This window comes from Phyllostomus discolor, chromosome 5 (genome assembly GCF_004126475.2).
Source record: "Phyllostomus discolor isolate MPI-MPIP mPhyDis1 chromosome 5, mPhyDis1.pri.v3, whole genome shotgun sequence".
Lineage (NCBI taxonomy): Eukaryota > Metazoa > Chordata > Mammalia > Chiroptera > Phyllostomidae > Phyllostomus > Phyllostomus discolor.
The window spans coordinates 11433297-11713262 of record NC_040907.2 but is presented as its reverse complement, the minus strand read 5'-3'; the positions used below and the strand labels follow the sequence as shown (position 1 = coordinate 11713262).

The 279966-nt window shown below is 52.7% G+C and overlaps 6 protein-coding genes and 1 long non-coding RNA gene across 21 annotated transcripts; 3 read left to right on the top strand and 4 right to left on the bottom strand.

Annotated features, from left to right (window-relative positions):
• Nucleotides 1–4911: 4911 nt before the first annotated feature.
• Nucleotides 4912–35995, bottom strand: MICOS10 (mitochondrial contact site and cristae organizing system subunit 10). Its single transcript, XM_028512891.2, has 4 exons — nucleotides 35838–35995; nucleotides 8596–8643; nucleotides 7490–7599; nucleotides 4912–5165 (listed from the first exon to the last, which is right to left on the bottom strand). Exons 1-4 carry the CDS (start codon nucleotides 35899–35901, stop codon nucleotides 5151–5153), a joined length of 237 nt encoding a protein of 78 aa, XP_028368692.1. The 5' UTR covers nucleotides 35902–35995; the 3' UTR covers nucleotides 4912–5150.
• A 63359-nt stretch (nucleotides 35996–99354) lies between these two features.
• Nucleotides 99355–221553, top strand: CAPZB (capping actin protein of muscle Z-line subunit beta). 5 transcript variants are annotated; one of them, XM_036025413.1, is made up of 10 exons: nucleotides 145001–145006; nucleotides 146379–146380; nucleotides 154420–154509; nucleotides 184104–184225; nucleotides 188353–188466; nucleotides 203995–204136; nucleotides 204524–204640; nucleotides 215432–215497; nucleotides 216089–216165; nucleotides 217548–217650. In XM_036025413.1, coding segments are annotated over exons 1-10 (834 nt in total). In that variant the 5' UTR covers nucleotides 145001–145005. The 5 variants fall into 5 exon arrangements, with proteins under 5 accessions (XP_028369224.1, XP_035881305.1, XP_035881306.1 ...); XM_036025411.1 differs by lacking the exons at nucleotides 145001–145006; nucleotides 146379–146380 and adding exons at nucleotides 147026–147046; nucleotides 220825–221553 and having other exon boundaries at nucleotides 217548–217660; XM_028513423.2 differs by lacking the exons at nucleotides 145001–145006; nucleotides 146379–146380; nucleotides 217548–217650 and adding exons at nucleotides 99355–99496; nucleotides 220825–221553.
• On the bottom strand, nucleotides 128941–132703 carry LOC118500523. Its single transcript, XR_004903085.1, has 3 exons — nucleotides 132473–132703; nucleotides 130479–130483; nucleotides 128941–129027 (listed from the first exon to the last, which is right to left on the bottom strand). It is a non-coding gene; the product is annotated as an uncharacterized LOC118500523 (long non-coding RNA).
• A 5151-nt stretch (nucleotides 221554–226704) lies between the features above and the next one.
• Nucleotides 226705–240190, bottom strand: SLC66A1 (solute carrier family 66 member 1). Of its 5 annotated transcripts, none has more exons than XM_036025410.1 (8): nucleotides 240115–240190; nucleotides 234881–235070; nucleotides 231132–231261; nucleotides 230336–230423; nucleotides 229647–229789; nucleotides 229397–229489; nucleotides 228663–228848; nucleotides 226705–227225 (listed from the first exon to the last, which is right to left on the bottom strand). In XM_036025410.1, exons 2-8 carry the CDS (start codon nucleotides 235042–235044, stop codon nucleotides 227157–227159), a joined length of 873 nt encoding a protein of 290 aa, XP_035881303.1. In that variant the 5' UTR covers nucleotides 235045–235070; nucleotides 240115–240190; the 3' UTR covers nucleotides 226705–227156. The 5 variants fall into 5 exon arrangements, with proteins under 5 accessions (XP_035881303.1, XP_028368652.1, XP_035881302.1 ...); XM_028512851.2 differs by having other exon boundaries at nucleotides 239973–240145; XM_036025409.1 differs by having other exon boundaries at nucleotides 234881–235096; nucleotides 240115–240136.
• A 170-nt stretch (nucleotides 240191–240360) lies between these two features.
• AKR7A2 (aldo-keto reductase family 7 member A2) lies at nucleotides 240361–247530 on the top strand. Its single transcript, XM_028512403.2, has 7 exons — nucleotides 240361–240711; nucleotides 243821–244008; nucleotides 244207–244311; nucleotides 245001–245097; nucleotides 245292–245391; nucleotides 246008–246137; nucleotides 247144–247530. Exons 1-7 carry the CDS (start codon nucleotides 240387–240389, stop codon nucleotides 247303–247305), a joined length of 1107 nt encoding a protein of 368 aa, XP_028368204.1. The 5' UTR covers nucleotides 240361–240386; the 3' UTR covers nucleotides 247306–247530.
• Nucleotides 247531–248110: 580 nt separating this feature from the next.
• MRTO4 (MRT4 homolog, ribosome maturation factor) lies at nucleotides 248111–253475 on the bottom strand. The gene is made up of 8 exons (XM_028512497.2): nucleotides 253337–253475; nucleotides 251400–251458; nucleotides 250530–250633; nucleotides 249776–249857; nucleotides 249424–249491; nucleotides 248996–249147; nucleotides 248562–248638; nucleotides 248111–248461 (listed from the first exon to the last, which is right to left on the bottom strand). Exons 1-8 carry the CDS (start codon nucleotides 253362–253364, stop codon nucleotides 248306–248308), a joined length of 726 nt encoding a protein of 241 aa, XP_028368298.1. The 5' UTR covers nucleotides 253365–253475; the 3' UTR covers nucleotides 248111–248305.
• Nucleotides 253476–253541: 66 nt separating this feature from the next.
• EMC1 (ER membrane protein complex subunit 1) lies at nucleotides 253542–277109 on the top strand. 7 transcript variants are annotated; one of them, XM_036025402.1, is made up of 24 exons: nucleotides 253542–253778; nucleotides 256195–256319; nucleotides 256975–257040; nucleotides 257283–257376; nucleotides 258175–258303; nucleotides 259571–259697; nucleotides 260323–260472; nucleotides 260779–260946; nucleotides 261430–261501; nucleotides 261868–261930; nucleotides 262586–262708; nucleotides 263449–263545; nucleotides 263894–264013; nucleotides 264625–264633; nucleotides 265639–265838; nucleotides 265975–266124; nucleotides 267006–267167; nucleotides 267537–267656; nucleotides 269681–269818; nucleotides 272681–272854; nucleotides 273457–273667; nucleotides 274138–274222; nucleotides 275329–275458; nucleotides 275638–277022. In XM_036025402.1, the coding sequence occupies exons 1-24, from the start codon at nucleotides 253549–253551 to the stop codon at nucleotides 275815–275817; spliced, it is 3123 nt and encodes a 1040-aa protein (XP_035881295.1). In that variant the 5' UTR covers nucleotides 253542–253548; the 3' UTR covers nucleotides 275818–277022. The 7 variants fall into 7 exon arrangements, with proteins under 7 accessions (XP_035881295.1, XP_028368952.2, XP_035881298.1 ...); XM_036025401.1 differs by having other exon boundaries at nucleotides 253646–253778; nucleotides 263891–264013; nucleotides 275638–277109; XM_028513150.2 differs by having other exon boundaries at nucleotides 253647–253778; nucleotides 261871–261930; nucleotides 263891–264013; nucleotides 275638–277109.
• Nucleotides 277110–279966: the final 2857 nt, after the last annotated feature.

The window sequence follows — 279966 nt, the reverse complement described above, 5'->3', positions numbered from 1 at the left end:
GGAAGTTAATTTAGAAGTCTTAAAAATATAGGAAGCATTAAACTCAATCACCTCAATGATAAAACCATGCCATAAATATAAGAAAAATGTCCTCTGGGTCTTTGTCACACCCGGAGGCACAGGCAGCAGCAACGGGGAAGGCGAGGAATGACAGAAACTGGAAGAGGCGTGAAGGCACACGAAGGCACAGGGGCCAGGACACACACGCACCATGCCCGTCTCTCCAAGGACCACAGTGCAGTCCCACCCACCTACACGCACACAGGAGCCGAGTTGGCCTAACTCACCAGCACCGTCTTCAGAAGGCAGAGTTATGGGGAGGGAGGCAGGCTGGACTAAACCCTTGGTTTTGGACTGAAGATGTCAGTACAAACTCAAGGTCACACACACACACACACACACAAACACACACCCCTATTTTGTAGCTCTGTCTGGGGAGAGGCCTGGGAGCAATGACACACGCACAGCAATGAGCACACCTGCAGACCTTGGTCACCCCTCCTGTGTCACCCCTTAGCTGTTCGTCCTTGAGGAAGTTAATCTATCCTTTCAAAACCTGTCTCCTCAGCTATGAAATGAGGATAACAGTCCTTTTCTCATTAGACTGTGGTAAAAATTAAGCCACAGGATGTATGTAAGGCCTTAGAACAGTAACTGGCACAAAGCGTGTATCCAGTAAATACTGACTGCTCTTATATATCCACCTGAAGCGATCGCATTAAGTTCTGCCGGCCCCAGACTGGCTAGCCCGGGAATCAAGATGACTTGATTGACAGCTGACAAGGAGCTCCTCTTTCTGGGCCCAGTTCCTTCCCTACGGAAGTCTCCCTCCTGCCCACTCCCGATTTCCTCCTAGAATACCTGACTCCTCCTTCCCCCCTCACATCTGACTCCGAGCTCCCTGAATGAGGATGGCACAACTAGAGCCAGTTACCCTGCACGCAACTGCTCAGCCTGTTTGGTTCCCCGCCACGCTGGAGGGAGCCCCCCGAGTTTCCCATAAGGCGGAGTTTCAGAAGGGGAGAAGCCACAGTGACTTGACTCGTGTGTATCTTTTTTTTTTTTTATTTCTTTTTAGAGAGAAGGGAAGGGAAAAGAAGAGAGGGAGAGAAACATCGACGTGACTGGGAGGGAATTGAACCAGCAAACCTCCGCCTCGGAGGACGACGCCCAACCACCAGAGCCTGAGGGGTCAAGGCCTACTTATATGCACCTTACCGGAGCAGGATGGAAACGACTGACATGGATACTTACTTGTGAAGACACACAGGGTTTTCGAACAATTCTTACTACCAGGGACTCGTTTGAGAAACTCATTTTCCCCTTAGATCTTGCTAATGTAGACTCTAAGACTCAACTGGAGCCCAAAGACTATGCCCTTCCTGTTCTGGAACAGTCCCCTGCTGACCATTAAAACCATGGACTCAGCCCTGGCTAGCGTAGCTCAGTGGGTTGAGCGTGGGCTACGAACCAAAGTGTCGCAGGTTCGATTCCCAGTCAGGGTACATGCCTGGGTTGCACGCCATGACCCCCAGCAACCGCACATTGATGTTTCTCTCTCTCTCTTTCTCCCTCCCTTCCCTCTCTAAAAATAAATTAAAAAAATCTTAAAAAATAAAAAAAAAAGATTTTAAAAACCACGGACTCTATTCTGATTCAAATAGAAACACTTTTTTAAATACTTGTGTTAATTAGCACATGGATGTGGCCTCCAAAGCCTATACGGTAGGAATCACTTCTTTTCCCGTTACAGATGAGAGTGAAGTTTGAAGAGCTTCAGGAACCCCGCCCTCTGCCCTCCTGGTCACATGACAAGTAAACGGTGGAACAGGAACTCGGACCCAGGCCCTCCGACTGTGGGTCCTCTCTGTTCCCCGTCCACTCTAACTGGTCACTGACTCCCACTTGCCCCACGTAGAGGCAGCTGAGCAAACGTGGGGCCTTCTGCCCTGCGCCTGCCCAGGTCTGCTCACCCCGAAACCCCCCTCTGGTGTCAGAGGGGCAGCGGTGCTCGCAGCACTCTTTCAAAAGCGGTGATGGCTTCCAGATGAGCCCGTTACTCTGAATGTGACATTCCTTTCGGTACTTAGAATTTCCACTTTCTCCCTTCCACCCCTTCGAGTTTCTGTAATTAGTAAGCATGCAACAGACTTGTTTGCGTCTCAGTACCACTCAGGAGGAAGGCTGTTCCAGCCCCACGGAGTCCATCCTTGTGGAAATACTTTGCAGAGTTTATTTGGACAGGTTCGAAAATAGTCCTGCAACAATACAATCAGATTGTACCACAACAAGTAAAATGTAATTATGGCTTGGTTACATGGGAAAAAATGTAAACAGTGAGGTTTGGGAAAACTAAGCGCAAAATGACATGGATTTTCTCCTCCGTGCCCGACCCCTGCATCTCCCGCAAGCAGGAGTTCAAGGCTGCGTCCTCGGAGCTTTGAAGTGGATGAGCAGGGATGACACTCACTGGAGGCGACAGCTCGCCTGAGTGTGTCTGAGGCCGGCTCTCAGAACAAAGGCATGCTTCTGCATAAGGCAAATGCAGCTTGATAAAGACTCCCCCAGCGGGTACTTGGAATGCCAAAGTCATTCACCTAAATGAGTTCCAAATACACATTGTTCTGGGCCAAATTACAGTGTCAAGCTCAGGCTGTATGTATTTATGTACATTGGCAGAGCAGGCCTCTTTGGGGGCGCCACAATTGTATCCTCGTATCCTGTGCCCAGCTGGGTTCCCATCTCTCTCTCTCTCCCTCTCTCCCCCCTACCCCACCCCAACCCCCAAACCCATGCATTTCCTTGCATTCGGTTCCAGAAGGGAAGACAAGAAGCAAAGTCAAAGTTTCACAACCCCACAAGGGAACAGGTCCCGGAAGACTTGAATTTCTAATGAAACTTAGAGTAGAACAGAATGTATGCCTTTGCCAATGAGCTGGAACTTTCTGGAGGTTGGTCTGAGGTGGGGGCAGGGAGCGGGGACAAGATCGAGCATTGTGCTTTGGGCCAGTCTCTGCTAAGAGCTACAAGACAGGAATACAAAGTACCCCGGAATTAAAGCAAACAGCCGCCGCTTCCTCCGGCTGGCCTCTGCCCAGAACTATTTCCTCGCCGTGCTCACCAGTTTCTCAAAACACACGAGCGGCGTTTCAAAGATGCCGGGCAAAGGGATCCCTCCAAATAAATGCCCAACCCCGGTAACTAATGGGCTGGAGAAGTCTGACTCCAGCGCCCACTTCCGCGCCACGGCCGTCCAGCGCACCCCGAGCGTTAGTGGATGCCGCGTGTTTTCTGTGTCTCTCTTTTTGGAAGGGGACCTGTCATTCTTCTCTCTGCCTGAATAAATATGGAAAAATTGGGGGGGAATAGTAACTTTTAAAGCAAATATGAAGAAGACGTGTAAGGGATGGAACAGGCTGCTGGGTTATTTTTCTTTTAATTACATGGGCCATCCTGATCATGCAGCGTGAAACAGGCAGAATGAAAAACGGCGGAAAGGCTACAGCAAGCCACGGCCACGGCTGACAGTCCTGGGCGCAGGCCTGCTCTGGGCTTTAACTGACCCGGAGAAACGAAGCAGCCCAGAGCGCGGAGGACCCGGACAGTGTGTGCAGGGCGGAGGGCCGCTGCGCTGCTTCGGGCCCAGAGGCTGGCACGCCTTTCCAGAGAGCGGACTACGGTGAGGGTGAGGGAGGGGAAAGAGAGGCCGCACTCCTGCCCTGATGATGTTACTCACCACAACACTGGCAAGAACGGACTAGTCCAAGCTCCAGAACCGGGGCCAGGCGCTGGCTGCCCCCCTGGTGCCCAGCCTCGCCCCTCGGCCCCCTCCCCTGCCCTACACACCGCAGCCGCCCTGGTCCCCTCGCAGTTCCCCAGCCGTCATCGTCACGCTGCACCAGGACTCCAAGCCTCTGCGTGGACTGCCTTCCTCTTCTTCCTCACCTGTCGGGACGTCCAGGTCAGCTTCAAGCCCCAGTCTGTGTTATCTCCTCCTCTGCCAGGACGCCTTGAGGAGACGTGGTGGTTCCTTCTCCTAAGCTCTCCCTGCGCTCTGCCCACAACCCTCCTCTTCCAGTGTCATCAGAGTCTGTGTGTCTGTTTTCCCACCGGACTCTCAGCTCCTTGAAGGCAGGGGCCTGTGTCTTACCTTTTCACCCACTCAACTCTGTTCGGTAGGTGCTCAATTGACACTTACAGGATAAAGGAACAGGTGGACCAGGCTCTGCCCATCTTAATTTTATTACAAGGAGAGAAATAAGATGTGAACGACTGAGTTCTGGGGTTCTGTATATTTTCAGAAGAAACTGCTACAATACTACTTTTCTGTTCAGCTCCTCGTTTCAAGTAAACCCGAAGGAATAAACTCACGGAGGGGCATGAGAAGTGGCCCTCTGGCCCTCAGATTTAGCTGTCACATGAAGATAAAAATCAAGCCTAAGCACGCCCTTCCAGCCAGGTGGGTACGCCACGTACTCTCCCAGATCCCAAGACAAAGCACCCCCCCAACCCCGAGCCAAAGCCTGGAGCGTGTCAAGCTCCGCGGAGCTGCGGAAACCTGCGACACGGCACGGGAAGCCATCAGCACGGTCCAGCTGCACGGCGCAGACACGGCCCACTACCCAACCTGTGCACAGCAGGCCCAGCGGACACGTGCCGCCCAGGAGTGGGAACAGCAAGGCCAGGCTCCTCACCGCACTTGTCATCTCCGTCAGGCGACAGAGCAGCAGCCTCCGCCCCGACTTACGAGGCGGGAGCTGACCGGAAAACCACACACTAGGCAGGCACGCCGGCTGTGGCTTCAGGAAGGTTCTCAGAGAGGCCGGGACTGGGCGGTGACGGCAGCGGGCAGGTCCAGTATAATCCTCGTCGTGCTCAGACACCAAAGGCAAAGAATCGCAGGCAGTGCACTGGGCTGCCTATTTTTGTTTAATTTATTTCTTTTAAGACCACCTCCTTGCAATTTCCAGAGAGAAAATACAAAACAAGAAACAGACTTGGTTTCAAATACACAAACAGTGCGCTGGAGTTTAAAGCATGGCTGGGAACACCGCTGCAGAAGAACGTCGGCTTACTCCAGAGCACGTCGGGGTTCCTGAGGAATAAACAGGACTGCTCTTCACCTCCCGCTGGGGCGCCCTCGGGCGCAGTCAGTGCTCCTGCTCCTGGAAGGCAAGGCACTGGGGTTAGAGCTGTGCGGGCTGTGTTTTCACAACCCTCTCTAACTTGCTGCTGCAGGTCACACCCAAGGGACCCACGGGCCCCAAACCTCACCCCCTCCCCCCCTGCCCCGTTTGCTGTAAAACTGTCTCACAAAAGGACTGCCACATCCTGCCCGAGTTCCGAAGAACAGCTCCCTGGCTCTGAGGAAGGAGAGTGGGAAAGGAGCGGAGCAGGGCCAAGCAACCAGCACCTGAGTCGGTATACTCCTCAGCCCGGCACAGGGGCCGGCCCAGGGGAGTGGGAGAAGCCTGGCTCTGGAAGCAAACAGCCCACTGACGATGGGGTCTCCGGCAAGTTTCTTAACCTCAGTGAGATTCAGATTTCCCTTCTTCTGCATGAGGACAGGGGCACCTCTCACGGACCTCCTGGGGCCCCTCGAGGGTCAGCGAGAGAACGCAGGGCGCCCGGGCGACCCGCAGGGCACAGCGGGCGCTCGAGAAGCAATGACCATAACAGGACTACACTCGAAAAGCTCCGAGTCGGGATTCTGCTCCTCTTTTCAGAGAACGGAGGATGACAACATCGAGGCATAGACTCAAGTTCAGATACAGTTACAAGGCCATTTTGGAGCAGTACACACAAGGCTGTAAAAAATGTAACAATATTTTCCACAGTTAAGTCCCAGCCATTAAACATATAATACGCCTATAACCACCCCGGAGCCATTATCCATGGCAACTCAGTTGGGAACGTTTCAAACAATTAAAAGTCCTGAGGCTCCTCTCCCCGTGCCGTTCCGTTCTCCCCCAGATTCGGCTGTGGTGCCAATGAGGCGAAGCGCCGGGGCGCGGGGAAACTGCCTGTCGTCAGCGCCGCGCCTCGCAGCCGCGCCTCCCCTCGCGCTGCCCCTCCGATTACCTCACCCCGGCTCTGGCACGGAAATGGCTCATGACCATGGGAGGCGGCGGAAGGCCCGCCACCATCTAGCTGGCCAACTCCCCTGCTCCCACTCTCCAAATGCACGCAGGAGGGTCGGCAGGCAGCTGGCATTCGGGACAGGTTCTAAGAGAGAGGCTACTGAGCTCTGGTGGAGTGCTGTCATTTAGGATTTGGTGACAGCTTTTGATGGGAATTAGGACACTCATTACTTGTTATTACGATGGAACAATGGACAAGTCAGCTGCCCGTTCTTGGTTGGCCTCAACTGTAAGAATGAGCACACCCATTTGTACGAACCTCACCTCCTCAAGCACGCTCACATGAACTCTCACGGCAGCCCAGTGGGTAGCAATCGCTTCCCTCACTTTATAGACAGAAAAGAGAGTCTCAGGAGCGAACAACTCGAGACTCCTTAGGAAGCAAGAGACGGACCAGCCTCACGCCCAGGTCCCCTGGCGCCTGCGCTCTTTCCGCTAGCCGCCCCCCACCTCCCAGGCTGCCCGGATCCTCGGGATTCTCACTCCAAGGCAACCCCGGAAATAGATGATTCTGCATAGCTAGCAAATGTGAAGTTCTTCACTAAAGTTTGTATTGCTACAAAGGTTGCGCCTTAGTAAGCCTGAGGCCATTAACACCTCTAATAGGGTATACCATTTACTCCATTCATTCATTCCTTTCACATTCACATGCCTACTGTGTTCCAGGCCCTGGGAAAACACAAACACGCACACCCCTGGGCCCTGCAGCACCCAGCCTCCCAGGACCCTTTCACTTAAACCCCGAGGTAACCAGCCTCGTCTGCAGTAAGGCGGTGAGGAACGCTGCGACACACGCAATCTTCAGGAAATGTGCCGCCTGCTTCCCTCCTGAGGTGAGTACTGTCATTTTTCGTCTTGTCTGCATCATCAAAAACCCATCTGTAGACAAGACTTCAGCAGAATTATGTGGGACATACAGCCAAAAACCTGGCCTTTTTGATCAGAAGCAGAATGATGACTGCGTCCCAGAAGTCTGCAAGCTTAGCCCGTGTGTATGTGAGATGCTCACAGGGCATTCTGGGGTCTTGAACAGAAGTGCCACCTCGGATGCTTGTGCACACAGGTCTCCTTCAAGACAACACACTGTCAGGCAGGTGTGTCAGTCCAGCCAGGTAACGTGTGGGTGTATGCCTGAACGTACCTGTGCGTCTCAAGGCACAGGGGAGGGGAGACACTTCGGGCACCAACACAGTGTCGGCGTCACTAACGGTCAGAGAGCCATCAGGGTCTCAGTGGGGCAGAGGACACACGCAGCTCACTTACTACACACACTACGAAGAAGCCTTCGAGGACTCGGGAGAAAACGCTTTTTCTCTGGGAGGAAAGAGAGGTATCAGCTCGGTACATACTTTGACATACTTCCCATGCAGCAGGTACGGAGACTGGAAGTCGTGCTGGCAGTTGGAGTAGGCCATTCCCAGGCCCATGCCGGAGCCGAAGGCCAGCGGCCACATTCTTCCTGGGGAGCACAAACAGGATGCCCGAGGGGGCACCATTGTGAGAAGATGCAGCTTTTCCTCCGGCTCGCCTACACGTGCTTAGTTAGGGGCTGATAAATATTCAACATGCCTCACACGGATGACTATACTGGGCCAGATGTTGTTAATGTTTCATCAATGGTCAAAAAAAGGAAGAGGGAGGCTATTAATAAATTTATTAATTTACCAAGTACTTATTAAGTACTTATGCTGCCAGGTTTGAGGTATTAATAATGGTACATATGAATGGTATATAATATAATATGAAAACAGCAGACATAGTTGAAACTTTTAACAACTTCTTATGAGTTCTAATCATATGCTCATTAATTAATGTTTTAACCTTAGCAGAAATAATACCACCTTTCAGGTAAGGTGCTTGGGTTTTAAAAATACCTAGGAATCTCACCAATATTTCCATGTTTTGATTACAGTTAGTGGTGAGGTGTCCTTAGGCCAACGCTGTGAATGATTATTTCATATCAGCACGAAGTGTTATTTAAGATTCTCTAGCTACGAAGTCCCACCGGTTCTTCACGGAAAGAGGACAACAGCCAAACTTTGGTTCTTCTGCAAAATGAAAGGGATAATGCCTGCCCTTTGTTGAGAATTTCTGGTCAAAAAGCATGTGTATTCCCGGTCCACTTGTTTTTATTACTAGCAGTACTCTCATTTTCAAGGTCCTTTCCAAAAAATTATAATTAATTAGGAATATGTGAGCATGTCTACATTTGGCCAAATGACTCACGGACATAAAGGGCGGGCATTTTCAATGACATCATATTTAAGATATGCCCCGGGGGAGTTCTGGAGATGCTCAACCCATCCGACCTCCGCTGAGCCCACATCCTCTGCCCAGCTACCGGCACCCATACGTGGCTGGGCGGGCAGCCACGCGGCTGCGCCTTCCAGGAGTGCCCCTGCTGTGTGAGTGCAACAGGACATCATGTTGGAAAGGTGGTAAGAGTCACACTTACTTTTAAAGAAGGTAAGTGAGAAAACAAGTCCTAGTCCAAGGCCAGTACCTGCAGAGAGGGAGGAACAACGTGTTACACTCACAACAGTAACCTGACGGAAATAAAGTGAACACTTCATCAACGTGAATATCTACAAAGGATTTCTCTTCGCAGGAACTTGGTAGAGTTGATTTTCTCGTTTCTAATGTTTTTTCTTCTTGTCAGAGGCTTTTTAGATGCCTTTGGTCCCCCGCCCACAATAGGGGATAAAAAACTTCACTCCCCGTTCTGTCTGGACGAGTCTTGGAGGGCGGGGGGTGGGGGGGGGGGGCAAGCCAGGAGACCGTTCCCGAGGAGATGGGCCCGCACTTCTTGGGGACAGCCTCCGGCCCCCTGTACCCTCCCCTGCCCATCCTCCCCAGGGATGCCACAGCCGGAGTGCCAGATACACAGCCTCAACCTGACGCTCCTGTTGTCTGTCATTCCAGCACTTGGAGTGACAGCTACCTTGTAGGAAGGAAGATCCCAAAGGTTGTCACAAGGCAGAGTGTCCATGTGTGGAGATTGATCCCCTCCCCTCATTCTACTCATAGGGCGTTTTTAACCACTATCTTTCAAAATAAAAGAACGCACACACGCCTATCTTAACGGTCTGGTAGAAAAAAATCTGTAAATGCCTCATTTTAAATTAAACTTCACAGGCACGCAAGCTTGAACCCAAAGGACCAGACCCTCATTTTCACCATATTCCTCAAGCACTGGTCATCCCAGGGCCGCTGCCACAGCTCTGGCAAGCCCACACAGCACCTGTGCGAATATCTACTTAACAGTTTTCTTTAAAACGGAAAAAAGAAAAGCAGTGCATGTATGATTACATAACTTTAGCCTCAACTTAAGTATATATTATTGATATAGATTTGAGTGCTGGCTATATTTCTTTTCATAAGGTGTATTAAAATGAATGTAGCAGCATTAAAATAAAAATATTTGTCTGTAGTACTTTAGGGGGAAAAATCAGCCCACATACTGTAGCGATACATGTCCCAAACTTTGAGACACACTTATTTTCCCATTATCCAAAAAATAACCGTGCCAAGGAAGAGAACCAAAACCTAACCTTTCCCCTTCAGATCTGACAACTTCATTCACACCCCTCAGAGTGCGCCGACACCCTGCACCGACCGCCTGTCCCGCGGGCCCAGAGCCCCGGGCCGCCGTCTTTACAACCGAGCACCACAGAGACAGCCCCAGCTCTCACCTGCCTGCGTGGTTCTCCAGTCTGTGCTACTGCGCTCGGAGAGCTGCTTCTCCTTCCTGCACCCTGACCGCGGCCGCGCGAACACGCCAAGGGCTCCGCAGCCCACCAGCCTGGCCTGGCCTGACCCAGACGCAGAGGACTAGCGAGCGAGCTAGCGCGTATCTCTTCTGATCTAGCTACGCAACGGCGCGGCTGAGGCTGGCCTGCAGGAAGTACGTAAGCTAGCACCCGCAATGATTTCTGGTCGTTCTCCCCGACCAGGTATATGTGACCACGATGTGCATTTCTTCCTCTGACTGTACACTGCATAAACATGAATCCTAATTAAAAATTATTACTTTGCCCTGTCCAACAGACCTAGCCTTAGGTGCCAACTTCAATGTGCAATATCTGAACATCACTCATGTCACCCCAGTTTCCATATCATTTAATAGAACGGTAGAAAACTGGTCAGTTTACAGACCATAATAATTCACCTACTCAAAATCGACATAATGAGAAGGAAAAGGAGCTAACATTTCAGTATTTCCCATGAGTCCCCAGCATTCTCTTCCTTCTGAAAAATTACCTGTTAAAGCAAACGATGACCTGATGTGGCGTCATCCCGCACTCCCCGGACGCAGAAAACGGCCGGCTGGAGGATGCTGTCTGGTTGGTGGTAGAGCGGCAGGCTGGGCCCCAGTCTGCCAGACTCCAAAGCCACCATCCCCGCCACACGTCCTGACACTGGATTCCCTTACAGTTTCAGCCGAAACAATCACTGCCTCCCAAGGGAAAGTGGAGTACCAAGATTCCTACTGCCAGCGCACTAAGATACAGCCAACAAGGAACTGTGCTTCCCATGCAAGAGCCCAGAACGCTAGGCAACCAGGGTAGTAACAAGCCCACACAAGGCCAAAAGGGCTTGTTCAGATTCATTCCCAGACTAACCCGACCGCACATGTCACAGACACAAGTCCGCCTGGTGGGCATGAGTCAAGAACTTCAGACAAATGGGAGCTATCGCGACTGATACTCCTTGGCAAGAGCCTGCCATTCCTTGGTTCATAAAACGGCACAGGGTTCAATTTCCAAACGGCCTGCCTCACCCCCATGCAGCTGGAAGATGAGTAAGACAGTAAATTGGTACTAGAGAATGAGGTAAAGGATTTGGACTGGCTCACAGGTTTCAAACCAGGCAATGGGGTGGGGAGGTAGGCCAGTAAAAACATAATGGCTCACAATCAGAGCTTTCGGTCCTCTCCATCTGGAAGGCAATTTTTTGGCAAACAAATCAAAAGCCCCAAAGGAAAATATTTCAGCATTTTTCTCGTCCCTCTGACTCCATGCCTGTCTCTCCTATTTCTCCCCCTGGGAAAGAAAGCTCTCTGATGCTCAGCTGCTCCCGCAGCAGACCGAGAACGACGCTAGGCCCACCGCTCACAGTGTCGCTCAGCCACGGAGGTGAGAAATGCTGCGACACCGAGCAACAGAGAGCTGAGAATCTTCCATCTCTAGACTTTACTTACATTCAGGTATATGCCCAACCACCTGGTTCTGCTCCTATAAAAGGCAGTCATCTGCAATTATACACAAAATCAAAGTCACAGTTCAGACGAGCCGAAGTCAGTGTGCTCCACGAGCTTAATTAAACTGGGCTGCTACATCTTCAGTCCTCAAGGGCGATTCCCACCCTCCATTTCCATATTTTTTAAGACACAAAACAACAAGACTATCCTCTTCAGAAAAAAAAAAACATGAAAAATGCTTTTTAGATGCCAGTGTCTTAAAGCTAACTATCTCAGTTATTGAAGAGATGAACAATGGTGGAACTGATGAGTTTCACAGGTTCAAGTTTTCACATGCTCAATTTTCTTTTAAAAGGCAGCATGTTGCTTCAAAGAGTCCCACCTGATCAGGGGACACCAGCTCTGCAGCTGTTTCCACTAAAGATTGGCACCTCTGCGCCAGGTTTAAACTTCATTAACAATAAAACATGAAAGGTTTGTCTTACAATAAAAACAAACCAACATGGAAAAGAGAAGAGTTTTCTCTGCCTCTGGCCACTTTTTTCTGTTGTTGCATGACAAGCTCCCTTAGAGGAAAAAAGCCAAAGGAAAAAGTACAAAGCATTTTTCACCTTCCCTGGAAGCAAATATTTAACTATGAACACAGTTTATATAACTTTGCCTCCCCCGACTCAAGCCTGTTCTTTTGGTCCATGCTATCTGGAATGACAAACAGCCCCGGAGTAAAGAAATGCCTGATTACAGGTACACATCTCCCTCACAGCAAAGCCCAGCCAAGGGGGGTGGGGTGGGGGCGAGACAGGAGGTAAGCAGAAAAATTTTTTGTAAAAACCCACAACAGAGGAGCCTTATGGAATTGACATTAGGCAAGGAGCCCGTGCTCTGAAACCATTTCTTTTGGAGAGGAAAAAGAATTGGCACAAATTCTTTCACAACGAAATTACTCCAAACCAATCTAACCCTGCACTTGAAGGCATGCTTAGTGCCCAAAAGGACATCATAAAACTGGCTAGTAGATAAACACACATTTTTAGGAAGGAGCAACTCCCTAACAGTTCATCCGATACTATGTTAATAACAAAACAACAGAGAACTCACTCCCACTGACTGCATATAAAACACTGCCCTGTCTTATGCCCAAGTGGATTCCTCAACCAACTTAGAAGAGTAACAGCCAACAGTGGCATGCCCGCGCACACCTTAAGCCACGCTCTATGTAAAAGGAGGAAAGCTGTGACTATGACACGTGGACACTAGCCAGTCAGCCGATGCAGCCTTATTCAGAAAACATCTTCGCTCTTCCCAGGCCGCATGTCATGAAGCTTCTACTTCACTGCAGACAGTTAGCAACCAAACTCGATCAGCAAGAATTAAGGAGCAGGCCACATCGTCGGATCGCAGTCCTGGGGTAGAAACGCAGTTTGGATGTCGGCTCCTCAGTAAAACAAGCCGAAGGACCACACGCTCCCGCCGCATCAATTCTGTACGAGTGGCAGCTGCCAATGGACTTCCAATTAAGGAGGAATTACTATTGTTTGGAGAGGTGCAGAAAAAAAACAAACCCTCAGAAATTCTCTTAGAACACATTTCTCTAACATTTCAGAGGGGGAAGCCCACAAGCCCACCTCACTGGTCTATTTAGTATGCTATTTATATGATAATTAAGGTCTCCAGCTCCCGTTTAACACTTCACACCAAGCTCCTCAATTCATAAGCCTAGAGTATAATAATCAATGCTAAATTGGATCTGCATCCAAAAATTAATTAAAATTGCAAAGCAACTCCATTTTAATTTGTATAATAACTTATATCAAGATGCATGGGCAGAAACTTTATAAATGAGAACTACAGAAATTACAAGCAAGTTTTTAAAATCCTTAGAAGCCATGTGCCAAACAACTTTATTATTTTTTTTAGAATAGAGGTGGTTTTTTTTTCAGATTTTACTTATTTTTAGAGAGAGGGGAAGGGAAGGAGAAACGGAGAGAAACATCAATGTGTGGTTGCCTCTCGCGCGCCCCCTACTGGGGACCTGGCCTGTAATCCAGGTATGTGCTTGACTGGGATTTGAACTGACTACCCTTTGGTTCACAGGCCCACGCTCAATCCACTGAGCTACACCAGCCAGGGAACAACTTTATTCTTGAAGGTCTGAAAGAAAAAGAAAAGATACAGCTTCCAGAGAATGAGGGACTTACTCTCGGGCAGGGGGGACGGCAGGAACTCTGCTGCTGCAGCGAGACAGGCCGAGGTCACACCCTGCGACTCGGGGCCTGCTAGCTCTTTGGCCGCAGGCCTGCGCCCTCGCCCGGCCGGCCCCGGCCGGCTCATCTGCAGAGCGAGGACAAGCTTACATGTCTGCTGCATGTCTGCGTGTCTGACAGAACTCAGTAGTAAGTGGTGGTAAGTCTGCCGCAGCTCTAGTAAAACTCAGTGTCAAAAGTGTAATATAATAGTTAATCTAAAATATACCAAGGGTGAGCCATGGCTGAAAATCAGAACCTTTTCCCCCTTTCTTAGCATAGTCGACTATATTTTAGTGGCATTAGCAATTGTTTCTAGGAATGTATCAGGTTTTGATATATATATGTATATACATTTTAAATAGGGAATTCCTTCAGACTCACTGTTGAAGTAGAACATTTTGCTTTAAAGTATAAAATAAAGGCCTTCCTAGAGCTGCCTTGTGTTTAATAAAGCTGGATGTGTGCTTTAAACACGGATTACTATCACACTGACCTACTTATAACGGGCAGGTTTTCCTGTTCAATCATGTTTCCGTCGACGCTACTGTAACCATCACATGCATCTGCTATGACAGAACAAACAGGAGTGCGCTTTCATGGAAAAGTACCCTGGGGACTGAGTTTAGTGAGAATCACATTTCCATGAAAGATGCTCGGGGCCCAATTTATGAGGGAAAAAAGGTTTTCAGTCAGTTCCAAACCGTGTTACTTAATCCTTCGAGGCAAAGACAGATTGTCCCAGGTGTCCAAGTGTAAATGCCAAGTCCTGTGCATTAACCGAGAAAGCGTGCCGGACCAAAGACCTGGAGATGGCAAATCTGACCAGTGTTCATCAGCTTCTCAGAGGTCAACACCGCTGCGGGGTACGGAGGCAACAGACCAGGAGGGAGGCTATCTAACAGGACCGTAACCTTCCTGTGGCTGTCCAGGCTGGACAGGGGCTGGGACATCTGCAGGAATTTCCCGGGTAGTCACCTACTGCCCGCACTCTGACCAGAGCACACAAACCAGCCAGCAGAAGGGAGAAAAGACGGGGAAGGCCACGGTGGAAGGCATTACTGGAGCTCTGCTTCCAGAAGAGCCAAACCCACAGAAGGGTCCTTTTTAAATGAATGTACACAGCACATGGCCCAATCTCCGGAACCCTGACGCCGCACAACCTCCCAAGGATGCACAAGAGAGGAACCACCTTTCAGGTGCATCGTGGTCCTGTCTTACAGGAGAGTAAACAAGGTAGAGGGCACGTGACTGACCCAGGTACACACGTCTGTAAAGGTGGAACTCACGCCCAGGCTGTCCGCCTCTGGTCGTGGCTCTTTCCTGCACACAGGCATACACCTCAGAGGTCTGCAGCGGCGGGTCTCCTGTCACATGTGACAGCCAAGTGTTTCTCGGGAATGCAGCACTACGTGTGGGTAATTTATGACTAGGTCCCTACTCTTCAGTCCCTTACAGAAACCAGCAGAAACCACAGATATTTGACTTAATCAGGACTGCTAACAAAACCCTGAAGATTACTTAGGATCCATGAGAAAGTCAACAAATCAAGGCAGGAAATATTTCCCTTGCACTGACTGGAGACAAGACGAACCCGATGGGCGGAGAGCCAACGAATGACCCCGCGCTGCCGGAAAGGGTGCTCTGCTGCCGGTCCCTTCCCTCCCAACACCTGCAGCACCTCCAGCCTCTCTCGCCAATGCCAGCAACTGGGTCCGCACCCTCGTGACAGCCAGTACAAGAATCAGGAATCTCCTGTGCCCTGTGTGCACCGCCATCATAGTTCCTATGCTGTTGCCTAGTCCTGCTTCAAATGAAAACTTCAGCAGAGGAACAAGCACAACACTTTCTTTTCCTTACACATCTACCGTCACACCTCGGTACTCATCGGCTTCAGAACTCATCAAACCCTGTTCTCGTCGCGTTCTGACAAGAAAATGGTGTTTTAGCACCATTTGCTCGGGACTCTTCGTGCTCACCTGGGATCAGTAGAGCTCGCTGAAACTTGGGTGAGTCACAACACCATCCTGCAAGAGAAAGTGTCTCACGGTCCAGTGCCCACTGGTGTCGGCACTTGTCACGAGTTCCGGAACAAATTAATGACGAGTGTCAAGGTACCATTGTATTAGCATTTATTAAGTAGAAGGCACCGAGCACAGATTCCTTTACTCTTGGAGCACACCGCTCCCGTTCATAGTGTTTATTCTTCAAAAAGTGGGAAGTGTCACACAGTGGCCATACTCCAGCTACAGGGTTATATGGGCTTGGGGGTAAGACAGGCTACACGTGACTGCGAATGCTGGTCAGGTCGCTTGGCAGTCGCGTGTCAGTCTCTGGGTAAAGCACCGGTTTCTTCATGTGGAAAACCAGAACACTATGTTACTGAGGCCCACCCCTCCCTGGTCGGGCGCAGTGAGGATCAAGAGCGTGCGTGTAGGAAGCTCGGAAGGACAGCACGTTGCGGAGTCACTGCCCTTGTCTTCTCCCACAAAAAGTCTCCCAGGAACAAGCCCAAACTTTAAATGAGTGCTGAGCACCGAGGGGCAAGCAAGAGCGCTGCGGTGAACCAAGGTCAGGGACAACTAAGACACCGCCTCGTCTTTGGGGAGCTCGTGACCAGGAAAGGGGAACAGGTCAGGTATCCATAAAAGCGAGCAAAAGCAGATCCTCAGTGCCCTGAGAGAGGGGCAGTGTTCTGCCGGGAAGATTTTTTTTTTAACCTTCAGGAAAGAGGTGGTGTTTGAGCTACCTTAAAGGACAGACTTTTTTTTTTATAAAAAAAGATTTTATTTATTTAATTTTAGAGAGAGGGGAAGGGAGGGAGAAAGAGAAGGAGAGAGATACATCAACTGGTTGCCTCTCACACACCCCCAACCGGGGATCTGGCCCACAACACAGGCATGTGCCCTGACTGGGAATCGAATCGGCGACCTTTTGTTTCGCAGGCTGGCACTCAGTCCACTGAGCCACACCAGCCAGGGCAAGGACAGACTTTTAACAGCCAGAGTTTTGGGGGAATGGGCATGCACTCCCCCAGTGGCAGAAAAGCAGGGCCTGTATAGGGAAACGGGATGGGAGGCGCGAGTGAGGCAGGACCGCAGTCCAACTAAAGCACGAGGCGTCCCGAAGAGCAGGAGATAAGGCTGGGAAGGGGTGGGACTCATTCTGCAGGCCCCAGAATCTGGGCCAAGGAGCCTCCACAGCACTTAATTCAGCAGGCAGGGGGCTTCCCTGAGGAGTTTTTTAACAGGCTAACAAGACTGAGGCTGTGCTTTAGGAAGATTCATCTGACGAAGGTGTGTAGGATTACTTGGAAAGCAAGAGACATTTTGCTGGCAGAATGTGCAGGACTTAACAACTGATTAAGTGTGTGTGTGTGTGTGTATCTGGGGTTTTGCAGGGTGCTGTGGGGAAGGCTGCAAAGAAAACGGTGAAAACTTCTACCTGGATAACTACAAAAACACTGGTGCTATTTATAAGTCACTAAGTAAGCTTTAATACCAAATTCTCTTAATAAGTCTAAAATATAACTTGATTTATAAAACGGCAACATGCACATTCTTTTCAGGAACACCACGCAACATTTAGTAAAGAGCATTCACTAAGCACTTATGCTTCGGGATAAAATCACCTCATTTTGATCCTCACAATAAACTTCTTTTATTAGCCCCATTTTATAGACAGAGAAACGAAGACACAGAAAGGTTAAGTAACTTGCCTCAGGTCACACACCTGGGATTTGAACCCAAGCGGTCCGACCCCAGAAGCCCAGTCCTTGGCTGCCACGCTGCATTCCTGCCAGGGCAGCCTCCTTACAGACATACAGATTACAATCAGACGATTACAATCATTGATTCTGACTTAGCAAAGAAAATTAAGTACACTCCCAAATTCATCCTGGCCCACACGATGTGCAGGCATTTCCTTACTTATACAAACTGAGTCCCGACCTCACGTGAGCCGGGCACTGTGCTGGGCCCTGGGGCGTAAGTTCCTGCACTCACTTTGCTCACTGTCTAGTGCTGGAGTGCAAGACACAGTGACAGGAGCAGGATGTACCGGAAGCAATGGGCAGAGCACCCGTACCATTAGAGAAGGGGGGCGGAGAGACAGTGTCAAGAGAAATGAGCTACAGGGAGCACAGACGATCTTTTCTGCCCATGCAACCAAAAAATGTTGCCTTACATACTTCGGTCCCTTCTCGACATCCGTCCCCCCACCTTTCCTGTATTCCAAGCTAGGCAGAAATGAAAGGGTCGGTGTTTAAGGGACCTCTGAACAGGACTTAGGAACTTCGGAGTAGGGGTGACGACACTTAATGATGATTCTGAAATAACAGATCCTTAGGTAAAGACAGACGCAGTCATGGACACAGTAAAAGAGAGATGGAAAAGGGCGTCGAATATTTTAAAAAGATACCAAGGGGTCTGCATTTAAGGTATAGTTGGTGCAAACGGTGAGTATCTCAAATCGGCATTGCAAAGGTGCTGGCGTGGCTCGCCTGAATTCTGGGGCTTCCTGAGAGCAAGCAGCCGCTTCTTTGCTACTCAGGTCTGGTTCTGACAAAGCGCCCAGGCTACGCGGGTGGACAGGACACAACACCCCGAGGCCTTCGCATGACAGCAGCACTCCACGGCCGGTTCTTAAAGGCGTCCTGTTCCACAAAGCCCCACAAGTAAACCGCTCCAATCACCAGATACTTTAAGAAACCAAAAACTTAGTTTTATAAACTCAGTGAAGAAAAGAAATCTCAAGTACAAGTTATGAACTGAAATAAAATGAATTTCAAGCTACACTGAAACAAGCAGAAAAATAAGTTGTAGTTTGTCAATGATCACAGTCGATCTTTCTGCGAAAACATAAGACTAACAGCATTTTTCTAATATCAAGACAGAACACGATGGGAGCAGCTACAGACTGTACTTTTGCTTCCACCCAAAGTGGGATACTCACGAGCCCACAAGCTCAGGGTTTGTCACATAGAGCCTACGCTGAGATGGTTAAAAAATAAAAATAAACATTCCTACAGCTAATGGATTTCGATGTAGTCATCTGAAACGAGCAGCTTTCTGAGGACAACCTTCCTAGTCAGAAGTGAATTATGTTGCTTTAAGTCAATTGCTTCAGTTAATCATTTAACTTCCATCAAACAGGAATTCTGAGTGGTTCATACGTGCAGGTTCTGACAAACAATCAGAAACATTTGTTCTAACTTGTAAACATTTGTCAAAGTTAAGTAAGTCTACAAATCCATCAACAATTATGTGAGAGCGTTACATTAATTATAAGTTATCCTACGCATCCTAATGCAGGTTTAGGTTGGATAAAAAAAACCTGAAGTAAAAGCACAGGATTCCAATTCCTCCCATGTACACTGTCAACGATTAATCAAATAGCTTTAAAACTCTACTAGAAGATACATCACTGAAGCAACTCGAAGAGTCTACGTGACCTTAAACAAGCCCCGTGGCCCACCGTGGTCTGCCCGTCCACCCGCCCCCTCCCCAGGACATGCCCCTGCCGCCTTCCTATTCAACTCCCTGTCACCCATTAACATTCACCCTTACTCTCACATCCGTATTTTTTCTGGTTTGCACTTAAGTTTATATCTTGTATTTCTGATTCCTGTCATGCTAAGGAGCATTTCAGATTCGCTTTCTCCACTTATTTTTAAAAATGACAAGCTAAGTTGCTGTTAACAGCTACCAATTCCAATAGACTTTCATTTTATAAGTAATACAGTTCTTTCCAGCTTCCTTTTTTACAAGCATTCTTTTATTTTAAAAAAAAACTTAAAATTATGACCTACATTTTTTAAAAAGTCATTCAAATTATCGTTTGTTCCTTTTTCCTTTCTTCATTCCCATCTTGTTTCCAGTTGCCGAAAGAGTGTGCACACACAGACGTGTGAATCCGTGACCCTGCGCTGTGTGCGCATAGTCTGAAAGGGCTGTGGCTGGGGAGTCACAGAGAGTAAGCAGCTCGGGACAGTTTCCAAACAGAAAGAAAGCCTTTCTTCCAGTACGTTCAACAGATAAAAACTACGCTTCTATTCGAGGAGCTCCAGGAACATCCAGGCCCCGCCTCCTGAACCTCATACTTGTGCCAGAGGGGACCCCCAGATTCTAGGGCTCCACAGAGCACATTCTGAAAACTGGTAATGAATGCACTCTCCTGTTTGTTACACATCGTATGACTCCAAACAGCCATCTCATGTGGGGACGGTCTCTGGCTGGAACAGAAACCAGCTCCGTTCAGGAGGAACCGTGTCTTACAGCAAGCTCCAAACTAGTTCCAGGTCAGTGGTGGGGAAGTGGAGGGAGGTGTGTCTGTGCCTAGTGGGCGGGACCCCAATGGCTGGTTAAATCTGGGAGGAGAAGGGTTGTTAGCTGGGAATGGAAGACAGCAGTCTCCTGGACGAATCTGCCCAATATCCAGAGAAAGACACAGGCTCCACACAAATCACCCTATCTGATGGGCCTAGAGAAAGGTCTCCGTCTCCCAGGTGTCAATTTTCTAATCTGTGAAATGAGAGAGCTGAAATAACTTAGTTGTTACCAGCCTCCCCAACCCCCAGAGAATAAAATTATTTTTCCAAATAAAATATGCATTACATAGAAAACAGAAAAATAAAACAGATCAAAGTGGAGCTGCTCTGTGGGGCGGGGTGGGGGGGCAAGGGGGTTGGAAGCCTGACGAGAAAGCACTGTCTCAGCCTCCCCCACTTTTCTCTCTGTACCTACTCCTACTCACTTTCCTCTCCGTACCTACTATCCCTACTCCTGGGATACTCTGGGAGACATTTAAAAACCAATGGACCAAATGAACCCCTAGGGTTTCTTCCGGTTCTAATCATCTATTGTTCTGTGAGTCTGTGAATTCATGGAGGTTATTAACATGGGGCCATCCAAGAAAAACAACAATGGGCCATCATCACATCCACCAACAGCAAGTAAATCCTTTCAACCTGTCAATCAATGAGAAACTTCATTAATGGAGACCAGCGTAATTTCAAAGTTGGACTTTCACTTTGAACTACTAACACGTTCAGTAACAAAACTAGACTTAACATACTCATTTAGAGCATTCACTGTCTTCAACTATAGGAACCAACTGAATTCAGTGGTAAACCATTTTCTGAAAAGAAACTGTTCTCATTTATTTATTTATTTATATTACAAAAGGCAGAGTTAAGGACCCTCCCCTCCAAGCATCATTATTATTCCCAAGGGATACTTTGGATTAAGTTTAGCAGTCCACTTATATAAATAGTATCATATCATGCGTGATGTTCTACAACTTGCTCTTCTCACTTTGTAATGATCAAGGACAGCCTTCTGTGACAGTACATCTTTTTAAAACATTTTATTGAAATACACACACAGAAAGCTGCACAATTCAGTATACCAGTCCATGAATTTTCAGACTGAACACAGCACAGCACCAGCAACCAGAGCAAGGCGCAGGAGCTGAGCGCCACCCCCAGAAGCCCGTCTGTGTTCCCTTCGTCAGAGCTCTCCACCCAAAGGTCACCACATTGCCACCAAAATAGCCACCTTGACTTCTAATAGCACAGAGTACTTCTGCCTGTTTTTAAACTTGTAGAAATGGAATCTCGCAGTGAGAACTTTAACCCAACAACGTTGTGAATGGCTGTATGTATCAGAAGTTCATTCATTATCATTGCTGTATAGTAGTCCACTACATCAATACACCACTATTTACTTATCCATTCTGTTGATGGGCATTTGGGTAGTTTCTAGTTGCTCCTGTTAAGAATAGTGTTCTGTTGTCCTGGCTGGCATAGCTCAGTGGATTGAGCGCGGGCTGCGAACCAAAGCATTGCAGGTTCAATTCCCAGTCACGGCACATGCCTGGGTTGCAGGCCATGACCCCTAGCAACTGCACATTGATGTTTCTCTCTCTCTCTTTCTCCCTCCCTTCCCTCTCTAAAAATAAATAAATAAAATCTTTAAAAAATAATGAAATCCAATAAAAATATCACTAATTTTTTTTAAAAAAAGAAGTGTTCTGTGAACACTCTAGGGTAAGTCACTTGGTGAAATAGATGCATGCCTGTCTCCCGGGTATGTGCGAACCCAGGCGTGGAACTGCCGTGTCACAGGGTGTACACACAGTCAGCTTTGGCAGATACTGCCAATTTTCCAAAGGGGTCACCCTGACTCATACATCCACCGGCTGAGCCTAAGGGTCCGGTTGCTTACATCTTCACCGGCACTGACTGTTTTTCATATCCTTTTCATACTTTATCCTTTTGGCTTTAAGTAACTGTTCGAGGCATAATTTATGTATAATAAAATGTACCCTTTTAGACGGTACAATTCAATGAGTTAGACAGGGGTGTACATACGTGTGAAACCAGCACCGCAACCCCCACCCGAAGTTCCCTCGTGCCCCTCAGCAGTCCATCCTTCCCTTCGCCCTTTGCCCCAGACCACCACTTGCCTCTTGTACTTCGTCATCACAGACTGCTTTTCACTTTCTGGAATCTTACGGGAATCATAAGGTATACCCAGGCATACATCGTTCACTGCATGTTGCTTTCCTGAGCTTCACAGGCGTGTGCTCTCACAAACTGAAGGCAAGACCCTCCGCCAGCAAAAGATTATGACCCGCTTTATGGCTGTGGCCCAGCACTGGACGCCCATCTCCAAGGCCTGCCTGTGCTCTGTGTCTGTTTGTTTGGAGGGTGTTTGGGTGCTGAACCCCAGGACAGACAGTACGTACTCTTCTGCGTCTAGCTTCTTTCACCCAACCTAATGACTCTGGATGTATGTGTGTTGTTGCGCGCATGAGCGATCTGTCCCTTTCTATTACCACGTGTTGTAAACTATGGCCAGTCCACGTTCTGCTTATCCATTTATCTGTGAGGACATCTGGGTTCCTCCCAGTGTGCAGGCATTAGGAACAAAGCTGCTATGAACATCATACTCCAGACCCCTTGTGGATGTGTTTTCATTTCTCCTGGGCTAGTCCCCAGGAGGAAAAAGACTAGATGTTCCGTTTAACTTTATGAAACCTACCGAGCAGTTTTACAAAGCGGCAGCACCATTCTACACTCCCATCAGCCGTGTGCGAGATGCCAGCTGCTCCGCACCCTCACGAACCTCAGTGCTGTCAGTCTTTTTAATTTAAACTATTTTAAAGGACGTGTAGGGGTATCTCATTACAATTTTAATTCTTTTGTTAAAAATTTTTTCAAACATTTTACCCATTGTCTTAAACGAGTTGTCTTATGATTAATGTTAAGATTTCCTAATTTATTCTGGAAACAACTCCTTTACCAGATACATGTATTGCGAATGTTTTCGCCCATTCGGTGGCTTGTCTTTCTGTGCTGTTTACTGTTTGTTTTCCCCCGTGACGAGCACTTGTGGGACCTACTGTGTTAGCAGCTTCGAATCACCCACACGGCAGTGCCCGCTGCAGTCACCACGCTGTACGGCACACCTCCAGGGCGCATGTGTCTCACCACCAGAAGTCTGTCTTCTGACCACTTTCACACTATTCCCCCACCCTCTTTCCTTTCCTTTTTAAGGCTGGATAATAGTTCACATTTTGTTTATCCCTTCACAGACTCAAAGCGTTTGAGATACACAGAGTGTTTGGAGAGCTGGCAAGATTCGGGCTGCTCACCCGGCTCTGTAACAGCGGGCTGGCTGTAACAGCGGCTGGGCGCAGTTGTCGGGGACAAGAATGAAGGGTCAGGCTTCCTGCTGATCCCAACTGAGCAGCCTGGTTCACTGTCTGCTTCCAAAACAATCTACTCACTTAGGCTAAAGAGACAATATGCACTTGAGTTTTTGTTTTTAAGTAAGAAGGAGGCAAAGCTATGATAGTTGCTAGTGTCGGTCCACAGTTGTTGGCATCAACTCAACACCCACGGGGCCCCTGACTGGGGGCGCAGTGGAGACCGGCTACGTAGTGGCAGAGCGGCTTAGAGGCTCAGCGTACAGCCAGGCTGAGGGGGGCGGCCAGGGCGGCCCCTCCAGCTAGACACCTTGGCTCTGCTCTGCTCCCCCACGGTCTGCTCCCCTCAGCTCCTGAGACACATCTTCAAGGGTTCGACTCAGCCAGGGAGAGAGACGCAGTCTTGGGTGGAAAGGGAAAGTGCGTCTTTTTGATTTTTTAATGGTGTCTTTCAAAGAGCAAAAATTGTATGTTTTGATCAAATCCAGTATGCCAATTTTTCTTTGTGAATTTTTGCATTTTTGTGCCCTAAGAAATCTTTGCTGAACTCAAGGTCACAAATACTTTTCTCCTGTTTTCATCTAGAGATTTTACAGTTTTAGCTTTTACATTTAGGTCTGTGATCCTTGCAAGTTAATTTTTTATGCGTGATAATGAGGTTCATTTTTCATTTTTTTCTCTACATGGATATACAGTAATTCTGACACAATCTGCTGAAAAGAGCCCTTTCCCCATTAACCGACTAGGCATCTCTGTCAAAAATAAACTGGCCACATATTTGTGGGTGCACGAGTGTTTCAGACACAGCTGGTCCCATTGATCCCTCCAGTACCAGAGTCTTATTTATTGCAGCTCTACAGTAAGTCTTGAAATCAGGCAATGTTATTCCTACAAGTTGGTTTTTCTTTTCAAAAACTGCTTTGGCTGCCCTGACCGGTGTGGCTCGGTTGACTGGGTGTCATCGGGCAAAGCAAAAGGTCACCGGTTTGATTACCGGTCCGGGCACGTGCCCAGGTTGCAGGTTCGGTCCGTAGATGGGGCGCGGGTGAAAGGCATCTCACCTCAATATTTCTCCCCCTTTCTTTCTCCCTCCCCTTTTCCCTTTCCCTAAAAATAAATAAATAAATAAATAAATAAATAAAATCTTTATGAATAAGCAAATAATTGCTGTGGCTATTTTGGATTGTTTAGTTTTTCATATAGATTTTAAAATAAGCTTCTCAATTTCTATAAATGTCATTGCACATTATTTTTCTTGCTGCAAAAACAAAGATAAACTTCCTCACTGAGTTGCTGGAAAAGTGAAAAGGGGTAGTATGTTAGTGTACCAAACACGATGGCAAATAACCAGCATTAAATTAATGTTCGCTTCGTCTCTCTTTCCCTCTCTTGGCCTTTAAGTAAATAGGATCCAGTCCAGCAATGCCCTAGCATTTCACTAGTGGGTCAATGGCCGTAGTAAAAATACTGCCACACCAAATGACTTTTATAAGTAAATATTTGTATTTTTACTTGGATTCAATACTAAAATGCACTTGCCAGAGAAAGCAATTCAGCATATTTACTAATAAACTATTTCAGCCCTCATTTTAGGAAAGCATAAAACCACAGCCAGACAAAAATTTAAATATGTTTTCCAGTTCCATATAGCGCCTAATTACATTATTCTATAATACTAACAGAAAAGTCTCCTCTAGCAAGATCGCAATGTTCCGTTATTCATGTATTGCTGCTGCCAATGGAAAAAGTATTTCTGCGCTTGTTTAGAAATTGCCTAGAAATACACACCCTGTTTAGAAATCCATGTAACAAAACATGTCTAGTAATTCAACAATTAACATGTACTAATTTGAAACCCAAACCCATAAACAAACAAAACCCTTTGAACTATTTTGGTTGAGCCTAATTGATATCACTCCCTGAAATGGAGAGGCATCGGTTTGCAAACACAGGCCACCAAAAGGCAATTTTTGGTGAACCACCAATACTTTGCGGTAACCCACATTTATCAGATGAACTGATACTTAAAGAAAAACAATAATTTGCTTTCTTTTTCCATGACTTTATTCAAGGCCTCTTTCAGTGTAGTATTTTTTAACGTTAAAATGGCCGGAAACAATTAACTACACTCAATTGATTAATGGATGAACACACAAAATCTGGTGGCTAATTCTAAGAAGGGCTAGCTGCTAAGTCATTTACTGTCCCACCTTTTTTTAATTCAAAATATGCTCATTGGGACGGTCCCCCACTCCTCCTGATTTGGGTGCTTTTAGTGCCGCCTCCTTCTGAAGGAGCATCCTCTGTCAGCCTGGCTGCGCCTCCTGCAGGCGGCCGAGGGCAGAGGCGCAGCCAGCACACAAGGCCACCGTCCGTGCAGGGCTACAGACACCGGTGACTGTGCAGCATCCTGGGCGTCTCACATCCGCGAAGCAGGAACTGGGGCTCTGCACCAGGTGCTTCTCATGCTTCCTCCTCTCCTCTGGAGAGGGACGAAAGAGAGCCTTAATGAGAGGGATGTTGTCATGCAGAGGTCATCACCACCGGGAAGGCCTGTCCTACTTTCTTACCAAGGAAGGAACAAGGCCAACCCCCTTTTTTGTGTGAAGATGAACATATAGCAAAGCGATAACTTTCATCCTGTTGACTGAGCTGCGTATAACCAATGACCTATCTCAAGACAAACCAGAAGTTAATAAACCACAGAATGTTACTTGGGTTCCCTCCTGCCTCTCTTATTGGTCAACTCCAACACCATTCTCGATTTACACAGGCCAGGCACCACTCTGCTCCTCCCACTCGTGGGCCTGCCTTTCAAGCGCCGTAAGTACCACCACTGTGCTGTCACCATCACTTCAGCGTCCACTCCACTCCTGCCCTTGCCTGCTTTCTGGTTCCCTCTAAGCTGACCGTCTTTGGCACGATCTTGCAGCAATATGCTAACCCACCTCTCTGTCTTCACTCTGACCCTTTCCAATTCATTCTCCTCATGCTAATTCAGTGATTTTTCTGAAATCGGAATTCAGCCACGTCACTCTTCAACTTAACATTTAATGGTTTTTCTCAGTGCTACATAAAGAGTGGTCATACAACCCAGCAAGTCCACTCCTATTACATGTCCAAGAGAAATGAAAACGTATGTCCACACAAAAACTCGCACACTGGATGACAGCAGCATAATTCCTAGCAGCCAGGAAGTGTGAACAACGGAAATCCATCAGCTGACAAATGGATAAACGGAATGCGGGATTCCATACCACAGACCAGTACTTGGTAACAGATGCCAATACCACCCGAAGTGATCTACAGGTCCCTATCAGAATCCCATGACATATTTTTTGCAGAAATCGAAAAACCCATTCAAATATCAAGGGACCCTCAAGAGCCAAAATAATCTTAGAAAATAAGAGCAAGCCTGGAAGGCTCACCCCTCCTGATTTCAAAATTAGCTACAAAGCTACAGTAACCAAAACAGTGCGGCTCTGGCATAAAGACACGTAGACCAATGGAACAGAGAGCCCAGAAACAGCCCTTGCATACGATCAAATGATTTTTGACAAGGGTGCCAAGGCCATTCAATGAAGAAAGAACAGTCTTTTTAAATAAATGGTGCTAGGAAAACTGGATATCCATATGCAAAAGAATGCAGTTGGATCCTCCCTTACCTGACACCAAATACAAAAACTAACTCATTATGGCTCAAAGATCTAAATATAAAATCTAAAACTATAAAACTCTTAACTAAAACATAGGGCAAAAGCTTTGTTGCATTGGGTTTGGCAATGACTTCATGGACACAACACTGTAAAATAATAGGAAAAATATATATATACACATACACGTACATATATAGGTCCTCCGTCCCCAGTTCCTGGCACAGAGCTCCTAAATCCCTTGGAATTTCCTGGGCAACAGGAGCATCTTTCATTCTAATGAAGTGACTCTTGGTGAGCTCCTGGATGGCCTCAGATGGGGTTGGTCACCGCAAAGACCAAGCCAAGCTTGGAATTTTCAGCCTCCCCTGCCCCTCCCCACTCTCCAAAAAGAGGACAGGAGCTAGGAATTAATTAAGGACTGATCGTACCTCTGTGCTGAAGCATCCATAAAAATCCCAAAAGTATGGGGTTCTGAGAGCTTCCAGGCTGGCGAGCACAGCCATGACCTGAAAGGTGGCGCATCCGGACTCCATAGAAACAAGAGCTCCTGCTTTTGGGGCCTCTTCAGGATCTTACCCTACGTATCTATCTCTTCGTGCGGCTGTTCCTCATGTTCTTTAACATCCTTGGCAATAAACTGGTGCTCTACTAAGTACACTCCTTTCTTCAGTTTTATGAGCCATTCTAGCAAATGATCAAACCCTAGGAGGGGGTTGTGGGAGCCTCTGATTCACACAGCCAGCCAGCCAGTCAGAAGCTGGGGTAACAATCTGCACTTGTGATGACACCCGAGTGGGGCCAGACAGTGGGAAAGAGCCCTTAGCATGGGGCGCGGGCGGTGGGGGCGGGGTCTGTGCTAACTCCAGTCGGCGTCAGAACTGAACTGAATTACAGGACAGCTAGCTGGTGTCAGAGAATCGCCTAGAGTGGAAAACTCCCACATCTGATGTCAGAAGTCCTGGGAGTGTGTGAGTAAAAGAGAAACATGGAGGTTTTTCCTGCTCAGAGACCAAAGGCACAAGCAACAAAGAAAAAACAGACAAACTGGACTCCATGAAAATTTAAAAATTTTGTCCATCAAAAGACAATATCATAACACAACGAAGCCCACAGGCAACAAGTGGGTGGGTGTGGGCAACACTGGTGCAATGTCGGCTGGCTGTCCATTTCAACATTACTTAACAACAACGAGGGCGCGGGGGCAAGGATGTATGTTTGAAATGAGGTAAATGGATGATGAACTGTTCCATGAAATTTAAAAATCAATTAGTCTGTCAATGCATCAGCCTATCAATGTAGGCATCAGTTTAGGGGGAAAAAATGTAATTCTCTCTTCTCTCTCTTTTTTACACACATACAAACCTCACAAGAGTCCACTGTCCCCCAGAGGAGGTCTGATCACCAGGCACAGGACCCCACCCATGTCTGCCTTCCAGGTGCAAGTGCCGGGCAGTCAGGACGGCACCACGTGGCCCCCAGATGTGGCTGTCAGCAGCCACCGGACCAGCTACACAAGCAGCCATGGCCACGCCACCACTACCACCTCCCTGTGCACGAACTTATCCTCAACCACTAGATCAATAAAGTCTCCTGCAGCCCAAGAAAAAAAGATACTATCGACAGAGTAAAAAGGCATCTCACATAGTGGAAAAAATATTTGCAAACCATCTAGTAAGAGATTAATATCCAGAATATACACAGAACGAGTGCCTAAAACACAACAAGATATTGAAAAGACATTTCTCCAAGGAAGATAAACAAATGGCCAATGCACACATGAAAAGATGCTCGACACCCTTCATCATGAGGGAAATGCAAATCAAAACTACAATGAGATGCTACCTTATACCCACTACGATGGCTACTATCAAGAAAAGAGAGAGAGAGGGAGGGAGGAAGGGAGGGAAAAGAGGAAGGAAGGAAGGAAGGAAGGAAGGAAGGAAGGGAGGGAGGGAAGTGTTGGTAAGGAGGTGAAGAAATTGAGACTCTTGTGCACTATTGGTGGGAATATAAAATGGTACAGCTGCCATGGAAAACAATATGGCAGATCCTCAAAATATCAAAAATAGAATATATGATCCAAGAATTCCACTTCTGGGTATGCACCCATGTTCATAACACCATTACTCACAATAGCTAAAATGTGGAAGCAACCCAAGTGTCCATCGACAAAGCGAACACATGCACACACACACAAATATTATTCAGCCTTAAAAAGGAATGGAATTCTGACATACGCTACAACATGAATGAAACTTGAAGGCATAATGCAGAGTGAAATGAGCTAGTCTGAAAAGGACAAATACTGCACGGTTCTGCTCACGTGAGGTCCCTAGAACAGTCAACATCACGGAGACAGAAAGCGGAGTGGTGGCTGCCCGGGGCTGGGGGGAGGCGGGAGCGGGGAGTCATTATCACATGGGGACAGAGCTTCGGCTTTAAGAGAAGAAAAGGAGTTACGGAGATGGGTGACAGTAACGGCTGCGCAGCATTATGGATGTGTTTGATACCGCTTATTGTGCACTTAAAAATGGTTACGGTGATCAATTATATTATGTATATTTTATCACAATACAAAAATTGGAAAAACACTGGGAGAATATAGGCCTGAATGATATAATGCATGTAAAACATAACATGCTTAGCACAGTGTCTGGGGCATGGCAAGTGCTTAATAGATGGCAGCCATTACCATCATCCCCCGCAGGAGTCCGTCTCTTCCTCTGGGACGCAGCCTGGACGGTTTCTGGGGCCTGGAACGCAGTCCTCCACCTGGCCCACCTACTAAACGCCTACACAGGGTCCCAAGGTGAAACTCCAACGTCACCGCCTCCTTTTCACACTCCTCAGAGAGATAAGCCCCTCAAGGGGAGGGCCAGTGCCCATTCATCTGTGCAACCCCCGGACCCCAGGCTTGTCACAATCCCTGGTATTGTGTTGGGAAGAATATACATTAACAATTATATGTATGTAATTGTTACACACACACACAGAGTGTTTTGGTCTGTCCAGAAAGTATCCAGCCACACACTATTTAAAAATAGAGACATTTACTGAAGCAGATACAAGACACAAGAAACATTGTACACAGGGCACATTGTACTCAGTCCCCTTCAAAGTTATGACCTTGAGGAAATCTGGTTCATTGGTCGCAGTTTGAATCAAGTCCTTAGCAACTACTACTGAGTAGCATTCCTTCTGCTCTGGTAACAGAAGCCATGGGATGAACTTTTCCACAATACGTTTCTTGCCAAGACCCTACATCAAAATCTCAGACACAGTAGATTCTGGAATTCCCAGATTAGTTTCTAGTTCTTGCATTGTGGGTCACCAATCTTTGTTACTGCAGCCCATTCATGTTCGACATTCTCAGGGGTTCTGCTCGTTGCAGGCCTTCCAGAACGTGGATCACTTTCAACAGATTCTCAACCATCTTTGAAGCGTATGTGCCACACTTTTATTTGCGCTGCACCCACTGCATCATCCCCGAAAGCCTTCTGAGTCATCCTTGATGCAGAGTCATTGCTGTACTCGCTCAGTCATTTTGAATGTGATGGCCACACAGTGCACATGCTCAGTCAACAGTGTCTACCGCCCCCACTGACTAGTACAGTGAAGTCGTCACTGTTCACACATGCACATTCCAGTCCAGTGTCCCTGGCTGCCAGGTCACATCAATGTTGTGCAAACCATTCTCATTACATTAACAATGACTGGACATTTTCCCAGACAGACTCTGTGTGTGTGTGTGTGTGTGTGTGTGGTGAGGCTTCCACACTACTCACAACAGCCAAGATCAGAGCAAATGTGTTTTAACTTATGATCACTAATGCAGCTAACATTTCTCAAGAACAGCTAATGCCCTAATTGCTCTACAGAGATTATTTCATTTCCTTACTTACAACAACCCTCTGAGGCAGGTACTACTATTTTATAGACAAGAGGAAAAGGCACAGAGAGGTGCTTATTGGAAGTGCATTTATTTCTAGTGGGGAAAAATGGACAAAAGAAAAGCAAAGGCACATGAATGCTACCATGGCCCACCGAATGGAATACATTCTAGGGGCTGCTTACAAATGCCCGCGGCTTGCAGTCGTCCTTGTCACTAAGAAAATGAAAAACACCGTAGTGCTTACTATACCAGTCTTGCAAAAACAGCCCTTTTCAGAAAAGCATCAACAGCCTTGGCCCACCCCTCCCCCAACCATTTCAGATTTCCTGGCCAATGAGTGGACTAGGAACACTAGATATCCCCTATCCTCGTCTCACAGTGGGAGTGAAATGCAGGGAAGAGGGACACCACCAATTTCACAGCTTTTCAAGTCACACTGGGGATTCCCAGGACCTCCGCATGAGCCCAGGAAGTGCTGGAATCAGGTTTTCCGCAAAGTCTCCGAAAATCTGCAGCCCTGAGGCCCTGGCCTTTGTCACACACACACACACTACCTCAGTCATGAGATCGGGGCCTCCGGTGCTGGCCTTCAGCACTCAGGAGGGAGTCGAAACAGGACCCCGAGGCAGTGGCCGTGCTTCCATGACCCACATGTGCGGGGCTTAGAGATGCTCAAGCCACAGGGAGGCGCCTCCACAGGCCTCGTGTCTACGGCTTTCTCATCTGGAATGACTTCCCCTGGAGACGGAACATGCAGAACCTCCCATCCAGTCTACACTGGCAGGAGCCTATGCCTCCTGCTCTCAGTAACAAGAACGTGTGATGTATGCGGGTGCGTACAAGACGAATTACTCAGCGCTACAAGGAAAATAAACAGCACAGGCCTTGAAGTGAGTGCAGAAAGAAAACCAGAGCATCCAATAAATCTGATAACAAACTTAAAAATAAATCCATAAAGTTATCAAAAGCCATTAATGACGCATTCACATAAAACTAACGGAACATGTCATTCGTGAAATGTAATATTTTTCATCCCTTTTTCATTTCCTGCAGTAAGGCGCTGGCACTAGCATTTAAAGCATCACTCTCTACTTGTTTGAAAATAAAAGTGCTTTCTGGTTCATGTTTCCCGGTTGACTACTTCCAAACATTTCTAACACTTCTTTAACATTAAGAGCTACTGACAGTAATTTACATCCCCAGGTGAAATAAAAAGCTGATAAAAGTCCCAAAAGCATAAGGACACATGATCAAACATGTGAATTAAGCAAGTGACCAAAGGGTCGCCGGTTCGATTCCCAGTCAGGGCACATGCCTGGGTCGTAGGCCAGGTCCCCAGTACGGGGCACATGAGAGGCAACCACACATTAATGTTTCTCTCCTTCTCTTTCTTCCTCCCTTCCCCTCTCTCTAAAAATAAATAAAATCTTAAAAAAAAAAAAAAGGAAACACTGCCTAAGGTACGTGTTTACAAGGGCTATCTAACGCATCTGTGCAACACCTAGGCCAAACATGAACAATTAAAATAGTCCCCCCCACCGCCGCCCCCACCAAGCAAACCAGTAGGGCAAAACCAAAAAGGCTTTAGCCAAACAGAGACATGCTCGCAAAGGGAGCTGTCCACTCACCATGGCTGCCCTTCGGTCTCCGTCAGGGCAGACAGTGTAAAAGTATCAATAGGTAACTGACACGTGCCCTGGCCCCTTCTTCCCTGCCTGACTCTTTTAAACACCCCCGTCTTCTGACAGGTTGCCATTCCGAGTCCACTTCTATCCCGAAGAACGAGAAAAGCACGCCTCCAAAGAAGTTTAAAGAGTTCTCACTGCCTGTAAGAGCAGGAGCTAGCACACTAGCCACAGAGAAGAGCCCCCCCCCCCCCCCCCCCCCCCCCCGTCTCAAGGACCACTCAGGCTAAATAAAAGCCTCCCAAAGTCCGACTCCATGCCTCGTCCCTCTTACGCCCCGTGTCTAAGACCATCACTAAAGGGACAACCGCCTCAAAATCTGAACTCAGCTCTCCACTTTTAACTTCTCCGTTACCGCTCTCAAATTCAACAATGTAAGCTTTAGAAAAGCAACCAAAATCATGACCTTGTTTTCTCCCTATTGTCTCTCTCTCCTGCTAAATGTAACCAGTTACTAAGTCTTATGTGTTACTTGGTGTAAGTGAGGTACACATACCCCACTCCTGTTTTACTTCCAAATTCTGATCAATGATGTTACCACTTACCCAAGTTCTAACCTTGCAGTCATTTTTTAAAATATATTTTTTTAATTTTTAGAGAGAGAGGAAGGGAGAGAGACAGACAGCGAGAGACAGCAACGTGGACTTGTTGTTCCACCCACCTATGCATTCATTGGTTGCCTCTTGTATGTGCTCTGACTGGGGCATTGAACCCGCGACTCTGGTGCACTGGGTCAGCGCTCTAACCAACTGAGCTGCCCGGCCAGGGCCAGGAGTCATCTTTATAAGGAATGAAGACGAGGTAAAGTTAACCAATTGGAGAGAAAATAAGAAAAAATATCAGTTATCGAGTTCCTACTCCATCCTTGTCACTGTGCTGGTCTAAGAAGTGGGTTACACAATTTTCATTTTATAAATGGGGGAAAAGTTTGGAGTTTCTCAAATATTTCTTTCCAGCCTGGCAGTTCAGACTTCCATTGCTTCACACTTACCGTACTGCTTGCCTCCTCTACTCCAAACCTGCTCTGTATAAAACACTGCCAGAACAATATGAAAATCCCATTCTATCACATTGACTCCCTGTGGAGGGCAGCGACATGCCTTCTGCTTCTCTATTTGCCCACGGCTGGCCCAGAGCTCAGCAAATATTTGTCGTTTAAAACCGTCCCATGGTTCCCCACCAGCCTACGTGCAATGAGCCCTGGAAGCATCAAGTAATGGCTTTAATCTAAAACAGGGGCCTTGAATCCACAGAATGCATGTAAAAAAGCCTTAAAGTCAAAGTGGAGCCTCTCCAAGACATGCCACAGTCCTGACTTCACCCAAACTTCCTTCCCTGAGGAACAGGGGTGCCGAGATGACAATGCCTGGGTTCTAACCCATCTCCTCCGCTTGCGGCCGCTTCACCTTTCCGGGCTTCAATCTCCTCCACCACGTAAGTTCCGCTAGGCCTCTGCTCAAGTTCCCCCGCCCTCCCAGACCATCCACGTCCAAGTCCTTCTCCAAAGGTCAGCTAACGGGCCCATTCCCCGTGCAAACTCTGACTGGATGACCTTAGCCCATCACTCCACTCACGTGATTTATAATAGTGCCACTGTAAAAAGAGTCGGAATCATTCATTTTAATTTTTATCTGTAGTCGTACATCACCGCGCCTCATCTGTTTTACCTGTGTATGCCACACCCCCAACCACTGTCGCACTCACAAATGCTGGCACTACACACTGCCTCACGCGATGGTCACTAGCTACACAATTCTACGACCAGCAATCACCACCTCCATTTACTACACGCTCAGTGCCAGGCACTCCGCTAAGAATCTTACATATTTTTCTGACCTTCACTCTTCATAATCCTTTTAGGTAAATCTGTCTCTTTGTCCCCATTTAATCGACTTTACTCAAAGCAACACAACTACTGAGCGTGGGGGTGACGCGTAAGAGTGGATGATTCAAACTCAGCTCTATCTACTGCTCATTCTTAACTACTACATCATACTGGGTAGTAATTACTTTGGTCACTTCATATCTAGGTGCTAAATCTTCTCTCCAAAATGTGAGCTGTTAAGAATAACAAAAATTGTGTATTTCTTCAGTCACTTCCAAAATAATCCATTCTTAGTAAATGAGTCCTACTCAAGCCTTTACATAAAACTAACTCATTTCATCTTCACAACAAGTCTGTGAGATAGTAATCATTTTTGTTGCCCATTTACAAATGAGGAAACAGGCATGGAGAAGTTAAATAACTTGCCCCAAATCACACCGCTGATCAATAGTGAATTCAAGGGTGAAGCGGTATTGAATGCCTGAGATACGTTACTTCATTTATCCACTCTTAACAACTTTTATTAAGCAGTCTTCCAGGGGTTGGGGATACAGCAGTGAATAAACCAAAAACATCCCTGCTGTCATGGAGCTTACAATCTCATTTCTTTTCCTAGACTGTCATTCAAGGACAATCCTCTTAAGTACTCTTTAAGATTTCCACCCCAAAATATCAAATTTGTATAATAAAAAATGAGTGTGGAAGAAAGAGCATGGGACCTGAAGCCAGAAAGCCTGGGATAAATACCCACTTTTGCCATTTATTAGTCCCCGGGCAGAGCCCTTCACCCGACTCTCAATTTCGTGACCCGCATGGGGCAATGAATGAAGTTGCGCACCCAGCACAGTGTCGGGCACTTGCGTTGGCTCCATACAGGAGTTCCCTCTTGGTACTGCGTGTCGTCCCCGAGCACATGTGAAAAGGCTCCAGTTACACTAAGGCCTACAAAGTGACCAATGTCTTACTTTCCAGGGCAATCCTCATTCCAGCTCCCCATCACCGAGTCTCCGGTTTCAGGCCCGGATAAATCAGGTTACAGCTCGGGAATGACAGCAACTCACGTCAGGGTCTGGCGGTGTTATAAAATGCTCCCGATGACCTTCTTCAGAAGGCGCTTCGGTTTCAGCTGGGCTGGGCTGTGGCCTGCGGACCAGGCTCCACTCCCCGCGCCGGAGATGTGGCCGCAGGGAGAATTTCGAGCCGCTGGCACGCGGTTGTGCCACCTGCCAACCCAATCCCCCCACCTCCTCGGGGCCGCAACTCCACTCCTCCCACTCGGCGCGGCCCGGGCTCCTCCGGCCCGCGTCCCCCACCGCCCGAGTGACCTCCAGCCCGGGCTCGGCACCTGGCCCTGGCCTAAGGGACAGGAACAGGCCGGGCGGCCTGACCTCTCGCGGAGCTTTCCTTCCGCCCGCCGGGTCAGCGGAGCCCCGAGCTGGCTCATCGGCTCCGGACCGGGGCTGCCAGGGGCGAGGAGCCTCTTACCTATCTTGACGACCGTGTCCGCCAAGCACCGGTCCCACTTCCTACCGAGCTCTGAATCCGACATGTTTCTCGCCCTAAACTACAGCTTTCCTGACGACCTGGCCCCGCGCGCCGACTCCAGGCAAGACTCGCGAGAGCTGGCCGCGGTTCCCAGGCCCAGAAGACCGGCGCCGGCCGCCAGATATCGCGAGATGATCTGCCTGCTTCCGTCCGTCACAGTTATAGGAGTCGGTCGTCAAGGTGACGGGTTGCCGAGCGGCCCGAGGTGACCCTGACCTTGGAGCCGCGCCTACCTGAGGATTTCCAGGCTCTCAGGTTTCCTAGGTGGCATCCAGAGCCCCGTCTGGAAGGCCCTTCCTCCGCACCAACTCCCGACGTTGACTCTGGAATTTCCCAAGGCAAGTGAGGGCACAGCGCTTGATTTATTCATTCATTTTCGTCCTCACCCTCGCTTTTTCTACTCCCTCATTCACTCGTTTATTGCAGTGAAACTCCCACCTGCGCCCCCTACACAGAAACTGCTCTGGCTAAAGGTCCCCTATTGCCTATCACGTGGAGGCTTTTTGGACCTCTCTGTACAGCCCTGGACACGACTGCTCCCTGCTTCCTGACCCTCCTTGTCTCTGCCTTCTCTTCGCTCGTTTGGACTCCCAGTACACCAGCCTCTCCTAGTCCTCCTCTGGCTCCTCTTTAGGGGTTCTTCCAGGGCAGCTTTTTCTCTGCCAGATGCTGAAAGAGGGTTTCACGGGGTGCCTTTCATCGATACTCCTTTCACGCTGCACCCTGTCTCTGAATACTTGCACAACTGCCACATTCTACACACCAAATACCTACCCCCATGCTTTGCATTCTTAATTCAGCCTCCCTGCTCATGTCATTGATTTTGGCCTTCCTTCCTCCATCCTATCAATAAATACCAATTTGACTGTACTATTCCTTTGACTGGAAGCTGTCCATGACTGTCATTTATCTGCTACAAGTAGCCACGCTTCAATTCAACAAGTTCATTCCAGGAAGGCCTGTGTTGAGAGACCTTAGAGCCCCCCTTCACCATCTCATTGTCACAGGAGCTTGCCTACCCCTACAATTCGCTCCATTTATTGAAACATCTCTTTATAGAAGTTTGTATTGCCAGGAAAAGTATTATGGAAGCTCATTAAGAGCCTTGAGGTGCCCCCTTTCCACCTGCACACTCCCAGTTCAGAGCACAATGCCCTGGGCAGTAAGATTGTCTATGAGAGGTTTGTTGAACTGAATCAAATTCATTCACCTGTGTATGTGTTCATCTAACCGTCCTTGGCAACTCGAGCAGCAGACCTGCTGTACCAGTCCTTGCTCTGATAGAGCCCGTGCTTTCATGGAAGGCTTCTTCCGTGACCACCCTTCTAGCTCTCATCTGAGCTGTAATACATATCAATTGTATTGTAACTGTGTGTCTCCTGGAGGTGGCTGTGAGCTCCTTGAGAACGGAGGCTGTGTCATTCCTGTATCCTCCATGGGACGCAGCCACCAGCTTGCAGTGACCGCGGAAGGCAGCGGATGGCTCATTGAAACACGAGAAAAACATACACAGACACAACCAGGTCCTGTGGGGAAATAGGGATGTAACGGCCACTCTCTCTAGTAAAGAGCGCCTTGGCCACCCTCCCTAGGGGAGAATGCCTCATTCTCCTGCCCGAGCAGGCTTTTATTGGGTTCGTTTACACAGGAATTCAGGTAAAGCTCATTATTCATTGCCGGGAAGTAAGGATCAAACAATAGATAACAAAGAACTCTGAGGGCCTATTTTGAGTACCGGTCAGATAGCTAAAGAGCTGTAAAACTTTGAGGAACAAACTTACTTCTTGCTTGGACCCTTATCAATTAATTGAAAACATTCTAAACAAAGCAGGTTTCACAGGATTTTACATGTTCTTTCTTAGGCCTGATCACCTGGGGAACCTGCCCTTTCCAGCACAGGGCTGCACCACCCTCTGTCATTGTTTCAGGCTTAGGTAGAGCAAAGGAAGTAAGTCAGCCAAGAGATTAGGAGATTTCTCGCAGACAATGAGGACTCAGGCTATGTCAAAGCCGAGGGTCGAGGGTCCATCACCCCTTTTTGCTGTAGCCCCCAAAGTCCTTCCTTGGGGGACTCCCACATGATCATGCCTGTCCTAGGTCATTCCCCTCCTTTGGGGAATCTTACCCGTCATTGGCTAACTGACCAAGCATTGGGGGCCAGGCAGGGTGAAGTAAAAGGAGCAGAAGCAGCACCCCTGCCAGGGAGATAAGCTTTTGTCTCCTTGGTGGCTTATGGTCCAAGGTCATTCCCTCAGCCTAGGCTTGGCAGAACCCACAGCTTCTGATACCAGGCAGGGCCGTTTCCAACACCCATGAGTACCAGAAAGCCTGGCTTATATTGGATTTTCAATAAACCCTTTTTGAATGGATGTAAGAATGAATGGGCCCTGATCAGTGTGGCTCAGTTGTTTGGGCATTGACCCGCAAAGCTAAAGGTCACAGGCAAGATTCCCAGTCAGGGCACATCCCTGGGCTGTGGGTTTGGTCCCCAGTCAAGGTTCGTACAAAAAGCAAAAATGATTGATGTTTCTCTCTCACATCGGTGTTTCTCACCTTCTTTTTCTCCCTCCCTTCCCCTCTCTCTAAAAATAAATAAAATCTCAAAAAAAAGAATAAATGTCTATATGAATAAATTATTGATTGACTGAGGAAGAGAAAAAAGTCTTTGTTCTGGAAGAACTTTATAGGGTAGCATTTATGTTGAAATAGAACAGGAATATTAACTTCACGAAATACCTATGATGTGTCTGCAAGTAGCACCAGGCATCTCACATCATTTCATTCATCCTCACAGCAGGTTGAAATTAGCATATTCTCACAGATGTGGAAACTGAGTATAAGAAAAATTGATGTGGAAGATGCATTGTGTAGATTTGGAAACTGACAGAGGCATTTTTATTGGATTCAAGAGAGCTGTAAAAGTTTGTGGAAGGCAGAGAGCAATTACAAAAGCAATCAGAGGCAGATGGTAAAGTATGAATTCTGGAGCCAGGCTGTCTGGGTTCAGATCCCAGCCTTGCCATTTCCTAGCTTTTTATCTATCATTCTTTTCCCACGTTCCTTTCCCAATATGATGTTTTGTTCCCTGCTGTATCCCCAAGCCCCAGAACGTTATCTGACAACATAGTATTTGCTTGATAAATATATGTTTGTTGCATGAATAAAATAAATTCAATCTCTGGAGTTTTTGACAGTTCCTGGAGAGCAAAGACTGATACGAGTGAGAAAAATGTTTTTTAAAAAAAACCAGCAGTGCACACATTATAAATTTTGTTACATTCAAAATGTTTAAGAATAGATTTCTCAGTGCTGGAGAAGGGAGTTACAAACATAAAAAGGGGGAAGGCCTGAAAGGACTCTTTGCTGTTCGACTGGAATTCGAAGTGTCAGTGTGAACTCATGGCATTTGGTATAATAGAGATAGATACAAAAAAATGTGCGTGCGCATGTGCGTGTGTGCTCCCTGTGCCTGTTTGCCCAGGGGCCCTACCAACAATGGCACACCCGCAGCAATGTGCAAGCCCGGATCTTGGCTTCTAAATACCGTCCTCTACTAAAAGAATCCAGGGCTCCTCGGGAAAACACTGAGACTCCAGGGCGGTACCAGAGAAAATGTGAGATGACTCTGGAATGGAACAGCTTCTCGTGTCACAAAGTAAGGAAGTATCTAAAGGCTGCCGTGGCAAAATGTTTCGGTAACTACAATCTGCTGAAAGTAATGCTTAGTTCCCAACTGGGACTCTGTATATATAAGCCATTATTAGTGTCTCTAGGACTTCTCTCAGTTGTAGGGGACAAGTGTCACAAAGATAGAAGTTTGCGTTTCAAATGGGTTAAGACAGTCTTGGGATAAAGCAATTTCACAGCAGTAGAGCCAGCATCTTTCTGCATTGGGTAGAAGAAAAATGAAAAAGCAAAAACCGTCACTTAAGTACACTAGACTTTAGCTCCAGCAGGTTCATCAACTCGACACAAGCTCTTTGTTTAGTTTACCAGGTTGTAAATCCAGCTTCATTAACAGCACAGATGAGAATATTTTATAGCATGGCACCTGCACAAAGGTCTTTTAGATTTCACTGGGGTTTTTTTGTTTGTTTCTTTGTTTCCCTTCTATTAAAAACTAATTCCTTTCTTAAAGGGAGATTACCCCCTTTTTTTTTGTTTCATTATCTTCTTTCTTCAAGCGGGGTCTTGTGTTATTGTTTTGCCCCTTCAGTAATGTACTCAAACAGCTACTGAGTAGTTTCTTTGTTTGGTTCCAAAGTCCAGAAGCTCCTCCCATTTAAATGTGTTTATGTACATACATATATTGATATTTGCAAGCTCACAGGCATACAGACAAGTGCTAGAAACATAAGTACAGCAGAACAAGTAAATTGTAAAATGAACATTGCCAGCACCTCAGAAGCCCACTCCCAAGTGTGTCCTTTGCCAGATCACAGCCCCTTCCTCCCTGTTAGTACAACCACTATCCTGACTTTCATGTTACTCATTTCCTTGCTTTTCTTTTAGTTATTTATGCATTTATGTATTTTTAGAGGGAGCTGAATGGAAGGAGAAAGAGAGGAAGAGAAACATCAATGTGCAGTTGCCTCTTGCATGCTCCCCACCGGAGACCTGGCCTGCAACCCAGGCATGTGCCCTGACTGGGAATCAAACCAGTGACCCTTTGGTTCACAGGCCCGCACTCAGTCCACTGAGCCACATCAGCCAGGGCTCCTTGCTTTTCTTTAAGTATTTTCTTTAAGGATGATTATACATCCTTAACTATATAGTTTAACTTTGCCTGCTTTTGAACTTTATATAGATAGTATCATATAGTCTATATTCTATGTTTTTTTTTACTTATTTTGCTCATTGTTATGCATGCTTTAAGATTCATCCATGCTGTTGTGTGTATATTTCATTCTGGTTTCATTGCTATATAGTATTCCACTATATTCTACCCATTTGTTTATTTGTTCTACTGTCCATGTATATTTGGGTTGCTTCCAGTTTGAGGTTATTACCAACAAGGCTCCTAATTCTCTCTCCCTTTTTTTTTTTTTGAGATTTTACTTATTTCTTTTTAGAGAGAGGGGAAGGGAAGGAGAGAGGGAGAGGGAGAGAAACGTCAATGTGAGGTTGCCTCTCAACTGCCCCCAACTGGGGACCTGGCCTGTAATCTGGGCGTGTGCCCTGACTGGGAATTGAACTGGTGACCCTTTGGTTTATAGCCCGAGCTCAACTCACTGAGCTACACCAGTCAGGGCAAAGTTCCTAATTCTTGTAAATGCATCCTAATGAGCATTGGCATACATTGTTGTAGGATTATAGGACATAGGACTAAAGGGAGCAGGAGAACATGCTTATCTTCAGCTCTTTAGATATTGCCAGCTTTATCCCAAAGTGATCGTACCAGTTTACATTTTCACCAGCAGTGAACGAACATTCCTGTTATTTTATATCCTCACCAACAGCTGGTTTTTAACTACACTCTGAAGTTGCTACCAATCTGGTAGGTGTACAGTGGCATCCCATTGGGGTAATTCTTGCTCTTTCAAATTATTAAACTACTCAATCATATGTCCTGAATATATAATATAATAGGAGTGTGGGGTTCAAATGTAATGGAAGGGGCTCTGGCTGGGTAGCTCAGTTGGTGAGAGCGTTGTCCTGACATGCGAGGTTACCCATTCAATTCCCGCTTACGGAACATGCAAGAATCAACCAATGGCTGCATGAATGGTGGCACAACAAATCAATGTTTCTCTCTCTCTCTAAAATCAATTAAAAAAATTAAAAATTGAGTTAAAAATTTGTAAAAGATTTTTATTTATTTATTTTTAGAGAGAGGGGAAGGGAAGGAGAGAGGGAGAGGAACATCAATATGTGGTTGCCTCTAGTGTGCCCCCTACTGGGAACCTGGTCCGAAACCCAGGCATGTGCCCTGACTGGGAATCGAACACGTGACCATTTGATTCACAGGCTGGCACTCAATCCACTGCCAACACACCATCCAGGGCCAAGTTAAAAAATTTAATGAAAAGGTCCATGTCAAGAGGAGATAACAGAGACAGTTTGCAAACTTCATGCTCTGTGACCCTGAAGCAGATATACTGGGTTGAGTAGTGTTCCCCACCCAATTCATGCCCCTTCTGGACTCTCTGACTGTGATCTTATTTGGCAGTAGGGTCATTGCAGCTGTAATCAGTTAAGATCAGATCATACTGGAATAAGAGGAACCCTAAATCCAAAATGACCGATATTCTTATAAGAAGAGGAGAAGAAACACAGAGACGGATACAGAGGGAAAATGGCTTTGTGACAGTGGAGGCAGAGACTGGAGCTACGTGCCTGCAAGCCAAGGATTAATCCCCAGAAGCTAGGAGGGAGGCACGGGTCACCAAGCCTGTCACCAAGCACTGCGTGACGTCTGAGTCACCAAGAAGAAACTAACCATGCTTGTTAAGGTGGATGATAACACGGGCTGTGAAAGGATTCACAAAGAGAAGGAATTGTGGAGAGTCAAGTTTTCATTCACTCTCCAAGAAAGGAGAGGGGCTTAGCATGAAGAGATGCACCAGTCTGGAGGGGTGGGAGCTTTGAGCTTTTATTGGATTAAATAAGGGCCGGGGTGGGGGCTGCTGTTGTGGGCCCTGGGCTGCTGTGTTTGGGTGCCGTCACGAGAGGCTGCGGTTTGTTCCCAACGTTGTCTCCCGCCCGTGGCCACAGGGAGCGGCCGGTTCTGTTCTTGCTTTCCGGTGACAGGGGCCGAAGCAGAGAGCCAAGCAGGAAGACTCTTCCACCATCTAAGGACGATGGGCGAGGAGGCAGCGAGAAGAGGTTGGCTTCTGGATGTTTTCTGGAGGTAGAACGTATGGGATTTGCTGACAGAGGAGATGTGGGGTTTGAGGCGGGGAAAGGAGGAGTTAAGGATGGGTCTGAGATGCTTGGGGTGAGCAAGTGGAAAGATGGGAGCTCACAGTAAGATGGGAGAAAGGAGCTTGTACGCAGGAACAGAATTTGGAATTCAGGGTCGGCGAGGTTAAGCTTGGAGTTGCCCAGCAGACCCACTTTGTGTGCGGCCTACCCCCAATTTCCTCAACCCCCGCCTTCCCCACCCCCTTGACTGCTTACTCAAAGAGGCCACCGCAATGAATGGCCTCCTGCTAAGACCACTGGCTGTCTCAGTGTTCCCCAGGGAGAGGGCCAGGCTCCAGCTAACCTCCATCATGCAAAAGCCCCAGGCACAAAACCCAAGTAGCCAGACGTAGAGGCCATGCCTACTCCCAACACTTCTGAGCCCAGACCACGTCCTAACCCAGAGCTGGGGGAGCTGACGTCCCCAAGGAGCACAAAAAGGCCGCAGACTACAACCCAGAGATTTGGGGGTAAACCTTTATCACTGAGAGACAAGAGATGAAAAGGAGTCAACCAATGAATTCTACCTCCTTCCGAATTCTGTTCTCCTTCCCAAGAGGTAACACCAAAGCTCTGTCGTCCCCCGCCCCACCCTCCCCCTCTGGAGATGTTCTTGTGTGACCTGGACACTAGCTGTGTTCTTATGAATCTGAAGCTAGCTCGATGATGTGCCTCTTGTGGTTGCTTTCCCTCGTCTCCCTCTCCCCTCCCTTTCTGCCCTGGGACTGCACTTCTTCAACCGAGCATGCCCACATGTAAGCTTTGCCTCAGGCTCTTACTTCTAAGGAACCCAGGCTTAGCCAACACGCAAGTGGAAATGCAGAGTAAGCAGGGGAAAGGTCAGTGCTGGAGGTAAAAATGGGGGATTCAATGCACATATTGCTTTTCTAAGATCTACGGGATGAGCATGGCCAGAAGAGAAAGTTAGGACAAGGACTGAGCCTCATGACCCTCTAGCATGGACAGGCTAGGGATGAATCAGCAAAGGAGAATGAGAAGGAATGACCATGTGTGGGAAGAAAACTAAAAAAAAAAAAAAGGCTTCCTGGATGCCAAATGAAGAAAATGTTTCAAGAAAGAGAACATGATGAACTGGGTCAAGTGAAGATGGAGAATTGGCCGTTGGATTTAACATCAGGAAGGTCATTTCAGTTGCATTGACCAGAACAGTTTCTTTGGAGGGGTCGGAGCCCAAGTCTGAAGACAATAGGACTGAGAGAGACCAGGAGGGGAAAGATTGGAGACAGTGAGCGTACACAACCTCTCCAAGGAGTGTTTCTACAAAGAGGGACAAAGAAAAGGAGCCATAGCTTGGAAAGGGGAGGAGTCGGTAGCAGGTCTGTAGGTGAGAGGCCTCACGCGCACAGTGGTTGTGCGTGGATTGGAAGGGTTCGGTGGAGAGGGCCACGGTGGGGAGGTGAGCGAGAGAAGAGAGGAGATGGCTGCAGCCTGGAAGGGCCCAGCAGAAACCCGCAGGTATCGGTTCCAGGGGCCGGGAGTAGGAGGTTCGCTTCTGAGCGGAGGGAGAAGGCTAGACATCTGGAATTTCCTCTCCGTGGATGCCTGGGTCTCCAGGGCCCAACTTTTAAAGTTGAACATTTACTTTTTGATGTGGTTAGAATCCCTGAACCCACAATATGTTCCCAAGAGCATTTAATTAAATGGGAATCTGGTGTGCATCTGTGACTAATTAATGCTGATCAAAAACAATTAAATATTAAATGTCAGGGCTGTTACCTGGTTCCTTACTAATAATTGCAAAGGGCTGACTATAATTATCAAGTCCTGGCCTCCACAGGAACCAAGTTCACATTCAAATAATGAAAAAGGAAAACCGAGCTAATGAAAGAGGAGATTTTGTACATTTAAAAAAAAATGCTTGAAGCAGTGAAACGCTAAACATCAGGGCAAGGGTATTGCTCTGCGTTCCCTTCCTCAGTGCACGGGTTTCCAAGGGCCCGCTCTCCGACAGAAATACTGGCAGCGCCATTAGCAATGTAGTAAACATTCCTAACAGTTCAGTAAAACATCTTCATACGCTGATAATATTATATACAATATGTTATGTGATCAATGTAAAGTGATGCAATGCATTGGACAAGTGTTGATGAGGACTTGATTTGGCCAGTCCTACGCTAAGCTCTGGGCATACAGAAATGCGTAAGATGAACCTGGGTCGTCTTTAAGGGTGGCCTGGTGTCCCTCAGAGGGTGCTCTAATGCCCACCGCTTACCGGGGGTGCTTTCCCCCTCCTCTCTCTGGTTCGTTGAGTATGATCAGGGATTGCTGTTTTCTGCTGGTCTACTAACTAGTACTTTTGTTTGCATTTCTTGTTTTGCATGATTTTTAAAGGTGGGGGGACAGCAACATCTTTATTCTGCCATCTCAAAACTGGCAGGCCAGCACCACGACCCTCGTGGTCCTGGTGAGGGGCAGGGTGCATCCAGCAGGTCTAACAGATGGGCCGCCTCTTTCCCGTGGGAGCAGTGTGGGAGCTCGAAGGATGAAGACCAAAGCAATGGCTTGGATCGGTGTGGCTGCTGAAAGCCAGAAGAGTGAGTCAAGCCCAGAGGACCATCCAGCAAAGAAATGGGTGGAGGATAGGAACCACAGTATGAAGCCAAAACAAAGAGAGTTGAGGACCAAGAAATTTACGAGTAAGGAGCAGCAGGATGGAAAAACCAGGAGGTGGTCTGGAAGGATTCCCAAGACAAACCGAGGATGCTTTGGGTGACTCTAACTCTGGTCCCTGCAGCGGCTTCAGTGTCCTGCCAGGCCATTTACTAGGATCATGGTAGATGGACAGTTTGCCACTCTCTCCTTCAGTGCCCGTCTGAAAAGTTAAGACCCAGCTCCTTGCGTGCCAGTCTGCGTTCTGAGCTGTTGTAAACTGCAAAGCACTCATTGGATGCTCTTGGACATTTGATACTTCCAGTTCTTAATCTGCAAAGAGGAGACAAGTATAGTTCCCTCAACCTACTGTACTTTGCAGATGCGTGGGGATGCTGTGTGGACCAAGGGGAATTTCAGCCTGACTTTCCCCTTCGGCTGCACAGGATGCTCATAAAGGGGACCATTTACCCTGAGAGCTCAGACGCTTCTTCTGTCTTCAGCTTTAAGTTGAATGCAGGAGAGGGATGCAAGGAGGAAGAAGGGCAGGGAACTCATAATTCTTAGTGCATGTTGGGTGCAAGGCCCTTTCCGAGTGCTGGTTCTTTTATTATTCTACCAGCCATCTGGGTTGCCCCCTCCTACCGGCTTTTCCAGATAAGGAAACCAGCTTCCCGTAAGTGGAGGGTGTGGCCTTGCAATGCAGGTCTCTCTGTCTCCAAAACGTAGTCCTTCCTGGGTAGCACAGTGCCAGCCCCTGCTCCTCCCTCCTCACTCTGTCTCAGGGGGAAGAGCACTGCAGGACAGGAGCAGGTGACCAGCCACGAGAGAGCCACTCTCTTCCCAAAGGAAGAAGAAAGCTGACTCTTGGCTGAACTTCCCTCTGAAATGTTATGTGATTTTTTGGAACCATGAATATTAGAACCAAAAAATTTGACTTGGACTTTTAATATGGCTAAACAGAAAAGATCCTCTCACTCATTGAATAAATACATGTGGAACACCCGGTTTCTAGAAGGTACTGTGCTAGACCATTGGAGGATTTGGAAATGTATAACATACAGGCAAATCGGATAAAATTACTTTCATGGTTAAGGTTCGCGTGAACTAAAACACGTTCGGTTTTGAGTTGGAGATTGATCCCTGGCATTCACAAGAGAGGTCAGGGCTGGATTTGCCAGTAGGGCAGGCCACTCACCTGCAGGTACTGACATCTTGGTAACGGATGAATTTCTCAAAAAAGATGGGATTACAAGGGATAAAAATAAAGACAAGGATAGAGCCTTAAATTACACCAATTGTTCAGAGCTGCAAGTTAAAGTTAAGCCATCAAAGCCCTAGGGGAGAAAGAGGAGGAAGAGACAAAGAAAGAAAAGGCAGACAAGAATAAAAAGTTTGGAAAGGGCATCCACACAAAACTCCCAGAGGAAGTGGTCCAGAATGTCTAGTTCTGCACAGAGGACAAGACGAACAGGGATTTTTAAAAAGCCATGGAGTGCCCTGGCTGGTGTAGCTCAGTGGATTGAGTGCAGGCCTTTGAACCAAGGGGTTGCTGGTTTGATTCCCAGTCACGGTACATGCCTGGGTTGCAGGCCAGGTTCCCAGTAGGGGGCGCTCAAGAGGCAACCACACATTGATGTTTCTCTCCCTCTCTTTCTCCTTCCCTTCACCTCTCTCTAAAAAATAAATAAAATCTTTAACAAAAATAAAAAGCCATGGAGTAAGAACACTGCTAGGTGGATGATGCTCTGCAGATGTGGCATCTTAAGACTGTGGCGAGGGCAGAAAGCAGAAAGCTGAGAGTTCAAGACAAGTAGGGAAAGCTGGTTGATAATACAGAGGAAAAAGGGGAAAAAAATTGGGTGCCTACACAGTATCGACATTCCTAGTGGGCTCCAGAAGGATTAAAGACCTACAGATGAAAGGTAAAACTATATACAAAGAAAGAACATGATGTAAAAGGATATCTTTGAGATCTAAGGACTGGAGACAAATTCCTAGGAAGGGAAATGTATTCATTTGGTTACATCATAATTAAGGAACTCTGCTTAACAAATGACATGGAGAGTCGGTTAGCAGGCAGATGACAGAAGACTTCTGCAGCATCTAAAACCGACAAGAGGCTAATCGATAAAATACATGTGGATTGCCCGCACATCAACATGAAAAGACAGATTCTCTGTAGTGGGTGCTGTGGTGTTCTCCCAGATCCCCTGCTTCAGGATGAGGCACTCACTCCCCTAGGCCAGCCAAGGAGAGGTGCCCTGCCCAAGATCAAGCCCCCTCCCTAAAGGCATCTTGCATCCAGTGCCTGGCCCTCAGGTGGGGAGTATAAAGGCCTAACCCCCTTGCTTCAAGGCAGGACAACTTTGAAAGTCCATTTCAACTCCAGAGGTCCCGCAGGGCTCTGTGTGACGCGTTCAGAGAAGCTGCATCCCTTCTCTCTCTGCCCAATTCTGCTTCACTCACTCACTCACTCAAGGGGGTTGTTCCAGAGAGCGTCCCCGCCAACCCCCTCGATTTCAGACTCAGAATCTGTTTCACAGAGGACCAACCCAACCTAAGTCTGCCGATACCGGAAGTAGTCTTAGGGAGCAAACTAAACGTGGGATTTTAGAGCTGGACCACCTGCCAATCACCTGGCAGTGAAGACCCCATCCATGGTGGTTTGTAGAGTACCAGGAGCCTCTGACAAGCAATTGTGGTGCAATTGTTAGATTTTCACTGGTGGTGAACTGAAGTAGGATATTAGAGGAAGAGAATACCTGATGGGTTGATACATTAGGTGTTTGAGAGTTTTAAAGACTTTGGAATCAGATGGCTATGGCTAGAGGTTACCGATGCACTGGAGAAAGGAAAGGCCGAGGGTGATTAATCAGCTACAGAGGGTGAATTCACCAATGTGGTCCCGACAAAAACCAGACGGATCCTGGAAGATGATGCCAGTTGCAGCCGCTATTTTTGATGAGGGATGTTTGCTAGAGCAGATTAACGCAACCCCAGATACACGGTATGGGTGTCACTGATCTGGCAAAAAAGGGTCAGAAGCAGTTCACATTCTCATGGGATAGATAAGAGTATGTATTCACAGTCTTGTTCCAGGGCTGTGTCAACTCTCCTGCCATTTGTCTGAAGGGACCTGGACCCCAGAATCATCTCATGAATAAGAATCAATTTTTGCCCTATAATATTTAATAGTAGAGACAGACAGACAGAAGGTAACAAATCACAAAACCATCTACACAGGGATTGCTTGTAATAGTCAGAATTTTTGACTGTGAGGGACAGAAACCCAATTCAAATGGGCTTAAACAAAAAGTCCCAGGTTTGAATCTCATTGGTCAGGCTTGGGTCATGTGTCTATCCCCGAACCAATCACTGTTGCTAGGGACATGAAATACTCTTGATTGGCTATGCTTAGCCAACAGCTCAGTCCTGCAATGAGGGGTGAGCTAGGGTAAAGATCAGCCTGTTAGAAGCAAAAGCAAGAAGGAGATTGTTACCTAAAGGGCTACTAAGGATGACTAAGGAATTGACGCTGCTCAGGTACAATAAGCAGATGTCCCCTGGAGGGCTCCAGCAGAGTGGGCGTCTGCCTTGGGGAGTCAAAGAAAGCTTCATGGAGGAAGTGGACATTTGATGCAGGGCCCAAAGAACAAGTGGGGGTTCGTCACGTAGAACGATGCCCCTGGCAGAGGGATGAGCCTGTGCCAAGGCATAGAACCACGAGTGGGCATTGCATGTCCAAAGAAGAAAGAAGGGCCTGGTGGCGGGGAGTGGGGCCGGGAGAGCTGCTGGGCGCCCGGCTCAGAGAGGCTCGTCTAGGGAAAGACAGTATAGACCTGTGTCCAATATATCTAATAACATAAAGTTATTATTGTTGAATATTAATTCGATTCCCTCTAGACCAGCAAAGGGGACTTTGTAAGCGGCAGAATATCTAATGTTTACAATGTCAGATACTGTGGGCAGGGATTCTTGACTCTAGCTCACTGATGTATCCATGTGCCTGAAACACTGTCTGGTGTGTGCTAAGAGCTCAATACGTACTTGTATTTGGGTAATAAATGTCCATATTGAACCTTAATAATTTCATTATATTAGATATTCCACAGAACCATTAATTCAAAAAAAGAAATGGCATTGAGAAAGCTCAATAAGAACAAGAGTCGCCCTGGCTGGGTAGCTCAGTTGGTTAGAGCGTCGTCCTGACGCACCAAGGTCGCGGGCTCAATCCCCGGTCAGGGCACACACAAGAACCAACCAATGAACACATGAATAAGTGGAACAATAAGTCAATGTTTCTCTCTCTCTCTCTCAGATCAAAAACAATTAAAAAATATAGACAAAAGAGTAAGCATTACAGAATTGAAGGGGTTGAAAAGAGATGTAAATCAATCAATCAATAATAATATTAATAAATGTTAACACTTATTGAGCACATATCTATTAGAGATTGCTTGTACTAGTCAATAAATATATAAATATCCTTGCCAACCACCCTTTACTGATCTAGAGGGAATCAAATTAATATTTGACAGAGGTTCAGTGTGTTGCCCAAGGCCACACAGCTAGTAAGAAGCTATGTTGACAATCAAATCCAATCTATTTCTCTCTAGAGCAAAGATCTTAATAAAAATAAATCCTTATAAAGCAAGCACCTTCTGCACCCCAGGCGCTATTCTAAGCATCGTATACTTGCTGCCCGACAAGGCATCTAAGCTAGTGGCATTATTATCATCACCGTGCCTGTAATATAGACACGGAAATGAAGGCCCAGAGAGAGGTTAAGTAGTTTTTCACCTAGAGTCACATGTAAATAGGCAGCTCAGGCTGCGGAGCCCGGGAGGACTAGCTGCAGTCTTGGGACTCAACTCCAACAGCCCTGCTGCTTACCCCTCCACTGCCCGCAGCCCGGTCTTCGCCGCCAGGACCTCTCAGCTGGTAGCCGCAGTAGTCCCCTCCCGCTCTCCCTGCTTCTTCCTGGCCCCTCTGCCGTCTGTTCTCAACACAATAGTCAGAGTGGCCCTTCTCTGCATAAGGACTCCTCACTTATTCTGCTGCATGTACCCTGGCCTCCTTGCTGTTCCTCGATCCTGCTAGGCGACCTCCCAGCTTAAGGCTTTTGCACTGACTTGACTATTCCTTCTGACAGTAATAATCCTCCCTTAAACATCAGCATTGCCAGTTCGCACATCTCTAAGTCTTCACACAAATGTCACCTCCTCCAGGAGGCCTATCTTGATGACTTTAACATACCACTGTGTCTCAGCTCTCCCAATACACTTGGCCTACTATAATGTTTCTCTCGTCTTTAGCATGTAAAACCTATCGCGTTACATAATTTACTCATTTCTTGTGTTTATATTCTGTCTTCATCCTTCCTGCACCCACCCCCACCTAGAAAATAAGCTGCATAAAGAAAGGAATCCATGTTTTGCTCACGACTGTGATGCTGGGGGAGAGGAGGCACATAATAGGTGCTCAATAAATTGAGTAGCTCAGTGACTAAGGCAGGGTTGGCAGGTTGCACATGCAAGTGAAACAGCTCAGACGTGAAAACCAGAACCAGGCTCTGTTCCCAGCTGCTACTCCGAGCCTTAGTTTCCTCGTCTGTAATGTTGAGACCACGAAAGCCCATCTTACGAAGTTGTGAGGGTGAAGTGAGCTGGTTAGGAAACGACCTGGCGCTTCACAGGTGTTTCGTAAACGCCCACTCCTGGTCCCCTTCTGATCCGAAGTAAGAAACTTCCTCCTGTTGGCACGGGGTCCCGGGGCCTCTGGTAAACGGGCAGGGCCCGTGTCCCTCTCCTTCGTCCTGTTCCGAAAAAGGCCCAGAATAGAACCAAAGTCTCCTGGCTCCACTTAGAGTCGTAGCCAACAGACCACACGACCACTTTTTTCCTGTCCACTACTTTCTTTTGAGGTGGAAAGTAGTCGTTGGAATAACTTACCCAGGGGCAGGGAAAGGAAAAAACAGCAAAAATTGTTTTAAAAGGGAGTTATACAAGCATATGCAGGAAAACCCCATTGAGGGACATAAATGCTGATTCAAAAGAGGAGGAAATATGAAATTTGAGTTTTCCAGGCCTTCCCTGGTCCCGAATTTCCTCTCTTCCATCACGCATTTTTCTTACCCACAAAATGGGCATTAAGAAAGATGACAGGGTCAAAAAATAGACCGTGCAGCAAAGAGGAGGGAGGTTGAGGATGTTGTTGAGCAGGAGTGTAAATGCCACTCCCTGTCCCTCCCACCAGTTCCCTAAGTCATGATGGGGAAAGTCAGGCTCAAGCAGAAGCCGATGTCTCCCCAGGGAAGGAGAGTGCATTCCGGATCACGAATGGAGACCGTTTTCCAGGGCTGCTTTCATCTCCTGCCCAGTCCAGGGCTGGGGACCAGCAAGTTGTGACTCCAAGGAAAACCGGACTTCACAGCAGTCCCAAGCAGCTGTCTTCCTGCAAGGGCGTGTGCCTGTAACTCGGGGTTGGCCCTGCCGTCCAGCCCAGCTTGTGCCCTGCTCCCCCGGTGCCCTTGCCCTTGAGCCCCCGGGGGGAGTCCTGCCTCCCCCTTCCCTCCCCACCCAAAACAGAGCTGAGTTGGCGTCTGAAAATGAGTAAGTGTGAAGGGAGCCTGCACACTGGTCTTTGTTGAGGATTTGTTTTTGCCAAGTGGCTTGGTGGAGAAGATTGCATTTCTTGGTTATTTTTAAACCTGCATTTCTGGAATTTGATTTGGGAAAAAAAGGAAAAAAGAAAAAACAAAACCCAGAAACCCAAGTCCTGAGAGGCTGGTAGCTCTGGGCATCTTCTTCAGGAGGCTTGGTACTCTCTAGAGCGACCAGGAGCCCAGGGAGTATGGAGCTGGCAGAGAACAGAGCAGCAGAGGGGTTCCAGAAGCTTCCAGAAAGCATCCTGCTTTCCATCCCGGGGGAGAAAACACCACGCCCACCTGAGGCCTCATTCCTGGCCCAGGCACACGGGCACTGGCTGCACGCCAGGCTCTGGGCTGCACGGTGATGGAAACAGTATTGGTCCCTGGAGGTATGGGGCTCATACTTTGGATGGAGAAATTGAGGGTTGCAACATATTTACGGTAAGAGCTCAGTAGGGGAAGATACAAGGCTGGAGGAGCTGCTAACCTAGCCCAGATGGATCCAGAAACATTCCAACTATGACACCTGAAAAATGAGTGTGAGTTAGCAGAGCACAGCCAAAGAGGACTGTGGGTAAGAGAGGGGTAGGGTGTGGTGGGGGACAAGAAAACGGGCTCTGAAGGCAGACAGACCTGACTTCTCACTCTGTTCCACCTCCGGCACACTGTGCCACCTAAGCGAGTTTGCCTACCTTCTCTGCACCTCATTCTCCTCACCTGCAAAGTGCAAACAATCTAAATCCTTTACTTCCAAAAGCCGGCATTTATTGAGCCAGCTGTACTGGGTCCAGGCACTATTCTAAACATCATACATGACATTATATTAACTCAAAAGATAATTTTTTAAAATATAAAATTTTGATTCTCATATGCATATGAAATGAACCCTTGTCAAAGACCTTGTGGAACCTATTAAGTAATGAAGGAACCTGTGAGGTGGTATGACTAGTTCAAGGGAGACATCAAAGTAACCCACAATTCTAATGAGATAAGGTGGAGGGCATATAACCTATGTGAATACTATTACCATGAAAAGTAAGGAGACTGAAAGGGGTTCTGAATTCTGTACGGTCGGTGAAAAGCAGATATTTTTTTTCAATGTTTTAGTCCAGTCTACAAAAACGGAACCCACTACATTGTTATGGGTTACAGATGGCTTCAGAAGACAGACAAAAGGCTCCCTTATAAATCTGGAAAATAGAACATTAAAACTAGATCCACAGTACTCTGAACAATGAACCACCAGAAAATTTCCCTCGTCAGTCCATTTAGTTCTATGTAGTTAATTCTTTTTTTGTTAAAATATTTTTCAAAATTTATTTTTAGAGAAAGGGGAGAGGAAGGAGAAAGAGAGGGACAGAAACACGAATACGAGAGAGAAACATCGATGGGTGGCCTCTTGTGCTCAGTTGCCTCTCGTGTGTGCCCCACCCGGTACCGAACCTGCAACCCAGGCACAATCCCTGACCAGGAATCAAACTGGCGACCTTTCATTTTGCAGAACGACACGCAACCAACTGAGCCACACCGGTCGGGGCCCTACTGGGTTAATTCTTGTTCTGCTGGCTCCTGAGTAGAGTGTCATGAAGCCATCTGCCTGACTGCAGGGATCTGGAAACCCTAGTTCACCCCACCACTACAGGCTGAAAGCCATGTAAGCCGTGTCCGCTCAGTGTTGGGCGTCAGTAGTTTGAAGCGTCCAGTAGAGCCCTCAACCACAGGGCTCTGAAACTATCTTTTTTCGAAAACAGAAACTCTGGCCTGTAGTTTATAGCAAGGTCTTCAGGCGAGCCTCAGAGATACTGTAGGTAGCAGCGACTGACAGTCGACTGTGGTTGATGTGTTACCGGCAATTTTCCAATGTGAAAGGTCTGATGAGGGTTCCTTGTAAGAATCATGAAACTGACAAGGACTTTTGTTTGTATCTGGCTTGCAAAATAAAGTTAATCAAACTATCCAAAAAGAAGAAAATTTAGGTAAAGTAGCTCTTAAGATAATGATGAAGTCTATTTTTTTAATAATATGTTAGGGTTTTTTAAAAAGATTTTATTTATTTATTTTTAGAGAGGGAAGGGAGGGAGATAGAGAGAGAGTCTATTTTTAAAGAAGTCAGTACCTGTTACATCTGATTCATAAATATGGATGGAGATAATTTGTACAGAGGAAAAAAATCTTTAGTATAACATAATAAGACTGAGACATAATTTATTTTTTGCACCAAGAATATCAAATACAGAGATTCGGTAAGCCTGGAGTAGGGCCTAGACATTTTATAGATGTCTACAAATCTCTAGTCCATGATAAATAAGCCTGATATGCATCCCACTGGCCCAGACCATGCTACATTCAAATACAGAAGGAAGGCTACAGTAAGCATTTTTTTTAAAGATTTTATTTATTTATTTTTAGAGAGGGAAGGGAAGAGAATGGATTATGAAGATCTATTCTCTGTTGAGAGAAGCAGAGAATCTGGCTTGTTTATCTATTTATAGAGAGAGAGAGAAAGAGAGAGAGAGAGAAACATCAATGTGTGGTTGCTGGGGGCCGTGGCCTGCAACCCAGGCATGTACCCTGACTGGGAATCGAACCTGTGACACTTTGGTTCACAGCCCGCACTCAATCCACTGAGCTATGCCAGCCAGGGCCAGTAAGCATTTTATATAATATCTGAGCTCATGACTGACACACTGTAGTGTTATTGCCAATATCATCAGACAGAGCACCGACAGGCCTCTGAGGAAAGTAGAAAAATTGGACAGAGCTATTTCATAATTGTTCTAGCTCTTAAAAGAACTAGCTCATAAGAGTGTTTTCCTTGAGGGTAAAAACATACTAAGGAGAGCAAGAGCAGTGTTCCAAGGACTTCCCATAAAGTCTACAATTTTAAAATATTTATATAAATGATATTTTACCATACACATTTCACCTAGAGAAAGCCAAGTTTGACTTTCTGTTTGACAATTGTTCCTATGCAATGCTTGAAGCAAATCTAATTATTCCTAGTAATTTTTAAAAATAAAGAGAAAGAGTCCTGGCTAGCGTGGCTCAGTTGGTTGGGTGTCATCCTGCAAAGCAAAAAGGTCTCTGGTTCCATTCCTGGTTGTGGCACACACCTGGGTTGTGGCCTGGTCCTCAGCTGGGGTGTGTGCAAGAGGCAACTGATTGATGTTTCCCTCTCTCATCAAGATTTCTCTCCCTCTCCTTCTCCCTCCCTTCCCCTGTCTCTAAAATGAAATAAATAGCATCTTAAAAAGTAAAATAAAACCTCTACAAGCAATTCAGAAAAGACCTCCTTTAAGAAACTTCATCATCTAATTTATTAATATTCTCTAAAGGTAGGAAAACTTTACACACTTATGCAAGAAGACACAGGGCTTTTCTACAGACACAGTGAACCTATAGCTACAGATATACAATTTTAGACAAAGATCAAGAATAAACTAATTTGGAGGACACATGGACAAAAACTAGGGGTGGGGGGTAATGGGGGGAAGGGGGAAGGGTTGGGTCACTTAAAACACAGAAAGCTCACTGGTCCAGTAGCAAAGAGCTGTTCTTCCTGGCGGGCATAACTTTCTTACTTGATTTGAGCTCAAATAGATAAACAAGCCAGATTCTCTGCTTCTCTCAGCAGAGAATCGATCTTTATAATCCATTAACGCCTTTACAGGGATCACTAAATTGTTCTGATCATATAAATCAAATTCTCACTCATTGCTGCCTCTAAAGAAGAAAAACTTACCAGCTATAGATGTCTGGTATGAATGAGTCAAAAACAAATCACAAGCTTTTTTTTAATGACTTTATTTCTTTTTAGAGAGAGGGGTAGGGAGGGAGAAAGCGATGGAGAGAAACATCCGTGTGTGAGAAATACATCAGTTGGTTACCTCTTGCACGCCCCCAACACCGGGGACCCAGCCTGCAACCCAGGCATGTGCCCTAACTGGGAATCAAACCAGCGACCTTTTGGTTTACAGGCTGACACTCAATCCACTGAGCCACACCAGCCAGAGCACAAAATGCAAACTTAGTAGAGAAATGAAAATAGAAAGAAAATAGAGAAATAGATTGTTAGTAAACTTAGTAGAGAAATGAAGAAATAAAGAAAATAGAGAAATGGATTGTTAGTAAAGTTAAAGTTCTCTTGCTACTTGGATTCACCTCTGAGAGCCGAGAGGGGTCGTGTCTGCACTCACGCTGCCCATGAGGCAGGTGTGCTCCTGCCGGTGCAGCCTGCCTGGCTCTGTTGGATATCTCGGTGGAACATTAAAGGGTCCTTTTCAAAAAAAAAAAAAAAAAAACAGGTAAAACTGTGGCTCTTAGATCGATATACACAAACATTATTAAAGACTTTACTGAGCTCATTAAATAACAAGGGAACCAGTATGATGTTACAGGTGGCTAAAAGGCAAATTGAAAAACAAGACAGGAAAATCGAAAGTACTATCTATCATTTACAGTCAGAAGAGGAATGCTGACGTGAATTTACAAATAACTGCAACATTGATGAAACTGGTCAATATCCTCAGGACAAGCTGTTGTTCCGAGAACTGGAATACAGGACCTACGTGACTCCAGGAGGTCGGGAGGCAACTCAACCCTGGAGCCCAGGGGGTCTGCAGGGGTGCAGATGGCATCTGGGCCATTGTGTTCCAGGGACGGAATGCCTGTGCTGTGTTCCAGGGAGGGAATGTCAGTGACACAGGTAAAGAATTGGTCAGCAAACAAAGAAGAACAAGGAAAATTGTGGCCAGACGAGGACTGCAACCTTGTCCAAATCCCTTACCTGCCCCTTTTATCTCCTTATATATAGGCTTGAGGTAAGATATTAAGATGGTGTTTAAGGTGCATAACCTGTGGTCTTCTCAGATTGCCGGCACCTGAATAGAGTGCCCGTAGAGGCTCAATCCTCGTCTGTACTTGCTGGTTCTGGTAGTGACAGGCAGCATGCACACCTTTTCCAGCTTCAGTCTGACCAGTGTTGAGATGCTTTTCAGAACAGGCTGTGCTCACCTGCAAAGAGAATTTTTCAATCCCCTCCCTTTGGTCTCTCTGTTCTGCTTTCCCTCTTCCTCCTTAATAACACCTCTGCCTGCACGGAGATAGTAGGATGGACTTTGAGACGAGTCCCCCATCTTCTCAGGTGACTGATGTTAAGTTAAACCGTTTCCTTTCACCAACACCTGTCTCAATGAGTTTGGCTTCCATTGCAGCAGGGAGTCAAACCTGCATTTGGCTTCCTCCCTCCCTCCCTCCCTCCCTCCCTCCCTCCCTCCCTTCCTTCCTTACTCCTTCCTTCCTTCCTTTTTTTCTTTTTTCTATTTTAAAGTCTTCCTCACTTTTTTTCCCTATTCCCTTTAAGAAGCTGTTATTATTATCTCCATTTTGGATAGAGAGAACTCAAGGCAGAGATGTAGTCCAAGTTCACATAACTAGCAAAGAGCTAAGCCAGCAATTTTCAAAGGGTGTGAGGCAAGAATTTTTAAAGCATGCAATACCTGACTGTTTAGTCAGGGGCCCTGACCTCCTTTCCCTTAGACTGTCAAATAAAAAATGACAGCAGCCACACAACAATAGCTGTCCGGTGTGAATGAATCAAAATAATAACAATTTTTTTTGTCAGGTTGGCCAACAATATATTTTTTTAGTGTGCCACAGACTTTTAGTGATTAGTTTATGTGTGCCAAGAGATAAAAAAGGTTGAAAGTCACTGGGCCAAGTGGTTGTGAAATGTACCCGAGACTGAATTTTAATCAGATACAGGGAGATGACAGGCGTGGAGACAACTGCCCTGGAGAGGATTTATTACTTGCACTTTGCAAGGGGAGGGGTGCACCGTGCCATGCAGGGCCGTGTGAGAAAGAACCAGGGTCTGCTAGGAGGCAGAAAAAAAGCCTGGGCCAAAGACTTTATTGCGCTCTTCGTGGGGAAGGAATGGGAGAGGCAAGGTAAGCAGTTCAGGATTGTTTAGTTTGAGTCATTTCAGCGGGCTCCGGGGCTCCAGGGTGACCCCTGGTTGTCTGGTACTTGGCCCTGGGTGAGGTAGGGCAGAGGGATATCTTGGTGTGTGAGAGTTAAACAGAGGAGGCGGTTGGGTGTTTGGGCTCTGAGTTGTTTGGTTTGCAGATGAAAGGCTCGCTTGCTCGAAGGCAAACTGTTTACTATCTCTGAGAATTAGCTAGCCCTGGGAGAGGCGGTCTCTCCAGGATTAGCAGGGCCCTAAAATGTCAAAGCGTCATAAAACACGGAACATAAAAACATGATTAATATGTGAGCCTGGCTTTGAACTCCAGCAGTCTGACTCCGGAGTGTGTGTTTTTATCTGTACACCCTACTGTCTTTCATAGGGTTTTTGCGAGTCCTCCAGTGGGGTATATAATAAACATGTAATGCTTAGCACATGGCCTGGCACTTAGTAAGTGCTTTATAAATCACTGGGACTGTTATGCAAAGGCCTAGAAGTGGGAGAGAGAGCAAGGCCATTCAGCAGCTAAGCCATGGCCATGGCTTTACTAAGCAATGCTGGGGGCTGTGGGGGGCAGGGAGAAATGAGGCTGGTGCAGAGAGGGGAGGCCGGGGTCTCCCAGGCCTTGTTAAGGAAGGTGGAATTTTCCCTGAGGACGAGGAAAGAACCACTGAGGTCTTTTAAAGAAGGCTCAAATTTGTTCTTTTTTAGAGGGCCCCTTCCTGGCTGTGGGGTAAAGAATGGCTTTCCTGCAGGACAGCACTGGAGGCAGTGGGGACTGGCAGCGCTGGAGGAACTCGGTTTCCCCAGCAGCCCCTTGGCATTCTCAGATGCCCATTAGGCCCTCTGCCTCTCCCCCTATCCTCAGTCCCTGTGGGCGGGGGTTTGGGTTCTGCCCTCCAGATGGGGAGCACTCAACCACCTAGGCGTACCTTAATCAACTCAGTCCCCTCCCCCCGTCCCCTCCCCTCCCCTCCCCTCCCCTTCCCTTCCCTTCCCTTCCCTCCCCTCCCCTTCCCTTCTTTTTTTCCCAGCTCTGCTCATTTTCTTGGGCCACTATGATTAGGTCAATGATAGGTCTGATAAGAGTGACTGTGGCTTAGACTACTGGAAACCAAATTTGCTTTTGTGTGCAGAACTTAGACCTGAAAGGATATGAGGGCTGGAGCAGCTGCAGCCACCTTGCCACTACAAGGGCAACACTGGGAGCTGCTTGGGGCAGGACCTGGAGCAGAAGAATAAAGCCAACCCCGTGAGAAACAGATGAGTTCCAGGGTCATCACTTGAGCCCCGAAGCTAGCCGTGCCTGAAGCCACTGACTTCACTTTTCAGTTTATTGTTTTTGCCAAGCTCATTTAAGTTGCATCTCTGGCTAATGAAACCAATGAAAGTAAATAGCTCATTGCAATCCATTCCCTAATACTGACTAAATGGGGGGAGCACAGTCCTATTGCTGTATACTAAATGTTTATGTCCCTCCACAAATTCTTATGTTGAAATCCAATGTCAATGTGATGGCAATAAGAGGTGGGACCTTGGGGAGGTGATTAGGCCATGAGGGTGGAGCCCTCGTGAATAGAATTAGTGCCCTTTGAAAAGAGGCCCCAAAGAGCTCTCTTGCTCCTTCTGTTGTGCTAGGCAACAGCAAAAAGATGACCATTTATAAACTAGGAAGAAGGTCCTCCCTAGGCACTGAATCCACTGGAGACTTGAGCTTGGGCTTCTTAACCTCCAGGACTGTGACAAATAAATTTCTGCCATTTATAAACCACCTGGTATGTGGCGGTTTATTACAGCAGCCCAAATAGATTAAGACACTCAATTTTTAACTTGTGAAAAAAAAAGTATACCATCCAAAGCACTCTCATGCACCACTGGTAAAAGCTGGTACAACCTGTGCAGGGGAAAATGATGCACTAGTTATTAAAATGTAAATGTTCATACCCTTTGACCCAGAAATTCCACATCTAAAAACATATTCTGTAAACTTGTACAAGCATGCAAACATAGAAAGATGCAAACACGGTGTGATTTATTAGAGCACACATTATTAATAACCCAAATGTCCATCAAAAAGAGACTGAAGCTCTGGCTGTTCATTTTGTTGGGTGTTATCCCACAAACCAAAAGGTTGCCGGTTCGATTCCTGGGCAGGGTGTGTATGAGAGGCAACCAACTGATGTTTTTCTCTCACATCAATGTTTCTCTCCCTCTCTTTCTCCCTCCCTTCCCCTCTCTCTAAAAATAAATAAACAAAATCTTTTTAAAAAGAGAATGGAAGACTGACTTATGGTATGCCTCTACAACCGGAGCAACTGAAACAATCTATATAGCCCTGCACACAGTGGAATATGATACAGTGGACTATGATACATTTTAAAAGATTGTGCTAGCTCCATATAAAGACACAGTGAGCTGTCCATAGTATATAAAAGAAAAAAAAAATAAGCCACAAATGGTTAGTATGATTTGTGTCTAAGAACTTTATGTAACCATGTATATTAGAACACATACCCAACCGTAAATCATGTCGCTTTAGAGAGCAAGCTCATGGGGAGGTTCACAGGTTCTTCTTTATGCATTTCTGTAATGTTTTATTTCTATAAGGTATTTAGCCCTTCAGGAAGAAAACAGTGATGAAGGTTAACTATTTGTTAAAAAAATAATGAAGATACAATCTAGATACGCATCCAGAAACACATCTAACTGTCCTTTTAATTACAGCTATCTCTGTCCTTTTAACATTGCAGAGGAAAGATAGCTCAAAGTGCTCTAGAAACAGCGACACCATTTAAGTGGATTAAGGGGAAGATGGGTAAACGTTTCGGCACGTGTATTCAGGACCCTTCTCTCCCTATCCTGTGCAGGTGTAAGACTTCGGTCGGACCCTAGTAAGTCTTACAGTTCTCAGGAGAGCATGAGAATCGGACCCTTTGGCATTAACAGAGCTCCACAATTATCCGATAAAAAGCTAGAAGCTCCATCTTCTTGTTGACAGGTGTCCAAATGTTTGAAAACATGGAGAAAATGGACTGACCTTTGCCCTTCTTCATCCAGTTGTTTGGGCTTTGTAAAAGAAGTGCGTTTTATATCCTATTTCAAAGTCGGATATCTGACCTAGAAAAACAGCTCCTACTAACAGAAGTCAGAGGGAATGAATATACAGTGAGTGGAGAGGGAAGAGTGAATGAAAAAGGAAAGCGCCCTTGGTGACAAGCAACAGACAGCTCAAACTGGCTTAGGCAACATGTATCTGAAAAGTCCACTGATGTCAGGTATGGCTGAATCCAGGAGCTCAATGGTATCAAGACCCATCTTTCGTTCTTTGTTGTGAAACTTTATACAGAAAGGCTCTTCACAAGTTTTGGCACTGGCAGTTCCAGGCTTATATACTGTTCTTTCTTAAAACCTCCTGGAAGAAGATGCTCTATTTCCCCAGCAGTCCCAATGACTCGAATTGATCCTGATTATTTTTGTCTGAATGGGGTCACATGGCCATATTCCAAGCAGTCCCTGCATGCAGCCAGGGGGATAAAGAAGACTGACCGGTGTAGGCCTGGCCCCCTGCCCATTCCTGGAGCCAGGGTGAGTTCTGCCCACTGAGTCATACAGACTGAGAGTGGGGCAGTGGCAGTGTCTCCAAAAGAAAATTAGAAGGAGAAGGTTTGAGAAAGAGCAGACATAAAATACAGGAACAGCCAAGTGGCTAGATGGGGCTTCAGCTCCAGTTCAAATAGTGACAAATGCTATGCAGAAAAATAAAACCGGGTGATAGGGACAAGAGGAAGACAATATCTTTGACCCTGCTCCGGGACTACGCTCTTCCCAGTTCTTGAGGCATTTGGGGGCTTAGCAGGCCAATGCTTTCAGCTGTCAGTTCTACCCTCTGGAGAGTCCCCCTGAAGTGAGGGAGTTCAAGGTCAATATTCAGACGGCGGCGGGAAAGGAGGCCCACGCTGCAGAGCCTGCGGGGTCCCGAGCTTCCCAGGGTTGGAGGGAAGCAATGCCCCCTGCCCCCCACCCCCCCAGGGTCAGGGCTCTTCCATTTAGCAATCCCTCGTGGAGTGCCTACTCCGTTTCAGGCAGACACACAGCGACATCCGGCAGCCTCACGGAGCTCACCTCTCAGATGAGACGCGGGCACTGAACAATCAGACAGACATGTTCCACATGTCTGGGGGTGAGAAATGCTGTGACGAAGGGTGAAGCCGGGTGGGGAAATAGAGGGTCGAAATGTGGTCCAGGAAGACCTCGCTGCTGAGGAGACATTTGAGCAAAGATTGAAGAACCGGAGCGATGGACCCAGGCAACTCCCTGGAGAAGCAGAATTCTAGGCAGAGGGAAGGGCAAGATCAAAGGCCCTGGGGCAAAAGGATGTTTCCATCATTGGAGGAACAGCCAGGAGGCAGGGTGGCTGGAACAGAGTGAGTGAAGGGAGGAATGCTGGGAGGTGAGATCGGAGACACAGTGAGAGTGCCAGCAAGGAAGGTTGCATGCTGAGGCCCCTGCTCGTGGCTGGCAGACGGCTGCCACGTTGCCGTGTACTAGCTTGGTCTCTTCTTTGCATGTGCTGGGTGGGGGGTGGAGCACAGAGCTAGCTCTCTGGTGTCTCCTCTTATAAGGCGCTATCCCACTGTGAGGGTCCCACCCTCATGGCCTTCTCTAACCCCAGTTACCTCTCACAGGCCCCACCACGCGGCGGGCTTCCACACAGGAATTTGTGGAGTGGATAACTTTTGTCCATAACGCCCGTCTAATGAATTTTGCTTGAGGTAGAGTTAGCTTTTGTGGCTTGTGACCAAGAGCCCTAATAGACGAGCACTTGCTCATTTCCACTTAAGTCTGAGCCGGCTCTTAGGAAAGAAAACTGGAAGGGAAAGTGAGGATAGCTCCAAGTCCCTCATTCCCACCGCTGCAGGAACGCTCAAAGCAAATTACAACTAACAGAAGTCATTAATGTCATCTTGATTTATGACACATCCGGGTGTTTAAGAGTTTCCTCGCTGCATAGTTTTAACTTCCTATCTCTGTCTTAGAAGGTTGCTGGTTTCTTCCATCAGGGGTGCAGGGAACAATGGCCGCCCCTGGCACCAGCTCATTCCCAGACTCAGCCTGCCTCTGCGCCTCCTCCTCCCCCATCAGCCGCTTGGCTGCCAGAGCTGTGTGTTTCCTGTTTACGAAGAGATATGAAATACATTAGTTGAAGAGTTCACCCCTAATGCTTCGCTGCTTCCTTCTGCTTCACAAGATGAATGTTCCTTGGCCCTAGGGTTTTATTTGTCTTTGGAAGTAATGGATTAGATGATGTTTAGAAATTCGTGACAATATAAGAGCAGATCTGTAAGGTGCTCGGTGCACATTACTCATTTGTGTTTCATTTATTTATATCCCTTCCTCCGCTGCAAAGAGGATTTACTAAATGTGTGCTGTGCAAAGGATTATTTTTTTTTAAGCGGTGAAGCTGGGGCTAAATTAAAATGAGGGGAGAAAATAAGCTGATGGAGTCAGAGGCAAACTAGAACACAACGCTGTCTAAACACATGCAACTCGAAGTGGCGAGGAGATGTTCGAGATGCCCTGAGAATCTCGTTCTGAGTTTCCTGGTTGGCACTTGTGATGTATAACTGATCGTCAGTTTAACACCGAAAACAGACTAATTGCTTAGACCACATAGCTGGTTCCACTTCTTCGCTTACATAGTAAGTGGTGGTTGAACAGCTGCACTGTGTTTGGACTCAGAAAACAAACTTCCTTTTAAAGTATTTTTTAATTGTTTTATTTATTTTAGAGATAGAGGAAGGAAGGGTGGGAGGACAGAGAGAAAGAGAGAGAGACATTGATTTGTTTATCCACCCATCCATGCATTCCTTGGTTGTTTCTGTATGTGCCCTGACCAGGAATCGAACCCACAACCTTGGCATACATGGACGATGCTCTAACTAACCAAGCTGCCTGGCCAGGGCAATGAACTTTTTTAATTCCAGGAAATATTTTCATTTTTGATGCCCTTAAAAAAAACTCAAGAGACAAAATTTTAACTTTTCAAATTGGGTCAAGTTGGCCATTGTCTACAAAATAATCATTTCTTTTACAAAGAGCCCCTTTAGGACATTTAAAAGAGTTAAAATTTAAATAGTAATAATATGGCGTGTTAAGTATTTGCTTACGGAGAGATTTCTAGTAAGGTCTGGTGGGACCTGAAGAGCTAATTCATCCTTCCAGTCCAGTATGGAAAGACCATTAACTTTTAAAAAATTGTATTAAAAACACAACATAAAATTTATTATCTTCATCATTTTAAGTGTATAGTTCAGTACTGTTAAGTATACTCATATTGTTGTGCAACAGATTTCTAGAAACTTTGAACTTGCAAAACCAAAACTTACACCCACTGAACAATTTCCCATTTCCCTCTCCCCAGTCTCTAGCAACCACCATTCTACTTTCTGTTTCTGTGATGTTTGATGACTCTAGATCGCTTATATAAGTAGAATCATGCAATATTTGTCTTTCTGTGACTGGCTTATCTCACTTAGTATAATTTCTTCAAGGTTCAGCCAGGTTGTAGTGTGTGAATAACATTCCCTTGTATGATTATACCACGTTTCTTTATCCATTTATTCACCTATGGACCTCTTGGTTGCTCCCCCATCTTTGGCATTGTGAATAATGCTGCAATGAATATAGGTGTGCTAAAATCTCTTTGAGATCCTGCTTTGAATTATTGTGGGTATACATCCGGAAGTGGAATTGCTGAATCATATGAAAATTCTATTTTGAACTTTTTGAGGAAATTCCGTACCGTTTTCTACAGTGGCCGTACCATTTTACGTTCCCACAGACAGTGCACAAGAGTTCTCATTTTTTCACATCCTTGCCAACACTTGTTGTTTTCTGCAAGATCATTAACTTTTGAGGGGCAAGGGAATAGAGATTGATATACTTAAAATATTTTGTCTCATGGCAGAGTGCCTCAGCACCTCAGCATTTCATGTACCTTCCCAAGGTATCCCCAACTTACTTTTAGCAAAATGATGCATTTATGGTACAATGTCCACAGATTGGGAAGGAAGATATAAAATCATCTGTGCTTCCAGATGGCATGATTATCTGTAGCAAGTCACAAGGAATCAACAACAACTGCAGAAATAATGAGTGATTACCTAGCAAGGTTATAGAAGTTGGCCGCTTTCCTGTGTACCAGCAGCGAACAACTGGAATCTGAAATTAAAAACACAATACTATTTACACAAGCACTTCTCAAAATAAAAAAAAATTAGGTATAAAATCTAACAAAAGTGTACAAGATCTGTATGAGGAAAACTACAAAACTCTGATGGAAGAAATCAAAGAACAAAATAAATGCATAGGTAATTCATGTTCATGGATTGAAAAACTCAGTGGCAAGTTGTCATTTCTTCCCAGCTGCATCTGTAGATTGCATTAAATCCCAATCAACATCCCCACAACTTATTTTGTGAATTTCAGCTGACTGAGTTTACAGGGCGAGGCATAAGGCCTGGAGTAGCCGACACAATATCGGAGAACAAAGTCAGAGGACTAACATTACCCAACTTTAGTACTTACTTTAAAGGTACAGTCATCAATATTGTGTGGTATTGATGAAAATAATAGATTGATGGAACAGAATAGAGAGCTCAGAATTAGATCCTCAAGAATGGAGTCAACTGATCTTTTACAAAGAAACAAAGGCCATTTAGTAAAGAAAGGGTAATCTTCAACAATGGATGCTGGAGCAACTGAACATCCACATGCAATGAAAATGAATCTAGGTACAGACATTATGTCTTTCACAAAAATAAACTCAAAATGGATCATAAAGCTAAATGTAAAACATGACACTTCTAGAAGATAAGATAGGAGAAAATCTAGGTGTCATTGGCTTTGTCAGTGGGTTTTAGACACAACACCAAAAACACAAACTGTGAAAGAAAATATTGATAAAGTGATCTTTATTGAAAGTGATCTAAAACTCCCTCTGTAAAATACACAGTTAAAAGAATGAAAAGATAAGCCACAGGCTGGAGAAAATACTTCCAAAACACGTATTTGATGAAGAACTGTACCAAAACACACAAAGAACACTTAAAACTCAACAATCAGAAAACAAGCAACTTGATTAAAAAGCGGGCAACAGAGCTCAACAGATACCTCACCAAAGAGGATACACACAGAGCAAATAAGCACGTGAAAAGCTCAGTATCATATGTCGTGAGGGAATCGCAAATTAAAACCACAATCAGACACCGCTATACACCTATTAAAATGGCTAAAATCCCAAACACTTATGATATCACATGCTGGACACGAAGCCACAGGAAATCCCCGTCCGTTGCTAATGGGAATTCGAAATGTCTCAGCTAATTTGGAAGACAGTTTAGCAGTTTCTTATGAAGCAAAAGCTGGTGTTACCATAAGACTCAGCAATTGCATTCCTCCGGTTGCATTTGCATTTACCCGAATGAGCTGAAAACTCATATCCACACAAACGCCCTCACGTGGGTGTTTATATCAGCCGCTTTGTTCATAATCGCCAAATATTGGAAGCAACCAAGATGTCCTTCAACAGGTGACCAGATACACAGACAGCGGCGCATCCAGATGGTGGATTGTTACTCAGGCTGAAAGGAAATGTGGTATCAAGCCACAAAAAGACGTGGAGGAACCCTAACTGCACGTTGCAGAGTGAAAGAGGTCTTTCTAGATACAGACATCATGCCTTTCGCAGATATGAACTCTAAATGGATCATAAGAGGCTACTTACTATATGATTCCAGCCACAGGCCATTCTGGAAAAGGCAAAACTATAGAGACAGTAAAAAGGTCCGTGGTTGTCCGGGGTTCGGGGAGTGTGGAAGTGGGGAGGGATGAATAAATGGAGCACATGGAACGTTTAAGGCAATGAGTCTATGTATAGGATCCTATAATGGTGCGTAATGACATCATACCCTTGTTAAAGCCCATAGAGCTATACAACCCAAAGAGTGAGCCCTGCCATAAACTATGAACTTGGCCCCCAGAGGCCCACATCCAATTTTTTAGCAACTTCTTCTGCCACTTATCTCTCTCTCGCTAAATACGATTTTGCGTCTAATTTTCTATGAATCCATTTTAGGCATTCTCTGTTAACTTCCTATTACAGCAGATGACATTTTAGCTTTCTTAAATCATCAACAACCATGATTCTCCCCTTTTCATCTTCACGATGTGATAAATATGAGAATTTTGGGTTAAATCTACTTGCAGTTTGTACACTAGTCAGAATATGCAAATGCTCAACACTATCGTTCTGTTTCTCTTCTTGAACAACTTTTCGTTTCATTTTTGACTGTGTTTCTATTTGTCTCATTTTTTTCCATTTGCTTAGTTGCTTTTGTGTTTTTAAAAAATGTCCATATCAACAAATCCTGTCATTCTTCCAAAATGACTAATCTTGAACCCATCGTATGTTTGGGGAATTCCCCCTTATGAGACTTATGGGAAGCGGAAATGCGCCGTAGGAGAGGAAGATTCTAGATGCTCGCTTTCCCAGCGTCTTGGGCCTAGGGCATGGGCACTTGGCTTGGGCTCCACCCATCGGATGCAATGCACACGTGTCAGACTTTGAATGGACAAATAAAAACTGGAGAAGCAGGAAACCCATGGAGGTTTCTGTGGTAGAAGAAGTTGCTGTGGGGCCACAGTGAGCTGTGCCCAGGGACCCAGCAGTGTCAGCTCTGCAAGCTGCAGTGCCCGGTACTTGGGGACAGCAGCAGCGTCACCCTCACCTGAACCCCCAACAGCCTGGTTTCAGGAGTTATTTCTAGTTGGATAGCTGTGAACGAAGTTCTCCAGCCCCTTTGAGACTTTATGGCCCACCTAACATCCTTTTAAAAATTCCCCTTTCTCTCTGGGTATAGTTGGTTTCTCTCACCCTCTGATCAGAGCAACTCTCAAGACATGGCCAACGTGCTGGGCCAACTGCCTGGGCACGTGACCTGGAGCTTTAATGCTCTGCCTGCACCATCTTGAAATTCTCCATAATTTTTAAACAAGATCTTCATTTTCATTTTGCACTGGGCCCTGCAAATTATGCAAGCCGCCCTGGCTGCATAGAGTCGACAATGTGTGAATTCCCTATTCTCCGGGAGACCTCCATCCTGGAGCCCTCTCCCGTCCTGTGTGCATCTGGACTGAGCCCTGCACAGCTGTCATCCGGAGCCTTCCCGGTGCCGTCAGCTGGTGAGTTTCCCTCACCTTTCTCCTGGGTCGGAGCCACTGCTTCCTGTGTTTTCCTCTCACGTGGGAGGGTCACGTCATCCATCACTCTCCAGCTCTGATTCCAGCATGATCTGTATCTGGAATCGTACAGTAAGCAAAATAGATCTTTCTCCAGAATGATCTGTAGCTGGAATCGTACAGTAAGCAAAATAGATCTTTCTCCAGAATGATCTGTAGCTGGAATCGTATCGTAAACAGCCTTTCAGAAAGACCTCTTTCACTCTGCAACATGCAGTTAAGGTTCCTGCACGTCTTTTCGTGGCTTGATAGCGCATTTCCTTTCAGCCTGAGTAACAATCCACCATCTGGATGCGCCGCTGTCTGTGTATCCGGTCACCTGTTGAAGGACGTCTTGGTTGCTTCCAATATTTGGCGATTATGAACAAAGCGGCTGATATAAACATCCACGTGCAGGCTTTTGTGTGCACATAAGGAGCACTTTTTCTTGTGTTTTTCTCTCACATGGGAGGAGGACACCATCCATCACTCTCTAAGAAAGAGTGCACGAGAGGGAAAATTTTTGAGCGGGTGAGTATCTGGAAGTGTGTTCATCCTGTCTCAGGCCTGACTGGTAGGTGGGTGCAGTGTAGAACTCAATGCTGACAATGTTCGTCACTCGGTATGCTGCAGGCTCCGTTCCTTTGCCTTCCAGCTTCTGTTGTTGTTGTGAAGGCCATTCTCATTCCCAGGTCTTTAAATGTGGCATGTGTTTGGTTTTCATTGTCTCAGTGTCTTTCTTCCTCTCTCTCCCTCCCTCCCTGTGAAAGCTTTTCCACCTCTAGGCCGGTGCCCACAGAATTTCTGAGGATCCTCCTCCAGCATCAAAACAGATTTCTTCATATCCCATTGGGTTCACACTAGAAATAATAGTGGCAGAATCTCCCTGTTTCTTTCTTTCATTCAGTAAATTGTCTACTGAGCACTTACAAGTGCTGGCCAGGCTGCTAAGCCCGGGGTTTACGATGGTCAACAAGACAGACAGGACCCCTGCCCTCCGTGCAACTCGTGCTGCGGAATTAGATCAAACAGTTGCATATCTGGGGACTCGTTGTGAAGAAAAGAGGGAGCTGTGACAGTGAAGTGTGAGGGTGGTCAAGGACAGTGTCTCTGAGATCTGAAAAATGGGAGAGAGTCAGCCACGTGAAGGGGCAGGAGAGAACGCTCCAGGTAGAAGGTTCTAAAGGTGCCGAAGTTCTTGTGCCAGACTGTCAGGCTCCCCTGACTGGGATCCCTGTTACTTCTCGAATCTCATCTCTTATTCCCTTTTGGCCCCTCTGGCCTCCTTGTTGCTCCTGGAACATACTAGGCATGGCCCAGCCTCAGGGCCTTTGCACTTGCTATCCCCACGACTGAGAATGCTCCTCCTCCACGCCTTTGCATGCACGGCCTGTTCCTCTACCTCCTCCCTTCAAGTGTCAAAGGTCACTATCTCATTGGGACCATCCCTGGCTACCATGTTGAAAGTTGTAAACTCACTCCCAGTACCTCTGATTCCCTCTCTCAGCTTTCTTTTTCCTTCGTATGGATTCCTATTTGACATACTGTATTTATTTTTTACTTGTCTTGTTTATATCTGTCTTTCCCCACTAAAATGTAAGCTTCCCAGGGACAAGGACTTTGTGTGCATTTTGTTGCCTGTTGTATCTTCGGCACTGCAAATGGTGTCTGGTGCACAGAAGGTGCTAGATAATTATGTTTTGAGCAAATGGATGAGGGTGGTATATGGGGGAAGAGCGTGGCATATGGGGGTAACAGTACAAGGCCAGTAAGTGGGACCCAGTGAGCAGGTGGGGCAGGGCAGGAGGGGTGGGCAGAGGACAGATTCATGGGCCTGGAGGAGTGAAGAAAAGAGAGTGGTCTATCCTAAGAGTTATTCGAAAACCTTCCCAGGGTTTTAAGCAAGGGGGCGACATTATAGAATCTGAGTTTTTGAAAGGGTCGCTGTGGCTGTCATATAAAGGTAGAAATGGGGACTAAAAATGATGACCCCAGTCAGGTGACCACTGTGAAGTGAGCAGAAGAGGGTGGTGGCTGAGACCCGGCTGAGGGCAGTACGGACGGAGACAGTGGACAGACTTTGGGTTTGGCCAGAAACCTGCACTCAGCCCTTGTGACGTGACCTTTGCTACAAACTGGGTGTGGGTCTCTGTTCACGTCTGGGTCGGTGGTTCGTGTTCCAGCCAGACTCCAAGAGGGTTTAGAGGAGGACACATTGGATCCCACCTGCACCCGGAAGTTATGACCGAGAACTCAGGTGTTTTTGCCCTGGCCTTCCAGGCCCTTGACCCAGGATTTATTCCTTCCTGTACTTGACTCATGGCCGATCCTTCCTCCTCAGCATTCCCTGCGTCTGTCCTCTCTCCTCCATCCCCAAGGAAGGAACTCTTCCTTGGCCTTTGCTACTGTGTTCCCTGTTCACCTGGCATGTGGGTAGAACTCTGCTTACTGTTTCTAATTGTGGTTATTGATTGGCTTGCCTGTCTCCCCATGCGGACCATGCATTTCTTCAGAGCTCGGGCCTCATCTGTTCATTATTGTGCCCTGGTCTTGTCTACAGTAAAAGACCGTTGAACCTGATGGCAATGGCCACACTGACCATGCCCTGGGACAGCCCAGTGGCAAATGTCCTCACTGTGCAATGAGAAGAGCTGGCTTGTCTTGATCAGCCCCAGCCCTCCATCCAGCCAGGAGCAGACACCCCTTCCAGGCTCTTCTCCACATTAGGCAGAGACTCCCCAGGAGCAAAGGCCTGTGAGGGTTCTCTGCGGCGAGCGCAGAGCCCGGGCTGGCCCAGGAGAGGATTCTGGAGCTGTCTCCAAATAAGGTGGAAGAACTAGCTGCTGTGAAAACAGCACGGAGCTGCCAGAAAGGGAAGGGCACTCTGAGAGGCCCCCTCCTGAAGCTGACCACATGAGCTCCCGACCGGGTGGCAGCCTGATTGGCCCCGAGCCCGGCTCTTCCTTCCCAACAGGGACCTGGTGGTGCCAACCCCTCTTAGGGCAGGCCAGTGTGCAACAGGTGCCAGGATGCAGCCCGCCTGAGACCCTAAGGGGGACAGGGTTCTTAATTCATTAGCAAGTATGGTCTACTAACGTCAGAAGTAAAGTGTGGATTCTGACTCTCCAAATAATGTTAAGACAGTATGGAGAACGGGCCATCAGAAGTCTCCCTGGGCCAGGTGTCACTAGAGAAGAATCTGTCCAACCCCTTCAACAAAGCGTATCAGTTATCTACTGCCATGTAAGAAACTACCCCCCAAACAGCAGCTGAAAATAACATGTTATCTCACCATTTCTGTGGTCAGGAAGTTGGGAGTGGCCCAGCTGGGGGTGGCTTTTGCTCAGAATCTCTGACGAGGCTGTGGTCAACTTGTTGGCCAGGGCTGCGGTCATCGGGGGCCTGACGGGGGCTGGAGGGTCTGCGCCCACGATGGCTCGCTCACTCGGACGCCGGCAAGAAGCGCCCAGGTCTTCGCTCTGTGTACCCTTCCGGGATGCGCATGACATGGCAGCCGTTTTCCCGCAGCGAGTGACCCAAGAGCGAGACCACGGTGGAAGCCTCGATGGCTTTTGTGACCTAGTCTTGGGGGCTGCACCCTTGTCACTGCCATTTTGCTCTGTTGGGCAGAAGTGAGTCACTGTGTTCGGCCGACAGTCAGGAGGAAGGAAATGGGGGTCGGAATTTACCTGTGACTCTCAATAGGAGTGTCAAAGTCCCAGGTAAGTTTTAAACCACCTAGTACAGTCCAGAACATACAAGAAAATGGAAAATCTTGAGGTTGCAAAAATGCCTATTGGCCCTTCGTTAGGTCAAGGGGGATTCAGCATGAAGAAAAGAGTCCCAGACAGAGAGTGATGGCAAGTGTGTTCATTCATTCACCCAGCTGTTCCCTCCTCTATTCATTTAACATCTATTCCCTGGACACCTCCTGTGTGCTTTTGGAAACTGGGTTACGTGCTAGAGGGCTCATAAGGAGGCACAATTATGACTAAGGTGAAAATTGCTGACCTTCATACTCACTGTGTCCCCAGTATTGCAGGGTTTTAGATATAATTATCTCCTTCAGTCTTCCCAATAACCCTTGAGGTGGTTACTGCTGTCATTTCCCACTTCACAAATGACAAACTTGGACTTGGACAGGGGGGAGGTCACGTACTGTCAAGGGATAGAAACCATAATTTGAACCAAAGGATTCTGATCTCTAAGCCCTTATGCTTCTACCACTACCCCGTGGTAATGACAGTCACGTGTGTTACTCCTCATTTAGAGTGTGTTCCCATTATCCAGCCAAGGGCCCCAAGGCTCAGAGAGGTTGCGAGACTTATTCAAACTTGTTTTGGGGGAGCCGGAAGGCAAAGCCAGTTCCCGAAAGTTCCAAGCCTGTATTCTTTCTTTTACACTTGCTTAAAGCACAGTCCCTTCTGCCCCGCTTCCTGCAGAACCTGAGCGAAGGTGGAAAAGGGCCCAGGGGAGTGGCGAGGGGTGTGGGAAGGGGGAACATTATCGCTGAGGCCTGGAAGCTTTTATAAGCGTGGCTCTCCCCCGGTTGGTTGAAGAACACGCACCAGACCCTCTCCAGAGGCCGCTGTGGAGATGCCGTGGAATTCCTGGTGTGCCTGACGAGGTGTCGCTGCGCCGAGGCTGCCGGCCAGCTGGCCCTCCCGGAGACAGCCCCTCTGGGGTCCGCGCCGCAGCCCCTTCTGCTCGGTGAGGAATGACATCAGACGTAGCTGGTCGTTACAGAGCCCTCACTGAGCATCGGGCGCATTGCTCAGGGGTTCTGCACATTTACTCAGGGCATCTGCGTGGCCAGGGGCACATGGACACCTTTGATCATCCCCATTTCACAGAGGAGGAGCCTGAGGCAGAGAAGCAATGTCTTGTCTGAGTCTGCGCAGACATCCAGTCTTGAAGTGGGCTGACCGAGGTTTGGACAGTTGGTAAGCCGTAATGGTTTAACCCGGGGGCCTGGAGTTAGCGGGTCTGGAGTTAGAGGTCCTGATTTCACGGGCCCTGAGCACTCTGGCTCTTGGGGCCCTCCCTTCCATAAAAACATTAAACATATTTTATGACTATTTTGGAATAAAGATGAATCTAATCCAGGCTGAATTCATGATTGTATAGTCATTATCACTATAGTAATTTTTTCTTCTGATTTAGAAGTAAATGAGAATTAAGACAACTCTGTGGCCCCCTAAAAGTGCTGTGAGCCCTACACGTGTGCCCCCCGTGCCAAGTGGAAAAGTCGGCCAGGTCTGGGCGTGAGTTCCGACTTCCCCGCTTGCTGACGGTGTGGCCCTGGCTGAGTTCCTTCACCTCCCTGTGCCTCCCTTCCCTTCCCTGAGATACTATAAATGTTACTATAAATTATACACAGTGATAACCAGGATGAAATGAAGTAATGCATGTAAAACACTCAGTGCAGCGCCCACCCTAAAGGAAAATGCTCGATAAGTCCATAAATGTGAGCGGACAGTTTTACATTTGAGTGACTTAGCCTGGTCCCCCAGCTAGCAAGTGATAGGGCTGGGCGTGTACCCCAGGTTTGTCTGACCGTAACACCCCTGACCTTAACCTTCTCAGAGTGAGGGGAGGATAAATGGCGGGACAGCCAGAGCTGAGAATTGCGCCTCAGTGAGTCAGTTCCATGAATACAACGTCGTCAGTAGGTTGTGCACTTTCCGGGATAACTTTCTGGAGAAAATACGTTCTGGTACAATATGTGCAGCATGGAATTTTACCATTTTTAGGTACAATTTAGTGGCACCGAGTGTGTTCACATTAGTGTGCACCCATCACCACTGTTGGTCTCCAGAAAGTGTTCTGCGTCCCAAACCGAACCACTGCACCTGTTCGGCATTCACTGCCCCAACTCCTGGTAACCGCCGCTCTACCCTCCGTCCCTGTGAACTGACAACACTTAAGTTTTCTAGGATAATCCTGCCTACCAAAACCTGCCCCGTTTTTCTCATGAGTATAGGCATGCAGGAGGAGAAAGACAGGCTTTCTCTACTCTGGCTCACACCAGCAACACTCGTGACACCAAAGGTGTAGGGTTTTCCACACAAGCACTTCTCCAGTTCTCGCCAGACGCTGACTGGGCATCCCACATTCAAGTCAGACACCACCTGCCCCGAGTTGGCACAGACCCCACTGGTTAAAGGCTCAGTTCCCCAAGACTCTAGAACAGCAGCTGACCACCCCATTGTGAAATAACCCCCCGCTTCACTAACGGGAAACCAGCCCGGGCATCCCGCTGTGGCACCCAAGTTCTCACAGCTCACGAGTGGTGGGCGGAGCAGGTGAGGCTGTCAGGCCGGCTGTTGTGTGTATCCCGCACGTCTGCACGGTGCTGAAGGGACGTGGAAGTGGGGGCTTGCTTCCTCAGGCAATTCCGTGGGTCTCTACCAATGGCTCCACTTCATGCTGGCTGACTTGGAAACAGACTCTTAAGGAGCTCCTTGCTCCATTGTGACAAAGCTGCCCCACTGAGGAATTGTGTTCTCTTGTCTCATGAGCGATGGAGATTTTGAGCAGTCTGGATGGTAGTGCCGGGTGCTGGAACCTTCCCTAATATAGACTTTGGCCGTGGCTCCCCAGCATCCGTCACCTCCCTTCCCCACTAACAGCAGCGAGAGTCAGGGAAGCCACGCCAGCTCCAGGCCTCTGATTGGTCTGTGCAGTCAGGTCGGTCCTATGCCCTTGGCCAATGATTGACTCAGGACGACAGGTCTAGGCCTCTGGGGATCAACGAGACACTAGAGATGTTTGCCAGGTTCTCGGTCCTGTTGAATGTGAACTAGGAACACAAATCCCTGCTTTTTGTGGGAAGTCTTCTTGCAGCCATGAAGAAGCTTATCCAACAACTAGACGGTACATGTGGAGATGGACAGAGAAAAACCCCCAAGTCCTGATTGCCCAGCCACCCAATACTGTGGCCAGTAGCCACATGTGGCTTGGTGAGCACTTGCAGTGTGGCTGGGCCAAACTGAGATATGTTGTAGGTATAAAATACATACCAGATTTTAAAGACATGGTATAAAAAAGAAAGTAAAATATTTTGTTAATAATTTTATACTACACATTGAAGTGATAATATGATGGATGTATTGACTTAGGTAAAATTGTTATTAGCGTTGATTTCTCCTATTTCTTTTTACTTGCATTCATGTGGCCAAGAGAACTGTAAATTACGTATGTGGTTTGTGTTCTATTTCCATTGGAGAGCGCTGGCGGCTCTGTGAGCCGGGAATGTCTCACGGCGTGCTCACCTGCAGGGCTGGGTGACTTTGAAAATGCTCCACAATAGGTAATTCTTGAGGCTCACAACAGCAAGTTCTCACCCTTTTGGCTGGAAGTAGAGGTGAAAATTGGACATTCTGATGGAAAATTTTAAACATACATAAAAGTAGAGAAAGTAACATGTTGGGGACTGCCCTGCCTGGTCTCAGGAAGCTGTAACCCCCTGTGACTTAGGCTGAGTGAGAGACCTCCGGACCAGGAGCCACTAAGGAGACAAAACTTATTTCCCTGGTGTGAACGCTGCCTGTTCTAATGCCTGGCTCTCATTGCATGATCGGCAGTCAATGACGGATAACAATTCTCTAAGAAAGAGAATGAATCTAAGACAGACTCGATCACATGGGAATGCCCTAAGGGAAGAGACTCAGGGCTGTGGATATGAAGGGGTGATGGACATCAACTCCTGCCCCCTCGGCTTTGTCAAAGCCTGAGTCCTTGTGAGAAATCCAAGTCTCCTGGCTGCCTTTGTCTTCTCTGTTAACTCAGGCCTGCGGAAATAGCAGGGGTGGTGTAGCCCAGACCAGAAACGGTGGACCCCCGGGGTAATCAGGCCTGGGACATAGAATATGCAAGATCCTGTGAGATCTGTTTGCTGGAGGATTTTATTAGATTAGAATCTGAAGGCATAGACAGGAAACCAAAACTGCCCTTTGAGTTCTGCTACTCCTTTCAAATGTTAAAACCCCAAATCTCTGCCCGGAATCACAGCGGGGGTTCTGTCTGAACCTTTGTAAGTCACCTACTTCTTTTGGTCTTTTCTGCCAGACTGTAAATCCACAAACTAAATCTGTATTCTCAATAAAAATCTGCTCGGGAATGGAGACGGTGTGCTCTCCACTAGAGAGAGTGGCCCTTCTGTCCCTGTTTCCCTACAGGATCTAGTTGTCTCTGTGTATGTTTTTCTTGTGTTTCGACAAGCATCCACAGCAGAGATGGATACTGCTAGTCGGTTTCTACCACAGTAACATAATGCCTCCCCCACAACCAACAATCCCCAGCACCAACGGACATCAAAATATGGGAGACCTGGTTTCTTCTGTACCTCCCACAATGTACTGGGTCGTCCTAAAGCAAAGGTCAGACGTCAAGCCCTTCCATTTGTGGGCGCCTCATGATGCATTTCTGAGAGACAAAAACCTCTTGTTTTAGGAAATATAACTAGAATACTATTACCACATTAAAAAAAAAGACCTTACTGTCAACTAGCTTCTAAGTAATGTTCACATTCCCCTGATTGTCTCATCAATATCTCTTTTAATTGGTTCATCCAAATCAGGATCCAAGTGAGGTTCACACATCACAATTGACTGACATGCCTCTTAAGTCCCTTCCCATCTATCACTGGTCCCCCGTTGTTTTATGCCACTAATTTGTCTTGACTGGGTTAGATCAGCTCATTCCACATGTGTCTTCTCACATGTTCCTCTACCCCCTGTCGTTCATGAGAACTGATCATTAGATCTAGAAGACTGATGAGAGTTAGTTAGACCTATTTTTTGGCAAGTATACTTTATGGGTTGTGCTGTCTGTGCTGGATAATTTTATGTGTCAACCGGGAGGGCATTTTTAAAAAGGACTTCATTTATTTTTAGAGAGAGGGGAAGGGAGGGAGAAAGAGAGGGAGAGAAACATTGATGTGAGAGAGAAACATCAATTGGTAGCCTCTTGCACATGCCCAGACTGGGGACCAAAGCCACAACCCAGGCATGTGCCCTGACTGGGGATTGAACGGGTGACCTTTTGCTTTGCGGGATGATGCCCAACCAACTGAGCCACGGTGGTCAGGGCAGAAGGGCATTTTTGGATGAGATTAACATTTAAATCTTTGAGTAAGCAGATTGCCCTCCCTACTGTGGGTGTGCCTCTTCCAGTCAGTTGAAGGCCTTCACAGAACAAAAAGACCAGCCACCCTGAGGGTGAGTTCTTCAGCAGACTGTGCTCACCTGGAGGCTCCCCTAGGTCTCCTGCCTCCCCATTGGCTTCCCTAAGTCTCCAGCCTCCCCATTGGCTTTCCTAAGTCTCCTGCCTCCTGGCTCACACTACAGATTTGGGACTTTCTAACCCTGATCATTGTGAGAGCCAATTCCTTGTAATAAATAAATAAATCCTATTGGTTCTGTTTGTCTGAAGAAACCTGACCAATACTGTGTCACAATTAATTTTTAAATGTTTTTTCCTATACTAAAAAGAACACTTGCACATCAAAAAACACTCTAAGACAACCACCGGTACCATTTAGGTATATCTCCTTCCTACCTTTTAAAAATATTTTTATATAGTTGAGATAACTATGTATGATTTTATCTCCTGCTTTTTCAATTTAACATGATAACAACTTGCATTTCCACATATTACAAACCTTATAAACATTACTCTTCTTTTCTGATCATAAAATAAAATAATATAGACTTGTAAAACATTTGAAACCAAAAAAGTGTACAGAATAAGTGAAAAGTCTCCTATAATCCTACCACAGATTAATAATGTTTTTAAATATATTTTATCCTGTTTTCTCTTAATGCACATCATTATAATAATAAATTCATTCTGGTTTTTTTTTTTTTTACTTTACAATCCCATTAAATATTCTTCAAAATCTGTTTAGATGGCTTCACGGTAAAGTATCATACGAATCCATGGTTTCTTTCATCTACTTATCATCCTATTTTGAACTATAAATATAATTTTAAATATAGGTGTATAACATAAGCAGAGGTTCCATAAAATAATTCATCATTGCTGTCTGGTTGGACATTTAGGAAGCCCCAGAAAATCGTAAAAATACCAAATGATTTCTCCTTTTCACCAGTTTCCTGCAAAACTGGTCCATTTGGCCCTGATCAGTGTGGCTCAGTTGGTTGGGCATCACTCTGCAAAGCGAAAGGTCACCAGTTCAATTCCCAGTGGGTGCACATGCCTGGGCTGCTGATCTGGTCCCCAGTCTGGGTGCGTGCAAAAGGCAACGGACTGATGCATCACTCTCACATCAGTGTTTCTCCCCCTCTTTCTCCCTCCCTTTCCTTCTCTCTAAAAAAGTAAATAAATAAAAACTTTTAAAAAATTGATCCATTTGTCCATTTACCCCAACGTTTTTCCTTCTATTCCATTATTCCATACTTGCTTAGCTACATTTGTCTTGGTGTATAGGATGTACGAACAATAATAGTGGGAGGTAAGCTGAATGCTTGCCTGAAAATCTTGGATCTTTGACTTTATTTTATGGGGAAGGGACAAAGATTTTAGAAAAACAGAGCAGGTCAGATCTGATTTCCAGAAAGATCGCTCTGGGAGGAAATGAACAGCAGCTGCTGACAGGAAGTGATAAAGGCAGGAAGTCTAGGTAAGAAATTTTGCCAATAGTTCAAGGGAGAGTTGATGAAGGGAACAGTGAAGATAGAAAAGAGAGGACGAGAGGAAGAACTTGCAGAAAAGGAGGAAACAAAGTTTGGTCATCAAAGAGGAGAAACTAATGTGTAGAGAGGCCATTGGTATTGAGGATGGGGAGGCCATGGAAGTGAAACCCCAACCCTCATGCCCAGCAACCCTGAAAGGGCAGCAGGCAGAGTCCGCTCCCAGGAAGCTCCGCATCTTATTACAGCCAACCAATCACAGACATCCTCCAAGTCAAGAGTGTGGTATAAAACGTCTTAACTATTCCTGTGCTCCCTGCATAGGCACCTTCTCTCCCACTTGGCCTCCCTCTTTCATTTTCTTCTCCTCGGAGCCCTCTCCTTAGGGTCTCTGATCCATCTAGACCCAGCCCCTTGTGATTGAGGCCAAAGGGACTTATGTCTGTCTTACCAATATGAGTAGGTTTCTGTAGATCTTTTTAGCATCATCACATTAAAAGATCTGCCTTCTCATCTCCTTCCAGGGCTGAGAATGAGAGGATGCAGGGTCCAGAGAAAACTGTCCTGCCACATAACCAAGAGAGGAAACAGGTACAGGGTCAGGTTCAAAATCCACGCAGTCAAGGAGGGAGGTGGCGCCGGGCACAGGGTGGAGTGTTCTGAGCAGGTGATGTTGGTTGTGGTGGCTGGAGCAGCAATGGGAGCGATACTCTCGAATTTCAGTATTTCCAGCTATCATGTGGCCTGTGTATTACCAGTACTGTTGCAAGACTAAGTTCTGCTTTCTGGTCCAAGCAGTTGGCATCTTCTTTGCCAAGAGGCTGTGTCTGGGGAGCCTTTGATCAAATCCCCACTTTTGCTTCCTTCTTCACGAAAGTGTCTGTTGGTGAGAACCTCTTTTTGTCTGGCTTCAAGTTTCCACGTGGCAGGAGGTTGACCATTGTAACATCTCCAGCTGCTCTTGGTCGCTCCTCTTGCTGTTTCCCAGTGGAGTCGTTCATGGAGCGGGCTTGGGAAAAGGAACTGGGCATGCTCAGCTCAGGGACTTCCTTTCTGTCTTCTCTCCGAAAACACGTGTGTCCCTGCTCCTTCACCTGAAGTCCTGCAGGGGCAGGGTCCACCCGGGTCCAGGGCTAGTCCACCTAATTCCGGGGTGAGGAATCAGCAGTCTCCTTAGTGATACACCTAAAGCCAACTTCTCCACAATCAGCTTATTTGGTAATAAAATTATATGGTCATCTCTCCCTACTTGATTCCTGCATCTTCCCTTTGTTTTGCTCCAAATTCAAGCAAGAAAAACACACATTATTTATGGAGCTAGCCCCAAACCCTAACAGTTCCAGCAGAGACATATCTAAGACACTTACAATCAAATCAGAGAATTGGACCTCCCAATAAATAGGAATAACACATCATTCATCCCAAGTCCAACAACAGAGAAAACACATAATTCATTAGAAGTCTACCAATGAAGTGATGGGATTTCAAGAAAAAAGCTGTGTTCTTCCAGTCTGTAGCTAAAATATTTACACGGGGCCCTGGCGATATGCAGGCGGTGGTTTACAGAACACAGCCCGTTCAAACCAAACAGTCGCTCCGTCCCTGGTGTTGGAAACCCGTCAAGGAATCAGTGTTTACTTAGCTTGGGCCCCGAGCGGCTCTTGAGTAGGCTGGATTCAATCCAAGGAGAAGCCATGGCCCAGGACCATTCTTCCTTCTCCCCTGACCATTGAAACATGGCCGTCTCAGCTCTCCAGGGCCCTCTGGAGGGCATGGGGTCCAGGCTCCGGTCAACTGTCCAGTCCTCACGCTGGACTGTGTAGACTGCTCTGTGTTAGAATCGGCCCCTTGGCACCCCACTTAATGAGTAATCCTGTGTGTGAATGTCTTACTCACTGAACTTGCAGAAAGAGAGTGTAGGTTTCAGGGCAAAGGATTTGATGTGTAATACGCGGATGACTTGAACTAGTCTGGAGCATTACGTAGGGGGTGGGCCATCTGTGGGAAACAGACCACAGAGAAACTAGAAAGATTGAGTCTGGGACAGGAAACAAGGCCTGCTATTTCTACCCAAAGTGAAAGAGCGAGCCCGTTGTTACTGAAGAACGAGTGTGCGGCTCAACAGTAAAGCTCAAGCCACGGTTTCGAGGCCCTCGATGAAATAGTAGCAATTGTTATTATTCTCGTGGTGGTGATTCTGAAAACCAGTGAGATCGGCATGTGGGGAGGCCCGGTGGAAATGATAATAATGTGGTTAAAGCAGTGAATAGCAATCACTTCAGTCCGCTCCGTCCTTTTTTCTATTTGGCAACTGCCCTTCCCTGATCTTAGGTTGTTCTAATGGGACAGTCAGTCACCATCCCTGCTATTACAGTGGTGGACAGTGACTTAGGTCTGGTTAATCATGGTACCAATCTTTTCTTTTCTTTTTTCTTTTTTTAATCTCCTTTTCTCTAGGATTTTAAAAAAGATTTTTAAAAAGATTTTATTTATTTATTTTTAGAGAGGGAGAAACATCAATGTGTGGTTGCTGGGGGCCTTGGCCTGCAACACAGGCATGTGCCCTGACTGGGAATCGAACCTGCGATGCTTTGGTTCACAGCCCTCGCTCAATCCACTGAGCTACACCAGCCAGGGCAGTACCAATCTTTTCTTTCATCACGCATGATTGCTACCCAATCAGGGCCAATCAGAATCCTTCTCTGAGATTTGGAATTCTCCATGAGGTTCATTGGCAAAAGAGAAAGAGCAGGAGCTTTGGTAGGTGAAGGTGTGAATTCTGACTTATGAGGTTGGGCAAGTTTTGTTCTACTTCTTGAGCCTCAACGTTTTCATCGTAGCCTACGAAGGAGTAACACCTGCCTTTCAGGGTCATGATGATGTAGAGAGATAAAATATACACAGTAACATGCACACAGCAGACATCAGCGAATGGCTCCTGTTGATGGCATCAATTGTAAAAAACAGAGTAGCCTAATTAATCCTCCCCCCTCTCCCACCCTGCCTGGTCAATCTTCACTTTGTAGAGCACTTTCAATGAACTGTAATTGGGAGATCCACCTTTTAGGAGGGAGGGGTCATCTTTCATCCTCCCTGGCCCTTGAGATCTCCGGAGAGTAGAGATGAGATCAGACAGTACAATCTTAGGATGCAATAGTCATTGTCAAGGCAATTCGCTGATAACAACCGCTGGGGAATCCTTTCTCTGGAGTTGAAGGAATCGTCTTCAGTCTGGAAGCTAGATCAGTGCTGTCCAACAGGACTTTTTGCTGTGATAGAGACTTTCCATACATGTGCTGTGCACCACAGTAGCCACTAGTCACATGTGGCTGCTGAGCACTTTGAATACGGTCAATGAGAGGGAGGAACTGAATTATTTGTTTATTTGAATTAATTGAAATGTAAATACCCACATGCAGCAATGGCTTTACTGGACAGAGCAGCTCTAGAGGGAAGCAAGGCATTAGCAGACAGATACAGAAGTGGGTAAGAGTAACACCCAGTGCTTGCCTGGGCAGGAACTTGTGCAGGAAAGGCTAGGGGTTGGAAGCAGGTGGGGGGCGGGGAGCAGTTGCTAAAGGAAAGTCATCTGTCCAGCTGGTGATTTAAAACAATGCATGCTGGTTTATGCACACTGCGTGCGGATCTACAGGACTTCTGAGAAGGGCGTCTTAGAATTCTTTTCAAGCGCAACCTTCAGCCACATCACAGAAAGACTGATAACTAGAGGAAGAAAAAATCCCTCCACAACCTACCACACAGTTATGATCATATTTGTGTATTTTCTTTCAGTCTTTGCACATGCATGTTTATACTTCCCATGCACATTTGTAAATTGCAATCTCTGTGGATATATATTTTGCATGCTACATTTTCCATTTATCATAGGTACTTTAATGTATCATCATATTCTTTTGTATCATTTTCAAAAACTGCAAAATATTCCACTGGATATTCTACTGGATAGATTCATTATAATTCATATACCCATCCACCCATTTTTGTATTCTTTTGGATGTTTCCAGTTTCCTTCAGCAGGATGCTGGGACAGCTGACCTAGTTCACATGACTCCGCCCCACCGGGCCCCATACTGCTTGTAGCGGAAGGAGTGTGAGCTTTGAAGGCAGGCAGACCTGCGTTTAAATCCTGGGCCGTCACCACCTAGTAGCTAGCTACATGACCTCCGACAAGATCATTTATCTCCCCTGGTTCCAACGTTTTCATCTATACCACGGGAATGATAACATCTGCTTTTCCAGGTTGTCAAGATTGGACATTGTTAAATTGTTACCCACACTGCCCGGGGCCAAGAAGATGCTCAATGACTTACAATGAACACTGTTATCATAATTTTTATATTTATAATTATTTTTAGGAAGTTCAGTTACCAGTAGTCTTTACAGTCCAGTCAGAGTTCCAAGGACCTCTGATTGAGAAATTTCTGACTTGTTTATGCTAATGATGCTAATTGGCCCATCCCTCTTGATTGAACCAGAATCCCCTTGGCTTAAACACTGGGAGACTGAGGGTCCCTAAGCATTAGAGAAGTGGGGGGCATCCCGGGGAAGCTTCAGAATGGACTGGGGAGGTGGGCGAGAAAAGGGTTCTACCCCACCACACCTGCCTGCCTTATAAACTATAAAGCCCTGGATGATTGCAATTTCTTTTTATCACTATTGTTATTGATTTTATTTGGGCAACATTGATGAAAAAAATTATACAGGTTTCAGGCATACAATTCTATAACCCATCATCTCTGTACTGTATTGTGTGTTCACCATCTCAGATCGAGTCTCCTTCCTTCACCACTCATCCCTCCCATTCCCCCTCGGTTGTAATTTCTTGTTTGTCATTTGTTAGGAGACCCTCTGGAGTTCTTCAGCTCGTTCCCTGGAGAATTCCACTACAAAATTCTTCCAGAAGATTAGTGAGTGCACTGACCAAGTGGACTTGACATATACGGGTTGAGCACCTACCGCGTGGTAGGGATGGTGCTGGAGATTCAGCGGTGAGCACTGCAGACAAATTACCTTCAAAGAGGATACATTTTTACATGGGAAGACTGACGGATAAATGCGAACAAGTATTAATATGCCTCGAAGTGGTGAGATGTGCTGGGAAAGAAACCAAAACTGCGTAAGGGATTGAGTGCGATTTTTTTGTCCAACAGTCAGAGGAGGAGCTCTGGCGATGGGTGTGTTCACTGCTCCGCATTCGGGTCGGCAAGCACGCACTCTCCAGAGGGACGGGCCCTGGGGTCTTGTTCATCCCTGTAGCTCCAGGACAATGCTATGGTTCCTAGGTAGGTTCTCAATAAATCTTTGTTGGATGAGCAAATACACAACAGCCGTTGTCTCAGACCTGCTGGAGAAATGCCCACTTTAGGACAGGCGTGGGATCTGGGATCCTGCTCCTATCAGCTGACACTGATGGAGAACCGTGTGCTGGGCGCTATTCCAGCCTCTGTGGCTGCCGAGCAACCCCTTCCCTTGAGGATCTCCACTACAGATGACGGCGAAACTTGCGATTTAGCTGTCTGGAGGAGAAGGGAACACAGAGAAGAAGGGAAGAGCGAGGGGTTCAGTGCAAAATGGAACAGTTTCAGGGCCCGGAAGGAGTTCAGCGAGTGGACTGCCTGACATTTTTTTTCTTGCTGCAAAAAATAACTAGTTCTGCTTTTTTGGACTGGGGCTCGCTGAGTCAGGGGTTCAAAGAGAAGAGCATGAGGATAGGAGTGGCAGATGTCGTCTGCAGCAGATGGTGATGCCCCAGAGACAGACCGTGGCCTTGAAGATGCTTCCCTCCACCCTCCCTGGGCCAGGAATCAAGGTCAGGGGCAGGCAACCAAGCTCAGTTCCCTGGGGTCCCGATCCCAGCTTCTCGACCAGGCCAGCCATTCCAGAGGACGTCACCCTTGTTCCACCCTTGGACGCCACATCAGGCTCAGCAGAGCCTCCGAGGCCAAGGGTGTGAGGAGACTCATCCCAGCATCTGTTATTAACCATTATTTCCATTCTTTTGGCCGCACTTCCTTCTCAGCTCCAAAGATGCTGGGTCAGGCCTTTGTTCAGCCCCACAAGAGAAGGAGACGATTATTAAAAGAACAGATTTTGCATTCCATATTTACCCCAGATGACACTGCCTTCTTCCCTAAAATAGCGCCAGATCTCCTGGGTGGAGCTTGCTCATTCCTTTTCATCTTATTATTTTGCAACTGTTTATGGAGACCATCCCCATAGTGATATTATCAGAGTGGGTCAAATGAAACTCTGAACTCTTAGGTTGTCATTGTTTTTTTTTTTTCCCCTTTGTACCTCGGAACATGACTTTTTCACCCCAGACCAGCTCTTTCATTTCTTATACGCACTTCGGTTCTCAGCTCCCAAGTCGGCGGCCCTCCGGTGGAAACCACAGAGCTGGTCCACGCTGGGATGAGGATCACAACGGCTCAGCCTGAGTTTCCAGACTGGGAACAGCATTTACCAGAAATCTCCGTTCCTTCAGATACAACTCGGGCTAGAGTGTCAGGGTGTTAGAAGAGGCACTAGATAAACGAAGAGTCGAAAGAGCCGTTAGTGTTTGGACCAAGAAACATGGCTGCAGAATTCAACAAATAAACACAGCTGGCGTGGGGCGAGCCTGTCACAGACAATTATCTTCCTGATTATTTTTTTTCTCCATAATCATCATCTTGGACAAAAGCCTTTATTATAGCATTCTCATACCCTGCTGGTGGGTTGTGAGTCTGCGTGACTTTTTAATCGAAAACTTGGCAGTGGGTAGGAAAAGCCTCAACAAGGGGCTCTTCCTTTGATGTAAACGTCTACTGGCGAGTTCTAAGGAAATAATTAGGGATGTGAGCGGAGGAGTACACATAACAAAGGTGTTCATTGCTAAGGATGGTGAAAAACCGGAAATAACCTATCTGTACGACATTAGGGGATTGCTTAAAAAGATCGTAATTGAGCCATACAGTGCATAATAAGCCACCATTAAAAATATTAAAAATTACACCAGAGGAGGATCTTTTTTTTTTTTACAATTTCCTCCCTTTTTAAAAAAAGATTTTATTTATTTATTTCTAGAGGGAGGGGAAGGGAAGAAGAAAGAGAAGGAAAGAAACATCCATGTGTGGTTGCCTCTCGCGTGCTTCCTACTAAGCACTGGCCCAAAACCCAGGCATGTGCCCTGACTGGGAATAGAACCAGCAACTCTTTGATTCATAGGCCCATGCTCAATCCACTGAGTCACACCAGCCAGGGCCAGAGAAGAATCTTGAATAATGTGTCAAATATTCATAATATGTTATTAGGCAGGAAAAAGCAGGTTACAAAAATGTGTGCACGGTATGATCCTATTTTTATAAAGCATGTATAGATATACAATCGAAAAAGATTAGAAGGATAGGTTCTAAGAATAGAGGTGATTATTTCTTGGGTATTTTTCTTTTCATGTGTTTTATCTGTAACATTTTTACAATATAGATGTATTTCTGTAGTCCTGTTTAAAATGTTATTTTTAAGAATAATAATAAGCTGTCATGTCTTTTATAATCATCTCTCTGACAGTCCTTGTGGGCAGAAATAGAATCTTATTCTAGGAGCTTCCCCGCATAAAGCACATAAGATATAAAGTGTGCCCTGGCTAGTGTGGTTCAGTGGATTGAGCACTGGCCTGTGAACCAAAAGATCACTGGTTCGATTCCCAGTCAGGGCACAGGCCTGGGTTGCAGGCAGGCTCCCTGGTTGGGCACCTGCGAGAGGCAACCAACTGATGTTTCTCTCGCACATTGATGTTTCTCTCCCTCTCTTTCTCCCTCCCTTCCCCTCTCTCTGAAAATAAATAAATAAAATCTTTAAAAAAAAAGATATAAAGTGCTTAATGATCTCTTATTGTGGCTGGAAGATAACAAATAAATAGTATAGTACATGGGACCAATAAATATTTGGCAACCATTGGTTTTCTGCTTATTTAGAGTTTAAGGTCAAAGTTATATGAGTCTGACATAGTTAGGTATAAAATATATGCACCACGTCATAAGACTGGTAAATGTGTTCACATAATACAAAGAGTCATTTGATATTTGTTAAGAACAGAGAAGGAGCCCTGGCTGGTGTGGCTCAGTGGATTGCCTGCTGGTCTGCGAACCAGGGAGTTGCCGGTTCAATTCCCAGTCAGGGCACATACCTGAGTTTCAGGCCAGGTCCCTGATAGGGTACACCTGAGAGACAACCACACGTTGATGTTTCTCTCCCTTTCTCCTTCTCTTCCCCTCTCTCTAAAAATAAATAAATAAATGATCTTTTTTATTTAAAATTTGTTAGATTTTATTTATTTGTTTTTTAGAGAGGGAAGAGAGGGAGATAGAGAGAGAGAGACATCAACGTGTGGTTGCTGGGGGTCATGGCCTGCAACCCAGGCATGTGCCCTTACTGGGAATTGAACCTGAGACACTTTGGTTCGCAGCCCACGCTCAATCCACTGAGCTACGCCAGCCAGGGCTATAAATAAATAATCTTAAAAAAAAAAAGGACAGAGAAGGAGTCTATGGCCATACCACCCTGAACCAGCGCGATGCCACCTGATATCGGAAGAACAGTGAAGATTGTTAGTGGGGCGGGAGGGGCACCTGCTTATTGCTTATCTTAGTTAACTCTCTTAACAGTTCTATTGTGGTAGGTGTCACGCATCCATTTTACAGATGTGGAAGCCAGGATATGGAGGTTCAGTCACATGCCCTTTTGACAATGCAGGAAGAAAAAGATGCACGTGTTCAGCTAGGAGAAGCACAGGTCCCAGTTTAGGGCTGGAGTGGCTGTGATAGGAAGGGGAGGGAGGGTGGAGAAGGAAGCCTTGTACGCTTCTGGCATGGTCCCAAAAGTCTCTTACCAGACTGGCGAAAAACATTTAGGCTGCCGGCTGGAAAAAAATCATAATTATTTTAACTACCCTCCTTTGAGCACTTGAGGATGATGTTGATACAAAAATGAGGATTACAGGGTGTCATTATATTCAGCCTCACTAGCCTGTGGGATGTGGTGGAAGTTACAGCAAAAACGTGCCAGAGGGTAAATTATACAGAACCCTAGAGCCTGTCATCATTATGATCATCACTCAAAGTATCTAAGCACCTCTTTGTTTGAGGTGATGCGGAGGGGTAAACAAAGCAGAGGCTTGGGGATCAGACAGACCTCCGTTCAAATTCTGGCTTGCCGTCCATGCGGTTATGCGATCTTTGATCAGCCTCACCAGCTCTTCCTTGAGACATCTGTGGAACCCTCACACGTCTACGGAAATCTTGCTTACAGGGACCATCTCCAGCATTTCCTGATATATTGGAGGCTCTCGGGGGGAGCTCTGTAGACCTGTGTCCGCCAGGACAAGGCCAGCTGCTGAAACAAAAACTCCCCAACCCTCAGTGGCTCGCTATTACAATACAGGTTTATTTTCTCCCCGAGACATGGTCCCATTGGATGTTTTCAGCGGACTGTCCTGGACGGGGATTCGAGCTTCTTCCATTTTGGAGTGTTGCCTTGGACCCTCTGCCGTCTGAGGGAGAGAAAGAGAGGGCGTCTGACCACCGTGTCTGGAGGTGACACATGACATTCCCTCCCACGTTCCATTGGTGAAAATCCAGCCACACAACCACAACCTAACTGAGGGGAGGCTGGAAATTCTAGACTAGGCTTGTGCCCAGTGAAGAGGGTGAGAGTGTGGCCTGTCAGTGCTTCACGCCGATAGCAGTCACAGGTAGCCCGGGGCACAGAGCAAAGGGCCATCCCGATAAAGCCCCACAGAACCTCAGTGGCAGTGTCCGGCCAGGGCGCCCAACCGAGAGATCTTTGGCAATCAGAGTTTTCTCGACACACAAAAGTTTTAAACTGGGCCAGACCTTACAGGATCTTGGGTCAGGTATGTCTGATCCTGTCTGGCAGTTTCAAGTTGTTAATTAGGCAACACTGATGAATATCAGCAATGGGTTCCATGACTGCTAGCATTGCTCGGGGCCCCTGTGCCGAATCTCCCTGACCCAGGTGCCCTCTACTCTTCCCCACCTGCCCACCAGCATCTTAATGATTCTTAATCATTCATGCATCTCCCCTGCATCTTAAATGAATCTAATGATTCATTTTCCCCACTTACAGCCACGTTACCTGCTGGACCAGATAGATATTCGCCACCACTTCTCCGCCTTTGACCTCTGCTTTCTTTTTTGACCAAAAGCTGGAGTCTTTCTGACTACGGTGACATTGCTTTAGAAAAAGAGATCACCAGGTGTAGCCTGGTCCTGGAAGTAACAATCTTAACAAAGGTCCTCTTATGCTACAACACATTCCATTGGTTCACTTGAACCAAAAAAAAAAAAAGCTAATATTTGTGTTTAATTATTTAGAAGGATTGACGCTTATGTAGTAGAGAAAATGCCATTTTCTTTAAAAAAATTTAGAGTTCTATGTGAGTTTAAATAATACCTTGTCGCTCTGAAATCTTTTTTTTTTTCAATCCTTATCTTTGGAAAAGCACTTCCCTTAATTGAATCAAATCCAGTTCATCAGTTTTTCTTTTTTAACTAGAGCTTTTTATATCCTAAGAAACCTCTGTCTACCCAATGTCATGAAGATTTTTTCCTCACGTTTTCTTCTAGAAATTTTATAATTTTAGTTTTTATGTTTAGGTCTGTGATCCATTTAGAGTTAGGGTTTGTATATGGCATGGGGTAAGGATCAAGATTCATTTTTTTCTAAATGGAACTTCAGTTGCTCTAACACCACTTATTGAAAACACTATTCATAGGGAAAGCTGTGTGACTGTACCTGTGTGGGTCTATTTTTGGACTATCCTGGGCCATTGATCTATGTGTCTATTCTTATGCCGATCCCACATTGTTCTGATTTCTGCAGCTGAATAGTAAGTCTTGAAATCAGGCAGCGTAGGTCCTCTGATGTTTTTCTTTCTTTTTCAAGATCCTAAGATCTTTGCTTTTCCATATCCATACACACACACACACACACACATATATTTAAATTAGGTTGTCAATTTCTACAAAACAAATTTGCTGGGATTTTACAAATTGCATTGCATGGAATCTGTAAGTCATTTGGGGGGAGTGAACATCGTTACAATACTGAGTCTCCCAGCCCACGAAAAGCGTACATCTATTTAGATCTTTAGTTTCTCTCTGCAATGTTTTCCAGTTTTTGAAGTACATAGGACTTGCACATCTTTCATTAAACGCATCCCTAAGTATTTTATGCTTTTTGATGTTATTGCAAATGGTATTTTTAAACTTTTTGTAATTGTTCGTTGCTCTGATCTTTTATTCCAGCCTTTCATTAGACTCGTCTCCAAGTCTTGCCACTTTTCAGCCCCTACGTCAGTTCTGCATCTAGTTTAAATTCCTTTGGAGCATCGCGATGTCTGATTGGAATGAGGGAGGGACGCCTGGGAGGCGTTGAGAATGGCCCAGGTCTGCATCCTAGAAGAGTGTTTTTGGGGTTTCTCTGGCTCACCATCTGACAGGCATCATTCATAGACTATCATATTCCAGGGACTATGCTAATTGCTAGTAATATGACTCACAGCCGCTGCCTCCAGGGGCCCAGAGAGCAGTCAGGGCAAATCACAAGTGAAAAGGTGATTCGATAAGGTGTACTCAGTACAGGGTTTCTGTGGGAACGCAGAACAGGCCCCACACAGCTTTCAAGGGGGTTGAAAGAGAATCCCACGAGGAGGAGGAGGAGGTGACGATTCTTCTGAGTCTAAAAGGTCAGCCTTAGACAGTTCTCAGAGACCGGCCCCAGCCTGGTGGGCGGTTGGCTGGCCGGCTTAATAAACTAAACATGAATTCCCCCAAATATGCATATAAAACCTCCAACAGCTGGCCCACATGTGAGAAGCCTTTCTGTAATTCTGAGCAAGACCCCACAGATGGTCAGGATGCAAATACTTTTGGTCCAGCAGGAGGCAGCTGCAAGTTCTCCCAGGTACCTATTAGAACAGCAAAAACAAAGCCCTGAGATGACAGCGTCTAACCTCAGACTAAAGTATCCTCCTGGCACCGAAGACTCGGGGCATGTGTTAAAACCAAGTGGATTGCTAGTGGTCTGTCTACCTCCCCCTTCCTGCTACATGTTCTTTCAAGATGCTGTGGGGTGGAAAAAGTTGATCCAGGCTGTCTAGCCAAGGCTGCCTCCTCTACAAACCACACAGTGTTCTGTCTTCAAAGGAAATCAGCATTTTTTTTTTTTTGCCTGTATTCATTCCTGCTTAGGGTTCCAATAACTAGAAATTGCTGAGACCCAAAAGGAGACTGTTTCATTAATTTGCATGAGTTTACCCAGAATGCATGCCTATAAGGACTGTGTATGTTTTTTAAGATTTTATTTTTAGAGAGAGGGGAAGGGAGGAAGAGAGGGGAGAATATTGATGTAAGAGAGAAATACTGTTGGTTGACTCTCATCTGCATCCTGGACCAGGGACCAAATGCATAACCCAGGTACGTGTCCTGACCAGGAATTGAACCAGTGACCTTTCACTCAGTGTGACTATGCCCAACCAACTGAGCCACACTGGTAAGGTCTGTTATGGTCATGTGTTTTGGGGTTTTCCCCCCTACTCTTCAACATGTCTTTCTCCTCCTTTTGGTTGTAGTACCCTGATTTCCCATTATCAAGGAAACAGCTCCCCTTCCCCATTATTGGGTCCTCGATCTTTGCCAGTTATATGGGCGGGGGGTCACAAGTGAGACCTGCTGGTAAGCGACATCATGAGTGTGAATGAGATTGTCTAAGGAGAAAGCACAAAGTAAAAGAAGGGGAGATGCCATGATTGAGCCTCGAGAAGCTCCATCCTTTAGTGGTTGTGTAGAAGGAATGAGTCTGCAAAGAACACAGAGAAGGAGACATCATAGGGGAAGGATTAAGACTAGGAGAGTCACGTGAGGTTTGAAGGGTAATGGAAGAGGATGATGCAAGGAGGTACCAACAGTGTCGGATGCTACTGGGGAGTCAAAGGAGGCAGGGATAAAAACCATCCATGTGGTTTTGACATGGAGTCATTTCATTGACCTTAGAGTCATTTCACTGGAGAAGCGATGGAACAGGATGGGCAATTAGAAAATGCAGGGAGGAGATACTGTCAGTTCTGTAGCTGTGAAAGGCAGGAGGTGGAGTGTTGGGAACTGCCCTGCCTGGTATCAGAAGCTGTAACCCCCCCCGCCAAGGCTAAGGCTGAGGGAATGACCTTGGACCATAAGCCACCAAGGAGACAAAAGCTTATCTCCCTGGCAGGAGCACTGCTTCTGCTCCTTTTACTTCACCCTGCCTGGCCCCCAATGCTTGGTCAGTTAGCCAATGACGGGTAAGATTCCCCAAGGGGGGAATGACCTAAGACAGGCACAATCATGTGGGAGGGCCCCAAGGAAGGACTTTGGGGGCTACCGCAAAAGGGGGTGATGGACCCTCGCCCCTCGGCTTTGACAGAGCTTGAGTCCTCATTGTTGGTGGGAAAATCTCCTAATCTCTTGGTTGCCTTACTTCCCTTGTTCCTCCTAAGCCTGAAATAATAATGGAGGGTGGTGCAGCCCTGTGCTGGGAAGGGCAGGTTCCCCGGAGAATCAGGCCTAAGAAAGAATATGTAAAATCCTGTGAAAACTGCTTTGTTTAGAATGTTCTCAATTAATTGATAAGGGTCCAAGCAAGAAGTAAGTTTGTTCCTCAACATTTTACAGTTCTTTAGCTATCTGACCCTGACTCAAAATAGGCCCTCAGAGTTCTTTGTTATCTATTGTTTGATCCTTACTTCCTGGCAATGATTAATGAGCTTTACCTGAATTCCTGTGCAAATGAACCCAATAAAAGCCATTGAGTAAAAGGCTCTTGGTCCTTCTCCTGTGAGAGATTGGCCAGCTTTCCTCCCCAAGCAGATCATGTCTTGGTAGACTTATTCTCATCCATGGCAGATGGGGCGGCGGGGGAGGGGGGGTGTTCTGCAGACAAAGCTCCCCCACAGTAGAGTGGTAGGCTAGAGGGGGTGTGGGGTTCATGTAGGCTTTTTCCTTTTTTTTTTTAAACAGAACGTGTGAGACACTTAGGCATGCTTAAAACCACAGCAATCATCTGGTTGCCAGGGAGCAGTTGAACAATCTGGGGAGAGACGGTATAATTGAAGAGTAAGGATCCTGAGAAATAGATCTCCAAGAGGGAATATGGTTTACGGCATTCCTCAAACTTACTTGATGGGCCACCCCTCTTCATGCAGAGTTTATTTTGACCAGAGTTCTGCAGAAAGCACAATGGCCCAAATTATGTCAAGGGCCCATAACCAAATTAATTAGTATGGCCAAGGCCATACTTTGGCTTCAGCCAATCAGAATCCTCTCTTTTGGAGCTAGGGGTGGGCTCAACACCAGCCAAACTGAATGAGAACGAGAACGGGCTCAGTTGTAGTAAAGAGAGGGTGTGCATATGTGGGGGATACCCCAGAAGTGATCTCCATACCAGCTGAATGGTGGGGAAGATGGACTTACCAGGTGGCGTCCCTTCCCTCCTAGTCTAGCGATGGGTTAAAAGCTGCCTTATTCTAGAGTCTTCTTGTATCTTCAAAGGTAAAATAAAATACCTAAAAGTATTCCAAGACCCACAACTCAGGAAGCAGTGCAGGCCTGTTAAGTCAGAGGCGATTTAGGAGCTAAGCAATCCTCAGCCCGTGGATACTTGTGTATTTACTAACCCAACAGTTCCAGCTATGGGGACTTACTTGCAGAAGGAAGGCTAGAAAGCATGTTGGGCAAACTTCTGAGTAGCACCTGCTTTAACGTGTCCTGTAGTAGCTGATGAGCATCACAGAAAAATTTCACTCGGTCCTGGCTGGTGTGGCTTAGTGGATTGCATGCTGACCTGCACACCGAAAGTCACTGGTTTGGTTCCCAGTCAGGGCACATGCCTGGGTAGCAGGCCGGGTCCCCAGGTGGGTGCATGAGAGAGGTCCTGACTGATGTTTCTCTCCCTCTCTTTCACCCTCCCTTCCCTGCTCTCTCTAAATACAACCTTATTAAAAAATTCAGTATTTGGTGGAAGGCTGTTTCATCAACTCCTGGAGATTGCTTCTCCTTTCTTCAGGGGGTGGCCCTGTTTGGCTCTGAGCTTCCCTGCCACCCTGCCTCAATGCAGCAAACGTGTACAGGCACCTACTATGCGTGATTGTCACGTTATACGCTGGAATATAGTATCATCTTTTGATGTTTACAAAGCACTTTCCTACCTATAATCCCAATGTCATGATTCTGAGAAAAGACATCGAGTCAGAAAGACGCAAGTGAGGATGGATTCCTCTATTCACTTATCTGTGTGACCGTAGGCAAGCCATTTCATCCAAGTCTTCTTTTTCAAATAAATGATAATAATGGAAGTTCCTAGCTCAAAGGATTGTTGGGAGGGACCAATGAGATAGTACAATAGATTAGCACATGGTAACCACTCAATTTTAAGTAGCTATTACTTTATCATTCATTCATGTGCACTTATTCACACAGTAATCATGTGATGTTGACACTATTATCTTCTTCCACAGATCCCCACTGAGTGCCTATGATGTTGCAGGTGCTGAAGACCCCTAGTGACCAGCCGGATACAAACACGAAGGAGCCCAGAGCAGAGCCTTCAGAAAAGGAAGAGGCGCTGTCGCAGGGACCTTGGGGAAAACCTGAGCATCGGGGCAGGGGCATCACGGAGCCGTTGGTAGTAAGATGAGGCCCAGGGGGACCACTGGCTTCTGCACCTTGGAGTTTCCTGCTCAACAGGTGGAGGCAGAAGCTCGACCCAGACTGATCTGCAGAGAAGCTGGAGTTGGTGTGGAAAGAGCAACTGCTGAGAACTCACAAGAGTTTTGACATAAAGGGGAGAGAAAAAATGGGGAGGTGGCTGGAGGGAGACATAGGATTAAGGAGATTTTTGTTGTTAAAGCTCTAAAAAAGTGTGAGATGTTGGGGCACGTTGTTTTCAGAAGGTGGGGATATTCCAGTGTAGAGGGGGAACTGGCAAGGAAAGAGGGATGCAGAGTGCCTGTGCCAGGGTTGGCTCTGATGGGTGCGCACACCCTGTGTTCGCTCTAAGACTCCGGAAGGCAGAGAACGTAGGCAAGGCATGGAGTTGTTGGCAGAGGAAAGGGCTCCTGCCTGCTTGGTTGTACTATCTCCGTAATGCATGAGGCAAGCTGGTCTTTTCAGAGTGAACGATGAGAAGGGGACCAAAGAAGGAGAGTGAAAAATCATCCTTACAGCGTGCGGGTCATTGAATGCAGCAGGGAAGTATAGCAGGATTGTCTCCTGCTATAATCTCCTTCAACGTGTGTGGTCTTCAGTTTAACGTGACACTAGTCACCGTTAGTTTCCCAGCAATGTTCTTATATTCTGATGTAAGCGGCGAGTAGGAGGTTGGCCAGGTTTAACCATGTCGGGCATGTTAGGAGACAACGGGCAAAGGGGTTACGGGTTTTTGCCAGGACGTGAGTCTCATGGTCATTGGCTAAGCTGGTGAGGAGGAGCATGAGCCTGTGGGGGAGGATAAATATGAAAATCTGGCAGGGTCAAAGGTTTGCAGGTCTTGAAGTCGAAGAAATGCTTGTGTGTGGTATTTTAGTAAAGAGGCTAAAGTCAGATCTGAGATCTCTGCAGTTGTGTTTTCTGAGATAGTGCAGTTATTGGTGAGAGCGAGTCCAGGGTAAGACCGATGAGAGCGGGTATCTGAAGAAAGAAGAAGGAAAAGCTTCACTGGTAAAGGGAAGAAACGAGTAAGGGAGAAGTCCGTAAGATTTCTAATGGATTGTGCTTGTGGATCTGAAGTCACAGAGTAAGGTTGCAGGAACTGAGATGAAAACCAGTTTATGAGAGCAAAAAGGAGGGGTTGCAGGTGGAAAAATATGATAGTGAGAACTTGAAGGGGCCTGGGTTCTTGAAAGAGGAAGGGAGGAGAAAAAGTACCAAAAATATTTATGGTGCTTGCCTGCCTACCCACAGACTCTTGTAGGCAGTCATGACGCCAGCTGCCACCACGCTCATAGCAATAGTTGACTGGTCAAGGGGTGAGCTCTGAGCTACGGGCTGCCAGTCTGTGGGCTGGTCAGTGACCTGTTCAATGAGCTGTCCACGCTAAAAGATGCATTAACTGAATTCTGTCTTGGGGTCTGAATTATGAAACAAAAAGAATTTGTCAGTTCATAGAGCAAGCTGATGCAGAGAATAGAGGAGGACAAAGGTCACCAGGATGGACCTCTTTCAGGCAGAGATGTCGAGGGAAAGGGCTACAAGCTGAGGATGCCAGACATGAAGGAAGAATGTATCAGATGCATCAAAAGCAGCAGACATGGGGCCTCATGAGAGAGACGGAGTAGCCTGCCCCTGAGTTCTGGGTTGGTTCCTGAGCCTCCTCATGCTAAGGTAACAATTTTCAAAGGCTTTTGAGCAGGGAAGCAACATAACCAGGTCTGGGGTTATATGTGGGCTCCGGTCCCAGAATGCCTGGCTGTGCCATCCTTAGTTATGTGATCTCGGGCAAGTTGCTTAACCTTTCTGGACCTCAGTTCCCTCATCTGTATAGTGGGAGTTACAGCACTGCCCTCACAGGGGCGCAGTGAGGATTAAATGAGAAAATACGGGTAATACATTTTGAACAAAGGCTTCTTTTCAACCTTATATTCTTTCTTTATTTTAAAGATTTTATTTATTTATTTTTAGAGAGGGGAAGGAAGGCGAAAGAGAGGAAGAGAAACGTCAATGTGTGGTTGCATCTCACACACACCCTACAGGGGATCTGGCCTGCAACCCAGGCATGTGCCCTGACTGGGAACTGAACCGGCAGCCCTTTGGTTCACAGGCCCATGCTCAATCCACTGAGCTACCCCAGTCAGGTCAATCTTATTTCCTTTAAGTAAACAGTTCAAGTGTCATTTCTTTCACAAAACTTTCTCTCACGCCCTCATTGGTCCCTTGGCTTCCAGGAGGCATATCACCTTCTCTTGGTCCTCCTTCTCTGTGGCCTTGCCCAGTTCCTCTTTATCTCCTTGACCTCTTCTCTCCACTTTCACCTCCTACGTGAGTTCACTGAGTTGTCTTGGGCTCTTAAGTACCTTAAAATATCATTTATTAGGTAACAGTTCTCATAAGTTTATCACCAAGTGATAAAGTGATAAAGTCTCCCCAACTCCAGACTTCTATGTTTGATTTCTTATTTGGCACCTCCATTGAAATCTCCAATAGGCAATTTAAAATATAACTTGCCCCAAAGTGATTCTTATGCCCCTCAAAAGACCCTGTTCCTCCTTATAAGCTTCCATAGATAAAAAAAAAAAAAGGCAAACCCTTTAGATGTTGATAAAGCTAAAAATCTTAGCATCATCCTTGACTCCTTTTTTTTTTCTCTCATGCCCACCACCAATCCATCAGCAAAAATCCAGAATGTGATCTCTTCTTGCCATTTCAACGTTACTGCCCAGATGGAAGCTCCTTCATCTCTCTGCAGTGTGACCTTGGATTACCTCTTGGGTCTCTGCTATGAGGATTAAATGAGTTATTATTTGTAAAGTGGTTAACGGCGTCTATCCCATAGGAAGCCCCATTTAAGTGCTTTTTTAAGTAAACAAAAAATGACTTGAATACAGAACTAGCTTTCTAACAGCCCTAGTCCCCCTGCAGTCTATTTAGAATACAGCAGCCTCCTGATACTTTTAAAGCCCAGGCCAGACAGATCCTGTTGCTGTGCAGCACCTCTCTGACCTCGGCTCCCAGCCCTCTCCTCTGAAGCAATCTGGGGTAGCCACCTTGGCCTTGTTCCATGAACACACCAGGGACTCTCCCCTTTGGGTCTTTGCCCTTGTTTGTGCCTCCTTCTGATTGGATGCTACTAAGTTAGATCTGTTCTGGCCTCCTTTTGCTCATTGACCTGTCTCATCCCTCACTGATTTTCCTCCACATCTCCAATCACCACCTGACACTCCATCTACTTGGTAGCTGATTGCCTTCTCTCCAATGTTAAAGATCTGCAACAACATGGACTGTCCTGTTTATTGCTCTATCTCTAGTAGGTGCTCAATAAATATTTAGCAAATGAAAAGAATCCCTAAGTGCCATTCCCTTCTATGACTTCCCATAATACAGTCTGGAATCATTCTTTTGGGATTTACCTAATATCCCCTTTTATGCAGGTGGCAGGTTTTACTCCCTTGAGTTGGGGGGGTGGGGGAGGGGGGTGGGGCAGTGACAAGGACAGAGCCTGGCTCCTGGTAATAATTCCTGTCGTTTATGCAACACTAATTTACAATCCCCTCATAGATGATTTGATTCTCACAAAAAAGAGGAAACAAGCTAGAAAGGGCAGGGCATCTTAGGTCTCCTGTCTTCTAGACCAAGCTCAACAAATACTTGAATGAAGAGAGACCAAACAAAAAAAATTTTTTTTAAGTCATTCAGTGGAGTGATGCAGCCCCACTGGACAAATGGGCTGGTTGTCTGCAGGATGTGTAAAAATACAACACCCAAAATTATTGAGCCCAGTTTTCTAATTCCTACCTGTGCAGTCCTCACAGCTATCCTTTAATTTACATATACTAAGTGCTCTAAAAGTGGTGTGGCCCAAGGCACTTTTTTTTCATCTTCATCTCAGGACATACTGAATTTAGAGAGAAGGGAGAGGAGGGAGAGAAACATCGACAGGGAAACACGGATGGGTTGCGTGGCCGACCAGGGACAGAAACTGCAACTTAGTCATGTGCCCTGACCGGAAATCGAATCCACGAACTTTCTGTTTAGGTGACGATGCTCCCAGCAAATGAGCCACACCGGCCAGGGCCCAAGGTACTTTTTAAACAGATCGGGCTCAGATGCAGCGGCTAGCTTCAGGTCCCGCAGGTAGCAAGCGGCAGCGCTGGTTCGCTCATTACGCTCTCGCCGGGCTGGGCTCGGCCCGCGGGCCGCAGCAGTTCCGGGTCCGCCGGGCGCGAGGGAGCGTGCACCGGGTGCGGCGGGGAGGGACTGACCCCTCCCAGTCCAGTGCTTTCCGCATCCCCGCCCGGGAAGCTGGCGGTCACGGTCCCAGCCACCTGCTTCTGCAGCCCCAGAGTGGATGGGTGCGTCTGGGCGCGAGCAACAGCCCCCGCCCTCGAAGTCAGCCTCGGTGCGGGAAGTGCAGCCGCACTGGGACCAGACCCCCAGCCCGCCCACCCGGCCGGCCGCCGCGCCCGGTCCCGCCCGCAGGACCCACCCCTCACTTCCCTGATCCGCGCTCCTCCCCCCGGCGCCGAGCTCCATACTTGGCGATCGCCGCGGCCCTGCGCGCTCATTGGCGGAGAGCCGGCTGCGTGGGGGGCGGGCCCGGGCCGGCCGGGGCGGGGAAGGAAGGTGGCGGCGGCCCGGCGCTGGGGGAGGGGGGCGCTGACCCGGATGTTCACTCCTGGGCACCCGGGGAAGTGGAAGCGCCGGGCCCTGCTGCTGGGGGGAGAGCCACAGACGCCGGGACCGGGACCGCCGCCGACGCCGCCACCATGGTAAAAGCCCGACGTCACCCTCCCCCAGCCCCCCGGACCCCCGCTGGAGCTCATGCTCCCCTCCTTCCGCCGACGCCCGGCCAGTGAAGGGTGGGTTCCCCCGGGTGGGGGAGGGGCGGGGTTCCGGATCTCAGGTAGACACTCTCCGTGAAGGCTCAGGAGGGGCCGCCGCTGGCTTGGGTGGGCAGAGACCCTGCCTCCCTCTCCCAGTCCCCGCCCTTGGCTCAAGCTGGAGCCCCACTGCCCACCTCGGGGTCCTGGCTAGCCTCCTCTATGGCCCAGGCTAGCCCCCCCCGGACCTGTGGGTCAGGCACCCACTCCGGTGACCCAGCCGTGGTCTCCCTCCTCTCTGTGGCCGGGACTACGTTCCCTTTCCTCGTCCCTACGGCCCAGGCTAGGCCGTCGTTTCTCCCTCCCATGGCCAGGACTAGGCCTCGGTCGCCCTTCTCCGTGGCCTCAGTTCGGACCCCCGCCCACTTCTCCACCACCCCCTTGCAGTGGCCTCAGCCTAGATTTGTTTCCCTTCCTGCATGGTTTCAGCCTGAATTTTCTCTTCCCTCTCTGGTCCTAAGTCTGAACCTTCTTCTCCGCCCATGCCTCCACCTGGACGTCCCCCCCCCCCCCCCCATCGCCTCCCCTGGACTCCTCATCACCCTTAAGAGAAGCCTGCGCCGGTCCCCTTCTGTCCTGGACTTGACTCGCTCTCCAGATCGTGCTCCCAGCTCTGCCCTCGACCCAAGTGGTCCACTCTACCCAGGGCGAACCGTTGCCGTCTCTGGGAAGCGAAGGCAGTTTTCCGTCCCGGGGTGGTAACCGGTGGTCCTGCGGTTGTGCCGTTCCAGGTTTATGGGTTGCCGCATCTGGGAGGCCGTCAGGGAGCGAGCGAGGGAAGGGTGGACATCTGTGCCCGGAAGGTAGCACTACGATCTGCGGGCCCTTCTGCAGCTGGCGCCTCGGTTCCCGGTTCCCCGGTGCCCCGTGCGCGGTGCTTGCAGAGCGTTCTGCCGGCGGCCGGGCCTGAGTGAAAGCAGAGGGTTGGGGGCGGGGGGAGAGCCCACAGGGCAGGGATGAACGCACAATCGCCCTTGTGAGGCTGCAGCCCTTGGGGGAACCAGCTGGCCCCCAGGCCAGCATGCGGCCTGGACACGATGTACCCCAGCAGACGCAGCCTCCCTTTCCCCCTGAATTGTCAGCTCGTGAGGGCTGGAACTGCTGATTATGGAGGTATCTCGGATCAGGTGAGCCAGACTCAGAGGGAGAGGCTAGCTCCAGTCGTGCTGTTTGTTTTGGTAATGAAAGCAGGTGCTCTCCGGGGGCCCTGAGGTGAGATCTCACATAGGCCAGCACTGTAAGCATGCCCTCCAGTCCGCTTTGGAACCCTCTGCAGAGCAGACCCAGCACCTAGGTTGGAAGGGCCAGAAGGCTTCTGTCTCACGTGGCCAAGGAACCTTTGGAGATGGACTGACAGCTCCCCTGGCTTCCACCCTCTCCCACCCAGCCCTGGCAGATACTTGCACGTGGACTTCGGGCCCCAAAGGGTTTGGAGGATCTTGGTTCCTTGTTTAATTAAGGGGTGTTGCTGAACTGGGGTGACTAATTCAGACCGTCCAAGCTTTTTCTTGATGCCTTCCTGTGTGTTAATCAAAAACGTGACCTATGCCATTTTTCATACTGTTGGACTATTCATTGGCTGAGAACTGGCTGCAGGGGGCAGGGGTGGGGGTGGGGGTGGCGGTGGCCCAGCCCTAGGCCTGGGTGGGGAAAGACACTTCTGAACATATTTGGGTGAGGACTTAAAGAGTGCAGTGAGGTTTTGTAAATGTGGCCCTGGGTGTTCTTAGGGCAAAAGCAGGAGAGGGAGTGGGTGGGGTTGCCAGGTGGGTGTGAATGAGGCCTGGTCTGGGGGCCGGGGGAGGGGGTGTCTTGCCTTGGCCCTGGGTACCTGATTCTCCAAACATGACGGGAAAAAGGCCCTTAAATGGTCCAGGAGGCTTTTCAGGAGGCCTATGCTGGGTCTTATTTGGACAATCTGAAAGGACTATGGAAGGGGTGGAGGAAAAGGGCTGCCATTACTGGAGGGGCTGTGAGCTTTACCTGTAGGAGCTCATTTAATCCATAGAGAGCCTTTCGAGGAAATGCTGTCCCCATTTCACAGGTGAAGAAGCTGAGACTCAGAGGATTGAATAACTTAATCAAGGTATTGCTCAGTCAGTGGAAGCATGCCTGGCAGGCTCTGAACTTTCTCCTTCCCATTGTCTCAGGCTGCTTAAGTGTGGGACGATATAAAGGACACTGTTTAGATAACGTAATAATCAGGTACTCATAGAAGGCAAGGGAGGAGTGGCCTTTACTGTCTTCCACTCTACCAACTGAGGTATTGCGGGAAGCACTGGAACATTTATTGACTATGGGTTGTGTACTGGGTCCTTTGTGCAGGAGACATTTAATTGTGAAGTAGTGGTCATGGTGATTCGATCCTATTTAGCTTGGACCAGAATGGGAGCTCTCTGAGGGTAGGGATTTTTGTCTTGTTTTTTTTTTTCCCATGGCTGTATCTGTGGGGCCTAGAAGAGCACCTAGCACTTGGAGGAAATGGCTTAGAGTGCTCTCTTTTGGGGTGTGTCTGTCCTTGAACTTAGCCTCTTGGAGTTCATGCTCGTTCTCTAAGTAACTTGTTCTTAGTGTCCCCTGGGTTGATAAGTAATGTCTGCTTATTGTCATTTATCCCCTACCTGAATACTCGGAGTCCCAAACTGTGTGGACAGCTGGGGTGAGGCCAGAGCGGTGGTGTGGGGTTGCAGCGTAGGCACGTGAATTCAGAGCCCTGTGGTTTTCATTTCCAGTAGGTTTGATGGTGGAGAAAACAGCTAGATCTCGGCTATCCATGGAGGGAAAGAGCAGTTTGAGAATCTAGAATGCACTGGACTTAGGAGTAAATCCCATGATTTTTGTTGGCATCAGTTTAAGAATGCATAGGCAAGTGGAATTTATACGAGTTCCTTCAGCAGGTAATAGTCTCACCACTGTCTGTAGGTGCTTTACAGTTTAAAGCATTTTTTCCTTACTTAGCTCCAGGTTCTAATTTAGGAATTATTATTCTAACGTAGCATTATGATTCTGGCGGTGGTGGGGGGGCTGTCACAGCGGGGGGACAGGGGAGGGCCCCTTGTGAGTTGGCTGTCCAGTGAACACGGTTTTGCCTGGCAGGCGCCGAGCGGTGAGGCCTGTCGCGCTGTTACAAGGTGAAACGATATAGTTCGCACTAATGTGTGCTGGCTCGCTTCCTGGTGTGGGGGAGGGACGTGGCTCGGCTCAGACCCCTTGCATATGTATGGTCTTACTCATTTAAATCCCGCCGGTCTCTCTCTCTGTGGTGGGATACTTGAAGAAGCAGACAGAGATTGATAGGATTGATAGCTTGAGATTAAGGAGATGATAAATCATATATTCGTAAGCAGATGATCCTGTTTACAATTCGGAAGTCCTATGTTTTCTTTTATATTCTGTGGGGGAGAGGACAGATGACTGGCAGCACAGAAATGGCCAGGGAGGTACACCGACCATGGAGACTCCTGTCGCTCAGGTGAGGAATGCTTGCTGGCAGGCAGGTGCAGGCTAGGCAAACACAGAAGTGCGTTGGGAGGTACCCAAAGCCACAGGATAACTGACTCCACTGTATGTGTGTTAACTGCTTTCTCCGTGCGGCTCTCTGTGCGGAGGACCTGCTGACGAGCCCGACGGGCAAGGGGCGCAACGGGCAAGGGGCCGAGCCCTCAGGCTTGCTCTGCTGGGGGTGGGGAGAGGCCTGTTTAATCTGCCCGGTGTTTAGGTAGGTCGCACCTTGTTTAAAGTAAGTGCAAGAGCATTTGCATGAGATGTGGCCTGAGGCTTAAGAGAAGGTTGGGGCTCACGCCAGGCTTCACTCCCAGGCCTGCTGGAGTGTGCCTGCCCTCGTCTCCGCCATCACCAGTGGGAGTGGAAGTGATCCCTGCATGTCACCTGTTCCTCTGCGGGCCAGGAGCTCCCCCATCCAGGAACGTGACCTTGTGCCACGGAGGCCCGGCCCTTCTAACCCGGTAGCCACCATTGGTTGGGGGTCGGTTGTGATCCAGAAACGTGACTTAGGTTTTACCTTACCCTCCGTTTTACTTACAAGGGACCTGAAGCTTGAGTGACCAGTGTGAGTGGCGGCCCTGGACTCAGATCTGGGCCCACCCGACACCTGTCTGGACACTCACTCTGTTTCTGAGAATCGGCGAGCAGTGGGACCCAGGCACAGGATTCTGTCCCCTTTCTCCTTGCAGCAGATCCCCCCAGTGAGGGCTGGGTGCGGAAGCCCAAAGGATGCAGTTGCAAGATCACCTGTGTTAGGGCTGCTGGCCAGAGCAATGCCATTTCCCAACTCAAGCCTTTACTGCTTAATGTTGCAGCGTAAAGGGGTGGAGACCGAACTATGAGCTTTGGCCTAGCGATTCCCCCTGCAGCGGCCCGCCCGGGAGGGTTCAGTCTTCAGAGGGCAGCAGCGCAATTTCGGATGTTAGGATTTAGGAGCCAGACTGACTTCTCGGGATAATAACAGTACCTCCTGACAAGGCCTTTGTGGGGATTACATGAAATAATAGTGCATGTCAAGTGCTTCAAACAGCATCTGGCACGTAGTTATGTGAGTACTGTTGTTATTACCATCATCACCACTTTATAGGTGAGGTTCAAAGGGGTGTGTGGTTAGACCCTCTGCAGCAACTCCGTGGTGGAGGAACTGGGTTTTTTGACTCCAGAGCTGGACCGCTTCCCTTCACTCCCAGCTGCCTGCTGAAGGCTTGCTTGAAGTGTGCGTGCCTTTGGGCTGTGCCTTGAACGAAGACCTTCTGTAGTAGAGCCCAAGGCTCTGCTTCTCCACAGAAGGGGGAGCCCCCTGTGCCCTGGGCACGACTGGTGGCCCTAGTCCAATGCTAGATCTGAGGCCCAATGCCACGTTTGTGCCCGGTGGAGCCCCCAGGCTTGGAGGAAGAGCGTCATGACGTGGGAGCTCCGTGAGAACAGGGGCCTTGTCTGTTTGAGTCCCCCTCACTGCCCCACACCGTGTACTGGCCGCCTGGCGCTTGGTAAGCAGTGAGGGAATGAGTGTCGAGTGGAGAGGTGCTGCGTTTTCTTTGTTGCCTGCTCCACAGACCACGTGCTTGGCAGATTTGGGTTGGGGTTCTGTCTCTGGTACTCAGCATGTGACTTGAGTGAGGATCCCCATCTCCCGCAGCCTGTTTCTTGAGGGTAACATTTTACAGGATACCCAGAGAAAGACATGAAATGGGTGATGTATTTAATCTCGTGCTCAGTGCACAGTGAGTGGTAGCTGTGACTGTTTTTTGCCTTATTCTGCTTTCCACACAGTAAGGAACACAAACAGGCGCCCTGATCCCTACCCTCTAGTCCAGAAGGGGAGGGGAGGCAAGCTGCGACCGAGAAGTCCAGTGTAGCAGGAAGGAGGGGGTAATAGAAGAGACTTAACAAGGCCCCGTCCGCCATCCCCACAGGCTTGGCTTGCATTTCGTCCCCTCCGGGAAGCCCTGCAGACCCCTGCAGCCCTCCTCGGGGCGAAGCCTGGGAGACCTTGCCCGGGCAGAGAGGAGGTGGTGGGGTGCGGTCGGGTGGAGGCCCTTCCAGGCAGGGGCCTGGAAGAAAAGCAGAGGTCTGGGTACAGTCAGCCTTGTGAGTCTGGGGACCAGCCGCAGGGGAGCCGGAGTGAGGGCGGGCGCCTCAGTCTGGGGAGCGCGTTGCGGAGCGCCTGAGTTGCTAAGCTAAGGAGTTTGCATTTCATCTGAGACAGTGTGGAGTCAGTTCAGTTTTTGACAGGGCAGGTGGAAATTTGAGGAGGCTGGCAGAGTAGCAGTGTTTTAGGGAGAGTCATCTGGCCCGGGCGTGCAGGAGGTCCAGGAAGATTCGCAGGCACCTGCTGTGAAGCTGTGACGGTCCCAGCCCTGGGGCGGCTGCAGGCCTGGGGAGGAAGGGCCAGTTGAGGAAGATAGGACGGCAGAGTGGGATTTGTGATTTACCACCTCTGGGGCCGAGGGGTGATGCGGTTGTCCCCAGGGCTCCCCATCGAAGGCATTCTGATAGGATAGGACAGAACAGTTTATCATTGACCCGACAACTGTTTCTGGTAGTTTAAATCCTAGATGGCGGTGTCTGCAGAGCCCTGATAGCCTGTGAACAACTGACTGGGATTTCAGTCCCGGTAGCCCAGGGATCGCCCCCCCACCCCCATCCTGCCGGTCTGTGTCTGCCATGGTGCCGGCTTCTGCTCGTGTGCAGGCATTGGGCTGTGGGGACACGGGCGCCCAAGCCACCCAGTCTGCTGAGGGGACAGAGCCCAGAGATGCAGGGTGGAAGCACAACCCTGCAGCTCTGTAATAGTGACAGGCTGTAATAGTGACAGGAGCTCTTCTTTTAAAAAAAAAAGTTTTCAATTTTATTTTTAAGATTTTTTAAAACTTACTTTGCCTCTCACATATCCTCAGCTGGGGACCTGGCCTACACCCCAGGCATGTGCCCTGACCAGGAATCAAATCAGGGACCTTTCAGTTTGCGGGACGATGCCCATCCCACTGAGCCACACTGGCTGGGACAAGTGACAGGAGCTCTTTTTAACTGGCCCCTTTCCAATACCCAAAGTGACCCTTGTTACACAGGCAAGGCCGCCGAGTCCTTGCTGGGAGCTCGTGCTCTGCACACCAGGCTCTTCTGCCTCTAGTGTCGTTTCCCTTAGGTCGCTCACTTGTGGGCACGCCCTGAGCAGTCAAACAGGCCCGTTGGGCGTGAGGCCGGAAGTTAAATGCAGGAGGAGGGTGGAAGCAGGTAAATAGGAGATTCAGGGCGACTTGGGCATGAGTGCAGAAACGGGGCAGTGGAAGCCCACCATACAAGCAGGCTTGGGGGCCTGCTCGCCTTTCCCTTTCCCTTCCCCCCCCGCCCTGTTCCCACATCCCTGGAAACCTGTGAAAAGGAGCCCTCACCTACAGCTTTCTGTTGTGATCGCTGTCCCATAGCTGTCTAGTCCTGTAGTCCAAGGCAGCAGCCCTGGTGGTCGCCATCCACTTGCCCTGTAGGGGTGGTTGTGAGGGTTGAGTTTAGGTGTGGAAAGTGTAAACCGTGCCTGGCCGTCTGTAAGCACAGCAGGAGTGTGGGGCGTTGTGTGGTCATTTTATTCATACAGGTGGTTGATAGGTGGTGTCTCATCTAACCTCGCAGCCAACCTGGAAGGCAAGCGGTGGCCCCTTTGTCCTGCCGAGACCTCCCGAAGAGGAGGAGTCCCCTGCCCGAGGCTGTAGTCTTCAGGGCTTCCAGCCCAGTGTTTTGTGACTGAACAGTTCTCACCACACTGCGGATGACAAGCAGTCCTTACGACTGGCCCAGAACCTGAGCTCACACTGTTTCTACTGCTCTGTGAAGCTTCCTCTTTTAGCACTTAACACGGCCCTTCTGAGGTAGGGTCTGACCCCAAACCATTGTTGTTTAGCATTACTTGGACTTCGTGTCTCAGAGGTTTCCGTAAGAGGACTTAAGACAGAGGACTCACTACATTTGCCAAATGAGATACCTTTCACTAAAAATACTCAAATATGAAAAGGTGCTTTTGCACATACCCTTCTTCTGGGGTATGTGAGTCGTGAGCAGCGTCCTGTTGGAATCGAGCACCGCCTTGTGATCCTGAGTGCCCTCTTCCTTCTCAGCCAGAGCTGTGATTGGTAGGCCAGAGTTCGGGTCTGCATCGCCCACATCTGATGTTGCCACTCCAGGCTTCTCCGTCCTGAGGCTTGGGTGTGATGGGGTGTATCTGGCTTCACGAGGATGGGCTGTTGGCACGTGATTTTGTGCTGGGAAGCGGAGAGGAGGTGCTTTTACCCACTGCGCACTCCTGGTGGAATCTCCTTTTAGGACCTGTGGCCACTGCAGGAGCCTCTCTTGAATGTTTCCCTGTCTCATCTCTGGCTTGGTTTTTGTCACTCTCTGCTTCTCTTCTGAGCACAGCTTGCTGGTGACCACCTGGCCACTGCGTGGTCCCTGGGGCTGTGGACCCATCACCAAGGGTCACAGACCCTGACACCGCTTGGCCACTGAGGTGCTTTGCACTGGTGAGAATTTCTGAAGTGCACTGTCCTTGCTTCCTGTGCGTCTCCCTCCAGACCAGCTCCCTTCCTGGACTCTCTCCCGGCCACGGTGGGTGTGGTCCCCTGGTCATCCTGAGCTCCGATGCCCATGACTCGATGTTAGGGAGTGCATGTGTGGACCCGTTATTAGAGGCGCCCTGAGATGGCAGGCTTCGTCCCTTAAGTTACTAAGTAGTCCCCGCAGGGTTTTCTGTTAGTCCAGCAGAACCGCCTGCCTTCTGCCAGTGTGTCTGCCGATACTCAGGGTCACTCGCTCTCACTCTCCCAACTCCATCCCTGTGAAGCTGTTCCCTCTTTGTGCAGTTTAGGAAACTGAGGCTCAGAAAGGTTCAGTGACTTGTCTGAGGGCCCCCAGCTAGTTAGGGACCCAGGTCCATCCCACTCAAAAGCTCATGCTTGTTCCCTCTGCTGCCCTGCCTCGTGTGGATGGCCTCACCAGGGCGCGTAGTTGATGGACAAGGAAACTGAGGTCGAGAGAGGTCACCTGGAGGTCCAGCCACAGTGGCCGAAGCCTGGACTTGGGTTAGGAGATGAAGGGTTTCTTCTGGTTCAGGGTGTTGAAATGAAAGCAGCGGGAACTTTCTGAGCTGTGGTCTCGTATTAGAGAGACACCTGCTAAATCTTCAGGTGTTAGGTATGTCTCCGTCTGCCACCGTACGGGTGTGCCTCGGCTTTCTGGGCAGCACGGTTGCTCTTCGTGCACCTCGTTGTGGCAGCCCCTTGTTGGTGGCCGTTGGTTGTTGAATGACTGCGTGAAGGAATGTGTGCGTGAATGGGTGGATGTCTAGCAGGTCCTCAGTAAAAGCAGTTCAGCCTAAAACTGACGGAACACCAGGGTCAGGCAGTTCTGGTGGGAGACCATTTGCGGTGACCGTTCGGACTTGAGCCCTCAGCTGAATGCGGCCTCTCAGGAAGTCAGGGTGTGCTCCTGGTCAGTGGGTGTCACTTCAGGCGGGAAGGACAAGAACAGAAGGAGCGGAGCCGTGTGTGCCTCCGTGGCGGGGTCAGCACGTTCTTGGTCTGTTGGGGACCGCGCTGGCGGAGGCTGCCGGGAGGCGTGGCAGGGCGGGGTCAGGGCTGTATGGAACAGTGGTCACATTAGCACTAGTGTTCACTGGTGGCTCCGTGCATGGTGGGCGCGGGCCACTCGGCCCAGAGGCACACAGCTGGTCGTCCTGGGAGCCTCTGAAAGATCCTAGGCGGTTTTGGTTCCAGAGTCCGGGGGCACCGAAGGGCAGGTTCTGGAGCCTACTGCCTGGGTTCAGGGCCAAGCCTGCAGACGCAGGCAGCTTCCTTCACTCTCTGCCTCAGTTTCCCTGTCTCACAGTGAATAAAAGTATCTGATGGATTTTATGAGGATTACATGAGTTGATACATGTACATCCAGACACATGGTAACGTTAACTGTTACTGTTAACATTAGCAATAATACTATGTTATTACCAGTGACATGGACTCTTAGCGTGTTATTAGAGCTGAAAGAGACTTCAAATATGGAAACTCCCTGCGCTTTGTGTTGGAGTGAGTTTGGACCCTGTGTGGATACTTTGTCTCACACAGGCGGCGGTGCTTTTCCCATAGCTCCGTGGGAAGCCTTGCTGGGTAGGGGCCTTGCAGCGTGTCCACCTGCCTCTGTGAACAAGTTGTTTGAAATGGTGCTTTTTTCCAGGTTTCAATAAGAGTCACTCTTCTGGAAAATGGCTTATTTTTTTCCTTCTCTTGGCATGAGTGGCCAGCCCTGGAGCGCCAGTTACATTTGGTGCCCAGGACCTTTGAGGGGAGCGGGGCCCTTCAGCTCAACCCTCACCCACACCCCCCAGGTCCTGCGCTTATTTTCCAAAGGTGGCGAGTTGTCTGTCATAGGCTCCTCTTTGTGAACTGCCAGAGATCTGCAAGATTTTGCTGCCTCAGGGGTTTAATGGTTTATTTTAAGGGCATGTGTTTGATTTCAGGGCATGTAGAATGTTGAGGTTTGAGGGTATAAGAAGGAGGCAAGATAAAGGAAATGGTAAAAACAGCAACAGTTGTTGGAAGGCAGCCTGTGGGATATAAGGGAAGGAGACGCCTGGGTCTGAATCAGACCGTGAGCTTGAACTAGTTACAACAATACAGCGTCTCTCTCATCCTCAGCTCCCTGATTAATGAAATGGACACTAGGTTCTCCTCTTCACAGGGTAGTTTAGAGGATTAAATAAGAGTAAAGTGCTGTGACTGAGGCCTCATACGTGGGCACTTAATACAGGCTCATTATTATCTACAGGAATTTCATTATTGTCACGCAAATGAGTGCCATTCCACAGGGAAGAAAACTGGATTGGCTCTAAGAATATCCTTGTAGTGAGGAATACCATAAATATAAAAAGTTGGTGCAATGGCCCCACTAAGGAGAGGCCCTGGCTTTCCGGCTTCTAGAGGGGCTGCTCTTGGGTCGCTCTGCACGTTTGCTTAAGGGGTTTGTCACGCAAGGGGGCTTGCTTGCACTGGGCCAGCCCGCCTGGTCCTGCCGCCGTTCTGCAGATGCGGAAATGGAGGCCTAAGAAGTTCAGAGGCATCTTGTACAAATGCAAGATCACACAACTATTAAGGGGCAGAGGTGGCCTTTGAACTGGTCCTTCTATTCCAAAATCTAGCCCTTAATCCGCACCAGAGGCTGGTCCAAGGATGTCGTCGTTATGTGTAGGAGAAAGTACTTTATGTTGGTGGTCATAACAAACGTTCTTCAGCATTTTTGAAACATTTGCAGGTCAAAATAGACTGTTAAGTGGCTGCCCCTGGTTTTGCTTTGACAACTTGGAGCCATGTTAAAATGTGCCAAGAATGAGCTTGCAGCTTCTCCCATTTCTCGCATAGTAACTTCTGACCTGTAGTCAGGGTTTGGAATTAGTTTTTGCAGCCCTGAGTACTGTGGAGTCGTTTTTCCTCTCTGCCCTGCTTCCTCTCCTCTGTGTACATGCAGGTGGGTTCTGAAATAATCAGCGGAGTGTGGGGATGGTAGTTGTCGGTGGCCGTACTAGCATTCAATCTGGAAACCAACATAACTCCATGCCTGGCTGTGTGACGTTTGCAGCTGGAGCCAGAAAGAAGCAGAGGCCATAATTAGCCGCTTACCTAGACGGCCAGAAGGAAACTAGTTAGTCCAGCCCCAGGAGGTAGAGCCACACCCAGAGGTTTTTGACCTCAGAGAGCTGAGAGTGCTAGGCTGCGGGTGTCGGCACCTGCTCACAGATGGGCAGAATCTGCCTGTTCTCAGGTCTTGGCAGCCTGTATTCCTTTTCATCCTATTTGGCAATAGGTAGATTCCTGGGAAATAGGTCTAATCTTCACATTTCCTTAACCACTTTGACTTCCTCATTCCTTCCTTTAAATAACTTCCTCCAGAGGTGTTTATCTGATAGCTAGAATTCTCTTGCCCTCTGTTTCTGGTAAAACTGGCTGTATAGTTGTTGTTTTTTTTCCTCCCTGTGTTGATGGGCGATGGTTTCTGAGCTTGCTGAATTCCAGGTGAAGAGTGCACAGAAGCATCATGGGAATTTTCCCCAGGACCCTGCTTTTATTTTGATTCCATGGGATCTGTTTGTACATACTGACTGTTGAGGAAGTATTTCTTGAGATAACAGACAAGAACCGGTTGCCATGGTCCCTAAGGAAGGGCCCTCCCGTCATGTGACTGATTGGCAGAACAGGACACAGAAGTGGTATTGGGCCTTTCCGCGATGCTCTCCGAGTGCTTCATGCGGCTTGACTGTTCGTCTGACACCCTCGTAAGGCATCGCATTAACGAATAAAATTCTGTGAGTTGAATTCCATTACAGGCAAGATTCTCTAGGGAGAGGAAACACTATTTCCTGGCCTCGGGTGCTGGCCTCTGCTAGAACAATGCAGCCGGAGTCCACACCGCCTGCAGCAGCGGTCAGTGGGCCTCAGAGTGAGTAAGGAGAGGAGGGAGCTGCACCCAGCACTGCAGCTTGGGCGGGCACGCCCCGTGCCTCCCCCTGCAGTAGTCCCTGCCGTGCGCGGGCGCGTGCTCCAGGGCTTCTCTCTGGTGGACATAGGCACCCTGTTCATACTGCGTCTTTTCTGTGCTGACAGGTGGTGCAAAAGTAGATTTGCAGTTGTGAGTACGTGAAACAGCGTATTTTTGTATTATTATGTATTGTTATATTATTTTCCGTGGAAACAACTGTAAACCAACTTTCGCCTCACCCCGTACACACCTGTTCACTTAAAGGTAGTACTTATGGCTTCTCTTCGTTGCATCCGAATTGCCAGCATCGCCACTCTCATGCTTTGGTGGGCAGCGGCATTGTTAGGTGAAATGAGGGTCACCCAGACACAAGCACTGTGATGGCTGTCAGTCTGGTGACCGAGCTGGCTGCTAAGTGACGAGTGGCCGAGTAGCACGTGCCGTGTGGAGATGCTGGGCAGGAGGGCAGTCCCCATCCAGGCAGATGGAGTGGGCGGCGGAGATTTCGTCCCACTGAACAGAACAGCATGCCACTTAAAGCTTATGAATTGTTTATTTCTGGAATTTTCCAGTCAATATTTTTGGATCGTGGTTGACTGCAGGTAACTGAAACCGTGGAAAGTGAAACTGTGGATAAGGGGGGCTGCTGTGTTTAGTTCTCAGAATTCTCCTAGCATGGGAGCTTATGAATTTAGGACCGTGTGACTTTATGCAAATTGTAGATTATATAAATGTAGAGACCTATAAATTACTGATAAGTCGCAGAGCCACCTGTTCCGGCTTTAAACCTTATGCCTCTGGCTTCTGTCCTGTCGTGGAGTTTTACTGCTCAGACAGGGCCTGTGGCTTGTCCAGGTCCCATAGTAAACCACTAGGCAAGTGGGACAAGGGTCCTGTGTCTAAGCCTTTAAAGTCTGGAATCCACGCTCTGGCACAGGCCAGCGTCTTCTGTGCCGCATAAACTCAGGTGCATTTGAAAACTCCCCTTCGAACGTGCTTCTCCAGTGATGCGCGGAACGGCCACGCTTCCCAGCGTGACTTGGTGAAAGAGCTTCCCGGCAGCGGGGTCGGCCGACCCAGTAAGCCAGTGTTCTGAGTGCGGACAGGTCTGGATTCAAACTCAGATCCCTTTGGTCTGCAGCTCCTGTCGTATTATAGTGCACCTAGGAGAGGTGAATTGCAGTAGCAAATATCCATTGAGAAAGTGGATATTCACCAGGAAGTTGAAAAATGATGGTACATTAATACACTGGGATGTATTGTTGCCCTTAAAATGTGAAATATGAAGGCTATGTCGCCATGCGGGAAGGGCTTGTTGAATAAAGCAGAGTCCTCATAGCTCTGTAAAATGTCCACATCAGAATACCTAGCTCCTAGGGTTGTGAGAATTAAATAAGTGAACTGTTTGTAAGCCCTTTACTCTCTGTTGGTTGCAGTGGATGGATATCTGTGTGTGCACACACCTGTGTGTGTGGGTGTGTAAGTGTGCATATGTGTGTTTCCCTCCTCCCTTTGAGATACTTTCCTGAGATAAGTCCCCAGGAATGGGATTATCTGGTGAAGCGGACTTATTTCCGTCCACCCAGTCTGCCCAGTCACTTTGCCGTCACTGCTTTAGTAGCCGTGGCCTCGCTGGCTCGTCTCCAGGGCCCTCTCGTCTGACCGTGCCCTCCCTGCCTGGCAAGTTTCATTTCCTCAATCCGGCTCCCTGCTCTGGCCCACGGTGGGGAGCTCCTTGCTTTCCTGCACGAGCGTCCTGTGCTCGAGTTAGCCTTAGTGGGTTTACTGCATCCATCTCCATATCACACTGTTAATTAACTTTTCTTTATGTTGCCTATTTTTTCAAGTAAGTTATTTAGGAGGGAAACTTGGTTATTATCATAAATACAAACCAGTATCAATTGCCATAAATACCAAGTACACGTTGAAATAAACATTTATGCCCTGGCTGGTGCGGCTCAGTGGACTGAGCATCAGCCTTCGAACTGAAAGGTCACCGGTTTGATCCCCGGTCAGGGCACATGCTTGGGTTGTGGGCCAGGTCCTCAGTCAAGGGCTTTCGAGAGGCAATTGATCAATGTTTCTCTCCCTCTCTTTTTCCCACCCTTCCCCTCTCTCTAAAAATAAATAAGTAAAATCTTTTTGAAAATGAAATAAACAGTTGTAACTATTGATGTGAAAGGTGCTCATCTGTGGACCACCAGGGTCTGGCTCGACCCTGTCGCTTGGCCTCAGCTTGCGGCATCTTCCTTCTTGCCTTCCTCCTCTCTTTATCCCACGTACCTTCCAGGACCTGACTGTCCCTTCTCCTTCACCAGGCTTTCTCTGACCGCCCTCACATTGGTCTGCCCTCCCATCCATCCCTCCATCCATCCATCCAACCATCCAAAGAAACAAACAAACAAAAACAACGGTGTGCACTCTGCTTTGGCTAGGTAGGCATAAAGGTACTTTCTACAAGGAGACTGTACAGATTGGGACAGTTAGAAAAAACTGAGGAACGGGAAGGGATTGCTGCAAGGGCCTGTGCGCGGGTGCACTGGAAAGGTGTCTGGCTGGGGGGCTTCAAGGCTGGGTTCCGAGGCAGCCGAGTTTTGTTGGAGCCAGGATGAGAGGACGCATTTGTTAGGAGCACAGTGAAGGGGGGTATAGACTGGCTGGCAGAGAACTGTGTGTGTCAGAAGCCAGGGGTGCAGGAGAGCATGGCGTGTTCAGGGGAGCTGACAAAAACTTGGTGGAGACGAAGAGGTAGGTGGGAGAGCTCGAAGAGGCTCAGCAGGGAGGCAGGGACCACTGTGTGACGCAAGTCCTGTGTCACGGAGGGGGCTCTGGTTTTACCCGTGACCACTGAGGCACTGTCTCGGTGCCCTGACCCCACCGCGGTGCAGCCTTTAGCTGTGCAGTGGAGCGGTTGGCTCTCTTGCCTCGGGTATTTGTTGCTCCTGCACTGCGGGGCCACCCTGATTGTTTGCTGAGTGCCTGGACCTGGGGCTCTGATCTGGATGAAGGGACGTCCCTGCCTCGAGGAACCCACAGCCTGGGGGAGGGCGGACAGGGCCGTCTAGTTGGACATGAGCACCCATGGCAGGGACCCTGGGAGGCTTCTTGACCCTGTTCCCTGCCGTGTGGGATCCCCTTGAAATCCGATAGTAGTAGTAGTAGTATTTTAAAGACTTTATTGTTAGAGGGGAAGGGAGGGAGAAAGAGAAGGAAAGAAATACCAATATGTGGTTGCCTCTCACGTGGCCCCCACTGGGGACCTGGCCTGCAACCCAGACATGTGCCCTGATGGGAATTGAACCAGCGAGCGACCTTTTGGTTGGCAGCCCACGCTCAACACACTGAGCTACGCCAGCCAGGGTGGTAGTATTATTATTTTTTAAATTGTGTTTTTTCTATTGTTGTAATATGTTCATTATAGGAAAGTTGGAAAAATCTAGAAAAGAAAAAAGAAAAAAAATCACCCATAATCTTACCCTGCCAGCCGCTACTGTTACCCTTTTGTTTCATTGCTTCAGCATCTTTGTGCATAGTTTTGAAAGGTTTTTCACAGGCTTAAGTACACATTGTCTGTGCTATTTTGATATTCAGCCTTATTTCACAAGCATTTTCTTGATAAAAACCTCATAAACATGTTAGATGCGTTTAATATTTTGCCTACAAGTTGCTTGACCCTTCCCCCGCTGTGGGATGAGCTGGGGGTCTGACTTTCCCGTGCATGCTTCCCCACCCGTCTGTGCCGTGGATTCCTGGTGCTCACGGCTGTGGTGTCACCACGGCCACGCGACTGGCAGGTGCAAAGCCACTGCTCCTCGGGGAGATGCGGGGCAGGGCTCCTGGGAGCCTCTGGTCACAGCACCTTTATAATCCGATGTAATCCGATAGGTCCATCACAGAGAAAGGCAGGTACTGCAGGCTACCAGTTATATGTAGAATCTAAAAAAAAAAGTTCAAGTTCATAGAAACAGAGTAGAAAATGGTTCCCGGGAGCTGCTGGTGGAGGAAGCAGGGAGAGGTCAGTGAAAGGGTATACACACTTGCAGCTGTAAGATGGATGAGGTCTGATGTGAAACATTCTTTAAACACCTTGTTTTATGTGTTTCTGTTTAAGGACACTTATTTAGTATAGTTGACTCACCAACGTCGAGGTCACGGCCAACAGCACTGGGACTCCTGTCCGAGTGGAGCTTATCTAACGTGTGTTTTCCCTGTGAGGTGCCTCACTGTCACCTTGTGCTTCAGAGCTCTGGGCAGCACTGTGCTCGGGGCCGTTTTTAAACTGTGACATCTACAAAAAGCACAAAAAATGTGAAGGATGTGGCTCTAAAATGGCTGTGAAAAGGGCACTTGTTTCAGTATGAGAGCAGAAACGAGACAGAGTACCCATCACCTCGTTCAGACTCGCCTGAGAGTGTGCGCATCAGTGACTCAGATCACTTATGGCCGTGTGTCCTTTTCTCCCAAGAGCTGAGGGTGCCAGGCGGTTCTCCCGGAGGGGTGCCAGCCTCCTGGGGCCTCAGAGAAGGCGATGGGGGTGGGCGTGGTGGCAGAAAGGCTCCCTTTCCGGGTCTCGTTCTGCCTACCAGAACTGCTTGCTCTTTGGACCACTAGAAGGAGCGACTGTGGGGCTGTGCTGGACTCAGATGGGGCCACGCAAGAGTTCTGGCATCAGGAAACAACTGTGAAGGGCCTTGGCTCGTGTGCCAGTCACGCCTTGTCGGAAGGCCACAGGCGCTCACCCAGCCTTTCGTGGTCGCCCTGTGTGAGCGAGCGCCGGTGAGGGGCGTCTGGCCTGCTGTGAAGACCCTTCCGTTTACTGGGGTGGGGGGGAGCCCAGCAGCCCCAGTCGCCCCAGTCACATGTTTGCTTACATTCTATTAAAGCCCTTTTTACTTGACCCGTCCCTGCTCCCCTTGGTCTTCTAGATCTCAGCACCCCCCAAACGCCGCTTTGAACTTTTTTTATAAGAATGTGCAGATTTGCAGAAAAAGGAAGGCTAACGAGGTTTTTTTTTTCTTTTTATATCCCGGCAGGGCTATTAAGAGGCAGTAGGATTTAGGAAGTAGAACCACTGTTTAAGAAGAGAAATTGTCTGTTGTGTAAGGACGCCTCCTCTGCTGGCCACCGGAACTTCCGTGGCGACAGGCACGCTCTGTGTCTGTGCTCGCAGGCGGCCACAGCCCTCTGTGGCTCTTCAGCACTTGACGTGTGGCTGGTGTGATCGGAACAGAAGATTTAGTTTTACTTAATTTTAATTAACTTAAATTTATTTTTTATTTGTTTTTAAATGTTTTATTTACTTTTTAGAGAGAGGGGAAGGGAGGGAGGAAGAGAGGGAGAGAAACATTGGGGTTGTCTCTCTCCCTCATCCCCAACTGGAGACCTGGCCCGCAACCCAGGCATGTGCCCCGACTGGGAATCGAACCAACAGCCTTTTAGTTGGCAGGTGGGTGCTCAGTCCACTGAGCCACTCCAGCCAGGGCTGATTAACTTAAATAACCACATGTGGCTAGTGGTTATTGAATTGGACAGTGCAGGTCCAGATGAATGTTGACTCCCATTGAGGAGTTGTCTTTAACTTAAATTATTCTAGGTAAGAGTCACAGGGAGTAACACCATTAAGCTGGACCTATTTTAAATGATTCATAAGCAGATTAGGTGAATATGTTATTTCATGTGAAGTGTTTATATACCGCATTCAGTGTGCCCACCATTTATAAGGCATTGGGGTAAATGGATAGTCAGTAGTTATCTAACTTATCCTCCTCGGACCTCAGTTTCCCCGTCTGTAATGAGGGTATTGGACTAAGTGGGCTTTTTTAAAAAGTGGTCTTTTCACAGTCCTTTCTTACACAGCCATTTCAATGACTTTTGTCTGGGATAGCAATTGCATGCATTTGTTGATACTCCTGTGTGCCAGGAATAGTGTGCCAGGCATCATGTAAGTGTGTTACCTCATTTAAATGCGATAATGTAATCTCCATTCATTCCCATGAGACTGGGTGTTATCTTCGTTCTGTAGGTGAGAACATGGGGGCTCAGCGAGGTTAAGTAACTTACCTGTAGCTACTACGTTTCCAGTTAGCTGTAGAGTTCAGATGCCCTCGTTCTAGCTCATCCTCAGTTAAATCTTTATTTATGCGGTGGCTGTTTCATGAACATGTAAAACTCTTGTTTTAAGTAAAAGTTCAATCAAGTTTTGGCTGTTTTTTTTTTTTTAAATAGACTTGACTGGAGCGCTCACATCAGGGGCTGATGGTTGTGAGTGTTCAGGAGAGAGGGGAGCAGGTGCCTGGGGGGAGGCCCGCCCCTCTGGCCCGCTCGTGGCCTCCCCCACGCATCTCCACGCGAGGCCTGCTTGGAGCACGCTCCCTCTGGAGCTGTCTGGAGCCTGGAGCTCACCTCAGGCCAGGCAAACTCCAGCTCCTGCTGGGGGCTCCAGGGACTAGAGAGGCAGAGGCAGCGCTTGGTTCCAAGACATTCTCTTGTTTCCATGTGCCACAAGGTAAGGGAGACCCATAGCAAGGCCAAGGATTTGGAGCCCAGAAGTTGACTCTACCACTGGCTTACTGGCCGGGCAGCCGTGTGCAGGCCACTTCACCTCTGGCTGCCTGTGAGGGGTCACTCCCGTATCCACCAATAATACTTCTGGAAACACTCCCGTGACCCTACTCTGTTCTGGGTGCTCGGGGTCCAGCACTGAATACAAGAAGATCTGCCCTCGTGGTGCTTGCATCCTGCTCGATGAGGAGCTTTCCTTTCCCATCCTTGAAACAGGGACGCCAGTCTTAGTACTCCACCTCACGGGGTAGCTCTGAAGCGTGAACACGATTCCTGACTTACACACAGCTCCCGGTGCCCCTCCCCAGGGAGGGTTCCGCAAAGCCCGTGCCCTCTGTCGTTTTGTGGACCTCTTCCTAGAGACTGTGGCTGCCTGCAGCCGGCCTCAGTCTCCGATCCGAGAGGGCGGCGCCCGCTTCAGCTGAGCAGAAGGGCCTGTGGTGTGGATGGAGCACCTAGCACAGTGCCCAGCCTGTGCTGGTCTCCCAGTGCGTAGCATTTCTCCCCTTCCCCCTCTCTTTTTGGGGGGGGGGGTTAAGAAATACTACCATGTGGAAGCAATGAAGTAGGGGCTGGGAAGCTGAGCAAGGAGTGGCAGGAAGTTTAAAAAAGAAGTAAAAGCAGATTTCCTATTCTCTGTCTTTAAAAATACTGTGATTTCCTTCTTGTTTTTCTGACTGCAGAAGCACTACTTACTCTACTTAGTATAGAAATATGTCACTTGGAAAGTGAAACCACTCCCTAACTCCACCCCCAGAAATACTGCAGAGAGTTTGATACACATTTTCTATGTGTGTGCTTATTTTTTAAGAAATGGTTCCACCTATACAATGGTTATTCCCTTTGCCTTTTCTGTCCTTCGGATTCATTTTCTGGCCACTTGGAGTCAGGGGACTTCGTTAAGTAAAATGAGCCCGTCCTGAGGCTAGGGAAGGGAAGCAGACATCCTCTAAGAGCCTGGCCTGGGCAAAGTGGGTCCTGGTTGAAGGTGGAGGCCTTTTGAAGGGTGGGCAGAGGAGAGAGGGAAAGTCTAGGAAGGGCAGAACCTCCCCCACCACTCGCTCTCCAGTGTCCGGCGTATGTCCTGGCTTTGTGTCGTGTGAACATGTAACGGAGAAGTGCGTCTGCACACGGCGGGGGGAGGAGAGCCCGCCTGGCAGTTTCGGAACCGGGCTTCGAAATGGGCCGGGGCTGACTTGCATTGGCTGCTTTTCCTGCCTTCTGTTTCACGTCGTCTTTGAAGGATCTGTCTGCTCTTTTGGGCTACAGAGTCCCAGTGACTGGCTTTTAGACTGATCGGCTTGTTTGCCCACGTGTGTGTGTGATGTTTCTTTGTATCAAAGAGTGCGTGGGTGGTAGTGTAGTTAAGGACAATGCTGTGAACGCCTGAAGCACTTAAAACTTATTTTAATTGTCAAACTGCAGGGTTGAACCATATGAAATTACCATTTTGTTGGCGAAAATGGTTGATCGTTGTCAGTTTCATATGGTTTGACTTAATAGTCATTGTGCAAAGTTAGGATCATAGAAGGAAAAATCACTAGTAACTTTCATTTTTTATAAGTTCTATTATTTCTTTTATACATGCATTTTTTTTGGATTAGTTATAGCCATAGGCCACCTGTAACTTACCTCTTTAAAAATTCATGTGACCAAACAATGAGATGCTACACTACATGCTATTGGAGTGACCGGAATCCAGACGCCGACAGCACCAAACACTGGACAGGGCCCGGAGCAGCAGGAGCTGGCGGTTGCTCCTGGGGGCAGGAGTGCAGAGTGGTGCAGCCGTTTCGGAAGGCGGTGCGATGGTTTCTTTGAAAACTGACTGTATTTTACCCTATGATCCAGCAGTTGCGCTCCTTGATACCGAGCGACCCAGACCAGGTGAAAACTTCCATACAAACACCTGCTCTTACAAAACACAGGTGTTCACAGCAGCTTTATCCATAATTGCCAAAACCTGAAATCAACCGAGATGCTTCTCAGTAGGCGAATGAAGAAAACAACCAGTGGTACACCCAGACAGTAGAGTTGTTCAGCCCTAAAAAGAAATAAGCTGTCTCCCTGGTCAGCGTGGCTCAGTTGGTTGGAGGTCAGCCCGTAACTGAAAGGTTGCTGATTCGATTCCTGGTCAGGGCACACACCTAGGTTGTGGGCTTGGTCCCTGGTCTGGGCGTTGTATGGGAGGCAACCAATGGATATTTCTTTCTCACATTGATGTTTCTCTTTCTTCCTCTTTCTCTTAAAAAAAAAAAAGACACAGAGGAACCTTAAATGTATAGTTAAATGTGCAGTACGGAGTGAAAGGAGCCAATCTGAAAAGGCTACATACTTTGTGATTCCAACTCCGTGACACTCTGGAAAAGGCAAAACTGTGGAGACAGTAAGAAGACCAGTAGATGTCAGGGGTTAGGGGAGAGGGAGCGATGAGTAGGCAGAGCACCAGGATTTTTAGGGTGGTGAAACTCTTCTGTATGGTGAACACGTGTCACTACATGTACATTTGCCAGACGCATCAAAAGTCACCGGGAGTGAACCCTAACGCAGCCTCCATGCTGTGAGTGAGAACGAGGTGTCACTGCAGGTCCCTGGTTCCCAGCGAGGTGCCCCTCTGGCGGGGGTGTGCTCATGGAGGAAGCTGTGTGAGAGTGGAGGGGGGAGCTGCATGGGAGGTCTCTGTGCCCTCCACTCAGTTTTGCTGTGAACCCAAAACTGCTCTAAAAAGTGAAGCCTGGTAAGAATAATTTACATGACCTAAGACTGCTTCACATCACTGAGATTCCTGAATGGCCACTCGGTGGTCCTTAGAGAAGATGACAAGACCCAGCAGTAGCCTCCCTGATCGATCTTCCATCTCTGGGTCACCTCGTGTTTCGCATTGCAAACAGTGTCCCGGTGACGGTGGTCCTTTATGCACTTCTCTGTGTGTTTGGGTGCGTTCGTAGGGCGGACTCCCGGGAGTGACATCGTTGTGCCCAAGTGTGGATGCTTCACGCTCTGGACGGCTCCTGCACTGTTTTCCCTCGGTTTCCTGCCTGTCACGATGCCACCGGCAGCACAAGAGTGCTTCTCTTGCTTCCTTGTCAACCCTGAGTGTTTTTCTTCCTTAATTTCTAATATAATGGGTTTTAAGTAGCACCTTATTTTTCATTCATAGGTTAACAAAGTTGCATATTTTCATCCGCAAGTGTTTGCCAGTTTCACTTACTGCCATTTCTCCCCACCTGTGAGCCGTGTGCGTGCGCTTGTACTGACGATGTAGAGAGGCCTGGGAAGTGGTGGTGTCTGCGCACACGCACACGGCGGATTGCAGGGTGCCCTCTGAGGCCCCGTTTGGGGAATTAGAGGAGCCTAATTAGTGCGGATCAAGGCAGGGAGCAAGTGTTGTGGGCCTTGTCTGCGGTCCCTGGGGCCCGGTGGTGCCTTCCATGCCATCTTCTTCCTTCAGCTGTTCCGTGAATTCAGCTGAAACGTGATCACATTACAGCACCGTTAAGGGGCCTAATTAGCCATAAACCCCAGGAAATTCGCAAATTAAAGAGTCCATTAATCCCAAGGCCCCTCCCTTTGTGAATGGCTCTAATTCCCCTTGGTCTGCCCGATTTTCCTGCTGTGCTTTAGTTCCAACGAGACTTGGATAGAGTGACAGTCTTTTTTTGCTGGAACTTCCTGCTTTTCTGGGGTTGAATGTACCCTTTAAGCCACCCCTCCCCTCACCCATTGAGTTAATCTCTAAGCAATAGCGTGGAATGCTGGTCATTACTCCATTTCCTGGATGAAAGTCCTCAAGAGTGCCTTAAGGTGAGTGTAATGACCTTTGTTTATGCCTCTTACTCCTCTTGTGACCGAGAGAAACAAAGATGGCCTGGGTAACAGCACCTCTCACTGAAGTCGGGTTTCAGGCTAAGCACCCCATTCCTTCTCTCCATAAAATGCTAGTGATCTTGGGTTGCATTGTTTGATTCCTGTGGTCTGAGCAGCTCTTGTACTAGACTACTGTTTCCCCTTCCCCCGTAGAAGTGGGGGGGGGGCAGCCCAAGTGAGGCTTGAGGATGTCCTGTGGTAGGTAGGATGGGCAGATACTTAGAGACAGGCTGGGCTGGGCACAGAGCCCCTCCTCCTGGGCGGTGTGGGGTGAGGGGTAGGGCTGGCTCCGCGCTCCTTCGCAGGCCATGTGCTTGTGAACGTGCGAGGGCACGCGTAGCTGGTGCCCTGGAAAGGTGCTGCTGTGTGCCAGCCTCTGTGTGACGCTGGAAGCGCATCCTGTGTCGGGGTGTTTTGTTTTGTTTTTCCTGTGGAATACCTGATCCCGCCTGGGACTTGCCGCTGACTCTTCTGAGAGATTTTATTCAGAGATTATTTTTGCATTTGTTTATTCCTCACAGTCTTTTCTCCTCTCTTCAGCTCATTTGCTATAGCAGCAGATTATTGATTCCTCTTAAGATTATGAGCCTTGCATGCAGGAACCCTGTGAAATGCCGGAAATTGGTCTTTTCATGCGAGTAACTTGCTCAGAGGTGGTGACATCTTCGTGACTTAGAAAGAGTACTCGGTGGCCTCTGGTGCTGGACGTGACCGTGGACCTCTGAGCCTGCCTGCCCTTTGGGGAGGATTTGAGAGGAGCAGCACATTGCGGCCTTGGGGCTCTTCTCTCCTCATAGCCCCTCCGTGGCTTCTGTGGAGCAGGAGTGCAATTCCCGAGCTCACTGTGACAAGTGATGATGGGAGTGAATGGGCCAGGCCAGCCAGACCCCAGTGGTGGGGGCCGTGGCAGACAGGCGGCCACGGGCCCTGGGCGTTCTGCTCGTCCTGAGCTGTCCTGCGTCACAGGACCAGTTACACCATGTGTGTCCAAGACCATAATGTCCCCACGTTACGGTTTGGGACATGGTCAGCGAGGGCAGCCTGCTTGTCTGGACTCCATTACCTGCTTGGCAGGCCCGTTGAGCGGCACAAAGAAGTCCTCTCAGATTGGCCTCTTTTAGAGAATGAAGTTTGTTCATTGAGTTAAAAAATGGAAATGGGAACAGACTATCCCCGGTCTCTGATTGATGGATGCTCAGAGACCCTGGGGATCCCAGGCACCCTGGTTAGCAGCTGCTGCTGTTGAGTGCTTCTGTTTCCACATCCACTCTCGTTAGCATGCGCTCAGCACACCGTCGGCTCTTCCTGGTTTTCAGATGGCCACCTTTGTTTCCCCTTCACCCGGGCGCCCGGACGGGAGGCGTTCGTTCATCGCCTCCATCTGCCCTCAGGCGTGGGCGCCCACGAGGCTCGGGGCTGGCAGCCCTTCTGGGCCCCCTCTGCTTCCTGGCTGCTCCGGCTGCAGTCCGGCTTCCTCTTGGCGGTAAGGTTCCGAGAAGCCACGGGTTGAACTCACCACTCAGCCCCTCATCCTCCCTGTACCGAGAGTTGCTCTCTTTCTCTGTGGTTCCCGCTGACCCTGCAGTTTCCCGCCAAGGGAGCTTGAAGCTGCCGTGGGGGACTTGAGACAGCGCTGCAAACTGTACCCGCCGCCCCCCCCCGGAGTGGCTCTGCCTTGCTTTCCAGCCTCGAAGCTCCACTCCTGGCACGAGTACTTTTAAGACGTTTGGAGAAGATGGTGGCAACTTTCTGGAGTGCGTTATTGAAGCTTCTGCCGTTATGGTAAAGAGTGCAGGTTTGCAGGCAGACAGCTAGCTGGCTTTCCTGCCTCGCTGCTTGTGACCTTGGACAAGCTCCCTCAAATCGCTGAGCCTCCTCGTCAGGTGGGATGGTCACGTGAGCCTCACAAGGTTGCAAGGGTTGGAGGAAGATTGTGTGTAAATGTGTAACCTGTGGAAAACAATAGTGGTTCTTAGTGATTGTATATCGTTTTGTAAAATAAAAGCAGTATGGAATGCCTTCCAAATGTCATTTACTTCACTTCCCGTGGAGAGGAGTTTTTAAAATGAGGGTGTAGTAGTTAGCATGGGGTGAAACAGGTGACCTCATAGGACAGACCTGCTCTTTGGGGACGTGTGTCATGGGGCCAGCACTTGAGTCCTCGTTCTGCCTGGTCAGTTCGGGTGTGAGTGGCAAACCCCGAGCGGGGTCGCTGGTCACGCCTGTGTTTTATGCAGCTTCCCTGATTCCCTCCTTGGTTCCTGAGCTTCTTTCCAGGACTTCCTGTGCCGGTGCCCGGCCCCGGGGAGGACCTGGCGCCTGCTGCCCAGGGCTCCCCGTCCGCTGTGGGAGGCACGCCTGTAATCCAGCAGAGCAGCAGGAGGCAGCGCGCACCTTGGTCAGCAGCGCCCATGTGGGAGCCGGCTGCCTGGGTTTCAGGCCTACTCGTCCTCTTGTCCTCTTGTCCTCCTTTGTTTCTCGCTGTCCTCACCTGCAAGCCGGGCATCATAGGCGTGTTGTTTGCGGGATGAGTTGCTGCATCTCCCGCTGCTTTGGCTGCCTGGTTCCCAGGCGGGGCTCAGTAATTGTTTGCTATTAACACTGTAAGAGGCATTGGTTCAGCAAATGTTCACCCATGTAGTGAACCACGCCAAGTCCCCTGCCTTCCTGGGATGAGACGGATCGTAAACAAAAACCTGAGCCTTTCCGGTGAGAAGCGCTGTGGAGAAACGAAGCAGGGGCATGTGCCAGGACCTGAGAGGAGGGAAGGCGCCCCCCATGGGCCTTCCAGGTGAGACGGGGCTGCTGAGACGGAGCCAGCGCAGGGAGATCTGAGGAGGGGGCAGCTGGTGCCAGGCCCTGAGGCGGGGGGCTAGAGAGCAGGGTCTGCACGTGAACAAGGCACTGCGTCGAGCTGCTGGGTCGGCAGGGCCACATTGCACCTCGTGCACCAGATTCCCTTCTCGGGGCAGCAGGAAGCCAGCAGGAAGCCAGCAGGGTTTTAAGCCGGGGAGTGGTGTGATTTTACGTTAGAAAGGGGCTATTCCAGCTGCTGTGCAGGTGCAGAGCTGCGAGAGGCTACAGTGGGAGCCGTGGGAGCAGTTAGGGTGTCCAGGGAGAGAGGGTGGTGTGGTGGAAGTGGACAGAATTGGGGTGCGTTCAGTTGCAGCACTCGCAGGTCCAATGCTGGTTCCAGCCAAGGGGGGTGGTGCCTGGGGTTTGTCTGCTTTGCCTGATATTTGCCCCCAAGAATAGGCACCGTCGGGCCTTCCAGTTTGGACGCGCTGACTCCGCATCTGGTGCTCTTCCCACACCTCCCTGGGGCCTCTCACCGTCCTTGCTGTTCACGCCTGGGGCACGGCCCGCCTGGGGCCGGGAGCCAGTTTGCAGCCCCCTTTTCTTCTCGATTTGCTCCATGACTAGTTTTTCCCTGGGCACGGCTTAAACACTGCGCCAGCCCCTGGTGAAGCAGGTGACCAGGAAGTACATCGCCCTTGCTCTCCTGGAGCCTGAGGAGTCAGACGCTGGAAACAGATGGCCATGGCTCCCGGAAGGAGCGGGTGCTACCATCGGAGGCAGAAGGTGGGGTCAGGAAGGGCTAGGCTGGAGCTGAGGGAGTAGCAGCGCAGGCAGAGGAACAGCACGTGCAGAGCCCCGTGTGTGGCAGGGAGCTTAGTGATATGAGGGGCCGAAAGAGACAATGCGGCCAAGGGCCAGGGTGGAAAGTGAGAATGGAGAAGTGGTGGGGACCTTCCTGCTAGGCTGCAGTGCAGGCCTTGTTTTGTTTTGTTTTGCTTTGCTTTGCTTTGCTTTGCTTTGCTGGTTTCGTTTTTATCCTAGGAGCCTTTGAAGATGTAAGCAGTGAGAGGGGGTGGTTAGTTCTGAGTCTTGAACAGCTTGCCCTGACCCAGGTGTGGAGAAGGGAGGGGCTGGGGCAGGTGTGGGTCGAGCAGAAGACGCCTGGGGTAGACCAGGTGAGACGTGCTGGTGGCTTGGCAAGGAGCGAGGGCTGGTCTTGGGGGCGGAGAGAAATAATAAAATCATAAATTAAAATGCTTCATAGCATCATTACTGGCACCTAGTAATAAATGCTGAGTAGATGTTAGCTATTATTTCTGTGTAATTATTAGGTTTGGGTGGGAGAAAACCCTGAGGCTGCTTTTGGATATGTTGAGGCCTGGCTACTTCTGAGCCATCCAGAGGAGTGGAAGCTCTAAGTGGGTGACTTCGGTCCACGCTGTCCCGTGCAGACTTTGCTCACCAGTGGGCGCAGCCTTATCTCGGAGTGGCTGGGAGCGCTGGTCCCCCGGAGCCTCGGCTTCCCCCTCTGTGCAGGGGGCGGCATTGTCTGCCCTACTTACTTTCTCTTAGTGCAGCACGTGCAGTGGTCAGTATCATTTCACCTGTTTCTGTGCGCTCCTCTCCTTCCTGTCGTCCCATGTGAGTTGGGATCAAGGCGGAAGCGTTCCTGTCTTGCCAGTTGCAGAGCTGTGCACTTCCGCTCTCACAGGCTTCCGGTGCGCCATCCGAGGCGGCAGGTTCTTTTCCTCTGCTCCACCGTCGTCCTTTCCCCGCTCCTCTCCTGTTTCCTTCCCCGCTCCTCTCCTGTTTCCGTCTTCTGCCCCCTCCACGCCCCTTCCTTGTGCCAGGATCCGCCCCCAGCACCCGTGGTGGATTCTCCGTGGGCATTTCGGAACAGTCCAACTGCCGAGGTTGATGAGTTCTTGGATTGAAATGTCGTTCAGCCCTGACAGTAAAATAGGAACAGCTGGTAATAATGAGAGGAACAATAACAGTTCCTCCCCAGAGCTGACTCGGTGCGTATCAGTTTGCCCCGCAGTGCGTCATCACTGGGCAGTGATAACTTCTGCAGACTTTCTGATTCAGCCGTCTCTCCTTGGCTGCAGATGAGAGCGGCCTGGCATGCAGGAATGAGTCATGTAATAGCAGAGATAATTCTTACAAATAATAAACATCCCTTTCTATTATTCCAAAGACAAACATTGGTGGTGGTGTCGCTGGGTTTTTTTCCTAACCTTTTGTGGACTCTGGACTGGTCTTTTCCAAAACAAACGTGGTGAGTGTCTGGATGTTAGATACTTTTCTTCTCCTGCCCCGTTATCCTTCCGAAGTACAAGATCTTCCAACACAAGCCTAAATACCAGCTGATGTTGCAAACGTGTAAAAGGGTGGTTTTTGTAGGTTTCAGTTTCCAGGGGGTTTTGTGGGAGCTTCTCTTTTCTGGGTTCAGGGAAAGGATGGGTGAGCCTCGGTGGTCTGTCTCCAAGTGCTGCGCCTCCTCCTGGCTCAGGATCCACCCTGTGGAGGCGCCTTTGCTCTTAGACCCTGCAAACACGTGCACAGTGAGTGAAGTGGGCATTTTGTATGTCAGGTCTGCACCCTAAGGGACCCCATGATGACCTTTTAAAAAAATGTAAAAAGTGAAAAAATTCTTCTGATGAACTCTCGCAGGTAGTCTGTTTGAGGGGTTGGGGAGGGACTAGAATGCGCATGTTCGGTTTCCTAAAGCAGGCCCACCTGGGCCATGAGTCAGGAAGCAGCATCACAGCTGGGTGCTGCTCAGAGACCGCCCACTGTTGGCCTCCGAGAGCGCCTCTTGGGAAGTGCCTCTGGGTCCAGAGTCGCACATGGACTCTTGCTCTCCGCTGGTCCGGCTGTAACGTGCAGCGATGCCATCTCTCACCCGCCTGAGCCTCCTGAGGTGGAACTTTTGTCCTGCTGGGGACAACTGGCAGAGTGCCTGTTCGAAGACCACCTTACCCCTCTCGTCACCTAGACTCACGTGTGCCAAGATGGCAGCCACATCTTCTCACCTGAGTTCACCGCTGGAAAACACCGCTCCTGTGTACGGGCTTTAGCAGGGGAGGGCTGAAGCCTGCTTCCAAGACCGTCAGCATCCGTTGGTCTGTGGACTTGGCCTGAGTTCAGGACACGTGGGGAATAGTTGAGCCCCGTGGGGCAGGTTTGGGATGTGCACAGGCACACTGAGAGCCACATTGGAGCCGTTTCAGTGTCGAGCGTGCTCCCTTCTCCCTGTCTGAGATGGTCGAAAAGAAACGAAGTAGCCCATAGAGAGGAAGGTGGTGGTGGTGGTGGTGGTGGTGGTACCTGTCTTCACCTGGAGCTTGGTCTGTAAGGGAAAGGGGGTTCCAGGAAGGAACGCGGGCCCTGGAGTTGAGCAGTCTTGATTTGAGTCTTGGGGGGCAGCCTCTTCCAGGCACCGCGCTCTGGACAGGCTCCTGAGCCTCATTTTCTCCCTTTCGCTCACCAGCGAGTTAGAAAGAGCTGACCCAGTGTGTCTACGCTAGCAGTAGGGTGGGCATCAAACAGTGGTTGTTGTTAGTGTGAATGAGGACGGGGCCTCTGGAAAGGATGCAGGTACGGGGATGCCAGATTTTGTGCCGGGAGCTGTACCTCTGCCCTCGTTTCATCCTGCCACGCCTCTGAGGGTGGTGGTGGTGGGGACTGCCTGGGGCTGGTTACTGGGAATCCCTAGTTCCAGCACAATGAATGTTTTTTTTTTCTTTAAGGCCTCGAAAATGATAATAGTTATTGTTTACTTCTGGTTTTGTAAATTGTAGAAAATTAGCAAAATATAAAAAGAAATAATTATCTTAATCTTACGACTTAGACAAAACATTTGTTATTTTGGAGTGTTTCTCTTGCCTTTTGTTATAATTTTATGGTGGATGAAGACATAGATATGTGTATATTATGTTATGTCATACTTTATTATATCGATGATTATATTTTTTAAAGATTATTCATTTATTTTTAGAGAGGGGAAGGGAGGGAGAGAGGCAGGGAAAGAAACATCAATGTGGTTGCCTCTCGCACACCCCCTACTGGGGACCTGGCCTACAACCCAGGCATGTGCCCTGACTGGGAATTGAACTTGGTGACCCTTTGGTTCGCAGGCCGGTGCTCAATCCACTGAGCCACACCAGCCAGGGCTTATATTGATGATTATATTATGGGTGGCAGTGTAGCATGGCAGTTAAACACATGGCTCTGGGTTCACACACCAGCTCTTACGTACTAGCTTTGTGATCTTCGGTAAGTTCCTTCACCTCTCTATGTCAGTCCTCCCATCCGTGAAATAGGTTTAATAACAGAAGCCACCTTATAGGCGTCTTAGGAAGATTGAATGAGGTAACAGTTGGTAAAGTACTTAGAGCAGTGTCTGGCCCACAGAAAACCCTTTGTCGGCATAATTATTATTAAAATCCCAATCACCATTGTTGTGTGTTATTACTGTTTTCTTTATAAACCTGATTTTAGCTGTTTTGTAATAATTACATTGCACAGACATACCTTAATTCACATTGACAACTTGCTTATCCTTTCATTACCTTTTTTAAAAGATTTATTTATTTTATTTTTAGAGAGAGGGGGAAGAACATCAATGTGGGAGAGATACATAGATTGGTTGCCTCTGCACACCCCCAGCTGGGGACCTGGCCTGCAACCCAGACATGGGATCGAACTGGTGACCTTTCGGTTCACAGGCCGGCACTCAATCCACTGAGCCACGCCAGCCAAGGCTCTTTCATTGTCTTGAGTGTGCTAGTGAGATAAGGTCCAGTATGTTGGCATCTTCAGTGTGAGACAGAACACAGCACATGCAAGAACCCTCTCCATCCCCTCCGATGTGTGCCAGGCCTTGATTCACATCTTGTCAGGCCGGTGCATTTCTTTTTCTTGGCTGTCGCCAGATTTTCAGGCATCAAGACCCGACTTTGTTCTTTTGCCCCTGGATTTCCGGCCTGGGAAAGCGTGGCCGCTTGGTCCTGCTCAGGGATACAAGTGCACTTTGTGCCTGTCAGCCGTACACCGACTGCAGGGTCAGGAGGTTTGTGGCTGAGCACGCAGCTGCTGGGGTCTCATCTGCAAATGAAAACCACCTGGCCGCCTGCTCAGGTCAGATGGAAGCCAGATGGGAGAAGTCAGGAGGGGGCACTGGGCTGGCTGGAGCAGCGTCCGCGTGTCATGTCATCTTTTCACATCCTGGGGCGGCTTTGGCCTTTAACCCAGCATGTCTTCCGGAGTCCAGATAGTTCCAGGATACAGGGTTTGCCCACTCAGGCCATGACCAGCCGAAAAGAGGTGACCCAGAACCTAGAGAGCTGATGTGCATGTCAGATCGGATGGAAGGGGAGGGACAACAGGTGGCTAAGTGGCCACCAGGGTGGAAACTTGAACTATCATGGAGAGTGGAGTGGGTAGGGAAAGTAAAGTAGCAAGTTAGATGGTAGCAAAGCCAGTGGGATTCACATGGCACATGGTAGGAGAGGGTTTTGTTTATCTTTTAAGATTTTATTTATTTTTAGAGAGGGGGAAGGGAGGGAAAAAAGAAGGGGAGCGAATCATCAATTGGTTACCTTGTGCACACCCTGGCTGGGACCTGAACTGCAACCCAGGCCTGTGCCCTGACTGGGAACCCAACCAGCGACCTTTCCTTTTGCCGAGGACGCCCGGCAAGGTGAGCCACACTGGTCTGGGCAGTTTTGGGATGTGAGCAAGGCCAGGGATTAAAACTGACAGAGTGAAAACAGTCCCCCCAGGAAATGTCTTGGCTAAGTGACAAGTTGATTAGGTTACCAGGCAACTTCTAAGGTGAATCATTTGCCGTGGAACGAAGGAAACAAAATTACCATAGGTAAAAGGTGGAAAAGTACTTTCCGTCTTTCTGTGGTCTAAAGGATCACAGCTGCCACCGGGTTTTGATTGTGCTTCAGAGAAGGAGAAGTTGGGAGTGTTGGCCTCTGGGCTTTGTAGACTACGGGGGTCGCTGAGTGAGAGGTAATGTATTCATTTTGGTCTCTAAACAGCCTTCACCTTGGGGCAATAAAAGTAGAAAAATATTCATCAAATAAATACCGGATAGAATGGGAGGGCAAAGGGAGGAGATAGCCCATTGGAACTGATTTACAACTAAGAGTAAAATCTCTGCCTTGAAAAGAAAAACCCCCTCACAGGTGGAAAGTACCAGGAGAGAAAGCCGACGTTGTGGATGTTTCCTTTCCCCTTTGCAGCCACCCCTGCGCAGGGCGCTAGTGCACACCACTAGTGCACGCCACTAGTGCACGCTACTAGTGCACGCTACTAGTGCACGCTGCCCTGCCTGCGGCTGGAGCAACTGGCTCCGCAGCCCTGACCGTACAGTGATTCCTTGGAGACGATTTGGCTTCCCATCTCAGTGGCCCGTGGCCCCGCCCCTTAACACTTACTCGATTGGCTGATAGGTTGGCTGGCTGGCAGCCCTCTGAGGGAAACCAGCGCAGTGCTGCCGCCCGCCTCCACACACCTGGTGCCTTGGAGGCACTCCTGCGCCCCCCACCCCTGGCAGAGGGGGTTGCACAGCCACCCCTGTGATAGCTCTGTCTTCACCCCTTTTCCCACATTGAAGAAAGCCAGGTATGAGTGTCATAATTAGAGAGCTGACATTGAGCCTGTTTTAATTCTTAAATATGAATGAAATACAAACTTTCTACTTCAACTACGGTTAGTTGTGAAATAGCTTAGTTGGTGCTAGCTTATCAAGAGTGGCACAGGGTTCTAGTTGAGGCCATGAAGCAGAGGAGCGGGGGGCTCCTGAGCTCCTGGGGCTGTGCCGAACTGGCCCAGGTAGCTGTGTGCCCCCTTCCGCCAGTTCTCAGCCGAGCTCTGGCTAGATGGCTGTGGTCCTGAACTTGGGGGGGGGGGGTGAGGTGGCATCTCTGGGGCATGTTTAAATTAACCCGATAACTGAACATCATTTAGCTGGACTGCAGCATCCACAAAATACTCTTAGGAAGGCAGGGGTTCTAGTGTTTCCAGCTTCCTTCTAGGCGATGTTGGTTCCCTCGAGGGTTAGGTCTGCTCCTTCTCGGTGCCTGTCGAGGCTAAGGTTCGATTTTCAATTCATCAGTATTTTTCTCTCCCACGTTAAAACAGAGCAACACCAAACAACTACAACATCCTTATTCCCCAGAGAGTGGTAAGAAGATTAGCGTGCTCCCCGCAAAGATGACTCAGTGAGGGCCGAGAGGGGGGCACCCCTGCGGGGGCCGCCGGATGTTGTGTGTGGCAGCTGCCATTATTGGGTCAGTGGAGATCTGATTCGAGAAAGCATATTCAGAATTAGAAGGTTTGTGTCTGGAAAATGAGGTAAAACTTAGTTTGTACACAGTGCAAGTCCTAGAGGATAACATTAACAAAATCTAACGGGCATGAATTTTTAGAGATGGAGAAACACTTTCATAAAAAATTTGGAGAGTTCAAGAATATAGATCAAAGGAGAAAAACAACCACTTACTCTCCCTACTCAAAGAGAGACACTGCTAACATTTTCTTTTAAATATGACCCTTTGGTTTGCAGGCTGGTGCTCAGTCCGAGCCACACCAGCCAGGGGCTACCATTTTCATATATTGTTTCTCTCCAGGGTTTGGGCTTTTTTTTTTTTCTTAGGTGAGATTCAAATTTTATATCCAACCTTGGTAATTTAACGTAAAGTAGATAGCTTCCCCCTGTTTTTAGGGACACTGTGCCAACATCATATACAGGCCGTGGGCATTTCCTTCTCGTTGGGGCGGCATTCCCGTGTCCTGCAGCACAGCAGCGGGCACCTCTGTGTGTGCGTCTGAGTGAGGCCTTGAGGGTGGCTTCCCAGGAGGGTGTGTGGGCCCGAAAAGCCTCTGAAACACAGCCGCCAGTCACTGTCCAAGAGAATTCTGCTCACTCATCTGCTCCGGCCCCGGCGCCCAGCCTGCTTTCCCGCTCTGCAGCCGCGGCACTCTGTGTGTGACGCCAGATCCGTCCCCTCCTCTCCCAGACGGCTCGCTGTCATCTGGTTCGCCCTCACTCGGCTGTTTCTTTTCCCCTCTGAGTACCTCCAGGCAGCCACATCTCGCCACCGGCACCTTTAAACTTTCTGTTGAACGAGAGCCTTGTTCTAGGTTTTCCTGCCCACGGTGCACATCCGGAACTCCATGAGGTGTTTGGGCACCCGGGCCAGGGCTGCGTCCCCTCCGCCACTTGTCTTCGAGGCGAGCCCGGCCAGCATTTTCCTCTGTCCCTCTGTCCTGTGTCCACTGCAACTGGCCTCTCTCCCCTCGACTCTCACATGCCCTGGGGAACCTCTGTGCAGACGGCTTGTCCGGGGGTTCCCGTGCGGCTTCCAGCTTCCTCCTCTGTGCCCACCACGTGGCCTCGCCACGGGCCCTGGACAAGGGCAGCGCCAGAGCCCAGGGCTGCCCCCTCACCCTCCGGGCCGAGGCCCCGCACTGCCAGTGCCGCCAGCCCTGGCACTCTTGTGTCTGGGCCTGTCGGCTGCTTTGTAGGTATAATATATTACATGTCATAAAATTCCCTGTTCTGGCGTACGGTTCCGTTTTGTGAACTTTGAGTACATTTGCAGAGTCGTGGAGCCACCCCCGATCCCTCTAAACGGCCTTTCCTCGCCCCACACAGGTCCTGTGTGCCCGGTGGCAGTTGCTCCCCATTGTCGCCGCCCCTGCGCCCACGAGTCTTTCTTCTCGGGACATTTCCTATAGATGGAGTCATGCGAGTTGGCTTTGAAGGAAATTATTTGATTCTGAAAGAACGCTTGTTGGAAAACATCTGGAAGAATGGGAGTCAAATTATTAGTAGTAGTTACCTTTGGGGAGCAATTACCTCTGGGCGGTGGGGTCACCGGGGGGCTTTGTTTCTCTGATGCTGGAGCTTGTTTCAGAGCCTGTGTTACATTGCAGCCAGGGGGAAAGGGGGAAAGGACACATCTCATTTGTGGGACACGCGGAAAAAAAGTATCAAGAGGATGAAAAAAATCCACTCAGAATTCTTCCTCTCATGGATAACAGTTGACTTTTGCGTGTGTTTACTTTTTCACTCTTGGAGCATATTTTTTAAATGTAGCTTTCAGATTTTTTAAGTTTTGCATCCTGCTTTTTCTTTCTGGCGTCACGTCCGTCTTTTTCTCACTTACATTGGACGCCTTTGCAAGCTTCCTGTAGGTGACTGTGCATTATTCCTTGTACAGTTGTCGTCCCTTGCTCGCCCTGGGGCACCGAGGCTGTTCCTGCTTTCTGTTGCTGGGACCGATGCGGAAAGGAACGGCTGTGCACACAGTCTGTGTGAGGCCTTCGCAGGATTCTGGGCCGGAGGCTCTGGACCTGAAGATAATTGTTCTCTCTCAATTTGGAGTTGTTCTTTTTTTTTCTTTCTTTCACAAAACTGCTTTCTAGGTCTCTGAATTTCACCTGGTTCTTGAAAGTGCACACTTTGGCCCCAGGATCAGGTCTGGATTTCCAGGAGGTGGCTCCTCTATGTCAGGCTGAGGTAGGAGGTGGGCAGGGGCAGGGGAGTGGGCGGAGAAGCCAGCCCAGGACCTGTGACGACGGCAGTGCCCTAAGGAACCAGGCTGTAGTACAGTAGTTTATTTTAGCAAGACCTTAGATTGATCATTGAGACAGGTCCAGGCATGTTCCATTTTCTGGAAATAATCCCTTTCTGTTCCTCCTCAGTTTCCAGTGAAGGTTCGTGTATTTGTGGGATTGGTGGTAGGGGCAGCACAGGTGTCGTCTGCGGGACCCCGGTTCTGGGGTGCAGGAACACTGGGACGGCAGCCCTGGTGGGTGTGCGGCCTTCGGAGGGGGAGGCCGAGGATGCTTCCACGGACGTCCCTTTCCCATCGGATACTCTCTCGCCAGTTTATCAGTGATCAAAACTGGAACAGAGGCTTTCAGCCTTCAGTACCTGGGGAATCCGAGGGGTTCTCTGAGCCCACCAGGCGTCTTATGCAAATGTTTGTGTGTATGGTGCATTTCTCTCGGGGGAGGGTCTGTCCGTAGCTTTCATCTCTCTGTCTCTGGCCTCCCGGGGTAGGAACCTTGCACGACCCCTTGAGCGCTTTGTGCCTTCCTTCGGGAGGAAGGCCATCCCTGGCACACGTCCCACACCGCAGCCACCCCACACCCACTTTGTGTCAGCCAGGCTACCCGGCCTCTGCACCTCAGTTTCCTCATCTGGGAAGTGCTAGGCACTGGGGAGGCGCTCCCCGTGAGTTTCGGCCCACGCGGTCTGTCTGGGCAGCCAGGGGTCAGAAACTGGCCGAGCAGCCTTGGGTCTTGCTCACAGCTGGCCCACGGGGGGTGATGTGAATGTGGTTCTATTGTATAGTATCTTACTTATCTCAAAAATGAGAATGGATTTAAAAAACCCTTCTCTTAAAGACATGCTCATCATAGAGAAGGGTTTAGTTACTTTAAATGTTTTGGGGGTGGCAGGGGAGGGGACGAAATCAGACCAGTGCTAGACGCGGGCACACTCATACCCTGCGTGCTCTGGGAGAGTGAGTGCAGAGAGCTCAGGCCGCTTTTGGGCAGCTGGTGTGGGGGCACTTTCCACAGACAGAGGAGCCGTATTTTTATGATGTGCAGAAGGCAGCCAACCCAAAGCCAGAAGCAACGGAACTTTCCCCAAAACAAACCAGAGCTGGAGAGTCCAGGGTGCCCAATGGCATCGCCCCGGGAAACCAGCGAAAGCAGTGCCCCAAGCTGCAGGGTGTGGCGGTGGGTTCTGAGGACCATGTGTTGTTTCGGTCCTTTCACCTGGTTGCTGCAGAGCTTCGTTTAGGGGTTTGTTTTGTTTTTCTGCTCCTCTTCCCTTAGAGGGGCTTCCCTGGACCGACCGACTGCACGTGAGAGAATGCTCACCTAGGCCTTGAAGCTTGCGGGAGGCTGGCCTAGATGGGGCTTAATGCAAGGGAGTGTTGATTTAAATTTTATGGGACATTTCAAACAGGTAGTACAATGAGCCCCATTTACTTACGTGGCCAGTCTTGTTCCGGCTGTACCCACCCACTCCACCCTCCCCTGGCTTCCTCTGATTTAATGTTAATGAGCAGTCTGGGTCTCTCCGTGCTGGCAGCAGAATCCCCTACACCCTGTGCTGAGACCTGAACGATAGTGTGAAAGGGGCGAATGTGCCCATCCCCACTGTCCAGTCAGTGGCTGCTTCTTTTTAAAAGTTTTTTAAACAAGTTATTTCTTTTCAGAGGGGAAGGGAGGGAGAAGGAGAGGGAGAACAATGTCAGTGTGTAATCAGTTGCCTCTTGCACGTCCCCACCTGGGGACCTGGCCAGCAACCCACGCATGTGCACCGACGGGGGATCGAACCGGTGACCTTTCGGTTCGCAGGCTGGTGCTCAGTCCCCTGAGCCACACCAGCGAGGGCTGGCTTGTTCTTTATAGACATGCCGGGTGCTCAGGGGCGTTAAATGAATGTGCTCTGGCTACTCCTACTGGGCCAATGGGGCCTTTCTCTTTCTGCCTTGAAGTGCTTCTCTCCCTGGGCTGGCTGGGCAACAAAGCTGAGTCCCAGAGAAAATGCAATGTTCCTGAGTACACCGCCCACGCCCACAGTACTTCCTGGTAAAGTTCTGAAGCACTTGAACTCCTGTGTGCTCAGGTCACCGGTGTGCCACGTGTCCCACCCTCCGAATTCAGGGCGTGGAAAGACCCCAGGCTGTGACCAGTGGTGAGCTAACTGGGATCCACTCTTCTATAACTTTCATTCCTGCCAGTTACTATATCATATATATATTTTCTAATCATATTAACTAGCCTTTGAAAGTTTGGTTTTTATTGTAATGGTCTGTCTTAAGGGTGAACTAGAATAAATCAGTAGCGTTGGCTGCAGTAACACCTATGCAGGTCACTGTGCCTAGGGGACCTCGGCTGGGACGGCACCCAACTTTGCCTGCTCCCACTGTTCACTGGCGCACACCGCATGCTCTGGCACGTGGCTGCTCCTTGCTCCGGGCCCGGTGGTGGCCATCCAGAACAGCTGGCATTGGCCTGGACTGAGGTTTACCCCTTCACTGTGAGGCAGGGTTGGCTGAGCTGCCAGGGATGGATTTCAGGAGAAATGCTTAATCTACATAAGAGCAAATTGTCTTTACATCCTCTCTCCCAGCATCTATTTCTAACACACATTCATTACAAGTATATCCTTTATTAAAGTGTTTCCTGAATGATTGTGCCTGGAAGTACTTTCTAAGCAGCTTATTGGACTTGTCAGTAATACATGTGTGTTTTACTTTGTCTGTTGGCAGAATTGGCAGCACCCCCTGCCTGGTCGCGCCCTGGCCCGCATTGTCATTCCTGGGCAAAGGATGTGATGGCAGTCAGAGAGGCTGCTGAAGTACTAGGTGTTAGGACCTTGGTTCCCTCAAAAACAAACACAACAACCGCCACAGATCCCAAGGGCTGAATCTAGCAGGAACAAGGGTGAAGATAGTGGTGCGTAATAAAGCACCTGTTGAGGGTGGGATTGACCCCAGGTGAGTGGTCTCAGAGTTGTGCGGTGGGCAGGACACAGGCAGAGCCTGGAGCGTTCAGCCGGGAAGGGAACGGCTGGTGAGGGGGACGTGATGGCTGCCTTCAGTCACGTGAAGGGGTGTTGGTGGCCAAGAACTCGCACACCTTTGGGATGGCTGTAGAGGGCAGAAGGGCTGTCAGCAGGCGGATGGTGGAGGTGCAAGGAAGAGCATTCATTCCGCAGCACTGCTGCCCCGGCGCCTGGCGAGTTCCCTGCTCTGGTGATGGCCCAGCAGAGGCCAGAAGACGCAGGGCTTTAAGGGTTTTCTAGGGCAAGCGGGACTCCGCGGTCACTGCATTTCTGTGCTTCCGTAGGGCTCAGGCTTGACTAGTGGTGCCATTGTGCCCCACGTTAATGCGCACGTGTGGTTGTGCCCCACGGGAGAGGGGCTGCGGTCGGTGGGGTGGGTCCTGACTGCGGTTCCCGCCAGAGCGGAGCGTTTGCGTGCGCAGGCAGCCCTGCCCTTTACCCCGCCTTTCCTCGTGGGCGTTTCGGGAGCACCCGCCAAGGGACGCGTTGTTCCCTGTCTCTGACGGGCCAGCCGAGGCCAGGAGACTCCTTTCCCACAGGCATCCCTTCTCCGGGATGTGCCGCCACCCTTCATACCTTGAACTTTTGTGGTCTCGTGTGGAGCTCGCTGATTTCTGCTTCCTGCGAGAATGAATCCTGGCTGATGAGTAAATCTGTTTCTCATCATCGATTGGAAACGGATTCCTGCCCCTGCCCCCTTGCTCTGGATTTAATCTTCCTGTAAGAGTCAGCTAAGTTTTCCCTCCGTCGGGGGACGTCCCAACTTTGTCCAGCTGCCCACTGTTGGTCATAAGGGAAACCAAAAGGAAGAGAGCCGGGCAGCCCTCGCTGGTGACCTTGAAGGCTGCCCAGGGCCCGTCAGCCTCCGGCGGGGGGTCAGGCACACATCTGTGCTGTTCCCTCCTTGGAGCAGCTGGAGTCCCGGTCCTTGCACAGCAAATTCTCCTTGCGTACAGCGTCACTAGTGAAGCAGCACAGGAGGGCGGAGAAGGGAGAACGGATCCGGTTCCGGTTCCCCATGTGCGCTCGGGCGAGTCCGGGGCCTCAGAGGCCATCGGCGGGCAGCATCTTCCCAGCACCCTGGTGTGCTGCTCTGCCCTGAGACGCTTGGGAAAGCCTCCTCGCTCCACTCAGCGCGCTCTGGGTTTCCTTAAGTTTACTTCCTAATTGAATTTTCTCATTAAGTCCTGCTTTTCCCAGAGCCGTAGGCCAGCAGTACACTTTGGAGGCGGTAGGAGACCGGCCAGCCCCATTTCTCTGTGTTCTCCGACTTCACTGAGGCGTAGCCGAAGTGCACCGAGCGGCACATGTTCCGAGTGGACAACTGGATCGTTTTTGTTTGTTTTATGATAACACAGACCATCTGTCGCCTGCGCTCCCATTCCTCCCGTGTCTGATCCCGCTCTCCCCAGCCCCCCAGCCCCCGAGTGAGCAGCGATTCCAGCTGGCAGAGCTGTCACAGGCGTTTCCGTAAGCATTCCCACGATCCTTTAAGTGAGGAGCGTGACCTCGGAACCATGTGCCCGGTCCCCTCCCTGGTGTAGGAGGGGTGGGAGGTAAGAACAATACCGGGATGGATGGGTTCCCTGTCTGGGGCACTGCCGGAAAGCTGAGCGCTTGCAGGCCATCCAAACACTGGCGCTCTCCTGGGATCCGAGGGTTATGGGGTGGGGGCGGGGGGGGGGCAGTGAATTGATTTCTGCCTTCATGGTAGAGGAACTTGCCCAGCAGAACGGCCCCCTCTGCTTTTTCCGAGCTCTCCCGTGGTGCCTCGCATTCGTTTTGGTCACGGAACTTCTGAGCTAAGTATAAGAAAATTGGCAGATTAAAGCAAAGATGTTTTCTCTTTGTGTCGTGAGGCTCTCCCTCTGGTGAGTGCCGAGGCTGGCTCTGCTGAGGTCCCTGGTAAACAGTTGACTCCCTCCCTCTGGGCCGGGGGGAGTGTGGGGAGGGTGCGGTGCTGGTTTTGGAATACTAGAAGGCTGTCTTGCTGTGACAGTACCTGGAGTAAGTCTCAGTGCCCGTCGTGTTTCGTCCCTAGTCCCTTTTCCAGTGGTAGAGAGTCACCGCCCCGTAGCAAGCCTTTCAGACTGTGCAGAAGGTGCACAACTTCTTAGGCTGGCCGATTTTGCATTCTGTATTTATTCCTGTGACTGAAAGACAGGAAAGAATTGATGTTACCATTCATTTCCTTTACTGGGGCTCACTTGCATCCTGCGTAGCTCCGGCTGTGGTGTAGGTGAGAACTTGCTAACTGGAGGTGATGGGGGTAATGACACCTCAGCCTTGACTCAGTCAGTTCCGTGTCCTCGAATTTCTCAGAAGCAAGTAATGAGAGCCAGGGTGACATTACTTATATTCCTGGAAGACTTGACTCACTTAAAGGCCCATATTATAAGACTCTTTGCTTTTAATAACAATCATTAGAGAATTTATATGCCTGGATGAGAAGCAGTTTTATCTGTCACAAAATGGCAAAATGTTATTCTGGGAAGTTGAGCAATCAGATTCATAAAGAATCGTCAGCCCTAACTGGTGTGGCTCAGTAGGCTGGGCATCATCCTGCAAAGTGAAAGGTCACTAGTTCGATTCCGGGTCAGGGTACAGGCCTGGGTTGTGGGTTCAGTTCCTGGTCGGTGCACGTGTGGGGGGCGGCCCGTGGATGTTTCTCTCTTACATCGCTGTTTCTCTCCTGTCTTTCTCCCTCCCTTCCCTTCTCTCTTAAAAAAAAAGGGGGCGGGGAGAAAGAAAAAAGAATTGCCATATAAACCATGCTTGGGTTTCTGCTTTGTAGAAGTCTGTGCTGAACAGGCCCAGCCCTCAGGCCCTGCGGGCCCTGAGGACTTCGGGTGCTCACCGTCGCCACCATGCTGTGGATGCGCTAGGTCCAGGACTATTTTCTAGATCTTGGCTGAAGGCCAGAAGCTTTTATTTTGAAATTTTAGATTATATCCTTTCACCTTTTTTCCTCCCTTCCTCTGCTCTGTTGACCTAACATGCACAATTGACGGAGCAGTGACCGTGTCCCAGGTATGTGCTGAGGGCTGTGCTTGTACAGGGATCGCCCCCACGTGATCCTTTAAAATAACAGTGTGAGTCGTGTGTTCTTATTAACCCCCTTTTGTAGATTGGGAAGCCTGAGGCCCAGAAGAGTTCAGTAACTCGCCCAGGGTCAGACTGCCAGGACCTGGCAGAGCCGGGACTCGAATGCAGCCGACCTCTCTCAAACCTGTATCCCTAGCTGGAGTGCTGTCACTTGCCACTCGGCTGTGGATGCTAAGTCACCAGCTCCTCTTTTGGAGACTGGCCGACAGAGAGGTGGCTGTGGTTCTCAAGATAAGAAGGGGAGCGGTGCAGTGCAGGGCAGTGATTAGGGACGTAGGCTTTGGGGTCAAGCAGACCCGACCTGCTTTCGCCTGTCACCTCCACCGCTGATGACACATGTAACCTGACCACACTGTGTGTCCCAGTCTCCACATCTGACAGAATACCAGTACTAACCTCTTAGCATTGTTTTTCAGATTGAATGAGCTGTTGGCATATAAAGCTTTTACACCAGTGCCTTAATAAGTTTTAGCTGCTGCTTGTATTAATGCACTTTAAGCCCTTAAGTCTGAGCCTGCCGTGGAGTAACAGCTCGACGCAAGCTGCGTTGCGGGCCAGCCTGCTTTAGGTGGTGGTGCGAGAGATGACGGTGAGAGTGGTGCGCCCGGTGTCTGGGGTGGTTCCTGGTGATCAGAAAGGCATCTTAGAATTGCAGCTGCTGCTTCCTTTTCTTTGGGTGGGTTTTTTTTCTTTTCTTTCTTTTTTTGTTTTTGCTCATTAAAGGACTTTAAACCTCTTACTCAGCCACAAACTGTCTTGAGGCACAGCACTTAGCATTTGAGGATGGAGAGGAAGAAGGCTTTGAGCTTGAGAAGATGTCTTGTTGGCAAGATGGTCGCCGACTCTAAGGAAACTGACTGTTGATGGAGGAACAGTGTTGTCGCTCCTAAAGATCACTTTCCTCTCGCCCAGAAGAAGCAAAAAGGGGCGGCCCTGGCCGATTTCACTTGCAGCCTCTGGTTCCATAGCTGCCCAGCTGCATGCTTTCGGGTAATGTTAGCCGCCTAAGTGGAGGTGTGGTGTGCGTGTTTTACTTTCATGTAGGTGCTTTCGAATCTTGTGCCCCCTAGAACTAAACCGTGTTAAGAGCATGGTGATGACACTTCTTTTTCTTGAACTCTTAATATGTTTTAGGAACTGTGGTAGGGTTTTTGGTTTTTTTATACAAATACTTTGTTATTGTACTCAAAACAACACTGCAAGATAGGTATCAACATTATTATTATTCCCATTTAACAGATGAAGGAGTTGAGGCTCAGGAAGGGGAAGGACTTGTTCAGATCTCCATTGCTAGGAAGTAGCGGATGAAGGATTTAACCCTTGTCGTCTTCACTTCTCATGTGTTTTTGTTTTGTTTTTTGCCAACTGAAGACTGGGAAGGTGGCCTGTGCTAGGTCTTAGATACAGAAGGACCTCACTTTTAGTCTTCCTCCTGCCCGGGGGTTTCTGACCACGGGTTCTGACCTCTGGAAGTGGGGAAGCTCTGTGACAGGCGTTGGGTTCAGTTTACACATTTATCACAGATTGTGGATGTTGCATTGTGCTTGTCTGTCACCAACATACATTAGAGCTTCGGTGTTGCGACCGGGGGTGCGAGAGGACAGGCCAGCCCTCGGTGCAGGGTCTGTGTCTGCTGTGTGCCCACAGCTGACGGTGCGCAGGGCAGCACCGTAATTGTACGCAGCAGCAGCCTGGGAGCCGGGGGGTGGGGTGGGCAGGCGGAGACTGGCCAGCCGTCCACGTTTGTGGGCATCTGAAATGGGAGCTCGGGGCCTGAGGGGAGAACCCGGCCGAGTGCTTCCCTGGTGCCTGAACGCCGTGTTCTTTTCCTCGAGGCTCCCGAGGGCGTTAGGTCCCAGGGCAGCACTGCGTCTTCCAGACGAACCACTTGGACTGGTGGGGCCTTTGTGTTCTTCCAGGATCCTTTAAGTGTTGCTCCTTTCCACCAAGACTCGTCTCGTCTATTTGCGCTGTTTGCAGGGGGGACCCAAGGTCTCCCCCACAGCTTTGGAAGCCACGTGCAGTGTGTGATTGGTGTTAACCTGTGGCCAAATGCTCTGGATTCGTCCAGGCCGTATTATAAATCGTTTCGGGGGGCTGGCCTGTATGAGTTGGCTTCTGCTTCTGTATGAAAAAGTGAGTTTTTTTCCTTAGCCTTTGTCAGTGAACATGTTGGATGATGGGTTTTTTTTTTTTCCAAACTGTTTATTTTTTTAACTCTTATTTGGAATACAGGGACACTCTGTTTCATCTTCTTCGACTTTTGCGAAGGGCTTCTTGAGTTTCTCGTGCCACCGAGGTAGAAGTGGGCGGCACGTATGTCCACTGAAGACATCTCAGGGTGGCCCCTAACTATGTGTCTGTCCGCCAGCCGACAGAGTGGAGGGGTCAGCCACTCGTTACGTGAGACCGGCCAGGATCGTGCAGGGGCAGCAGCCGTAGACATCTGTGAAACATTAGTGACCAGACAATAGGTAATGGCGCCTCGCGGATCTTCTGAAGGGGTCCCGAAACCGCCGGCCAGAGAAGCTGTCCCAGAGCGGCTTTCGTGTTTTTGAGAAACCCATCTGTCAGTGATAGTGTTGGCGGGAATCGTCTGTGACTCAAGGTGACAGGAGACGTCAGAATTGGGGAGCTGGTGGAATCGTCCAGCATTTGCCCAGCCTGAGGGGAGAGGCTCGCTGCCCCTTTCTCCTTTTGTGAGCTAGCAGGTTGTTCTCTAGAAGTCATTTGAAATAAGTTTTGTCTTAGTTTGGGTTAACGCTCTCTAGGGGCTGTTTGGTTACGGTAGGAAGGCCTGTGTGTTCTGTGTCCTGCTCTGTCATTCAGTGCTCAGGGTCTGGGACAAGTCACTGAACTTTCCTGAGCCCTGGTTTACGTACCTGTAGAGCTGGGGTGGTAGCGCCGTGGCAGGGCCCTCCCAAAACCCACGTGGGTGTGCCCAGTTTATGGTGTGTCGTTAGCAAATGTTGGTTTGTTCTCCCTTTCGAAAGTGGTTTACATTTTGGATATTTAGTATTCTTGATGAAGAGCCATTAATTTGGAAACTAAAATAAAATTATATAGATGATACATAAATGTTCTTTAAAATACTATTGTTAATAATTTCATTAAAAATGTTTTTTTAATATCTAGCTCCATTCTTAACAATTTGACCTATGATTAAACTGTAAGCAGATGGAAAGCCCTAAACTGTATAATCAAGAAACTTGTTTTCTGGTCCTGGTTCGTTTGCTATTTAGTGATGTGATCAGTCTCAGTTATGGATAAGTCTGGGCCTCCATTCTCTTCATTTTAAAAAGCAGTTGCTGATTAGATTAGTTTCTAAGGCCCCTTTAGCTGAACATTTCTGTGATCCTGTGCTTTAAAATCTGGAGGGGTAGAGGGAGGCACACCCCGCCGGCTCCTTAGCAGAGCCAAGAGCAGTGTGCGAGAAACCTGGCAGGCAGCACCCGGAGCCGGGGACCTGTCAGTTGTCCCCTGACCCAGGGTGTTTCCCTGCATAAAGTCGTCCCCTCTGCTCAGCCCGGCAGAGTCACAGAAAGCAGCAGAAGTTGCCTTAGGGTTCCGAGTTCTGAGTGGGCTCCAGGTCGGCAGGCTCTCTGAGTTACCAGTGGGGTGGACAGGGGTGGAAGATGCAGCAGGAAAGGGGCACCTGCTTATGGGGAGGCGGAAGGGCGCCAGGTGTCCCTGTGCTGTGTGCTCCCGCCCCTTGCTGAGCAGTGGCTCTGGTTGCTCATTGAGAACGTGCTCACGCTGTCGTGCTGCTTTCACACCCCAATCGCTCACCGCTTTTGAGGCTGTTTGCCATTCCTCCCAGTAAAGTTTGATCTGAGAACACGGAGAAACCGCTCTGTGTTCTGCAGCGGTTTCTGGGCTGTGAACGTTGACTCTGGTATCTAGAACTTTTTTCTAACCTACACTGCAGCAAAGAGAAAGCTCCGCCTCCTGAGTATGATTCATTTTGGGTCTTGCACTCCCTGGAGGGATGTGTAAGGGAAAATCAGCTGATGGCTGTTGCAGTGCTCGACACTGAGCCTGTGTGCGGGTTGCCAAGTTTTGCTCTGGGACAAATACACCAGGGAGAGGGGGTTGGAAATTCTCATTGCTGGGTGGGGAGTCGAGGTAGTGAGGGGACTCTGTTAGAGCTGTCTCCTTTGTTCGGTTTTGATGGCCTCAGATGGGGTTGGCAACAGCAGTGAACAGGGAGAAGGTGGAAGGGTGAAAATGTTTCTTGGTGCCCTCCTGGGCTAGAGAGAGGGGTCGGAGGGCTTCCGGAAGAACGCTGAGCAAGGAGAGAGCAGAACAGCACGGGACAGAAACACAAAGGGAAGATCTCACGTGGGTGGGTGACTGTGGAACCTCATCACCTCGTACTATTTTCTGCCTGGAAGGTTCTCTCCCTTCCTCCCATTTTGGCTCAAGGGCCGCCACCAGTTCCGTGCGCCCGTCCTGAGCAGGGCAGGGGTACTGTGCGGGTGAGTGCGGGGGAAGTCCGCCCTTCTTTGTCGGTGCTAAATGACTTGGAAGCTGAAACAAAACCGCGCCTACCTTTCTAGAGGCTCTTGGCAGCCGAAGTGGAAAACCTGCATCCAGTAAGCGGAACGTCAGGGGAAGGGGCCCCGCGCACCCAGCACCGTTTCTGCGTGAGCGGCCCAGCAGATACGCCGTATGCTCCGCACTCTGGGGGAGTGCAGCCATGTGCGGAGGCGGCCTGCAGGGATCCCCCTCCGGTCAGTCATGTGCCAGACACATTACCTCATTGCCAGCGGCCCGGCAAGGCGTGGGGTGTTGTTAGGCCCGTGTTGTAGAGTTTTCAAAACTGAGGCTCCGAGGAATTAAATGGTGACTTGCTTTTAGTCCCACCCTGCAGGGTAAGTGGGAGAATAGGAATTCTTCCTATTAGATCACATCCGTGCCGCTGGAGTCTGACTTCTCTGAGAAGAGGCTGAGGACCGTTCTGTGCACGGGCGAAATGTGCACGCCCACCACCACCTTCAGGCCCCGTCGGGGCGCTCACCAGGGTGGGCCTGTGAGGTCGGTCCCCCAGTTATTTCATGAGCCTGCAACGTGCTCCTTTTCTCAAAGTCTTTAAAAAAAAATAGGTTTCTAATTTCAGAACGCATGGGAGATCAGAGGCAGCATGTTAGAGGAGGGGTGTAGCTGACGGCCGGTCAGGCAGGCAGGAGAAGGGAAGAAGCAGACCCGGGGCCGTGTTCCAGGAGCGTGTGCCTCGGGGAACATCTCGGAGGGGTTGCCGTCTTTCAGGATTTGGAGAAGATGGGTGCTGTGGTTGTCCGGAAGGGTCCCTGGGAGGAGGTCCCCGCTCCTCGGTGATGATGGAATAACTGGCGTGTCGGTAGTTCTGAGTGTAGGGTAGGGTGGCGGTGTCCTCCCATCCTGCTGTCGTTTCCTGTCTGTCTCCCTCCTGGGGTCCGAAGCCTCCCGAGGGCCAGGACCATGTCCGACAGCTCAGCTCTGTGTCCCCAGTGCTTGCCCCATCGTTCACGCTGTTGCCCAGTGCCCGCATCAGGTGAAAAGGGCTGGGATGTGGCAGGAGAACCGCTCAGCGTGAAGATATGGGTTCAGGGCTGCGCTGCCATCGACCGTGCGACCTTGCAGAATTTTCTCTGACCTTCACTGTTTATCAGTAGAATGAGAAACAAGGGGGCAGGACTTGGACGAACTTGGAAAGTCCGTCCAGACCTACATTTCTGTGGTCCTGACAGAATAATTTTTAAAAGCCGCCTGTGTTTTCACGATGATCAAAGTGACATTGACACAGCCACCAGATTGCTCACTGTAAAGTGGTTAATTTCATGTCGAGTGGCTTTCCCCTAGGTTTTTAAAGGATGTTACTGGCCCAGCTGTGGTGACACACACACTAGACCCCAGTAGGCTGAGGGAGGCTCGGCCTGCCCAGTGGGCGTTCACTGTGGCCTTGACCCACTGGAGAGCGGGCACTGGATTTCCCCATGGGGACGTAAAGCCACCCAAAGGGAATGCTGGCGTTTGTGCTGCGGGGCCACCCCCCTCGGCGTGCGGCTGCTGCCCTGGGCCCTCCCTGCAGACCCAGTCGGAGGGCAGTCACTGCGAGAGACACTCTCCTCCTGTTGGCACAATCTGCCATTCCCAGAGTGGCCTGCAGAGGAGGTGTCGGCTGGGCTGGCTGGCGACTCTCGCCCTGAACAGCCCCCGGCACACTGTTCCTGAGCTGCATGGGGGCAGACAGATTCAGCTTTTAAACAAAGTAGCTTGTTGGGTCACAGATTACACGAGACCAAACGATGGTTAAGTTAGACCCCGAGAACCTGTGCTGAGTCAGCCGGGCTCCAGCGCAGCTCACCTCTGTGTTGTCTGCGGAGGACTCGCTGAGCCTTCCGGGGATGGAAACGAGCGAAGGTCCTGACGGACTTCAGGACACGCTGTAAAGGCCCTGGAGCTCTGGCTGGTCGTTTGCGCGTGGACGGATGCTGGTGAGTGCAGATCTGCCACAGCTAGTCGTAGGCCGGGCAGGACTTCTGCTCTGAAGTCCGAGCCGTTTGAGTTACTGCTTGCCCTTCAAATTACAGACACTTGCAACGAAGCACACTCAAACCATGTACATGCTGAGGAGGCTGTGGCATCATCATCCTCTAGCAGGTGGTCTCTTCTGGAAAGCTTAGCCATCTCAGACGTTTTGGGCTGCCTCTCTTTTTCAGGAAGTAACCTTGTCCTGCCCGTCCTGCCTCTTAAAGTCCTAGGCTACTCCCCGCCCCCACAGTCCCCTCCAGCCGCACAGCCAGAGCCCTGGTTGCTGTGGAAGCCCCCCTGCCCCCAGTCCCGTTTCTGGTCAGGCTGTCTCCCCGCAGTCCCCAGTGCGTCCTTCTGCATCCCTTACTATTGCCGTCCAACAAAATCTGCCCCAGGAAGAACAGCAGTCATTTTATTATCTCCAGTAGTTTCTTGGGCCAGACATTCAAGAAGGCCCTGGCTGGGTGGTTCCGGCTTGGGGGCTCGTGCTGCTGCAGTCACACAGCTAAAGCTGGAATAGGGGGGCCTGGAGCACCCGGAGACTGGCCGGGTATCTCACATCAGAGAGTCTCAGGGTGGCTCCATGTGGCTTTTCTGGGTGGGCTGGGTTGGGCTTCCTCCGAGCGTCGTGGCCTTAGGGCAGTCGAACTGCGTACCCTGCAGCCTGGGGCCCCGAGCCTGAGTGGTCAGCGGGCGAGCCAGGAGGTGAGTTACCTGTTGTGGCTTGGCTTTGGAGTTGAGCATCAGTTCTTCCATTCTCTGCTGGTAAGAACAGTCACAAACAAGCTCTCCCCATGCAAGGGGCAGGCACATAAACCCCATCCCACAAAGGGAGGGGCATGTTGGGCGAGAGAGCTGGAATGGCCTTTTTTTTTTTTTAAATGTTACCTGCTTCACCTTCTAAGACTCAACAATACTCCTGTCACTTCTCTGGGAAAATCTTTAGGGACTCTCATCCCTTCTGGAGAAGTAGAATTTGAAGTGCTAACAGACAGACAGTGCAGCCCAGAAGTCTTCGCTATAAGTACTCTAAAGCACGACGCTGGGTGAAGCGAGGTTCCGAGTCAGGGGCCTGCAGCTCTGGAACCCCGGAGCCTGCCCGGAAGACCGCTGCCCTCTAGCCGTTTGGGCGTGGTCTGGCCTCACCTCGTGTGTGGACCTCTCGCCCCTAGGACCAGGGCCAAGTCCCGCTCTGTTGCCCTTTTCCCTGAGCACCTCCCTCTCCAGGCCTCTCCGTGGATCTCGCTGTGCCTGCTGCCCAGCAGCGCCCCTCCATGCCTGTGAGGGGCGCTCCTGCTCAGCCAGCGGCCACCAGCACACGAGCCCAGCTTCGGAGAAATCTCACGAGGTTCCCTGTACCGCTTAGCGCGTACCTTTACTGTGGAACTGTGTTTCAGTTTTGTGGGTGGGTGTGTTTCATCATATTAAACTATGAGCTTAGCACAGGTTGGCCATGTCCTGTTCTTTCATCCTCGCCCAGAGGGCTGAATAAACGTTACTTGACGGTGATTTGCAAATCGGTCTTCGCACTCCTGATGCACCGGACAGGCCGAGTTCGGCTGCACACAGCGATGACGTTGCTCTCGGGTGTCCGGGACTCCTCGGTTGGCTCTCTCAGCCGGAGCGTTCCAGTTGCCTTACTGTTTGTTCTGTTCTGGAAAAATTGTGATTTGTATTAGCAGCTGCTTACTTTGTTGTAGGGTGATTTAAGCAGTTTGTCTTTGGGGGACATGTGAAAACCCAGCAGAAAGTGAAACATTCCCTGGCTCTGTTGATATGTTTAAAAAAACCCCCAAAAAACCAAAAGCCTAAACTGACCCCTTGGAGCTTCACCAGCTTAAAGTGGGGTAACTGTCCCCTTCTTTTTGTTTGACATCCTAACAAGGACTCTCTTTTTTCTTTTTTCACTGTGAATTTTGACTACATGGTAAGTTCCTGGAGACAGCAACTTTGTTATGTCCACCAGTCAGCATCAAAAACAGGGCTTGTCACCTAGGAAACACTCAAATAATTATCGAATGACTAATTGAGCGGGCAGAGGATTCTGGAGAGTGGAGTGAAATGTTTGTTCCTTTACTGTTTACCTTTCTACCCGGAAAGGGGCACCGCCTGTGAAGGCGGAGCTGGTGAAGCTCACTTGATGAAGGAAGGGTCTCGGACCAGTTAGGGTTTGGGAGGAGCCGTCCTCAGGTGGCGAGAGCCCTTCAGTCACAGGGTGACAGTGTACAAAGCAAACAGGAAGCCACTGGTTAGAAGGGACCGGGGTGGGAAATCCTGGGGAAAACTGACTCGTGAAGAAGTGCGAATCAGCATTTATGAACACCGCCTCGTCTCTGCACCTCCTGTGCCCCGTTCTTATACGCCCCACGCAGGCGTGTGACTATGTGCTGCTTTGTGGGCGGTTCCGTGAGGGTCGGAACTAGGTTGCACCCCATGGGGCCCCATTTGGGGCCTGGCCCACAGGCTGGGCACTCAAGGCGCAGTCGTGGGGTTGAGACCTAGTTGCAGGCCTGCAGGGGGCTGTTGTAGGGTAGGGTGGGTGGGGCCCTGTGGGTGGCCCTGCCCTTGTGGAAGGGTGCAGGGCCAGCCCATCTGGAAGGAGTCTGAGAGGTCAGCTAGCCCAAATCCCGGCCACCAGGCCAAGTGAGCAGCCCAAGTCTCACAGACATCAAGTGACAGGGTAGACCTTGGCCTTGACTCATGAGTCCCAGTTCCTGTCTTTGCTTTGTTCTTGTTTCTGTTTTTTAAAATACCTTTAAACTATATTTAGTGACATGAAACAGAACAGAGAGCCTAAAAATAATAAATCCATGCCTATATGGTCAATTAATTCGTGGCCGAGGAGCCCAGAGTACACAACGGGGAAAGGATGGTCTGTCTCTTCAGGAAGGGGAGCTGGGAGAACGGGGCGCCCACGGGAGGGAGAATGAACCTGAGCCCCAGTCTTCCGCCGCACACAGAAGTCCCCTCAAGTTTTCTTAGTTATCTGATAACCATAAGAGAACACATGAACATGTATGTAAGATTTAGCATTATGATATTATGAATAACCTTGAACCCACCATTTTATGCAAAATTGACAAAAATACCAACTTTTATTTTTCTAGTGCTCTTTTTCTCTTAAAACCCCTCTTCTCACTCTTCTGTATTTTTTTGTATTTAAAAATACAAAATACGTTTTGTATTTATCGTTCCCTTGTCTTGGCTAATAAGAAAAAAAGCCTTGCTATATTAATTTAAAACACACTGTGTGTGTGTGTGTGTGTGTGTTTATGTCTGAATTATACTTCAGCATTTCTTGTTTTTGAGCTCTGTGAAAGTGGCAGTGTCCTAGGTGGTCCCCGGGGGCCCGAGTCCGCACTCCCACCGTCACTCTGTTCCTGGGGTGGTCGCTCCTGTTGCGCGTGGGGCGTAGGTCACCGGGGTTTTCCTCGTGGACTCGGGCTGTTTCCTCGTGGGGGCCCCTCAGGGTTTGGGATGACTCCCATGCAGAGGGTTCCAGTTAAGGCTAATTTTAACTTTTTACAAGCTGTCATTAAACTTTCCCGTGTGGCTTGGCTTATGGAAAGCTTTTAGTCATTTACTAACTTAATGAAAATTAGACATCCTTGGCCTTAGAGGTCCGTAGTGCAATATTTCCAATTAAGATTACTTGGGATTAATGCAAAATATGAGTTATAAACCGTTTTGCAACAGTTGAACCCTTCTGAGTCCCAGTATGTTCTGGATTAAAGCTCCAGTGTGGCTAGGCTTCATTTACGCCTAAAATTTTATTTTAGTTCTCGGGAAGATTGTTAATATCCAAATTGAAAATGTCTCCAGAGACCAGAAGTCCTGGGGGCTGTGCGTGGTCTGTGAATTAGGATCGTGTGTGCGGTTTTCTGGGGACTTAGCTTTGACTGGAGCCTGGGAGTCTGCGAGACTGCGGTCCCCAACACCAGGGGTTTTGAACCAGGGTTTCTCGGACTGGACTGGACTGACGTTTTGGCCGGGTTGTTGGGGACTGTCCTCTACATAGCATGTTTAGAAGCATCCCTGGTCCCTACCCATTAGATGACGGCAGCTTCCCCCGTCCCCGTGATGACAACCAACATGGTCTCCAAACATCGCCAAATACGTCGTGGGGGCTTGTGGCAAGGGCAGAATAGTCCCAGTGGAGAGACACTAGCTCACACTTTTTAAAAAAATAGATTTAGAGCAGTCTTAGGTTCAGAGCAAAGGTGAGCAGAGGCAGGGAGCCTGTCCCTCTGACCCGCCCTCTCACCTGCACAGCCCCGCCCACTGCCGGCACCCCTCGCTGAGTTACAGCTGACCGACCCTCGCGGGTGCAGTGACCCTCGCGGGCACAGCGCAGCAACGTGACATTCAGTTTGCATTAAGGCCCACTCTTGGAGTCGGACGTTCTGTGGGCTTGGGCAAATTTATGATGACACATAGCCACCATTTATAGTATCACACAGAGTAGTTTCACTGCCCTAAGAATCCTCTGGGCTTTTCATCCCTCCTCCTCCTCCAGCCCTTGGCAGCCACTGATCTTTTGACTGTCTCTATAGCTTTGCGTGTTCCAGAATGTCACATAGTTGGAGTCCCACAGTGCGTGGCCTTTTTAGATTAACATGTTAATATTTCACTTAGTAATTGACATTTAACATTCCTCCTTGTCTTTTCATGGCTTGATAGCTCATTTCTTTTTTCTTGCTTTTGATTTTTCAGTTGCAGTTTATATTTAATATGATTTTGTATTCGTCTCAGGTATATAGCATAGTGGTTAGATGATTATATACTTACAAAGTGTTCCCCCGCCCCGTATTTCTAGTACCCACCTAGCACTGTACATACATTACTGACTGTATGGGACCTCATTCCAGCCTGAATCACACGTCTGGATGGACCACAGTTTATCCATCCATTCACCCACTGAAGAACACAGTGATTGCTTCTAGGTCTTGGCGATTATCGATAGAGCTGCTGCAGACATTCGTGTGCAGGTTTTTGTGTGGACGTAAGTTATCGATTCCTTTGGGTAAAAGCCAAGGGGTGCTGTTGACTTGTATAGGAAGAATACGTTCAGTTTTCTAAGAAACCACCAAACTATCTCCAGAAGTGCTGGGGCCATTCTGCACTCCCCGGCAGTGAATCAGTGTCCCCGTTGATCCACACCCTTGTCAGCATTTGGTGTCGTCAGCTCTGGACTTGGGCCGTCCCAGCAAGCACATGATGGTGTCTCGTCGTTGTTTTGATTCATATCTGCGGCGACATAGGATGTTGAGCATTATTTCATATGCTTATTTGCCATCTCTGTGTCTTCTTTGGTGAGGTGTCTGTTAAGTTCTTTGGCCCATTAGTTTATACCTTGAACCAGCCGACTTGATCATTTAAGGTTTTCTGTTCTTGCACGGGCAAGGGGGCGTGTACCTGTGTAATGGAGTTTGAACACCTAGCTCCAGTTCAGAGCAACCAGGAAGACTTTCAGGTTGGGTCGAATGGGGCAAATGTTACAAAATAGATTTTAAATATTTAAAACAGCATTTGCATACATATAGAAAATATTCCTGATCAAACACACGCTATATGCATTAAATAGGTAATAACTAAACTATTGCAGGAATCCTATAAAGTAGATATGCTCCGTTTTATGGATAAAGAGAGGCTCGTAGAGGCCAAGAGCTCTGTCCAAGGCCATAAATTAATGAATGGCGGAACTGGGAGTGCAACATAAGTCCCTCCAGTGTCAAATCAGCTAGTCTGGGTTCTCTGCCTTAGAAGTGTTAAAATGTCTTCCCATGCCAGCAGGCCAGGCCCATGTCACCACAGCCTGGGCTGGCACGGAAGGCATGGCCCAAGCAGGGAATTCGTGGTTGCTAGAATGTCGCACTGAGCAGATCAAGTGCTACAAAGTTTCTGGGGTGTGTGTGTGTGTGTGTGTGTGTAGGGGAGCCAGGTTGTTGGGTGTCCCAGAATAGTCAACGATAACCATCTTGAGCAGGGTTTTTTTTGTTTTTTAAACCAGCCTGTTGTATGGCTGTACTAGTTATCTGAAAATGAGGTTGCTTCCAGTTTACTTAATGTGTTCTGTTTTTGAAATGAATGTAAAGGGGATCCTTGTTCCCTAGCCTCTGTGTGGATAGATGGTCATAGTCAAAGACTGTATTTCATGACAGCCAAATGTGGCATTTCCAGGATTACGTCGTACATTTTATGAAGATTCTTTAGCTTCTTGGTTAGAGGCTAAAGAAGTTTAGGGCTACGTTCTAGTTTAGAAATCCTGAGATCTGTCTGCCCAGAGCAGAACCTGGATACAGATCAGGCAGCGCCGTTGATTGGTGGTCGGGGGGACTCCATCTGCCTTACATGCACTTCTGAGCGTCTCTACCATTTCACCTGGCCCACCTTCCCCACCTCATAGCTCATCGGCCCTCCGGAGGCGGCCCGGCCTTCTGTGTCATAACCGACTCTGCACCGGATTTACTCGGTGCTTTACCAGTCTGTGCCCACTCAGTTCATTCCTCCTCCCTCCGTTATTGATTACATACTCTCAGTGACGGGCACAGGCCGGCTCCCAGTGAATTGGTGCATCATGAGATTGAGTGAGGAGAGTATTGTGAAGCACACAAGGCTGGAAGAAGGTGTTCGGTGAACGAGGGTAATCTTGACCTTCCCAGGCCCCTGTAGCAGTGGGATGCCAGTGTATTGCCTTGTAGTCCACTTTGCCAGCTAGAGTGAGCTCTTGGCTGTAAGGGGTTCATTTCAGGCCCTGGTCTATTTTGCAAGGGCCTGGCACCATGGAAAATGTACCAGGCTTTAAGCAGAATGACTGAAGCACTTAACCTTTATCCATAGATTTTGCCACTTGTTCTTTGCCTGGCTTTCTTTCTGGCTTGGAGCTTATCAAGGAACCTGGTCTGGTGACACTATCTGGTATTACCTGTTTAAATCCAGGTTATAGCAAAGAATAAAGAGCTTAATCTACTATTCAAGCATGCTCCCGGTAGAACCAGTTGGGAACTAATACATAATGCATCTCCCATGGTCTGCTTCATGAGGGAAGGAAAGCTGGTGAGGCTTTGAGATATGGGAAGTCCAGGGTCATTTTCTGAACTCTGGCCTGTTTCCCACTCTTTGGTTATCTCCTGGATGCCTCCACTCGAGACAGACACGGCTCCCAAAGAGAGGCTCACGGTCTCCCTCCAGCAGACAGGGCGCAGAGCCCGCTGCAGGCCTGCTTGGCCTTAGCATACCCTGGGCAAGTTGCACCTGCAAAAACGCCTGTTGGGAGAGGGTTCTTGGTGTTGCTGTTGGCAAAATGACGGAGACACTTTTCTTTCTCCTTTCACAGAGTGATCAGCAGCTGGACTGTGCCTTGGACTTAATGAGGCGCCTGCCTCCACAGCAGATCGAGAAAAACCTCAGCGACCTGATCGACCTGGTACGTTCTGTGTTCACGTGGCTTCATTTTGGGCGGGGCTCATAATTGTGTGCTTTCGGTACCGTTTCCATGCAGAACACAAAACACACAAGAAACCTTCTCTCTCCAGCCGGACACCACCACTGGGTTACGAGATTTCCTCCAGACAGAGAGAAGTTGTTTCATATGGTTGCCTTGTTGTGAGCATCGCCTGTGTTAATAAAGTCCAAGGTGGGAATTCCGAAGTTGGTTACATTCTGTCTCCTTCCCCCGCTGCCTTGTTCTCAGTGTCTGGACGCTGCCCCTTAGGCACGGGGAAGAGGTCACACGTCCAGCAGGCATTCAGCTGCCGGGCTCTGTTCCTCTCCCTGCCGCTGGGGAGTGTTCTGCGGCCAGAGCAGTAGGAAGCCCTACCCTGTGAAAGGCTTCCGTGACTTCCCTTCTGGTTGGAAACGGCACAGCACAACAGTCGGCTTTCGAAGATCTCTTCGCATCTCTTTTTTTAAATGTTTAATAATTTTAAGATTCAAAATTATTGGTCTCAGAATGATGCCTCAGATTAACTGGGACCATAATATTATTTGAAAAATGTTCGAAGTATTAAAAAAATGTCTATAAAGCTCTGGGAAATACTGAAAAGAGGTAAAATAAAATCAGGCCCCAAGAGGTCAGTTGAGTTACTACCTCATTCGGCCCGTGAGCGCCAGCTCCGCCTCCGAGGCCTCTGTTCTTTTCCTCCGCCCCGTCTCGGCTTGGATGCGGCTGTCACTGCCGGCCCTGGCTCATCAGTGAGGGATCCGTGAGAATGCTGGTTTGAAAACCTATTCGTGTGCTGGGTTGTATGAGACCCAGACAGTTTCACTAGGAAAGACACAGGACCGCAGGAGACTCCTGTCATTCGAGGATGCAGTGCCTCACCACTGTCTGCAGAATCCTCCATGCAGCTGTTTTGTGTCGACAGGGCCCCGGGCCCCCCGTTGCGAGGCAGCTGTAAGGAGACGGCATGCAGCCTGCTGGAGGAGGTGTGAACTTGCTCTCGTTCACGTGTAATGATTCAGGGAGCGGGAAGAAGGAGGTTTCTTGAGGTAAATGGTCCAGACTAGAAAGGCAGCTATGGGTGCTTGTGGTGGGAGAGAAGAGGGTGGAGAATTTGATGGTCCCTGGCTGGACAGGTTCTGTGGATGAGCATTAAAGAAAGCAGGTGGGACTGTGATGCAGGTGACCTACCGCATGCACAGAATCCTGGGTCACAGACCAAGCGCCAGCGAGGTGACAGCAGTCACTGAAGTGGCCTTGACCGAAACAAGGGGTCTGCTGGCAGGCTCCCCCTGAGCGGGCAGCGGCCCCTCTGCTCCAGCCACTGGCTGCCCGGTGGGAACATGATGCCTGTTGCTTGTTTTCGGGTATTTCCGGAGGAGCCGCATGTTTGGAGTTGCAGGTGAACTATCCTGATGTTTGAACATTGGCCCGAACATTGGGTTGGTTAGATCCAATTTTTGTGCAGAATTTGGGCACGTGCCTGGGAAACGTGAGTTGTGGGGATGGGGGTCAGAGAAAACAGTTTTAGTTGGGAAATAATGAAATGTTTTGGGTGGGTAGGAGCCATCCTTGAAAGTCAGGAGGGCTCGGATTGCTGTGTTGCTGGTTGTCACCGTCAGCCCCCTACTGAGCGGTGCACAGGACACGCGTGCTGAGCAGTCTCCCTGCATCTGTACAAAACGCTCAACGTCCCTGCGAGGCAGCATTGCGAGGTGCAGTCTGGAAGTGCTGCCTGCCTTCCTGTGTCCTCGGTCAGAGAGCTTGGAGGGCAACTGTGTGGGAGAGGTGGGCAAAGTGGAAGGCATGGGCAGGTCCCTAATTTGGTCAGCTGCAGGGGCTGCTGTTTCCTGTACACTCAGCGTGAAAGTGTGCTTGGCTGAGTTTACGTTTAGTTTGCCAGTTTAGTTATGACTGTGTTTTAGAAATGAACCAAACAGAACGAATGATGAGGGCATTTTTCTCAGACTGTCTTTGTGTTTGTTTAGCAAGCTATTTTGTTCTTATGGCAACGAAAGTGTTTTACTACAGCCGTGGTTTTCTCTGTGATTCCCGAGTCATTCTTTATTTAAGAGATGTGCAAGTTTTAGGGAAGCCTGGCTGGCTGGTCCCGCTGCAGCATTGATGGAAAATGAAGGAGCCATCCTCCATGTTAGCCCAGACATTGGGCGGGAGAGACCAGCCCCAAGGTGGAGCTGGCGGGGGACGGGGGTGCTCAGACCCAGGTTGAAGCGCCACACTGTGCCAGTCCCTGATAACGTGGCAGGGCACGTGGCACCCCGCAGATTGCTGTCAGAGCACACTGCCTGTCCACACGTAACTCCGTCTTCAGCGCAAGGTGGCTGGAGAGGGGACGGAGGCAGGTGTGGGGTGTGGGGCTGAGCTGGATGCTTTCATGTGTGTTATCATTTCCACGGTGATCCATACTGTGTGTATGACCACTTCCCCTTCTCTGGGGGTTGAGACTCGGGGGAAGAAGCGGGGCGCTGGTGTGGCTAGGCAGCAGCAGGAGTCCCAGTGCCGCCTCCTTGGGGCACTCTGCTGGGTGACTGTGGGTCCAGCCGCTTACACTCAGCAGCAGGTGAAATGTGGCATGCCTTCCTGTCTCATGTGTCAGTGTTACCTGTTTGGGGGAAGAATGTCCAGTAATTTAACTCATTAGTAATTTAAAATATTAAAGCACAGATGTATTATGGAGGGTAGTTTAAAATTCACGTAGCTAAAACAAAAACACCTGGAGACTTGAAAAGATAATTTCCCTGTTAGAGCCAGGCCACTTAGGGTTACCTGTTCACCTCTGTCCGCGGCTTTGCTGGGAGGCTGGGGAGGCACCGACTCCCCTCACCATTGTCTGGCGGCCAGCCTTGGGCCCCATCCACCTCCTGAGGCTGAGCAAGAAGCCATAAATGATTCCCATCACCCAGAATGGACTGGGGAATCGGTGTTCTCATTAAATTTTTTTAAAATTTGAAGCGTGATGAATGTCAGAATGGAAATGAAGCGTGACTTTTCGCTGAATTAGAGTCGGGTAAAGCATGCCTCATTAAAACTGTATTGACGTGCTTCAGAAGCCCCTTTGTGATTAATGGTCTTGCTTCAAGGTCCTTGCTTTGCACTGTAGCGCATAAGGGGCATTTGGGCCGGTTTTGTATTGGATCCTGTGACGAGTCCTAGAAATCACTTATTTCAATGTTTTCCTTTAATCGCTGCTGTTTTTCTTCAACTTTCCCTGGGAATGACAGGTTTTTTTTTTTTCTTTTTAACTGAATTTGCAAAATTCTCATATTCTTGCCGGAGTCCGTCTGTGCGGAGTGCACTGCTGTGGCTCCAAAGTTCACGCGCAGCGTTCGTTCCTTCCCGCAGCTGTGCTTTCAGAAAGCGCGCAGTGGTGCGGGTCCATCTAGAAGCGGCGTGGCTGGGCCTTTGGTTCCCCGTGGCCTGGGATCCGTCAGAGGCTTTCGGCGCCGCTGGTGCACAGCTTGGTGCAAATTGCAGCCATTCTTGCCGTGCTCACCTGCCTAAAATAATGAAGGGGAGGAGGTTGTTTTCAAGAAAAGTCACCAATTTTAAGACTGACAAGAATGCTAGGATTTGCCAGCATTCCTCATGAAGGGAATGGCCTCTCTCAGATGCTGGAGCCAGAGGCCTGCGGGTGAAGGCACCCGGTCCACCAGCGGCCCGGTCACAGAGCAGAGAAATGCAAGAGAAATGCGGCGTGTGCTGGCAGCGGGGCCCAGGCCGCCCAGTGTATCGTGCCAGATCAGCTAGCTTGCTCTTCTCTTCTCTTTCCAGCGTCAGAGCTTTTGCTGCCTTGGGATTATGGTGCATACTCTGATTGGTGGGAAATGACCTTCTCTCGCAGATGATCAAAACATCATTTTATTACATATTAATCTCGTTGTACTGGAGTAAAGCCAGCTGAAACCCGTTGTTAAGCTGTTTCAAAAATACCCACAGGTCCACGTGTGCCAAGAATCCTGCGATGTTAAGAGGCTCCCTTGGCTTCCTAAACTTTGACCTTCTATGGCTGTGCTCTGCACACTGGCGGCGATGGCTGGGGCGTATTTTGAGCCCTGAGCTGAAGAAGGAGTTTGTTTCTGCAAGTCGGCACCTTCGCCTTTCTAAGAGCAAACCAAAAACAGCCACGTCTCTGCTTGCACTGGTCACCTCACTTTTCAGTTTCTTTTCTTTTCTTTGCTATAGCCACCCAAAGATCCAGCTTTGAGCATCCCCAGATTGTAACCAAGCAAGGGGGAGGAAAGCAGAGCTGGCTGGGAAGGCACCCAGGCCACCCCAGCCCGGCTTGCGGGTTCGAGGGAAGGAGGCACCCAGACGCCCTGACCCGGGGGGTGGGTCACTTGGTCGGTTTCCGTCTCAGCACACTCCTCTTTTTAGCAGCCAGAATTGCCCTCCGGAGATAGAAAGGGCCAGCTGAGTGCAGAGGCTGTGCAGCTCTAGTCTGGGTCGCTAGCGTGGTGTCTGCCCGGGCACCCGACAGACTGGAAGGATGGAGGGTGCGGGGCGCAGCGAGTGAGCGAGCGGGACCTACAGCTGACTGAGTTTTCCAGACTGTAAGATGAACCTAGCTTTTAGAGGAGGGAAACAGGAAAAAAATTTCGAAGCAAAAAATGTGGTAAAATATTTAGTGACTTAAATAACATAGGCCACCCCACCCCCACGGGGAGCCAGGTAAGCTACGTTTGGACTATAAGACGCACCCCTTTTCTCCCAAATTTGGGGGAAAGTGTGTCCTATAGTCCAAAAAATACGGTGCATTTCTAAGAACCTGCTTTTCATGAATCTGTCCTCGGAGCCAAGCTCCCACACAGTGTGACCGGTAAAGTTAAGGCTGATATTATATGTAATAGTTCATCAGTATTTCTGATTATCTGACTTAGCATAGGTGCTCAGATTGCAGTCTCTGACAGTTAAACCAACGAATCCTGTAAATTCTCGTCCCGGGACAGCTGTGTGGAATGAGGCCTCACGCTCCGTTCTGTTCCCAGGTGATGGACTCGTGCCGGCTTTGGGGTCTCCAAGGCCAGGTGCGATGTGGTTTCGCTGTGGTCAGGAGTGAGCAGGCTTGTGTTTTCTTGCCTGGTTTCCTCGTTATCGTCGCCCTTTAAAAGTCTCATACCAGCATTTTTTCCTTCCTTAATTTCAGAGCAGCATCTCAGATGTCTTCTCCTGTCTACAAGGGTCTTAGCCAAAGCAGGCGGAAGTCACCGTGTTTGCCGTGTGTAGTGTGCTCCCGCGTGCCCTGTGCACCCATGGTTTTGGCCCAGACTTTCAGGGGAAAAGTCTTTTGTTTTAATTTTTTAACTCATTTATTTATTTGTATTTTGAAACAAAAACGATTATTCCAGGGTAGTATTTTGCATACAGATACCATTATTGCTTTCTAGAGTTACATTTCTAACACATAGGCATAAATAAAAGAAGTGAGAACATCTATATAGATAGAGAATTAGCACTGCCCATGTATAACACGCATCCTTATTTTCCCCTAGAAAAACTGGGCAAAGAGGTGTGCATGATGCGCAGTGAAATACGGTAATGGGCTCAGTCGACATTCACTGAGCACCTCTTGTGCAGGAGGCGCTGTGCTGAGCCCTGGGAGGACATGAAGCCTTTATTCCTCGGCTCCCCTCCCCCGGGGAGAAGTTTCCGGGACCCTAACACTCGGTCCCAGATGAGGATGACTTTGGTTGTCCTCTCAGCCCATGGGTCTTCACGATGACCGGCCAGCTACTGGACTGAGTCTGCGCCCCATGCACTGCACCTGAGGACGTGCGTGCCCTTGCGGGTTGCTGTGGGAGGTGGGGCAGCTTGGTTTGTCAGAGAGTTTGCGGGGGGCGGGGCTCTCCTAGGGGGGATGCTGTCTCTGGAGCAGGAGCAGGGGAGCGGGTTGAATCATCGGCAGTTATGCAACAACCCCTGCACAGTGTCTTTGCACCAGCATCTGAGCTTTCCTGCGGGCCACGACACTGTGCTTCAGTCCCCGTTTACAAGGGGAAAATGCATTCCAGCCAGGGGCCTCCAGCAGTATTTTAATGAACTCCATTCCTTGGAAAGTTGTGGTGAGCCTTTTCATGCAAGCCTTTGCTCTGTGAGTGGATGCAGCTGTGACGACTGAAGCTGGGGAGAGCCAGAGTACAGACCCCTGCACTCCGTGCCGAACCAGCCCTCTGCTCCCCACCCAGGGCCGCCTCTCCAGAGGAAGGTGAGGCGGCCTTTCGTAACCCCGGCCTGTGGCTGAGAGGCAAGGACCCGGCCACCCAATGGTGCAGCGTCAGATTTGTGTCAAGGTGGCAGCTAGTCAGCCCTTCTGAAATGCTATGATTTGCTTGGAAAGAGGAAATGTGGCTTCCTGGGGTGCCTGGACCTGCCCTGCTCCCCCAGAGATATGGCTAAAGTTATTTGGAGTTCTCGTGTGTTCTGTTCCAGCAGAGTAACAGAAGTGCAGAGTTACTGTAGTAGAGGAACGCCCTCGTTTGATTCTGTTAAGAATGAGCAGACCAGAAGGTTAAAACTTGAACCTTGATGCAGGAAGGAGAAAAGTACAGGGCCATTTGCTTTGTGTGTGTTTGTGTTCTTGGGGGGCAAAGCCTGTTTCCAGGAGACAGTGCGGTGCCCACTGGTCCTGAAGGTGAGGTCCAGGACAGCAAGCTTCCCGGGGGCAGGAGGGCTGACCGAGTGGGAGGACGCTGCAGCCCTCCGAACCGGGGGCAGAACAGGTGGGCCCCGGCGGCTCCGGGACAGGCCGGCGACAGAGTGACGCAGGGTGCAGTGCAAGCGGCGGCTGTGTTTCACTGCGAGAAGACAAAGACCGTCAGTTATTGAAAAATGCTGAAACGTCTAAAAACTTTGAAGGAAAACAAGCTAAATATCTATGTACAGCAGGCACCCACACTCCTAGTGGACTAAAGAACTAGTATCTAAATGAACATAAGAAACCAGAGGGAAAACATCGATGTTTAATATCGAGATGGGGGAGGCCTTTATACGAAATGGAAGCTAATGGCAAAAGGATGGTTTTGGTGTATGCAAATTGAGTTTCAAGTTTAAATAAAATAAAATTCCAAGGCCAAAGACAGACTCTGAAAAAACATTTGCAACTTATGGCAAAGGATGTATCTCCTAAAATCTTCAGAAAACACCTTCTGAGGTGGTCAGTATCACTGTCCCCACTTTCAGTTCCGTTGCTTAGAACTGAACGAAGCAGCAGGGGCTTCGACAACTTGACCAAGGTCACCAGGCAGTGGTGGAGCCAAACTTGGAACCTGAACATCCTGACTCCAGGCTCCCAGCCACTGTGTGCTGCTGCCTCCAGCAGTAAAGAAAGGGAGGGCCCTGGCGGAACAGCCCGGTTGGTTGGAGCATTGTCCCGTAACCAGAAGGTGGTGGGTTCGGGTCCCAGTCAGTGCATACCTCGGTTGCAGGTTCGATTCCCTGTCTGGGCACGGGCGTAGGCGTGTGCAAGTGCGCCTCCTGGTCCAGGTGCTTACCGTCCCTGGTTCAAGTGCCGGTCCTGTCTGGGCGGGTGTGGGAGGCAGCAAATGGATGCTTCTCCACCTCCTTTCTCTCTAAAAGCAATGAAGAAAGTGTCCTCATGTGAGGAGTAGAAGAAAGAAGAAAGGTAGGAACACGCTGTGGGTACACAGGTGGTCCACAGAGGAGGTCACGTGCACAAATCTTTTTGATTTGCTAGTCGGGAAAGTGCAGAGTCAACGGGAGGATGGCTGGGAAAGCCTCCTTCCCCGAGACCCTTCTGTCTGCCCAGTGGACGGGCCGCGTCTCCTGGACGCAGCGTGCCCTTTTCCTGGCTTCCGCTCCGCTCACCGTGATGCTGACTCCCGAGGACTGAGACGGTGAGCAGTGGTGGGAGCGCGGCACACTCCGATTGCGCTCTAGGACTTCCACCAGCCGCAGTGTCACGTTCACAGTTCTGAGAAGTCCTGCAGTGGAGAGACAGGGACCTGTTCTCCTGTAACCCAGCGCTGTTCTACGTTACTTTCATGGGGCCCACTCGGGGAACACGGTTCCTGGGAAGGTTCATGATCTACACGTCAGGTGACCTGGACTCTAGACCCTGTCTGGCAGTGGCCTTAAGTGTGATGTTAGCCAGCTTTTGCATCTTCATTACTGTTTGGTAAAACGGCATAAAAAGAAACATAGCTTTTCTCGTTTTATTGTTTTCTTTTTTAAGAAGAGAACTGCTTTAGAAAACTTCTAGCTCCTTCAATAGGAGGGGGAGAAGGGGGTGGAGAGAAAAGCCTGGCGTACATTTAGCGAACCTTATTGGAAGTCAGGAGCCTGGGCTGAAGCTTTGGGCCTGCCGCTCACTTGCTTCAGGGTCTGCAGGTCTCCCTGGGTCTCTGTGACGGGAGGGCGGGGGGGGCCTCCGTGTCTGAGCCCTGTTGCCTAGAACCAAACCTCGCCCCAGGCTTTCGGATCCCCTTTTGCTGGCAGCAGAGGCACAGGTTTCTCTCGGGTCTGTGACCGTGACCATGACCCGTGTACCTGCCCCATGGGGTGGATATGGGGCAGAGTTGAGCAGGCTGGGGCCCCCAGCAGGCTCCCCCCAGTTAGCCTCCAGAGCCTGGACGGAGCAAAGCGGACTGGGACTTGAATTTCGTCTCTGTCACCTTCCAGCTCAGGCAGGTTACGGCCTCTCCCAGGGTTTCCTCCAGTAGACGAGACTGGGATACGAGAACCGAATTCCCGGGGCAGCTGCCAGGATCTGGGAGTGTGTATGAAGTGCCGGCATGTGCAGTGCGTGTGGGACAGGTGCTGAGTAAATGCTAGCTGATGCTTTTATGGATTACCTCCACAGGCGTCCTAGGGCCTGTTGGTTAACCCCTGGGTTCTGCCTGCCCGGGGCTCTGCCCTGGCACCCCAGGCGGCCTTCCTGGTGGTGTTTTCACAGGTGGACACGGCCCAGCCTTGGATGGGGTTAATAACCCAACGTAGGGTTGTAAGGACTTGTTTTAATTAACCTGGGAGGGGGGAGATTAGAAGGCTCTCCATTGAAGCATTGTGGTTTTTTAAATTCTTCACGTACTGACTTTTTACAGAGAGAGGGTAGAGGGGGTTGGGAAGGGGAGAGGCTTGTTGTTCCACTTATTTTACGTTCCCTGGCCTGGCATTTCGCAGCCTTGGCGTATTGGGGCGATGCTTGAACCAACCAGGCTGGGGCTCCACCGAGGCATTTTAGATGGTCGTGGAAATGCCCCCCCCCCCGCCTCCCCTGAACTATCAAGGCTGGGACCCCTGAAAAGGAAGCTGGGAAACACCAGTGTCTGCCCCCCCGGAGTGGATAGGGGAGGTCAGGGTCAGACTGGCTGACTGCTTCCTTGACTAGTAAGGACGTCTGTCACTCCACAGAGACGCCTAACGTCATGCTTCCTGTTCTGCCCTGGCAGGGTGGGCTCTCTGGATGGTGTGGGTCTTCCTCCGCCCCTTCCTGGTTGCCTCAGCAGGCACCCTTCTCCCTTGGAGTGTTTTGGAAGCCCTGGGGGAGAAGCTGCACAGAGTGGCTGGATGGTCTGACAAGGCGGGATGGGTCTTAAGGTTGAGCTCACTGTCCAGGGGACAAACCAGCTGACATAGCCTCACAGGTCCTTTGACCTCATTGTCTTCACTTTAGCAACCAAGAGGTTCACACAGTTACCTTCCGTTTCCCAGGACAGAGTTCACCTGTGAACTCTGAACCTCAAGCTTCCTTTCTGTTGTCCAGTTCCTGCTTTCTCCTGCCTTCACTTCCGTTCTTGTACAGTTCCCTCTTCTCAAGGCTGCTGATCTCTTGTCTGTGTCTTGAACCCACATCTCTAACCACCCCCCACCCCCACCCCAGGGCCAGTGTAGCCCCAGGCATTCCCTTCTGCAGTGTTTCCAGCCTCGCCCCCAGCGGTCCTCTGTGCCTCGGCTTTCCCCCTCGCAGGCCCCTCCTGAGTCCTCCTGGTGGTGGGGAGGCTGCCTCAGCAGCTCCTGTGCCGCTGCCCATAATGCTGCCCGTTCCCAGACGTGATGCAGGAGGTGCACCCGAGGTGCCACCAGCCAAGAAGGGCAGGTTTGGGATGGGCTCGAAGCAGATCGGTTACGGTTATTGGATGGTTCTCCCCCTCTCCCGCCCCCCACGCACACGTACTCGCTTTGTTTGCCCGGCTGCAGGGCCTGTTTCAGCGAACTTGGGGACCGGGGTCCTGTAGAGCTCGTGGTGGGTGTGTTTAGGGCAGCTCCGAGTCTGAGACTGCTCGCCTGAGGTGTCTGCGAGGCGGCAGCGCTGGGGCGTGACAGGTTGAGCAGCTTGAAGTTGACGGGTCCAGCCGAACTCACCGCTCGTCGTCCTCACGTCTTGGTTGTGGGACCTCTGAGTCTCTGTCTCCTCCCAGCAGAGACGGGTGCGATGGCTCTGACTTTGAGTGCTAGGGACCGTGCAGGTGCACTCCCGGCGCAGCTCCTGGCTGACGGCAGCTGCCCGCGTGCGGTTCTGACGTCACATCCAACTCACGGCCCGACCTAGCCCTTGTGCACGCGAGTGCGAGCCCTGCTGGCCTCCTGCTTCTCTCTGACGACTGTCCGCTGCCAGGACCTGTTCTAGACCATGTACATATTTAGCTTATTTAAACCAGCCACCATGATGCTAGTCTTCTGTCCCCATTTTACATACTAGGCAACTGAGAGGCTTAATGAGTTGTTGGTCAGGGCCTCACAGCTGGTTAGTAAGTAGCTGAGTCAGAATCATCCCCAGGCCCACCCGCCCATTCTCCCGCTGTGCGCCTGCGCCCACAGCTTCTCCAGGAACAGCTTTCTCCTTGTCACTGCAGGCCCCCGGCAGACGGCTGACTCTGGGTGCAGATATCATCCCCAAAATTAGCGCCCGCAAGAACTCACTCAGCCTCCTAGAGTGTAGCTTTCCCCTTTCCACGTTGAAGAGTGTCCTGTTCGGGCCCTCCGTTGTTAAAGATGAGGTGCTGATGGGGACAGAACCCTCTATGGCAGCGATCATGTGACCCCCACGACCACGGCTACCTCCGCCGAGTGGATCTCTGTCCCTGCTCTGTCTCTGCTGAGAGATTGGAGGTGGGGGCCTCCGTGCTCCCAGAGGCTTCCTGTCGGTTACGTAAGGAGCCCAAGCTCTCAGAAGGGCGCAGGGCTGGGGGAGGATCCCACCCTCCTCCTTTTTTGGGTCCCTGGCCCTCCTCAGGCCGGACACTTCTTATTCATTAGTCAGACGGTCTTTGGCTGCCCCTTCTTCGCCCATGTGCTGCTGCCTCCTGGACCTTGTTGCACTCGCAATTAAGGCTCATTAGAGGCCCTGTCCATCACAGCGTGCGCAGACCCTGCCTGCCTGTGTGAAGCCTCACCAAGGGGCAGTCCAGCCCTGTGCCTCCTCCCCTCCCCCCACTCGCACCCCGAGTGTCCCACAAATGATTACCGACCAGACTCGAGGTGCTGGGTGTGTAGGAGAAGAGGTAGGAACGGCACTCGTGAAACTCCAGATTTTCAGGTCCTGCTGGGCCTGTTACCTTTTGTGTAACTGAAACCTTGGAGCCGAGTCCAGAATGGATGTTGCAGATGGCGGGGGTGGGGGTGGTGTCAGATGGAGGCTCTGGGGCAAGTGCCCGACAGCAGGCCGCTCGGAGGGGAGATTTCGAGCCAAATACGGAGGAGATTTAATTATCGTTAATCTCCCCCTCTGCTCTTTCTGGAGTGTATAGGCACACTTAATTACTATTGACTGGAAGCTGAAACCACACTCCTGGTTCAGAACAAAATTCTGTCGGTTCGCCCCAGGCTGGAAATGATTATCCTTCACACAAGTGGATTTTCCCCTTTCCGTCCACGTGCTGAACGCAGGTTGGGGTAGAGAGGCGTGTCGGGCACTTTAAAGTCACTCACCACTTCTTCCCCAACGTGTCCCTGCCTGTGTCGCGGACCTTCCTGCCTCCAAGCACCGAGTGCCAGGAGCAGCCATGTCTCCGGGCCGTGTCCCTCAGCAGGCGTCGGCGTGAAGCGCTTGCTCTTCATCGAGTGCCACTGTTCTGTGTTGTTAGCACCGGGGAGCCCCCTGGCTTCAGAGCGCCTGTGGAATGAAATAGAGCTCATTCCCACCCCCAGACCCTCTCCACCGGTCACGTCATCGATGCTAAATAAGTGTTAGCCATCCCATAAACCCCCCCATCCCCCAAGTCCGAGAGGAGGGGCCTGTCTCTGTTGTACTTCCTAAGTGCGTAGTCTGAGGCAGAGAGATGAAAGGGGGCTGAGGTGTCACCTGGGGCGGCCTCGGCCCCATGCCCCAGGGCTTGGTGGCCCTAGTAGGCAGCAGTGCCCGGAAAGGCAATAAACCATTGCGAATCTTGAAGATCACCTGAGCTGGGCATGGGTAGGCCCTGACTCTCTGGGTGGCCTTGATAAGCTATTTAAGCTCTCTGTGCCTCAGTTTCCTCATCTGTACAGTGGAGATAATTATGAATTTGCCACCTCATTCTCAAGAGGCGATTCAAGAAAGCAGTGCGGGCAGACAGCCTGGTTGCCCGGTGGGCGCAGACGAGCGCCTGGTGGGTCAGCAGTGACCACCGTGTCGAAGGAAAAGGTGATGGCGGTCGACTTGCCTTACGAGCTTCGTGACAGCACGTAGTGAGTGGAGGGGAGATTGAGTAGTCGGAGCCGCTGGAGTTCTTTTCCATTTTCCACTGCGGTGCAGCTGTCCTTTTCGGGAGGAACACGCCCCGAGTTTTCCTCACTGGCCAGGGCGGTGGCTGAGTGTTGCCTGCTCAGGCTCCAGGAGAGGGTGCTGTCTCCAGCCAGGAGTGGGCAGCGAGGCTGCGCAGAGCTCTTCCCAGGAGCAAGTGGGCTGTCCCGCTGTTGCCTCCAGTATCTTACCTCTTGGTCCTGATGGTGACGGCACTAAGCCGAGCCTGCGGCATGTGGGTGGGTGGCCTCTGGGAGTCCAGGAGAGAGGCGGGACCCGGGGCACTGGGTGCAGCTCAGGCTGTCGGAGGCCAGTGGGGACACCGTTCCACACGCCCGGCGTGGTCTCTTCTGAAGAGTGCCGCCCGCCCGCATCCAGCCTGTCTGGTGGAGGCGGGTTCATCTTCATTTGAGGGCGGTTCAGTGAGCGCTGTTGCTGTTACCCTGCCCCTCCCCACCCCAGGTCACCGGGTTATTCTGACAGCCTCTGGACCTCCCTGCCCGTGGTCCTGACCTCCCTGCCCGTAGTCCTGCTCTCCGCAGCCAGAGTGACGTCTCCACAGTGTGGTCCTGGTGTGGACCCTCCACGGCCCTTCGTGACTCCACTGGGTCATCCCGGTGGAGCCCAGAGAACAGCTTGGATCAGGAACTCCTGGTCTGGCCCTGCCCGCCCCCTCCTGCCGCCCCCACGGCCCCTCGACACCAGCCATACCCGCCTGCCACAGAGTCTCCCGAAGGCCCCGTGTCCTGTCTCGTTGGGTTTGTGCCCGCAGTCCCCTGTGCTGGGAGGACATCTCCACAACAGCTGTGCTCATCCTCAGGCCTCCGCCTGGGCCTCGCTCCCCGCCCTTTTCACATCGTCACCCCCGCCATGGTGCTGCCTTTACTCTCGGTTGGAACCTCTTAATTACATGATTCTTGCACTGCCTCTTCAGCTCTCTGAGGGTAGGGGTCGTGTCTGCTTTGTTCACCTTTGTGTCCCCGGCGTAATGGGCACTCGGGAAGCATGGTCAAGCCCTCTCGAGTGCTGGAGCCTGAGCCGAAGCGCTGGGTCAGAGTGCTGAGTAAGTTAACATTAGTATCTTGAAAGAGTTCATGGTCAGACAAATGCCATGGGAGACAGATACCCAGAGGGATGTAATTCCAGGATCCCAGGGGAGAGGAGCACAGCGCTGTGGAAGCTGCACGGAGAAGCTCCAACCCCACCCTGGTGGGTGGGTTTCAGGGAAAGCTGCTTGGAATAGGCGAAGCCTGAGCTATCCCCTGGCAGAGGGATAGGAAGGGGGCTAGCTGGGCAAAGATGGGGTAGCGGCAGTGGGTGTCTGCCCAGTTGACAACCTGGGAATGGACACCTAGTGAGCCGTGGGCACTGGTCCAGCCCCGTGGGTCCCTTGCCAAGAAGCAGGTGCTGGGCACGCACTTGGTTTGCCAAGGATGTGCTGTTTGTTGCCAGTCAGGCTTTTTAGGTGGGGAAGGGAAGGGACAGATAACCGATTATCTGCAATTTTAAGTTTAGAGCTGGGAAGCGTGCCTTTTGCCTGGATTACTCCATGTGCCCACCTGCCTCGGGAAGTGCCCACACCAGTCCTTTCCTGGGAAGCCACGACCTTGCTGGCCCCGTGGAGACTAAGTGCCTTATGGAGCTGCCGGTGCCCCCGGCCTTTATCTTGTGCGATCTCACAGGGACCTAGGACTCTGTCAAGTGCTGGTGCCTCCTTCACAGCACCAGTCAGTACCAGCCGCTGCTCCCAATGGAGTCCAAAGTCAACGCCTCACTTTCCATTTTTCTACATGCTTAGATCTGGGTGGAGGAGAGGGCGACCGTTGTTACCCTTAGAAATACTGTAAAATTTGGTAACTCTTCTCATAACTGCTAGGGGACCCAGGGTATCCTACAAAGTGGAGTTAAATTGCCTGCTTAAAAAGATTGTGCCACAGCCCTGGCTGGTGCAGCTCAGTGGACTGAGTGCCAGCCTGCAAACCAAAGGGTTGCCGGTTCGATTCCTAGTGAGGGCACATGCCGGGGTTGCAGGCCAGGTTCCCAGTGGGGGGCACACAAGAGGCAACTGCATGTTGATGTTTCTCTCTCCCTCTCTTTCTCCCTCCCTTCCCCTCTCTAAGAATAAACAAATAAGAAAGATTGTGCCCCGGTGCTGCCGGAACGTCATGTTCCCCCAAAGAAGAGCATCCCTGTGGCTGTTGGCGGTTTGGGGAAGCCACCGCCTGCTTCTGTTCCCACCACTCGCAAGTGCTCGTTCTGGGTGGAGCAGGGGGGTGTCATTTTTCTCTTTTATCGTAGGCCATCTGCCTTTGTGCAGGCCATTTCTCTTGGCAATACTTGTGAAAGTGCTGTGTAATACATGCAAACAAAAATCCAGTCCCTAGGTCTGAGGGGTGTTTCGTCTCCCTCTGGTATGTTCCTGCCTTGAAACCCCTTGACAGAAGGGTTTGCCTGCGTGTTGCCAGCGGGAAGACCCCTGGAAAGGACAAAATCGAGCCTGTGCTCCCCCAGGCCAAGTAGTTCTCTTCTGTTACTCTGAGGGGTCAGGACACCTGAAAAGGTGGCAAGGGACAAGACTGTGGGCTTCATTCTCGGTGAGAGCAGGATTCGAACCTGTGATTACCCACTGGTTTCCATGTTCTTTCCATCCTTGAGACCACGGGGCGATTTGCCGGTGCTCCAAGGGCTCCGCAAGTCTTTGCCTGATGACAGGGCTCCCAGCAGTGCGCCTGGCTCCTCTGCCTCAAGTCGCTGCCCTGCTGTGTATGTGCATAAAACTCCTTCTCTCCCAAGTGTTTGCCGCTTGGCAAGTCTTTTCAAAAGTCCCCGCTTCCATTTGGGGAAGTTGTTTTTTCCTTTCCAGTTTTGTGCCTGTGTCCAGGAAATTTGGTCTCTTTGGAGTTGTCCGTGCAAGCGCTCCTTGGCCACTTTTCCGTTACCCTTGGTGTGTGTGTTTCGCCCCGGCTTTGGGGGACGGCAGTGGGCACTCCTGGTGGCTGTGCAGTTGTGGTTTCCAGGTGGATGAGGGACCGGGCACGGGTGTCCAGCCCTCCGGCGTTTCTGGGCCACACGTTAAATACACAAACACTAACAAAAACCGATGAGCAAAAAACAGGGTTTAAGTAAGTTTATAATTTTGTGTTGGACCGCATTCACAGCCATCCTGGCCCACATGCGGCCCATGGGCCACGGGTTGGACATGGGACCATTTGGGTTTTACTCTGGGCAGAGCGAACAGGAGAGCCTAGTGCTGCCATGGCTCTGGTTTGGGGGACGGAGCACTGCAGGGTCAGGGGAGTGCTTTAGAAGGAACCTGACCTTGGTGGGGGTTAGCGAGCTGCACCAGGAGGCCAGGCTCTCTGGAGGTGGAGCAGATACCGGCTTCTTGCCAGCTGGAGCTGGGAGGTGTAATTCGTCTGAAATGCACCAGGACGCCCTGCCTTGGGCTTGCCCTGATGGAATTGTCTGGCTGGAGGTTCGTCTAGCTCTTGCATTTTAGGAGCCGTGTGGTGTCCTGTTGCTGGTGGACCCCATGAAGAATGAGTGTCTGAGTGAGGTCCTGCCTTCCTGGTGGTGAGAAATGTGAGACATCAAAGTGAAATGCAGAGCGATCCCCTTCCCCGGAACCAGACGAGGTGGGAGGAAGGCATTTCCTTTCCCAGAGCAGCTGGGAAGCTTCGCGCAGCCGGGCAGGCAGTGGCCCTGGGTGAGGAGTGTCTGGGTCACCCCTTGGGACACATCTGGTGGGAAACATTGAAAACACGCGAGGACAGTGGGCGTACTTGGTCTGCTCTCCCTGACGTTTGCCACAGGCCAGGGACGTGGACAGGATCGGGGAGGAGCCTGGGAGGCCTGCAGGGCTTGCTGGTTGAGGCGGCGTGGCCGGCGGGGGGCCTCGGACGCCTGTCTATCACCAGCCACTTTGAAAGCTGGTGGTGTGCTGGCTGCCAGCGTGGAGGTCTCCGGTAAACGAAGGGGCCCTGGAGTGGGTGGGGCCCTGTGCCGTGGGTGGGAGGTTCCCCCTCAGTAAACAGAATTGGGGTGGGGGCTCTGAGGGGCAGGAGCTCATTCTTGGAAGTGGGAAGAGGTGATTCGGGTAACAGAAATTTCCTGAGAGCCTTAAATTTGAACATGGGATTCTGGGGAGAAGCTCCTGTGGTCACCGCCTGTTCGTGCTTCCTCTCGTCATGGGTGACTGGCTCGTGCCGCCATGTGTGTCTGTGCCCGCCTGTGCCTGCGGCTGTGCACCCTTGAGGCAGGCCAGGTCGTGCTCACTTTCGGATCGTGCCCCATGCCTCGCTCGGCACAGGTTTCCCTTTGCTTTGTTTGAGGAAGAACGTCACAGACTTTTGATGAGCTCAGAAAGCCATTTCCCGGATGGTTATAAGGATAGTAAGGAAATAGAATAAGTTCTTTTTAAAAAAAAAATTAGTTTGCATTCAGCACTATTTTGTATTAGTTTTGAGTGTGCAGCGTAGCCCGTAGACCTTCATATGGTGTTCCCTTCGACAACCCGAGTGCCCACCTGGCACCATGGGTGGTCACTGTAATGTTATTGGCCACGTTCCCTCTGCTGTACCTCACATCCCTGTGCCCATTGTGTGACTGCCAGTCAGTGCTTCTTAATTCCAGCACCTTTTCTGCCCTGTTCCCGCTTCCGTGGGGTCAGGTACTTGCTTGCCCTTGTCCTTGGCTCACAGCACGCCAGTGTTTCTTTTGTGTCCCTCCCTCCTCTTAGACGTTGGACTCCTTGAGGGTGGGGCACCATTGAGTCCCGCAGACATTCGGGTGAATTTCGTCAGGACCACAGCTTTGAGTTTGGCTTCCTCACGAGCCGAAGTGGAGAAGCGGGCGCTCTGGGAATGGGGAGACCCCGACGGCCCTGGGGACCTGGTGGTTGCTGCTGGGCGGAGCTGACTGCCTCCCCAGTGGGAAGCGCTTCAGAGTTCTCTCTGTCCGAGCATGGTTGTTGTCACCGGGTGAGTCGGTGAAGTTGAAACAAAGCCCGATCTGAGACATTCATTCAGCCGAAGGAATTCGGTGTGCAATGCCGTGGCCTGCCGACCGGGGTGATTTCTAGGCTAAGCGGGCAAAATAAGCAAAACAGAACACTGGCTTGTTCCGGTGTTCTGTTCACACCCCGGGGCAGACGGCGCTGGCCCGGGCCCCTCTCCGCTGCACGCGGCACCGACACCACCACTGGGGAGGAGCTGGTGGCGTCATGGAGTTTTGGTGGACTGTGGGCTGTTCAGAAGTCTGTGGTCTCGAGAGTCTGGGGAGAGGATGTGGTAGAGGGAGCCAGCACGCTGGCGTGTGACTCAATGGCGTCATGGCCCTGAGCTGCTGCCGCCTCACAGGTCCTTGGCCTCCCGGGTGGCTCCAGGACCCCGGGGTGAGGCGTGCCTGGCCTGCTCATCGCGAAGCCTCAGGAGTGGCAGTGAGATTGCTCGTGTCTGTGGACGCTCACTCCGGAGACCTCCTCCCTCCTCCCTCGCCTCGGGACCGGAGAAAACCCTCTTGTATTTGACGGTGTTTCACAATCCAAAATGCTGCCTGAGTGGTCATTGCCCACGTCTGGCCCGCTCGGTGATTCCTTTTCACGTTTCACCACGCTGTCCCTTTACTGCCGCCTGAACACGCGTGATTTCCCTGGAGCGCCCCCCCTCCACTGTGACACGTGGGTGATACGCAGCGGTCTGCCTTGATCGGTCCAGTTGTTCTGTGTCCCCTCGTGTCAGAGGTTTCCCTCCCAGAACCTCACTCCCGTCTTTCTATGGCGGTAGTCCCTTCATAGCTTTCAGGGACCTTTAACCGTGGTTTCACACACGTCTTGGAAAACCTGAGGTCAGGTCTACACCTGAGCACCCAGTGAGGACATGGGCCGCTTTTTTCATCACCGGCAGTTTTTAGGGGAGGGGTTCACACTGATCTAATCACGCATGAGCCCACTTTCACCAAGTACTTCTGCCTGCCACCATTCAGTGGATGGTTCTTCCAGCTGGAATATTTTTGCCTTGGGGTTGCTTGCCAGGCAGCGTGCCCCAGGGGGCCCAGCGGAGTGGTTGAGGGCTCCTGCTCTGTGGGGTCACATGGGTTTCAGTGAGCCTGGCGCTGAGCTGAAGGGTGGAGGCCCCGTCCCGCCCGCAAAATTGCAGTGTCATAAACGAGCTGTTCCCATGTATTTTTTACCTGGTTTCCCGAAAGATTGAGGCGACATAAGAAGGCAGCCATGGCAACAATACTGGAACAACCCAGACCGGGAAGGCAGGCCTGAGGGCCACCCTGGAACAGGGCTGCAGCTCTGTCCCCCTTTCACAGCAAAGGCTGTCACTAGGCTTCTGGTGGCGCCTGAGGAGTGTGAGGATCACTGGGCCAGCCCCACAGGCCCCAGCAAGGTGGTCGGTCGTCCCCACCTCCAGGGTGCGAGAGCTGGAGTCTCCCTCTGACTTGGGAGACTGCTGGTCACGGAACTGCAGCACCATTCCCGGGCATTGGTCTCTCTTTCTCACACTCCCCCCTCTGCCCACCCACCCAGCCGGTCCGTAGTCCCATCTCTAGGGGAGGCCCTGGAGAACATTCGGGGAGCTGGCTGGCTTCCCTCTGCACATACGTGAAATTCAAAAGATTGGAACTCAGCCTGGGTTTCCACAGTTCAGCCCGATCCCACCAACACTTAGGGGGCCCCACCCATGCTAGGCACCAGGCGGTCCAGGCAGCGCGCCCCTGCCCTGAGCGGGGAAAGACACCCCCTCAGATCTGTGTGGAGCTGTACGAGCTTAGATGAGGAGGAGTTGCCTCCATTCAGGGGCTTTAGGAACAAGCCCAAGAGGCAGACCTTGAAGGACATGGAGAGTCATTAGGTGGCACTCGGGGAGGGACGGATATTCCTGGTGGTGGTGGTGGGGCTTGGTGTGGAGAGACGCGTGGTGTGGAGGGACCGCCAGACTGCAGTGGGGGCTTGAGCCCACCTGATGCTCCTCCCTGTTTGCTGCCCTGAGGCAGAGGCGGTCACCCACTCGCCCACTCGTAGGTGGTAAGTGGCAGCTTCTGATACCAGCTCCGTGACTACAGTGTGGCTCTCAGTCCAGGGCAGTGCACCGGTGAGTGTGCCGCCCCGGCTTCTTGAAGCTGCGTGTGTATTGTGCTCCGTCCCTCCGGGACCAGTCCTCAATGAGGAGGAGCAGGTGGCCTAGAAAGACCCTGACGCCTCTCTGCAGACACAGGTGATGCGTTGTGCTCCTGGCGGAGGAACAGTTAACAGCTAGGCTCCCAGCACCTGGTTCATCCCTTCAAGGCAGTGCAGGGTCACCTGGGGAGAACAGGAAGGAGCCTTGTGCGTGAGGTGGTGGACTCACATGCAGCGATTTTAATTTCTCCTTTCAATTTGTCTTCTCTTTGTTCTGCCCCTTCCTGACCCTTCCTTTAGAAAACTTTCTGGCCTCTTATTCCAGGCTGCAAGCTTCCAAAAGGCAGAGCTTTTGAGTCTTGAGTAGGAATGCCTGAAACCCAGCCCAGGAAGTTCACCTTTGTTTATTATTTATCTCTGGAGTGGTTTGGGGCACCTGCCTAAGGAAAGAGAGGAGGGGGCTTATTGTTTCTCGAGAAAGCTCTTTGTTGTTAATGGCTTGTGAAAAATGGGTTTCTAAGGAGAAGCAAACTTTTGTTGGTAAAACACACACACACACACACACACACACACACACAAATAATTGATTTCCTGATGTCTGTGTGCTTCCTTTGTGTCAGACCCTCGGTAACTGCGGCCCCTGCGCCTCCAGAGCGTGAGTGCTTGGTCTGCTGGGTGCACACCAGGGGCCCGCGGCTCACTCACATGTTAATGTTCCCGAAACTGGGAAATTGCTGCTGACACTTAATGTGCACATTAATGATGTTCTTGGTGGTACATCTTACAGTTTATAGTCTTCAAATGAAGAATATAGTCAGTACTTAAAGAATGTCCTTCTCTGAGTCGACCGATCGCTTAATTAGAGACTGGGTCTCATGTCTTCTGACGCCCCTGGCATGTACATCCGTGATACACATTGTACGTTTTTCTCCTGTTAATAATGGGGGGACTGGATCGGAAATAGTTTGCGGGTCCCCTTCTGTGAGTTGTTGAAGGTGGAGGCCTGAGAGGCCTTCGGTCCAGCAGGATCAGAGTGCCCGTTTCTTGCCAGGCGCTGTGCTGGGTGGTGGGTGCAGGACCCCCACCTGCAGTCCCAGAGTGGCTGCAGTATAGCCCCTTCCTGGTGGCAGACCCGGAGTTCTCCCTGATTGGCTTCCCTTCTCACCCCTGTCCTCTGAGCCCTACTGGATGGAGGGAGCTTTGTTGACCCGGTGGCTTCCGGCTTCGGAAGAGCCCGGTCAGAGTTGTGAGTGTAGCTTCCAGCCCCACTCTGCCCTGTGGAGCTGTGTTGGCCAGCCGGGTCCTGGGGTCATGCAGGGCACCAGCCTCACCTGAGAGCGAGGTGCCCAGTCACTGAGCTTGTGCGGCTTTCATCCTGTGGTGGCATGTTTGGATGCCTCCCGGTTTCCTGTGATGGCTGGAATGTGCTTTGCGAGAGCAGGGCCGCAGGTGTCAGTCTCGGCCCCTCCCACGTACCTGGTGCGGGCACCAAGCGTTCAGGGAGTGGGGTGAGTTTCTCTGGGCGGCAGGTGTTCTGGCCCCCCCAATTTGGAGGTTTAGGAGGTTCACACTTAGCCGGGAGGGGGCGGGCCAAGGATCTGAACGCATGTTTGATTTCAGGGTTGGTGCTTTCCCCACACCAACTGTCGGGGCCGAATTCCACCCTGTAGATTATTTCCGATATTAGTGTATATATCGCTAAAAAACCTAAAAAAATTTTTAATTGACCTAGAAGCATTGATTTGTTGTTCTACTTATTAATGCATTCATTAGTTGACTTGGGTGTGCCCTGCCTGGAGGGTGGACCCACAGCCTTAGTGTATAGGAATACACGCTAACCAACTGAGCGACCCGGCCAGGGCATTTAATTATTTTTTTAATTGGGGAAAAAAAGGCAAAAGTTTTTGGGTCTTGGGAAAAATCAAAGGAACGCACTGCAAGCAGAGACCTCTGCTGGCCACCAGGAGGGAACTTCAGTACCCTGAGCCCTGCTCAGCGGGCTGTGGCGATGGCGGGGAGTGGGGGGCCGGGGCTCTGCCCAGCCGTGATTTCACCAGCATTACTCATCCGAGTGTGCGACCCAGCGAGCAGGGTCTGGTTTTGATTCTTATCTCTCTGGTGGCGGGCGCCCAGCCAGCGGGCAGATCAAAAGGCGGAATGTGTTCATTTGGCCATTATTTAAAAAACCGAGGTACAAGGGTGCACTTCTTAAAGCGAGGGCGCCGTGGATTAGATTATCCACGGAGTTGAACTGGTCTGGCTTTTGTGCTTTTTTAAGGGTTCATCTCAAGTTTCTTTTTCTGGTTGAATAATTTTTTTCAACATTAATAACTAATGGAGAAGGGAAGAGGCAAAGTAGAACCATATGGCGGCACAAGCGCAAACCTCACTTGTGGCCGGAAACGTCTGATTTGTATCTCTTTTCATGTGATCAGCTGGTGGGTTACATGGTGGAGAGGTATTCAGTCTGGGGGCAGCAGCGAGATGTGATTGTGTGGCAGCCCAGCGGTGGTGTGTCCCACATGTGCTTCCTGAGGCGGCGGCGCGTAGCCCGGGGCTGTGGACGCGTTACTTCTCCGGGGCCCTGCGTTCTCCCCTTCTCTACACGGGGGGTGGTGGCTGCGTCCATGAGTGGGGCTGGTAGAGGATTAGAGGAGGGGTGCAGGTAGAGATTACAGGACCACTGTGCCTGGGGTACGCTACCAGCTGTTGGCTCTTGTGTCCTCCTGATCTTTGTCCTCACTGTTATTGAGGTGTCACTTGAGGCGGTTGCTAGTGGCATCCTAACATCTTTCTCACTCCTGGGACTTTACACTCGCTGGCCAAGTTCACTTCATTCCCCTTTCCCTCTGTCTGTCCAGTGGCCCCCTGGGCACCAGTGAGCCGGGTGAGGGCTCAGTGAGGAAGGGCACGGCGGTTCCTGCCCCCTGGGATGTTGTGGCAACGGAGTGATTGGCGGAGGCCAGACCGCCACCACCAGACCCGGCGGCAGAAACCCTGTCGTGGCCAGCGCAGCGTTGTTTATTATTGCGTGTCGTTTGGAATTAAGTTTAAATCCCCCCGACAGCCTGGATTGATCTGATACCTTTGGGTTATCTGAGCCCCCCTTACAAGGTTGTTAAGCAGTTCAGACGAGTGGTTTGGACAGAAACCATGCCCCCCGGGCGCTGGCACCGAGCACGCGTTCTCGCTAGAGCCCTCCTGGGCCTGGGAGGCAGCAGAGCTGATGAAACCCCCACCCCAGCGTGAACTTGCGGCTTTGTTTGGACTTGCCCTTCTTTTAAATTGCTGTGCAGACCCATGATCCGTGAGATGTAATGTGATTTCTTCCACCCTTCTAAGCATTTGACATGACCAGGAGGTGGGGGGTAGGGCTGGGGGTGAGTGTCGGGAGGGGGTCGTTCGGCGACTGACTTGATTACAGAGGTGAACTGCCTCTACTCAGGATCTGTAGTGTGACCTCGGGTCACGAGATTAACACCCGCTTTCTCAGAAGTCTGCAAGGTACCTGAGCACCCGCCCTGGGGTGTGGTTCGCTGGGCCGGGTCTGGGGGGCCCGTCTCTGCCCTTGCAGAGAATGTTCAATCGTGAGGGAGGAGTAGAGTAGTAGCTGGTGACAGTATGAGAGCAGCCACCCCCAAAGCGTTTGGGGTTCAGTCGACATCAGTGTTACTGAAGGAATTCCAAAGGACGAGACATCTTGATGAAGAAATGAGAGTTTGGGCTGGCCCCTAAAGAGTGGTGGGATTTGAGAGAGGACTGGGGTTTGGGGTGCCCAATTCGGCAAATACAAGTATATGTTCCACGTAATGTTTGAGACCTGCTTACACTAAATGTTCTTCATTGTGTATCTAAAATTAAAATTTAACTGGCCAGTGCGTTATTCTATCCAGCAACTGTAAATGGGGGGGGATTTTTGGCAGAAGAACGTTTATGCAAATGTGTGTTCAGCAAGCAGTGAGTGGGGCGGCGGCGCTGTTGGAGAGGGCTCGGGCAGAAGCGGCGGGGTGAGACGGCGGGGGTGCAGCGGGGAGGTCAGGACCAAGGCTCTCGCGAGCACCTGCTCCGCTGTGCAGACCCGTAAGGACACCATGCACTCTGTGCCCTGTGTTCCACACGGTGACAGTCGGAGTACTTCTTAAGAGCATTTTACATTTGAGCAAAGAAACAGGAGTGAAGAGGGAAATAGAATACAAAATTATCTTCAGACCCTGGCTGGTGTAGCTCAGTGGATTGAATGTGGGCTGCGAACCAGGCATCGCAGGTTCAATTCCCAGTCAGGGCATATGCCTGGGTTGCAGGCCATGGCCCCCAGCAACCGCACATTGATGTTTCTCCCTCCCCCCCTCCCCCTTCCCTCTCTAAAAATAAATAAATAAAATATTTTTTTAAAAAATTAAGGGAGCTCTTGTAAGGAAAATGTAAAGAAAAAAAATTACCTTCAGACTTTATCCAAAGGGGGAAAACCATACCTGTTTGGATGAAGCATCAGTCAGCTGTATTGGTAGGGCAAATCACATGCTGTTCATAAATTCTACGTGTTTTTCTGTGTACTGCCCTAAGTTTATTTTTATTTTTATTTACTTTTTAAATTATATTTTATTGATTATGCTATTACAGTTGTCCCAATTTTCCCCCTCCACCCAGCTCCCCTCTACTCCCTCAGGCAATCCTCACACCATTGTTCATGTCCATGAGTTGTACGTATAAATTCTTTGGCTGCTCCATTTCCTATTCTGTACTTTACATCCCCGTGGCTATTCTGTAACTACCTATTTGTACTTAATCCCCTCACCTCTTCACCCATTCCCCCACACCCTCTCCCATCTTGCAACCATCAAAACACTCCCTGTATCCATGTCTCTGTTCTTATTTGCTTAGTTTGTTTTAGATTCAGTTGTTGATAGATTATGTATTTATTGCTGTTTTATTGTTCATAGTTTTGATCTTTTTCTTAAATAAGTCCCTTTAACATTTCATATAATAATGGTTTGGTGATGATGAACTCCTTTAGTTTTTTCTTGTCTGGAAAGCACTTTATCTGCCCTTCAATTTTAAATGGTATCTTTGCTGGGTAGAGCAATCTTGGCTGTAGGTCCCTTTCATAACTTTGAATATTTCTTGCCAATCCTTTCTAGCCTGCGAAGTTTCTTTTGAGGAATCGTCTGACAGTCTTATGGGAACTCCCCTGTAGGTAACTAACTGCTTTCCTCTTGCTGCTTTTAAGATCCTGTCTTTATCTGTAACCTTTGGCATTTTAATTGGGTTGTGTCTTGGAGCGGGCCCTTTGCATCCATCTTGTTTCAGACTCTCTGTACTTCCTGGACTTGCAAGTCTACTTCCTTCACCAACTAGGGAAGTTTTCTTTCATTATTTTTTCAAGTACATTTCCAGTTTTTTTCTCTTTTTCTTCTTCTGGCATCCCTATGGTGCAAATGTGGGAATGCTTAAAGTTGTCCCAGGGGCTGCTTATACTGTCCTAGTTGTTTTTTGTTTTTGGATTCTTTTTTCTTCTTGTTCTGATTAGCAGTTTTTTGGTTCCTTATGTTCCAAATCATTGGTTTGATTCTAGCTTCATCTACTCTATAGTTGTTCCTTTGTAAATTATTCTTTATTTCAGTTAGTGAATCCTTTGTGTCTGACTGGATCTTTTTTATGCCTTTGAGGTCCTCATTAAGTTCCTTGAGCATCTTTATAGCCAGAGTTTTGAGCTCTGCATCTGATAGATTGCTTATCTCCATTTTTGGTTTAGTTTTTTTTCTAGAGTTTTGATCTGTTCTTTCAATTGGGTCACATTTCTTTGTATCTTCATTTTGGCAGCCTCCCTGCATTTGTTTTTATGTATTAATTCTGTAGTTGGACTTTATTCAGCTCGATTTCTGATGGTCCTGAGTGATGGTAGTTCTCTATATTGGTTGTAATTTCAATGTGGTTGTGCAAGGACATGAACCAGAGTTACTTACGCCGCCATCTTGACCAGATACTGCCATGAGTTTTTGAGTGACAGTTCATGTGTTTTTCTGAAGTTGGTTACCACCAACTTCATGAACTTTGGAAGGTCCAGTGACAGATCTTCAAGGGTGGCTGGATCTAGGAGCTCAGATAGTGTCCCAGGGGCTCCGCACTGCTCAGGAGCTCAGGCAGGTGGTCTCCTGATGCTTGCTGCGGCCCGGGACCCTCACCCCCCATCCCAGCATCCCTGGCAGAGAGAGGCAAAGCCATACACGTCCCCGTGGCCCCTGGCGGAAACTCCTAGGAGAGCTTCTTCCCCAAATGGGCCCAGGTTCCTTGGACTGAGGCCCTCCGATGGCCTGTGGCGGGTAGTGGCGTGGAGATCAGCCTCGTCCACACTACGAGGAGTGAGGAGGTTTGCGACTAGAAAAGGAAAGGCAGGCTGAGCAGGTGATGAGAGTGGCTTTTGATGGCAGCCGATACCACAGATCAGCTCCTTGCACTGTCGCCTCAGTCAGCGTTGTCTGTGCTCTGCGGGCAGGAGTTCCACCGTGGGAGCAGTGAGTCCCTCCTGGCCCTGTACGCCGGTCTGACCTACTTGGGCACGGCCGGCAGGCCGGATCCCATTCTCTAGACCAATGGCTGTCACATTTTTAAAAAATGTTTGCAGGCCAGAATCATTTAAAAAAAAATAAAAGAGGACTAGGTCATTGGGTTGCCAACTTTTAAAACAAAAACAAAATAAACCTAAAATCAAGGACATCTTAAAAACAAAAGGGGGTATTCTATAAAAAAGGAAGAATGCATTTAATCGTATGAAGAGATTGACATCATTTAGATGAGTCTTTGCCTGCAGTATTTTCACTGGTGCCGGGAGTCCCCGGTGTGGCTCACCCACTGTGTTCATCGTGCGGCTAGTGAGCAGCGGAGCGCGGGTTAGAACCCAGGCCTCTCGGTTCTCAGTCTTGCCACTGTTGGTCCTCCAGCTCATATTATATTAAAATATAAAAATGCCAGCATTTTCATTAAAACTCTAGTTCATTTTATCTAGTGCTTTTGTACAACCTTTTGGTTCATGTTCGTGAATGCCTGGTTGGAACCACGAGCGAAATTGGTCACTGGTGCTACCAAAGTTTACTTCTCGACAACAAACTCTTTTCTGAAAGCCGATTGCTGCGTGTCGAGCACTGCCGTGGGCCCCAGGGGTGCAGCCACCGACAAGACTGGAGTCCCTGCCCACTAAAGCATGCCTTCTAGTGGGGGAGACAGGCAACACACCGGGAAGAAATAGACTTTCAGGTCGTGCAAGTGCCAGGAAGAAACTGTTCAATATTTTTGACCCGTGGATTACATCTTGAATAGGAGTGAAGCCACACCCATTTTATACCAAACTGCATTATCGTGTAAGCTTTCCTGTTTTGGGTGACTTGGCTGTAAGCAATGGGATTTGGGGAAAAGGGGAAGCAGGTGGCTCTAGGCAGAACTGGGGTTAAGAAAAACTGGGTCCTCGGGTCTGTTTTCATCCAGCGCCTGGAGCAGGACGGTGTACTCAGGTGTGATCTAGGCTGGCATGGCCCCCTAAGAGGGCCAGACGACAGATGGCACCGAGTACCAAAGAGAGGAGTGGGGTGTGGATACGTCAGCCACAAACGTGCGTGCTTTCCCTGTGCGGGGGCAGGGCACTATGCCTGGCGCCAGTGCATTAGCTCATGTGATCCCCCAAATTGCCGTAGGTTGGTTTTTATTGTCCCCACTTTACAGGCGAGGAGGTCCAGTCTCAGTAGAGACGAGAAATGACTTGGCCAAGGCCACAAAGCCAGTTGGCAGTGGGATGAGGACGTCTAACTTCGGAGCCTGTTTGCTGGGTCTCTACCATAATCCAGGACAAATCGGGCCAGCCGTCTTAGGGTCCTGGCCAGTTAGAAGGGGTTGTAGACAAAAGTCAGGGTCCCACAGGCTAGCCAAGGCCGTGGCCAGCAGAACAAACAGTGGCGCTTAGGAAAAGGCCGGGATGTGATAGGCGGGCACGAGCCTGCCTGGGTGTCCGGGGGCGTTGCCCTGGGTCAGCCGTGGGAAGCCGGACCACTTGCTGTGGGTGGGAGCTGTTCAAATCTTCCCCGCCTCGGCCCAGACTGTCTTCCAGGCTCTGTGGCTGTCCTTAGCTGAGCGGGGGTGGGGCGGGAGGGGGTTGTTTGCCACCAGAGTGTGTCTTTGCGTGCACTTTTAGCTGTCTCTTCAACCAGAGTTACGGCCAGAGGGGGAGGTTGCTGCCTCCGCTGCTTGCTTCCTGCGTGTGGGCCTTGGGCACCTTAGTGACTGGACCCCAGGTCGCAAATCTGAACGATGGGGACAGTGCTTACCTAGTTCACAAGATGGAGGGGAACTTAAGTGGACGGCATGCCCTGTGTAGAGGGCCTGGCCTGGGTGTGGGATACACAGGAGGCACTTGGGGGTGAGTTGATCTGATCAACACTGAAACTGACTTTGAAAATAGCCCCATTAGATGGGGGGAGCCCCGTTTTCGTTTGTCTGTCTGTCTGGTGGAGGGGGCGCACAGGCAGGTGTTGCATGCAGAAGGGAGTCTGAGAATAAGCAGGTTGTATCCCGGCGTTAATGGTGTGTGTGTGTCTCTCCGGGCATGGGCAACATGCTGCTCCGTGTCGTTTCACTGAGGCCAGAATTGACGTTGCTGCAAGGCAGGGCCACCGCCTTCTAGCCGTGCCAGGCAGGGCCCTGCAGGCTGGGTTTGGGAGTGCCCCAGGGTCAGCAGAGGTGCCCCGAGAACGCCCCCAGAGGCACACGGTCTCTGAGGTGGGGGTGTGCGTTCTCTGTCCCCATCTTTCTGGTGGTGCAAAGGGTCTCCTGGAGGAACACAGGAACCGCCGTGGCCCCTGTCAGCCCCTCTGCTGAGCTGCTCTCCTGGGTGTCCTTGCCACATGACGTAACTTTTCCATTTGGAAAGATTGTTGGTGCAGTTGGCAGCCCCTTGCCTGGTAAACGATATGGTGGGGCCTCCATAAACCCAGGCCCATGAAACGAGTAAGTCAGCACATTGAAAATACAGCGTGGAAGTGACTCAAGCCTGAAGGAATCCATCTCCGAAAGTGCTGCCGTCCCCTCCTGGAATATTTTGGTGGAAAGTGCTGTTCGCGGTGGGAAGAAGAGGCCGGCAGCCTGGTCACTGGCAGGGCCTCGAGTCCCACGGAGCCCTCCTTCTCGCTGAGGTGGCCCCGGGCAGGCCAGCCTGACAGAGACCCACTGGAGCTGGCCCTGTCTTTGCAGCAGGTGAGGTTGACTCTGTAAGTCAACCTGGTAGTGCTTGGCCAGAGGCCCGGAAAGGAGTGGAAACTCCACCCAGCGTGGGAGCCCGTGGGAGTTCTCCGCCACAGGCGGGTCACCGTTCTCAGAGTTCAGTGGGTTCCCACGTGTTTACAATGTTTACCTTCTCCTCGGGACTTCAGCCGGTACTTGGCCCACCAGAGACCAATACCAAGCATGTACACACTTAAATGCACCAGACCACCCTGGTGACCAGGTGAGTGAAGCTGCACACAGCTTTGGAAGGATGGCTGGACTGGAAATCACGCTCCGCTGTAATTCAAGAACAGGCTTCTCTCTCTATGGAGGGACCCAGTCCGTGTCAGACACATGTGGCGCGGAAAAGAGCAGGCCCGCGCTCCTGGCAGCGTGCCAAGGGCCAGATGTTAAACGTGCTGACCACGATCCGGCTGCGGCTGCCGCTAGCCAGCCTGGGTCTGACGTGTTGTTTTAACCCGTGTCTGCCTTTTCCTTTCTCCCCGCCAGGTCCCCAGTCTATGTGAAGATCTCCTGTCTTCTGTTGACCAGCCGCTGAAGATCGCCAGAGACAAGGTGGTGGGAAAGGATTACCTTTTGTGCGATTACAACAGAGACGGGGACTCCTATAGGTGAGCTCCCGCCCCTGGGGTGCAGCAGGCGTGCCGGGCCGCCCCCGGGGGCCGTCAGTGCCGCAGAGCGGCGCCCGGACCGCTGCACTTGCACGGGCTCACATTTGTCCTCCTGCCGGTCCTTCCTCCCCTTCCCCCTCCCTTCTCCCCCTCCCTTCTCCCTCCCTTCTCCCTCCCTCCTCCCTCCCTCCCTCCCCTGCCTTCCGAGCAGTCAGCCCGCAGATGTTGTAGGGTGCCTCCAGCGAGCACTGGAGGTTCAGAACAAACAGAAGTTACTGCAAAACAACGAGCAGTTTCATTATCATTTATTAAGTCCTGTGAAGGGCAAGGTACAGGCTGTGGACGTGATGGGGGTCCTGAGCACTGGAGGGCCTGTGTGGTTAAGGGGCATTTGAATGGGACTTTGTCAAACAAACATGCAACTCTCCTGTCTTCCGTTGCCATGCTGAGGGCAGTAAATAACTAAGGTGACAGGAGTCCCCACCCTGGGTGATCACTGGTCTAGAATCAGAGATGCACCCAGCAGCTGGTAATCGTACAGCGTGTTTCATGCAGCCAGTGCCACAAGCTTATTTAGGATTTGAGGGTCCCGTAGAAGAGACCGTGGTTGAGTCTAGGAGGGCTTCCTATAGGAGGTGATGTCTGAGCTGGGTTTTTAAGGGTGTCTGGGGGTTTTCCTGTTAAAAACTTGAGAATCGTAAACCAGCCTAGTATTTCTGTGATGGATTGCTGCAGTCAGTGCCTTGGAGAATGGTGGGGGCGTGGGGGGGCGCAGTCTGCTTTAGGTATATTCGGAGCCCACAGAACCTGGGCGGAGTTTGGAAGCTTCAGCGTAGTGCTCTTTTGGGGGGGTGGAGTCAGGGTCAGAGAAATGAGGCAGGAAACGCTGCCTGGAGTCAGCCGACCTGGGCCTCACACCAGCACTGCCCTCTGGAGCAGTGGGGGCTTGCACACGTGCCCCACTGGGGGGCTTGGGCGCCAGCGCTGGCAGGTCAGGTCACTGTTTGTTGAGGTGAGGAAGACTCACGGAGTTGCTGGTTGGGGGCATTTTAAGGTCGAGGTGCCCATCGGGTGAGAGTGGAGTGTCCAGCATTCTGTGACTAGTCTCGAGGTCCGGCTGGAGAGGGAGGTGCCCGGATGGGAGACCCCAGCGTAAAGGTGGTGCGAGAGCCCTGAGGCCGGCAGGCTCAGCCCTAAGGGCCGGTCGGTGTACCAGCTGTGAGCTCAGGTCCGGGTCCTGTCCTCACCGGGGGCCTCCTAGGAGCTGGGTGGGCCAGCCCTTCCAGAGAGAGGTCACGAGGTGCCAAGTGGTCCCACAGACCAGGGTGCACATCTCCAAAGGACAAGCAGCCTTGCCAGGCGCAGAGTTCAGGGGAGGCTTCCTGGAAGAGGTGACCTTGAGCTGAGTCTTGCTTAATCAAGATCATTGTGGTTCCTTTTTCCACCTGAAAACTCCAGCTTGTCATGGAAGGCAGCTACTCCCCAGCAGCCTGGGATCATTTCCAGGTCCACGCCAAGGCTGGGCCACCCCAGGGTCTTGATACCGGCCTCCCGTCCAGGTCGCCCTGCCAGCTCCTGCCTTGGTTCCTCGGGCACTGCAGAGGGGCCTCGGGGACCTCAGCCAAAGAGGAGCCTGGGGTGTCAGGGCAGGGACTTTTCTTCCCTTTGTCCTCTTCTCTGTACAGAACTTCAAGGTCTTCTGATTTTCTCCACACGTTTCCATCCTAGCTTTTGATCGTTTGCTTAAATAAGATCCTTATGGTGTGACCGTTGCCAGCAGCGCTGTTTGAAACCTGTTAGCCGAAACAAAAAGCATTCTCTGAGGGAAATGAAAGGCCTGACTTTTGAAATCTAAGTGTTCCTGTCCATCTGTCTTTTTTCAAATGGCCTCCATTTAAGCTCTTAAATGTGCTCTGAGTGCCCCTTCCACTAAGAATATTCTGGGGAATGTTACGGTTTTTCCCCCAGCTACAATTACCCCGGCTCCGGGGCTAACGGCTTGAAATGCTGTCGTCTGTGAGCCAGGAGAAATGTGAGTTACAGGCTTCTTGAAAATTCCAGGCCCCTAGCCTGCAAGAGAGATGGGCTCTTGTGTCTGACCAGGTTGCCTTCAAGTGAAAGCCAGTGGGGGCGGGTCTTCCAGGCCCACCGGAAGGTGAGGCCATTTTTCTGGGCAGCAAAGGCCAGAGCCCGAGTGTCACAAGGAGGCTCAGAGAGCACGTCGGGGGCGGGGGTCCGGGTTCTCGCACCCAGACGGCGCTCCGCTCCCAATGGAGAGTGGCGGTGCCAGGCCGAGTTTGCAGATGGAGGTGACCACTGTCTGCAGCTGCATTCGTCTCCGGGGCCGGGGAGGCGCCTCAGCAGAGAGGGCAGAAAGCTGCCCCGTCTCCGCCGGTTTGCAGGACCACCCGCAGACAGCATTCCCGTGGGTCCTGTCTGCCCCGCTCCGCTCCGCGCTGTGAGTCACCCGCCCGTACTGCCTCGGTGCTGCGTGCTCAGGTGTGAAGGCAGGCAGCCCGGGCCCTTCTCAAAGTCTTCTTGTCGTCCAGGGCAGGAGGAGGAGGGTGGGGGTATGGTGAGAATCAGCATCTGTGTGGGCGTCAGGGGGCGGGGGCGGGGAGGATGGTTACCTCTGCTTTGGGGGATGGTGTTCGAGAACTGATTTATTCTTCGAACAATACTTACTAAAAAATAAGCGTGCGGTTGGGTGTCAGGTACTGTTCTAGATGCTGAGCACGCAGCGGAGAGCGAAAGACTTGCCTTGTTGGAGCCTAGGTTCCAGAGTTGGCTGGCTAAATTGAAATCGGTTCAGATGAGATTAAATGAGAAATTCGGTATGGCTGCATTTTGGGCGGCGTGGGTGCACAGGGACGGGGCGTTTCTGTCCCTGGAAAGTTCCCTCAGACGGCACAGTCTGGGGGGACGAACCGGACACGCCTGCCCGCCCTCGGGAAGGGCAGGTCTTCTCTCCTGCTGACGCAGGTGCCTGGTGGGGCGCCCCCTGCCAGGAAGAAAGATGTCTGTGCACAGAATTTGCTAAAACTGGGGTTCAGAAGATGGTGGTGCCTTCTTCCTTACATCCACCCCAAGTCGAAAGGTCCTTTTGAGTCCTCGGTGGTGTGAGGTTTCTTGTCGCAGGAGAAACGGGGAAGGGAGTGGGCCTTGCGTGCAGTGGACACACGGAGGTGTTCGTGCCCACGAGTGGACAGGGCTTTGTGTGAGTTCCGTACTGTCTTCTCCTTTCCACTCCTCTCACCTTTTTAATTCTTTTTCCTTCTGTGAACCCCCAGCTCTGTAAACGCCACCTGCAGGATTTAATGAGTAGGTGTTTCCCTTATAGCCCCCTTTCCAGCACTCTCGGCAATTCAATGCTTTCCTGATGTGGCAAAATACACTGTAAAAGACGCGGCAAGTCCTCGGCTGGCAGAGCAGGGGCTGGTCCTCATTACTTAGCTGTCCTCCGTGTGCGAACGGCGCTGGGCGTGGGGAAGGCCGTCCTCTGTGCGCACGGAGCTCCGGACTGCTCAGATTCCCTGTGTGCACTCAGCGTCCGGGGGTGGGGGGGGGGGGGGAGACTCTTGCCCGCTTCTGTGCTGTCAGCTCTCTTCTTAATCCTTCATTGTGTAAGAAGGGCCTTGGAGTAGAAGTTTCTCCAGAGCTGCCGGGGTCAAGGAGGAGAGAGAGGCATCTGCTTGGTCAGTACAAGGATGAAAAAAGAAAGGGAAGTTAGATAAAGGGCGAGAAAGAGAAGTTACATTTGCTGGACCTGCACCGTGTGCCAGGCTTTGGTCTCGGCACTTCCGATGTATGTGCTCCTTTGCTCCTCCTCACAGCCCCCTGTGGGCAGCAGAGAGTGAGCCTGTTTTACAAAGACACCAAGCCACCCGCCAGAAGAACACAGCTGGCAAGAGGTGGTATGCGGGGCTCACACCCAAGTCTGCCTGCTCCTGAGCCCTCGCTCTGCAAACCTCAAGGGAGCTGGGTTTGTTGCTGGGGCCTGGAAAAATCTTTGCTGTGGGTAGTGGCTTTGTGTCTGAAGTCTTGGACAGCTGGGGCTTAGGCTCATGGATCACAGGCTATGTCTCCCCAGAATGATAACCTTACCACTTCCCCTTTGCCCCCTCCAGGTCACCATGGAGTAACAAGTATGACCCTCCCTTGGAAGACGGGGCCATGCCTTCTGCTCGGCTGAGAAAGCTGGAGGTGGAAGCCAACAATGCCTTTGACCAGTACCGAGACCTGTGAGTTCCTCGTTGGTTGTGCACGTTAGCTCCTGCGGGTTTGACGAATAAATCCATTGTGAGTGAGTTTGGGGCCAGGCCAGGGAGGCTCCCTCGCGCCTGTTACCTGGCTTGCCTAGGGCAGGTGCTGGGCACTGGTTTTCTGAGGGGGTCAGTTAGGAGGCCTCTCCATGGTGGGATGCGATCCCGTGCAGCTTTACCTGTGCACTGCTCCGCGCGTGGTTCCTAGTAACAGCAGGTGCCACTGGGACAGCACCTGCTGTGTGTAAGCCACAGTGCCAGGTGTCCCCTGCACCTCATGTCACCCTCACGAACGCGACAGCTGATTGAGTCCCCAGTTTTCAAATGACAAAACCGAGACTCTGGTAAAGCTGTTTGTCCAAGGGAAGAGACAGAGCCAGGAATCAAACCCAAGTCTGTCCGTCTCCAAAGTCCCCTCCCTTTGCCGCACTGCGTGTCCGACCCTGGTCTCCGGGGCTCGGGGGTCTCAGCTTCCAGACCTGTCACCAGGGCAGGGTGGCGGAGGCCCTCGGCGCAGTGCGAGCTGACGTGCTGTTGGCTCCCGGGCTGCTCCCCGGGAGGTGGTTTTGCGGGCTCCGATGGATGCTTATCTCTTCTTTCTGCCCCCGTCCAGTCCTGCCTCCGTCACACCGCCGGAAAGAGTGGCCACTTACCCGTCCTTGCAAGGAGGAGCTTCGGAAGAGGTTGTCCTCCGCAGTGTTCTCTCTCAGTTGACAGAGTCTCAGTTTAGGTTAAGTTCGCACTGACAATGTAGCAGACTTGGGAAGCATCCAGTACCACCTCAGCACAAACCCGGTCGTCTCCAGGGGAGGTTGGCGGACTCTTCTGTAAAGGGCCAGGCAGTAAAAATTTCAAGCTTTGCAGGCTCCGTGAGTCCCTATTACATATTCTTTGGTTTTTCTTTTTTCTTCCTGTGGTGTTTCATATTTCCCTTTAAAAGTGTAAAAGCTCCCCCTTGAGCTGAAGGTGGGTGGCATCTGGCCCTCGGTTCGTGTGTGGTCTGCACCCCGATGAGGATGCCGGCCGGCAGCCGGCAAGGAAGCGGCGCGTCAGAGCCGCCGGCCCAGTGCTGCTGTTGGCGGTCCCCCGGGTGCGAGTTCGGGCCTGCACCAGGCAAGGAGCTGGGACGGCTTCCACTTTGTAGCTGGATTCGATGTAACACATTTAATGAAGAATTTCTCCTAGAAGTTAGGTCAGAAGTTAGGAAAGTGGCATTTCCCTGCGATACACGGACACGTGAGCAGACGAGGGACGTTCAGGAGCGCAGCCACCACCACATGACCGCCAGCGTGTCCCGCCCCGAGTGCGCTGCTCCGTACCGGTGTTCTGTGTCACCTGCCCATGTTGTACCTACATCCTCTCGTCCCCTTTTCATAGATGAGGGGGCTGTGGCTCCGAGAAGCTCGGTGACTCTTACTAGGTCACAAGAAGTAGAGGTGAAAAGCTAGGATTTAAATTCATATTTGCCTGGTTTCCACAAATGACTGGTTTTCCCAGTTAAACTCGATTTCCCTGTTTAACGAGCTCTTCCACCTAGAACTTCGTTCTGGTGTATAATAGCTCCTTCGCCAGTGATGCTGAGAAGTTGACTCCTTGCCATCTCGTAGTTTATTTGTAGTTGTTTTTACTTCTTCTTTTACCCAGCCATTTGGCAAGAAGCCGGTCCAGCTATTAAGAATTTCCGAGTGGGATCAGCTTTGTATCGTAGTGATGATTTGATAATGAAATAGCGGTGACGAGAAGAGCGGTTGGTTACTAGCCGGTGGCTGTGCGAACACTGCGTTCGCTGTTTTCCAGCCCTGATCTCATCAGTCAGTCTTCCACGGGGCCCGTGAGGGAGGATCCTCCCCGTTTTACAGATGAGTTAACGGAGTCGGAGAGGCGAAGGAACCTGCCCGAGTTCCTGCAGCCAGCGAGGGCGGAACCGGGCTACAGAGCCATCCTCACCCAACCCCAGAGGCCACAGTGTATTCATTTACTTGACTGACACCCGAGGGTGTGCCAGGAGCCAGGTGCTTGCTGAGTGCCGGGGTTTCGGCCTTCAGCTCAGCTGACCAAGTCCTGCCCGCACGGCACATCGTGGTACATCACTGTGGACAGACAGAACGTGGACAAGTGCCACTGCGGGCGACGGGGTGGGGGGTGGCTCGCTGCTATAGGGAGAGCCGTGGAGAAGGCCCGTGCAGGAGGTGGCGTCGAGCCGAGGCCTGGGGCTCAGAAGGGGCCGCCATGCCCGGGCGGGAAGGAGCGGTCCAGGCAGAGCGCTGCCTGTGCAGGCGGCTGTTCTGGCTTCTTACCCACGTGAATGTTTAGGCTGCGATTTCCTGAACAAGGTGACGCGGACGTGTTGCTCTGTGCTGTCCTCAGGGCCAGGCCCGGGGAAGAGCCCGGTTTCGTCTTTGGCTTCTCCTCCCTCTCTTTACCCGTCCCATCTTGCTGGTTCTTGTACACAACGCCCCCCACTTCTCAGTGGGGCCACCCTAGGTTGGAAGTGCATGTAGCACACCTGCTGGGCATCACACGCAGCCCGGCCTGCCTCCAGCGTGCCTGCCTCCAGCGTGCCTGCAGCGGGGCAGCTGGGTTCCATCGCAGACCAGCAGCCTTCCTCTTACCAGGAGCAGGAGACGCAGGGGGGCGGTTTGTAGACACGACGGGATATGAAAATACAAACATGTTATCCGGAAAGTGCTTGCCACACAGTACGCCGTAGAGTGTCAAGTCATTCAGCCTCGTGATCTCGGGGCTGAGTGGGCTCTCGGGGCCACAGCCCAGTGTCACAAGAGACTCTTACACAGCACATCGCTAGTCCAGAAAAAGGTCCAGCTTCCAAGTTTGGTTTCTGCCGAATTTGCGTACTACCACTTTTGCAAAACCACAAAGTCAGGGGTCACAAGAGGGGAGCTGCCTGTATAAGGACATGGGTCACTCTTGGTGTGTGCCTCTGTGGGAGCTTCATTGGCCTGGTGTCTTGGGCATTTCCGCATCATCATTTTAAAATCTTCAGAGTAATCCCTTAATCCGTAAGGTGTGACCCCGGGGGTGAGTGGGGGTTAGCTCACCACCCGCTGGAACGGGCAGGATTGGGGGTCCACACGCTGGGCCCGACTCCAGAGGACGCTTCCCCTTGGCGACCAACGTCCACTCTCCCAGCGGTTGAGAAGCTTTAACAAATGTGTTTCTGTGTGCCTGTGCGTGTGTCTGCACGCTTGTCTGAAAGTGAGCCAGCCTGCGGGTGGCATTGAGAGTGGTGACGGACAGCTTCCTGTGTCTGTCCATGGGGCTCACGCTGGTCAGCACAGGCCCCGAGGTTCTCTGGCAGCTGGCGGTGGTGGCATGCTGGCCCAGAGGGTTCTCCCCTGTCCCCGGCAGCGTCACTGTGCTGCTTCAGGCGGGGGGGAGGAGTGTGCAAGGCCTCCAAGTGGCGCCCACAGAGGAGGGCAGGGAGGCCGGTCCTCCCTGAGTGACAGCAGCCGCAGGCCACTGGAGAGGTGCTGGTCAGAGCTGTCCTGGGGACCCCGAGTCACCAGCCTGCCTACCCACCCAGTGTTGTCAGGGTGCACTGGGGATGCTCTTTGGAACCACGAGGGATGTGGGGAGCACACCTGTCCCCCATGCTAACTGGGACCTGACGGCCAGGTGCTTCTGAATCCTTGGATCCTGATGAATGGCAGTTAGGACTGGGTTTGACTTAGGCCCTGGCCTCTTGCCCTCTCGCCGCCTCAGGGGACTGAACGCTGCCGGCCTTGGGCGTGTTGGGGCCCGGAGTCCGCTTGTGGTGAGCGCTGTGCTGTAGGGGGCCTTTGGGGGCGGCCTGCTCTGTGGACCGCTCACCGGGAGGACCTTGCCTTGTCCTGGAGGCCAGCGTGTGCTCTCCTGTTCCACAGTGGGGTCCCCTGTCACATCCCCCCCCCCCACACACACACACACTGTGCCTTAAGACTGAACTTGGGGGCATTTTTGCCACCATCCAGTACACAGGCAGACGCAGCCCCTGCAGCACCAGCAGGGGGCGTGCTGACATTCTCCTTAGGGAGACGAGGGGGAGGAGACCCCAGTGAGCCTGCCGAAACTTAGAGCTGAAATGAGCTGGAGCCCCATCAGGTCTCTCCAGGGAGGGGTGCCACTCTCCCAGCCAGAGGCTCCTCTCTGCCATGAGCATCCTGAGAGGAGGCCTTGGATCATGTCCTGGACTCTGGGCCTGGCTCCCGGGCCTGTGAAGGGTTTGACTTTGCAGGGAATTAGAATTAATTGCCAGCACATGGAGTTGGTATGATCAGGGTGAGGGAGCAGATTGACTAGCAGGCCCTCCGGCTTGTACTGCTGTTGGGGTGTGGCATCCCCTCTTCCCTGCCTACACGCAGCATTTCTCCGTGATGGAATCAATGTGCCAGCAGGCGGGAGTGTGGCTCTGTCTCCAAGCGGGGCAGGAGGCGGTAGGGACAGAGCTGTGTGTCCTGCACGATCCCTTTGGAGCTGTCAGTTCCTTTTGTTGACCCTGCTGCTCAGAGCTCTCTGCTGCACGCTCACCCTCGCCCTCCACTCCCCCCACGCTTACCAGTTTCTTGTTCGCCATCAGTGGCAGGAAGGGCCATGGTGGTAACTTCCCCCAGGAAAGGAACTGTCAGGGAACTGTTCATGTGACCCAAACAGCATTGCTTTTTTTTTTTTTTTTTTTAATTACTTACTTTTAGAGGGAGGGGAAGGGAGGGAGAAAGAAGGGGAGAGAAACATCGGTGTGTGAGAGGTATATATCAACTGGTTGCCTCTCATGCACCCCCAACTAGGGACCAGTCCTGCAACCCAGGCATGGGCCATGACTAGGAATCGAACTGGCAACCCTTTGGTTCACACGCTGGCACCAAATCCACTGAGCCACACCAGCCAGGGTGACAAACCACCTCTCCCCCCTCCTCCCCATTTTTAGATTAAAATAATTTTGCTGAGGGCAGGCATATTCTGCTGGGGCTGGGCGAGGTCATTATCTACTCTGAAGTCATTTTGAATTTCATCAGTTCCCTCCTCCAAGCCCTCCCGTCCTGGACCCAACGTCCAGACCACTCTCATTCTTCTCTGCCAAGGCCCGGGATGGTTTTCCACCTCCGGCCCACAGGCCCAGCTCAGTCCAGGGAATGCCATTGGGACGCAGCGCTGGGGAGGGCAGCCGGACGGGCAGGCTCTGGGGCACGTGGCGCGTGGGGTCACTTCTCTCTCGGCAGAGTTGACTCTGCCTTTTTCGGCCCGAGCCTAGGATAGCCTGTCAGTTATAGAACCTCATCACGTGACTGGGATCTTTCTTCACTCCTTAATTGATTAATTTTTTAGAGAGACACATGGATTTGTTTTTCCATTTATTTACGCATTTATTGGTTGCTCTGTATGTGCCCTGACCAGAGATCGAACCTGCAGCCTCGGTGTATGGGGACAACGCTCTAACCATCTGAACTGCTGGCCGGGGTGGGCACTTGAAGCTGCCAGAGAAACATCTCCCATGTGGTGCGAGGCACCAGTTGTCTGCCGTGAACCCCAAGATCAGGGCTGTGATTTTTCAGGCTCCCAGAGAAGTCGGGAACCCTCGAGCTCTGGCTTTCGCGTCGTGTCTCGCTGTTGCCTCTGGCGGCCCAGGCTCCGCCGAGACCAGATGTTCTGACCGAGGGGCTGGCACCGCTTTCTCCCGGCGATGATGACTCCCATGTGTGCCAGACGTCTTGCCCCGCGCTCTGCAGGCCTCGGCTCTTGGCTTGCAGCAGATAATACCTTCAAACATGCGGTTGCAATTTATTGGCCTTATAAGTTAATTTTAGTGGGTGTGCAATTGATTGAAATCAGAGCTTAATGAAGGCCAGAGTGGTGGGGAGGGGAGTTGGAGTCCCGGGCGGGAAGGCGTGTTGTGTTCTTCCTTGCTTTAGGTCTGCGATAATCTTCAAAGGCTCTAATTAGCTTTTCTAATCAGCCCTGCTTGTCTGGAAGGAGTTTACAGAAGGAGACAAGGCTGGCACCGCGTGCAGGTCCTGGGAGCCCACGGGCCTTCCTGGAAGCGGTCAGGGCCCCCGGCAGACAAGCTGGCCCCCGGCCCCTGCCTCCTATCCCCTTCCTGGGGCCACGTTAGGGCCGGGGCTGTTTCCGCTCCTTCCTTCCATATTGTCCGTCCCCGTTTCACTTGACATCTGAGTAACACTGGCCCAGGAAGGGCGAGGGCGTCCATGTTTGTGTGTGGCAGCAAGTCCATTGCCTTGTTTTTCTGGGTGTGTCCAGCTGCCTCCCCTGGCCTTAGTCCCCGGGCTCCGAGGGCTGTGCCTCCTCGGACGGGACTTTCGGGCCTGGGGAGGTGCCGTGTTTCTGCTTTGGCGGGAACTGCAGAAGGCGGCGCACAGTCTTTTGAAGAAACAGAAGTTGCAGGATCTGGGGAGTAGGTGACTGGTGGTAGGTGGGGGGTGCCCATCAGGAGGCTCAGGCACCCCCTCAGAAATCTGTGACACCCCACACTGTGTCCAGGTCAGAGTGCAGAACGGGGAGGGTTTGGGTGGAAACTCAGGCTTGATTCTCTGTCCTGCTTTTACTCGCTGACTGACTTGGGTCAGGTAAGTAAGCTTTCTGAGCCTCTGTTTCCTCCTCTGTTTCAGAGGTAAAGGTGCCAGTGTCCATCTTAGGGGCCACGGGATGTTGGGTGTGGGAGTTCAGGCTGGGGCTGGTGAGGGAGCGTGCACTGCGGGTCCCCTGCATCTGGCACCCTGAGACTGCAGTGCGGGTCTGGTACCCGGACACGCACTGTCCGGTTCTGTCTGCTGAAAGAAGGTGAAGTGGGAAGCAGGCCTGTGCGGAAGGCAGGTTTGCTCCAAACACGCCCCCAGAGTCGGCGTCGGGATTCAGGTTCCCCCAGAGTTCCTGGGGTCCTCCAGCCGTGTGGAAACAAGTCACACGCTTTGGGTTGTGCAGCCCACGTGTTGGGTGAAGACGCCATCTGGAAGCAAGGAGCAGCTCCCTCTGGTGGTCAGGCTCCTGCCAGGGACCCTGTGCTCCCAGGCTGCTTCCCGGGCTGCCTCCTGGGCTGCCTCCCAGGCTGGGATCCCCAAGGCCTGGGGATCCAGCTGCCTCAGTGAGGTGGAGGACCCTGCTTTTCAGAATTCCCAGTGCAGGGTACTTAGTGTCGTGCCCTAAGGGGCGGTTGTTGGCCACTCCCCTGTCCCTTCTGTGAGTCTCTCCTCCCCCCGAGGCGGCGTTGTGTGCAGCAGCCTGGTTGCCTGTGTGTGTTTAACTCACCTCAACTCAACCTCGCAGGCTGGACCAGAGCCACGTGGGGCCAGCCACACCCCAGCCCCAGCTGCCCACTTCCCGGCTCGGTGACTTGGGTGCATTCCTTTCCTCTCTCTGTGTGTCACGATTCTTAACTGTAAAGTAGTGTATGCAAAGCCCCTGACCCAGAATGGGTTTTCAGAAATGGCAGCTCTTGACTTTGAACTTCCAGAAGGCCTTAACCATCCGCGCACTCATGAGCTGGAGGCTAAGCGGGGATGGCAGTGTTTTCACAGGTAGTCCAGAGAGGCGGAGGTGGTCACGGTGGTTCTGAGCACAGGCAGTTTGGGCAGACCCCAGAGCCAGATTGGCAGCCCTTGCAGCGGTACCATTGTTTCCAAAAAGGCCTTCAGTGTTTCTCTTCAGGTTTGGGGGAGGGGGCAGTGGGGAAGCCTCGTAAAGAGAGGCTGTAAAGCGCTGCAGCCGCGGTCCAGATGTGGGCTTCTAAGTGCTACTGGCATTAAAGTCACACTTGCCTAAGCCCATTGGTATGTGTGCTCAGGGGTGGATGCACCTGTGTGTCCTGCAAGGAACTGGGGCGGAACGCCTGTCCCGCGTCCTTGGACGGACTCTCGGACACATTGCACAGGCTGTGGTGGGGAGGGCGAGCGGCTCTCGGCGACAGAGCTGGGCACGGCCAGCCCACAGCCAAGTGTTGACCTGTCTCCATCTTGTGCGGAGCCAGCTCCAGCCCCCCAGGCGGTGGGTATGGGGCTGTGTTCACAGAGCCAGCAGAACGTCGCTCCCTGGGCAGTTCAGAACGCACCAGGGTTAGGGGGAGAAGGGGAAGATCTGCCCTCTCGGCCCAGGGAGGGAGACAGTTTGGATGTGAACAGCCACCAGTGGTGGCGTGCCTGTGGGCTCTGTGGCCGGGAGCTAGCTCCGGGCCGTTATTGCCGGTGCTCTTTCTAGTGTGTCCATGGGGGGGGACCCCCATGACCCAGCCCCCCACACTCTCACCGTCGGCCTGCCCTCTGCCGTTCTCTGTGGGCTTTCTAGAAGCTGCACCCATCGGGCAGCACCCACACCCTCCTGTCGGACAGGAGGTGCACTTAGCTGCTTTGGACAGTGTCCAGTGTGGAGCCAGCGCAGAAAGAATGCGGGTCTGCCCTGCAAGGAAGGCAGCCAGGTTTCAGATGCCTGTCCAAGCAAATTGGAGATTTTTCTTTTTTCCTGGAGTGGAATTGAATTGTTCCCACCTGTGGGTACCAGGTGCCTTCTTATGTTACAAGGACATTGAGGATGATCAGATAAAGCAAACCACTGCTAGTAGCTGGGGGGGTGTTTTCTTTTTCAGGCTGGGGGAACACAAATGGGTTTTGTCTTGGGGCAGAGCCGCAGCTGCCGGTGGGGCGGCTCTGCCCTGGGTGGTGGGTGCTCTCCGGGTCTCTGCCGCGAGGTCAGCCGTCGGGCCTGGCGGTCTCTGACTGAATGAGGGTGCACGTAACTCCCTTGCTGGTGCCCTGGCCGAGCACCCGCTAACAGTCCCGAATGTCCTCCTGCCCCTTTGTCACAGCTCTCGCTGCGACTCTGCAGTGAGATCTTAGCAGCAGATCAGACTGCGGGCGCGAGCGTGACAGAGGCCGGAGGGCTAGGGAAGTGAGGGCCTCATGGAGTGGTGGTGGCCGTGGGCCGACCTTGTGAAGGTCAGTGTCCAGGCTCGGCCCTGGCGACAAGACGGGTTCCACTGTTTTCACTGCGCTGACATTTACATTCTTAGTCTGGACTCTTCCTCTGGAGCTTTGGCCAAGCCCACGTCTGTCCCGTCTCTCCCCGCCTCGTCCACCCTACCAAGTCCCCTCCTTTCCAGCCAGAATTGAGGCCGTGGTCATTTCCTGTCTGTGTCTTCCTCGGCGGAAAGGAGTGTTCGGATGACAGCCGGTCTTCCCCCAGAAGTTGGCCGCCTGCTGCCCGTAGCAGCCTCACTCCAGCCTGCAGCACTCTCTCTGGCAAGTTTTGAACTTGGAGGTTTGCAGCGGTGGTCCGTGCAGAAGATGCGTTGAAATGGTGAAGGCCCTGTCGGTGCGGACCGGAGGGAACAGATTTGAGTGGAAAGTGGTATATGCAGGTGCAGTCCACCCAGTTCTTAAAAGTGTAGGACGTGGGAGGCAGTTTCGTGACGACACGTAAGACAGAAATGCTGCATTTGAGACGAGGGCAAGCTCAGGATGTGGCGGTGTGGCTCGGGCGCCATCGCCGGTTAGGCGCACTTGGCGCCTCAGGTCGGATGGGGGCCTCCGGGGTGAGAGTCGTGCTGGCCCCCCCGCGTGGTACGCGTTGTCGGGTGTCGGTGTCTGTTCTCATGCCCTCGAGGGGGAGGACGGCCGAAGTGTGGGGGCTTACAGTCACGCAGGTCTCGTGAGGAGCAGCGGAAGGTCAGGAAGGTCAGGAGGAGGAAACCTCGGGGTTTATTTAAGCCATCTTCAGATGTTTAAAGGGACTGCACGAGGAAAGGGCGCTGAGCTCCAGTTTTGTGTGGTTCCTGAAGGCAGTAGGTGGACGTTTTCACTCGGGTCCAGCGAGAACTGTTTGAACGATTCAAAAGGAGGATGGTTGCCTTGGTGCAAAGTAGCGAGGTCCTTGGCACCAGCAGGGTTTTGATCCAACTCGATGAGACCGTTAGGAGTTTGCACTGTGGTGCTGCGTCTGCCTCGTGCAGGCCCCGGTGCGTTGGTGCCAAATGCATATTCCTTGCCTTGCTCTTGGCTGATTTACTGCAGTGACTGCAGGAGAGAGCCCCTCACACTTCCTCAGCCGGGGGCTCCCCTTACAGTGCTCCCTGACTTGCCTGAGTTTGGGGGCTGCTGCCCGTGCCCCCGCACGGCAGGTGTCAGTCATCGCAGTGCGGCCCGGCCCGTCCTGTGGAGGTAGCCCGGCCCGTTTGTGGCTGAGGACCGTGACTGTGCGACCCCGAAAAGGACCTGCTCCCTGAGGGTCTGTCCTGGCTTTGGGTTTTTGTGGAGGGCTGTGGCCTGGGGCTCGCCTTTTGGGGACCTCTGTGTCAGAAGCACTGATCTGGCTGTCGTCTCAGGGGGCGACTTGAAAAGAAGGACTAAAGGCCAGCTTCAGAGTCTGTTCCAGCCCGTCTTTCCCGTCCCACCCGCCGCCCAGCGTCGGCCAGGACGGGGACCTGGCCGGTGCGCAGCCACAGCTCGGTTCCCGGCACGGGTTTCTGTCCTCTGTCTCCTCGCGCCCCGTGGCCCCCCAAGCACTCCAGAGAGCTCCGGGAGCCGGAGTGTTTTCTTCTCTCTCTTCTTTTGTGAAGCAGGTCATTTCGAGTGTGAAGTATTATGTTCTTTTCTTTTTTTTTCTCCTTTCCGTGGTCCTGTGGTTGAAGAGTTACGGTCGTAGAATCTGTACACGTGACTGTGACATTATCAGAGTGGGAGAGTGATTTTCAAGGAGAAACGACCTAGAACTCTGAGAATTACTGACACATTAGGCTCTTAGCTGGTCCAAGTTCAGGAATCTAACTGGTGCCAGGGAATAATAAACTCAGCCAGGTGCTTAATCGTAATTGACTTTGCGGGTGAATCGTCAGCCCCACCTGAGGGTCTTGTGTTTTGCTTCTGGCTCACCCAGCACAGAGGGGTCCCCTGGCGACCTGGTCTTTTGGCGTTTAGAAAGCCAACCCAGAGCAGCCCCCGGCTCCCTAGTCCCCGCTGTTGAACTCCCTGCAGTTCCGTTTGCCTTGGGAGAGGGCAGCATTCACGGGGGAGAGACCGGAGAGCCACCAGCACGGCGTGTCGGGCCCCTGTCACTCGGCGGACGCCCTCGCTGTCTGCGGGACCCCAGCAGTTTCACTCCAGTCGTTCCCGGGTTGATCCCACCGTCTCCCTGTTGTTTCCGGAGCCCCCAGGAGCCCCAGCCCTGCCCAGTTCAAGACTCTCCGAGGTGGCTTCTGCACAGTCTCCCTGACGGTGGTCCCTGTGCTGTCCGCCCAACAGGCCACGTGCCTCCTCACTGTGTGCGTGGGGGACGCTGGCGTAAGGAGGGCCCGGCTTCCGTGTTCGGGCCTCCGGGCGGTGAAGGTGCTCTCCCAGCCGCCCGCCTGACCGGACACCGCACTGTGGGAGGAGGGCCTTCCCTCTGAGCCCAGCCAGCCGGGCCGAGGTCCTCCCTCGCTCCCACCCGGAGGGCGGGGGTTGGAAATGACAGAGCGGGAGCGGGGCGGAGCCCGGGCAGGGCCTGGTCGGTCCCCCGTAGCCCGGCCACATTTGATCGCTGGCTCGCATTGGCGTGCGAGGCCCGAGAGCGAGCTGCTGGCGACGGTAGAGCCACCTTATTGAAATGGCATGTTAGCATTTAAACAATATTAATACTATTTGACTCATTAAATATACAAAGGCCAGTTAAAGTGCTTCCATGTGTGTGCTGTTAGTTCTGGCGGGCAGCTCCTCAGACGACTCTCTGTGGTTTCAGACAACATTTTAGCACATTCTTAACATACCCACAAAAGACTTTATGTAAAAACTCGTAAATGCGAACCCTGTAAAAATTATGTTTTTTCCTGTTTCGTGTCACTATGATCAAAGTACAGTAGGTAAGAATAAATTTCAAGAACGGGTTGAGGTCCCTCTTTGCTTAGAGCTTCGGGCACAGAGCAGGGTCGTACAGCACGTGGCGGGGGCTCTCTGTGTGTCCGGTGGCCGCTGGGCCCTGGCCACGCGGGTCCGAGGGCTGGCCTTTGTGGTGACGCTGGAGGCCCCTTCCGACCTCGCAGCCCTCTGTGCTCTCCTTCTTGGCCCCTCGGGCCGAGACTTGCAGCTGCTCAAGTCCCTGGAGATCGCTCTGGGCGGGTGGAGTGCGAGTCTGTCCTGGATCCGGAGGCGTGGGGTGTTGGGAGAGGGAGCGGGGTGACGGTGGGCTCCACAGCACCGCCTCCGGCTCTGCTGCCGCTTCTTCACTGAAGGTCGGGTCGACTGTGAGATAGGACACTGCCCAGTGGAGTCCTGTCCCCCCATCAGAAACAGTTACAGAGCCCGCGTGGCTCCGTGGAAAAGTGCTGGCGGTTCTGTGCCAAGTGAGAAAAGCCGGGCTCCAGGCAGTGCCGTTGCTGGGCGTACGGTTGCACAAAAAACCATGCATCTGGACAGAGACTGGAAGGGAGTTTGGAAAAACCAGATTTGTGGGTTAGGTTGATAGATGGTCCTGTGGGCCAATTTTTAAATTTCCTTTTTTATAGTGTTCTTGCAGTACATTTTTTTAGTTTGGGGGAATAGGAACCCACATGGGGGTCAGGGTTTAGGTTGCGTTTTCACCTCCTTTGCACCCAGCACTTTGAAACGCTGGGCCCGGTCAGTGTGACCCCCAAGGAAGCTGAGCAAGCCAAAAAGAAGCTGCCCGGCGCGGGAGCCAGGCCACGGGAGGGACGGGCGCTGGACTGGAAGTGGCCAGTTCGACCTCATAAAACATTCGTGCTGCTGTTTCGTTTCTGAAGGAGAGCAGGTCTGAGGGATCGGACCAAGGGGGTCAACTGCAGGCCGCCTGGCACTTCCGACCCAGTCACCGGGTGTCGTCGACGGGGGCTGTCCAGCCACCGAGATCTCTCCTGGTTCCCTTCCAGGACAGCCTGGCCCGTTTCCCCCGGTGTCCCAGCACACAGGGCGGCCAGCCTTGGACGAGGACACCGCCACTGTCCGGTCTGGGGAAGGGCCGTGGGTTGGGGCCCCAAGCTCGGGGGGGGGGCAGAAGGACGAAAATGCCCACTGGGCTTCAAGCCTGCCTTCCAGGATGGCCAGCGGGAAGGGGAGTGACCGGCCTGTCCTTTGTGCCAGCTCAGGAAAGGCCGCAGTGTTTTCAAGTGGTCGTTTCTTCCCCTTTTGATGGGAGGCCGCTCGCCCTGCAAGCAGACTGAGGGGGAAACTGGGCGGGAGAACCCAGCCATCTGCACCAACAGGACGGGTGCACAGGTCTGCTGCGGACTGCTCCTCTCCTCCTGCGTCGGTGCTGGGGTGCCTCCCGGTGAACCCTGAGCCGAGGGAGCCGCTCAGATCCAGGACACCCAGCCAGAAGGGCCCCTGGACCTTCCCTGCCGTGAGCTCGCCGGAGCACTCTGGGGCTCCGCGTGTCCCAGGGGCCTTCCAGATCGGCCTGTGTGTGCAGCCCCCTGCAGGCCGGTCCTGCGGGAAAACACCTGTCTGCTCTCTCTGCCCAGGGACCCTGTGGGGGAGGGGCGGGGCTGTGCTGGAGGGAGGGTTGGAACAAGAGAAGGGACCTCCCTGAGCTCTGGGCCCCCACAGGCGGCCCCGTTCCCCTTGCAGCCCTACACTGGTGCTGGTCTGGAGCCGGAGCCCTTCCCGGCCTCCGCTGTTGGCCAGCAGTTAGCCTGGGCTGGCCCGCCCTCACCTGCCTCTGCGTGACTTGCGGGAAGCGGCAGCGTTGTGAACTGCACCTGACACTTAACCGCGGTGAGCCGTGCTGGGGTGGAGCCGTGGGGACAGGATGTGGTGGTGGCAGCAGCAGCAGTGGGCGGGCGCAGGCTGCCTGAGGAATCCTCGTGGGGAGGGGCGAGGGTAGCGACCTCGGTGGGGACCCCCGGGTGCCCGGCAGGCCAGCAGGGACAGAGCCCTACGGCGCCCAGGCGGCCGGCTCGCGTCCCCGAGGAAGGGCTGCTTCCTGGTCTCACGGTCTCGCCGCTGCTCCTCACATACCGACCTTCACACCAAAAAGGACAGAGAACTCTTGTGTTTCTTCACCCACGTTTTCTAAACAGTAACATTTACCAGGTATATGTTTACTGTATAATAAACTTTATTGAGGTGTAAGTCACAGATGCGTTTACTCTCAGTTTTGTTTTGTTTTTTAAGTAAAATTACTAGTGATCTTCGGTCAGCATCTCCCTTCCTGTACTGGCTTCGTCTCAGCAGTCCTAAGGCCCGGCTCGCACGGGTGCTGCTTGGTAGCCCTTCATAAACGGTTGTCGGGTGGATAAGCGCAGGAGCGGAGCTGGTCACTGGAGGGCCGGGGCCAAGCCCCACACCCGTTTGACCTGAGCCCACAGTCATCTCGGCCATGCTGCCTGCTCGCTGCTTCCCGTCTAAGCTCGCCCTCCCGGCGGGCCCCAGAGTGTGCCTGCCGCACTGTTGAGCAGGGGTTGATTGGGGTCAGAGAGGCCACAGTCTTTCTGGTAGAGAATATGCCAGCCATTCTAGCTGGTGTGGCTCAGTGGGTTGGGTGACAGCCTGCAAACCAAAGGGTTGCTGGTTAGATTCCCAGTCAGGGCACATGCCTGGGTTGCAGGCCAGGTCCCCAGTAGGAGGTGCATGAGAAGCAACCACACACTGATGTTTCTCTCCTTCTCCCTCTCCCCCTCCTTTCTCCTTCCTAAAAATAAATAAATAAAATCTTTAAAAAAAAAAAAAGGACGAGTTAGCCACCAGATGAGATTCTTCTGGTTTCGGTTGGTCGTCAGAGGAGTCTGAGGTGCTGCACGTCCGCCCGCTGGTGACGGCCCTCCGGTGCTGTCTGCGCTCCTCGTCTGGACTCTCAGCAGCCTGGCTCTGTCACAGCCATCGGCTTGGGTCTCGTGGATTTGGGAGTCTAGCCTGCTTTCCTTTCCTCCTCTGGCCTCCTCTTTCCCTGGGGCATTTGATCTTAACTAGGAGTTTTTCCCTGTGGGCTCAGGCCTGAGGGGGAAGCGCCATCCCAAGCTGATACGCTCCTTGTTCCTGGCTGGGGGGCTGCAGCAGGTTGCTCCGGAAAACCGCGGAAGCCCGGGGTGCCCAGGCTCTGCAGAGCTCTGGGCGGGAGTCCAGTGTTTGTTGCTTTGCTTTTTCCTCTCCTTGTCGCCCATAAAGTAGCCATCACAGAACAGGAATATTGGGCAGCAGTGAGGACTCCATAGTAGGGGCCCCGTTGCGTGTCTGTCAGGCCACACGCGTTGCTGGGTCCTTTATCTGGGAGGAATCTGAAGCCCAGAGAAGTCCGATAAAAGACCACAAAGCCTGGAGTGCCTGGCAGAGCGCAGGCTCAGGTTCATCTTGAGGGCTCCTAAGCCGTGTTCTTTCCGTGGCCCCCAAGGGAGGCTGCACCCCCATCCCTGACCATCGGGTGTTTGGGGCACATGCGAGAGCCCTGGAACCATCGCAGGGAGGGTCCCTAGCTCCAGACAGACACCTAGGTGGCTCTTGGCCAACTGACAACCCCAGGACCCGAGCTGCGGTGTGTAATTTGACGGACTTAACCCCTAATGGGCACGCGGCCTGTTTCCTGCAGGTATTTTGAAGGCGGCGTCTCGTCTGTCTACCTCTGGGATCTGGATCACGGCTTCGCGGGAGTGATCCTCATAAAGAAGGCTGGAGACGGATCAAAGAAGATCAAAGGCTGCTGGGACTCCATCCACGTGGTGGAAGTGCAGGTACGGCGCCCCGCAGCTGCGGGCCTGGGGCCTCCGCTGCAGATGCCCACTGACCGCGCAGCCCCGTGCTCCGACAGGTGCTTCTTGAGGGGGGTGCTGGGGTGCTGTGGCACTTAAACCCATCAATTCCCAAGACGCCCCGAGGCTGTTTGGATGCAGATGAGTCAGGGCGGCAGTAGTTGGTGACGGTGAAGGTCCCAGAAGAGCTGAATCCACGTGATTGCGGGTTCAGTTCCTTTAAACACCATCAGGGGTTTTACGAGAAAGGCAGTGTGGTGGTGATGTCATAGGAGGGGCACGTTAGGATGACCCTGAACTCAGGGGCCCCCTCAGGCCCTCCCTAGCTTGGGCTTTGCGCACGGCTCTGACCCCTGTCTCGTCCCCCAGGAGAAGTCCAGTGGTCGCACTGCCCATTACAAGCTGACCTCCACGGTGATGCTGTGGCTGCAAACCAACAAATCCGGCTCTGGCACCATGAACCTCGGAGGCAGCCTGACCAGACAGGTAGGGTTGCCAGTGCCCGCGGGTGCCAGCCACAGGGCTGCCTGTGGGGACGAGCGGGCGGTTGTCTCCGCAGAGGGGTCCTGGGCCAGCGGCTGTGCCTGACACGGCCTCCCCACGGGGAGTCCCAAGGTTCAGTCTCGGGAGGTCGTCTCTTTGGGTGAAGGTGTTTACATTAAAATGCTCCTGTGGTGTTTAGGATACACTGCTGGTAACATTCTAGCATGACTTGACTTCTCAGTTGTGGCTTAGGTTGTGCATTAGGACCCTTGGTTGCAAATGACAGAAGCAGAACTCTGACTGAAGCAGGAAATTGAAATGAGGCAGCTCCATGACCGAGAGTTCAGGCTTCGTTGAGCACGGCTGGGTCTGGGGCGCGGAGGATGCCGCTGGGCCCTGAGTCCCTCCTGTGTCCCTGTGTCCTCTGGGGGACAGAGCTGCTCCTCCAGAGCAGGTCTACTCTACCCCAGAAACGTCTCACTGGCCCAGGTTGGTTGCCAGGTCATCACCTAATCACATCCTGAGGCTATGGGGGAGGAAATGGTCTGGCCAGACTTAGGTCACGCGGCTGCCCATGGTGCTGTAGATGGAAAGGGGGTGTGCTCTCCTAGAGTAGAGTCCGGCTGCTTATCGCAGTGCAGGAAGGACGGATGTGGGCAGGCAGCAGGCCCTGGTGGGAAGGTGCTTTCTGCAGAGAGAACTGAGGGACAGTGTCATGCAGGTGGGATGGGCAGTGTGGAGAGTGACAGCAGAGCCAGAGGGTCAGCCCAGATAGTTTGCAGCAGGCTGCAGGGGGACAGTAGTCAGGTCCCCCAAGAGGAGAGAAAAGGCTGAAATAAGCCAGTTTGCTGGCCTCCCCGTGCAAGTGCCTGGAAGGGACCGGTAACTGACAAGCACGGTGGCCAGCCTGCTCTGCTCAGCTGTGTGCCGCCTGGCCACCCCTCCTCCCCAGCCCCCACCACAGCATCACACCAAGGATGGAGCTGAGTGACAGGCACCACGTCCCCCAGTGCCGGCCCCTGCAGGGCGCCTTTCAAACTCAGAGCGCTCCTTCACCTCGTAAAGGAAAAGGGAGTGCATTTGGCCAAAGCAGTCAAAGGGCTGCCTGAGTCGCAGGGTCTCGACATTGGGAGAGTCAGCGGTCACACCCCACCTGACGGGACCCCTCCTGCCGTCCTCCCTGGATGGGGTGCGCGCTGCTTTGGGAGACAGCTGGTCCTCTTTACTCCAGCCTCTGTGCAGAACGGCAGCTGGCATGGAGCCTGTCCTCCAAAGTGGGCCCAGGGCGGCTTCGGCTGGCGCTGCCTGAGTGTGCAGCCGCCCGTTGGCACCCGCCCCCCCCCCTTTGTCCCGCAAACCCCTTCGGGTCCAGGGATTTCCCAGTCTGTTCTTATGCAGCCAGGCTTTTTCCAAATGAGATTGTACATTTATCCTCACGTTTTGCAGTTTTAGCCACTCTGCTCGTGTCAGCTATGTTGAAGCTTGGCTTCAGTGAACCCGGTGTTAGCTGCTGCTTCTGGCTTTGTCCCTTGCACATTAACCACAGTGACTCTGTGCCCCAATCAGTCAGCCCTGGGCCAGGCTCAGAGCCCTCGGGCACAGACCTCCTGAGGGCGGCGTCGGTCTGGCGAGCGTTTTCGTTAGGGTACTTTCCTGTAGGTCGGGCTTATTTAGTCAGCTGTAAATCCACCGTTACTTATTTTCAACTGAACGCCCTTCGAGCTCTCTGGCTGGTCACGGTGGGCCGCCGACCCCCAGCTGGCTTCTTGCCTCGTGGGACCAGGTGACTGCAGGCCTGGCTGTGGCTTTCTCCTTGGGCTCCCCATGTCCTGGTACCTCAGGTCCTTCCACGCTGTGAGACGCGGTGCTTTGCTCTGTCCCCCTCTCCGAGGTCGGGCGCGGGCCCATCCGCAGGTCTGGGGCAGGCCAGCTCTCTGAGAGTCCCCCTGCTGCAGCGCCAGGGCATCTGCGCCCTGCCCTGCATGGCCTTGCCCAGGGCCAGCACCAGCATCGCCCAGAGCTTGTCAGACATGCAGAGGCCTCAGGCCCTGCCCAAACTTGACCAGACTGGGATCTGAGTTTAACAACGTTCTTTGGGCACTTTATGCACACATTAAATTTTGACAAGTTCTACTCTCTTGGCTTCTGTACCTGTGTGCTTCGTGGGGAGGGGCACGGTCCCCATACCCCCTCCAGACACTTCTCAGGCACCAGCGGGGTGTTCCGCAGTTCAGCTTCATTCGGACACTCCATGGGGACAGTGTCAGGTCCCACAGGGTGAGGGCTCAGTTCTGGAGGACTGCACACGTGCACTTGCGCACACGCGCACACACACACCCCCTTCAGGCACCAGTTGCAAGTGCAGATTGTCACCTATGCTGTCACTGATCAGCCGTGAATCAGAGGTGTCCCCAGCGCCTTCTTTAGGTGCCGTTAATTTGCTGGAGAGGCTCACAGAACTTGGGAAACCTGTTTACTCACTCCCTCACTCACTGGTTTATGACGGAGGATGTTAGAGGGTGCGAGTTAATAGCCAGACAAAGAGATGCAGAGGGCAAGGTCCCAAGCAGAAGAGCCTCTCTCCTCGCGAGTTGGGGGCCCCGACTGGTGGCACGTGGAAGCAGGTGGCTCCCCAGCCTGGACGCTCTCCGAACCCCGTCTCTGTGGGTCTCGTGGGGGCTCTGGTACACAGACATACCTGACCCCCCTCGTGGGCCGCTGATGACTGATCCCACCGTTAGCCCTCCCACACTCCCTGGGAAACAGGTGGGATGGAAGGCCACACCCCTCTGTTCATGGTTGCTTCCCCTGCTGGAGAAGGTGCGTCTTGAGTCGGATTGTGCAGGCAGTCGGACTGGAAGGTGCTGCCTCCCCTGGAGCAGGCTTGTCTCAGCTTCTGCTTCAGATGCTGCTTTAAGCATCCAGGCAGGCGTAAGGCCCTTGTTTAGGTGCCCGAGTTTAGGACCCTGACGGCCCTGCCCTGGGGAAAGCCTTGCGCCAGTGTGCTGGCTGCTTTGTGTAAAGGGCAGAGGGGGCCTCCTGTCCCCGGTCCCCATTCTGGCGGTCACTACCTGTGTGAGGGTTCCTTTTAGCATCAGGTTTAGTTCAGAGAGGTGATCATTCTACTTTTAGTAGCCACTGATAGACAGTGTATATGCCAGAAAGCATGCATGCAGTAACTCCAGTGAATTTGTAGTTTTCTCCCAGAAGAATCTCCACACCCCCGAAAAGCAGCACTGCAGGCAGACGTGCTGTGAGCCAGCTTGCCTGGGGTGCTTCCTGGAGCCTCGGTGCAGAACCCCCCCAGGCCTGTGGGCAGGGCTGTTCTCGCGCCATCCCAGAGCCCGCCCTTCTGTGTGGAAATGGGCCCTGGTCTTCCAGGAACCCCGGCCTGGGGAGTGGCGCCGAACCCCCAGGCAGCCAGCCCTACCACAGCCTGCCTCCCCACGCCCTGCCACCTGGGTAATGGTGGAAAATCCTAAGTTTGTATCCGGAGACTGTTTCCTGCATCACTTACCGCTCCGCAGTGTTTAGAATTCCACCCGGTTTACAGCGACCTGGACAAATATTGAATCCTCGGTCTTCCTAACAGTTTAAATCAGAGCTGTCAGCCCATGGCCAGGGTCTGGTTCCGGCTCGCCGCGAGCAGCGCCTCCTGCCAAGCCAAACAAGGCCTGATGAGTGGCTGTCCTCAGCGCCCCGGGTCGGCCCGCGGGCCCTGTTTGCGTTGCCTGTGCTCTTGGGCTTTCATGAGGAAGTTCATGCTTCTGTCATCATCCCAGCGGCCGGCCACATAACTCATCTGAGGGCATTAAAGCTGGGGCAGGTTTCCAGTGTAAGTAACTGCACCAGGAGGGGCGGGGAGGCCGTGCGGGAGACGAGTCTGAGTTAATGGCGCGAGGCCTCTGAGCAAACAACGGGGAGCGCGGGCTGCGGGCCGTGCCAAGTGCCCCATGTGAGCCCTGGAGAAATGGCCGTGGCCGCCTGGGGTGGGGGGCGAGGGGTTCCGGGAAGGTTGAGCAAATCAATAACAAAGCGTGAACACGCCTGACTGTGCAGGCTGTCTCTTTTGATAAGACCGTAGGCAAGATAGAGTCGTCACTCCCATTTAACAGGCGAGGCGGCTGAGGTTCAGAGTGGTTAAGCATTCTCCCGTGATTAGCAGGCAGCCAGGATTTGAAGCCAGATTTGTCTGCCTAGAAAAAAAAAATAGGCCTATCCTTTTCAGTCTTTTTTTTTTTTTTAAGGATTTCATTTATTTTTAGAGAGATGGAAGGGAAGGAGAAAGAAAGGGCAAGAAACATCAATGTGTGGTTGCCTCTCATGCGCCCTCTACTGGGGACCAGGCCCACAACCCAGGCATGTGCCCTGACTGGGAATCGAACTGGTGACCCTGTGGTTCTCAGGCCTGTATTCAATCTAGTGAGCTATACCAGTCAGGGCTATGCTTTTTGTTCTTAATCTGTCCGCTCTACTTGGCATTCGGTAGATTGCCAAATAAACATTCGCACAGAAGTGCATGGGGCAGTCAGCTCAGTGTAGACAGTCCACTGCCCTGTGGGAGCCCAGTGGCATCTGTTGGCAGCCCCTCCGGCACCTAGCACGGGCAGCTGTCGTGGCCTCGTGGCCCCGTGGCCCCAGCAACAGGCACCGAGAGTGGGGCCAGAGCTACGGAGTCCAATGGGGGGCTCCACCCTCCCTGGGAGTGTGCTCGGCGCCATCGCCCTGTGAGTGCCCCCTTCCTCGGGTTCTCCTGTAGGAAGGAGGTTGACCAGATGCCACCCCGCCACCACCAGAGGTAGTGGAGTGGTCTGCTCAGATCTGCGTCTTCAGATGGTGCTGCTGCCGCTGGCACAGAGGGCGGCTGGCAGAGGCGGCCGTTAGAGTCATCTGGGGAAGGTGGCCAGGGCCTGGGAGGGGGCGGCCTCAGCGGGCTGGAGCTCCCTGACCTGTGGCCAGGCGGCCGGGGGTGGTGACGGGGAGGCTGTGTCTCTCATAAGGCGGGAGGTAACAGAGGGCGAAGGCGGGAGGAGCAGAGAAGGAGGGGCGGGTCAGGAGGTGTTCTGGAGTGGGGGTCGTCCTCACACGGGTTCCTCCACCGAGCCGGCCGTGCCCAGGGTCGGCTTTTCCTCTGGACACGAGGCCTCGCCGCAGCACGGGCGTCACAGCCCCCAGAGCTCCCTGGCTTTCCTCTTCCCATACCCATCTTGACAGGGGCTGTGGCTGGGCTTGACGGGGGCCTCTCCCGGGCCCCGCCTTCGCCCAGGCCTTCCTGGCCTGCCCCCAGCCCCTCCTTCTCAGCTTAGATGGTTTACAGGAGTGCAAGTGACTGCATGGTCTGGAAAGCTGCGCTCACCGGCTTTCTTTAGGTGGTTGGTGCGTTTAACGGTGACGATTACCGGAGCCACATTTCATGCCGGGCCATGCCACACCGCAGCCGGCTCAGACCGCGTGTGCCCCAGGCCGCGCTCCCTCGGCCGCGCTCCCTCGGCGTCCCTACCCGTCTCCTCCGCTTTGGCCTTTCCTTTCCCCGCTCCAACAAAAGGTGCCTCTCGGGCGCAGCTGGCAAGCGAAGCAGATAGATGGTGTTCTGGCAAACCCCGCGGCTGTGGCGGGAGAGGTGAGCGGCAGCCCTCGGGGAAGCTCGTCATAGCCAGGTGGCACCATCCTTCCAGGCCAGGAGGGCGGACGGTGCCCTCTGGCAGACTGCCACCAGGCCCCGCTGGGGACGCTTGCTGCCGCCAAGCGCCAACCTGCAGGAAGGGCGGTGCAGGAAGAGGTCACTTGGACAGCGGGAGACGTGGGAAAGAGGCAAGACCGTAAATCTCTGAACGATGCAAGGTTTCCGATCGGAGACAGGCCCTGCAGATGTTCGTTTGATTTTTTTTTTTTCCCAGATTCTAAATATTTAGAAACGAAGGTGGAATGTTTTGCTGAGTGGGGAGGTCAGGCCAGTCGTTTGCCAGCTGAGCTCTCCCCGCTCAGCAGGAGGCGCCGGGATGTGTCTTCACGCGGTGCAGCTCCGGGAGAGGCACCTGCCCGGGCGTCACCCAGGGAAACCCTCTTCCACTCGCACTTGGCGCTGAGGCCAGGCGCCGTGTTTTACTGGGGGAGGCTGGGGGTGGGGGGAGGGGACGGGGTGGGGGGGGGGCTTCCTCACTGGGGGCGGCTCAGCCGCAGTGGCGGCCGAGTGCTCGTGTCCTGGGAGGGAGGTTGTGTTCAGGACACGGATGCTAGAGCAGCACGGCTTCTAGGGTCGGATGGCCTGGGGCGGAGCGGCCCGGCACCCGGTCGAGAAGGAAAGCTGGCCCCAGTCTGCCTCCCCGCTGCAGTGGTTCCGGTGGGACTGCTGACAGGAGAGGGAGGGACGGGAGATGGGGGAGGAGGCGGGCAGGGGAGGTGATGAGGCACAGATCGACGCTGCTGGAATCTCCGAGTCCTGGACTGTGGCCCGTCTTGGGTTTCTCTGGTGGAGAACGCAAGCCTCTGAGTTCAGCAAGCAGAGCAGTCGCACGGCAGAAAAAGTTTTCCGAGTCGTCCAGACCGTGGGGCAGCTCCAGCCGTGTGACCGGGACCAGCCCCGTCCCTTCTCCAAAACCCAGCACTGTCTCCGTGGAGCCAGTGCCACCTGTTTGGGGACGTTGTTGTGGGACAGAAACACAGAACCGTCATGACACGTGGCTTACGGCTGATAAGTAACAGCCGCTCCCGCCACCCCCGCGGTCTTGCGAGCAGAGACTCCCCTCTTCTAGACTATACACAGTTTCGGGCTCAGTGGAAACTGCCCGGAACTGGGCAGACTGAACCTCCCTTGACGGGCTGCCTGAGCACTGTCTTTGGGCCTGACGGCGTGTCCGGTCTGGGCCTGCGGCCCGGCTCCTGCCCGGGCACGGCTCCGTAACCGGGAAGGCACGGCTTCTGTCCCGGCTTCTGTCCAAGAGCCAGGACCAGAAAGCCCTGGGAATGAGGCCGCCCTTCTGCCGGGCACCACTCTGGGCGCTGTGTGTGTGTACCAGCTCGCTTAGCGCCAGGCAGGGGCGGGGAAAGGGGAGCCAGGGGAAGGGGGGGTGGGGAAAGGGGAGCCAGGACAGGTCCGGGCCCTCACGCCAGGGCCTCCAGGTGAGGCACCTACCCAGGGAGGGCTTCCTTCAGGGCCCCGCCCTGCGGGCCGCACTCACCGACGAGTGCCTCCTGACGGTGCCTCATGACAGTGGGAGGTGCCGGGGGCCCCCCTGGAGGAGAACCTTGCTGTCCAGGTACTTGCCCGAGTCCTTCCCACACCCAGGCACGGAGAGGGGGTGGCGCTGACTTCAGACTCGGTGGGGGGGGATCACCTTATGGAACATTCGCGCGGCCACAGCACATGAAAATGTTTTCTTCTGGTAGCCGCGTTCACGAGGATGTGACAATACAAGCATTGCAGAAATAGCTCTATTTTTGGTGGGTCAGCACTGCCAGAGAGCTGACCTCGGCCAGGTGTCAGGGAGTCGGCGGGGCTGTGGAAGCCTGTCTGTCTGCATGACAAGGCCTCCACCCCTCCCGCCAGCCCACCTTCCTTCTGTCCACGGTCCCCGCGGGCCTTTTCCTCGGGTTCAAATCCCCTGCCCTTCACCTGCTCCCCACCCCCAACCTGCTTCACCTTTGAGTGTCCCGTGGCTTCAGCCTTTCCTCTCCCAGAGGTTGGGTTGGTCGTGGGAGTTGACTTACCCTGATGGCCCAGAGCCCTTGGCCAACAGTCCTGGTCTCGCCGCACCCCTGGTGCTGGTTTAAAACGGGCCCCTCAGTGAAGTCCAAGCTTCGTCACTTCCTGGGGTCGCCAGGAATCGGCGTTCTGCCTGGAGCCTGGGCGGGGGGAGGCTGATGTGCAGGAGGCCGGAATTCATTTGTGTCGCCACCCCCAGGCCCCTCCCTGCCCAGGAGAGCAGCTCCCTGAGCAGCCCTCAGTCTAGCTGGGGACCAGTTCCCCGTGGGGGAGGGGACGCACGGGCCCAGAGCGTCAGCGTCCACAAGTCCATTTTGAAGGTGGGTAGGCAGGGTTCATCCCTCCAAGTGTGCTCCCGACCCCATCCGGCATGGACGTGCTCTGGCTGACCTGGCACAGCGTTTTTGCTGAGGACAGAGAATGTTCCGGCAAACATGTAGGCTCTGCTCCGGCTGGGGTGTGGGAGACCTGGAGTGGTGGGGAGTAGCTACCCCTTTCAAGTTTGTGAGCACGCTCACGTCTCCTGTGTTGTGGGGACCCTCGGTGTCTCTGAGCATTCACGCTCCCCAAAAGTGCCCAGGGCGTCCTGGGCCTGGTGTTGGGGCAGAGGGGCTGGCCGGCCTGGCGTTTCTGCCCTGGCTTCCACTTGACCCCCCTCCCCAGGGCAGCGTCACCGGAGCCGGACCTCCCTGCCCTGCACGGGTGAGGCTCGCAGCCATGGAAGAGCCGTGTGGGGGCACAGGCTCTAGACCGCCCCTCTCCCCCTCCTGCAGTGTGCCTGGCAGGTGGCACCCCCCTCTCCTCAGGCACCTCTGGTGACCTAGGCCTCACTGCTGTGGGAACAGGTGCCTGTCACAGACAGCTCCGCCATCCCGTGAGTGACGGTCCCTCGTGGCCCTCGGCAGTGACGTGGGTTGGAGCTGCGTCCCGCCCACCTCCAGGATCTCCTGAGCCCCCTCCCAGCGTGAAGCGTCCCCGGTTCTTTCTCATTTCTTGGGGTCAGAGCGTTCAGACCTTCTGAGCAGGTGGGCTCCCACCTGGCACGTGGCTTTCTGAAAGCCCGGTGTCCCGAACAGAGTCCAGCCCTGTGGAAGTCGCCAGGCCAGGACAGAACAGAGGGGACCGTGGCTTCCTAATAAGCGAGTCATCGAGCTTGAAACAGTTTAAAAAGCCATGAGTCTCTTCACGGGGCGTGCCTCTCATCTTACAGTCCGTGAGGTTAGCGTGTGAGCCCGCGTGTCTGGTCTGCATTTGCCCGGGTCCGTGTGAGCAGCATACTGAGGCAGGAGGAGTGAGGTCCTTGGAATCCGATGCCGCCGAATCTGGGCATATCTCGACATCTTTAAGCCCCAGTATCCTTGGGTTGAAAACGGGTTTTTGTGAGGACTGAATGGAGTAAGGTGGCTGCCACTGGGGAAGCCCCCCTGTGCGTGGCAGCTGCTGGGTGTGGGAGCTGGCCCTGTGTCTGGGCCCTGGAGTAACCCTTCTGATCATCGCAGCCCCCAGTGCTGTTGGTGGGGCGTCGGCAGGCCCTCTCTGCTCTGCCTCCCTCTAAACCCCAGACGCACAGGTTGGTCTGGGCCAGGCGGAGAGTCCTGCAGGGTGCCGCAGAGGCCTCCCTGGGGCAGGCACTCACCTGAGTGGTCGTCGTGTAGCCCAGCACCTGGCCACGGCTACAGCATGCCCGACGGGGACCTGCCAGAGCACTGCGATTTTCCAGCCCAGCGTCCCCATCAAAACAGGAAATTGGGGGCTCTGGGGCGGAGCTTGTTCCCCGAGAGCCTGTGCTGGCCCCTAGGGGGCATCTGTATTAAAGTGTGCTGGCAGATGGTTTTCAAGGGTCCCACAAAATGGGTCTGGATTGGCGCAAACTAGCCCCTTTCCTTCAGTTACGAAAGTGGGGTCGGCCCCTGCCCCTCCCGTGTCCTGGCCCCTGCGAAGTGCCCTGCGGTGTTTCATGGATCACTGTGTCCCAGAATCAGATTTGTCTGACCCTGAAGAAATGGGAGCACGGATGAGAAGCAGCAGAGCCCCCTGCCCTCTGAGCACACACGCCACTCCACGTACACCACTCCACTCCACGCACACCACACGCACGCACAGGCGTCTGCCCGCTGCCTCTGGTTCCGAGGATGGTTGGCCGCCCCGCCCTTCTCGCTGGTCTGAACTCGTCTTGAGCTCTGGCCTTCCTGATGCTGCTCTCGTGTTTCCGTCAGTTTCCCGCTGGCCCATTTCAGCGTCCACGTTTTTTTTCAGCTGCAGGGGGAGTGGTAGCCACAGCTTCTTATTGTCAGTTGAGTAACAGCGAGCTTTACGTGCCTGCCGATCCGCGGGGCACCCTGTGAGGTGTGAAACCAGGAAATCTCTCCCTAAGGAGAGGACCGTGGGGAGACAGCGGGAAGCAGCCCACAGTTCACAATGTGCGCTCACAGCAGGACCCCTCACTTCCTCCGCCCCCCGCCTCCTGCCCGTTCCACTCCCAGTTCATTCGAGACTTGAATTTCTGGGTTGAGGTTCTCTTGCTCGGATCCCTCACGTCACGCAGCCTCACAGGACAGGAAGCACACAGGCTCTGAAGTAAGGGTGGGCTGGACCCAGGCTCTGCCCTGGCTGCCCTGGGGCGTCGGGCAGGCCGCCTGGCCTCTGAGCCTAGGACCCTGCTGTCGCCCGGGGCTGTCGGCCCCTTTCTCCGAAACTGGTAACTGCCGGTACAGCCCAGGCACGGGAAGCCTGCGCTGGCTGCGGGCAGTGAGATGAAGGTGGGCTGAGCGGTCTCCTCGGAGCCAGTGCTTGATAAGGGTGTCACCTCTGCCCGCTCACTGTGGGCTTGATGGGTGTCTGTTCCACCCAGGGCGGCACGGGTCCGTCCCTGGGAATGGGGACTCGGCTTCTGCTGGCTGGGCTCTTCATGACCTGAAACCAGGGCCTTGTGCTCAGCACACACCCCCTCCAACTGGGGAAGCGGCCTTGCACCACCTGCATGTGGCTCCAGAGCTGCCAGCGGCAGGGACAGGCTCTCTGTTGTCAGCCAAGGTGGCCGTTCGCAGGGAGGGCCTGGCTCTGACTCGGAGGAACGTCTTTGTGTTTTGCAGATGGAGAAGGACGAAACCGTGAGCGACAGCTCGCCGCACATAGCCAACATCGGGCGCCTGGTAGAGGTGAGCAGGGCCCCGGGCGCTGGGTCCCCCCGGCTGTGGTTTGCATCCGATGCTGTGCCCCAGGGCCCGCGTCCTGGTGTGCTGGCTGCCTCCCGTGCTTCTGTCTTCCAGTTCCCTAGCAGCCAGGGGTGTGGCACGCATGCTTTGCCCTGGCGTCGTGTTTTTCTGAGCCTTCTGAGCTGGGTGCAAGCACGGCACAGCTCTGGGGCACCCCCTCCACCGTCCCCAAACACGTGCTCCCAGAAGGCTCTGCTCGGGGAACCCGAAGCCCTGTCTCCCCCAGTTTCCCATCTCCATGCTGCTCCGATGAGGGGGGCTGCTCTCTGGTTTCCCCGGGCTGTTTTCAAAGTGGGTGGAGGGCTGGGGGTGGTGATGTGGTATAGGCCAGCACCCAGGGCCAGCCGGTGCCCTGCCCTCCAGTGCTCAGGCCCCAGCCGGCCACTGGGGGCTCACGCACCTGGCTCTCGTGCAGTCGTGTGCCGCCACCCTGTGGTCACTGCAGGAACTGCAGGGGTGAGCTGGCCGAGGGTGTGAACCTCGGGACTCCTTGCTGTTTGCTATCACGCGTGACCCCTGCCCCTCCACCCCCAGGACATGGAAAACAAAATCAGAAGTACACTGAACGAGATCTACTTTGGGAAAACAAAGGACATCGTCAATGGGCTGAGGTAACGTACCCCAGAGCACACGCTTTGGAAATCAGAAAGATGCGGATTTGCATCCTAGGTCTACTGCTTACTAGCTGTAGGGCCTTTCCCCTCAGTCTACCCCCGTCTGTAAACTGGGGCTGCGGCCCACACCCCCGATGGGACTGCTGTGCAGACTTTGAACTGTGACGCCGCTCCCACAGGCTCTGGGCGCTCGGGTGCTGGTCCCTGCCTCCACTTCAGTCATGTGGGGGGGTGTTCCCCTTAACTGCCCCTTCTCGGCCCCCAGGGGTCAGTCTCCCCTAAAGGACCTGCCCAACCCCTTTGTCTCTGGGGGCTGGGGGGGGGTCTCCAGACCAGGCCTTTGGAAGCTCGAGAGAGTGCTGCCCGAGGGTGGCCTGGCTGCCTCTGGTTGGCTGGTCTTCGGGCTGCGGGGGGTCTCCCTCAGAAACAGCCGCCTCACCCAGCTGCTTCCTGGAGAGGGTCCCCGGCCTCTCCAATGTCCCCTGCCGGGGCCCTGCTGGCTGGGGCCAGGGCCCTGAGCTGCCCGTCCCGGGCCCTGGGTTCTGCATGTCCAGTGTCCGCCGAGTGAGGGCTGGCAGGCTCTCTGCAGTCCGTGGTGGTAGAGCAGCGGCCACGGCCCTGCCCAGGGCAGGGGAGGCCTCGGAGTCAGGAGGCCGGGAGCTCACGCCTGCCCAGTCACCCGGAGCCGCGTGACCGTGGACGAGCCGTTCCTCTTGGGGCCCTGTCCAGTCAGGGGGGTGGGGCCGCTGAAGGGACCAGGTGAGACAGTCTGCAGCGCGCGGCCCAGCACGCTGTGTGCGTGCAAGGGCTTCCGGCCCCGAGAGCCCCACTGCAGGTGTGAGCCCCACTGCAGGTACAGGTCTCTCCCTTTGGGCCAGAGGGGCCGGTGGGAAGCAGCTCTGGCGGCGGCCTTGGCTTGTGCGTTTGTCCAGGAGACAGATTTCTGGTCTCCTACTGATGCCCAGTTGTGCGGTAGCGGGGAGTCCCCTCTGGACCCTCGTCTTCCCCTGTTTCCCACCCTGTTTCTGGGGAACTTGGTCTACCTCTGGTGGGTCCCTTACCTCCCTGCCTCCCTGCTGCCTCCAGCAACACTGCTTTCCTTTGGCTGCTGGGCCCGGGGCCACTGCCCCATCCACACCAGGCAACCCGGGCAACGGCGGCGGCTGGCAGACTGGTGCAGAGAGCCAGCGGGTTTGTGGGGGCGAGCCCGGAGGAGCGAGACCCCGCTGGCACAGAGCAGCCGGGGCCTTGATGACCTTCCTTCCTTCTGCCCTGTGTGTCCCCCGTGTCTCCTCTCAGCTGTCTTGCCCACCTGCTCCTGTCTCCGTGTCGCCCTCCCCCTCCCGCCGCACTCACCTGTGCGTACGTGCTCTCTGTAGATCTGTTGACGTAATCCCTGACAACCCCAAGTTTCAGCAGTTGCAGAGGGAGCTTTCCCAGGTGCTGACCCAGCGGCAGATCCACATCCAGCCTGATAATTAGGCCGATCCAGGTACCCCGCGTGAGAGGGCGCGCACCCTCCCCACTAAACAGGACTCACCAACCTGCCGAGACCCCGCCGGTTCGGCTGCTGCTGCGTGGCCACTTAAACCACCACTAACCCCATGTCCATTCGCAGCTGTGAGCAGAAACAGTAGCGTGTAGACTCGGCCCCCACGGACCGTGGACCTGTGTTCCGTGTGTGTATGTGTGTGTGTTGCTCTGTGGGCAGGGGTTGGGGGTGCCTGGGGCTCTGGCTCCAGTTCCGGCTCCCGTGGGAGCCCCGGCCAGGGGTCCAGCTCTGCTTGGAGCTGGTGCCTCCTGTCTGCACTGCTGCGGTGGCCGCAGCGCCGGGGTCTGGGTCCCCTTGCCTTCTGCTCACCCACGTGCTTCGAGACGGCCTGCCCACGTCTGCTCTGTGTGCAGCCAGGCCCTCCCCCACGGCCCCACCGAGGGTCCTGGAAGCCAGATAAGCCCCTTGCAGTGGGACGTGGCCGTGTGGGCTGGCTGACCAGAAAGGGGCGCGTCACTCTGAGTCCGAGGACGGAGCAGAGAGCCGGGGCTGCAGTCCCCCCTGCCGGCCCGGTGCACCCCCACCCGCAGCGCGCCGCAGCTGTCCTCCTCGACCCCCGGCACGGGCGGGACGGAAGGCAGCCTTGCTTGGTGGTGGTGGCCGAGAACCGTGGCTCCAGCTTGTGACAGATGGGACCGCAGTCAGCGCCCCTGGGCCCCTGGGGCAGAGCAGGGGCTGGTTTTCACTAGGGCCCTGAAACCCAGCCAGATGGGCCTCGGGCTCAGCCCCCGAGCTGGGGGCCGGACACTGAGGGCCCGACCCAGAAGAGGCTCGGTGGGGTTTACGGAGCGGGATGCAGTGAGGGCGCTTACGTAACCAGGTGCAGCCGCTCCCCTGTGTCCGTGTCCCAGGGCCGTGAGTGGGTCGGTTTGGGCCATGCACGCTCCAGCTCCAGGCCCCAGGCAGCCATCAGCCCCCGGCCTCGTGCTGGGGCCGCGGTGTCCCTGCTGCGGCGGCGGGGAAGCCCCTTTTCCGGGTGTTCCGTGGTGCGGTTTCCTCCCCACCCTCGGCTTCGAGGGTGGGTCTGGAGTGTTCTGGGTCCGTGGCCCGGATGTCCAGGGCCGCCCGCTGGAGGCTTCCTGGCACAGAGGCCCCCGGCAGCAGCAGCGGGCAGCCTGGCACCAGCCTGTCTGGGCAGGGCAGGCCCTCCTGCCCGCACTGAGCTGGTGCTCCCGCCAGGCGTAGCCGAGATGCTCATCAATGACCTTCCCTAGCTCTGTCCTAATGAATTCCCTGCTGCTCGTACCTGCAGCCACCCCAGCCTGACCTGTGTCTTACCTGATTCTGACGCTGGCTCTAACTCGAGAACTTTCTCCCCTGAGGGGGTGGGGGCCTGGCCTGCTCAGCTCCTCCTCCCCAGAAGAGCCGGCCACGCTGCACGCTGGGGGTTTGGCCACCACACCCTCCTGCCGTGGGGCCTGTGAACAGCCCGTGGTGGGCCGGCTGAGCCTGTTGCCTGACCCTTCCCTTGCTGTCATGGACCAGCGCAGTCCGGGGCAAGGGGTCAGCCCAAAACGGCGGCTCCTCGTAGGCGATTTTGCAGCTGCGCACAGATTCTCTCAACATCTCAACGTGCGTGTCCACGCTCTTGCCACTTGGAGGCTGCCACACTGATCCTCCAGGGACCCAGCGCCCAGCGTCCCCTGGGGGGCTGCTGTGCCTCCCGAGTCCTGCCCCGTCTCACTTCGCCCGCTTTTGGCACTTGGGCGTTGGTTTGTTTTTACAGGGTTTGTTCCCCGTGTTTTTTGGACTATAAGACTCACCTTTCACCTCCAAATTTGGGAGGAAAGGGGGTGCATCTTACAGTCTGAATGTAGCTTACCTGGCTTGCTGGGGGGGTGGGGGGGTGGCCTGTGTTATTTATGGTACTAAATATTTTACATTTTTTGCTTCAAAAATTTTTTTTACATTTTTCTCCTCTAAAACCTAGGTGCGTTTTATGGTCCAGTGCGTCTTACAGTCCAAAAAATTTGGTATTTATTTTTAGAAAGAGGAAGGGAGAGAGAGGAGAGAAAAACATCTATGTGTGGTTGCCTATTGTGGGGACCTGACCCGCGACCCAGGCACGTGCCCTGGCTGGGAATCGAACCAGCGATCCTTTGGTTCTCAGGCTGGCACTCAATAATCCACTGAGCTCCACCAGCTAGTAGAGCATCTGGAATTTTTTTTTTTTGATCCCTCCTTCCCGTTCTTTTTTATGGTCAGTGTATGTAAAACTTGAGGTTCCCGTGGAACACGCTGTCCACGGCATTCCTGAGACACAGCGTCTACCCTTTGTGCTTTGAAGCCGTTCAAGTTTGTAAATGAAACTGTTAATAAGTTCTTGGTTAAGCAACACGCTGGATAAATTTGACAAGGTGATCGATCAGGCCATTGGCCCAGCTTCCTTGCCTATACGCTGGGAATAACAACATTGAGGCCCCTCCGATGCTCGTGAGCGTGGCGTGAGAGCCGCGCGTGGAAGGCACTGTGTAAGTTGTGGGGCCTGTGCAGAGGGCGCTCGTTGGCCCTGCCGGGCGGCGTGCACGCCGGCGTAACTGTGCTGACATTGACGCTCCCCACAAGTCCAGGACTGGAGAGCTGGGACCCAGGGCCACTTACCCTGGTTCCGTGCTGGCTCCTGGAACCCAGGCTGAGGGGGTTCTTGGCCAAGCTAACTGGAGCCTCACGGCAAAAGCCTGAAAGCACCTGTCCTTCTGTTGTGCCCTGGCGGGGACCTGTGTGCCCTGGGGGTCCAGGTGTGCTGGCTCTTCAGCCCTGAGTCAGCAGCTGGGCTGCAGCCGTCCTGGGACCTGTGCCCAGAGGAGTGGACTAGGGTTCTGAGGGCTGTGTCTGGGTCACCCCCGCCTGGGGCGGAGCTGAGCGTTTCTCCTGGTGGGGGGTGCCCCCCCCCCCCCCGTGCCCATGGCAGTGCCCCTCCCACCCCTCTCCAGCACTGCTCGCACTGGGGGAGCGCGGAGGACGCTGCTGCCAGCCCCCCGCCCCTGGAGGTCATGCTCTGGTGGCCGAGTGTGGCGTCCAGGCGCCAGCGCAGCGGCCCGGCCCCTCGCCGCCACACCTCCGCCGCGAAGCCTGCTCACGACGGTTCTTTTCCTCCCTGGCAGGTCTGTGCAGACGTTTGCGGACAAATCCAAACAAGAAGCTCTTAAGAACGACCTGGTGGAGGCGTTGAAGAGAAAGCAGCAATGTTAAACCTCCGCTTCACGCTGCCGGACCTGCCATGCACTCGATAGGTTCCTTTCTTAGAAAACTCACTTTCTGCTCCCCGCCCCCCCGCCCCGCCCCGACAGGTCACACCACAACCTGCGTCGCCGACCTGCACAGCGCCGTCACACCCTGAGAATAAAGCCGCTAACACCCTCCTCGTCTCCAAGGCCTGCTTCCACCACGTCCCGCCGTCAGACTCGATGTTCCCTAGAGACCGTGTGCGTTGTGTTCGCCCCGCCCCCGTTTGCGGGCATCAGACACACCGTCTGCCTGCCTCCCCCTCCTCCCACCTTTTTGTTACATTGGTGTAAAAAATGTAAAACAAAAAAATTTTATGAAATAACTGTGGTGTGTGAAAGATAGAAGAAAAACTGGAAATCTGATTCCACGTGTGTTTGGGAGTTGCTTGGGGGTGGGGGAGGGGGGCGGGGACGGCTCTGGGAGGAAGGAGAGGTGGCCCCCGGCACTGTCCCGCACAGCCCGGCCCCGCCCCGCGGAGGCCACCGCGAGCGTGGGGGCGCAGGGGCGGGGCCCGCTGGCCGTTCTGCTCTTTTGGTCAGGTGCTTTTCTGTCGATTTTTATGGAATGCAAAAGGAGTTTTTTGTTTTATTTTGTTTTTTTGTAAAGCTTAAAAAAAATCTACATCTTATACTTGAGCTTCCATACTTAAAAAAAAAAAGAAAAAAACAAAAAAAATAAATAAAAAGAAACTGGGACACAGTCAGCACTGGCCTTGTTCTTTCTCGCCCGAACGGGGGCCTCGGTGGTGCGGCGGCTGCAGGCGGGTGCCTGTACCGGCCTCGCAGGGTGGGGGCGGGCGGGGCGCTGGTCGTGGAGTGGCAAGGAGAGGCATCTTCGCAGAGCCCCAGAGCTGCTGCTCCCAGCCCCTCCGTGGACACCCCAGTGTCCCGCCCTGAAGCGCTGGGGCCAGTGTCCCACCAGCCCTGAAGTGGGAGGTCCCCGGCGCCTTCAGCGCTGCTCCTCCCAGCGCTGCTCCCCTTTCCTGGTATCGAGCACCTGCTGGCGAAGGCCCGCACACCTGGGGCCTCCTGTTGCCATGGCGCTCAGGGACGGGAGGAAGCTTCCCGAGCCGGCCTGTGGCTTCGCTCGGGCCCCCAGCCTGGCCTGCCCCCTTGGTTTGACGTGCCTGGGTCCTCGAAGTCCCCGACCCCCACTCCTTGGTCCCAGCTTCTCTCTGCTGGGTCTGACAGGGCCCCACATGGGGCACCTCTTTATTGAGAGAGAAACCGTTGCACTGAGTGCCCTTCAGGTGCCGGGGTGGGGTGGGGGGAGATGGCGGCTGGAGAGGAGGCGGGTCCTGGCCCTATGTGGCTCTGCACGTGGGACCCTGGGGGGGGCACCCCAAGGCAGTTCCTTGTGTGGATGACGGGTGACAGCTTCAGGGAGGTGGGTGAGCGGAGTGCCGGGCCCACAGGAGGTGCTGGGTAAGCGGTTCTTCCCTTTAATCAGTCTTCGATCACGGGACCAAAAACAACGCTGGAAACCCAGAAATTGTGGCTGGGATGTGTGCCAGGCCTGACCTTACTCCGCCCGCCTTCTAGAACCCTCCCTGGGCGCATCGCTGCTCGTTCTCTGGTGCTGAGATGCTGAGTCGGGTGGCTGTGGTTGGGAGCAACGGGCTCCAGTGGCGGGTTTCTCAGGTGAGGGGTCCCCGGAGCGCTCCTGGGGCGGGAGGGGAGGCTGAGGGAACAGCCTGGAGGAGCCCTGGACCAGCCCTCTGGCCCCCCCCCCGCCAACCCCCGAGCTGCCGCCTGCCTGCGCCCACTGGGTGCACTTCTGCTGGTGGCCCGTGGGCCCCGGAGGGGCTGCAGCGGGGAGGGAACCTGTGCGGAGCGCCCCCCTTGGGCCGGTCGCTGGGCCTGGGGACCGGCATCGGCCTGGAACCCTCCCTAGAAGCCGAGGAGGCAGAGGCTGGTCCTCCACTCCATGGGAAGCGGGGGCCGAGGGACAGTCTTCCTGGTGGGTAAGTGCTTGTTGTCCAGCCTCCGTAGCAGGGTCTTCTCAAACTTAATACACGCAAGTCTGTCTCCCTCCAAGCACGAAGTTAAATAAATGCTCTAAAGTATATATTCTAGAATTTACATGTACGTTAAAGGTCTCATTTTATAACTATTTGCTCACTATAAGTAACATTTGGAAAACCGGACTGAGCAATCACGCCTTGCCCGGTTGTGACTTCCGTCAGAACAGGTGCTCCCTACGACTACTCAGAGCTCTGCTACTGACTCTGCAGTTCCCTTCTGCGTGCTCCAGGGGGCAGGCGAGTTACTAGATGCTTTTTTTAAAGGACTAGTTAGTTGGTGGTGCTGTTTTCTTGTTCCATAAAAAGTTTCATTATAATTAGTATCACTGCTTGGACTGTTCAATTAGGTTTTTAAAAACAATCGAGAATATAGACATTCTATATAAACTCATAATTTAAAGAAATTAAGTTCTTGAAATATATATTTGTTAAACAATACATGTGTTTTTTTTTTTTCAGAACTTTAAGATTTATTCATTTTTAGAGAGAGAAAGGAGGGAGGGGGAGAGAGAGAAACATCAATGTGCGGTTGCTGAGGGCCGTGGCCTGCAACCCTGGCATGTGCCCTGACTGGGAATCGAACCTGCGACGCTGTGGTTCACAGCCATGCTCAATCCACTGAGCTACGCCAGCCAGGGCTCCAGTCAAATTTTAATAACAGCCAATTCTATCTTCTTTCAAGTTGCTTTATTGAGCCACAATTCACATGTAGACAGTTTACCCATTTAACGTGTATAAATTCAAGAACAGGGCGGGGGGGTACCAATTCAATTGCTCGTGGGTTGCATGCCCGTCTCCCCCCTCCCTGAGGGCCAGTGTTTCAGGCACTCATTCCACTCACTCACTCACCAGCATTTACTGAGCACCTACTGTGTGCTGGGACACAGTAGTGGCCAGGACAGAAGTCTGCCCATACTCTCTAGTGTGGGTGGGCAGAGACTGGTCACCGTCGGGTCTGCCAGAGGGGGGCTGTGTCCTCAGGCTGCCACAGGGCTGGGGGACTGATTGGCAGTTATTAGTTGAGCTCATCTGAAGCAAAAGGCCATCCCTGCCCCCTGCCACGGGGCTGACACTGGCCTGGTCGGGGTAGTGCTGGGACATCTGGGTGTTTAGGATTCAGCAGCACCTGGCTGTTCCCAGGGACTTGAGGGTCCCACCACCGCCCAGCGCCGATGAAAGCCATGTCCAGCAGGAGGAGGGGTGGGTGAAGAGGGCTGAATCGGGGACTTCCCTCCCTTTCTCGGTTTTAGGCACGGAAGGCCGTGTTGTCCGAGCTGAGGCTTCAGAAAACCCCAGGTTTGCCAAAGAATCAAGGGGAACCCCAGTCTGGGAGGGCCCAGGACCGGGTGCTGAGGACGGGGCCTCTGGGTGGTTCTGCTTTTTGCAGAATGCCATCTGCCTGCCAACCGGCTGCCCCGTGCCTCCCCACACCTAGAGATGCGCAGCTTATTGCCCACCGCCTGCAGCAAGGAGCAAGAGGTGTGTGAGCCCCGGGGGAGAAAGGAAATCCACCGGGGACCTTTGACCCACGGACCCACCCCCGCAAGCACGGCCCGGTCAGCTCAACGGAACCCCTCAGCCTGGCCCTTCACCTCTGGGAGGGACCCAGGGAGCTTCCAGGTATTGGATAAGCAAAGGTGGCCACCATTTACCTGCCGGCACCTGCCACGTGCCAGGGCCCGGCATGACCCTGTTCACCATTGGACAGGGTGTGCCCCAGGCAGGGCCCACGTCTCCCCATCAGGCTGGGGCTTCCAGAGGAGGAAGGGGTGGTGCTGCACCCCCATCAGAGAAGGGTTTCCCAGGTCAGGGTGGGGGAGCTGTGCTATTTCATCTCTCTCTTCCCCACCCAGCTCTAGCTCAGGGGGCCGTGTTGCCGCACCAAGCCCCAGGTCTTCAGGCTGGGAGGGCGCCACCGGGCCCCAGGTGACTAGGCACTGAGCCAGGTCACAGCCCTTGGGGGGGGGGCAGACAGCTGGCTGGCAAAGGGGACCTGCACCAGGGCCAGCTGGGGCATGGGGGTCACTACTTGGCATGGTGTCGAAGGGAGCCTGAGCCCACCAGGGCTGGGCCGCCCCCCACACCCCAGGCTGAGGCTGAGGCTGGGCCCTTAGCCAGGGCGGGAGGGTACCCTGAAGGCTCCCAACGCCCACCAAGTGTGGGATGACCCCTGCAGCCGAGACCTGATGTGGTTCGAACCTCGGCCAGGCCTAGCTGGGCGACCTTGGGCGAGTTGCTTGACCCCGCAAAGCCCGACTTTCCGTCTGTTCGATGGCCATCAGCATGTGCCCACCCCGGGCTTCCCAGGAGGGAGTGACAGGCCACAGCCTGGCTGACACGCGCACACAGCACGTGCTCAGTAAACGCATCAGCTGCCGCCAGCTCACACACGGGGCTCCGCAGGCATGCCCCAGGGCCGGGCGTCAGCCTTCCTCCCCGCCACTGCCCACCTCATCCTCAGAGGCACCCCATCCCTGGCCTCCCCACCCCAACCTCCTCCTCTTCCCCCCACCAAACCCTGTCACCTGCTGCGAGCCCCTGCCCCCACAACCCCACCAGAGAGCAGCCGGGGCTCCAACTCCAGGGCTTTGCACACGCCATTCCCTCTGCTTTCGAGACCCAGCTCCAGGATGGCTCCTCCGTGAAGCCTGCCCTGGTTGCCTCCTCCTTCCTATGGCACTTTGTACCTTCCGGTCCCACCCCTTCCCACCAGGGCCTGGCAAGTCCTGCCCTTCTTCAGGGCGGGGACGATGGGGGCGGGGGGCGGAGTCCCCTGCACCCCAGTCTTCCCACACCGAGTGTGGGGGACTGTGCTCCTCGAAGATTTGTAGCCCCAAATTACACCACAGCACTGCTTCCCACATCATTGGCCCCACACTTGGGAGGCTCCTTGCTTTCTCCAGGGGCCGGAAGAAGATACCAACAGAAAGGCCGAGGGTCAGCTTCTCCCCCAGCCACCCTGACGGCTCCCACCCCTGGGAACCTGAAGTGGGGTGTGGGGGTAGAGCAGGGCAGCTGGGAGGGGAGTGGCCCCTCTGCCCCAGGCACCCACAGGGTCACCGCCGACAGGGATGGGGAGTCAGAATGGAGTCTGCGAGAGAAACTGAGTTTCAGCTCAGGCCTGAGCCCTGCCTTTCTCTCCTCCCTCCCCACCTGCTCTTGCCCCTTCTCTTCCTTGGTGATACTCCTCTTCCCCTCCCCCATCTCCTGCTCATCCGTCAGCCATGCTGCCCCCTCCAGGAAGGCCTCCCTCTAGGGAGATCTGGTTGTCCCTCTCCACCAACTAGGAACTGTCACAGCTGAACTTGAGCTCTTACTCCGCGCCAGGCTGTGGGGCTAACTCCCTAAGCACAACTGAAGTGGTAATAGTGTCATCCCATTTCACAGACAGAGTAACTGAGGCACAGACCAGGGCAGATGCAGAACCAAGATGTGCACCCTAACTATTCTGCTTCCTCCTGAGCGCCGAGATGCAGGTACCCTGTGGGAGTGTTATTGTCACTGCTGTGTCCCCACCACCAGCCGTGGAGCCTGTCGCAGAGAAGCAGGTTGAAGAAATGAGGCCACCGGGAGGCCAGCCGGCAGCCTTGGTCCCCTCCTGCCGGGCTGCCCCACGGCCCGACCCTCTTGGCCCCCACCTGGGCCCTGGAAGCTGGGGCCCCGGTCCCCATCCACCGCTGTTCCCAGAGCAGCCCAGACCCCGGCACCCTGGGAAGGAGTCACAGAACAGGCCTGGCCGGGAAGGACCGTTTACTAGGCTGGCTGCGGTCCACAGCACGGCCCTGGGCACTCGGCTGTGTCCTGCCCCGGGCGAGGGGCGGGATGAGGTAGGTGAGCTGAGGTTTTCTCAGGGGTGTGGTCCCAGCTGCAGCCCCTCCCTCAAGGCCCCCAGGGACAGCTGCCTCGGACCCTGGGGGGAGAGGGGGGAGTCTGCAGCAGGGGCAGGGCAGAGGCTGGTCCTGAGGCCGGCTGGCTCCCGGAAGTCAGTCCGTCAGGCTCCTGGGGGGCTCAGCCCCTGAGGACTGGGAAGCCCGGGGGTAGGCAGCTGGGCCAGGAGTACCAGGCCAACGACCACGGCTCCCTCCACAGGCTAGTCCAGAGCCCGCATAGCGCTGTGGCTGCCCACACGTCTTCCTGGCGTGGCATCTGGAGATCCCGGTCACCTGGGCGTGGCCTGGGTCCGGGTCAGCCGGGGAGGAGGGGCTGGTGCTCGGGGGTGGAGGTGTTCCTGTAGACCAGGAACTGCACGGAGATCTGGAGGGGCCGGTGTCAAGGTCTAAGCAAGCAGGGACTGGTTGGACCTGCCCCGGGGGCTCCCTGCAGAGCTCCCGCCCTGAGCCGCACTCTGGCAGGTGGGGAGGGCCAGCCACCGCCTCCCGGCCTCTCTCAGCTCTGCCCACACCCTCCACTCTGAGTGTCCTCGAGCTCCCCAGCCCCCGGGCCAACCTCACCGTCTAAGTCAGTGCTGGGGTCTTCCTCCCTGAGGCAGCGACCCCGCCTCCGGCCCCTCGATCTTGCCTTCCTCCCACCCTACACCGTCCCAGGAGGTCCACCAGGTGGCCGGGGCCATGTGAAGGCCCTAGAGCTTGAACTTTTCTGGACACTCAACATTATCTTATATTCGTCTCAGGTGACCTTCAACCCCTCCCTCACTGCACCCAGCAGGGACTCGGCGGATGTGTAAGCAACGGCCATGTTTACTTTCTCCCAGCGAGGCCCAGTGAGGTGCTGAAGAACAGGGCCACCTGGCAAAAGTTCGCTGTGCGCCCTCCACTGGCCGACCGAGTGCAGTGCTTCCGGCTGCCTCGTCTTAGGTAATCGCCCGTTACCTCGGTGAGGTGGCGACTGTCAACCCCTGTGCAAAGGAGGATACGGAAGCACAGAGAGGTTAACAGTGTGTTCCACGTCACACAGCCATGAAAGAGTGGAGTCAGAATTCGAACCCCGGTTTTTCCCGCTCTAACTCGTTGCGCCTCTGCGTTCCAGCTTTCATTCCTCTGGCTGATTCTTCCCTTGTTCCTCAGGGCCTTTGCACCGCCTGAGCTGGGAACGCCCCCCCCATGCCTCTGCCCGACTTCTCCTTCAGGGCACAGTGTAAAGGGCACCATGGAGGCTTCTGCTAAGCCTTTTACCCAGGACAGCCCCCAGTCACACACTCCTGCAGTTGTTCTCTGTGGCACTCGGTGTCACTGGAGTACAGTAACTATTTATAATTACCTGCATCCTGTCTGCCTCCCCACTGAGCTGCAGGCTTCTGGAGGCAAGGCCAGCCTGTCCTTGCTCACTACTGGACCCTGTGCCCAGCGGGACACATGGCAGACAGGTTTGGCTCTGAATGGATGGATGGACAGACAGATGGATGATAGATGGATAAATGGATGGATGGTGGATGGTGGATGGGTGGTGGATGGATGAATGGATGGTGGATGGATGGATGGATGGTGGGTGGATGGTGGATGGATGACTAGATGGTGGATGGATGATGGATGGATGGATGGTGGATGGAGAGATGATGGATGGATGGTGGATGGATGGACAGGTGGATGGTGGATGGATGGTGGACAGACAGATGGATGGTGGGTGATGACTGGATGGATGGTGGATGGATGGACAGGTGTGGAGGCCGTGAACAGGGAGAGGCTGCCATGCCCACCCCACCCCCGTGCCCACCCTGCACACCGTGAAGGATACGATGGTGTCGAGCAGCAGCACGCCCAGGCTGCCCACGAGCCAGGGCAGGTGGTGCAGCAGGTAGCTGCCCTCGCTCTGGCCCACCTCGGGGTTCTTGAGCAGCACGCTCAGCCCGTACAGTGTGTTCCCCAGCATCACCAAGGCGAACAGCGAGTAGGAGATCCCCTGGGTCGACTTCCGCAGGAACTGAGGGTGAGGGGCGTGGGATCAGACACCTCAAGCAGGGCTCCTGTCACTCTGGGTTGTGCCTGTCCCCGTGTCCATCTGCCCTGTCATACCATCACACTGCGTGTAGCCCCGAGCTGGCCTTTCCCCGTGTACGCAGTGTCCGGCATGGGCCCAGCACATGAACCAACCCGTTCCACTGCAGCCCCCTCTCCCAGGCACTCCCCCACCCCCGCCCAGGTCATGCCCCGCCGATTGGCCCCATGACGCCCTGCTCCCGAGCACCTCATCCCTGCTTCCCCACCTTCTCCTCTCCACTCGGGCTTCTAAGCTCAGCCCCTCTCTCTCACCTGACCTCACACAGGTCACACGGATCCCTGCATGGCAGGCAGCACTGTGCCCATTTCCCAGAGGCACAAACCAAGGCCCGGAGCATTGGATTGAGTTGCCCAAGCCAACAGGGAGGGTGGCCCCGGACCTAGTGTGCCAAGCTACTCCTTCACCCGGAGGCCCGAGCCGCCAGGCTGGCTGTCCTCTCCCGTTCGGCCCCACCCCCGCTCAGGGCTCACGTTGGTGCGGATCTGAGGCAGCCTGGAGAACAGGTACAGCACGCTGGAGACAGAGCCGATGACAAAGCCAATGATTTCCTGCTGAGTGAAGGGCTGGGAAGGCAGAAGGGCGTGCTCAGGGCTAGTGGGGATCAGGGGTGCAGGGTGAGGTCCCCAAGCTCCCTCCTACAGGGCAATCTCCCCAGCCAGGTGGCCCTGCAGGGAGGGCCCTTGCGCCAGTCCCCCCTCCCATTACATACCTACACCTCACCTTGTTGCCTGGTTCCACGGACAAGAGCTTGCGCCCCCTGAAGGCCTCCCTCGGGGCGGCCCCAGAGCTGGCGCCGCTCAGCAGCGGGGCGGTGCACGCCAGGCCCAGGGTGAACAGCAGCAGGGAGTTGATGGGGGCGGACACTGGACCCGAGGCAGGAGGGAAGCCCAAGTTAGGTGCCTGATGGCAGCAGATGGGCTGGGAGGGACCGGCCCTTTGGTGGTTCTGCGACCTTGGGTGGTGACCTAACAACCTCTCTGAACATGAATTCCTCACCTGTGGAACGGGTGTAGTAACAGCACCCTTCTCCTGGGGCTGTAAAGTGATGAGGGCGGTGGGGCCCCAAGGATGTTATGAAAAGTGGTGCCCCGGGCCGTGTCTCGCCCAGCCCGACCTTGCTCTGACCTTGGCCTTGGCTCTTCTGAGCCCTTGAGGGTGGTGATGGCCTGTAGGCCTCATGCCCGTTTCCCTAGCACCAAGCCCAGGGCCAGACACAGGGCAGATGCCGAAGCCATGTTTGCTGAGTAAGAACTCAAGTGCAGGGGGCCCCCCTGGTCCTGCCTGGATGTGCGTACAGCCCCTGGGCCTCAGATGACGCCCGAGGAAGCCCAAGGTTCATCACCCAGCCCTGGGGCACCTGCTCCCAGCTGCCCCCCACCTAGCTGACACGGAGGGACTTCCGTACTCACACAGAGAGGGGCGGTTCTTAAACTTGTAATAAAAGTACAGGGACAGCATCACCAGGTCTGCCAAGACGTAGTACATCGCCGTGTAGGTCTGCAAGAGAAGCAGGGGCATCCGCTGAGTCCCTGGCTCTGGGGCCCACGCCCCGAAACCGGGGCAGCGCTGGAACATCCCAGCAGGGGGACCCAGGGCAAGTCACTTCGCCTCTCTGAGCTTCTGTCTGCTCATCTGGAAGGCGGGAGCCCAGTTCCGACCCAGCAGAACCAGAGGCCAGGCAGGTAACGCGTCCGGCCCGGGCAGGCGGGGGATGTGGTGCCTGGCTCCACGTCAGGACGTCGGGGACCGGAGGTTAAGTGTGGACCCTGCTCCGGCCTGACTCAGAGGCAGTGAAGCCTTCCCAGGCGTCTCGGGAAGACGGCGGATTCCCGAGTTTTAATCCCAGCTCCCCCACCCACAGGAGAATGACGACACCCAGCTCTGTCGAGGGACGACCGTCACCCTCTGGCCGCCACCCCCACCAAGCTCCGTCAGGATCGTAGCGCCTCACAGGTGAAAAGACTCCAGCGATCCTCTGGTTTGATGTGGTCACTTTGCAGATGGGGAAACTGAGGCCCAGAGAAGGGCAGTGACCAGCCCATTGTCGCACTGCCTGGCAGGGCACAGGGCTCTCTCCACCGCATGGGGCCCTCACGGGACGGAACAACAGGCCAGGACTCTGGAGTCCCGGCCTCTCCTGCTGGGGGTCCCAAAGCTTCTGCCACGGCTAACCGAGGTAGCCCACCCTGTCCGGGGCCAGCCCACCTGCAGGGGCAGCTGGTCGGCGAGGAAAGAGCCGATGAGGTTGCAGGAGTCTCCGCCAATCCAGCCCAGCAGAAACCACAGCGACAGGGCCTGGTCCATGTTCCCCGTCTTGCAGGCCTGGATGTACTGCCTGCGGCGGAGAGGGGGACAGGCGTTCGGGGTGGGCAAGGGAACGGCCCCCCGACGGGACACCCACAACAGGGCAGTGGGGCAGGGGCAGCGGCCACACAGGTCACCGAGAGCCAGGCAGGCAGAGACCTCATGAGCCTTTCTTTGCCCTTTGGGGGTTCGTACCAGGGAGAATCCCTCCAGCCTGGGACTCGATGGGATGAGCACCTTCCCGGAGAGATCCAAAGCGTTACTCACGTTCTCCTCCACAGCACCCTGGGGGCACCCAGTGGGGGAGCTGGGGTATTTACAGGGCCCTGAGGTTTAGGATCAGGCCCTGAGAACCACTCCCCTGAATCTTTCTTCCACGAAGGGGGCAGGGAGTTTGACAACAGCACGGGGCTGCTGGCGGCGAGCCCGAGGCCGGGGCCCGCCGCTGCCCTGTCTTCAGGAGCGGGCGATGACGAGATGACGGGCGGCCCACAGCCCGCTGTCTGCCGAGGGTGCCGCGCAGGGGGCAGGGCTGTGGTGCTGCAGCGCCCGGCACAGACGCCGGCGGCATTCGCGCCCTGGGAGTTTGCCCAAAGGTCCTCGGTCTTGGTGTGGGCCTAGTGCTGATGGTGGCCGTGGGGTCTCGGGCACAGCTCTGAGCCCTTCGTGTGCGTTAACTCGCTCAGTCCCCGCAGCCCCCACAATGTGGTCCAGTCTGAGTGGAGGCCTGTTCTCAGTCGGGGCGAGCCGGTCAGCTCTCGCAGCCGGGGGTGGGGGCTTGGGAGCCAGGATGCACTCCCAGATCCTGGGCCCCAGTCCCGCCCCACGGGGACCGCCTTCTTTTCCTCTGAGCTCTCAGCTTGCAGGCAGCCCACCCAGCCTCCCTCTTCACCTGCCGCTGCTCTGGAGATACCAGCTCCTCCTCGGGGCCCTCTTGCCGGAAGCTCACGGCACCTTCTCCTTCCTCCTCCGGAACAGCCTGGGCCCTCCGGGACCCGAGCTTCCTGAGGCCGGGGCCAGCGCCTCGCACAGGCCTGGCTCTGAGCAGGCCCTTAGTTAAGGTCTAGCCTGTGTCCCCCAAAGCTCCTTCAGGGTGCTGTGACTTGCTGCATCTCCATAAATTGCAGGTAAAATAATTTTGTCATACTCAGGAAAGGCTGAGCCCTAAGCAGGAGCAGGAAGGTGGCTGCCCTTCCTGTCCTCACCTGGGGCTGTCTCCCGGGCCTGGGACGCCCCCTCACTGGTTGCTCAGCCAGACCCAGGAGGGCTGGCGAGATGCCACAGCAGGGAGGGAAAGCCTCAGCCCACTCCTCAGGTGGCTCCGGGAAAGCTCTCCCCCCCACCCCCCACCAAAGGAAGTCTCGGACCTCAGCCACCGTCAGTCACCCAGACCTGTCTGGTCTGCCTCCTAAGGGCCCCTGCCAGGGCCTCTGACATCACTGCTCGTGGCATGGCCTTTCTCTCTCCAGCCTGCCTGCCCCAACGACTCCCAGGCCGCCTCTGTAAAGGGTGCTGGAACGGAAGGTCTGCAAAGGCTGGGTGGGGTCTGTTTCACTTCCTTTGTCACACCCAGCACAGACTGAAGCAGGCAGTTTAGTATAATCAGCGGGGGATGGAGCGAAGAGACAACATGGAGTCACTGTGGTCAAGCTGCTGAACTCCTAACATCACGCAGGGGGAGGCACAGCCTGGGAATGTACACTCTTCAGCTCCCCAGCCCTGCGGCCATGCCCGACTCCACGTCACCCTCCAGCAGCCCCCTGGTCAGCCCCGGAAGGCCTGGGCAAAGTGTCCACGCAGCCAGACTGCTGGCCACCTGCGCAGGATTACGATCTCGGGCCAACCCAGACGCTGAGAACGCAGGACTGACTCTCCTCGAGAAGGCACTTTGCACTCGAAGGGCCCTCAGCGCTTCCGTCCCCTCCGCAGCCCTGGGGGTGCCGCCCAGCTGCGTTTCCGGTCCGTCTGCGAACCCGAGGGCAGAGGAGCTTGCTCTCACCGACAGCGGCAGCTCCTCGCGGGATCGGTCATGAGTTACCGTGTGACCCAGCGACTCCGGTCCTTGGGTGCCTCCCCCAGAGTGGGAAAATGTACGTCCCAACAGAAACTTGTCCGTGAATGCACACAGCGGCCTTGACCCCTACAGCCGCAAAGCAGAAACGCCGTGTATGTCCATCGGCGGATGAATGCACACACATTGGCGCGCGCACCACGGGGCAGCAGTTGGACGTGAAAAGGGTGGGCGTACGGATCCAGGCTCCTACACGGAGGAACCGCTAAGACGTCCTGTTAAGGGAAGGAGGCTGGCCATGGAAGGCCCCGTGATGCATGGCTCCGCCTTCCTGAGGGTCGGAGTGGGCGGGTCCACAGGCAGAGAGGAGGCGGGGCCAGGAGGTGCAGGGGCCGGAGGAGTGGGTGGTTCCTTTCTGGGTTTCTTTTTACAGTGAGAAAATGTTCCAAAACTAACCGCTGTGCTGGTTACACAACCCTGTGAGTTACACAATTAAATGCGCTAATTGTAGGGGATATGAATTATCTTTCAATAAAGCTTTTTTTTTTTCAAGAGGGAGAGAAACATCAGTGTGTCGTTGCTTCTCACACGCCCCTGACTGGGGACCTGGCCCACAACCCAGGCACGTGCCCTGACTGGGAATCGAACTGGCGACCCTTTGGTTCGCAGGCTGGCACTCAATCCCGTGAGCTACCTCAGCCACAGCAATAAAGCTGTTTTTTTGAAGAAGGTCAAGCCCCTAAAGAAACCCTCATCTTTGATCCTCAGGATGAAGCGTGGGCGCCCCAGCAGTGGAGAATTCTCGACTTCATGGCCCTGACCGACCGACCCTCACGCACTCTGTCCAGTTACGGGGCTGGGCACACACACGTGGACAGGTGTTACACACACGTGAACAGGTGTTACACACACTCCCTCCTGCCGCCCTGGGAGTAACCCTGTAAGCCAGGGGCCGACATTCCAGTTTCACAGGGGAAGAAACCGAGGCGCGGGGCGGCGAAGCGACTTCCCCGGGTCACAGCTGGGTGTAGGCAGAGTTCACTGCTGTCCACATCCTTAGCCCAGGCGCCGACCACGTGCTTTTATGCAGCGTGTGTCTCTGGTCCCTGACCACAGCAGTGGCCGCACTGTCTCGTGATCACTGCTCGGCCACCACCAGACTGCCACAGCGCCGAGGCCCCGTGGGATGCATCCCAGCCGTCCCACCCACGGTCTCCTCTCTCCCTAGCTGTGCAACCTAGAGCGCTGTACTTAACCGCTCCGGATCTGTGTCCCCGTAAAACAGGGATGGGAACTATCTGTTTCACTGGGTTGCTGTGAAGACTAAATGAGCTAAAAACAGGTTAAGTGCCTAGAACTAAGCCGAGTACACAGCGGGGCACTCAAACAACAGGAGCAAGTGCTACCATTATTACCTGGGGTCAGCAACACCCAGTGCAAGGCCAGGCCTAGGGTGGGCTCAGGGCAGGGCCCTCCTGGACAGGTTGGGAGTCCGTGAGTAGGGGTGAGGAGGGAGCACCCTTGGCCTTGAGTCTGGTGAGACCCATGGCCAGACGGTGGCCCCGTGTCCTGTGGTCCCTGGGGCCACCGCCCCGGCCCTGCAAACCCTCCCTGGTCCTGCCATGCTGGCACTACTCACGGGAAGGTGGACGCTGCGAAGCAGAGAATGGAGATCAAGCCCAGGCCCACGCTGGCCTCGTCCCAGCCATCCTGGGCACATTCACCAAACACGTCCCATATCCACTGGCGGGAGCCATTGGGGCAGCTGGAGAAGTTGGCGGAGCCCAGCTGCTTCCAGACCATGGCTGCAGAGGGCGGGAGGGAGGGCGCTGGTGCGCCGGGGCAGGCGAGGGCTCTGCAGGAGCAAAGAGAGAGGGGCTTCAGCCTTGGGAGGTCTGAGTCCCAGTCACGGTGCCCCCCCACCGAGGCCCAGCCCCAGCCTCCTCAGCTGGCCCTGAGTGCGCCCCTGGACCAAAGGGCACAGTCAGCCTTGAGTGCAGAGACCAGAGCAGACCCGTGCGGACCACAGGCGCAGGGAGCACGGATCTGCGGCCAGGGACTCGAGCCTCCACACCCCAGCTTCGCTCCGCCGATGCTGCGACTCTGTGCCTCGGTTCCCCCTCTGTGAACTGGGCGGTGACAGTGCTCCCTCACACAGCCGTGCGGGCCCGATGAGTCCAGAGACACCGTGCAGGGAGCTGAGCCCTCAGACATGCCACATTTTTGTCATAAGCACATGTTCGGGTTGCTTCCCATCTTTTGTCATTGCAAATTACACTGTGAGGGTCTGTTGAGAGCAGGCCTGTGTAGTGGCTTGTCACCTGACATTGGCCTGTGGATGAAAAAGGGGTTCTGCCCTGGCTGGTGTGGCTCAGTGGACTGAGCATCTGCCTGTGAACCAAAAGGTTACCGGTTCAATTCCCAGTCAGGGCATATCCCTGGGTTGTGGGCCAGGTCCCCAGTTGGGGAGTGCAAGAGGCAACCCATTGATGTTTCTCTCCTCTCTTTCTTCATCTCTTCCCCTCTCTCTGAAAATAAATAAAATCTTTAAAAAAGAAAAGAAAAGGGTTCTATGGAAAGTAACCTCCCAGGGTGATCTGATCATAAATTGCTAACTGGGTAGGTCAGGGTGGGTAGTCATGCCCCAGGCCTGTAACTTCTTTAGGGAAGGGGTTTTTAGCCAGTGCTGTCCACTGTTCTCGTGCACCTGGGTTAAAACACCACTGAAATGCTGGCAGGAATACCCCTCCAGATGTAACCACCCTTAGGAAAGCACAGAAGGCCCTGGCTGGTGCTGGTTCGATTCCCAGTCAGAGCCCATCTCTGGGTTGTGGACCAGGTTGCTGGTTGGGGGTGTGTGAAAGGCAACCAACTGATGTTTCCCTCGCAGGTCAGTGTTTCTCTCCCTCCCTTCCTCCCTCCCTTCCCCTGTCTCTGAAAATAAATAAATAAAATCTTAAAACGAAAGCAAGCACATAAGTCTGTAATCCAATCCCCAGTCGGCTTTCTCCCACCCTCTTGTAACCTTCCTTACGTTCCCTCCTTGATCGCAAACGCATGAAAGAAGCTGCAGAACTGCTCTTCCCTGCGGCATCTGAGATCCTGATCTCTGGCATAGGTCATCCGTTTGACTCAAACTCTGAAAGAAGTTCTCTATGGGTTTGGACGTTTCTTCCATCATCAACAGGTTAGCTGAGGCAGGTGGAAATGAGGGCCAGGGGAATCCTGAGGTTGCACAGGTGGCTGGCATTCAAGCCAGATCCTTCCCAAAGCTCACCGGTGCGGGGTGCCCGCCGGCAAGGAGTCCAGAGCCAGTGCCCCATTCTCACCACCACCAAAGCCAGAAGATGGCTGGCTGGCTGGCTGGCTGGCTACGGGTGGGCAGGAAAGGCCCCTCCCGGGACCGTGGCACCCCACACAGTGACTAGGGCAGTCACCGCTGTGTGACAACCCTAGCGAAGGAAGTGAAAGCAGGGCCAGGTGACGCCACCTCTGCCAGGCGAGCATCGTCACGGCCCTGTTACAGAGCTCTCTGCGGGCTTGGTGCTAGGTGCCTCGCGTGCACCGATGCATTTTGTCCTCACGTCAACTCTGTAAAGCAGAGGAGCCAGGGAAGTGGCTTGCCAGGGCCATCCAGCCAGGAAGCGGCAGAGCCATGAGTCAGAGCCAGGACCAGGACACGAACCTCTGCTTAGAGCCTCCAGGCCCCGCCTGCCTCGGTCCCCGGGCGCAGCAGACCCTCCTGTGGTCTGGCACGGCTGTGCAGCGTCTTGCGCAGCCAGCCGGCACGCTTCCCCTTTTCTCACTGCTCTGAGGGGTTCCCCCACCTCCGCCCGGCTCCACTCCAGCGCGAGGCTCCTCCTGCTGCCTTCAGTTCCTGTGCTATTGGGAGGCCCAGGATCTTCCTAAAGTGATGTCCGGAGCTGAAGACTGAACATTTATGTCTTCCCCAAAGTCTTCTGTTGAAACCTAACCCGGGGTGATGGTGTTAGGAGTGGGGCCTTCGGGAAGTGCTCAGGCCAGGAAGGTGGAGCCCTCATGTGTGGATTAGCACCCTTATAAGAGACCTGAGCGAGCTTTCACTTTTACTTCTCCTCCCTCTCCATCTTTTTCTTTCTTTGCCATGCGAGGCCACAGTGAGAACACAGCCATCCGTGACTAGGCAGCGGACCCTCACCAGACACCAAATCTGCCGGCACCAAATATATCCGTGTTTCTAAGCCACCCCATCTGCGGTGTTCGGTTATAGCAGCCCTGATGCTATATCCTGACAGGAACCCCGGGACTGCTGAGGTCACGGTGCCTGAGGCTGTCAGGAAGGGAAAGGAAGCGACTCAGCTTCTTTTCTCAGGCAGCTCTAGGCTCTCAGTCCCGATGTGACTTGCAGTGGGCAGAGGCCCCGAGCTGGGAGGAAGGGGCCACAGGTTGCTGCCTGCCTGGTTTGCTGCAGCATCTCCAGGGCCCAGCAGGCATGACCGAAAGCCTCTTCCTGCCTCCTGGTGATCCACCTGGGTGGCCTTTAGCACAGCTGATGTTGCAACCGTCTAAACACCTGCTGTCCTGCCGCCAGCACCTACAAGGCCACTCCACGCTACCACGCAGTTCAGGTCACCGCATCGTTGCAACGCCAAGATACACCTGTTCCCCGGCCATCCCCGAGCTGGACTGCCTCGCCCGCCTTCCTCTTGTAGATCCCAAATGTACATGGTCATCCTCGTCACTCCCCTGGGGGGTAGGGAATGCTGTCCCCATTTGACAGATAAGGTTGAGCAGCTTTGGACAAGTAAGCGACCTGTCTGAGCCTGTTTATAAAGTGAGGAGCACGAGCCTCACTCCTGGGGTGGTTGTGCCGATGAAAGGCACACAGAGCTCTAGCCCAGTGCCTGGCAACGCCGGGCACTGACGGTTTTGTGGATACAAGCTCCATGTCTCAGCAACCCTGAGGCCACTCCCTCGCTCCCCCTTTCCACCAGGTTGGGAATAAATGAGGTAGACACATGCCCAGTGAGGGAGGGAGGTGGTCCCCTGCCCAGGCACAAGGCTGTGGTGCAGCTCACGGTGTTCTGAGACACACCTGAGCCCCGAACAGAAAGGGTCTTCCTCTGAGGACCGCTGTGCATACGGCCTGTCACCCCCAGATTCTGACTCAGGTGGGGAGCCAGCCTGGGCGCCAGGCCTGGCTTCCAGAAATGGGCCCATCTGGTCAAACAGCATGGAGTGAATGGATGTATGTCCAGAGTTGTAACAAAGTTTGATTGCGTTTGTGGACAGGGACCACAGCGGGGGTGCCTTACAATCAAGGAGGGCACACGTTCAGAATTCAGAAGCAGCACGTCTGGGCTGGGGGTCGGAGGCTCCCCCGGCTGATTCCGATGCACGTGGGCATGCTTTGAGAAAGGCTGTGCCGGAGAAGCTGGAAAAGGCATCTCCTGCCACACCCACACTCCTCTCCCAGGTGACAAACTGAGTCAAGGACATGCTTTCCACTGAAGCTGGTCAAGTGACCTTCATCTATCAGGTCAAGTCCACATTCCTTGAGGCAAAGCCCCAAGGTACTTCAATAACTGCCCCCCCCCTTCATCTCCTGTTCCTCGCCCAGGTCTTCAATAGTCATTCTCATGCCTCCGGGCTCTTTCTGCACTTGCTGTCCTGCCCCCCAGCCTAGGAGTGTCCTCGTATGTGTGTGTGTGTGTGTGTGTGTGTGTGTGTGTGGAGGGGTGGGGGTGGCTGGTAGAAATGCTAAGGCCAAGTTCTAAATCGCTCTCTCAAAGAGGCTTCACAAAGCTGGCCGGGCAACACCTGTCACCTCTTCCCCCTCCCGCCTTGCGCACAGACCTGAAGAATGCTTATCCTCAGCCGTCACTGCTCTTTAAGCCCACTCCTCCCCCTCAACCGAATTGTAAACTGAGCGTCTAGACACACCAGCTGCACAGTAGAAATGCTGAGAGAGAGAGGAATGGGGGAAGGGAGAAAGACAAGAAAAGAGCCAGTTATGAGCTCGGGGGGCTTAAAGGCTGAGGAGAAAGCACTCTAGCGCTGGCCTGCCTGATGCCTGCAAGCACAGAACTCTTGAGCAAGTGATGGAGCCTCAGAGGTCCGATCTGTACAATGGGGGGGGGGGGGGGGGCGGATGCACGTCTCCTCCTGGGCTGACTGCGGAGATAAAAGAGATAATCTAGGCCAAGCGATAAGCAGGGTACCCGGCACAGGTTAGACACAGTAGGAATGGCCACGGATGACCATTATTGTGTTCCAGCTGTAGCGCTCCCCCGAGCGCCCTCTCCAAGGGTCCCCGGCACACAGCAGCCTTCAGTTAAGTGTTGAATGGACAAGACTGGCGCCAACCCTTACACTCCCAGACCCAGCCTAGGTATGAGGTGGGGAGAATGCAATCCAGGCTCCTTGCAGACCTGGGAACTACGTGGAGGGGAGGCGCGTCCCGGCCTGCGGGTACCACCCCCTCCAGGACTCCAGGTTCTGGGCAAACTCGTGACTCAGCCCAGTGCCGCCCGCCTGTTCCGCCGGGATAATGACAGGGCAGCCCGCTGGGGTCAGCGCTCAGTCGCCGCGAGGCCCCTTCCCCTGGCCCGCCCTGGGGAAAACAGAGCCGTCAGAACCCGGGACCCAGATCCCAAACCCTGGCCAGGCCAGTCCGAGAGGCCACCCTGATCGCCCCTGAAGAGGGGGACAGGAAGCCCCGAAGGCTACCCAATCCCGGCTCAGATCCTCACCTGGGATCTCGCGCTCCAAAGGAGAGAACGAGTGTCCCGGGGCGGTCCAGGGGCGGGGGAGGGTGCTGTAAAGACGTGGCAGGGAAGCCCCGGAGCCCCGACCCGCAGCCTCGTATTTGCTCCAAGCCTCAACCCCACTCACCAGGTCCAGATCCGCCGCCCGGCGGGCTTTCTGGGTTGTGTCTCCACTGACCGGGTCAGCTGACCCGAGGCCCCACCCCTCCCCGCCCCCGAAACTCGTGGCTCCGCCTCTCGCGCCGCATCTCGTCACTCGGTCGCTGGGGCACGCTAGCGAGCGAAGCGTGCGTGAAGGGGCGCCACGCTCGCTGTCCTCGCTCCCGGGACACCTCCTCCCCGCGGCGGTGGGCGGGGTCCCAGGCGCCCCAGGCGCCCCAGCGCGCAGGCGCAGGCCCCATGCTCCGCGCCGCGTCTCAAGCTGTGGCCCGCGCCACGGTCCGCTGTGCGCGTAGCCCCGGGCCACCGCAGGCTCGCACAGCCAGCGCCGCCGCCATGTCCCGGCCGTCGCGGTCCGCTTCAGGCTCCCCGGCCCGGCCTGCCACCGTGCTGGGCACCATGGAGATGGGGCGCCGGATGGACGCGCCGGCCAGCGCCGCGGCTGTGCGCGCCTTTCTGGAGCGCGGCCACACCGAGCTGGACACGGCCTTCATGTACAGCGACGGCCAGTCCGAGAGCATCGTGGGCGGCCTGGGGCTCGGGCTGGGTGGCGGCGACTGCAGAGGTAACGCCTAGCGCTCGCGCCCTAGGTCCCTGACTTCCCCCTGTACCGTGCAGGACAATGACCGGACCCCAGCCATGATGCACCGACTGCGGTGGGGACCAGCTGCTTCGTCTCTTCCCGTAGTCGACTTGCAACTCTGTGAATTGAATCCCCAGCTCCTTAGGCCTGGTGCACATCTTGCCCCACGAACGAACAGTGCTGTCCTGGTCACCTTCACCTCTTTCCTAGGGGTTACAACTCGGAAACTCCCAAGTTTTACCCCGAGCTTGGTCTGGCCCTTAGCTTTCTACACTTGTTGCTTTCTTGGTGTTCTCGATCGCACTCATCTCAGAGCTGTGCCGTCCCCGCCTCCAGTCCTGCCAGGTGCCCATACCCAGGCCCCAGGTGCTCTGCCTGTGCCAGTCTCCCCATTGCCCTCACCGCCCAAGCGCTCCCTCAGCACCCTTTACCCATCCCATTCTTTCATCGGGACTGCCAACTGAACAGACTTTGCCCTGTTCAGTTGGCTGTCCCCTTGGTACTCTCAGGAAAAGCTGTAGCTCTGCAGTGGGCCAAGCTGGGCTGGGGAGCAGAGATAGGGGTGTGAGAGAGGGGGTAAGGTAACCCCAAGCCAGGCTTTGTGATGGGGTCATAACAGGGAAAGTGACCCTAACCCACCCCCGGGGGAGCTCAGAGTGTAGTGGGCAAGATCGAAGCCAATGAGCACTGGGGAACCCAGAAGGAGGAGCACTCTGGGGGAAGGAGGGGAGGGGGCAGGATGACCAGAACAGGGAGGCACACTAGGGAAGGCACAGAGAAGGCTGGAGCTGGGCCTTAAAGGATCCGTAGTGGTTTGCTGGGCAGAGAATGACGGAAGGGGACATTAGAGCTGAGGGCACGGCTGTGCAAAGGCAGCTTGGAAATGCTAAGTGGCGGATGTGTGGAAGGGCGGCCAGTAGGCAGGTGTGGCTTGAATAGCGGATGTGTGAGTGTGGAGGGACTGCCCCTTGTCAGCCTGATGCCATTAGAAGTAGGAGTGCCCAGGAGGGTGCCTGGCACAGCGTGGGGCCCAGTGACCGCTAGCTACTGCTGTCATTGCCACACTTTGCCTCCTCTTCTGAGGCAACCCCCCACCCCACTCCACCGGACCCCCAGGCTCTTCTTTCCCAGCCCTTGGGGGACTTCCCCTTTGGGTCGTAGCTCGGTGGACCTGGAGGAACAGAATGGGAATGAACCCGGAAACGCCGGCGTTCGGGCTCCCTGTCACCTACCGGACCAATAAACAGAGACAGGGATTGAATCTTTCTGGGCGCTCTGTTCAGATGGCTGGTGCTCAGAGAAGACTGTGGGTTTGTATCCTAACAGACCACCTTAAATTTCATTTTCAACCAATCCTTTTTATAAGGAGAAGAAAAGTGTAGGTAAGGGGATTGGAATTCAAGGAAAAAGTCAATCAGATAAAAAGCCGCAGCATTCTTCCATCTGTGCCCCAGGTGGTGGGCAGCTCCCCCTGGAGCACAGGGGCTCAGGCACCGCCTGGACTGCTGTGGTCCTCCTGGGGCCCGAAGGTGGAACCGCTCATGGTCTCCTGGAGTCAGAGTGGGGCACGCCTTCAGTTCCTGAAACAATAGCTTTTACGTGCATTGATGACTAAGCTTAATCACTATTACCTGAAACTGAAAATTTTGTTGATAGTGAAGGTTTTGTTTCTGAATTGGTTTTACTCCGCCAGCCCTGCCCTGGTTCCTTCTTTGAGGCCTAGCGCTCACTGGGCCCAAGTCCAAAGGTTAAGCGTGAGGCAGAGCTCACACTAAGCATGCTGGGCAATATCTGGTCGAAAAGCTGTGCGACTTGTTCCCACATGCGAAGAGGTCTGATGACTTCCCTCTGAACTGCTGAGTTGCCTTTGCCAAGTACGAAAAGTACAGACTCCGACCACCCACCCATCCAGACGGCCAGCGTTCTTATAGCGTCTCCACGCTGCTGTTGTGGCAGAATGCTGTCTAGGCGGATTGTGTCTCGACCGTGGGTGTGTGTGCTTCCGTGAGTCTGGAAGGGCAACGGAAGCCGTAAGTGCCTTGTACTCCTTTAGTCTCCTGCCCGTCTCCCAACTGATCTCTGCCGGCGCTCACGTTCAGGCGGATGCAGGTGCATCTTGCCCCTTGAATCCTCACACCAGACTCTTTACCGACACTTTCCCTGTCTGTATACTTTCAGGCCTGCCCCCTTGAGTTTTTTTCTCTACACTGCAGCCGGGGTGCAGAACACACTGACTTGGAACGTTTGAATGGCGGTGTCTGAGGACACCCTTTGGGGTTAGGTCCGTGCCCTTTCTCTTCTCTCTTGTCGCATTGCTCCACGCCTGGAGTTTATGTTCTTATAACTCAGAATTGCCAAGCACGGCCCTTCACACACCGTATTGCCTTCTCTTTGGTTTTGCCTGTGTTCCCGCCCTCTGGAATGTGCTTCCCATCCCTCCTTGTTGACAGTGACTCATTCTTTTTTTTTTTTTAATATTTTATTTATTTATTTTTAGAGAGAGGAAGGGAGGGAGGGAGAAAGAGAGAAAGAGAAACATCAATGTGTGGTTGCCTCCTGAGCGCCCCCTACTGGGGACCTGGCCCACAACCTGGGCATGTGTCCTCACTGGGAATCGAACTGGTGACCCTTTGGTTTCCTGTGACTCATTCGTGGAGACTCAGCTGGGGGAAGCCTTACCCCACAGGAAGCCTTCCCCGGCAGTCCCTCCTCTTTGGGCTTCTTTAGCACCGGCGCTTTTCTGTGCTGCCCTTACTGTGTTGTAACATCTCCTCCTAGACTCTGAGCTCTTTGAGGGCAGAGATTGATCGTGTTCAGCTCATCTCTGTGGACTCAGCCTCTAGCACAAGGCCCGGCACAGCCGGCAGTTTGATGGCCACTAATAGTTACAGCAGCAGTGAACAGTAGGACTTAGTTGTAACATCGTGTACTCCACCCTCACGATCTCCCAATGAGGACGGTGCCGTTATCACCACCCCCATTTTACAGATCGTAGAACTGAGGCCCAGAGACCGGAAATACTTTAGCCAGGGTCACATGGCTAATACGTGGTTATAATAAGTCTCTTACCCATTGCATTCTCCCTCCAAAGTGAAAATTGCCACCAAGGCCAACCCCTGGGATGGGAAGTCGCTGAAGCCCGACAGTCTCCGGTCCCAGCTGGAGACGTCACTGAAACGGCTGCAGTGCCCCAAGGTGGACCTCTTCTACCTGCACGCGCCCGACCACGGCACCCCCGTGGAAGACACGCTGCGCGCCTGCCACCAGCTGCACCAGGAGGTGAGGGTGCTGCCCTGGGCTCCGGGAGGAGGCCTGCTGTTCCTCTCTTTGGCCTGTCATTGCCCAGGAGAGTGGAGGCTCCAGGGCTGTCCCGGAGCAGAGCTGGGGACAGTCCCCACTCCCAGGGTCTTCACCGTGGTCTCCCCTTCCTGGGCTCCCGGACTGTGTTGGGTCCTGACCACCGCCTCTTCCCTGCAGGGCAAGTTTGTGGAGCTCGGCCTCTCCAACTATGCCGCCTGGGAGGTGGCCGAGATCTGCGCTCTCTGCAAGAGCAACGGCTGGATCCTTCCCACTGTGTACCAGGTGCGGGCAGGGCCCCTCTGACTGCCCCATGCTCTCTCCTCGGCAGCCATGCTCCTGCTCAAGCCTTGCAGGGTGCCCTCAGGGTGCTCCTCAGCCCAGCTAGTAGGTGCCTGCTCCCTTGGCCCTGGCTCCCCTCCCTGCCTGCATGAACACCTTGGTCCCGTCCTTCCTGCTTCCTTGCTCTGCACGCCAGCCTTGCTCTGCACAGCTCGGTCCCATCCCTCCTGCTTCCTCTGCTCCCTGGTAGAAGCGCTCCGGTCTCACTCAGATGGCTCTGGAAAGCCTTTCCTGACCCCCAGCGGGGCCCCTGGTCTCCAGGCCTAGTCTTCATCCACCCAGTGTTTAGGAGCGCCTGCTGTAGTCAGGGAGTCCGCCCCTGTTGTGGGTACCTGTCTCCTCTGTTTTTAACTCAGCTCTGACATCTCTTGGGGACAGAGACCTTGCTGGGTTCACTCGTGTTTGGAAACCCAGCGTCCAGCCTGGCACCCACAGATATTTGTGCAATGATATCTCTGGTCATTTCCCTTTCTGGGGTCCAACCCTGTCTCCCCATCCCCTGTCTAACCACTAGTGAGCTGGGAGGTCATCGCTGAGGTCCTGGGCAGGCTTTGACTGAAGGGTTTAAAAGACAGCGGCTGGGGTTCCTGCCCTTGGCACGCGCCCCCTCTCAGCTGGCCCTCTGCCCGCAGGGCATGTACAACGCCACCACCCGGCAGGTGGAGACGGAGCTCCTCCCCTGCCTCAGGCACTTTGGACTGAGGTTCTACGCCTACAACCCTTTGGCTGGTATGGCTGCTGCAGGGACAGCTCCCTGCCCCCCAGCAGGGTGGGTGGGCGCTCCTGGCCCCGGGAAGCAGGGAGGGGTCTGACCAGAGGCCGGGCTGTGTCCTCCATCCCTCCTGGTCTCCCCACTGTTCCTGAGTCCGGAACAGCCTCTGGGAGCGGTGTGGGTAGGGGATCTGAGGGCAGCCTTCCTGCAGGGGGCCTGCTGACCGGCAAGTACAAGTATGAAGACAAGGACAAGAAACAGCCCACGGGCCGCTTCTTTGGAAATAACTGGGCCGAGACCTACAGGAATCGGTGAGCTGGAGATGTCCGCCTTAGGTTGGCTGAAGGTGGGGGGGGCCGGGGTGGGGGGGTCCCTGTTCCCTGAAAGGAGAAGTTCTAGGCTGCTCTCCTGGGGGCTCCAGGCCTTCCCTTGTAGCCTGGACCTATGTCTGTGGATTCCTGCAGGAATCACCAGACCCTCTGTGGGGTCTCTTGTTCTCTCGGGACCTCTGGGAGGAAACGAGGATCCCCGAATCTTATGCCAGGTCTTCCAAGTCACAGCTGTTCCCTGAGACATGTTTATCACCTCCTGGGAGGGAAGAGCCTGGGACTGAGGCTCAGAGGCCTGGAGCCTGCCCCCTGTTAACTAGCTGCCTGCGTCCCACTGGTAGAGAGAGGGCAGGCTTCGGGTTCCTAGGAGCAAAGATGCTGTGGGGGTGTCAGGTGACGGAGCCGCATCCCGAGTAGTTCTGCTGCCTAACAAAGCAAGAGACCCGCTGCCGGAGCGGGCACCGGCCCCTCCATGCTGCTCGGCTGGGCTCGGGGTGGGCGCAGCTGCCTCGCTTGGTTCTGTGCCCGGGGCCCCCAGCATGACTGACCCTGTACTGCTGACTTCTGTGCCGCGCACCCCCCGCCCCCACCTGCCCAGCTTCTGGAAGGAGCACCACTTCGAGGCCATTGCCCTGGTGGAGAAGGCCCTGCAGGCTGCGTATGGCACCAGCGCCCCCAGCATGACCTCGGCCGCCCTGCGGTGGATGTACCACCACTCCCAGCTCCAGGTAATAACCCCGCCGCCCCGCCCGGGGGGCTCTGCTTCTGTTTCCCCCTTTTTTTGGTGGGGTGGCGGTGGGCGGCATAAGAGACAGGGCCTCATTGTTACTTGGTGACTTCTGAGCTTACTCCTTTTCTTCCTCTGAAATTTCTCCAGGGCCCAGCTTTTGGGTGGCTATCCTGGTTTTTTGTTTTTTTTTTAGATTTTACTTATTTTTAGAGAGGGGAAAGGAGAAAGAGAAGAGAAACATCCATCAGTAGCCTTTTGCAGGCCCCCAGCTGGGGACTTGGCCCACTACCCAGCCCTGTGCCAACTGGGCATCCAAGTTTCGGTCCTCAGGCTGGTGCTCACTCCACTCAGCCACACCAGCCAGGGCACACATATCGTGTTGCTTTTAAGTGCTTTCAGTGGCCTGCCACGAACACTGTTGGCCGTGTGAGGTAGAATCCCAATTTTACACGAGGAGACTGGCTCGGAGACTACTTCACTTGACCAGGGTCCCACTGCTACATGTGACCGGGCATGCACCCCCGAGACCTGCATCTTGAACCACTAGCATTGCTCTGTCCCTGGCGGCCCGCTGTTGAGACCAGCTCTGTAGCTGGTGGGGTTGCCCTCCCCCGCCGTCCCAGTTCCCTTCTTTCAGCCTCAGCCCTGTGTGGCTCCCTGTCACTCAGTGCCTGTTGGGTGCCAGGCCTGGAGCAGAGCACTTCACAGACTTGTCATTGCGTGACTCACAGTCACCTTGCAAAGCACAGGAAGTCTGACGCCCAGAGAGGTCGAGTAACCCACCCAGGATTACCCGGCTGCTGGGTGGCCCTGAACTTGGGTCTGTCTGCTGCTGAGAGGGGAGGCAGGGCTTCAGAGCTGTCTGAAGGCAAGGTGAGGTTCTCCCTGTCACACCGCAGGGTGGGAACAGACACCCGAGCGCCAGCCATAGCAGGGGCAGGGCTGGAGCCAGAGCCACTGCACTGGCTGGCGCATTGACATCTGGCCACCATCTCCCCTTCCAGGGTGCCCACGGGGACGCGGTCATCCTGGGCATGTCCAGCCTGGAGCAGCTGGAGCAGAACCTGTCGGCCACGGAGGAGGGGCCCCTGGAGCCCGCTGTCGTGCAGGCCTTCGACCAGGGCTGGCACCTGGTCGCCCATGAGTGTCCGAACTACTTCCGTTAGGCCCGGACCCGACCTGAGGTGGCAGGGGGTGCGCCCTGTCTGCCACCCTTCACTTCTCACCCTGGCCTTAAGCTGCTCCGTTTAGCTCCTTCTTTCCTCGTCGTCTCAGTTCACAGACTGTCTCCTGTATCCTCGTACCCCACCACTCCCCGCTGCCCTCCCCGCATGTAAAGGCTGGATCTCGTCGGAATAAAGCAGGCCCTTGACCTGGTGTCGCCCAGGCCCAAAGCCAACCTGGTGGGCTTGTCTCTCCAGCCACCAGCAGCCTATCCCGTCCCTCCCAAGGGTGTGCCGGGGAGGGTCCGGAGCGCGGCTTCACCTTCCTGGGGCAGAGGCAGTGGGAGGCGGTCCTTGGGTTCTGGAGGTGGTGGCCCCTCCACACACGACAGAAAACAGGCCACCCATACAACCTGGGGCCCATTTTCTCATTTGCAAATGCCTTCACTGAAATACTTACAAGTAGAACAATGTGGGCAAAATCCTATCACTAGTCACCCCTAGGGAGAAGAAGAGCTCCCAGAATCCTGTGGGACAGTGCTAACTGCCTCACCTTCAGCAGGGCCTTTCCTCTACACTTTGCTGAAGCCTCTGGCCGTCTGGACCCCAGACCCTCAGCTCCGGTGTGGGAGAGAAGCGGCGTGTGGAGGGAGGGGCAAGGAGGGCAGCCAGGTGCTGGTTTTCCTCAGCGAGTCCCCAGTGCACGCAAGGGCACTGAGGGCCAGGGGAGGGAAGCCCTGGTGGGCGTTCTCCTGTCGCCAGGGGCCACACAGGAACCAGCGCTTGGAAGCTAACTCACGAGGCGAACAAAAGTCAAACCCAAAGGCTTTTTTTCTGAGAAAAGTCCCTTTTGCCGTCTGTAGGGAGACAGCTGCAGACCAAGTTTTATTCCTGCAGAAAGACAGTCTGTCCCCAGTGCCCTTCCTCGTCTCCATCCCCAGCAAAACAGCTGCTGCCCAGGAGCGCCGGACCGGCTGGGAGCCCTTGGTCCTGGTCCTGCCCCTCAGGAGTCGTCGTCATCATCATCCTCTGATTCTTCTGCCGACTCGGACGCGCTCTCCGGCAAGTCGTCTCCCATCTGGTGGAACCTTCCGGAGTGTGCATCCCACATGTACTTGATGGTCACCTTGAACTCAGCCATCTCATACCCGAAAAGCTTCTGCAAGAGACAGACTTGCAGTCAGGAGGGGCGGGCTCGATCCTTCAGTGGCCCCTGCAGCCACAGCCTGCAGATCTCTGGGAGGGGCCAGGCGACTCACCAGGATGCGGGCCTGCTCCGGGGTCAGCAGGTCGCCCTCCTTGCACACCTCGTAGTCCGACAGCAGGGTCACCACACCTGCAGGGAAGGTGGGGAAGGCAAGCAGTTACTTCTGGCAGGGCGTTCTGCCCGCTGCCCAGAGCCGGGAGGAGCTTGCTTGGCCACCGGTCCCCCGCCACTGCTCTAGCACACAGTGGGGCATGGGCTAATCAGCGGTGCTCAGCGGTCCCTGCATTGTCCATCAGTGCTATGTACTGGCTGCAAGTTACTGTCCACCTTTGCCCCACCCATGACGGGGGACACTCTTGCCCCACCTTCTCATAAGAAAACGGAAGCCAGGAGAAATAAGCTGCTTTGCCAGAAAGGGGAGGAGAGGGTGGCCTGTCAGGTTTGGGAGCCTGTGCTTTCAACCACTACACTGTGACCCTGCTGTACCTCTCTTGAGGGCAGTGGGCAGCCCCAGCTGCCTCAGCTGCGGCTCCATGGAGTGGGGGAACTGCTCCAGGGGCCCTGGGTCGAGGTTCACGGTGAAAGTTGCTTTGTTTCCAGCGCGGGCATAGTCCATCTCTGTGTACTTCGTGAACCACCTTGGGGGACCAGCAGCAGTTGGCAGGAAGGTTCCCGACCGGCCCATCGGCCCATCTGAGGCCAGGCCCCCCTGGGTCCCGCCTCCCCTACCTCCCATTCATCTCAGCTGTTGGTGGCAGCCCGCCTGGAGCACCACGCTGGGAATAAAGGCTCAGTGACGGGTTCTGGAACCAGTTCTTACCGAACGCCTCCACTGTACAAAGTCCCCGGGTTGTTCCCCCCGCACCCCGAGCCCTCACCAACCTCTCCCCCCCAACACTCCTGAAAACACTCACTCGTTCACTTCCTCCTTAGTGCGGTCGGTGAAAAGGAGACCAACCTCACCCCTCAACTTCTTGCTGACCTGAAGAACGAGAGTGGGTTGGCCTGGTCCCAGTAGAGCAGCGGTTTTCAACTGGGCACTATGTTGAGCCCCCTGCCCCCATTTGGCAACATATGGAGGCTATTTTGACACACAGTTGGGGGTGCGTGTGTCTACTTGCTGCGTCTGGAGGTTCCAGGAGGACCAGAGCTCTAAGCCAGGCCTCACTCCCACCCCCGGCCCAGGCCATCCGGCCAGTGTGCGTCTTGTGACCACAGCAGAAGAGAAGGCGCCTCGGCCCCTCCCAGTGAGGGCCAGAGACTCACCTGATGCAGGTTGTCTTTGTACTCGTCAGATGGGCTTCGACCCAAGGCCACCATCATCACTTTGTTTTTGCCGAAGAACATCCTGCAGAGAGAGGAAGGGTCTGTGAAGGCCACGGCCTGCCCAGCGCTCCCCTCGGTTGAGTGCAAACCAGCTCCAGTCCAGCTCCGGGGCTGAAGGTGTGGTGGGAGGCTCCTACTTCTTGCATGGAGCCCTGCCCACCATCTCCGGCCCAGGGTCCCCTTCAGTATCTTCCTGCCTCTGGACCTGACCTAGAACATTCTGTCTAGCAGCCCACTGTGGGTGTTATGTGATAATCCACCTTCCCCACCAGATCGTATGGAAGCGGCTGTTCACTGGTTCGAACCAGCGCTGGTGTAGCTGTGGACAACTAGAGTGGTCATCTGCACTGTCACCATTCCAGCCCCAGAACAGGTACTTGCCATGTTGCTATCAGGGCACTGGTGCATCCCAGAGCACACCCCGACTTCCTGAAACTGATGGGGTGTCCTAAAAACTCTAAACCCAAAAGAAGGGAGCCCTGTCTCCAGGAGGGACTGATGCCGAAACATTCCCTGAGCAACCAGCAAAGAGCTAAGTGCACGACCAGCTATTACAGTTCAAGAGTGCCCTTCGGTGGGGGCGTGGCACTTTGTCCCTGTTAAGGTGCCATCTGTGTGACCCAGGTGCCCGAGGGTCAGTAACTGCCCCGGGCTTTGACTGACAGCAGGGTGGCCCTCCCCGCTGCCCGCTCACCGGCTGTGCTTCCAGGCGTTCCGGATGTCCTTCAGCTTGCTGTTCCTCATGTTGGCCACGGAGAAGATGAAAAGGTACTTGTACGTGTCCACACATTTCCGCAGCTGTGGAACAATTCACGGGGCGCTGAAGTTCAAGGGGCACCATGGGCTGGACAACACTCTGGCCTCAGATGGGAAAGGCCCCCGGGTCCCTGACAACTACAGGTGTAGAGCCGGCGGCCTCTACGCCAGGACGACTTCATACATGACTTCCCTGGGGCAAAGCAGGTGTGACCCCCCCAAGTGCAGCAGAACCTGAGCCATGGTCTCCCCAGGTTTCTGACTTACCTGCGGCTGCTTCTCTTTTTATTTGTTACCTGTTAACAAGCTAGAAATACTTAGCTAGGCCACGAGGGCATCTACTAAATGAAAGATATGAAGCCTCATTATAATTCTTAAGGAGAGGCGGCTCAGCAGCCCTGCCTGCCCACGCAGCCGGCCGCAGCCACGATGGAGTGTGGACAGTGAGCTGGTGCTAAACCCGCGTCTGCTGAGTCCCAGCTTTTTGGCGTCAGGCAGACTAACAAGTCTCTGGAAGCTTCAGGTACCCCACTGCAGAAGAGTGATCATGTCCCCTCCCGTGGAAGGACGGAGTGAAGGATACACGTGCAGCGTGCCCCGTGCAGGGCACAGGGTCAGAGCTCAGTCACAGCTGGGAACCATCACTGTGGGTGTTTTCATCGGTGCTGCCCCTGGAGGAAAAGGGGCTGGACCAGCACCCCTTTCCTTTCTCCTTCCTTTAAACAGTATATTTCCATAACACACAGTCCTGTACCCACCTTTAGAAACCAAACACAAGATCTGAAAAAATAAAAAAAGAAGCTCTTACCTCTTCTATCAGGTTCTGTTTCAGTTCCAAGCCTTTCTTAGCAGTTTTGGTCAAGGAAACTAACATGAAAGAGAAAAAGGAGACATGATGAGAGTGTAGACATCCCGGAGGCCCATTTTCTTCTTGCGGTCGGGAGCTCGGCTGGATCGAGCCAGTACGACGAGAGACGGCGAGGCGATTCCCAGGGTCCTCATAGTGCCTACTCTCTGGCGTTCCCAGCCCTGGAGATCCTTTGCCATATTTCCTGTTATGCAGACAAACTAGATATTCCCCTGCTCCTCTTAGTTTAGCCTAGAATTGTCCTGAGGTCTGTGGATAGAGCTTGTTCCTGCTCTTTGAGTGCTTTTGGGCAGACCTAGCCTGCCGGCTGAGGCAGCCCCTTTCTGCCCTTGGCCATGGTGCACAGAGACCATCTATGGCTGGCCTCTGCGGTGAAATGAATGAGCCTGGGGCCTCATCGTTTACCTCCTCTGCTACATCTTTTGCCGTCTGGACTCACGGATGCAGCAGTGCCACTTTGGAGGGGGATAAGCACCCCTGCTGTAAAACAGCTGGCCCCTTACCCAGAAGGGTCTGGCACTTGCCAGACCTCATCACGACTCCCTCCACAGAATACATACACACTTAACAGGGCATTAGGTGCAAAGGCTGGGGTGCCCCAGGAAAAGGCCACCTCTTATTTGTCCTGCCTGGGACCTAGTGCCTCTTCACAAGGTATACATACAGAAAGATAATCCCATGGTTTAGGGGCAAAGGGAGCCCCAGAGGAGAAACAACACAATGTGATGGCCCATTTCCCATCACTTCCACTGCTACAACTGTGAACAAAGTCAGCATCATCGGCTCTTGGATTACTGCTGGTCTTGCTGCTTCCACCCTGGCCTCCACCCTGCACAGCCCATTCTCAACAAGACAACTAGGGTGGCCTTTTAGGTAGTTAAACCACGCAATTCCTCTGCTCAAGCTCTCTCTCAGATGACTACACATTTCACCAAGAGGCGAAAGGCAATTCCTTGCAAAGGTCTTAAAATTCCTGCCAGTCTGCCCAATCCACCTCTCCCTGCCCCCCACTGCCCCCTGCTCCAGCTACACTGGCCTCTCATCTCAGACCGTGCCCTCCTAGAACACCATTATCCAGGTAATTCGTGGGTTGCTCACTTCCTTCAGCTTTCTGCTCATTTGCTACCTTGTCACAGAGATCTTCTCCAGTCACACTATACAAAACAACATCACCTCTTTTTCTCGTTTTTACTCCGTGGGACTCATCACTACGTGACTCTAGTTATTCAGATTTTGGTATTACGGGGTGTTCAGCTTAATGAAGGCTCCACGCCTGCCTTGTTGTAACTGCTGTATCCCCCTATGCCCAGAGAGTATACTGGTTAAGTGAAAGTGCTTAACAGACAAGGTGAGAGAGACACCAGCATAGTCAGGAATGCTCTCTTAGGAGATGCCATTATGAACTGACAACTGAGAAGAACCAGCCATACGAAGATCGGATCGTAAGCACGCCAGGCAGCAGGAACTGCAAGTACAAAGAGCCAGACAAGACAGTAAGCCCGTGCTGGAGGAAGGGAGCGGCGGCAAGGATGGCAACAGCATGGAATGCCGAAGGAGGTGGGCTGAGGTAGAAATGGTAGGCCAGGGAGAGATCGGGGGCGGTCTGAGGGCCCAGAGGCTGTTTCCCGGCCCAGCAGGCCTTGGAAGAACACTCAAGGCTGGATAAACCAGCTTCCGCTACCTTGCCCCATCGATACTCCAGCACCCTCGGATGCTCTTCCTGCCCCGAACATCCCATTGCCTGTTAGTGAGTCCGCAGAGCTCCTCGGGGAGGCATAGGCATCCCATTCTGTGCTCCCAAAGCCCCGTCGCCCCCATCGCAGCCGGCACCTACAAGGCGGAGCTATCCCCTGCGTCCCAATGTCCCTTTCGCCCACCTTTCTTATCGCGCTTGGATTTGGGCATCGCTCTGTAGACACGTGCGGAGGAAGGCTGTGTTGCCTGTTAGGACCCCAGCGGCGCGGAGGACTCTGGGACGGCCCTCGGAAGCTGTCCTGGCACTTGCCTGACCCAATCAGCTGTGCGGCCCTCCTCGTTCCGCCCGGCACCCACCAGCGCTCTTCCCCACGTCTCCAGGGCTACTTTTCGCATGTTGGAGGACCTCCGAATGCTGAGCACCCCATCGAGGGCTTTACGTGTGGTCCCAACTCTATGGTTCTGTGGAGATGGCACCTGCGGCGCGGTGCATGCCGGGTCGGCGGTGGGCGGGGCCCGGGCTCCCATCATGGCGGCTGCAGCGGCTTCTCGATTCTTTCTCTGGGCTGCCCTGCTAATCCCTGCGGCTGCGGTTTATGAAGACCAAGTGGGCAAGTTTGATTGGTGCGTATGTGTGGGGCCCCTTCGGGAAATAGGTGGCTATTTTCCCAGTACCTGTCTCCTGCCTGCTAAAGGGCGAAGGGTTACCATTGCAGCAGGGGCGGCTAGGCTCCATAACTTGCAGGACCCAGTGCAAAAGGAAAACGCGGGACCCTTGCTCAAAAGTGGAGTTTTACGGTGGATTTACGATGTCTTTACTATTGCGACAGCAGAGCGTTAAACCAAACTTTGGGGCGCTTCTAAGCCTTCCCGTGTGACTGCACAGCTAGCAAGCCCTTGAAGCCGGCCTGACATTGAGGCATGCCTGGGCTTCAGGTCAGAGATCACTGGTCTCTCCTCCTCCGTCAGGTCGCATATCTGTGACTGTCAGGTTCCTAATCTGCGTGCCAGAGGCCGTCAGCCCTCAAGAACACTTACTGGTCCTCTAATTGGCATCTCTTGGGCATGTGAACAGGACCCGTAGGGGTTATTAGAAGCCCTAAACGGAGTCCTCTTCGCCCTCCCTCCCAGGGCAACCCGGCTCTGGTCTCAGAACAGATGCCATTCACTCACTCACCTCCCTCCCCCGACCTCCTTCCTTGAGGCCGTGGAGTCCGCCTGCTTTCGTTTGAATCTCAGTTTTGCCATTTAAAGGTTGTGTGATCTTGGCAAAGGGACTTAACCGCTCTGTACCGTGTTTTCTTTATTTGTAAATATTCTTTACTATTACTGCTCCATTATCTGCTACAGTAGTTGTAAGGATGAATGAGACAATTCCCATAAATTAGCACAATGCCTTGCTCATTGAGTGCAATCAGTAAGTGTTACCCATTATTTTTACTATCTAGGGGACATTTTAACCTTCAGAGCCCAGCTCAGTGAAATCTTTCTGTATCAGGCACATTAATGCACATATTTGTTGAGTGGCTGTAGTAGGCCAGTGGTGGTTCTCTGTGCTGTGGATACAGAGACGTGAAGGAGCCCATGGGGCGGATACTCAGTAAGTCCTCATGTAACTTCCTCAATGGTTTCAGCAATTTTAAATAAAATGACATACACCAAGAGCATTTTTATAGTAGGCTGATTGATATAAATAAGAGTTCAGTCCCCATGGCAAATTGTTACAATGAGACGGTGACCTGCTCTCAAAGTGTCTGATATAAGAAGGTGTGACAAATTCAATGGAAGTCACAGTTTTAATGAATCAGGCAAGTGCTTATGATATAATATGTATCACACATACGCGGCATATTACAGTATGGTTCCAATTTAGCGGAACACTAGGTATATGCATTTTACAAGTTGGAAAATAAACAAGGGAATACTCCAAAATATTAATAAGTTTATGGTGGTGATATGTGGGGGCACTTTTATTTTCTTCTTTATACTTTTATGTATATTTCATATGTCCACAGTCAGCATGAGATTTAGAGTCAGGTCTTAGTGTTACATTCTAGCTCTGACAGTAATTCATTGACTTCCTTGGACTTTGGTTTACTTACCTGTGAAATGAGAGTAATAATTGCCCTACAAACGTCAGAGTGCTCACTGGATTCTGCGAGATTAAAGTATGCGGAAATAATGGTAGAAACTGTTAAATGTAATGTAAGCCTGCCTCCCACTACCAGTTTAGTTTCTTCTTTGAAAAAAAAAATGACCAAACAACACCATGGCAACAAATTCAGTGTAAGCACCGTGTGTGATTAACTTGCTAAAGAATTCAGTACTTACTCATTAGCAGTAGTGTACAGGTGCCTCCTGTGTACCTGGTAGTCTGCCGCACAAAACTAATTGCATCCCCTTCATGCTTAGGCCAGAGTGTTAAAAGTGCTGGGATAATAATCCCAAGAAAGTGTAAGCAATGGATCAAAGGGGTCTTGAACACGGCGTGGGCTAGAAAAGGCTGTAGAGAACAAAGCCGGACCCAGTTTATAGAGTTTTGTTGGAAAATTTGCTTAGTTGTTTTTTTTTTTTTTTTTTTTTTCTTCTCAGAGGTCAGTGAAGATAGAAGGAAAGTTGGATTGTATGTTCATGGAGAACATGGTCTGTGTCTTTTCCCTAGCATGCAGTAGGAGTGCCTAGTGTGCCTAGCGTGTAGTAGGAGTGTAGCAGGAGGCCCACTGTTAATGAGCACAGAGACAGCTTTAAGGTTTGTCCTTGGGGGCTTAGGCCAGGCGCTCTTTTGGGTGTCATTCATCTTGAGGTAAACATGTGCTGACATTTAGCAGGAAGGCTTGTGTTTCTCAGCTGTTAGGTGCCTTCTTGTTGCCTTTGCTTCTAACCACATTGCATAGAAATCGTGCTTTGGGTCAGATCTCCTCACTAACAGACCTTTCTCCTACGCCCGTATGAGGGCGATAAGCGGTGATTGGGTCTTTTTCCAAAGTGCTCTGTGTGGTGATGATCTTGGCCCTTTACTTTACATTTCTCTTTTCTTTAGGAGACAGCAGTATGTTGGGAAGCTCAAATTTGCCTCCTTGGAATTTTCCCCTGGATCCAAGAAGTTGGTTGTGGCCACGGAGAAGAATGTGATCGCAGCATTAAATTCTCGGACCGGGGAGATCTGTGAGTGGCCTGGGAAGACCCGTTAGCTCCGGACAGCATGGCTGAGCGTAGGGAATCTAGCGTGGTCTGCGGCTTGCAAGTCTGCCGGGCTGGTTCCCAGGTTAGGGGAGAGTTGGCCAGAAGATGCATCTCTTACTGGATTCGGACAATTTTCTTTTCAGTCTTATCACTTAATATATTCCTATTACTGGTTTTTGTGGTTTATTCCCTCAGCACAAGCCCTGAGTATTCTTAAATTAGACATTGCCGCAAAACCATGTTACTCTATTTTACACTAAAGGTTTGGATTGCCCTCTTCCCACCTGAACCGCTTTTATGGATGTTTTCGGCACTAAAACCATGGATATGTAACTTATAATCACTCTTTTTCTTGTGAATCGTATGGATTTTGTTAACAGTGTCATGGTTCGTTTCTGTGTTTGGTGGGGCGGCAGTGGGGACGGAAGTGCAGCGCTCTCAGACTGGGGCCGCGGCCGGTCCTCCCCTCGTTCCTGGTGAGTGGGAGTGGCTCACTGCCAGTTATCTGTGGTCCTTTCCGCCCTCCAAAGAAAATGGGACTCGGCTGTGCAAGCGAAGACCTCTTTGCTCTCTCCTACCCGTCTTCTTGGATGCCTCTGTTCAGTTCATAGTAACGTCTGACTCTCCTGTCTCGCAGTGTGGCGCCATGTTGACAAGGGCACGGCGGAGGGGACCGTGGACGCCATGCTGCTGCACGGACAGGGTGAGCAGAGTCCGGCTTTATTTCAGTCACTGCTTCAGCTCCCTCCCTCCATTCCTTGGCTTCTTCCTTGCCTGGGGTCCAACAGGGAGAGGAGAGGGGGTATTCCCAACAGGAAAGAACAGGCATGCAAATGGCTCTTAGTTGCACTCACATGTCGGAGGTGAGGCCACTGCTAACAGGCCCTAGGAGGCTCCAGAGCTGCAGTTGGGGAGGTGACGTCACCATGGTCTTTTCTCTTCCAGATGCAATCACCGTGTCCAACGGAGGCCGGATCATGCGTTCCTGGGAGACTAACATCGGGGGCCTGAACTGGGAGATAACCTTGGACAGTGGCAGGTAGAGGGGGAGCCGCAGCATTTCACCTGGGCTTGGCTCAGAGCTTTGCTGGAGTGCAGACAGGTCAGCCTGGACAGCAACTCTGGGCCTTCCAGCTCTTCTAGGGAGCACTACAGAGCCAAAGAGCATTAAACACCCAGTTTGGTGTTTTCCAGGTGGGGGAACACTTGTGTTTGCTCAGCCAGCACTTACTGAGCACCTGTCAGATGCAGAGCTCTGCGCTGGGCGCAGTGTTTGCCGCCCTTGACTGTGTTTCCTAATCTCACCTTGACCTGAGAACTTTGCAGTGTTCCACATACGAGAACATAGTGTAATACTTTCAGTGCTTTAACTTACATCTTTGCTAAGGTTGTTTCAATGATAGGGTCACTTGCATTAGCTTCTACACCCGACAGTCACTTATTCCGTAAACACTTGGGGAGCCCTCAGGCAGTGGGGACCTGCCTGTGAACGTGAGACATTCTGTCACCAAGGAGCTCCTGGTCAGTTGGGGGCGGGGCAGGCCTGTGACCCAGTACGGCAGCACTGCCTGATGGCTGCCATGGTGGAGGGTTGGCCTGGTTGCTGTGAGGCCCAGCAGAAGGAGGGAATGATCCTCAGGAGGTTCAGGGGGCGTGAGGGAAGCAGGACGGCCGGTGGTCCAAGAGCTGTCTCCAGGTCTGCTCACCGGAGGCACCCGTGTTGGACCCCCAGGCCCATTCTCTCGCCCGCCCAGCCACAGGGCTAGCGTTCTGGTCCGTCTGCTCCAGTGCGAGGCTCTGGAGGCACGGGCTGTGCCCACCCTGTGCCTGTGCTCAGTTTCCAGGCGCTGGGGCTGGCAGGCCTGCAGGAGTCCGTGAGGTTTGTGGCGGTGCTGAAGAGGACGACGCTTGCCCTGCACTACCTCTCCAGTGGGCACCTGAAGTGGGTGGAGCATCTCCCAGAAAGGTAAGGCCGCCTTGCTGCCAGGGGACGGCTGCCTGGTCCCGCTTCCTCCTTCAGGGCTGGAGCCCCTGCTCTGGCCCAGCCCTCCCATGTGTGGGCGTCGTGCGTGCAGTGAGGAGAAAGCTCTCAAGCTGGGCGCCAGAGCCAGTCAGGCCAGGGGGGTGGCTCTCTCGCTCATGGTCACGCTACTTCCGGCTCTTTGACTTCTAGGTCAAGTCAGACTGAGCCTTTCATGTGAAGAATTGTAGCAACTCAAGAGGGCCCAGGGTAGGAGCTTAGGGGGATTTGAGATGGTGTCCAGAGGTTCTGGTAGTGGAAAGAATTGAAGTTGAGAAGGAACAGGGGAGAGGGATGAAAAGAAAGGATCTACTTAGACCACCTAAGGCAGGGACCCAAAAGTCAAATTCCTGTGGGCCCGAGTGCATGCATAGGTAGCCACTAGGAGCAAAGCAGGCTCAGTGGGGATTCTTGGGAGCTGCAGTGTGCCCGGCCTGCCTCAAGGGGGTAGTCTTACCCAGCAGGAAGTGCCTTATTGCAGCGATTTTCAACCTTTTTCATCTCCTGGCACACGTACTCTGTGGCATACCACAAAATATATTTTTTGTGGGTCTGACAAACAAAAATAGGTATAACTCTGATTCATTCACACCGGGTGGCTGTTGTTGTATCGGCTGTTGTCATTTTTTAATTTGACAATCTAAAGGAAAAGAGGTCAGTGCCCCTAAGTAGTCAATTATTGCATGTTTAAAAAGTCTCGTGGCATACCAGTTGAAAAACACTGCCCTATAGGAATGCAGTGTTACCTGGTATTTCAACATCTTACTTTTTAAACATTTTATTGTATTTTTTGTTTTAGAAAGAGGAGAAGGGAGAGAGAAAGAGGGCGAGAGACACTGATGAGGGGGAGAAACATTGGTTGGTTGCTTTTTGTGTGCACCCCAAGGGGCAAAACCCGCAACCCAGGCACATACCCTGCCCGGGAATCGAACTGGTGACCTTTTGGCTTCTGGGATGATGTCCAATCAACTGACCCACACTAGCCAGGGCAGAACATCTTATTTTTTAAAAAAGCTAGCAATCTGGTTTTTACATGTAAAATGTCAGTTTTAACTATGGACAACTAATTGAAATAATAAAAAAGAATAACAGCCCAATGAAACTCCCTGGGGACTGATAGTTCATGACATCTGGCTAAGGATCTGGCAGCCCTGTTTGGAGGACCCGTCCTGTGGTTCGAGCCGTTGCTCCTGCTGTTCCTCCCCTCTCTCAGTGACAGCATCCAGTACCAGATGGTATACTCCTACGGCTCCGGGGCGGTGTGGGCCCTTGGCATTGTGCCCTTCAGCCACGTGAATGCCGTCAAGTTTAACGTGGAGGACGGAGAGATCGTGCAGCAGGTAGGGTCCTGCATCCCTCTCGGGCGGCCCTGGGAATCCAGGAGGGGAATGGGCGGAGCCCGCCCTTGCACTGGGGCCGGGGAACTTGGCTGGGTCTATGCAAAAGCCGTTTGAGGTCCCTCCCTGATTCTGGTCGCTGGGAGGCTGCCTTCTTGTCATCGAGCACTTATTTATTTATTTGGCTTCTTATGAGTTTATTTGAGCCAAACTGATGACATGTCGGGAAGCAAGGTCTCAGGTGCTCCCCAAGTGTGTGTTTGAAGCCCTCGCATTCACACGTAGTGCTCTCCTGGGGTGGCTGAAACAGTCGCATCTGTGTGTTGCCTGCAAGTATCTCTCAGGGTAATATTGTAAAGTAAGGGTGGAAAAACCACATAGGACACATACAATAAGTAAATGCTCATCTGAAATGTCAGGTATTAAAATATGCTGGTATGTTTTTTCAGTAATCAGAAAGAAAATTGTGATTTTTTTTTCTTTGGCTTGGGAGCTTTTGGGAGGCTGGGGCACAGAACTCCTTTGGAACCAACCCTGAAGCTGAGGTCCCCTAGTGGGATCTGGGTGACACTGCAGATGAGCTGAAGGGGAGGCGTAAAAATCGCCTGTTGTGATGTCTTTCCCGTAGGTCAGGGTTTCAACCCCCTGGCTGCAGAGTCTCACCGGAGCCTGTGGTGTGGTGGATGAGGCTGTCCTGGTGTGCCCTGACCCAAGGTCACAGTCCCTCCAAACCTTGGCCCTGGAGACGGAGTGGGAGTTGAGGCAGGTCCCACTGCAGGTGAGTGACCAGTGCTGTTTCCCCGGGGCCCGAGGCACGGCCTTTCCTGCTTAGAAAAGTCTTTCCCCCAGCGTCGCTGCTTCGTTTCCGAGACTCGGCAGCTGTTGACAGCAGGCCAGGCCTCTGGCTGAACTGGTGAAAGGGGAAGTGGGCCAGTCTTCTCTTTGGAGAATCTGAATGGGAGCTTCCGGCGCCACGTGCCATGGCCCAGTTACTCTCGCTGGCAAAGTGGGGCAGAGGGTGCACACCTCGGGCGGAAAATGACTCCTTGGCCATAGGCCTGACCCTCCTCCTCTCGCCTCCCAGTCTCTCGACTTAGAATTTGAGAGTGGATTTCAGCCCCGCATCCTGGCCACGCAGCCCAACCCAGTGGATCCTTCCCGGGCCCAGTTCTTCCTGCAGTTGTCCCCAAGCCACTACGCCCTGCTGCACCACCACTACGGGGTCCTGAGTGTGCTCAACAGCTTCCCACAGGTACCTGCAGGCTGCATGGTTGGCTAGGGTTCAGGAGGACATAGCCAAGACGTAGATGCTAGCAGTCCCTGCCTTTGAGGCCGGAGGCATTTGCTCAAGAGAGAAGACAGCTTTCCACTGGTGGCTTGAGATGGGTTAGCTTTTCCTTGTAAGAGACACGAAGGGTCTTTGGAGTAAAACGGGCACTCTCCTCTGAGTCCACGGGACAGTGGGGGGGCGTTCAGTAGAGCCTCCCACAGACCCCAAGAGCAGCGTGGGATTGAGGGTGGACCTGTGCCTCTGTGGGGGGTAGGGGACAGGCCTGTGGTCAGCTGTGGATGCACCTGGGCCCTTCCTCTGCTCTCCCGTGGCCTGGCCATTTGGCTCCAAAGTTGGGAGTGCTTTCCACCTCAGGGCCGAGGGGCGTCCCTGTAGAGGTGACCCTCTGGAAGCCTGCTGGCTAGTAAGGGCCCCGTGTGGGAACTGACGCCCTGCTTCCCGCAGACTGCCCTCGTGAGCTTCGCCACCACGGGGGAGAAGACCGTGGCTGCAGTCATGACCTGCCGCAGCGACGCGGTGAGTGTGCAGAGCAGCAGTTGGCACTGGGCTCCCTCCCTGTCCTCGCCGGGAGCCCGGGGAGCCAAGGTCCAGGGCAGTCTTTCTCCTGGTCACTTTGAACCCCGGGGGCAAGGGGCTGTTGAGGGCTAAGTTCTCACGTCATCTGTAGAGCTTTCGGCACCTTCCCTTGGCCCCCAGGAGTGGGGTCCTACTGGGACACGCTTACTTTCATCTGGGACTTCAGTTAAGGGTTGTGTAGGCCTGTGGACAGGAGTGAGAAATGGAGATCCGCCTTCCCCAAGTGCTGAGAACACAGAGGTGAAAGCTTCACTTTGGGGACTAGGATGCGATTGGCTCAGTTTCCTCCTGTCCTCCTTTCCCTGGCAGAAGCCTAGCGCCTCTGACGACGGGCCAGTGGGGAGCTTTGCGGAGAAGTCTAGTGCACAGGTAGGGCGTGGCATGGGGCGTGTGCCAGGCCTGGGGGCACGGGGGGTCACCCAGTGAAGTGGGGGGTGCACCCCGGGCCCCAGCAGGTCCCCTGGCGTTTCCTGACTCAAGTGGGGTTTCCTGGGTTGTGTGAATGACACTTCTCTTGGTCTGTCTTCGTTGGGGAATTAGGAAGTAGGATCTCTAAAATCTGTTCTGAACAACTTTCTCCTCTGGGCCTAATTTCCCCATTTCTTTTGGGGTCCCGGCCGGTGGGGTTGAATTTCAGTCTGTGCCTTTGCCCTGGAGCGCAGCACGGGACCCCGGCTGGAGGGACCCCGGCTGGAGGGTAGGCCCCTGCCGCGGCTCTTCCTCCCGAGCGTTTCCGGAGGGGCGTGTCCTTCCTCTGCTTCTGGCTCTGCCCCTCTTGGGAGGTCTCTGCCGCCCTGGACTGGCTGCCCCCGGGCGAGTGCAGCGGTGGCGGTTTTATTTATTCACTCCGGGACTTTATTTCTGCCTGAGGACTTAGCTTTCTTTTCCCTTGATTTTCCTTTGCATGTATTTCCTCTTCCTGGTCTGGGTCCTTCTCTAGGACTTCCTCCCCGTTCTTGGACCCCCTTTGGGGGACTCTGCTTTGGGGGATCCGTGTAGTTGACCTGTGCTGTTGCTCCCCCAGGACTCGCTGGCTTGCCTCAACCAGACCTACACCATTAACCTCTACCTGGTGGAGACGGGCCGGCGGCTGCTCGACACCGCCATCACCTTCAGCCTGGAGCAGAACGGCACTCGGCCCGAGCGGGTGAGGGGAGCCTTGGTTTTGGGGCTACAGCCCGTGGGCGTTTCAGCACGGGGCTCCCTCTGCTCAGGGCCGGGGCACAGCCACGGGGCTGGATTAGACCTCTCCGGACGTGGGTTCCGGTTCTTCCTGAGCCGCTGGGCTGTCGTGCATCCCTGTGAGGACGGTAAAGCAGGTGCCGTCCTTTCCAAGCCATCACCGTGCCACGCTTCTCGTGTGTGCACTCACTGACTGAACCTCCCGGGCGTCTCATGAGGTGGCTATCACCAATGAGGGAACTGTGATGGAGGTTCTGGACCCCACCCCGAGTCACCGAGCTGGGAGAGGGTGCCAGCCCCGCGGTGGGCGCTCCCCGTGACCTCCCGGTGCCACCTTTGGGCATGTTTGGCTGTGTCACCAGCCTGTCCCACTGTGGCTCCTTTGTTTCTCACGTGGGAGGTTAGGAACTTGGCCCCTGCTCCCTGCGTGGGGTGTGGTCAGCACGTGGTACGTGGCGCGGAACCCGAGAAGTACTCGGGCTCCCTCCTGGGAAGGTCTGGGCTCCAGCCTCGCGCCGGCGTGCTGGCTCCGAGGAGCACGTGCCGTCTTACTGGGGTCCAGGTGACCGCTGTGTTGTTTAGACGTGAAAGCTTGCCGCGCCTGGCCCACTGACCCCTCCTGAGGCTTTGGGTCTCGGGGTCCGGTGCTCCGAGGGACTCTTGGGTTCTTGCTGACGGCAGTGGTCTCGACTCTTTGGCCCCCAGCTGCACATCCAGGTGTTCCTGAAGAAGGACGACTCCGTGGGCTACCGGGCCTTGGTGCAGACAGAGGACCACCTGCTCCTGTTCCTGCAGCAGCTGGGTGAGCGGACCTCACTCGACCCACTCGTTGCAGGCCTGCGCAGGGGTTCCGCTCGGACTCTTTACCTGGGGTGGTGCGCAGGCTTCTGGAGAAGGTTCCCGCAGAGTGTACCCTGGTATTTTTTCTGGAGCATGTATCACCTCCTTCGGAGTTACTCCCTGCCAGTCTCGGTCAGGACACGGGACCTTTCCCGCCTGACCCGTTGAACTAGCGCCCTGCTCTGTCGTTTCTGGTTTCTCACACGTGCATGCGAGAGAGAGACAGAGCCGCAGGGGATTCCTGAGTCCCCAGGAAGGGTCTCGGGGGGTGGGGGGAGAGGCAGCTTTGTGACTGTGGTTTCTCCAGTAGGGAAGGTGGTATTGTGGACCCGGGAGGAGTCTCTGGCCGAGGTGGTGTGCCTGGAGATGGTGGACCTCCCCCTGACTGGGGCACAGGCTGAGCTGGAGGGAGAATTTGGCAAGAAGGCAGGTATGAGCCCTGGAGGCCTGGAGCTTGGGACAGCGGAGGTGCGGGCGGGGTGCCGTGGGCACGGGTCTCTCAGAGGGGCCGCAGGCGATGCCGTCTCGAAGTTCCTTGGCTGCTGGGTGCGGCTGTGCGCCGTCTGTTCTTGACCAGCCCCCGGGCTACCTGCAGTGCCCTGTGGCTGTTCGGTGTATGTCTGAAAGGTGTCGCCCGTGACTCCCTCTAGGGAAGGGCCCCGAGGAAAAGAAACTAAATGCACAGAAGTAGGGACCACTGTTTGAGCACCCAAATTTGCCAAGGCACCACACACCTATTGTCCGCAAAACAGCAGCCCCGCCTTTCTAGAGAGACACGACTGGGTTGCCCCAGTTACTGTGGCCAGCGCCCTCCGCAGCCGACTGCAGTCCCAGCCCCAAGGTGGATGGAGCCCCCTGCTGTGATTCACCCCCCCCCCCCCCCCGCCACCTCCCACCTGCCTCCCCTCACCCATCCGTCGCAGTGCCCAGCAGTGCTCACTGCGGGCCTGCTCGGGGCCAGGCACCCGGGCAGGCATCGCCGATTTCCTTAAGCCGAGGAGTAATTCAGCTTTACTATTTATTTTTGCTGCCTGGATCCAGCAATTCAAGGTAAAATCTGCTTCCTGCTGCCTGCTGCCTGCTGCCTGCTGCTCGTTGCCTGCCCACATGACTCGCTTTGGTTAACTCCTTGTTTTCCCTGACTTGTGTCAACAAAGTGTAGACGTGTGTGCATGGACTGTTGTGGCTGTGACCTGTGCTGTTTGCCTCTCACGTCTCCTCCTCGAGCTGAAGGACGGCTACACAGGAGAGGGCGCCCCCTCTTTAGTGCGCACTGAGCAGGCACTGTGCGCTGTGACCCCTCATGTGTGCCTCATGTGGGGCTGCCTGGTGGCAGCCTGGTCAGTGGGTTCCATGCCCTTTCCCAGATGAGAAACCAGCGGCCAGAAGGTCACATACATTTCCCAAGTCCACCTGCTTAGTAAGCAGTGGAGTTGGGATTTTAATCCAGATCTGGCAGACTCCAGAGGCCATTCTCTTTACTGTGCCACCTTATTTCATGGCCTGACCTGCCCTGTGGAGGAGGTTGGAGTCGGGGTGGGGGGGAGGGAATGAGAGCCCCGGGGCCTTGGGTGCAGGTAGGTCTGTTGGGTGCAGGTTAAATAGTCAAAGGAGCAGGAGTGAAGTGGTGGGAAATGGAAGCACCCTTTCAGGATGTGCACACACACGCACCCCCGCACCCCACGTCCCTCCCTCTTCTGGTTTCATGGCACCCAGAGCCCTCCCCCGGCCGTGCTGGCCGCGGGGCTGGGGTGCAGGTACTCACAGCATGACTGCATGCTGCCAGGCTGAGCTCTTAGTCTCCTATTCCGAGATTCCAGGCAGGGGAAGTGTGGTGCACGAGGTGAGTAGGTTTGGAAGTTCCCGCCTGGCTGCACCTGCGTCTGAGACCGTTGGCATCCGACACAGGGCTGCCCCTGGGGCGTGCAGCCTGGGGCGTGCAGCCGCAGGGGAGAGGGCGACTCCTCGTTCGTTAGGAGGAGCGAGTGTCCCCTTGCTGCAAACGCTGGGCCTGGGGGGAAGGAGCCTCAGCCGGTACCTTTCCCTTGACACCAGACGGCTTGCTGGGAATGCTCCTGAAACGCCTGTCATCCCAGCTCATCCTGCTGCAGGCGTGGACGTCCCACCTCTGGAAGGTGTTTTACGACGCCCGCAAGCCCCGGAGCCAGATAAAGAACGAGATCCACATCGACACCCTGGCCAGAGACGAGTTCAACCTCCAGAAGATGATAGTGATGGTGACCGCCTCCGGCAAGGTGAGAGAGAGGGCCGAGCCCCGGCAGCTGCACTCCGGGGCTCCGGGCCGCAGGGGAGAGTGCGGGCTTTCACCATGAGATTTAGCCGTTTGTGTTGTCTCTCTGGTAGTTAGCTGGTTCTTGGTGTGCCTTTCAGCTTTTTGGCATTGAAAGCAGCTCCGGCACCATACTGTGGAAGCAGTACCTCCCCAGCGTCAAGCCAGACTCCTCCTTTAAACTGATGGTGCAGCGAACCACTGCCCACTTCCCCCACCCCCCGCAGTGCACCCTCCTGATAAAGGACAAGGTGAGGCCGCCGCTGATTCCAACCTAAGTCGTAAGGCTCTTTGGTGTTCTGTGACTCACGGTTTTCCTGGGGCTTTTGAGCTGTGTGAGTGAGAAGTTAAAGATCAGCGTTCAGGGGTCAGAGCTCTGTCTCCTCCAGTCCTTCCAGGGTGCGGGCCCTTGGGGACTGATGTGGAATGGGCTGGAGAGTGGCTGTGACCGGGTCTGTAGCAGCCAGCTCGCCTTCTTCCCAGACAGGCGGCTGTGGGCAGCTGAGTGGCTGTTGCTCGTGTCTGGGTGACAGAGGGCAGGGCACGAAGCTATTTGTGTCTCTGCCTCCCAGACCTGGGTGGACTTTTGTGGGTTCATCCTGGTACCAGTAGCAGGGGGCCGGGGAGCACTGTGCTGGAGTGGCTGCCCTGGGCTTGTGAACTGGTTCTTGGCCATTTTATTTGCCCCTCAGCCCGTCCAGTTCTTGGTTAGCTTTGGAGTCAGGAGAAAGTTTATTTTCTTTTTGACACGTTAGCCTAGGAGACCTTTGCCTTCAGCTGAGAGTATTTTCTTTAAAAAAAAAAAAAGATTTTCAGAGAGATGAGAAGGGAGGGAGAAAGAGAGGGAGAGAAACAGCAATGTGTGGTTACCTCTCGAATGCCCCCAACCAGGGACCTGGCCCACACACCAGGCATGTGTCCTGACGGGGAATCGATCCAGTGACCTTTGGCTCACCGGCCGGTGCTCAGTCCCCTGAGCCACAGCAGTGGGGACAGCCACGACTGTTGTCGACAAAGAGGACGGAGACGTCATAACCCAGCACGTTTGAGCTGAAGCCCCAGCTCTCCAGACTTGCTCCTCCGACCTGCACTCTTTTTGGGTCGGTGGAGTCTGACGGTTTGTCCGTTTCAGGAGACAGGGATGAGTTCTCTCTACGTCTTCAACCCCATTTTTGGGAAGTGGAGCCAGGTGGCCCCCCCAGTGCTGAAGCGCCCCGTCTTGCAGTCGCTGCTGCTCCCCGTCATGGATCAGGACTACGCCAAGGTGCTGCTGCTGATAGATGACGAGTATAAGGTACAGTGTCTCTGGCGTCTCCGGCAGAGCTGGGGAGCGCTCGGGCAGGGCTGCGCGTGGGAAGGGCCGGTGGGACAGCAGCCGGGGCGGGGCGGGACCAGAGACGGGAGCTGCCGGCAGTCGGCGCGTGTCTGGGCTGGAGGGCGTCTGTGAGCGATTGCTCTTTCTGCAATTGCTTTCGTGAGAGCTCGGGGTCTTCATGGGACTAAGTGTGAGCCCCATCTGAGCTTAGCAGGCCCCATCTCTTTAAGATTCCCCATTTCCTTACAGCGCTCTTTGACGGGAAATAGTAATGAGTATTGAGAAACTGTTTGGAGACTCCTGACCGTTTTCTTTAACTCTTTTCTTGGTCTCTTTGGGGCATTCAAGGTCACGGCTTTCCCGGCCACTCGGAACGTCTTGCGACAGCTCCACGAGCTGGCCCCTTCCATCTTCTTTTACTTGGTGGACGCGGAGCAGGGCCGGCTGTGTGGATACCGACTTCGGAAGGTAGGGAGCGGGCGTCCCGCCAGCCCCGCTGTGGGACAGTGGTCGGTGCTCACAGATCCTACTGGGAATCTAGATCAGCATGGGCCTGACGTCTGGGTCACAGTCATTTTCTTTTAGTGGTTTTTTTTAAGAGAGGAAAACATCGATTTGTTCTTCCACTTACTGATGCCATTCATTGGCTGGTCTTGTCTGTGCCCTGGCTGGGGATGGAGCCCACGGCCGTGGTGTGTCGGGACAGTGCTCCGCCCAGCTGAGCGCCCTGGCCAGGGCTCACAGTCATTTTCACATCGATGGAGCAGCTGCTAGCTGGCAGGCGTGGTTCTCGGTGTTGTGGAAGGAGCAGGGAACAACAGACAAAGCCTCTGCCCCGTGGAGTTTTCATTCTGCATTCCTTTCCATAGCAAGGAGAAGGGCATTTCCCTCCATTTCGGGGAAGGTGGCAGGTGGGGTGGGGGGTGCTTTCTGTATGAAGAGATGTTACTCACTCACTCTTGACAGGATGTGCACTTTGAATTTTATTCCCAGAAATGGGATGGATTTGCTCTGGCCCTGGCATTTGTGTCCAGCGCTTGCCCACAGCGAGGCACCCTGCTGTGAAGTCCAGCTCGTGGGGCACCAGGGCCTGGCCCGGGGCTCGCTAGCAGGGATGCACCGAGGAGTGACTGGCGTGTACTCGCCGGATGGCCCTGCGTCCTGCCCCACGGGGCCTTCGGGGGGCACTGTGAGCTTGTACCCAGATGCCTGTGGGGAAACCTCGCTCATTAACCGTGTTACCTTGGGTGTACGCCTCCGTGGCCCTGTTTTCTCGTCTGTGAAGTGAGGTGGTAACAGCACCTACCTCACAGGGCTACTGTGAGGACTCAGGGAAAGGATGAGTGTAAATCATGTAACGTGACGCCTGGCACGTGGTAAATGCCCTCTTCTGAAATTCTGTAACAGCCAGCCTTTCACACAAACAACCAGGGAACAGTCTACCCAGGAAATATGTTCTTCACCTTTGTGGGTAAAAAACAAATTGCCCTTCCAAGTTGGTAGAAAGGAGACCCTGAAAGCGACAGTTCTTTATGGGTACAGGGGACCAGACTGCAGTGTGGGGGTCACACGTCGGTGGAGTCCTGAGGATGTGATGGGAGTGAGCGGTGGCCAAGGGCAGACAAAGAAGATGAAGTGGGATTGGCCAAGGTCGCCTGCAGTCTCTGACCTCCGAGGGAGCGTACTGGCGACCTTATCCTCTGGCGGTGCTTTTCATTGTAAAAGATTAAACTGACGCAGACACCCCAAGCACAGTGCGAACAGCCCCCTTTTCAGCCCCGTCTGCAGCTGCTCCCCAGGGGAATGCCCGCGGGGAGTTGGCTGGGCGTGTCCCCACCGCCCTCCCTGTGTGTCTCCTGCACCGTGGGAGCGGTGGTACCGGCCGCACGTCACGTCCGTGTGGCACAGACATCTCCTCTTAGTGAGGTGGGCTTGACCTGTTTTTATGGATAGGGAATCTGACATTTTTCTACTTCGTTTTGTTAAACCCATTTTTATTGAAGTGTAATATTAGGGACAAGCCCAGAAATGTCCAAAAAGGAGCATGTGTGTGCACAGCCCCCAAACCAGGAAGCAGAGTGGCACCGGCGCCCCGGGAGACCCTCGGTCCCCTCCCCTCCCGCTGGAGTAGCGTTTAACTGCACACCTCTGCTCATGGGTTTCCTGAGACTGTTTGGGACGTTTCCTATGGTGTTTTGAGGTCCCTGGCCACGTACCCAGTACGTGGATTCCTCAATTTTAGTAATAAGTGGTCAGTTTTCTTTGGGTATTTCTTACTCAGATAAACGGGGGGATGCTGTTGAATAATCCTTTTCTTAAGGGCTGTGGTATCTTACTAAATCAAACGGACCGTTCTGAAACTTCTCCACAAACGGGTCCTTCGGCACCACGGCTGCACGTGATGAGCGGCAGGCGCGTGTAGCCGCAGCCGTCGTGGGTCTGGGCGCCCCTCCTCCTGGTCACGGGCGCTGGCCATTCTGCCTTTGCTGCAGGACCTCACCACTGAGCTGAGCTGGGAGCTGACCATCCCCCCGGAAGTGCAGCGCATCGTCGAGGTGAAGGGGAAGCGTAGCAGCGAGCACGTTCACTCCCAGGGCCGCGTGATGGGGGACCGCAGCGTGCTCTACAAGGTACGGCGCGGTGGTCCGGTTTGGAGCGAAGGGCAAGGGCTTGCCGTCTGGCTGTGGAATTCGGCAGGTGCATGACCTTGAGTGAGTCCATCCGTCCCTTAGAGCCTGACTCACGTCTGTGAAATGGGCCCTCTGTGCCCTTCTGCTGGGGAGGTCGTGAGGTCACGTGAGAGACTGGTGCGGAGCCGGGGGCCTGGCATGTGGCCACTACCCAGTAGGTATTAGCTGTTGTTATTACTAATGCTAGTACTGCCAGAACTTCCCGTGCTTAAACCTTGGTCGCCCCATCAGAGACGCGGTCTCGGACCCAGCACTGCAGGTAGTAGGAAAGGGCGGGAGGGGGAGAGGTGACTTGTGGGCTGCAAACCGCCCCGTGAGAGAACGTAGTCAGTGCAGTAGCGGACACCGATCAGACCCGCAGAGTAGCACAGCAGAGGCTGGGTTGGAGGAGGGCACGTGAGAGGCCCAGGGAGTCCACTGGGAGCCGCCTCGCCGGGCGCGAGGCGGCGCGCAGGCCTCCGGTTGGCCTGCCCAGGGCCAGACGTGGCTCTGCCACAGACTGTTCCTCGTGGGTGCTCTGCTCAGGCTTCCCGAACGTGTGTGTTCACTGACACGGTGGCGGTGGCAGTGCCTGCGTGACGGGGTTACTTTGAGGGTCAACGGGGATAGGTCCTACGGGGCGTGAGCAGAACGGCGTCTCCCGCACAGCGAGCATTATCCGTGGCGCCGTCACCTGGGAGGCTTTGTGGTGGGTGCCTCCCGTGTGGCCACGGCCGGCTTCACTGCTTCAGGTTGCCAAAGCAATGCGTGCTCTGAAGTACGTTCTATTTGTACTAGAAAAAAATCCACAGCGTAATTTCATTCGTACAAGGTAAAGTACGCGGGAATACTTGTGTCTTTATATGTGAGCCTGACAGGAGTAGGGCTCTTTGGATTCATGTTCATGATGCAAGCTTTTTAGGTTAGTCTTCTTGTAAATTAACTTTTTCACTTTCGGCAGAGGTGGTACGTAGAATCCCACGTTTCCCTTCCCTGGATTTCCCGAGGGCCGCGTGCCTCCGTGTAGAGTGAGACAGCAGCCTCCCTGCAACACTGTTGGCTGGGCCCCAGCGAGGGGGTTTCCCAGCTTTCCCGTCAGTGTCCTCTTCTGGCCCGGCATCAGCCCGGGGCCCTGAGTTGCGTCTGGTTGTCCGGCCTCCTGGACCTGCTCTGGTCCGGGACAGGCTTTCAGTCTTAGCTTGTGTCTCGTGGCCTTGACAACTCTGAAGAGCCCTAGTCAGGTGTCTCACGGGGTATCTCTCAGCTTTGCTTTGTCTGCACTGTGGTCATGGGTTTTTGGAAGGAATACCACAAAGGTAAAGGGTTTTTTTTTGTCTTGTGTTTAGATTGCCAGCTGGGTGCCAGGTGCTCTTTAGATGCCGGGATACATTCGTGAACAAAGTAGACAGCATTTCCTGCTTTCATGAGGCTTTCACTGTATTCAGAAGAGGCTAATAGAGAAAATGAGTGGGTAAATTAGATAGCATTTAGAGGGTGAGTAGTTCTCCAGAAAAACACGAGGCTGGGAAGAGGGCAAGGGAGCGAGGGATTGGAAGGGGATACGTTTACACTGGGGTTAGGGAGGGTCTCCTCGAGGAAGGGACACCTGAGTTACCTGAGTGGAACTCGGAGTGAGGCGGTGAGTCAGGATACCTGGGGAGGAGCCTTCTGCCCAGAAAAGCCAGAGCGGCCCTGGAACATTCTAGAATCAGCCAGGAGGCTAGGGGGTCTTTGAGGAGGAAAGTCCAGGCTGCCCAGGCCCGGAGCTGACAGGACCAGATCGCAGGCCATCATCCCTCTGGCCCCCGAGTGGGATGAGGAGCCCCTGGGAGGTGGTGAGCCTCGGAGGGACCGAGGTGACTGAGGTCAAACAGGTCCGCTGGGCCCGCTGTGTTGAATGGCCTGCCTCGGGCCAGGGAGGAGTGCAGGCGGACAGTCGGGCTATTGTAACAGTCCAGGTGAGACGGTCCAGGTGGTGACTTAACCGGGGTTGGTCAGGTGGTGACAAAGGATCTGATTCTGGATGCTTCGGGCGGGAGCCGGCAGCTCTGCGGATGGGCAGGGTGTGTGTGAGGGAGAGAGGAGCCAATGACTCAGAGGTTCCGGCCCAAGACAGGCCTGGGGCGCCCTGGGGGCGCGGGGGGGCGGGGGCGGGTTCTCGCAGGGGTGGAACAGGAGTTCGGCTGGGGGCATGCCAGGTTCAAGGCGAGACGTCTAAGAGGAGATACTGAGCTGGCAGTCTGTCGGTCAGGCCTGGAGTTGGGCATCGCCAGCACCCGTAGACGGTACGAATGCCGTGAGACTGGCAGAGGTCACCATGGGAGCGAGTACAGGCGAGCCGTCCAGGGCATCCGGGAGACGAGGAGGAACCCAAAGGAGAGACGGGGAAGGGGCGGCCAGTCAGGCAGAAAGAAACCAGGGAGCAGACGCCCTGGACGCCAGGTGGAGAGAGTGTTCCGAGATGGGAGTGATGATCCCTGTGTCACGTGGTCCTAGTAGGTCAGGTAAGGTGAGAGGTGAGAGCTGAGACTCACCGCTGATCCAGTGATAGGGACACGCTGGTGGGGCAGCGGCGGCGCTGGAGCCGCGGCCCCAGGCCCGCGGGTGGGCAGGCCCGGGTTGTGTCTTGAGTTACATTCGCTCTGCCTGTGGCTTGAGCGCGATGCTCAACTACCTTCAGACGTTTCACCCGTGAAGGGTAATCAACGGCTACTTTGCGAGGTTGTTTGCGGATTCAGTGAAACGAGGCAGGCAGAGCACGTGGCGTGGCCCCCAGCTCCCAGCAGACACTAACGAGTGCAGCTTCTGTCTCCTCCTCCCCAGAGCCTGAACCCCAACCTGCTGGCCGTGGTGACCGAGAGCACAGACGGACACCACGAGCGCACCTTCATCGGCATCTTCCTGGTGGACGGCGTCACCGGGCGCATCATCCACTCCTCCGTGCAGAGGAAGGCCAAGGGCCCCGTGCACATCGTGCACTCCGAGAACTGGGTGGTGGTAAGGCCTCGCAGGCACGCTCGGCCGCCGGCAGGGCCCTGGCGTGGCTCAGCACCACGGGGCTGGTCTCCCCGCGTCCAGACCCTCACATTGCCCCTTGTTCCGGAAACCAGTCGCTGCTCTGTGTTTTCATGGGACCCCAGCCCCCGACGGGAGCATGGAGCGCGGGCTAAGGGCTAGGCCCAGGAGTCAGTCTGTCGGGTTTGGATCCTGGCTCTTCCGTTTTCCAACCACACGACCTTGACTTGAACTAGTTGTTGAAGCTCTTCTGTGTTGCTTCCTTTGTGAAGCAGGCATGGTAACGGTCACCTCCAGTGTAGCTTACGCCAGTGCCTGGCACACAGTGAGCACTCAGACGTTAGCTGTACTCATTCCGACCTCCAGGAGTCTTGAGAATTCTTTGTTTCTTATGGGCTCTTTGGGCAGCCTGGAGAAGACTGCTCTGAAAACTAGTAAACTTGTTAGCAAGGAGGAAACCCGGGGTGCTGGGTGGTTTCTTTCCTTCCTGGGCGTGTAGCTAATTGGGAAGGTGCCTTCCGGGGCGTCTCCCCTGCGCGGTGGTCTCGGCGGCCGAGCCCACAGCTGCCCCTCTCCCCTTGCAGTACCAGTACTGGAACACCAAGGCCCGGCGCAACGAGCTCACGGTGCTGGAGCTCTACGAGGGCACGGAGCAGTACAACGCCACGGCCTTCAGCTCCCTGGACCGGCCCCAGCCGCCCCAGGTCCTCCAGCAGTCCTACATCTTCCCCTCCGCCATCAGCGCCATGGAGGCCACCATCACCGAGCGGGGCATCACCAGCCGCCACCTGCTCAGTGAGTGGCCCGGGAGGGTTTCTAGGGTGGCTGGGCCCCGGGGCAGCCGCACGGCAGGACAGAGCCAGGGATGCGCTGCCGGCAGAGCCGCGTCTAACCACTGTGAGGAAGCTCCAGTTCAGCAGAGAAGGTCCTTGATCTGGCTTTGCCACCCATCGAGTGACACGTTTGAGTTCTCATTTCTGATGGCCCTCCTTGGTGCTGCTGTGTTCCCTCGCTCCGAGGGTGGAGCCCTGAACCCATCCGGGCCTGCGCGACCGCAGCAGCTGGCACGGTCTAGGGCTCGCCCTTCCGTGGTGGGGCCTCACTCAGACCTCGCACGTTGTCAGGTTGTCGTTCTGGCCAATTCGGGGGCCTCGGTGTCCTTTTGTTGTCATTTCAAACTCGAACCCTACATTTCCATGAGGACGTTTTTCTGAGTGGCCTGGCCTGGGGCTGGTCAGTGCGAACACTCACTCTTTTCCGTGCAGTTGGACTGCCTTCCGGAGCGATCCTTTCCCTTCCTAAGGCCTTGCTGGACCCCCGCCGTCCTGAGATCCCCACAGAACAAAGCAGGTGAGCCGCCGCGGGCTGTGTGCAGGCTCTGACCTTAGGGAACTCAACCTCCCGCAGTCCCTACTGCAGGACCAAGTGCAGTCCTCAGTCTGGTGTGTGCTGTCCTGCTGCGCGGGGGGCTAGGGAGGTGGCCGTGAGCAAGTCTGACAAGTGTGGCTGCCCTCGTGGGGTTTACATTCTGGCTGGGGAGATGGACAGTGAGATAAACTGTCAGCTACTCGTAAGGGCTCAGGAGGGGAAAAAGCAAACAAAGGGCAGGACTGTGAAGGGGTGGGGGGTGGTTACTCATCTGGAGAGGGTGGCCTGGGAGAACCCCTGTGGAGCAGTGTCTGCTGACCCATGCCCTGGAGGGGAAGGAAGCCAGCCTCGTGGAGACCTGAGGGCAGCGTGTCAGGCGGGGTGTGGGGGGAGAAGAGCCGGGGCCAGTGCCCTGAGGTCACGCCTGCTGAGTTGGAGGAGGCTGGGAGGCCGCTGGGCTGGGGCGGCTGGTGGTGGGGACGCGGGTAGTGAGGTCAGGGCGGTAATGGGGCTGGGTCGCTAGGGCGGGCAGTTGCTTGTTACTTTCATTGTTAGTTTCAGTAGCTCCAGCCATCATTTCTGCACATTTGCTCGCCTCCATCCCGAATTCTCTTCCCTTGGGCATGCGACTTTAGGTCTGTCTTTGCACCTGAGGAGGGGGAGAGGATGAGCGCGAAAGTGATGGGGGACCGGGGGATAAAGCTGGGGAAAACACCGGTGATGGTGGGGTTTTCAGGAGCACGGAGACAGAAGCACTGGGAGGAAAGACCGGAATTGGCCAAGTGCCTCAACATTTTGCTTTTAAAATGGCCCTGACTTTCCTGCCCTGGTGTAAGTTACTGGTTGTTTCTAAGTTATTTGTTTTCAGATTCAGAACCAGGTGGGAATCCAGATCACAGTCTAAGTCTCCACGCAGCTTGCTTTCTTGCAGCCTTCCCAATATTTAGCTGCTAAATTTTTAACCACCTAGTACTTTGAAGGACGATTTGAGGCCAGATACGTGGCCTGGAAAGCTCCCAGGCCTGCGGAAGGGCAGCCAAGGGATCCCCTTACCGCAGCGTGATGCCGGCCTGGCTGATGTTTTGCAGGGAGGAGAACCTAATCCCGTATTCTCCAGATGTACAGATACACGCGGAGCGGTTCATCAACTACAACCAGACCGTCTCTCGAATGCGCGGCATCTACACCGCTCCCTCGGGCCTGGAGTCCACTTGCTTGGTGAGTAGAGCCCATGGCCACCCCGGGCCGCCGTCTCCGAAGCCGCCCGTGGGACAGCCGCTCTTGGTTTCACCCTGGGGGAAACAGCCGAGGATTCCATTTCCTGCCCTGCCTGCGTCCGAGGTGGTGCGATCGCTGGCTGCCCGTCTTAGCCGGTTCTCATTCCCTCTGCCTTCCAGGTTGTGGCCTACGGCCTGGACATATACCAAACTCGGGTCTACCCGTCCAAACAGTTCGACGTCCTGAAGGATGACTACGACTACGTGTTAATCAGCAGCGTCCTCTTCGGCCTGGTCTTCGCCACCATGATCACTAAGAGACTGGCGCAGGTGAAACTCCTGAACCGTGCCTGGCGGTAGAGACCCAGGCCCCGCTGCCGCAGAGCCGAGAGCCGACGGGGCGGGGGTCAGCGAAGCCCCCGCTCAGTCCGACAGGGTGGTGGAGGGTGTGTGTCGGGCGCTCACCTTAGTTAACAGTCGTCAGGAAGGAAACGGACTCATGGAGACTGCTGTGGGGTGTGCCTGGGGCAGCTGGTGGTGCGCGGAGGCGGGACTCGCTCAGCTGAGAATCTCAGAGCATCTCGATGGACGGTCCCTGAGTCCAGAGGCCGCTGCCCTGGTTCCTCTCTTGCCTGTCTCTTTCTTTTGTAGATAAGACCCCCCAGCAGAGTTTTCTCTTCTGTGAGGCCTGTTTAAATTGATTTTGGGTTGTCTTCTGTTTCCCACGTTAACCTAGAAATCTTTCTGTTTCCCTGCTTCTTGCTTGAGTTGGAAGGGAGCTGTTATTGACAGCTCCACCTCATGGGTGCATCTGCTGTTTCACATTCGGGAGGGAGCAGAGCCCTCCTTAGCTGTAGTTTCAGGACCCGTCCTCGCTTCTCTCCAAAGCAGCTCCTGGTGAGGAATCCATATTTGGTGTCAGAGTTATTTTAATTGAGCCTCGTTTCAGGCTCCGATTCAGGTTGAGCCACCCAGTCTTTGTTTCCGTTTACCAAAAGCCGAGCACGTAACTAGCATCTTGGATCATTGATCACTGCCTGTGCTCTTCACCGAAGGCGTGTCCAGGCTGAGGCCTCTTTAATACTACTGGACCGTCCGAGCCTGGAAGAGACTTCCGGGGAGGGAGGAGGGAGCACCTGCCTGTCCCCAGCGCCTCAGCATCTCTCACCGCGCCCGCGGCCCGGGCCGGCCATTGGACAGCTTAGTTAGGGAGAGTTGTCCTTGTGGAAGAACCTCATTATTTATTTCTAGTTTTAGGTGTGAGTTAACATGTGTGGGTTACTAGATTGCTCTTAAAATGAGCTGACTTCAAATCTCACGGATCCTTAAGAAATGGAGAAAAAGCGGAGAGGTAGGAACTTGGCATTTTGTGGATGAGGCATCGCCGATCGGCTGGGCTGCCGTGTCTGCTGCCAATGAAAGACGTCCGGAGAGTTCTTCCTTGTCCATGGACTTGGGGCGCGCTGGGGTTTCCCTTTACTGTGAAGAGTGAAGGGTGCGGAGCAGGCCTCTGGCCTCGTGGGGGGAGGCACACTCCATGTCTGAATAAAGCAAGTGACCAGTGACGCCGTTGAAGACTTGTTTGTGGTTTAGGAACACTCTGAGGCCATTTGTGCATGACAGGGACACAAAACAGCACAGAAATTGCTTTTCAAAAATATTTTTTACCTTTCTGTGGTCACAGGCTGATGGTAGATTATGGCAGAGAAGGAAGAAAAATATTATCCTTAAGTTTAAAAAAAATTGTGAACTTGACTTGGATGAATGAACATCTGAGTATCTCCAGGGAAAAAACAGGCATCTGTTCATCCTGACCCAAGACGTACTGTGCTTGACGTGAGCTGGGAGGAGGGAGGAGGTGTGAGTTCTGCCCTAGATCTGAGGAAGCCGGGCTGGAATTCCGACTGCCCTGCATAAACACGTGCCAGCTGCCTCACGGCCATTGCCCGCCTGCCCGCCCGCCTGCCCGCCGTGCTTGCCCTGCCCTACAAATCTGAGAGATTCTAGTTTCCATTTACCTCTATATGTGCCAGAGTCTGGACAAAGCAGCTAATGGGAGAGAAGTTGTCTGACTTTTCGTAAAATTCCCTGTATTTCCACTTCACTTACTACATTTCTACTGAAAGTTAACTCAAGTGGCACGGTCCAATAAATCTAAGCCGCCTTCCCAGCCTTCCTTAGCCTTAAAGCAGCACTCAGTTCTGCCCCACCCTAGTCAGCCTCTGCCCATGGCCTTGACTCTCGTGGGTCTTCTCATCTTCCTCTTGTTCACTGCATGTCCCTTACGACGTCTGCCCCCCTCTCTTCATTGATTAGGTTAACTTGGGAGCCCCCTGCAGTGAATGTTTCATTTAAAAGGAGCTGCCTCAGTACTTTGAATGTCATTTGTTTTTATTAGTTTGGTCAACATACTAGATCTCTTGGCATGAAACTTTACAACTAAATATAATATTTAGTGATTTTCAGTCCTTGTGGGGAATAAGGTAAAATGGTTTATGGCTTTTATTAGTTTTCCCCTCGTCTTTGACTCTGGACAGTAGTAACCAGTTACTGGGGAGTATGCGTGAATTAATACAGAACTGCACAACAGTTTTAAATTCGGGGGAGGAGTTAAACATTAGAGTGTTTTGCCCCACCCACCTTCTTCTTAAAACTAGCTTACTGACTTAATTCTGTTTTGGGGAAAGGTGGATACCTGCTCCCCTTCCCCACCCTCCAGCAATACAAGGTGAGCAGGCTCATACGTGGATAACACAGTTTCACTGCTGACCCTCAAATTGATAATTACCAAGTACGTTATAAACTTTTCTGAGACCCGAACAACTTTTGTTAGCATTCCCTCAATGTTTATTTTGCTCAGCATCCGCAGTCTAAATTGCACGTCGACTCGGTCTGCCGTTCCCTGTGAAGGAGAATTCTGGGCCTTGACTGGCCTGTTGTCTGCGCTGGGGCAGACGGGAGACTTCTCGAATGCATTCCCTCTGCCCTCCGATGAGCCGGCAGTCCTTGTCGGGCGCTCTCATTTTAACCAGAGGATGCGACTCCTCTGCCCTGCTTTAAGGACTGTTGAACTGTATCGCTCCATGCTGCTTGAGCAGGACAGGAGATATGCCCCAGGAGGGCTAGTGTAATAGATCTCCTCGGGCGGCAACTCACCTCCTTACAAAAAGCACTCGGTTGGAAACAGACCCACAGACACAGAGCAGACTGGGGGTTGTCAAAGGGGAGGGGTGCTGGGGGACTGGATGAACAGTGGTGAGGCGGTTAAGAAATACAAACTGATCGCTTCTCAGCCTTTTGGCTAAGATCAAGTGACGGAGTACAAATCGGCAGTTACGGAACAGCCACAGGGGTGTGAAGCACAGCACAGGGAATACGGTCTGTAATACTGCGGTAACTACGCGTGGTCCCAGGTCGGTACTGGGAATACCGAGGGAGGGAGCACTGTGGGAAGTATATATGGCTGTCTAACCGCTGTGCTGCACACCTGAAACCAACAGGAAATAATATTGAAAGTAAACTGTAATTGAAGAATAAAAATAAAAAAGTTTTAAAAAACACTTGGGACAGCTTATACAACCACAAATGATACACAATAAAATAAAACGGAAATTAAAGAGGCGAAGCAGCAGCAAGAAGAGAATGGAAACACAGAAGGAGACTGACGCAGACACAGCGGTGGCGGGCACCCCGTGTGTGTGTGTGTGTGTGTGTGTGTGTGTGTGTGTGTGTGTGTGAGATCCACCTTTTCTTCAGGCTGCTCCAGAGTTAACCCCGGCCAGCGGAGAATTCGCCGAGCATCCAGATTGAATGGTGGGGGGCGGGGGGCGGTGTTTTGTCACGGCCTACCCTCAGGAGTGGATTTTAGCTCCTGCTACTGGATTTTTTCCAGGGATCTGAAGGACATTGTTTATCTTATGCAGAGGGCTAAGGAGGAATTTCCCTCTGGGCTCAGAACCAGAATAGTTGTGTCTCTCTTAGGTCACTTATAAAAGTCCTTCTTCCTTGATTTTAAATAGAACATGCAGGTTGTAGAAACATTTTAAATGTGAAAATTACTGTGGATTACTACTAATGTTAATCACTCATATGGGCATCGATAGCCAGTTTGGTGTTCTTGTGTATGAACTCATAATGGGATCATGCTATTTAATTTCTTTTTTTTTCCAAATAATGCATCTTAAACATGTTTTCATAAAAGAAGGCCTAAATCCTTTCTGGGACAGAGTATGAAAGAAATTTCAGATTTGTACTTTGCCCGCACCAATCGCTAGCCTTTAAAAAGCTGGTTACGTAAGCTGCAGTGATCGCCATCATCCCGAGACTTACCTACTGATGTCTGCTCACTTAACATTTTGTTGTTCAGTAATGAATCTGCTGTATCTGTGTTCTTTACTTGGAATGCGTTTTTCCCTTCTCAAAATCGGGCTTGTCTCAAACCTAAAATCCTCCACGAAGCCTTCCCTGTTGATTTTGGCTCCCCAGAACCTCCCAGCTTCCTGACTGCAA

Bases quoted from the DNA above. Each gene is read 5' to 3' on its own strand.
- MICOS10 (XM_028512891.2), bottom strand. From the start codon at position 35,901: ATGTCGGATTCAGAGCTCGGTAGGAAGTGGGACCGGTGCTTGGCGGAC. The intron at 8,644-35,837 runs GTAAGAGGCTCC...CCCTCTCTGCAG, and splicing joins GGACACGGTCGTCAAGATAG to GTACTGGCCTTGGACTAGGA. The intron at 7,600-8,595 runs GTAAGTGTGACT...TGTGCTCCCCAG, and splicing joins CTCACTTACCTTCTTTAAAA to GAAGAATGTGGCCGCTGGCC.
- CAPZB (XM_036025411.1), top strand. The intron at 188,467-203,994 runs GTGAGTTCCTCG...TGTTTCCTGCAG, and splicing joins TTTGACCAGTACCGAGACCT to GTATTTTGAAGGCGGCGTCT. The intron at 215,498-216,088 runs GTGAGCAGGGCC...CTCCACCCCCAG, and splicing joins ACATCGGGCGCCTGGTAGAG to GACATGGAAAACAAAATCAG.
- SLC66A1 (XM_036025410.1), bottom strand. From the start codon at position 235,044: ATGGTCTGGAAGCAGCTGGGCTCCGCCAACTTCTCCAGCTGCCCCAAT. The intron at 229,790-230,335 runs GTGAGTACGGAA...CCTCGGGTCCAG, and splicing joins TAAGAACCGCCCCTCTCTGT to TGTCCGCCCCCATCAACTCC. The intron at 228,849-229,396 runs GTGAGCCCTGAG...CCTCACCCTCAG, and splicing joins TGCCTCAGATCCGCACCAAC to TTCCTGCGGAAGTCGACCCA.
- AKR7A2 (XM_028512403.2), top strand. From the start codon at position 240,387: ATGCTCCGCGCCGCGTCTCAAGCTGTGGCCCGCGCCACGGTCCGCTGT. The intron at 240,712-243,820 runs GTAACGCCTAGC...CTCCCTCCAAAG, and splicing joins GGGTGGCGGCGACTGCAGAG to TGAAAATTGCCACCAAGGCC. The intron at 245,098-245,291 runs GTATGGCTGCTG...GCCTTCCTGCAG, and splicing joins CGCCTACAACCCTTTGGCTG to GGGGCCTGCTGACCGGCAAG.
- MRTO4 (XM_028512497.2), bottom strand. From the start codon at position 253,364: ATGCCCAAATCCAAGCGCGATAAGAAAG. The intron at 251,459-253,336 runs GTGGGCGAAAGG...CTTTCATGTTAG, and splicing joins ATCCAAGCGCGATAAGAAAG to TTTCCTTGACCAAAACTGCT. The intron at 248,462-248,561 runs GTGAGTCGCCTG...TGTCTCTTGCAG, and splicing joins CGGAGCAGGCCCGCATCCTG to AAGCTTTTCGGGTATGAGAT.
- EMC1 (XM_036025402.1), top strand. From the start codon at position 253,549: ATGTTGGAGGACCTCCGAATGCTGAGCACCCCATCGAGGGCTTTACGT. The intron at 273,668-274,137 runs GTGAGTGGCCCG...TTTTCCGTGCAG, and splicing joins CACCAGCCGCCACCTGCTCA to TTGGACTGCCTTCCGGAGCG. The intron at 275,459-275,637 runs GTGAGTAGAGCC...TCTGCCTTCCAG, and splicing joins GCCTGGAGTCCACTTGCTTG to GTTGTGGCCTACGGCCTGGA.